The sequence below is a fragment of the Prionailurus viverrinus genome, chromosome X, assembly GCF_022837055.1.
Source record: "Prionailurus viverrinus isolate Anna chromosome X, UM_Priviv_1.0, whole genome shotgun sequence".
NCBI classification, from domain to species: Eukaryota; Metazoa; Chordata; class Mammalia; order Carnivora; family Felidae; genus Prionailurus; species Prionailurus viverrinus.
In genome coordinates this window covers 21,437,631-21,725,988 of record NC_062579.1, presented here as the reverse complement: position 1 = coordinate 21,725,988, position 288,358 = coordinate 21,437,631, and positions in this window count along the sequence as shown.

The window sequence follows — 288,358 nt, the reverse complement described above, 5'->3', positions numbered from 1 at the left end:
AATTTGGCCTCAGTTTTCTCATTTGTAAAATGTGGATGTTGATGATCCAAATGGTACCCAGTGAACAGGGTAATCATGAGGATGAGTAACTGTAAAGATTCTAGGACAACACATGGCAGAAAGAAGACGCTCTGTAGGTGTTCGCTGTTATTATAGGAAATGAATCTGTCCAAAAAGCAAGCAGGAGCAGCAAACTGAGGGATTAGGGGGAAATGACGAAAAGCGCTGCAAATGGATGAAGGTCTGGGTAATGTTCTGCACCACAAGTTCTCTCCTATTAAATTTTCAACTTGAATTATGCATTCCAGAAAGTGCTGTTTGCTGTACAGAAAAGAGAATCTATAATTTTACAATGAAAATCAATGGAAAACTGGAATTCACTTGATTGATTATCATTTTGCATCCCAAATCACCGGAACTCATCCATTTTATTGTCCAAAGCAAACTGAAGAGGCAGCTCTCTGTTAAAAAAGGAGGTTGCCAAATTAAATGTCTTAGTCTGATTGAACCCCTCAAAAGTGCAAATTAAAATGTTAGGGATTTTTTGTTTGAATCCTTAAACTTGGATTAAGCTTTGAATGGATTAAAAACTCCATTCATGTAAAGCAAGTTTTTAAAAAATGTCACATTTTGGGCTTTTTAGCTTTTTTAAGAAAAGAGGGCAAAGCTTTTATAATCCTATTAATTAATTGATTTGTTTTCTTTAGCTTTAATTAATTGTGTTTTTTGACATTTGGATTCGGTTATCATTATAAACTTTTAATTTTAGCAAGTAAAAGCTTGTTTTTTGAGGGCATTTCAGACCTCACTATTTTCTGTAGAAAATATGCTAATAAATTGCATTCTAGAATGTTGATTAATCCTAATAAGAATACTTTAAATTACCACATCTCAGTGAATAGAATAAAAGCCAGTGTCCACACAGGTGACTCAAATGTCTTGAAAGTCCTTTGAGTCGCATTAAAAAAATAATCTTCCATTCCCATGCAATTAGGAAAATGAGTTTATAATAACGTACTTTGGAGAATTCAGTTTTAAAAATATCCCCACAGTCTTTTGTTATTCTATCTCTAATGATTTTCTACAGTTTTGGCATATCCACTCTGGTTTAGGAAATTATTTAAGAAATTGACTTTCTCAGGTAATAACTATTTGTAGAATTGAATTGTACTTTTGCATTGTCACTGACCAAAACTGACTACAGTCTTCTCAATCCGTTCATTACAAATGGATGATGTGACCTATTTGCTAGGGGACTAGAGGAAGTAATTAAAACAAAATATAACGCTGGAACTTCACTATGACACTATTTTACTTACATTGAAATGAGGTGAATGTCAAATGTGTCCTAAATCCTGGGACCCGACTTATTCCAAATTTCATGTCATGGGGACAGACTCTCAGGCATTTCTAGTAGGTCATCTACACAGACAATGGTATTGACCATTTCAAACCCACACTTCTATATATACTCTAGAAGCTAAAAAAATAAGTTAACATACATCATCAGGGCTGAGGATTTCTCATGTATCGATGCAATAGTGCATGCCTGGGCTACTTCAGTGTGGTTTGCAGACCAGCAGCACTGACACCACCTTAGAGAAATGCAGACTGACCAAGAGTGCTTTAAGGTTCCCCTCAACTTGATCAACCTTTAGAGTCCTGACCTCCTTCTCCTTAGGGCATTTACATTAGAAAACTCATAAATTCTTTCTCTGCCCTGTTTGAGATATAAATCTTATAAAACCCAGGAAATGTCTTTTTACAAGGACCTGGAAGCCAAAATATAATCATCAAACCAGACAGGGCCCCTCTCTACTACTTTCTATGGGAGGGTAGGGGCCTAATTTTAATAAGGGACAAAGGGCCTGATCACATTACCTAACTTCCCTCCCCCAACGTCCTCCAGTACTTCTCCATTAGTTTACCCACGCATTTAAAAATCCTCCCACCTTTTGTTTCAGTGGAGTTCAATCTCTCTCCCCTACTGCGATAGTTTTGAATAAAGTCTTTGACTATTTAACTGGTTGTGGTGGATTTTTTCTAAGATTCTCAGTCCCCCCATCCTCCGCCCCCTCCCCCCACCACCCTCCACATTCTGAATCTTCATTTTAACAAGAATGCCAGCTATTTCCAGTCCCCAGTAATGGTTGCGAAGTTCTCTAAGCCTTACAGTCATCACTCCCTCCTGGAACTTAATAGGGGCACAGATACAAACAAAACCAATATGGGCATATCGAGTAAGCACCACCTAGTTCAACAACATAACAGTAAAAGCCATTTATATTTCAAGTACCTGATTATTTTGTTTTGTCTTCAGCCAATGTTCTTTTTGAGTATAATATGAAATAGTCTGGGCTCTATGTATTTTTTTCTTTTTCTTTTTTAATAAAGTGCTTTCTATTACTAATTCAATTTTTTAAAGTTTTTATTTATTTTTGAGGAAGACAGAGCGTGAGTGGGAGAGGGGCTGAGAGGGAGACACAGAATCCGAAGTGGGCTCCAGGCTCCCAGCTGTCTGCACAGAGCCCTCCACGGGGCTTGAACCAATGAGCCGTGAGATCATGACCTGAACCGAAGTTGGACGCTTAACTGAGCCACCCAGGTGCCCCATCTGGGCTCTTTTTCTGTTACTTGTTTTCAATTTAAAAATAAGTAAATGCTTTAAAGAAGATATGTATGAACCAATCTATCACACCATTAAGGAAGAACACAACACCAAGGGTGCACAACCCTTTATCTACCAGATGCTAGGTGGTTGATTGTGTGTCCTAATGTTTCCTTTACTAACTGAACACATATTGACTGAGTGCCTCTTAGGTACCAGGCACTATTCTAGAGGCTTGGGATCATGGAGCAAAACAGTCATAAAATCCTGCCTTCATTGATCTTACGATCCTTAATCTTCCCAAGAATCTGCTGAAGCAGGTAGAGTATCACAGTTTTACCAGTGAGACTGCTAAAGCTCATAAAATTGGGGCAGACATAAGATTTGTATTAGGGCTTATGACCTCAGAATGAGTGCTACTTTAATGTGTGTGTTGGGTGGCACATTTTTTCATATACCCTGAACAGTGGCAAAACTGAACTCTTGCGGGTGAATTCTCTATTGGAAATATGTCTTGTTCTGGGTGGAAACGGTAAGTGACAGAACTATACTAAAGCGGTAATGGACTTTTTAAGGCAACAGTGTTCCTTTGCTTGTGCTTGTACTTGTACTTATATTTGTTTGGTGAATATATATATATATATATATATATATCTGAAGCTTTTATAATGTATATTTTATAGTTCACATAAAGGAGTAAGGTACATGTACATGTATTTGCACATATGAACATATATTACTCTTTTGGCATAATGACCATAATATATGTAATATATAATCCCTTGCTGTAGGGATTTTGAGTTTTCAAGATAAATGTTCCTCCTACATGATATCAGCCATGTCTTATTTATGAGACCTTCACAAGATAGATAAAAATGCACTGTCAGGATGATTCGTTCTCCTGAGCATTAGTATTCTGAGTCAAGTAGGTTTTGCCTTTATTTCATTTATCTTTGGAGGATTCGTTTGGCTACTTTAATCATCAAACTACAGTTAGCCAACTTAATTTTTGTTAACTATGTCACTGCATGATTATGCAAAATAAAAACTGGTAAAATTGGATGAATTTGCTACCTTATTTTTTACAAATGAAATATATGACTTTTATGTTCATCTATGTCAAAGAGTGATTCTCAACTCAAGTTGAACAGCACTAATACTAGATGGGTGATGGGTATTATTAAGGAGGGCACTGATGATGAGTACTGGGTGCTGTAAGTCAGTGATGGATCACTGAATTCTACTTCTGAAACCAATACTGCACTGAATAGTAACTAAAATTTTAAATAAAGAAAGAAATAAGTCAAATGATAAAAAAATAAACAGCAATGCTAATGCCCAAGCATCAACCCATACCAACTGGTGCAAGATACCTGGCAGTGGGGCCTAATGTGGGTTTATTTCAAAAGCTTCCTAATTTGGGGCACCTGACTGGCTCAGTCAGAAGAATGTGGGACTCTTGATCTCAGGGTTGTGAGTTCGAGCCTCACATTGGGTGGGTGGAGAAATTACTTATATAAATAAAACCTAAAAAATTAAAAAAAGAAAAAAGCAAGATCCGTCAGTGACTCTATGTGCACCCAGGGCTGAGAAACCCTCAATTAAATGCTGCGTTTCAACCTCTATTTTTCCTACATAGGATTTTAACTCATGAGTTTTTTAAAACGAGAACCTCAGAACATCCGAGCATTAGTTACATTATGTTAGATTTTTTCCTGTTAATATTTGCATAGCTGTTTAATACTCAGAATGAGCTACCACATATTTCTACCACAATTAAACTGTGATGTGACATTTACAATTTGCACAGAGCCACAAACGGTTCCCAGACTCCATCCTGTGACCAAGAGTGGCACACTCATTACTATAATGAAGGTATGTTGTAAAGACTCTATATCAGAAAGGATTCGGCACTGTTCAAAATTTTAATCTGATTATTCCATTTCTCTGCTGTATTTAATTTGAATCACACCTATCATCCTTTAGAAAATCAGGTAAAACAAGAGTCTCCAAAAACTTACTAACATTTTGTGCAATTTTTAAAGCTATTTAGATGGGTTGGACATGTAAATATCTTTCACTTCAGGCAGGTTTTTAATTGCAAAGAATTATGTCAATTCCAATGGCATAACATGAGTAGAAAAATGTATCAAATGCAAAAATAAAATAACTCTCTTGAAGATCCAATAATGTTTAAGTTTCAACCATGTGGGCAGTTTGTAGGGTAAGTTTCAAACATATCTTTTAATTAACTTAGTTGTCAATTTACACAGGACTAGAGCCATCATAAAATTGACTATAGTCTCTTTTAAAAATATGTTGTTTCAGAGTTCCTTCACACATAATTAAAGCAGAAAAAGAAACCACCAAGAATCAAAATAATCCTCGATTTTTAATCTTCCACAGAACTACCTCAATTCTCCTTTTATGCTGCTAAGGTCGAACTGAACAAATTTGAGTTTTTAATAAAATGAGGGCCCCCTTTTTACACCCAATTTAAGAGTTTAATCTCTAGAACCCTAGTGGCAGATGAGAGAAATCAATTTACTATATGAAGAAAAATACTTCAATTCAAGTTTTCAACCTAAAACAAGGCCAGGCCATAAAGGATTAGAGGAAGGGAAAAAAAAAACTCTTCACACTAACTGTATCTTAGCAATAAATGAAGAGGCGCGATCTCATTTCCCTATCATCTCCATCAGTATTGTCAATTTTCAATTCTCCCACAGGCTTCCTACACTGTCACTTTTCCTCTTATTTTCTAAAGATTACTTTGCTACCAACTTCACTGAATTAATGGCGGCCTTCAGGCTAGACTGCTCCCAACTTTGACCACCTGAGCCGATAGGTAATAGCAAATAGTGGTATGCTGCTGAACCAAAGTATTTTTCTGGATGAGTAGCAGGAAGTAAAGTGTGGAGAGATCAGCTGAGGCCAGATCAGAGAAGGTCTCAGGCGAAGATAATAAATTTGAACGTCATTTTGAAGAGATGAAGAGCTACTGAAACCTCTTATGCAGGCAAGTGCTCTGATCAGATTTCAGATTGTAGAAAGACTGCCCAGGCAGCCAAGTGGAGGACAGATCTGGAAAAGGTCAAAATGAAAGTGGGAAGATCATTTAACAGACAACAGTGCAGTTAAGAAGGGACACAACTCAAAATGCAATTCAAGTGAGACCTCTACCTAGTCTACCAATCAAAGGTACTGAGGACAATCCTAGGACCCTGAGTTGACTTCTGGCCTAAGTGTTATCACACTCTACCATAATTATGTCTTCTTCTGCTTCTATTAGTAATATTCTCCCTTGCCAAATCAAAATCTCTCTAAGTGGCAGCCTCTTGTCTTTTCTATTGTTATCTCCAGGGCCTAGCACAGGACCTGGTACACTGTAGGTGTTTGAAAATATACTATCTATGAATAAATAAATAAAAGTGATTTAAATAATGTTTACCCTGTGTAGGGAAATAAATGCTTTGTCTAGATTTAAGTCTTGGATCTCTCAATGGCTAGTGGGGAGACTTTGGTCATTTTGCTCATTTCCCAGCATTCTCATCTGTTAATCAAGGGGTATGGGCTAAATCATTTCTAATATATGTTCTGACTCTCATATGCTTTAGGACTTAGTTTCCAATGAAAATGTATCACGCAACAGGCAATTATAAATTGTCATAGGCTGACTTAAAGACTGCATTTCATATAATCAACTGTCACCCAAGTCCATTTTAATAGGTTCAAAATGATTTCATGTCTACTCAGAAATATTAGAAGTATGTGAGGTGACATACAGATGGAATGTCGAATCAATATTTCTCCCATATGAAATCCCAGATTGCTAAAATATGTACTTTTGTCATTAAATGATTTATTTTTAAGTGACTAAAATGCAGGAATGTTAAAATTTTATAGTTTGATACCATTAGAATGACTACTGATGCTAAACCAAATTTTTCCTTAACATTTTTCAATATTCTTTGCCATGTTTGGTATCAACACTGTTTCCTGAATAAAGATGAATAAACCAAGTTTAAAAAGTGAATACAGAGTTGTACATAATTGCTTTCTTTTAATAATGAAAACTTTTTGTATGAACTATTTTTATGATCTGCACTTTATTGTTAAGTAGTAGTCAACATCTTAGCTTTATGTTTCTGGGTTTTTAATACTTAAGACCACAAACACACTGAATATAGCAGCAGGACTTAATTGCTTAAATCCTGTTGCATAGTAACATCCAAATAATGCTTAAAGTATATCTCAACAAGATTTAATATAAAGAAGGGTTTTATTTTGTCATGCTTGGCTATGCCTTACCTAGGAGAAATCACTATTTTCTTTAAATATCTTAAGCTCCTGTGTTTTTCCAAAGACTAGTGAAATAAGCTAGCATAATCATTTATAAATGATAATGAAGACAGTGAACTATTTAAGGCAAACAATACAAAATAAAAATTATAGCCAGATGTATCCAGGTTAATATTCACATAAAAATTTACAATATCAAAAGGATTTTATTGGATAATAGTTCCTTCCATGTACAATCCAGCATGATCCTGCATTATAAAGCAAACTGAATATTTATTACACTTTCTCACGGTGCTCAAATGGTAGAAGAGACAAATGAGATTCATTTATGTACAAAGAAAAGCAACTATAATATTTCGACTTTGTATTTAAAGACTTTAACTATAAAATTATTGCAAAGTAAGTAATATTAATCATGCAGATTTTCAAAGCTGCATACAAGATATAAGGTGACACAAATTTATTTTTTAAATTCTCAGAGTTGTTTTGTTTGGCTTCCTTTGATTTTTGCTTCACTGGGCTTCAACTCTATTTTACATTCCATTAACTGGCTAGTGCACAATACAAGTGTGTGTGTGTGTGTGTGTGTGTGTGTGTGTGTGTGTGTGTCTGTGTGAAAAATGAGTAAATTCTGGGTATACATGATTTGTGTTTTCTAAGTTCAAGAGTTCAGTCAATAATTTCAATTTTCATGCAATCTCTCAGAGTAGCTCTTCAATATTTCCTTCTTTAACTTAGGTATAATTTTTCACTGCAAAGAAATCCATGAAAGTCAGATCATTTAAGACGAATGCCTGGCACCTACAAGGCGTTTTATAAAGCACTTTGCCTAGAGTATCACGTTTTACCTTCAGAAGAAAAAAAATTAAGGTAATAAAATAGTACTAAACAATGACTAAATAAGTAGCAAAATGGGGACTCAAAGTACTTTTGGTATAAAGCACATGTAACTTCTGCTATAACACACTGCTTTTTGAGCACTGGACACATTATCTGGCAATATTTGGTGTTTAATAATGGCTTGTTTAATCAGAATCTGCAAGGCATTTACTAGGTACATAAGGCACTGATTTTCAAGCTATGAGTTATATCTATTAGTGGGGCATAAAATCAATTGATTTGGTCTTCACCCATATTTTATCAAAATTGAATAAATTAAACAATACCATGGTTTATTACAGGTTTGTTGGGAAGGGCAGTCTACATGGACAACATCCATCTGTACAAGTCCTTGTTCATTGTGGCAAAGTGCAAGGCATAACCAACCCCTGTGTAGGCAATTAATTAGTTGAAAGTGGCCAAAACATGACTACCATGGAGCTGCTTATTCCTTGAGTCAGGGGACTATCCTGTTTGATACAAAGGTGCTGAGTCTTGGCCCTAGTTTCCTCAACTGCAGTGTAATCCAATGGGTGTGTAGTCACCATTTTGGCCTATTATGTCACATCATGGTAATTGGGACAGAGGAACTAGTGCTACCATGCTTATTTTCCTGCTATTTGCTACACTATGAATATTAAACAGTCATGTTCTAACATACTGAATCACATTGTTCACTTTCAGTACCTACAGAATTGTGACAAGCCAGCCTCACATTTGCTTAGTCATGTCCTTTGGAGTCTTGTTACTTATTCCCATCCTCTTGAGGTTGCGGTTCTTTCCTGAGAAGGTATTAAGAATAAATGGTGGCTCAGGTAACTTATGTTTGAGTTGCAGGGGTGTGAGAGTGTGTGAGCTAAGCACTGCACAACTCTAGGGGACACCATTGATATCTTTAGCAGTCTAGTAAATGTGTCGAGATATCAAAAAAAAAAAAAGTTTGAAAAACATTGCTTTAGAAAATACAAAGAAAAATGCATAAAGTATTGGTTGAGAGAATTCATATTTAAGGCTGAAATATTCCTCTCTAGTTGAGTTTAGGTGAGAATGTGGGATTTAGCCCATCCTTGAAGATGAAAGAAGGGACCAGGGGATAGCATTTAGTGTGGTCCAGGGTGAGAATAGACAAGACCATGTTCCAAAAACTTTCAGAAGATTGTATGAAAACACAGACACAGACACAGACACACACACACACACACACACACCAGTTTACAAAACATTAGTAAAAAACTAGCAACAACAAAAATGTTCGAAATCAGGGGAAAAAACTGCAATATAAAAAATAAAAAGCTGGTCACCATCTCTAAATTTTTAGGATTTAATTTGGCTCCTCCATATCGGAAAGTTTTCTCGTATCAAGAGGAAGCAGCCTTATGGAGTCATGGTGAAACTACTCAGTTATGTTTTTTTCCCTTATCATTTTCCCTAGATGTTCAAAGATCAGTAAGAATATTTTGCCCTTATACCAAACCCAAATAGTTTTTATCTTTACCTGACTGTCCTATTTACAATGTTCTGCTTCTCTGTATTTTATAGGATGAGACCATTTTTAAAAAAGTTATATCCATGATCTCATCTTTCTCCTCTATGTTTTATCATCATAATGACTCATGATTCAGAACTTATTCATCTAATGGTGTTTCATCGCTTGGTTACACAATTATATACCTATACGTTATTTATTACACAGTTTCTATCTAATCTATCTACCTATACACACAATTTATATCTATACAGATCTATATACATATGGAAGATAAATAATAAATAATAACACTTCTCTAGAAAATCTTGACAGACTTCAGTATTTATATTTTTAATGATACATTCAGTAATATACAGTTTAAAAAGTTAGTTTACTGCTAAATTGCATAGTTATTGCTATTAAGTATCTTTTGTAATACGATTTCTTTAGAAAAATTTTGTTCCATTCTTCTAATAGAGTTATAGGATATCCATTTATACATTAAATGGGACAGACATAATTTACTCAATTATTTACATTAATTATTCATAATGAATGGAAATTTGGTTAAATGTTTTTAGATTGGACCACAGTTTAGAAAAGTAATGTTTTTAAATTTTTTTTCAAGTTTATTTATTTTGGGGGGAGGGGCAGAGAGAGAGGGAGAGAGAGAATCGTGCTGTCAGCTTGAAGCCTGACGTGGAGCTTGATCCCACAAACAGTAAGATCATGACCTGAGCTAATATCGAGAGTTGGATGCTTAACCAACTGAGCCACCCGGGCACCCCGAAAAATAATATATCTTACAGTTGAAAGCTAAGTTTGGTTTATAAATGATATTATATTGGATTTTCTTTCTTTGTGTCTTCCTTTACATTTTTTATGTTATTGTGGAATGATTTTTATTTGTCTTGGAGATATCAATGACCCTTTTAATATCTGTGCTACAAACTGATCTACTTACAAACTTACGGATCCAATAAAAGATACTTTGAGTACAGAGGGACTACAGATCAACTATTTTTAAATTTTTATTATGACAAATTCAAATATACACAAAATTGGAGAGCATAGTATACTAAACCCCATGTGCCTATCACCCCACACCAATAATCATCAATATTTTTGCCAATTCTGTTTGACTTATTCCTTTTAACTTATTGTTTTCCTAGAGTATTTTAAAGTTAATCCCTGATCTTAGATCACTTCATCTCTAAATACTTCATTTTGCATCCCAAAGAGATATGCTCTTTAAAAATTTACCAAAATATAATTATTACACATAATGATATTGGTAACAATTTTTATAACAATGAAATATCAAGCCATGGTCAAATATAGCCTAGGTTTCAGTGTTTTCTTACTTTTTGATTTCTGAATCTTCACCCACACAAAATGCTCACATTTTTATTCGGCTGACATGTAGAGACCATTTTATTTAATCCCTTTAATTTGTGCAACTTGAGGTGCAAGGAAGGTAATTGATTTACTTGATGTCACTGGATTTTTCACTTTGTCTATTCATACCACAAATATTTACTCAGTATCTAACTCAGTATCTAACAAATACTGTTCTAGGTATTTGGGAATTATCTGTAAACAAAAATGATAACGATTTCCGCCATTATGGAGCTATATTCCTGTTGGAGGAATGTAATATAAACATTAAAAGAAATCAAGCCAGTGTATATGTGATGATGATAAATGATACAGACCAAAGAAAATTATAGCAGAGCTGGGTACATGTTGTGGTGGGGAGGGATTAAGTTGGCTTCATCAAGAAGCAGACATTCAAGTAAAGACTTAAGGTAAAGGACTTAATTTTAGGATATGTGTAAGGAGAGCTTCCAGAGGAGAGAGAACAGTGTCAATTTCCTAATACAAGCACATAAATACCTGTGTAATATTTCTGTCCCAAGTGGTTTGAATGCAGATGAAAATAATGGATGAGGTAAGAACTCTAGCTTTCTCTGAGTGAAATAGTAGCCATTGCAAGATTGGGCACTGAACAATGACACGTTCCAGTCTTTGCTTTACAAGAAATGTCCTGGCTACTATTTGAAGGCGAGACAGCTGGATACATGGACAAGGAGCACTGATTTTCAGATAACTTGGGAGGCTGGTGCGTTCTTTTGGACAAGACATAATAAACTAATGAAGGTGAGTAATTAGGTGATTAGAAATTATCTAATTCTGCATACATTTCAATATTTGAGCTGACTGATAAGAGGTGGGATGAAAAAGAAGACAAACAAAACAAAACAAAACAAAACAAAACAAAACAAAACAAAGAAAAGAAAAAGAGGACAGAAGTCAGGGTAACACCAAAGCGTCCAGCCTGAGCAAGCACAGGGTGAAGTTCTTAACTATTCAGAATTAGTTGTTACCTCCTTCAGGCTTGAGAGATTGAGTAAGAAATGGGATATCCACGTATGAAATTAACTAAAAGGGTTTGGGCTACAGCTGTAAATTTCAGGGCTCATCAACATATGGATGTTTCATTTATGGTCAAGAGAATTTCTGAGAATACAAAAGTGTCTGCATAGAAATTAGCAGAAAGACCCAAGGCACAAAGGATGAAGTGCAGAGCATGCCGATACACAGAGATCAGGGAAACCAGGAAGGCAATAACAACTCCCATCACTATTACAATGATTCATTTCCTCTAAGATTTCATATTAAAATTCTCAATATTTGCTTCTTGAGAATGAGCCTCAGATGGATTAGGTGTTCCCTGCCTCTGAATCATCATTTTGCCCCTCAGTTCAGCATCATATAGGCTTTACTCCTTCTGGTTACACATTTTTCCTCACCACCTTGGCCATTTTTTCAGGGGCCTTCTGATGTTTCTGCATCAAGTATAGGGACGTTTTGATCCCTCAAGTCACCGTGGTGGTAGAGAATTTAGAAGCTACTCCTCCTAATGTGCCCTGAGAGGGGGGTCAGCTTATATCTTACCTCACCCCTATTGTTGACAAAATTATTAGTAGGTTAAAAAATGCCCTCGAATTTATTTTTAAGCATGCTTATGGCAAGGTTTAAGCAACGGCACTAGCAAATAGAATGCCATCGATTCTTTGGAACACAGAAAGATTTATGTCTATAGCATTAAATGAATAATTTGGGAAGAAATGCTCACTCTAAACAAACTATTTATTGTTGTTCTGCTCAATTTTTGTCTTTACCTCTGCCCTGTACCCATCTCCATCCCAAACAGGTACTAAAGTTAGTTACACATATTTAAAGAGAAAAATGCAACATTCATTCATCAAAGATTTATGTGTCTTGTATGTGTGTGTGTGTGTGTGTGTGTGTGTGCGCGTGTGCGTGGCATCAGAAATAGAAAACCTATTATATATGGAATACAATTAATCTATTGCTCTCAGTTTACATTCTTCACCAATATAAATAGCTGCACAAGGAAAACAAGACAACAGATGGCATAAAAGCAGAGTGTGCACATACAAGTGCAAGGCTGGGATGTGGCAAAGCATTCAATGAATATCTGGTTTCCATAAAGAGCTAGAAAAAAACAATTTTTATATAGAGTCAAAAATAGTAGAAGATTTTTTTTAATTAGTCACTTGGTATTTACTGAGTTCCTGCTATTTACCCAGAATTATTGTAAAGAACAAAGAAAGCACAGCTCTGAAGTCATGCCTGAAATAAAATTTTATCATCTGGCCTTGGAGAAAAGACAATCCTAACAACACAGTGTCACTCATCAACACTACACTCTTGGTGATAACATAATGAAATACATAATTTTCTGCAACTGTCTGAAGTTATATCATTGTTGCTTATTTTATAAGGAAGGCAAATAACTAAAGAGTAAATTCAATGAACAGATGAAAATATCTAAAAGCACATTTAAAAAAGTTTTATTTAAATCCCAGTTAACATACAGTGTAATATGAGTTTCAGGTGTAGATTTAGTGATTCAGCACTTCCATACTTCGCCCAGTGCTCATCACGACAAGTGCCCTCCATAATCCCCATCCCTCCACCCACTTCCCCTTTGGTAACCTTCAGTTCTCAATAATTAGGATTAACTGTTTCTTCCTTCCCTTCTTTTTTTTTTTCATGCCTTTGCTTGTTTGGTTTCTTTAATTCCACATATGAGTGAAATCATATAGCATTTGTCTTTCTCTGACTTATTTCAGGGAAGAATAAAAGCACATTTAAATGATGTACTTTGAGTATCTGTTCCTCAAGAAATATCTAAAATATTACCAGATCAATGGGAAGATCTCTTTACTGTAAAAGTCAGACCTCTGACGGGTGCCTGGGTAGCTCAGTCTGTTAAACTAAGGTCATGATCTGCATGGTTGAGCCCTGCAATGGGTGTACTGACAGTGGAGCCTGCTTGGGATACTGCCTCCCTCTCTCTCTGCCCTTACCCTGCTTGCTCGCTCTCTCTCTCTCTCTGTCTCTCTCCCTCTCTCTCTCTCTCTCAGAAATAAATAAATATTAAAAAAAAGACCTCTGAGCTCAGAGTGACATCAAATACTATAAGAAGAGAATCACCAATTCTATTACACTAACTTCCCAAACTGCAACAGTAATTTCTCATGATCCATGACACTGCTAACAAACAAATTTAGAAATATTCTACTTATTTTCACCATTTTAATTCTGTGTCTTAGCTACAAAAGCAAATAATGGGTAAAATTAAATCATGATATTAAGTTGGACAGAATAAAGGAAACATACCAGAGCTAAAATCAAACCAATGTAAGAAAAGCCTACTTGGGGTTTGATGGAGAACACTGTTTAACTCTAAAGCATTAACTAAACACCAATTGTGCCTAACAAGACATCCAAGTAAGTGGAACCAGTTTTAATGTTGGTTGATTTTCACCTGCTAGGATTAAAATACACTCACTGCTAGTTTGATAATTCCTAGGATTTCAAATATAGGCCATTTAAAAAGTATGAAGCATGGTCCCTTCCTTTAGTACAACTGGGTAGACAAGGCAAGAATACATGAAATATTAAAAGAACCACGTGGATATGGTGACATAGGAGCCTAGGTGCTCTGCTGGAGGTAGTGTAGACAGCAGCAGCAATCTGCCTAGCCATCTGTTACCACTTAGCCGAATTAAGTATATACATACCCTTTGACACAGCAATTCTACAACTGGCATTTATCCCAGGGAAATTTTCACACAGGTCCGTAAGACGTATATACCAGGGTATTCATTATAGTGTGATTTGTAATGGTGGGAGTTGGAAGCAACCAGATATCTGTCAATGAGAAAAGGGTAAAATGTGCTGGATACACAATCCTGGCCCTCAATGCAGATATGGACATATGTATTGTGCCTGTGTGAGAGCACCTAGCCAAGGGGTTGCCTGATGAAAAAAATGGAAATTAGCTTTTCTTAATTCTTATAAAAGTTCAGTACATACACACCATAGTTAGAAGGTATAGAGGAGATGTACACTTAGCAACAGTGCTTAGTGAAAAAAACATGAAAAATGAAATATTAACAGTAAGTGTTTTACAGAAATGATAATTCACAAACAGAAAACAATTCACATTTTTAACGAATACCATTAAAATAAAAAGATACACCTTAAACAACAATTGTACTGAGCTGAAGAGGAAGAACGGAATGTGACCATGGGGATAAAAGGGAATATATATGTGCAGAGACACTGGAGAGACTAACATAGAATGGGTGTCATGGATAGTATGGTTACCTCAACCCACCGCATCTTAGAGGAAAGCAATGACAAAAATACAAAAATAAGACACCTTTCAGGCATTCCAACAACATGGTGGCCAGTCAAGAGTCCTGATTAGAAGGTAAGAGTATCAGGCTTTACCACTAGTTCCATTTCTTCCCCACTGCATAACTTTCTTAAATTATTCAACATTTCAGAGCCTCAGTGTTTTCATCTGTAAAACTGTAATGGGAATGAGGATGACTACTTTCTTCTAAAGCAGGAAGTGGACTAGAAAATATCTGGATGTCTAGCGTGAGATGACTACTATAAACCTTTCACTCCATCTGTAGATCCAGTAGAATTTTTAAGTATTCTTCTTCCATACAGTGAGAAGTACTACTGGAGAAAGATTAGCCAAGATTTTTAAACCTCTAACTAGTAGAACATACTTCAAAAAATCAATGGGTTCTTGCCCTTTGTGCGGAGCACTGTTTCCTAAAGCTCTGTTACTCAGTGCTGGATGCAGATTAGGTTTTTAATTTAAGGGTTTGGATTGAGTGAGTTTGGTGGAAGTCTTTTCACCAGTTCTGAGAGAGCTACTTGATCAGGGATTTGGAAACGTATCCATTACCCTGTTTACCCCATTTTCACCACTGATGCACCAGAATCAAGGCACAAGATTTCTCACCTCAATCTTATTTTCATGATTCTGCTCATATGTGTCTCATCCTTCAAAACCTATCATTACCACTCATGTTAGATATATATTTACTTTGTTTCAGATGTAAACTAAGATAAAGCTTAATAGTCCATGGAAAGGCAAGTAAATGTCTCCCTTGCATTTCCAAAGGGGAAAAATGTGATTTTAAATCAGTTGAAAATAGATGGCTAGATCAATATTTACAAGTATGTATGTATTTACAGCATTCAAGTATGTATTCTTAAGCTGTTTTAACTGTTTTTAAAAATTATATTGTCCATGTGTTGCCGGGATGTTTTGCCTTAATATTAACATCTATACTCATTTGTAACATAATATGTTGGTAGTTTACTACTCTTTTGGCATGAATTGTTGTCTTCATATGTCCATGATTTTTCAGTCTATGTCAAAGGTGTATGTATGTATAAATATAAACACAGATATAAATATAAATATAAACACAGATAAAAATATAAATATAAATATATATGCCAAAATACTGAAATAATGGCAAATATGGCAAGGACATACTTTCTTAGATAAGCACTCATATGCCTCCAGGATATTCCATGTTATTTCAACATGGATATAAGGGTTCTCTTAAGAAACTAGACTAGAAATAATAAGAAAAAAAGATATTAGGATAATATATTTATCCATTGAACTATTCAGTGGCATTTCTCACCACAGCATTAGCCAGATGACATGGAATGCTACATAGTACAAGAAAATAAAAAATGATCATTGCTCTTTCTACTTTAATTGAGTTAGAAAGCAGACAAACATGGTCAAAGTTTAGATTTTTGACCCAGAGCATAGTTTTCAAACAGTTTAGACATTACATGACCCATTCATTTTGTCTTCATGACCCAGGAAATGGCAAAATGAAAAGCAAAGCAAACGTTCTTTTTACAGATACTTCAACCGCAATTATTTTTATTTATGTTATTTCTGGTAACTTGGAAACAATCTCTGTGATTCTAAATTTATTCTGGGGAATGGTTTATGCCATCTCTTGTTTCTTAGATTTTAGAAAATATAGAATACATTAAAATTTCCACTTTCAGAACAAAATTTGAAATTTAGCTAGATATTAACATTCCCTCTTTCAAAACTGAAAACAAGCAAAACTGCTACAAACACATATTTGGCCCAAGGGGATGAAGGGTAGGGGACATGAGGAATTTTCTCAGTTAAGATATTATGTGAATTTAGGAAACTATTTTAGATAAGGTAGTTTCTGATCTACCAATTATGTATCTATTAGGTTAAACACATATAGGCCAACTGGAATAAAGTTTATTGGACCTTATGGCTTATAATTTATGTATTAACTCATCACTACTTTCACCTTATTTTTCTAATCATTATTCTTGTCAATTATTTTTAAGTGTTTATTTATTTTTTTGGGGGGGAGCATTAACAAGCACAAGAGCAGAGGCAGGGCAGAGAGGGTGAGAGGGAGTCCCAAGCAGGCTCTGAGCTGTCAGTGCAGAGCCCAACACAGGGCTGGATCTCACAAACCGTGAGATTATGACCTGAGCCAAAATCAAGACTCAGAGGCTCAACCGACTGAGCCACCCAGGCCCCCGTCCTGTCAATATTCACATCTATTTTTTTTAATCTTCTTACCCCATATATGTTTAGAGAAATAGATCCATTTGTTTGGTAATAAAATAGGGTACAACTACATATATACATATATACACCCTATTATTTTCTTCAGGGAGAAAGTATATTCTATTTACCTCTCAAAACTTTGGTAACATTAAAAGGAGATAATCCATGTAAAAATCTGTCCAATTATACTTTACTCAGAGGAAACAACATAATTACTGCCATTATTATTTCTCTAGATGGGGAACAAAATCATTACAGTTGAGTACTAAATGCAAATCTAACATCATTTGACACAAAGTTTGGAAATTGTATGCAATCAAGCTGTTCTGACCCCAAGATTAACACTGTCAAATTTATTTCTCTTCTTAAACTCTGCTCAACAACAATTTTCCTTTTTGTTTGAGAGAGAGAGAGAGAGAGAGAGAGAGATAGAGAGAGAGCGAGCGAGAGCGAGTGAGCATGATCAGGGGAGATGGGTAGAGGGAGAGAGAGAAAGAATATCAAGCAGGGTCCACATTCAGCACATAGGCTGACGTGGGCTCCATCCCACGACCCTGGGATCATGACCTAAGCTGAAATCAAGAGTCAGACACTCAACTAACTGAGCCACCCTGGCACCACTTTGCTCAACAATAATTTAAAATAAACATTAGTCCAGATGTAGGTTATATATTTTCAAAAGTATACTCTCTCAGGTGATTTAACCATATTTCTTGACATAGTTCTTGTTAGCAAAAAAAAAAAAATAATAAATATAACCCTGGAGGTTGACATAAGTGTTGGGAGAATATTAGGTAGAAATATCAATCATAGGAAGTACTCCCAAACATGTTTTTTTCAAGCCTCTCATGACGTAAATTACTACAAAAGAGATTCTCACCTATTCTTCAAACATCCACAAAATTCATATTTAACTGATAAGTGTTCTACTTTTAAATATGACACATTTTCAAGTAATTATCCTTTATACAGAGGAAATAACATAGAGAGGAAAATGGGCTATGATTAGCAAGTATACAGAACAAATGATGGAGGAAAATGAAAACAAAAATTTGAAATCGCTTATTGTCATCAGTTTTGAATAAATTAATGATATGGATCAGGTAATATCTGTCTCTACTTACAGTTACTCAATTTCAGTAATACCTAATAAAATTTATAGAAACTAACATTTATTGATTTCTTACCAGGTTATTATGCCAGATACTTGTATCATTTAATTTTTACAGTAACATTATACAAAAGCTATTATTCATCACAATGCCCATATTACAGATAAGGAAACTGGAGCTTTAACAGTTTATTCAACTTGACAAGACATACAACTGGTAAAAGGTGGAGTCAGTTTGTGAAACCATGTAGTCTGAATGTAGAATCCACTGCATCTACCACACAAAATGAAGTTGACAAAGCCATAAATAACATTAATACATATGGCCAGACGTGCATTGTAATTGCATATAATTGGGGAGAATATCAGAATATAAACAAATATTCTGGTGTAAATTCATACCATATGGCTTTAATTTAGATGTTTAAATTACAACTCTAAGACTGAAAGAGTAAAACATTTACAAAATTCTTATTCACAGGTACAAGCCATTACTTGTGGACAACTCTCCCAAGATCAGGGAACCAGATGACAAAGACTCTACTTGACCAAACATTAGTCAGGCTCTTCAGAGCAACCTTCTCAGTTAGGCCTTAACCTTAGCCTATACAAACTGCAAATTTCAGAACAAAGAATTTCATCCACACCCCAATCCCCATATGCTAAGAGATTCAAACAAGGATTAATATCATTTCTAACACCTCTAAGCCACAACCCTAGGATGAAAACCCCACTCTCTTAAATTCCTGCCTGGGAAAGCTGAACACTGCCAAAAGAATCCACTCTTGGTTCCAACTAATAGTTGACCACAGGCTCCCACCCTCCCTTTTCTTAGAGCATTTACTTTAGCAAACTTGCAATTGTAAATCCTTTCTCTGCCTTCTTGAGATACATCTACAATCCAAGAAATGTCTTTCAAAGACCTGTGGGCCATTTCTTTGAAACGTAATCATGAAGAAAGTCAGGACCTTTTCTCCTAGTCTCTGAGGGAGGGTGGGAACCTAACTTTTATAAAGGACAATTAGCAAAAAATCAAGCGGCCTAATCACATGGGCTAAATCAAATCTCCCATCCCCAAATCCTGCAGTACTTTTCCTTATTTAGAAACCCTCTGTTCTTTTGTTTCAGTGGAGTGGAGCTCCATTCTATACTGAAGTCTCTCTCTCTCTCTCTCTCTCTCTCTCTCTCTCTCTCCTACTGTGTTAGGAGAAATCTACCATTTTGCTATTCTTAACATGTGTCCAGTGCAACTTTATTTTTTACAGGGGTAGGGTAATTTAAATAATCACATTTAATCCTAGGAACTTCATGAAAAGGAAATTGTAATCACTGTAACTAAAGTCAAAATAGTTTAATGCAAATTGAAGTGCCTATAAATATACCCAATAAAGAAAGAAAAGTGCAATCTTGACAATAGTTCCATGTCATTCAATATGCAAGATTTTTTTGTTAAATGTGTTATAGGAATAGAGGTTTCTCTAGAAGGAATTCTTTATAACTTTTAAAGAATACAAATTCTTATAAATAGATAATACAAAATGCCTTAAGAATGGACATATCATATTCTTACCAGAATAAGTGTTACAATGACTACAAAAATTGCCAAAGTTCTCAAAAATGCATATAACTGACTGTAGTGCCAATTATAGTTACCAAAATAAGTTTTATTTCAGAAATTAAAAGAAATATTTTCATTTCCAAAATAGGCACACAGAAAATATAAAACCAATAAACAAAAATGTATTTAAAAACTACTATGTATAAAATATGGATAATTATATTTGTAAAATAGTTAATAAGATATAAAGTTGATAAATAACGCAATGTTCTATATTGTGAGACGAAATAGGATTATTCAAGATACAGTTAGAGACTAGCAATTGAAAACTGTCAGATAAAAAGGGACATTATTTTTATTTTTCCTTATTTTTCTTGCTCGTAATCAAATATCACACATCACAGAGTAGGTAAAAAAAAATGAATGAAAAATCCCCATGTATTATATTACACAAGCAGTAAAGCTTTGATATTGTACAGTAATATTAATATGAGCTTAATAGTATGAATATGTAGTAATATGGGCTTACTTGCTTTTATGACAGAGAAAGCAATTACTACAGCTCTAGATGTTATATCCTGCCCAGATACAGTATAAAAATGGCACTCTTAACACACACTGAATTTATAATAAACATTTCATTGGGAAAAAAATGGGGTGCTTCACCTTGGTACCTGGAAACATTCAACTGTGGCAGTTTTCTCTCTACTTTTCTAAGTGATTTTGAATTAAGAAAAATAACCCGTTAAAATTTCAGATGAACCAGTTCTAACAGTCATATATTCAAAGATGCTAAATAATGTATTACTACGAACAGTGATCATTTTAGATCATTTTAGAGTGAAAATTTACTGGTGTGTCATTTTTTCTGAGTGAAAATGTCTAAGACCCCAGATAGAAGGAGAGATACTAAATGCAATCAAGTGGGGGCCTGCCAGAATGACAGAACCACCCTCTCCCAAGTTGATAGTTTTAGTCCTGCAGAGTCTCTGAACGGCTGTGCCAAGGATCACAATGGTAATGATAACATCCAGGCACTGCAAGCCATACAATTTTCTGGGACTGTTTTCTTTATTACAATAAAGAGCTGCTTCTTCAATTGTGACACTTTGTTTTTTCTAAATACACATTTTGTTCTCAGTCCTATGACACACAACTTAGGACTCAGAATGTTATTTCTTTAATCCAGAGACATATAAACTTACATTCATGTAGCAAGAAGCTATACACATATCCAGAATAAATATGTTTAATGCATATGGAGTAAAAAAAAAGTATTAATTGCGTTTGCTTCAACAAAGTTTTGAGAGTAAAACTTAAAACATAGGGTATAATAAATGAATTTTATGAAAGTCTTTCAAGATTCAGAAATGGTTTTTCTTCAATACAGATGGAACTTACTTCTAGTTTCTTTCATAACATCATTCCTTGTCTCTGCTTAGATTAGAAAAGATCAGGATATTGTTTATCATCTGGAGTACACTTTATTCTTTGAGGTAATTGGTAATTTCCTATCTTTACTAATGTCAAAAAGTGACTTAGCAATGAGAAAATATTCAAAAATAGAAAATATTTTGCAAAAAAAAATATGATAGCATTATCTAAACAAAACCATTCATCACTGTGGAGTATTTTCTTCTGATGCTCTTTAATGCACAGCTTAGTTTCAGTTATTTGTAGTCAAATTACTTGCACAATTTTATACCTTAATCTTTCTATTACTATATGACAAACATTATCCAATACTGCTATTTGATCTTCACAAAAATATCTGTTAATTGCTAACAGTAGATGGGTATTTATTAGATTTTCATGAATAAGAGTCAAATGAACAATTGTAATTTACTTCATTGTTCAGTTATATAACAAATCCACGAAGTCCTCCTTAAGTCCACTCTCATGTAAACAAAAATGTTTCACTCTTTCCATACTTTCCTCATGGTCATAATTCAGTTCCCCATTTTCCTAATGCTTTTTTCCTGAATGCAGCCTACATTTCACATTTCTTTTAAACTATAAGCACAAGAATAGAACACAATTATCCTGGAGTGATAAAATAGTGTAAAAAAGAATAGTACCATAATTGCCCTTAGTCAATTTCAATGCTTATTAAAGTTTAATTTGCATAAGAACTGCCTAGGGAGGTTTTTTAAATGCAGATTTCTGGGCCCCTACCTTAGAGATTCTGTTCCTGTGAATCACTTCTTGGCTCTTGGAATGTACACTTAAACAACCTTCTACGTGACTGTGATGCCAATGGCCAGACTTCTAAAGCACTGACCTAGGTAATATATTTATATTAAAGGGGCCAACAATTGCCATTGCCTTTTTAACAGTCACATCAAACTGCTGACTTACAGTAAGCTTTCTGGTACATGAGATGCTAATTTTTTTTTTTTCTGAATCCAGCTACATCTTCTTATTCTTTACTTGTGCGGTTAATTACTGTGCCCCAAGTATAGGACTCTGTGCATCCTTAATAAGTGTCATCTTGTTACACTGGCACTTCCTTCTAGTCTCAGAATATTTTGTAAATCTTCATTCTGTTACTTTATTTTAGATAATCCATAAATTTGATAACCATGCCTTCTATTTTTATCTAATTCACAGACCAAAATGTACCACAAGAACCAAAAGAAAAGGTGAAAGATAATCCTGTGTTTTCTAAATGCCTTCATTTTGTCCAGACTATTTTTAACTCAGAGAAATATTCTGTCATCTTTTGGATATTATTATTTACTTCTAGAAACACTAAAACAGTATTCCTCTGGTGTATTTGGGTTCAATGTACCTAGTAAAATTTTCTGGACACTTTATAATAATTTGGCTTCCATGGATATTTATTGAAAAACCTGTATTTTAACTTTTAAAATTTCTGCTTTATACCCTCTGATACAATGGATTAAACAAATACACTTTCTGTGATGTTTCAGTTCCAAAGTCTGTGAATTCTTGACCACTAAAGAATTAAAATATTAATACTCATAATATCATTTGATTATAAATTTCACTCATCAAATTTGCTTTAAACAGAAGAAATGTGTTAAATACCCATTTATGTTACGTTGATCTTAGAGTTGAATGGACTTGCATTATCAACATTTCATGGGGAAAAAGCAATGCAACCTCAAATCATCTCCCACCATGAACTATTCAGGAAGTTGTGAAACTCTCTTCTCATGGATTTCATGATGACATGTTTTTGTTTCCACACTAATTTTTTTCATAATTCCTTCTCTACTCTGGAATTCACTTACTTGGAACACTCCTGTATTTTAAAGACCCCAGGATTTCCTGATGCCAGGATTCTGTCCTTGATCCTTATATTATGTGTTCTGTATGTTCAAATTTCAAACAAGTAATACACTTTGATTATCCTTAAATTTATAACTATACTTGAGATTTACTTCTCAACTCTAAATCCTCACATTCAACTTTTTACTGGACTTTTCTATCTGAATGTACTTCAGGCACCTTAAACTCAGTAAGTCCCAAAGCCAATATGTTCTTTCTTCTCTTTTATTCCCCATTATTATCCTGATTCTCCAACTTCCATTAACCAATGGTATCGTAATTCAACTAGTAAACCATTCTAGTAACCTACAAATTAGTCTCAATTCCTCTCTTTCTCCTATTCCTTACATCCAACTAGTCACAATGAGTATGTTGAATCTGTCTCCGATTTTGTTGGATTTAGCTCACCTTCTGACCTCACATTTTTGACTTGCAATATCTAAGGACTTCTTTATGAGCCTCTGTCTTCAGTTGAAGTTTCTTCCTTTATACCATCTCCAGAGAAATTACAGTGGGTATAAACTTAACTTTGCAAAAGTTATAACTTTCCTTTTGTTTTTCTACAACTAAATCAATATTCACTGGGCATCTGAACTTGAGACCCTGTCTCACCTCCCCCAGGCTTTCATTCACATTCCAAAAGGTTTAAATGGTGCCAAGCACAGTAAGTTTGCTTACTAAAAATCTTCTATCCACACTGGCATCTCATGAGACATTCTCATTGTATTCCGGTCTGAGGCTCTTGGCTCTTTGCAACTTCCTTTGAGTCCTCCTTATCCTCCTCATCTTCAGGTATCTTGACAACTAGGCCTAATCTGTACCACTCCCAGGCACAAAGGAATTAAGAATGATTATAGGCAGGGAGGTCAGGAAAAAACAGTGTCTTTCCTCTGTAAAAATTTCTACTGAAATGCTTCTCTAAAGAACTATGGAAAAGCACTGTCAACTCTTTGTAAATAGTGTAACTTAACGATGGTTCAAATTGCCCACTTTTAAAATTAGAACGTCATTCACATGCCATGTGATTCAGGAAACACTTCAAAGATCAACAGTCTTTCTAAGAATGGTTGCTGAGAAAAGGAAACTCACAGACACAGTTGGAGAGTGTAGAGATTTTGGGGATAATTTGTACCACTGGGTAGTTATGCATTCAACAAAATCAGGCTTTATTTTCATTACAGTCTAAGCTAACAGTGGGGTTTGGACCTGGGCAGCATCAAGTCACACATACTAATTTCTTTTTGCCCAGAAAGCTTGAGGTAAATCCCCAAACATAAACCAGACATGTAAAAATCTATGTAAAAAATGTCATTCATTTTTCTTCTTTTGAAAAACTTTTTTAATGTTTACTTATTGATGAGAGGGGGGTGGGGGAAGGGCAGAGAGAGGAGACACAGAATCTGAAGCAGACTCCAGGTTCTGAGCTCCAAGCTATCAGCCCAGAGCCTGACATGGGGATTGAACTCATGAACCCTGAGATCATGACCTGAGCTAAAGTCAGACACTTAACCAACTGAGCCACCCAGGCACCCTGATGTTTTTTTTTTTTTTATCAAGCCCTGGTTGCAGTAAGACATTTGCTTCTTTAGAAATAATTTCTACATTTTAAGTAGAAAGCAAGAATGATAAATTTAAGGCAACCTTCAGACTTGATCTAATATATATTTTTTTCTAATGTCATTTAATAAAATAAATATAAATAACTCATTAAGTAAAACTCACTTTGAAGTATAACTTTCTAAAAGTATAGAGTTAGGCATGCTGTTTAGACTACAACCTAAAGGGCCAAAGAGACTGAAGAGAGACAAGTTAAGAGAACAGATATGGCTCTAACCTCTAAGACTGTATCCTCTAACCTCTAAAACTGTATCTAAAGGAAAAAGATGAAGTTGGCTTAAGCAAGACTAGCATTTTATACTAGAGCCTGTTGTTCCATGATAAGGAATATATTCCTTTCCACAAACCATGAATTGATGTTTTAAGGTATATAAACTCAGTGTCCGCAGGAAAAGAAAAGGGCCAGACCTAAGCAGTGACTCATTGCTTAGCCCACCAAGTGTGAAGTTCCCTGTCCTTCTAGTTAAAGTGGTAGAGGAAGACTGCACTGCTAATTAGAAGGGTAACTCTGATGTAATGTCATAAGGGTAAAGCAACCATGGTAGGTTAATGAGAAGCCTTCATCTAGTAATTATCGAGAGATTATCATGTCCTCCAACCTCCTCTACTGTCAGGCCCATAAACCAATATCATCCATAAGTATAAGATAGAATAAAAGATTTTATTTTTCATAAGTGTAGATTATGTTACTTGTATGCACTATCACCCGAGGCAGTTTTAAGTAGGAAAGCCACATAGAAAAATGTCATCACTTTACAAGAATGTGGATTTATCTGAATTTATATTTAAGTTAGCTCTCCAAAGGATATACTACTATATATTAAATTACTGAGCTAGCCTAAGTCAGTTGTAGACTGTAGTTATTTATTACTAGAGGAAAACATTCTCTAGGGTAGCTCACTCAAGAAGGGCAGGGACATTATTTGTAAGTACTCCTACCTTATTTGTCCCTTAGTATTCTTCAAAGTGAAACATAGCCTGTAACCTCTAATTTGTATATAAAAAAGCTTACATGAAGGCAATTTAAGTACTTTTGAAGGTGCTTAATACCTACTGATCTAGAAAGTTCTTGAGATAATCATGGCAGAGACATGGAATAAATCTGAACATTGTGTGAGTTTCACGCTATTGTGATGATGGTGCAGCACTGAAAAGTTTTATTAGAGGAAACTGGCTTAGCCATATTATTATGTAGGAAATTTAATAATCTGTTAAACTGATTCAGAGTATAAATTTATAGAGGAATCTGGATATTCAGGGATTCATATATAGAATTAGATAAGTGAGAAAACATTTGACAATATTGGTGTACTTACTATATTGCAGAGATAGAGTAGTTAACACAAGTTCAGCCATGGTTATGCTGCCACAATTCTCCCCCCAATGCCTAAAATAAAAGCCAATTTCTTTGGGAAACTTTCCTGGGTCCCAGGAAATGAATGTCACTGATTCTTCTGTGGTCCTCCACAGCACTTCATCAGTGTCTCAATAATGGCATTGACTACTTTTTATCTTCTACTACAATCACTTGTATACAAGCCTTTTCTCTACCTCCGAAGTCTAGGGATAAGTTCAGAACCTAGGTCTGAGTCTTCACTCTATCTCTGTCCTGACTCCCAGCATCTAAGAATCATGCCTTGTAGGTAGAGGATGCTGAATAAATACTTGTGGAAAGCATATATGGACAGGACTCAGGGACAATGAAGTTGAGTACTGTGTAAGAAGTCTTTTAATAGACACTGAGATAATTCTTACTGGCCTGGAAGGGCTCTGGATTTGGAATCAAGAGACCAGAACTAAGATACATCTTTGCTATTTGCTGACTATGTGGTTTCAGGCAAGTTAACTACAAACCAGCTATCTTGCCTATAAAACTGAGGTGACTGTGTGACTTACTCTCCACCATTGGTAGGTCTACTTCTATAGGCAAATGGATTAAAAACATTAATGATACTGCATTCAAATGACATGTAAGAAATATTTCCTCTGGGGCACCTGGGTGGCTCAGTCAGTTAAGCATCTGACTCCTGATTTCAACTAAGGTCATGATCTCACTGTTCATGAGTTCAAGCCCTGCATTGGGCTCCATGCTGGCAGTGCAAAGTCTGCTTGGGATTCTCTGTCTCCTTCTCTCTCTCTGGCCCTCCCCTGCTCATTCATTCATTCATATTCTCTCTCTCTCTCTCTCTCTCTCTCTCACTCACTCAAAATAAAGAAATAAACATTAAAAAAAGAATACAAATATTTCCTCTGCTAAAAAAGAAAAAGACATATACAGACACTATCCTGAAAACCCTCTAAATACTGAATATTATGCTAATTCTACAATTCGAAGTTCTAGTAATAAACATGATTATTGTAATATATATCTAAGTAATTCTTCCTTATTAAATACCAAGGCCTTTCAAAAAATTTTTATCTATCAAATATATGTTTTACATATTTTTATTTGAAACATATGTATTTGTTTTTCTATCATCCTAGAATGGAAAGTAAGCTACTTAGGGTATTTTATTCCTGATAAATACTACACCACCGATATCTGTAACAGTGCCAGGCACATGACAGGTACACATTAGATACTTGTAAGTGAATGAATGAATAAATTTGGATCTCAGGGTCCTATTTGCTTTAGTTAGCCCTTAAGTATAGGACTAATCTTTTAACCAAATGTAGAAATTTTCTCGTGTTAATGATTTAAAAAAATTAAAGTCCATAAAAACAGAAACACTAGCTTTTCTTAACAATGACATGAATATAAATGATGTTCTTCATGAAGAAATGAAACACTTATATAGCCAGATTTACTTTATTTTAAATAATCATAATAAAGTTTTTCTAATTTGTATATGGTATTTTTTTTCTTTCACAACGTGATTCATAATATTCCAGTCCAGTGGTTTGTAAAAACTGCGGCTTCAATCTATTTTAGTATATTTGACATTAATATTTTATGTAATATCCCAGGCCATTAGTTAAGTTTTAGCAATCCTACTGTGGAAAACAGCAAGATCTCTTAAGGAAAATAACAACTATGACTTTGGATATATGGAGGAAACTCTAAAATACTCAAAATGTAATGTTTTTAAAACCTTTTTTTAATGTTTATTTATTTTAAGAGAGAGAGAGAGCACGTGTGCATGCGAGTGCAAGTAGGGGAGGGGCAGAGAGAAAGGGAAAGAGAAAATCCCAAGCAGGCTCCATGCTCAGCACACAGCCTGACACGGGGCTTGATCCTATGACACTGGGATCACAACTTAAGCTGATACCAAGAGTCAGACGCTTAATGCTTAAGTGACTGAGATACCCAGGTGCTCCCAGTTTTTATTACATAATTATAGAATCACAGGAACTTGTAAAAATAATACAAACAGGTCCCTTGTACCCTTCGGTTTCCTCTAAAGGTAAAATCTAACATACTTCTAGTTTAATATCAAGACCATTGAAAATGGTATAATCTATAGACTTTATTTAAAGTTGGCCAGTTTTTACATGCACTCATGCGAGTGTGTGTGTGTGTGTGCGTGTGTATAATATTTTACAATCTCATTATAATTTCATGTAACCTCTATCACAATCAAGATACAGTCTGTGTGTATTCTATCATCACAAAGGAACTACCTCATATATAATTGCATCCCACTCCAACCTGCCCTTATCTTTTCACACACTACATTTATAGAAGAATTCTATATTTTAATTGGATCGTGAATTAATTCCACAGTGAAACAATTTTTTTTTTGTAAATTCATGATATATGCCTGGAAAAAAGGGGTATTTTTTTTCCTAAAAGGCTGTTGATTTTGTTTTCCTGCTGAAATTTTAAAGGAAGGAGTTATTATATGCTCTACTTTGTTACAGCCTCTATTGAGGAATATGATTTTATAAATTAAAGAAAATTTTATTTTAGAATATGGCAACACGGGAGTTCTCAGAATTTATGTTAAATTAAGACACCATGTATAACAGTAGCAGACTTTAACACCCTACTTACGTGAATGAATAGATCATCCAGACAGAAAATCAATAAAGATGCAATGTCTGAATGACACATTAGACCAGACACACTTAACAGATATATACTGCACGTTTACCCCAAAATAACAGAATACACATTCTTTTCAAGTACACATGGAACATTCTCCAGGAGAGATCACATGATAGGCCATAAAAGAAGTCTCAATAAATTTAAGAAGACTGAAATCATATTGAGTATCTTTTCTGACCACAAAGTTATGAAACTAAAAATCATTACAAGAAAAAAGTAAAAGAAGCAAAAACATTTGGAAGCTACCTAGCATGTTAATAAACAAGCAATGGGTCAATGAAGAATTCAAAGAAGAAATAGAAAAATACATGGAGACAAATGAAAATCGAAACACTAGTTCAAAATCTTTGGGACACAGCAAAAGCAGTTCTAAGAGGGAAGTTCATAGTGATACAGGCCTATCTCAAGAAAGAGAAGTCTCATATAAGGAATCTAGCCTTACACCTAAAGGAACTAACAAAGGAAGAACAAGCAAAGCCCAAAGTTAGTAAAAAGAAGGAAATAATAAAGATCAGAATGGAAATAAATGAAATAGAGAAAAAAACAATAGAAAAGGTCAATGAGACTAAGACAAACCTTTAGCCAGACTAATCAAGAAAAGACATGACTCAAATAAAATCAGAAACGAAAAAGAAGTTACAACCAACATCACAGAAATTAAAAAAAAAATTATAAGAGATTACTACAAAAAACTATAAACCAAAAAACTGGACAACCTAAAAAAAATGGATAAATTTCTAGAAATGTACCATCTTTCAAGAATGAATCAGGAAAAAAATTAAAAAAGGTAAAAAGACCAATTACTAGTAATGAAACTGAATCAGTAATCATAAAAAGTCCTAACGGACTTAAAAGTTCAGGACCAGATGGCTTCACAGATGAATGCTACCAAATATTTAAAAAGGAATTGGGGTGCCTGGGTGGCTCAGTCGGTTGGGCATCTGACTTCAGCTCAGGTCATGATCTCACAGTTTGGTTCGTGAGTTTGAGCCTCACGTCCAGCTTTGTGCTGACAGCTCAGAACCTGGAGCCTGCTTCAGATTCTGTGTCTCCCTCTGTGCCTCTCCCCTACTAATGCTCTGTCTCTCTCTGTCTCTCAAAAATGAATGAACATTAAAAAAAATTTTTAAAATAATTAATAGCTATCCCTTGCAAACTTTTCTAAAAACCAGGAGGAAAAAGTGGTTCCAAATTCATTCTATGAGGCAAGAATTACCCTGATTCAAAAAAAAAAACAAAAAACAAAAAACAAAAACAAAAACAAAAAACCTGACAAAGACATTACAAAAAAACTACAGGTCACTATCTTTGAGGAACATAGATGCAAAAATCTTCAAGAGTATATTAGCAAGTTGAATTCAAGAATACATTAAATTGAATTAAATCCAATCAAGTAGATTCTTTTGTAAAGGATATATCCAGTAAGGGGTTAACATTCAAAGTATATAAAGAACTTACACAAGGCAACACCAAAAAATAAATAATCGATTTAAAAATGGACAGAGGACCTAAACAGACATTTTTCCAAAGACATACAGATGGCAAACAGACACAAAAAAAGATGTTCTGTATCACTAATTATCAGGGAAATGCAAATTGAAACCACAATGAGACATCACCTCATACCTGTCAGAATGGCTAGTAACAAAAAGACAAGAATTAACTAGTGTTGGTGAAGATGTGGGGAAAAGGGAAAACTTGTGCACAGGGTGGGGATATAAATTGGTGCAGCTATTATGGAAAACAGTAGGCAGGTTCTTCAAGATATTAAAAACAGATGTACTAGGCAATCCAGTAATTCCACTTCCAGCTGGAAATGAAAATGCTAATTTGAAAAGATAAACACACACCTATGTTTACCACAGCATTATTTACAAAAGCCAAGATATGGAAGCAACCCAAGTGTCCAGTGATAGACGAATGGATCAAGAAGACGTGATATATAAACACAATGGAATTATTACTCAACCATAAAAAATAATAAAATCTTGCCATTCACAACAACATGGATGGATCTAAAGAACATTATTCCAAGTGAAAAAAGACAAATACCACATAATATTACTTATATGTGGAATCTAAAAAACAAAAAAAATGAACAAACAACAACAAAAGAGAAACAGATTCATGAATATAGAGAACTAGTGGTTGCCACAGGGAAGGTGGTGAAGGGATAGGCAAGAGAGATGAAGGGTATTAAGAAGTTATAAAATAATTCACCGAGATGAAGATTCCAGCACAGGGAACACAGCTAACAATATTTTAATAACATTGCATGGTTATAAATAGTAACTATACTTAGTGTAGTAAGCCTATCATAATGTATATAATTGTCAAATCACTATGTTGTACACTTGAAAATAATTATTTATGTCAACTAATTTCAATTAAAATTTAAACATTTTTGAAAAGACAACACAGTTTAATTATTAGCAATTTTAAAAATTAGTGGGAAATACTAATGTGTTTTCATTAACTTACATGTAAGTTTCTACTTTTCTTTTTTTTTAATTTTTTTTATTGTTTATTTATTTTTGAGAGACAGAGAGAGAGAGAGAGAGAGAGAGAGAGAGAGAGAGACAAACAGACAGAGGGCAAGTGGAGGAGGGGCAGAGAGAGAGGGAGACACAGAATTTGAAGCAGGCTCCAGGCTCTGAGCTGCCAGCACAGAGCCCGATGCAGGGCTCGAACCTAGGAACTGTAAGATCATGACCTGAGCTGAAGTCAGACACTTAACCGACTGAGTCACTGAGGCACCCTTGTAAGTTTCTACTTTTTAAATGTCAACATCATTATGGTTGCTACATTTGTGATGAGCATAGCATAACGTATAGAGTTGTCAAATCACTATGTTCTACACATGAAATTCATGTAAAATTGTCAACTATATTTTAACAAAAAAAAAGATGTCAATGACAAAAGGAAACATTCTAAAGAGAAAGTGTTTTTAACCATTAAAAAATATATCAACACCATTGACAACTACAAAAAGCTACTATAAAATTGAAAATAAAAACTATTATTGACAATTACATAGCAAGGATTATTATAGCAAATTATAAACCAAAAAAGAAACAAGGAAAATTTATCTTCATTCAACCTTCCTTATAATTGCATAGTATACAATATTCATAAGCATGCTACCTAATATAAATTCTATCATGTGAATGTAGAATATTTAAAACAAAAATAATAATTCTCTGGTTATTTCTTGAATTAGGTATTTTACATTTAAATAGCTACTGCTCATTTTATAGGCATTTAACAGGTTAAACTTGTCTAAGTAATTTTCAGTACAAATGCTTTTCCTACTCATTTTATTTATGAGAAAAAATAAAATGTTCTAACTATAATATAATATAGTCACATACACATGCCATATACCCAATGGTTTTATGACACTGATCAAGGAAAAGATTCCTACACACATTTTTTTAATTCTTGCTTTTCTTAATACAATGGATTTACAGTATCATTAATGTTTTAATAGGATCAGACTTTATTTGGAATATATTATCATTAGAAGCATAGGAAAATTTCTTTTTTGTTTACTACATTTAGTTATTATTTTGAACCCCAAATATTAATCTTATAATATTTAATATTGAGAATACAATCATCCCTCAATTGATATAGATTAAGTATTTTCAATTAGTTTTCTAGTTTATACTTCTTTTAAGTACATTAAAATAGAAATGACAATAACTAGTTAGTTGTAATAAAGATTTCAGAATCTAGGTAAATGCTCATCCATTAGAAAATCACTCCATATAGTAAATCAGTTCAGTGGAAAGAAATTTTAGGTCCACCAGAATGCATTATAGGGAAGCCAAATGCCTTGTTTCAGTAAGTATGTGTTCTTTTTAAGAAATACCATAGAATACTAAAAAGTTATATAATGAGATTTAAAATTTAAGTTCCAGTTGAAGAAGAAGACATTTTACATCTGTAAAGTCTCTAAACTACTCGCATACACGAGGGTTTTTGGAATCAATTATCTGTATATCTTGGCAAAATGCCCCCCTATGGAGTCATGGGAAATGTTTTCCTCTTCACCCTGAGTCAAGAGAAAACCTTCACCTTTCAGTTTGTGGAGAAAAGGATAATATACTGCTGTCTGATATGGAGCTGAGTAGACTGGCTAGCTGTGGAGTTATAGAGTTAAACAAATGAGAATTTGGTGTTGCGCCTCATTGGTCCCAAATTTTACTGGAACATCAATGGAACAGGGGTGAACCATGTATGATAACAAGTTGGAACAGGTTCATCTTAGGTCCTGGCCAAGAAGAATCTCTGAGAGACATAAACCTCAGGAAAAAGACTTGAGAAGACCTATGGAATACCTGGAAGCTGAGGGAGCAGACTGCAACGAGCTAAAATGGAGCTACTTCGACCAGTGAAAGAAATCACAGGTGAAAAGTTTCACTAGAGGGCAGGTAGGTGCTGTCTCTGAAGGAGCCTGTGGACCAGGACCAAAATACCAGTTAAGTAAACACTCTACTGCTCTCCTTATCTCTTTCTGCCCCCCACCCCCGGCCCCCGGAACTCTAATCATGAGGAATCCAAAACCAAGTTAGCATGCTATACAAAAATGTATAAAAGTGCATGGCAGAGAAATAAAGAAGAAACCAAACCACAACTTCCAGTTTGCCACTGAGCCACAGTGGAGGCCTGGAGAGAAATGGAGAAGAACGCCCCTATTTTAAAATAAGGTTAGGGGTGCCTGGGTGGCTCAGTCCGTTCGGCTCAGGTCAGGATCTCTTATCTCCTGAGTTTGATAGCTGATAGCTCAGAGCCTGGAGCCTGCTTCAGATTCTGTGTCTCCCTTTCTCTTTGTCTGCCTCCCTCACGCTGTGTCTCTCCCTATCTCTCAAAAATGAATAAATGTTAAAAAATTTTTTTTTAAATAAGCTTAGAGTTTTGATTATTATTGGGCATGCTAACTACTGAGAGGAGGCCCTTTTATCTTCTGAAAGTGTCCCAAAAAGTCATGAGATGTGTACTAAATTTCCTGAAGAACCTGAGGAACAAGAGCCCAATACTCTCAAAACAAGGGTAAGGTTGATTTGTGGTTGCATTACAGAAAGAGTACTTATTTATTTAATTCTTATAATTATTAAATCATTACCTTAATAGCTAATGTATACAATCATTAGTTATATAAATAAGCAAGGAAAGTCAAATACATTTAACCTTCTTCAATCAGTGGAAACACAAATACATATCATATAGTTAATATAGGCAGAGCTTAGGGGCACCTGGGTGGCTCAGTCAGTTAAGCGTCCGACTTTGCTCAGGGCATGAGCTCAGAGTACTTCCATGAGTTCCAGCCCAGAGCCAGGCTCTATGCTGACAGCTCAGAGCCTGGAGCCTGTTTTGGATTCTGTGTCTCCCTCTCTCTCTGCTCCCTCCCCGCTCCTGCTCTGTCTCTGTCTCTCAAAAATAAATAAACGTTGAAAAAATTTAAAAAAAAAAGGCAGAGCTTATCAAATATAAGCATGGTTGACTCCAATCGCCATTCCCTTCACACGACTGCATATTGGAAAACACATATGTATATTCTATTTTCCTTTGTTCTCATTCTGATGAAGGAAGTTTTGTAAAGAAGTTCATAAGAAGGTAGACTTATTTGACAAATAAAAAACAGAGACCATCTAAAATCAACTAAACCTGAAAAGGACCAAATGGGGGGAAAACTTCATAATTTCTCCCTTCTTGCAGCTTCTAGTTGTGTATCAGACCCACTGCAGTGATAACACTTCATAAGCAATAAAAACTCTTACATTTCAGGGAGAAAAATAGTGCTTTAAGAAACATGACCTGAAATACTGATTCAAATAGTGTATTTTTAATCCTGTTATAGTACTAAATAACTCTTTCAAATTTTAGGAAATTCTCACGCAATCCTATTTCTCATGCAATCCTATTCATTTCAGTTTTGTTCTAGATTTCTAGAAGATTTCTGTTTCACTCCCATAATTTCAGCATTTGTAGTCTAAAAATTATAGCTAATTAATTACTCTCTGTCCCTCCAGATTGACTAAAATTATTACAGAAAATGGGATTCAAAGTTTTTAATGTGCACTAGGGGAAAAAAAATCACATTGGTGGTAATTATTGGTAATTAAATGCTTTTAAAATTAGGAAGATAAATATAGTACTATCCTGCCAGTCAAATTCCTCAGAGCCACCAAGGAAAAGAAATGCAGAGATTGCTTAATGGAATGGAAGTGTATTGTAAAGACACAGAGGAAATTCTGCAAGAGGAGAATGGTTCCAACCACAAGCACTGAGGCTATGAGCAAGCAAGCATGGCAGGCTGAAGGGAAAGCTACTCTACTTTCAACAAGACCTAGATGACCCATCCCTTATTTAGCAATTACTGTGCATTTACAAAGAGAAGAATACGTATGGAAATCCCATTTAATTTGCTCAATTTAGCACTACACGTACAGGGCAGTTTAGACAACCTTTTTCAGAAATGTGCTCAGTACACATATGAATTTCTTCCAATTTCAGGCTGCTCAATATCCATATTCCTTTAGTGCAGCTACAGTTTCCCCTAAGGAAGCAAAATGGCGTCGAAGTCAAAAAGTATGAGGAGAGGGAAATTAGGGGTGGGATGCGTTGGGGGCATGTTCCTAAGAAAGCATTTATGCAAATGAAAGGTGTTGGGTAACAATCTCCATAGGTCTGTCATATCTCTATAAATCTTGCAAGCACAAGCACTTTGCCTCAGACTATCTTTTTAAAGATGTTTGTATATCAAATAGCCTTGGAAAATACAGTGTCTCCATCCAGAGCAATGGGCATGCATGCATACTGTCCAGTATGAAAGATACAGTTTCCCTAATCACATAGTTCCTTTCCTATAATACAACTCACTGTGCAATGAGGTGTCACCTCATCTATTTAATTTTTTTTTTAATTTTTATCTATTTTTGAGAGACAGAGACACACACACATACACAGAGTGTGAGTGAGGAAGGGGCAGAGAGAGAGGGAGACACAGAATCAGAAGCAGGCTCCAGGCTCTGAGCGGTCAACACAGCCAGACGCCAGGCTTGAACTCACAAACTGTGGGATCATGACCTGACCCAAAGTCAGACACTTAACCAAATGAGCCACCCAGGTGCCCTGTCATCTTACCTTTACGTTGCACTAAGGGAAATGGTGTTTGGAGAATTGCTACTGCCAGGAGTAACAAGGCCCTCAGTCTATGGCCTCAAGGTCTATGTCTTCTGCCAGTAATTATGGTGGTCATTTTGTTAGCTTGCAAATATCAGCCTGGTCAAAATTTATCAGAATGGACAGAAGACTGTGAAGATGACTAAATGTTGTTTTTTTTTATATAAAATATCCATTTACTATTCAATTTATAAGCCAAGTGCCATTCTGGACCTTACAGTTTACAATTTTGGAATAGCTACGTGTTTTGTTACTACAAAGAACAAGTTTCAAATTCTAAATCTAACATTTATTCATTGTCTCAACTTCCTTACCTCTGACACAGGTATTTTTTTAGAAAAATACACGTGGCAGTGTAGATCATGTACACAAATATCTAATATGGTGCTTGTCATATACAGGAATATCTTGTTTTCTTGTGCTTTGTTTTATTGAGTTTTGCAGATATTACGCTTTTTACAAACTGAAGTTTCGTGGCAACCCTGTGTCAGGGAACTCTATCAGATTTATTTTTCCCACAACATTTGCTCACTGTGTATTTCTATGTTATGTTTTGGTAATTCTTACAATGTTGAAAACTTTTTCATTATTATTATATTTGTTATGGTGATCTGTGGTTATGACTCACTGAAAACTCAGATTACAATGAACATTTTTAGCAATAAAGTATTTTAATTAAGGCATGTACATTGTTTTCTTAGGCATAACACTACTATACACCTAAGGGACTACAGCATAGTATAAACATAACTTTTATATGCTCTAGGAAGCCAAAATATTTATTTGACTCACTTTATTATGATATTTACTTTATTACAGTAGTCTGGAACTGAACCTACAATATCTCTGAGGCATCCTGGGCTCATCAAACAATAAGTAAATATTAAATTATAATTATTAGCAGTAACAGGAATATATATTAAAGATATGCATTAGATCCTATTGGTATATATAAGTTTGAAGATGATTTTTCTTTTTCAGCTATCTATGGTAATGTAATGCCACAACTCTGGGAACAGGAATACAAACACAATTGTCTTTCCTCCTCCTTTTCTTATATTATCGTTTTCTTCCCTTTATGTTAGGCCATGTCTGCAAAAGCGTATCGTTTTTTGTTTGTTTGTTTTTGCCCAGGGTTTCCAAAACTAGGATGACCCCTTACTATTTTTACTATTCGAGAGTTCCTAGTCTTTGTTACAGACTAAACTAAATGGATTGCACTCATGGTGTCAAACTGTTTCCTGGAATCCCAAAATCTGATTTCTGCAAAACCAATCACATTGGCCAGGGATTCTGTCCAAGCTGGTCACAAAGAAGCCTTATGAGGCCAATTACATCATTTTTCATTCCAGGAGTTTCTTTTTTTAATGTGCTTTCAACTCTGCTGCATGTACCTAGCTGTTTAGACAATGGATACAATAATCATTCATTTTTATAGCATCACATTTTGTATGTGCCATAAATTTTTGTAATTGAAACAAAAATTTCCACATGTCAACTTGAAAATAAACCTTAAAAGTTTACTGCAAACTGTTATGAAAAAAGCCTATTGGCAGTGAGATTTTAAAGAGATGCAGGTGGCAAAAAATGCTAAAACTCACATTAGAGTGACCATTTGGACTAAAACTAAAAACTATTTATTGCATTAAGTACTCCCACTCTCCCTCTTCTCATACATTTTATGCTCCTTGCCTCTCATACCTCTTTAATACCTTTGTCAAAATTACACCCATTCTTAGACACTTAAATAGAGCCTTTTCTTGCCACTATTACCTTAGTATCTTAGTCCAGCTGGTAAATGAATATCATTTCTCCTTTCTTCACACACATGTCACACATGTTACCTTCTTAAGGAATTAACCATATTCTTCCTTTAACTAGTTCTAGATTTGTCATATCTCCCTTGGTTACTTTGTAAATCACCTTGATACCAAGGTTTGTTGTTTAATTATGTTTTATGACTTACAGTACCAAGGAATCAGTAGTATTCATGGAATGTCTCTAAGTGATATTATAAACAAAAAAGCCACAGGGATTCAGAACTAATAACAATGTCTACAACTAACCTGTATTGAGAATTTACTTTGACCCAGGCATTGTGTTAAATGCATACTTGCGTTTTCATTTGATATTTACAACTACCCTCTAAGATTAAAAATATTATTATTCCTATTTTAGAGTTAAAGACAGGGAGGCTTAACACAGATAAAGAAGTCCCCCTAAGTTAATATAGCAAGTTAGGGATATCAGGTTAAGAGTCCATGCCATTAAGTTCATCTGTAAGAAATGACAATATAAGAATACAGATATCATTAGAAATCTACCACCATGCGTACTTAAGAATAAGGCTCTAAGAAACGTTTCCACTCAATTAAATATTCTGTAATTTCATGAATGATAAATGCAAGCTTTTAGTCAGTGAGCCACTTGACAAAAAGCTGTTCTTATTCCCTTGACACCTAAAAATATAATATTAAAATCACAAATTACCCATGATTATTTTAAAAGTCTCATTAAAAGTGGTGAAGATGGTAGGTTCTACACATTGTGCAATTAACCCAAAGAACAATTAATTAGACTTTCATGGAATAATAAAAATCATTATGGCTTATATAGACATTATGGCATCTTATACAGATGGCCAAAATTTTCTTCTATGACAAATCCAGTGTAGTAACAGGAAGTACCCTAGGTAATTCATGTTGATGTGAGAATATTACTTTATTTGCATTCTCACAAAGTGCTCATCTAGAAACTTAAAAACAGTATTCACAGTGTCTATGAAGACTATATAACTTAAATGGTATGTTAAGTGGTGACTGGCAGAAAATAAACCTTAGCCTAATAATAATTCAAATATCACTTCTTACAGCTTAAATCAAGGTATGATATTCATCACATGTGGGTTCAGATGAGCCTTTGTCACTTTAATTCATTCATCAAATCTTTATTAGGCACTACTACTCTCTGGGAAAACAAAGACTAGTAAAATACCATTCCTGTCAGTTAGGCATTGCATGGTCTACAAATAGGAAGTACAAGTGCAAGTAAGTCAGGATGATGACTTAATATATACTGGCTGAAATGGGTGACTAAAGAACATGGTCAGTTATTACTAGAGGGATAACATAAAGTTTCACTGAGCTAACATCCTAAAAACAATTGGAGTCCTGCAAACAGGGATTTTTTTTTCCTTTAGGGAAGAGTATGAAAAGAAAGGAAAAAGGCATCTCAGTCAGGAAAAGCTTAAGCAAAGAGACAGACACAATAATAATAATAAAAAAAAAATAGTTCTCATGTTATGAGGATAACAGATTGGACCAAGGTGGCTGGGAAGATAATCCAGAACTAGATCATAAAAGGCTTTGTCAATGAGACTGCCATGCTTGCACTTTATTTCATAAAAATTTTGGAGACCTTGAGGTTGCTTAGGTAAAGGGATAACAGAATCAGATCTATACTTGAGGAAAAAATACTCTGGTAATCCAGACTGAAAAGGGTAGATTGGAGGTATAAGTATGTGAAGAATGGAGAGACATGTTAGAAATCTCTCCTGACCCAGATGGGAGATAATCAGGGTAAACTGAGGTAGCATTTATAGGTACTTAGAAGAGGGGAAAGACCAGGGACTATATTTCCACAATGGACATTTTAGACATATTTTATTTCTTTTTTGTTGTCATGTTGACTGGAAGGCAATACTGAGATTTAGTGGCTGGAAAACGTATTATTCTCCTCTTGCTGCTGTAACAAATAACCATAAACTGAGTGGATTAAAACCACACAAATTTATTCTCTCATAATTCGGGAGATCAGAAGCCTTAAATAGGTAGGTAGGGTGGCATTCCTTCTGGAGGTTCTAGGGGAGAGTCTATTTGTTTACCTTTTCTACCTTCTATAGGCTGCCCACATTCTCTGCCTCATGATCCTGCATCCCTCTGACCTTTCCGATCACCACATCGCTCCGACTTTAATACTCCTGCCTCTGTCTTATAAGGACCTCTGTATTACACTGGCCCTACACTGCTAATGCAGGATAATCTCCACATCTCAAAATCATTAATTTAATCATATCTGCAATGTCTCTTATGCCATATGTAGTAATGTATTCGCAGATTCTGGAGATGAGGACATAAACATCTTTGGGGGACGATTATTATGACTAGCACAGGACACACCTGTTAAAGTTTTATAATATGTAGGCCATTTCCAAATGGCAAAGCATTATCCTACAACTTGCATAACTTTGGAATGCTTCTTTAGACATTTTCAAAGGTGAAAAAATTGTTTTCAATTACATGAACCTAGAACTTATTCCATTCAAATATTAACAAAATGTCTTTTCGAAGTTTAATATATATTGATTTTCTTGTGATTAAACTATGTGAAATTCAAAGGAATATTTTGTTTTGTTTTTCCTTCAATCTCACAAAGGCCTTTTCACCATTTTAGAAAATTACCTCACTTTGGCTCTGCCTGTTCTGAACTGACCAGTGTTACACACCAGTCTGCAAATCAACCAACACAAAACTTTTGGTTTTGGATATGACATAATGAAAAACTCCAAAAGGGGGTCTAAGCTTAAAGATGAGGCATAAAATCAGGCTGCCAAATTCAGTTGCTCCATCTCTGGGCCTGGCTGAGCCTTGCTCTCTTCATGGCTGACTTCATTCTCATATTCTAAAAGCAGTGGCAGCTCTATTTTCACATCTCTTCAGTTTCAAATCTAGCTGGATTTCCTAGCAATAAACAAAAGAGGGAGGTAACTTCACTGATCTTCACTGAAGGATTTAAAGCACATGCTCATCTCCAAATTCATCAGTGAGGCTTGGGGAATGACAATGTTGAGTAGCTTAGGCCAAGTTTAGGTCCATTCATGTCAGATCCAGGATCTAGCCACACCAGATACAAGAAATCACAATCAGGGGCACTGGTGGATTCTAGGAGGAAAATATGGTTACTATCACAGGAGGTGATGGATGCTGGAAAGGCCCATGTCTACTGCAGGGATTAAAAACTCAAAATCTGTCATTTAATATGTTTGGGATTTTAGAATTCAAAAGTGACTTATAAAAATGATGAAGAGCCTCGATACATTGTAAAAGTGAATGCAAGCTATCTTTGGTTGTGCCTACCTTATATTACAAGAACTTTAAAAGGAACATTTTGTTTGAAATCTGAAAAAGGGACATAAGCTGACTTAATGGTTAGATAAATATAATTGTCATTCTTTATTTTATGCAATCAATTCACTAGAAGATAAATGTCATAGGGGCAGATTTTGTTTTCATGTTTGCTTCATTGTTAAATCCCCTGACAGGAGTATGTGACACATAGTAGGCATTCTATAGCCATTTCTTGATTGACTGAGTCAATAAATGCTTTGACCTAACTCTGTCTAAAATTTGCCCCATCAGGGGGGCCTGGGTGGCTCAGTCGGTTGAGTGTCTGACTTCAGCTCAGGTTGGAGCCCCGCATTGGGCTCTGTGCTGACAGCTCAGAGCCTGCAGCCTGCTTCAGATTCTGTCTCCCACTCTCTCTGCCCCTCTCCCACTTGTGCTGTCTCTAAAATAAATAAACATTAAAAAATTTTTTTAAATAAAAAAAAATAAATAAAATTTGCCCCATCAGTGAACATCAGCTGAAATGTCCAAGGTATTCAAAACACAAAGTACCTTTCAAAATGAAGAGTGACGGGCTTAACATCTACATGTATTTTCAATAGTAATAATAATACCTCGAGTATTAGCATATACATAGTAATAGATTAAGATTCTGAGCTAAAATGTTCTTATACTCAAAAGGTTCATGCTGAGCTATACAGAGACACAGCAGCATTATTTTACAAAAAGAAGCAGTGAGAACATAGTGTTAAATAGCTGATAGTAATTAGTAATTGTTATGAATACACTGTGCTAAGAGCCTTATAAGTATTTTATCATTTAATCTTCATCACAACTCTAGGATGGGACTGTTCCTGCTTTCACTAAAGATGAGGAAACAAAGACTAAAAGATGTTAATTAGAAAACCAGAGAAGGGGAGAAGGAAGATGGTGGCAGAGGAAGAGGACCCTAGGGTTGTCTCACCCCACGAACATAACTAGATGATCATTAAATAATCCGTAATACCCCAGAAATCAAGCTAAAGACTGAATGAACAAATCCAAAACTAGGGGGGGGAAAGAGGCCACAGTGAAGAAAGGAGGAAGTGTAAGGATGTGGTGCAGGGAAGAGATGGAGGAAAGGAAGGGTGCCGTGGTCGGGAAGAAGGGCAAGAGGGAAAGGAGCACACAGGAAAACGCACGAGGAGAACATGTCCCCAGAGCCACTGGCTTGGAAAATGGGCTGCATTTTGTGAGCTCTTACAACCAGTGGGGCTTAAAGCCTGAAGTTTTATTTATTTATTTATTTATTTATTTATTTATTTATTTATTTTTTTAACGTTTATTTATTTTTGAGACAGAGCATGAACAGGGGAGGGGCAGAGAGAGAGGGAGACACAGAATCGGAAGCAGGCTCCAGGCTCTGAGCCATCAGCCCAGAGCCCGACGCGGGGCTCGAACTCACGGACCGCGAGATCGTGACCTGAGCTGTAGTCGGACGCTTAACTGACTGAGTCACCCAGGCGCCCCAAGCCTGAAGTTTTAAAAGGCAGTGGGCTCGGCTCAGACAAAGCTCACAGGGCAGTGCCCGGCTCCTGGAGAAAAGGCAGGCGAACAACCCAGGGGCATACAGCATGGAAACAGGTATCCGCAGAACGCCTGAGGCACACCGTGGGGGAGATTATTCTCTCCCCTGGGCCAGCATCCCTAGGAGGCAGTGTTCATAGGGATGCCTTTCAGGAAGACAGAGGCTGGCTGGAGCCGTTTCCTTCTCCTCCCCCTCAACATAAACACAGAGCTACCTGCGGGAAGCAGTGCAGCCCTGACACTGGCTACTTCACTTGATTAGACCAAACTCCAACCCCCTGAGCTCTGGCACGACTGGCCTCCTTGGTCAAGTTTGCCTTGGTCTCAGTTCAGTGGGCCCCTCCACCAGAAGTCCAGCACAAACCCGTGCCCACATAACGTCTCCCAACCAGAAAGTTCTGCAGGGCCTCAGTTCCAGTGGAAGTACTATCAGGACTCATTTCACAAGCAGACCAGACAGAACACACCTACTTAAAACTCACCACACTTAGGCCAAGGACCAAACACTGCCCACAGTCGGCAGGGAGAGCCTGTGCAGATGAATGGCCTGAATGACACACCAACTGGGACACAAAAGCAGAGCGTACACGGCACACACCAGAAGACATTCACTGAAGGGCCAGGCCCTGGGCATTACATGACTTCTTCTTCATGAGACCATTACTTTCAGAAGCAGGAGACACAAAAGACTTTTCTAACACACAGAAAAAAGCAGAGACTTAGAAAAAATACAAGGCAGAAGAATCTATCCAAAATAAAGAACAAGACAAGGCCACAGACAGACATCTAAGGAAAAACACATATAAGTAACATACCTGACAGAGAATTTAAAGCAACAACAGCAAGGATAGTCACTGGTCTTGAGAAAAGAAAAGGAAACATCAGGAAGACCCTAATCAAAAATATAAAAGAGTTTAAAAAGAATCAAAGAGAGATGAAGAATATAATAAATGAGATTGGAAACAGGCTTGATGCAATGAAAAGCAGGTTGGAAAAGGCCAAAGAATGAATTAATGACATAGAAGACAACATAATGTAAAATAATGCAGCTGAACAAAAGAGAGAAAGAGGACTTATGGAACATGAAAATAGACTTAGGGAACTTAGTGACCCCATCAAAAATAGTAACATTCATATTCTAGCAGTCCCAGAAGAAGAGAAAGAGAGAGGCGCAGAAAATTTATTTGAGGAAATAATACTGGAAAACATTCCTAATCTGGGGAAAGAAACAGACATCCAGGAGCCACAGAGAACTCCCATCAAAATCAACAAAAGCAGGCCAACACCAAGACATATTATAATTAAATCGGCATATTACAGTGATAAAGAAAAAAAAAAAAAAAACCTTAAGCAACAAGACAAAAGAAGTCCCTGACTTCCAAAGGAAGACCCCTAAGGCTAACTGCTGATTTCTCACCAGACACTCAGCAAGCCAAGAGGGAGTGGCATGATATAGTCATTGTGATGAAAGGCAAAAATCTGCAGCCAAGAATAGTCTATCCAGTAAGGCTATCTTTCAGAACAGAAGGAGAGATAGAGTTTCCCAGACAAACAAAAACTAAAGGAGTTCGTGACCACTAAACCAGCCCTGCAAGAAATATTAAAGGAGACTCTGTGAGTGGAAAGGAAAGACCAAAAGCGACAAAGATGGGAAAATATCAGACAAAATCTCCAAACAACAACAACAAAATAAGTAATAAAATACATATTATCGAAATACATATCTATCAATAATTACTTTGAATGCAAATGGACTAATGCTCCAATTAAAAGATATACGGTGTCAGAATAGATAAAAAAAATAAGACCCATCTATATGCTGCCTAAAAAGAGAATCATTTTAGACCTAAAGACACCTGCAAATTGAAAGTGAGGGGATGGAGAAACATTTATCACACAAACGGATGTCAAAAGAAAGCCAGAATAGCAATACTGTATCAGACAAACTAGACTTTAAAACAAACACTATAATAAGAGATAAAGAAGGGCACTATATCAGAATAAAGGGGACAATACAACAAGATCTAACAATTGTAAATATTTATGTATCCAACAAGAGAGCACCCAAATATATAAAACAATTAATAACCAGCATAAAGGAACTAACTGATAATAACACAATAATAGGGGGCTTTAACATCCCACTTATATCAATGGGCAGATCATCTAAACAGAAACTCAAGAAGGAAACAATGGCTTTGAAAAATACACTGGACCAGAGAGACTTATTAGATATGCTCAGAACATTCCATCTCTCCTAAACAGAATACACATTCTTTTCAAGTGCACATGGGACAATCTCCAAAATAGATCACATATCAGGTCACAAACCATGCCTCAACAAATACAAAAAGATTGAAATCATGCCATGCATCTTTTCTGATCACAATGCCATGAAACTAGAAATCAACCACAAGAAAATATTTGGGAAGACTACAAATACATGAAGGTTAATCAACATGCTACCAAACAAGGAGAGGATCAACCAGGACATCAAAGGAAAAATTAAAAAAAAATACATGGAAACAAATGAAAATGAAAACACAAGGGTCATGAGGATGAAGGAGTGCACTTGTGATGAACACCGGGTGTTGTATGTAAGGGTTAAATCACTAAATTGTACACGTGAAACTAATATTGCACTGTATGTTAACTAACTAGAATTTAAATAAAAAAATTAAAAAAAAAGAAAACGGAAAGGACCCAAACAAATAAAACCACAAATGAGAAAGGAGAAATAACAACCAATACTGCAGAAACACAGTCATAAGAGACTATTATGAAAAACTATATGCCAACAAATAACACAATCTAGAAGAAAATGATAAATTCTTAGACACATGTACACTACCAAAACTGAAAAAAGAAGAATTAGAAAACTTGAACAGATAACCAGCAAACAAATGGAATCAGTAATCAAAAAATTCCCAAAAGGAGTACCTGAGTGGCTTAGTCAGTTAAGCATAGGACTCTTGATTTTGGCTCAGGTCATGATCTCACAGTTCACGAGTTTGAGCCCTATATTAGGCTCTGTGCTGTCAGTGTGGAGTATTCTTGGGTTTCTCTCTCCCTCTCTCTACGCCTCCCCTGCTCGTGCTCTCTCTCCTTCTTTCAAAATAAATAAGTAAAATTCAAAAAATATTTCTTAAAAATCCCCTCCCAAAACAAAAGTCCAAGGCCACATGACTTCCCAGGAAAATTCCACCAAATATTTAAAGAAGAATTAATACCTGTTCTTCTCAAACTAGTCTAAAAAACAGAAAGGAAGGAAAACTTCCAAATTCATTCCATTAGGCCAGAATTACCCTGATACCAAAACTAGACAAATCCTACACGAGAAAAGAGGCAGTAACGTCTTTGCCATCGTCCAGAGCAACTTCTTTCTACATATGTCTTCTGAGGCAAGTGAAATAAAAGCAAAAATAAATCATAGGTACTTCATCAAAAGGAAAAGGTGCTTCACAGCAAAGGAAACAATCAACAAAACTAAAATGCAACCTATGGAATGGGAGAAGATATTTGCAAATGATACAGTGGACAAAGGGCTAGTATCCAAAATCTATAAGGAGCTTATCAAACTCAACACCTAAAATACAAATAAACCAATTAAAAAAATGTCCAAAGGACACAAACAGACATTTTTCCAAAGTAACCAACCAGATGGCCAAGAGACACATGAAAATATGCTCAATGCCAATCGTTATCAGGGAAATACAAATCAAAACCACAATGAGACACCACCACACTCCTGTAAGAATGGTTAAAATCAACTATACAAGAAATAACAGGAGTTGGTGAGGATGTGGAAAGTGGAGAATCCTCTTGCACTGTGGGTGGGAATGCAAACTGGTTGAGCCATTCTGGAATACAGTATGGAGGTTCCGTAAAAACTTAAAAATACAACTACCGTATGGTCTAGAAACTGCACAATTAGGTAATTACCCAAAGAATTAAAAAATACTAAGTCAAAGGGATAAATGCACCCCAGTGTTTATAGCAGCATTATCTATAATGCCAAATTACAGAAAAAGCCCATGTCCACTGAGTGATGAATGGATAAAGGAGTAACATATATATATATATATACACACATATATGTACATATATATGTGTGTGTGTATATATATATATATACACACACATGTAGTATATATAATGAAATATTATTCAGCCATAAAAAATGGAATCTTGCCATTTGCAATGACATGGATGGAACTAGAAAGTATCATGCTAAGAGAAATAAGACACTCAGGGAAAGACAAATACCTTATGATTTCATTCAAATGTAGAATTTAGGAAACAAAACAAACCAGCAAAGGGAAAAAGAGAGGGGGGGGGGCAAACCAAGACACAGACTCTTAACTATAGAGAACAAAGTGATGGTGACGCGAGGGGAGGTGGGGGGGGGGGGAATATATAAAATAGGTGATGGGGATTAAGGAGTGCACTCCCACTCCGGACAAGCACGGAGTGTTGTATGGAAGTGCTGAATCACTACAGTGTACACCTGAAACTAATATTACATTGTATGTTAACAACTCAAGTTAAAAAAAAAAACTTAAAAATATGTTAATTAACCTCCTTCAGTCCACATGGTAGGAAGTGACAAAGCCAGATCCCATGTACTTAATCACCATGTAACCTTTTTAATGTAATTTTAAATAGCACACACAGTGGAACTATAATACAGAGAGGTTTTTTTTTTTTCAAGTAATATTTACCCAAAAAAGGAAAAACAATGAAAACATGGACGCATTTTCCATGTGTCAAACATCTATTTTTTGGCTTCGTAGAAACAATTTGATATATAGGCATACACACTCAAGTGTGTGTGAGTCCATGTGCACCTACTTACATATACATGTTAAGATACGGGTATCTAAATCTGCATCATATTAAAATTCCAAGCAAAGTACAAGAAAGAAAATGTAATTGTATTGGGTAATGTGGATCAGCTAAGATAGAACACAAGATTTGAAAACAAGGACAAACAGCTTAATTGAGGTCCCACTGTGCCCTGAGAAGAGAAAACAACAATCTCTTTTTCTTGAAAAAATAGGGAATAAATAATACTGAAATCTTACGTCTCTCAAAGGGATGCAAGAGGATTAAAAATATTTAAAAATAAGCCTTAGATATATCTGCAGAGTTTCAGAGGTGCTTCATAGAAAACACTACCCTTTGTTGCTGAGTGTATTTCCTTTTTAAAAGACAGCAGCTCTTACTGCAATGACAACCATCGTTATATTTGAAGTTCCCTATTGTAACAAGGGCTATTGAATGAGATTTTTGACAAACAGCTTCAAATGCTAGGATTAGTAAAATCCTGAAAAAGAGTGACAGTAAGAAGGCTAGAGAGAGGGGGGGAGAGAGAGAGAGAGAGAGAGAGGAAGAGAAAGGGAGAGTGGATTGTTTTGTTGTTGTTAACTTGATCAAAGCCTAAAGGAGATCATCTTTTTCTCTACTTTCAGGTATGAAACCCTGTTCTGGGGCACTAGTGTTCATGAGTGGATTACACAGCCGGCAGGTTCTCAAACTGTACTATCCAGATCAGTAGCAGCAGCCTAACCTGGGAACCTGATAGAAATATAAAATTCTGTATCCCACCCTGACCTACTGAAACAGAAACTCTTTTGTTTTAGTAAGCCCTCCAGGTTATTCTTGGGCACACAACAATTTGAGAAACACTCTTCTAGTCAGCAATGAGGTAGAAACATGATTCTACTTTTACACAGACTATTAAGGACCCATCAATGAAAGCCAATAAGAAAATCCCATTCATATTTTGAGGTTGTTAAAAAGAGCAAAAAGCACAACAGATCCTACTGAAATTCAGCATGCATTCAAGAGTAACAATGATTACCAAAATCCAACTTAGAGCTCATTCCATGACTCACTCTCTTGCCTTCCTAAGAACCCTTGTAATTATATTAGGCCCTCTAAGATAATCAAATACAATCTATCTCAAATCTTTAATGTGTCACATTTGCAAACTTTGTTTGGCCATGTAAGTTAATACACTTCAGATCTGGAGACCTGGACATATCTGAGGGGTCATTACTCTCACTATCCCATTAACCATCCTAGAACATAAAAGATACAGAACTTATAATGGTTAGAAAGAGGAGATTTTAAATAATATTAATTCAGTTAAAGAATACAACACTTTTATTTTAAATGTTGCATTTTGTACAGATGTATTTATATGTGTAAACAGTGATTATTGTATTATAAGAAAAGCAGGGGCGCCTGTGTGGCTCAGTTGGTTGAGCGTCCGACCTCGGTTCGGGTCATGATCTCGCAATTCGTGAGTTTGAGCCCCAGGTTGGGATCTATGCTGACAGCTCAGAGCCTGGAGCCTATTTCAGATTCTGTGTCTCTCTCTCTCTCTCTCTGTCCCTACCCCACTCACTCACTCACTCTCTCTCTCTCTCCGTCAAAAATAAAGATTAAAAAAATTTTTTTAAATCACATAAAATTATATAAAAAAGAAAAGCAAATATATTTCAGATGAAATTAACCACTTCTGTTCTGTAATAGAACAGAGCCATTGTGTGAATTTTTTGCAGTAAATAAGTCTATTCAACTGGAGACAGAAGTAGAATGTTGGAAGAATTAGAATGTAACAGTGGTGAAGACAGTTTGTTAAGAGTATTTACTGTAATTCTTAATGTACTGAAATGATCAGGTAACTCAATAAATCTTCAAAAGGAGTCAGTGAAACAAGTGATTTAAAGCAAAACAACTTTGTTCTTTCTGAAAACAGAAATAAATAAAAAGAGAGGAAGGCATTCCTAACCCACCAGTCAGCAATACACACATAATGGAATGTTCTCTCATTGGCAGAACTTTTTTTTCTTCTCCACTGAAGCAGAATCCAGCTCAGTTGACTATACACAGTCATGCCTCTTTTCAGGTGAGGGGAGATGCATACTTTTCAACACAGACCTGGTTTCTCTAGTGCCAGCCTTCAATTTAATTGTGAAGAGTAAAGATGCTGAAAAGACTGAGGCACAAAGTATCAAGACAATTCTACACAAACTACAAGATGAAAATGTTGAGCCATTGTGGAGTCCTGAAATGGAATGCTTTTTGGTCTTCATCAACACCATCTGAATCACTATCCAACCTCCTTCTGCTTGTCAGTGACACAAATCTGAAGATATACATTGGTCAAATGCATTGATGACCTTGATAGAAGGAGAAAAACACAGTACAGCAGGAACTATGCATGTTCCTCATACAAAGGCTGCTTGCCACTAACAGAATTGTAGTGTCTTTGTTTGCAAGCCCAGAATGAACATCAGATTTAAGTATGGATCCTTTACCTAGTTAAACTGCTGGAGAAAAATGAAAGATTCCACTCTCAATAATTCCCATAAAAGTGTAAGACTCTTCCTTCTAATAAAGGGAAGAATTCATAATAAATACATTTAAAACACAGTTAAGGAATCCCTTTGAAGCTTCCTTTTTTCTTAGGTGTTAAACTTACTTATGGTAGACTAGTGGTTCCCCAAGTATGGTCCTTGGACCAGCAACATCGGCATCATCTCGGGACTGGCTCAAGAAACAAATTATCAGACTCTACCTCAGACCTCCTGAATCAGAAACTCCAGGTCTGGGGCCAGGCAAGTAGTGTATATGGAGCCCTCCATGTAATTCTGATGCAGTCTCAAGTTTCAGAACTACTAAAATAGTAAGGAAAAGCATTATGTGAGGCAATATACTCTTTCACCAAAAATTTTTAAACGTTCCCATTTCTACCTGGAATATATACTGGAATCTTATTAAAAGAAGCTGCTCAAATGTAGTTTCCAAATTCTAGCAACTATCATTTTTCTATTCCTCTCTCTGCAGGGGAAACTCCAGGGGGCAATATGTGGCATTTTCAATTATTGAATTGCATTTTACTTTTACTTGTAGCTACAAAGCTCAAGAAATAATAAATTTATTAAGCTCAGCCCACTCATAACTCATTTGGTTGGCTTTCCAAAGCCCTGGGATATATATTTTATATGACATATTGTGCTTAGCAGTAAGGCAGTGGAAAAAACAAACAAATCTGAATTTAAAACATAAATAAGTACTGACGTGTCATTCTGACCAAAGGATCACCATCATTTAAAAAAAATAATTATCCTACAGCATTTTAAGCACAGCGTGACAAACCATATTAATTTTGAACATGAAGTCTTTACTTGGTACATAAGCTGAGATTCTTGGATTTTTTATGCCTCTGTACATTTAGTATAGAACTTCATGTACTGAATTTAGTAAATTCACCACGACTTACATAAATCAACCCTTATGCATTTTTAAAAAAGAGGGTTTTTTTTCTGTGTTTTACCAGAGCAAACATCCAGTATTATACATCATTAAGCCATATTTACTAGAAATCTACTTCTGAAGTTTAAATGATAGTAAATATTAAATAAAACCATCAACTGTTTTTCACCTTCCCATGTAAAGATGGTTATTATTTCTGACTGTAGCTCAGAAGCTTTCAATTGATAGGTGCTGTAACTTAACCAAGTCTTCATAAAGGAGCCAATTTAATCTAAATCTCAGACGTATTTTAAAATAAAACTAACCTATTTCATTATTCTTTTTGTTATATTTTCCCCCATGGCTCTGAGTCACATCACAAGTTACTGGCTGCTGCCAACCATGCCAGAACCATTTAGTAAACATAGTGTATGTCGTTACAGTTCCAAATTTGCAGTGTGTCTCTTCACCAATGTACTCTCATAGCTTGAAAACGATAATCAAAGTAGCCTCACCCTACAGGCTGCTTCAGCAAATTTACGAGAACAGGGGCCTCGTAATCTCCATTAGCAATGATAAGGAAAGTACAATCAGATCAATCAAATATCAAACAGATCAGTCAAGAAAAGACTTCACTTAGGGTGGCTACTGGGCCATAAATATTTACATTTTCTGTTCCTTTCATAAAGCAGAACACTAGAAAACCACGGAGGGAGTAGCTCCTCATTCATTGTGATAAACAACAGAAATGTCCTGACATACTGATTCTGTTTAGTACATTAAGTGGATAATACTAGAAAATGATAAAAAGAATTCCTCAGAAGTGTGCATTCCTAAAACAAAGAGCTTTCTTGATAATATTTTTATTTGGATATTTATCGTTCTTATTTATTTTTTAATTTGTTGTTTTTGAACACAATGAATAATACTGATTTTTACCTAAAAACTGAGTAAAGCCCTCTGCACACCCACAGTCCTCTAGCACAGGTTTTTTGTTTGTTTGTTTTTTGTTTTTAAAGTGTGGTCCCTGGACTTCTTAAATCACACTGAGCAATATGCATTTAAAATGTTCAGTGGACTATTATGTACAATGGAATTTGAGAACCATCACTCTATTGGGTTGAAAGTAACCTCAATCCACTTTTCTTAGCTGAGTTTACCAGCAAGCTCAAGACCTCTTTTGCCCTGCAAGGAATCTGAAATAGATGGAAAGACAACAATGTCCCTCCTCAGTTGATGGCCAAATAAGTGCATGTTCCCAAGTCAAATCCACCAATCCTTTCAATGCATCCCTACTTGGTCCTGATTCTCCATTGTTTAATGAGCTCCTCAAAGTTACCCAATAACTTTCCACTGACGCCAATGATTTAACATGATTCAACTCTTTTGGCTTGCTGCCATTCAATCACACAAGACTCATTGTTTTTTTCCGATAAGGGGTCGTACCCCCACAAGTTTTGCTGCACTGCTGTCAACACTACTGTATGGCATTAAAGTGCCAAATATGACCTGGACATATTTTCAGCATGTATTGGAACCACCTAAAGGGAAACAAGAATTTACATCTCTACAAAGTTCCCAGATGATTCTACTGCTGCTGGTACATGAAACACACTTTGAAAACCATTGCTTTAAGCAATGAGCTGAAAACCACAGATATAGTCTGGGCTCACACAACTCCCTTTGCAAACAAATTTTATAACTATTAAAGAAACTTTAAATTTAAAAACCTTTAGTCATACAGCTAACTTAACCTTTTGAAAAGAAAAGTGTAGTAATTTTCTTCACGCTAAAATTTAGGAACCACATGTACACTATTAAGGTGAATTTAGTCAAACCAATTGAATAGTTCAAAAACCTTGAGTTATTAAACACATCTTGAGGTTATTATTGGCAAAATGAGCCATTATTTTCAACTTGGTAAGAAACTTAAAACAACTTGAAAAGCACTATTTGAACACTATTTGAACATTCTCTCAGTTAAGAAGGACCTATTTTACCTACAAAAATCTCACAATAAACATTCAAAAACATGTGCTATGCTGAAAGCAAAACAGATGCTTTTTTTTCTTTCCTTCTATTTGCCATTTATAGTGACATTTAGAAACATAAACACAATATTCAGTTTGCTCTCAGATAATTATTTTTCTATGTCTACACTCTTAACTTTGCATGCCTAATAAATTACTGATTGAACACTATATTTCACAAATTTTAATCAGCTGTAACTCTATTTATGCATTTCATAATTCTCGATAGTGCTTACTTATAACTATAGGCCTTAACTTTATCCAGTTTTCAGAAATTTCATGTGTCATATGAAATGCTTTTTTACTATTAATCATACTTACATAAAGTCCACTGAATGAATTTTAACTTAGAATTTTAAATTATCTACGTATTGTGACTTCCTTTTTTTTTTTCTTTATGAAATAATCATGACACCATCCCTACCACTTGCTGAGAAAGTAGTAAATCTCACATTCACTTTACATGAGAAAATATGAAGGCTCAGAGTAGTTCAAGTCATTCACACACACCTGCATTTGAATTCCAGGGTCCAGGCTCTTTGCAATTTGCCCTATGACTTCAATATAATGGGTACAATATTCAGTAACAGGAAGTAAACCACCGTCCACACAGAATTCAAATAGTGATCTTACACTATTAAATGTAATTTCTCACCATTCACGTTATTACTCATATTTCTGTCCTTAAAGCATCTAGTACAACAGATGCAGGCATAGGATGCTTTTTGATAATAGCATTTCCCTGAAGTTATCTGAATCCAAATAAAAATAAAATATATATTTCTAATACTAAAAGGAATGATGTGGTCATAATGACTTCCAAGAAATTTTACCAAAGGTTTGGAATGTTATACATTTCTCCTTCATAACTTACAGTGACTTTTCAATTTGATGTCTTAAATTGCTATAAACATTGTGTACTAATCACTTCTAACTATATGTTGCATATTCACTAATCGTATATCCCATTTTTCTGGTAAAGGATACTTCCGACCTATATAAAGTAATACAGGGAAGGGTTATATAATCCAAAATCATATAGTTATATTGAACCTCTAAACTGAAAAAGAGAAAATGCATTTGCAAGTCAGCTCAAATACCAGCCTTCAACTTTCCATGTAGTCTTTGTCAAATCCCCATAGCAACCATAGAAAACATATTTATTCCCTGTCTTTCTGATAAATAATAAGATGCATAGGTGATGTCTAGTTTTTTTTCTTGTCAGATAAGAATGGTCTTGTGGGGCACTGCATGAGAAAACTCCAAGAAATACTGGCTGTTTTCAGATAGGCAAAGATTTGTCAGGAAGTGATTTCTATATGAACTGAACTTTAGAAATACTTTAGGAAGAGGGATTCTGCAATAAGTTGACCAGAAAAAGAAAAAAAGATCATTTATGATACCTTAAAAATCACAAATACCCATACGTGGATAAAAGTACAAATATCCATAATGTAAAATGTTTTATTTCCACCTAAGAAACAGCATCAGGCAATGATTTGTTGAATTATATGTAATCTGTATAAAACTGTGTTCTATTACTAACATTGGGGTACAAATTAAGCACATACCTTACAAAATTTCCATTTTAAAGTAACATAGTGGCTTTAGGTTACATGGAAAACATGTTTAAACTGCAATCTGTTGGTATAAGAAAGACTCCCAGGAATAACTTATGTTGTTTCTTTTATAAACAAATATTATGACAAGGACAAAGTTTCAAAGTGACATTTGATTATTTAAATATAATTATTTTATCACATATTTTCTTCTCCCTTATTACTTCATTTAAATGTACAAAGTCCCATTAGTAAAACTTTGGGACCCTGATAATGTTTTCAAATTAATGATCCAATTTATTTACTCAGTTTCCAGATAACAGAGAGATTTGGTAATTATTTTCATTAAACTTAAAGGAGGCAATAATGAATACTCTTTTAGAAACCATGGTTAAGAATAATTAAATTAGATCCTACCAGGTAGTTTGAAATTGCTTTTTTAACTAAATGACCATCTATTCTTTCAATATAGAGTCATTCAAGATTTATTTTTTCCTGATGAATTTTTCTGCCTTCTTTTTCACATGAGCCGTTTTGGCTTTAATCGTATTTAAGGAAGTTTTGAAATTTACAGAACTCAGGCAAATAAATAAAGCTGCTATAATATTATCACTGCCAATAATTTTGTTGTTTTTTAAAACACAATGACACCACAAAACGAGAGTAAGATAATCTCTATACTTGGGCAATGACTATAACTTAAGGCAATGCCTAAAGAATGCATTAAAAAATTAAAAAGAGAGAAAGAAAACAGCCACAGAAATATAAAACTAGCCAAAAACCACCCTTTGCTCAATATTTCAATTTAAAACACTAGAGGCAAATGTGGCATTTACATAAATTTGTACCATTACATCTAATAATCCATTTGGCTATTGGCCAGTAAGCTAATTTCTTGGTCTATTTCATTTTACTCTACTCTTGATAATGTAAGCAAGGTGGGGAGGTTGATGCTTAACTTTAAATGTCTTTTATTCATCCTATACTAAGTACTTAAAGCTGCTGGTATATATAGCATAGATTACGAAAGACACCAGAACAAAAATAAGAGTATCATGAGGTTACAATGCCATCAACTTTATTGTCTTTAATATGAAACCGCTATCATGTTGCCCGCTACCCTTCACTTGGGAAAGAAAGTATGTGTGTGTGTATGTGTGTGCGTGTGTGTGTGTGTGTGTTTTAAAATAAATTATAACAGGCCAATTTTTGATTTATAGGGTAGAAATGCCAGTCAAAAGAAAAAAAGGCAATTTAAAAGACATGCCTGTCTCTGCTTATTAAATATAAAGTATATATAGATTAAACAATTCAAGCTGTTCTCCATCAGCAGTCTTCATACTTTTAATCATGTAATACTACTAGGTTAAAAAAAGAGAAAAAGAAAGGAAAGGAAAAGATGGGAAGAAATAGAAAATAAGAAAGAACACAGTGACTACATATTCTCTCCATTTATCTCCATATAAATTATTAACATGTAATATTCTATCAATATATTATGTAAAATATAAAGTAGGCACCAAAATTTACATAATAAAATGAAGAGACATTCCATTATTTCATTAGTAATAAATTCCTTTTGGGTCCTTTGAAATTCAGAACACCATTTTGAAGATTACTCTCCTACAGTGTACTTATCAATCTCAAGTTCATCAAGTTGAGTTGGAAAGTGAGCTTTGATAAGTAACATCTCAACAAAGATTAGTGAGAACTCGTCATGTTTCAAAATAATATGCCAGATTCTCATGGAACAGTGGGGAACAAAGGAGATGTGGCTTTATTTAGCATAAAGCTAAAAATAAATACAATGAACATTTATAATAAGTTACACAATTGATAATCCATGACTGTTGCTACAAAGCAGAAATGCACTGTGCTAGAAGGTATATGACAAGAAGTTTTGACTTAGTTTTTAAAGTGAGAAAAAAAGTAAAGTGAGAAAAAGCTTTCCTACCGAAGTGACATTAAATCTGAAAATGCATGCATACAAGGGAGACAAGTGGCCGAAGCAGTGCTAAGAAACTGGCAAAAAATATTCTGCAGATAAACAGCATGCGCAAAGGCCCTGAGATGACAAAGCCAAAGCAAATGCTTTAATGAAGTGCAGAAGCTGTGAAAGCAAGAGGAAGAGGAGAGATGGATGGAGTGAAGATGGGAAAAAGAGAACAAGTCGGGCAGGGATCTGTTGGATATAATAGGAATTTGGGAGTAATGGAAAGTAAATGAATGATTATAAACAAGAGCGAGATAGGAACACATTTGTATTTTTAAAGCTTGAACTCTGAGTAAACAATGGACTGAACAGTACAAGAGCAGACACAGTTACATCTGTTCAGGTAATGGTGGTTTGAAGTAAGCTGTTGGTAGTGGAAACAAAGAAAAGTAGATCATGACAAGTGTGCTTGTGATGAGCACAGGACAATGTATGCAAGTGGTGAGTTACTATATTGTACATCTGAAACTAATATAACACTGTATGTTAACTAACTGGAATTAAAATAAAAACTTTAAAAAAACCAGAGGAAAGTAGGGATTCAAAGCAGATTTAAGAGGCTCTGGGTTCTTCAACCCATTAAGATTACTTTATGACAGTAAGTAGGTAGAATTAAAGTCAATGATAAATTGCATGATAGCCTCCTTTGAAAATGGAATGAAATAGGTTGTGTAAAAGGTTGCCTCATTCAATCTGTTACTGCCAAGAATGAAGGCATTAAGAGAACCATGTGTACTAGCCTTGCATTATCTGTCATTATCCTGTGAAATGCCACACACTATGAGCATTAACACAAGTTATATTCTACATACCAATGACTGCCCTCCAGCACAAAAACTCATGAGAGTGTAAATTATAAGATGAACTTCAGAATTTGTATTTAGATCAACGAACTCTCAGGCTGAACCAAACAGTAAAAGTCCCATGCAGATTCAGTTATTTTTATATATAGATAATGTATAGTCATAAAATTTTGAACTGAAGTATCACATGAGTAAATATTACTCTTACTGACAAAGCTTAGAAAAATGAATCTGGAAACTTAGTAAATCTTTTGGAGCATCAATAAACTGGGAGGGTATCAAAAGATTTCAGTACAAATTTAAAACATATGGTGCAATATAGGAAGTGTTTTTTCAAAATACCTTTCACTTTTATCATAGATCCAATGAATGTTAACAATAAATCAGGCCTGAACATTAAACACAGATTTTCTGCTGGCCACAGGAATACTATAAAATCCTTTAATGATGTAATACAATATAAGAGAAAATCACTGTGCTGGGGATTTGGGAGATTTTCATTTTTACTCTATTTTTTTTCAATAACTAGCTAAGTGACCACTGCAAAGTGACTTAATCAATTTAAGTTTTTGTTTTACCATCCCTACCACAAAAGGATTCAACTAGATGGTCTCCAAGGGTCTGTTCATGTCTGTGACTGTTGACAATGTAAACATTTAAAGGATAAGCGAAAACTAATTTAAAACAGTGTGCTAGAATCCTGGGAAGTTTCGAAACAATCTAGCAGCATCAGTAATAACCTGATACAGAACCCAATCTGAACCTAAGACACTTTTCAATAAAAAACTATGGGTCAGCAGTTACTTCAAAGATTGATATCCTAATGATCTAACCACAGTTACAATCACAAGTCAGAGGTTGTGTATGCACAGTGCAGAATGAACTGACGGCTAGAATCCTTCAGCCAACTATATTTATGCTCACTGATAAAGATTCTCACATGATACTACTGAGGACAGTAACAAAATAGCCATTAAATAATTGAGTGTTTTTCCTAACACACATATACAACAATAATGGAGTCTAATGAGACCATTAAAAAAATAAAAATGGGAGTCATAGAAGGATGGTAGAAAAGTCTATGTGAGTAAAAAATGGTAAGTTGATTTGATGTAAAGAAATGTAACATTTAAACTAAACTATAAGGCAAAACACATTAATTATTGGTCTATAATAAATAAAACATACAATGAGCCATTTTATTTCAAATTCACTGTATAATATGAGGGCTACTTATAGTATTTGGACATGGACAAGTGAAATATTGATTGCATACTTTGGAGTGAATAAGGTTGGTCCTTATGTACCAAATAAAGAAAAGAGAATCTGGAAATGTCCATACTAAGGGCTAAGTCAACATTCATTCTTTCACTCACACACTTATTCATTTCAAGGAGAAATTTCTCTGTGCTGGCATCTGTTGTAGTTTCTGGGATAAGTCACTCTTCATTCAAAAGTCAGTTTATTCAGCATCTGTGCTGGGGTCTGGGGATACAAAATGAGTAAGCAAGAGTCTTGACTCTCAGGGAATCTACCGTCCAGTAGGAGATGGCAGACAGAAACACACGCAAGTCAGGTGAATGTGACAGTGTCTATGATTGATAGTATGTGTGGCATAAGGCAGGTCACAAAGAAATGGACAAACAGCAGAAGAGAGCTATAAGAATTGAGAACCTATAAAATGAAAATGCATTTCTCCCTGCCACCTCTAATCTCTTACTGCTTCAAAAATTTTAAAGATTTTTATGTGAACATTAATGTTTTTTGCCTAGAGGCAGATGAACAGGAAGTGTTTGTTCAATATGGATAAAGCACTATTTACAATCACTGAGATGACTGGACCTGTTTTGACATACAGTGCCAGGATATGTATTTCTTTCTGAAAATAACAACCAGAGAAGAAAAGAAACACATTCAAAGCCAGTTGTCCATTTATGGCATTTTGATTTCATTTTGTGAACTTTTCTACCAGAATTTTCCTATAAATCAACAATTCATGCATATGTATTCAAATTTATGAAAATTAAAACTTCCAAATTACTCAATAAACAGAAAAGGTCAGATTTCTCATTAGTTTCTCTCTGGATTTAATTTGTTATATATATTATGCCTTTGTTAGTTGGGTATTTCTCTTCTCAGGTTGATTCTGCCTCAACCACGTCCCTGAGTGTGATCTTCTCCTTCCTATTTTCACTGCCAGTGTCCCAGTACAGAGGCCTTATTACCTCTCACCTGCACCGCTGTAATTGCCTCCAGACTTATCTCTCTCCTTTCAGTCTCAGCCTGCTCCTATGCAGTCTATAAATTATTGTTATATGAATGTGCCTAGAGTTGATCATACTGCCTTAAGCTGGAATATCTTTAGAAGTGCCATATTAGGTACAACATCTCTTTTATATGTGAAAGTCCTCTAAAGCCTGGCTATTCAATGTGTGGTTTGCATCAGCAACACCCAATGTCACTTGGAGTTTGTTAGAAATACAGACTCCCAGGCCCCAGCTCAGATCGCTAACTGATTTGCAGGCATGGTACATTTTGAGAAGCACTGCTCTAAAGTAATGTCAAGCTGCATTCCAATCTTTATTGCCCATTATCCCCTTTCTATGGCCCCAATATACAACTAAATTAGTCCTGAAACACCTTTCTAACTTTGAACTACAAGCGCCAACTTCAAATAGCACAGAGCACAGCATTCGGTTTTGGTGAACTTGTCTTATTAGCATTTTGTTACTTCATTGAAGGTAAACATTAACAGATTATTGATCTTTGTTTCTTTCAGTGGGACATTAGACAAAATGAGTGCCTACTCTCTGGGCGATATCCAAGATTTGATCAGCTGGGCCATGAGAAAAAAATGTACAACTCCTTTTTCTATTTATTTTTATCCTACTCTTCTAATTCTCTGCATTATTTAGGTTTTTTAATGTGTATTCTATATTAGTATAGTCACTTATACAAATTCCTTGTTAAAAGACAAATACTCACCTATTCGGATACCCATTCAAAAAGATTGTGTCATACGTGGTCTGCAGGAAGTAGACAGGTATTTGTGAACTGAACTAAAACTTTACAACTGTCTCTACTACAGTATGAATAGGACTATTTAATGCAGGTTAGATATTTTAATTCACTCTTTAGTCAGACAAAAGTTTCCAAGTTTAGAGGGAAGTTGGAGCAAAGTATTAAAGAAAACATGAACATTTGCACTTACTTATTAAATAAAAGGTAAGCCGCGAGATGTCTCTGAAAGTTCAACTGGGTAAGTCATCTGACCTCAGCAACGGGAACCATCTATTCAAAATATATTAGCTTTCCTATCAAGCAGTGGGAATATTATAATTTAAGACTGTTTCCTGGATTATGATTCCTGTTTTGAACTAACCCTTTCTGTAATTAAGAATACCTTTAGAATAAAGGTTCATTTTCTTACTATGGATTGGAGTTCTCCATACAAGACCTCCTCTCCTGCATCATGACTAGCTAGCTTACTCCTCCACTCCACTGCTGTACTTAAGCACCTTCACTGAGCTGATTAAGTTTTTCCTGAAGAGACTGTCCCTGCCCTCTCTTCTCCTTGGCTAGGTCTCCTGCTGTATGCCCACATTTTCATATAAAAACGTATAGTATTTCTTTGTAAATTTCTGGCGAACTTTGAAATTTTTCCCACAGAGTAGAAGCTCTCTGAGGGCAGGCATTGTGTCTATCTTATTAAATGATTTTTTTAGCCCTTGGCATAGTGGTTGGCACAGTAGGTGCTCTATAAACATTTGTTGAATAAATGAACCAGTGAATCTAATCATTACAAGAGTTATACTGAAAATGTGGTCTCCTAGGTTAGCTTTAAGATTTATCTGTAAAATGAGATAATACTGATTTTACAGGCTTCTTTGATAATTATATTACATTAGGCATATAAATCATAGCTCAACGCTTGGGAATAATACACATTAAAAATGGTAGCTATTATTATTAGTATTATCATCATTATATTATTACTATCAGTTTAGTCAAATTAAAAAAACCCATTAAAATGCTTTAAAGAAGAAGTGAATGGAAAACAAAATTACAGGTCAAACATAAAAACCATCTATCAAGGTTAAATCAGAACAAAACTTCCATTATCTAATGAACAAATTTTACAAAAAAAATATTATTCATTAAGACAAATGAGATTCAGTGTTCATATCAGAGTTACTTTTACCTCTACCCCAACATAAAAATGACAGTAGTTTTGCTACGAACATATCCAAAAAAACTAAAATAGAAAAATGACTACATCCAAAGCCCAACACACACAAAAAATACACACAGTTCACCAAATTAATAAGTGATCTTTCAGAAAATGTAATATTCTACCATAAAAGGATATTCAGTCCCAAGAGCAATACTGTGATCATCTCCTTGAGAAAGACTTGTTTAAACAGAAAAGAATGTTAATGTACTTAAAAATGGAATCTGGAAATCTGTCCTAGAGTGGATTTATGGAGAGCCTCACTGATGAGCTATGCCATGTAAATCTTATAAGTATGCTTGGCTACCCAGTTGATGTGCTATCCATTATAAAATGGCAGTTTTATTTCAGAAGTGTACGTCACTTTAGAAATTCGCAGACATTTCTGGACTGTCTGACCCCTGGCATATTAAATTATGAACACAATGACCTTTGATCTGGTAAATAATGCATCTTTTATATAACACGCTTAGTCACTATCTACCAAAAAATTATGTACACTGTGCCACAAGCTGTAGATTGAATACTGGTAGAGTAAAAGAAGAATTTTAATGTAAAATGAATTATAGAATGAAGACATGCCATGTGTCAACATGTCCCATGAAAAATGGCAATGTTCACATCATTGGAACAATGCTATATAACCGCTTTTACCAACTCCAGTTATAATTTTAGCGGTTAAGTAACTAAAACAGATAAACTTTTGATTGCCACCTCCTCTGTTACAGGTACTCTGGAAGCATTTTAACGTGTATCATTTACTTAAAATCCTGAGGATAAATCTGTGAGGGAGGCCTTTTTATTCTCCTGCTAGAAATGGGAAAATGCAGGGAGAGATTAAGTGACTTATCCACGACCTCAAAGATCATAGAGGATGGTGCTCATTCTCTGGGATGGCATCTTTGAGTTCAAAGAGCGATAGAAAAACAAAGCTTTTTAAAAGATATGTGCTGAGTGTAATGAGGTTCCTTAAAGTATAATTTAGAAGGTTTTTCTCCTATAAACACTGACAGCAAAAACTGCAGTATTCTTAAATATCATTACTAAATTAAAAGTGCATATTTTCTAAATGAGTCTCAATGCTGGCTAACTGATAAATGAGGTATCCCTAATGTAGTCAGCAATCAGAATAATTTTCTAGTGATTTGGGATTGACGCTGGGACACAAGGTATCCTTTCGTCTGTTTTCCTACAATAGACAAAGTGCAAATGTTTGTAAGAGCTATACCCATGAGTCCATTAGGGTGGGGGTGGAGCGGGAGCAGAAATGCCTTTAAAAAGTGTAGCGGGGTGTCTGGGTGGCTCAGTCGGTTAAGCGTCCGACTTCAGCCAGGTCACGATCTCACGGTCCATGAGTTCGAGCCCCGCGTCGGGCTCTGGGCTGACGGCTCAGAGCCTGGAGCCTGCTTCCGATTCTGTGTCTCCCTCTCTCTCTGCCCCTCCCCTGTTCATGCCCTGTCTCTCTCTGTAACAAAAATAAATAAAATGTTAAAAAAATTAAAAAATAAAAAGTGTAGCACCATTAATGAAAAGACGAAAAAGTTCCTCAGGGTCATGCTAAATAACCCACGGATTCAGGGTGAGAGAAATTCAAGTCAAGAGCACAATTGTCCCACTTTCAATCCTTTATTCTCTCTTCTATCACATGGGACTCTGGTCATTATCATATTACATATTTTTCTTTCACAAAATAACTGAACAGATTACCCTTTTGACTTTCTTTTAACTTCTCATATTAAGCTACCAGAAGAACTAATTTTTTCTTAAAAAAATGCAATTTGATATATTATAATAATAACAATGATAGCTAACCTTTAATAAGCATTTACTACACTTAACACTGTGCTAAACTCTTCATGTGAATTCTGTCATGTAATCCTGACTGAATACTGTGAGGCAGGTAATAATGGTGTACTAATTTCTTTGAAAATTAGTCTGAGGTGTATTGCCCAAGATCATGTTATGTCACCCATGTTATCAAAATGACCCAACCAAGTAATAAACCAGTAACAAAGGTGCACCATGTTATTCCCCATATTTACATTTTTTAACGTTCTCTGTATGAACATATTATTCTCCACATTAACGTATTTCTCCCTCTCTTAACACAAGCAATATGGTTGTTCTTGTTTGATTCATTACAAACCCTAGTTATACACAACCAATCTGCAGAAATGGTATTGGGCACACAAATACAAACCTAATGATGTGTATAAACTGTATTTTTTTTTACAGTTGGATAGCTTTGTCAGAATATTTCAGAACATTTGATGAATTATAAAAATAGAGAGCGGACACTGGAACTAGAGTATGTGTTTTCCTTGCTGTCAATTGCTTCTTCCACATGAACTGTCCTCTTATTCCTCTAACAAACTTGGTTTACTTGAAGTTCACACCATTAGAACCCATCACCTGCCTTTCCTCAGCTACAGTCAGAAGCAGTTCTCTTTGTCATTTCCTCTCATTTAGTAAGAGTTCTAGAGCCTGAGTCACCATTCCTTTCACCCACTCCCATTTCAGTTATTTCAACATATCCAAAGAAGGTCCGTCTTACACTGTGGCCTCCCAGCTCTTGTATCTCCTCAACTCCAAGGAATTTTGCCTCCACCTCATCTCAGCCATCAACTTTTGGGGTTATACCCAAATCTTATCATCCTTAATAAGAGAACTAATGCAAAAATCTACTTTTCAAGAACCCCACTCTAATTAATTTTTTTGAATAAAGGGTTACCAAAACCCTTTGATGTTTTGCATTTGAATTTGATATATGGTAAATTTTCTAGCTCTGATCATCTGTAAAAAGATGAAGCTGGTATGTCAAATATCTTATAATGCCTCGTGATCATGGTAAAAGTGAGTCCTGACTGGTAAAGCGCATGTGGACTCAAATGAACTATAAATAAACTGTAAGTGCCTGATCTGGACATCATAACTTTGGACTTCTCTGAGTGTGATGACTTGGAACTGGGCATGTTCTCGGATGCTATGACTGCAGATGTGATACAAGAAATAGACTATGAGGAATGAGGATTTTAAGGTTGGGTGATTCACATATGTGCCCAATATGACTTGTTCCATGGTATGAGAGGTGGGAGGAAGGGGTGGTTAAAATACAACACTCTGTGATAGCTCTGGGGACTGCTACATAGGCTGCTATGAGGACAATGCTCAAGGGAGAAGGACACTTGATGCTCCTTCCTGTTTTACTTTTTCTAGGTGAATATAATGACAACTGTGGCCTATAGGGTAGACTTCCAAACCTTTGGTTTTAAGAAGATACCTCAACAGGTGTCCCAAATAGCCATCTTCTCCTTGACATCTCCTTCACTATTATACCTTCATTACAAAACATGCTTCAATTCAACAGGGTGCACTGTACTAGGCTCATGGAAAATTATAAACAGTGTAGCAGAGTGAAAAGAAATTATATACATTTTTGGAGTCAGACAGACCAGGGTTTGAGTTTTCCATTAGCCAAGAGCCCTTGGGCTTATATGCCTATCTTTTCTGAGCTCTGATTTCTCACTGTACAATCACATTAGTAACACATTTTTGGCAGTATTGCTGAGGGGAAAAGATGCATTAAATAAATAATAGCAAATCTTAAATATATAATATTTATAATACATGAGATTTATATAAGTTATTTATATATAATTAATAATTTGTATGTGCTCATCACAGTAAATAGTAAATATTAGAAAAATAAAGCAAAAGTAATAACTCACAAAGAGGATAGAAATATAATAGATGTTCTAAAGTAGTAACTACTAACTTCATGTTAAAGTGAAGATGGAATATGAAAGCCTTGCTTACAAGAGACTTCCAATCCACTTCTTTAAAAGCATGCATATTTGAAATTACTATATTCAAGTGATTCATATTTAAAGAAAAGACTCATGAGATGAATCATTATGCTAAATTCTAGTAAAATTTTCAGCATTTTTTTATAACTTGAAAATCAGCAAGTGGTGCCTGGGTGTCTGGGTTGGTTGAGTGTCCAACTCTTGATTTCAGTTCATGTCAGGATCCCAGGGTCACAGGGACTGAGCCGCTTGTCAGGCCCTGTGATAAGCACAAGCCTGCTTAGAATTCTCTTTCTCTCCCTCTGCCCCTGTCCCTCACTTTCTCTCTCTGTCTCTGTCCCTCTCTCTCAAAAATAAAATAAATAAAATAAAATAAAAAAGAACATCAGCACAAGTAAAGTCATCCACTTCTGAGTATTTTAGGTGGACATAATGTTGTATGAATGGTTTTCCAACAAAAAGCAGCTAATGAAGACAATGAATGCACCTGAGGGTTCCTACGAAATTGGGCTTTTAGCCAGTCCTGGAAGAATGGACTTAGAGACAACAATAGAACTTTCACTACAGAGGATTCAAGTCAAAACACCAACAATGCCTCATTCAGTTAACTTAAACTCAACCAAAATTCTGAACTCTTTGTCAACTAAGAGTGGATTTTATTTTACACCCATATTTTTATGGCATGTCTCACCTCAGAAGATACTGCATTAATGTCAGGGTCACTGGAATAAAAATTTGTCTTCTCAAAATGACTATTTCAAAGATGAAAACACTAACATTACTGTTTAAGTTCTAATCTTTTTGGTTTAAGGACTTCGGTTTATCATTTTACAACCACACTTCTCCAGAGGGCAACTGGCAATATGCATTCTTCATAACATTAGAGGAAGGAAGAACAGGATAAACTATTATTAGCTTTCTGGGGGTTAATTTCCCAGATTAACTAGTAACAATTTTGATTCTAAGAAATAAAAAAAAAAAACTGGGTTAAGTCATGAACTGGGTTAAATCAAGTCATGAACAATGAATGACTGGGAGATAAGGACCCAGGTGAGCACCATAAGAAACACATGTGTGTAAGGCCTTGTTGAAAGAAGAAGTGTAAATAGAGATCACAGAAAATTAATCTCCTCTAATAGATGTGGATCACTAGCATGCAAGACCTGGTATGCACTATTTCTGACAAACAGCAACCATTTCCCAAGAAAAATAGAGCTTATGGGAGATGGCGTTCAAGTCTTCCCTCTAGGTATTCTGTAGTTTATCTTTTTTTCTTGTGTTCAGTTTACTTGTTTATCCTATGATTCAATTTCTGGATTATTGTGTAAGGTCAGTCTAATGATGAGGAGCATATCTAACATCCTTGAAATATTATTGGAACCAAGTACAAATGTGATATCCACACTCTATAACATATTTCTATTAGCTAAATGGCTTCCTTTGCTCAATGAGGTCAGTATAAGTATTTTTTTAAGTATTCTCTGTACCCAAGATGGGGCTCAAACTCATGATCAAGAGTCACACCCTGTTCAGACTGAACCAGCCAGGCACCCCTAAGTAATTTTCTTTAACATCAGCTATGAGATGATGCAAATGACAAGTTTATTTTGGAAATGCTAAAAGTAGGCTCAGGTAGCAAAACATGAAGTATACACACAAAAGTTCTAATTTTCTAAATTAACTTTTCTCTTTCAAAATTAAATATACATATTGTTTTATAATACATGAGACTCCATTTGTTGAAACCATTAACCCAATCTCTAAGCATCAAGGACTTTTGAATTACATCTTCAATGTTTTACCAGATAAATTCAAATGAATATGATTACTTTATTGAGTTGGAGAGGGAAAGAATGAGACATCCCAAACGTGGTAAGCAGTACAATGGCCTCCCAAAGGTGTCCACATCCTAATCCCCCAAACCTGTAAATATGTTACTCTACATGACAAAGGGAATTAAAGTAGTAGATGAAACTGACTGTTGCTAATCATGAACTTTATAATGTGGAGTAAGCCCAGATTATGCAAGCAGGCCCAATGTAATTACAAAAGCTTTAAACTTAAAACCTAATGTGAAAAAGACTTAACCAGGTCGGTGCTGTCTTTGAAGACAGAATAATGCCAAAAGCCAAGAAATACAGGCAACCTCGAGAAGCTGGAAAAGGCAGGAAAACAGATTTTCCTCTAAAGCCTTCAGAAAAGAATGATGACATTATGATTTTAGCCCAGTGTGATCCATTTTGCACATCTGATTTCCAGAACTGTAAGATAATAAATGTGTTGTTTACGCCACTAAGTTTGTGGTAATTTACCATAGCAGTAATAGGAAACAGATACAAAGACCAAAGATTATTTTACTTCAAGAAGTAACTATTGTTAGGGCCCTGAGTGGCTCACTCAGTTAAGCATCTGACTCTTGATTTTGGCTCAGGTCATGATCTCACAGTAATAAGTTCCAGCCTCGCATCAGGCTTTCTGCTGACATCGTGCAGCCCACTTGGGATTCTGTCTCCCTCTCTCTCTGCCTCTCCCCTGCTTGCTCTCTCTCTCTCTCTCTCTCTCTCTCTCTCTCTCTCTCTCTCTCTGTCAAAATGAATAAATAACACTTAAAAAATATTTTTTTAAAAAAGGAGTACTGATTGTCAACTCCTCAAAATGTAAACCTATTTGAAAGTACAAATATTGTAACTGATCAAGTTAATAACTATTATTCACTACCTATTAGGCATCAATTCCTAGAAACAAATCTAGTTAGTATGAAGTAATTTCAAAGAGTTACATATTTAGAATTTTTCTGCTTTCTTTAAACAATGACAAGTTCACAAGTTGGATAATGAGTCCATCAACATTTGTTAAGCTTCTATTATATTGCTGTGTCAGTGGATGATATCAAGCTATGATATAAAGATAGAATATAATCACAAATGCCTACAACATGTGTCTTAAAAAATGGGTAATACCTGATTATATGGATTTGGAAATAAAGGTGAAAACAGTATTCAAGAAAAGTGTAAGAAAAGCTATGAAGGTTGGAAGTCAAGAAAGGAGCTGGGAGTAGCCTCAGCTATCTTCCAACAGAAACATACATTAAGATTACTTTGGAAACAATATATAAGCTGGGGGAGCAGACATGGTCAGTGTCCCAGACACATTCTCGCGGCCAATACCTTTTCTGTGCACTCTGGCTCAACTTCCAACCATCACACCTAGTTCTTTGGCTCAAGGGCTTTCCCTGGCTGCCTGAGTGGCTCTATCTACTTGTAATATAAGCAGAGAGAGCCGAAGACTTAGAGTCCCTAGGGAATAACCCTAAGCCAGTGACTGATAGGAGCTGGTGCAGGAATGATACTCCTGTGACCCTTACACACAACAACTATGAGGCAGATGCTCTACAGTGGTTCCTGTGGTTCTCCATTTAGAAACTACAGCCATACACAGTGGTGACGTTCTGGATAATACACCCTTCACTGGCTGACTTACTTTCTTCTCATTTCCCCATTCTCAGACTAGGGTGACTGGGCATGATGTTTCAAATAAAGTACCAGAACCTGAAGCCTTGCTTGTTTGATGGTCTGCAAATGGGAGGTGCAAACTAAGACATTTGGAACACACAATTAAGGAATCCAAGCCAGGGTTGCCAGTGTAGAGCTTTGGCAACAATTACCAGAAGAGTTAGCCAGGTCAAAAACCACTCAGAAGAAGCAGGACTAAAAACAATGTGAAAGTAAAAGAGGAGGTGGCAACTTATTTCACATGAGGTGACAAATATGAATGATTCAACTTTGGTTTTAAGCCTGATGAGCTAGGTAGGATTTTGGAACCAATCACAAACAGAGCAAAATCAGAAAGGGAATTAGTTGGCAAGATGCTACTGAATGTGATAGTCTAGATTGTTTTTAGCACTGGAGCTCCCATCCTGGGCATGGTTAGCACTTTGGTGTGTGGGATGACGTAGACTTTGGAGCCCGGGTGTTCCAGAATCAGATCCTTGGTTTTCTACTCATTAGATGTGCCGGCTAGGGAGACACTCAGAGATTATAAGCTTTACTTTCTCAAATGATATGATAAGAAAAATCTACCTGCATCTACTGAAAGCTCAGTATGATCATAGGACTCTAAGATGTTTATCACCACACAGAAAGGAAGGCCCGGATGCTTTATTGCCTATTAGTGTGATGATTCCCTTCATTCCCATCTTGATTTTCTTTCAGCACCACCACATAGATATATTTAAACAATCTGAAATTCTTCTTTTATATACGAGGAAGGTCAGTTTTTGTTTTGTTACTATTATTTGTTATGATCTATCCTGTCTGCCTACTAATGTTTTTAAGCTCAAGCAGGACAATGAATAAGGATGCTCCTACTAAATTATATAATGCCATATCTCAGTATTCATTTTTTCAGAATGAAAATCCTTAGAGTAGTATCATGTCTATTTTGTGCAGTACTGTATTCCCAACACTTGGCACCATGCATGGCACAGAGGATTGCCACAATTCATTGAAGTGTACTACTTTTTTTATTGCAATCTCCATACACATTCACAAAGTATTTTCTAATACTGATTTTGATTTTTTCAACCTTTCCAAACAGTAGGCAGGTAATGTATTATTATTCCTATTTTCATAGGGAAGGAGTATACGGTTAGGGACATTTAAAGGATATATCATAGGTCACCTATCTAGTTGGTGGTAGCACTGAGACTTCTTCAAAGAGGAATTCTGACTGTAAATCTGGCATTCATTCATTCAACCACAGTATGGTTTCCTTTTAATACAAAGCCTTGTATATGTGCAAATGCATACAAAATACATTAAAATCTATGACTCCCCAGGTTGTGTGATAATTTTAACCTCTGCATCTCCATCTTCTGGACAATTTTGTAGCTGAATTACCTAATACTGCAATAGTTGCACGCTAGATTTCCAGATGTTTTCAAAGTTTGCATAACCCAGGTTTACACCTGCCTTTGCCATCAACAACTTGTGTGACCTTAACAAGTTACTTAACCTCTTTGGGTTTTTGCTTACAAAAAAAAAAAAAAAAGAAAGAAAAAGTGGGTGGGCTATGTGGTTGCTCAGTTACCTTTCACTTCTGATTTTTCTTATCAGTCTATCTCTATCAGGTACGTCTATTTCCCTATTTCAAAGGATCTCTGGTCTACAATAAGTCCCAGGAGCACTTAGATGATATGATAGTTCATGACAGAGAATGTCTTTCTTATTTTCATGCTGTAGATTTTTTTTTTTTTGGAAAATTTATCAAATGCCAAAAAGAGTAGGTCATGGGACACATAATGTCACTCACCTTACATCAGCTGTTGCAAAGCACTGGTTTCTCATGCTTTATGACACAGAACTCTTAGAGGGGATCCTAGGTACTTAAAGGATTCTGAAATCCACACTAGATAAATAACATGCATTAGTGTTTTTAAAACTTATGTTGATGATATAGTAATAAAGCATAAAAGATTTTGTCATTATGCATTTCTTACTGTACGGCTACTACAAGTATAATCATCTTTTAGAGAGTCTACAAAATATTTTGATCATATAAATCAGCCATCATAGTTTGCTATCTTTTGGTTTAAATAAATCTTTAGTTCTGTTCCTAAGCTAAGGCAGTGAGAAAGAAAATACAGAGCCAAATGATTATGAAGCATGGCAGGATTTTAGAATGCTGGTAGGGATGGGAATGCAACAACTGTAAACATCTGGAATTATGGAGCTACCTTGAACTGCAGCCTGTTCTTTACACAGGCAAGTTAGATCCATACCTATCAGAATAAATATAACCACTCAAAAGGCCTCAGAAAGACATTAGCTTGGACTAAACTACATCCCAGTTATCCACTGCATAATTGCCACCTCAGGTTATTACAAGAGGTTGACACCTCCTAATATTTCAGCTGAATCAAACTGACAGAGGGGAATATGATTGTTTAAAATGTATGTTTTTTGTTGCAAGTGAAGAAAGAATTCTGCAAAAAAAAGTAACAGTGTTTCCACAGATGCTGCAGAGAATATTCTTCAAAAACAAAGAAGCATCTTTGTTTGATTCCTCTGAGGAACAGGTACATGAGAAATTAAAATTTTAAACCACTTAAATAATGAGTAAAACATCTTTGTTTAATGACTGATGTTTATTTTAATTCCAAATAAGTGACTTGACTGCTTGTATCTTTGCCTACGAGAGTCTATCTTCACCTTGACAACAGAGGTGGCAACAGTGAGCTCATCTGAGAATATGCCACTCTTTGGTGACTGCGTATCACTGAAATACCCTCTTATTCTCATGTGAATAGAGGAAGATCAGTGATTCATAAACTCATAATTCGTCTACTAATAAACATGAACAGCCATCAAAACAATTAAAATAATTTGAAAATCTGGAGAGTCCTTGTATCTTCTAGAAACTCTATGTAATACATATATAGAATATATATGTAGATATATATACAATATATATGTAGATATGTATATATATGTACATATATATAGGATATATATGTAGAAACTATGTAATATTATACATAGAATATATATGTAGAATATATATGTAGATATATATAGATATGTAGATTTATATATAAATTGCAAAATAGGATGCATATGCAAATTTGAGTAAATATGTGTACTCATATACACTTAATAAACAAATTTAATATATACATGTATCAGAGACACAGATATACATACATGTATATAAATGTATATGCATGTAGATGCCATGTGCGCACACGTGCGTGTGTGTATACTCTCTGTGAGACAAACTCAAATGGAAGAGCAACTGAATAATCGAATAGCATTATAAAAACGTCTTATAAAATTCTACCATCTGGTAATTCACAAAAGGTACCTTACATTTGTCATCTAACTTATCTTCACTGAATGTAAAAATAGTATTCCACTGTCTCTGGAAAGTTCTGCTCCACTGGCAGTGATCACATACTTTGAGACAGTTCTGTCACTGCCAAAGTATATATCAGTAACATTTAATATATATATTTTTTCTATGTTGGTAAGATTAATAAAAACACTAACTGGCCTCTATGAAAAAAATATTCTCTGAATGTGGTAGTGTAAAGTGAAAGGCTTTTGAATTTGCCTATGATCTACAGTTGTAGGATTCTGAAATAATAAAACAGCCAATGATTGATGAAGAATGTAGAGGTAGAATCAACTGTCAAGAAAGTATAACAATGATGAATTTGTCAACATTTTCTCCTTTTGTGGTAGACAGGGTACAACCATTACAAGTATAAATGGGAATTTCATCACGATTTTGGTCACCGTGGTAATATTACCCCAATCTTGGCAGCAAAACAGAGATAGACCTACATATGTAAACCTCAATCATCTAGTTTTTGCCACCCTCCCTTTTATATCTATCAATATTTGATTCAGAATAATCATGAGGTACAAATAAAACATAAATCTCTACCTGAAAATGCCCAAAAGATTTGAACTGCTGGTGTTGCGATGGGAATATGACTATAACCTACAACAGCCAATTTTGTTATTTTACAGACTCCACGGGCTGAGGACTGGTTCAGAAGAAAATGAAGGAGCCAGAACAATTGTTGCCAATGTATTCTCATTCTGTATCTCCCACTCAGCAGAGGCAGCTTATGGAAAGGAATTGCCAGAACTTCAGCCTGAAGAAGCATAATGAAGAACTGTGCCAAACTTCCTTGGAATGGTTGTTTATCAGGGCTTATAACCCACCTTATAGAAAGCCATCTGAATTGGAAACAAACTTGAGTTTAATTTGGAACTAAGACCTAAGGCAGAACTGAACATCACAGCCTTGATTTGTTTCTTCTTAGTGTTGGGCCACTTCTGCAAAACAAGTTAAGCAACTTCTTCCAGCTGGTTATTTGCTCTACTGCTTCTAGAGGGTGGTGATGGCAGAATAAAAGTAAGATTAGAGGCTGCAAGTTATTTTTCTGTTTAAAGAAGAGAGCATAAGCCCTAATTTTCTGCTTAAAACACTGGACTATAAACTATGTGTTTTCATCTCTGTTCCCCACAAACGTACGAAATCCTAAAATGCATTGTATTCTTAGGTTTTAGATGGAGTAAATCAAAGGTATTCAAAATATTTTGTTCAATAAACACATTAAAGCAGATGACCACAGGTAATATTTCCTATTAATTCACTCAATAAATATTGACTTATAATGTAGTATTGAGTGTAGAATCATTAACAAACAAAAATTCTTGGTTCAATGGAGTTTACATTCTAACTGGACGAGTGTGTAAGAGACAAAAAAAAAAAGCACAAATTATAGTCAGTGCGATGGTGGTCACTGCCGAAGAGAAAATGAGGGAAGGGATTAAAAACAGGTTTCAAATTTTAGATAGTGGACTGGAAATGCCTTACTTAGAAAGTGATTTGAGTTAAGACCTGAGGAGGTAAAGGAGTGAAACATAAAGATACTTGGAAGAGCACCTGAGCTGAGGGAACAGCAAGTGCCAAGGCTCAGAGGGAGGAATGCTCCTGAAAGGTCTGTGGAACAGCAACGGAGGCTGATACTGCTGAAAGACAGCAGAAAGTGGCTGAGCAGGAGTAGAAGAAATCAGGCCCGATCAAGACTTTGCAAAGGCTTGTAGATTCTTGTAACGTGATATTTGCGGTTTTTCTTGCAGTAATATTAGAGGCCTTTAAACGATTTCGAGCACAGAAGTAACAAACATTAATCTCTGTTTTAACAGAATCAGCAACTGAGTTGAAAATGAATTGATGGGGAAAGAGGCAGAAGTTGGTAGTCAGGGCGCTTGCAATCATCAGGGAAAATACAATGAACTACTGAAGCTCTTGAGAAGTGGCCAGATTTTGGATCTGTTTTGAAGATAGCGACAATAGCATATCCTAACAGAATAAATGGTAGGTGAGAGACAAAGAAAGGCATCAAGAATTACTTTAAAGCTTTTGTCTTGCAGTAACTAAAAGGATAATGTTGCAATTCACTGAGATGGGGAAAGAAAGGTATGCTAGGTAGTTATGGAGGATGATCAAGAGTTTGGTCCAGTCCAGCAGGCAAATGGGTGTATGAGTCTGGTGTTCAAGAGAGAAGTGTGAGCTGTAGATCTGTATTTGGGAGTCATAAATAGATGAAATTTAAAACTATGAAAATGAATGGAATCACCAACGTGGTAAGGTTAGATAGAAAAGCTATCTTTCTTCTGGCTCACTTCGGTGTTTAAAGAGGAACACAGAACACTGGATAACAGTAATCATTCACATTTCAACATACAAAGCTGTTTGCTTGAAAGCATCTGTTCTCACCAGAGGAAATACAGAATTTTGTGTAGAACCAAGAATTACAGATTGTGCAATGAGGTTACTTGTGGACTAGGGTAGTTTTCCTACTACTCTTAAATTTTTGCACCCAAATTCCAACTTTCTATGCTCATAAGGCATCTTTAATGACCCTACTGCAAAAAACAAACACCCCCAAACCCCAGAAAACTTAAAATAGCTGTGCATAGTTGTTACTGACTTGGAGAAATACCCCAGAATATTTTAATAAAATCACTTCCTTAGCTCATTTCAGAAAAGCACAATTGCCCAGCTCAGCTTTTGTGACGGTGATGATGCTTATCTTTCAGTATCTCTTCAGAGTTTAAATTTCTATTTAGATTTCATTCATACTCATGGGAAAAAAATCAGTATGCCTTAGTCCTGGTGGTCAGTCTCATCAGTTCATTGTAACTGTGATTATTACCACTTTTACTAAGGCAGCCTAATCATCTGATTGTCATTCAAATTTTTATTTTTTCTACCATTAAGGATAACTGCGGCTTGATATACTCGCAGCAAGTTAAATGTTTTTTTTTTTTTTTTGCCATTTTCCATTTAGTTTGTTTTCATTTCTACTGCCACTCTCTCTTCTAGTCTTTTGTAACTTGCTTCTGAATTATTGCTGTTTCTTCTCTGGTCTCCAGGATACTCATCTTGCCTCACTCCCATTTTCACTTCATACGGACATTAACTTTGTGAGACACAAAACTAATCATGTGGCCTGCTTGCTCAAAATCGTTTGATTACTTAAGACTGACTCTACAAAGAAGGTAAAAATGCCTTAATGTGGCATTAACAATTGATCACAACTGGATTAATGCTAGATTTATTTCCTTTTATTTATACCCCAAAACTGTAAGCATGACTCATTAGTCTCCATAATTATATAATGTACAGGTGTTCTCCCCAACCTACAAGCAAGAATTCTATTTTGCTCAACATTTTGTTTGTACGGGTTTTCTATATTCTGCAATCATGTGTCCCAAATTAAAATACTTCAATCATATCAGATAATGTGATTGCTCATGTCTTTCAGTGTCTGTGTTGTGATATCATATAATTAAAAAAAATTTTTTTTTTCAACGTTTATTTATTTTTGGGACAGAGAGAGACAGAGCATGAACGGGGGAGGGGCTGAGAGAGAGGGAGACAGAGAATCGGAAACAGGCTCCAGGCTCTGAGCCATCAGCCCAGAGCCTGACGCGGGGCTCGAACTCACGGACCGCGAGATCGTGACCTGGCTGAAGTTGGACACTTAACCGACTGCGCCACCCAGGCGCCCCAATAATTTTAGAGTTTAATAAATATGATGATCAGTGTTCTACAACACGTTTCCTTAAGATTAAAGAAGAAGTTTTCTCTATTTTTCTATCATATAAAGCACCTTGAAAGATGCCTTGCACAGTAGACACTGAGTGTGTGGACCTAACATGTTCCATAGAAGGTATAAACCTCTTCAAATAAAAATAAGATTCCATTTTTTTTCTGATTGCAGAGGTTGTAGTTTTATGTTTATTCTCCAGGTAAATATATTTTTTAGCTTCTCACTTAAAAATTTTTAGATTTACAGAAAACTTGCAAAAAGAGCAGAGAATTCCTATATACCCTGTTTCCTCTAAAGTTAACATTTACATAACCACAGAATAATTATTTTTTATTTCATTTTTATTTTTTTAACTTTTTTGTAATGTTTATTTCTTTTTCAGAGACGTACAGACAGAGCACAGGAAGGGGAGAAGCACAGAGAGAGGGAGACACAGAATCCAAAGCAGGCTCCAGGCTCTGAGCTGTCAGCATAGAGACTGACCCGGGGCTCAAACCCACGAACCATGAGATCATGACCTGAGGTGAAGTCGGACGCTTCGCTGACTGAGCCACCCAGATGCCCCTAACCAGAGAATAATTACTAAAACCAGAACATTACAGGTGATACAGTGACTGACAGATCTTGCTCAAATTTTACCAGATTTCCCCCTAAAGTTCTTTTCTGATTCAAGTCCAATTATCCAATATTGCATTAGTTGCCATGTCTTAGCACCCTCCATCTGCAATAATTCCACAGCTTTTCTTGGCCTTTACTGACCTTGAAACTTGTAACATATCCCTCAATCTGGATTTGTCTGATGTATTATAATGATTAGGTTGATGTTATGTGTTGTAGCAAGATTATCAAAGAAGTGAAGTGTTCTTCTAAATGCTTCATAGGATAGAGTCCAATCAGTTTTTCAGTTATTTTTTTATCTTAATAAAAGTTACATTTTAAAGAATGAGATTGGATAAGAGTACCATTTAAATCATCCTAAATTATTTAACCTTTGTAGAATCTTTAATCCAAATTGTCAAATACTATTCATTTATACTCTGTCAGAGACAAATGGAATACATATACAAATCAAAACCTTATTTACTTTGAGTTCTGTCCCAACTGAAAAGTGGCTTACAAGAGCAAGAAAAAATTTGACATTTACATTTTTAAACACAAAACAAAACCAAAAAAACCATAAAAAGTATGAGAAATAATCTCCCTTCACTATACAGATTCTCTTTGTGAAATGCTAGTGTATCTCCTAATGCTTTTCTTAATTTATTAGTTACTGACTGTCTGCTGTCTTTCAGCATGCATATTTTATATTGACAATATATTCCAAACAAAGAAATTGGTCCTTTTTAGACAATATTTGCATATTAGAGATGAATTTGCTTCTTTAGAAAAATGGAATATTTACAAAAAGACCCCAAGGGTAACAAATACATAAATGAACAATGATTAATTGTACCACAGTTTTTCCCGAATATTGCATTTTTCACATAGCAGATACAATGCCCAAACTTTGCTCATTAACAAAGCACTACGTGGAAATCTTTGGCTCCTTACATATTTTCTCCTTCACAATTCTATTCCTCACTCACATAAAAGTAGAGTGGAGTGGGTTCAACAGAAAATAATGATAGAGCTACACCTTAATGGTAAGAATAAAAGTAAAAAGGTTTCAAAATATTTATTAAAACACCACCAAGAGTCAAACCGTTTTATTTTTCCCCAATGTCTCTTATAAAGAAATACAGAATCTTATCAATTGATTCTACCCTTAGGACTCATGTTTCTAAGTTTTATTGAGATTGCTTTGCAAATAGCCTTCGATTGCATCTGTTGAAAAATGTCTTTTGAGATCTGGCAATGGGATTAACAATCTTGCAACAAAACAGGCATGGAAATTTATATCTATCTATATGTATTTCATAATAGCTATTTGTATAGATATATACATAAATTAGTATCATATACATGTATATAAATCATAACAGTTTTATGTTTTATAAACTGAATATAAAGACCTTTTCATTACTTTTTAAAATTTTAAATGTATGTATTTAAATTCAAGTCAGTTAACATACAGTGTAGTATTGGTTTCAGGAGTAGAATTTAGTGATTCATCACTTACATAGAACACCCAGTGCTCATCCCAACAAGTGTCCTCCTTAATGCCCATCACCCATTTAGCCCATTTCCCCACACACCTCCACTCTAGCAACCCTCAGTCTGTTAACTTTTAAGAGTCTCTTAACACCTTTTCACTCTTATGTTTCACTTAATCCACCCAGGTTGGGCAGATTTTATAAATAACAATAGTCTCTCAATAGGTGTCTGTGTCTTTTATATTCTTATCTGTAAAATGAGAATAATATTTTCTAAAGTGTCTGACATATAGTAAATGCTCAATAAAAGTCATCTTTACTGACTTTACTATAGCATCTTTATTACTACCATCATTTAACAGGTTCTCACACAGAAACTACCCTGAAGTTTCCAAAACTCAGTGGTTGACAGTTTATCTAACTCACACTTTCTGCAAATTAGCCCTTATTTTATTCCTGAAATAAGCACTCAACAGTGAATGCATGTATACAGGTTTTACATATTTCACTGTACTGCTCACTGAAATGAGAGCATTTTAAATGTAGCATTTTATTCTTTGCTTCTTCCTGTTGTCTTGTGTATTATAGATGCTCCATAAAAATTTAGTAAATTAAGACCATCCTTACTATTGTTTATTAAGTTTCCACCTTAATGATTCCTTTTACACACATCAAAGTAAACTTCATGGTACTACACCATAACTTATTCCAGGAAGGATTTTGGTGATAGGGTCAATTACATTACTTTTTTCAAGTCATGCCTAAGCTCAAATTTTAAAATCCACTTCATTTCTCAGCCATTGTTCTTTTCCCTATGTCATCAAAACATCAAGTCCAGATAGGGTTATTCCTTTACCCTGGGATCCAAGAAGGAAGAAGTCAAACAGACCTTAGCCACAGAGGCCAGAGGGCATGTAACATGAGAGAGAAGTAAACCAATGCCATTAAAAGACACTGAATTGGGGGGGGGGGTCACATATTATCCAAGTTTAAGCAAAAGCTGATGAACACAAACACCTTACATAAATCTATTCGATAGCATAAGGATAAGAAAAGACAAATCAATGTAAAGGCAGAATCAAGATGAAACCATTAGATAAAGCCAGGAAGAAAAAGACAATGCAGAGTTGCAAAATACTGAGTTCTATTAAAAAATGACAATATTACTCTTCTAACACGTCTGCCCCAATTTTTACCATTTTTATTATTTTCCTCCTTAGTAATTCTGAGGCTATTCCTCTTCCCTTTCCACCTGCCATTCTTCACTCCTGGCTATTCTCATGCTCCGAAAAATATTCTCTGAGGGCAAGAAGATCCTTGAAGGAGGACTTCCCCTGTCACACCAGCTTTTTTGAATGCCTTTGCTTTCCTCTCTTTCTTCATGCTGCAAATGGACTCCAGGGAAAAAAGGTGACCACGGAAATCCACCGCTGCTGGCTGTACTTGTAGCTGGTTTGCCCCTCTCTAGCTGGTTCCAAGAGATGGGCATTCAGGTTTACTTGGAAAAAACACAAGTCTCTTTCCGGAGTTCCTTTACACTGTCCTAAGAATGGAGCCAGTGAGTGCCAGACTGGAAAATGATCCTCCTCAATTTTGCATTGTGTTTATAAGGCATTATGTTTACACAATGCTGCTAGAAAAACTCCTACTGTTATTATTCCATATAGCCTTGATAAATTAAACACCAAAATAAGTGATGACATTAAAAATATTAAATATTAAGGGATGCCATTTTACCATTTATTAATTCTCCTATAGTCTTGATATTTTTTAAATGTTAATCTGGTATTATCCAGTTACTGCAAGAAAGTGATATAGTTTTACCTGGCTGTTATCTGTCAATTCTTCTATCTAAATATTTGCAGGTTATACTACAGTGCAATTTACCAACTGGACACTTATGTGGACCAGCAAGATCTAACCACTGACATGTACTTTTTCTAGTGAAATCACTAGTATCATTCTGACATCATGTACCAAAGGGTAACAAGTTCTCTTCATATAAAATCAAAGATAATTTGTAAAAGAGCTGCACCAGCTTTGGAAGTAATGATGTCTCCTTGAGGGCATGTTTTAATGTATGATAGTCATCTCAGGGAAAACCTGATAATTTGTAGGTATGGCTTTTTGTGTGTGTGTTTCAAAGTGTAAGGTAATGAGGCATGGAAGCACATGAAGGACAATAAGCATTTAAATTTGAAGAGTCAGATGTACAAATTAAAATTGCTACAGTGATTTTTATTGAAAAACTAAAAGTTCAAAGACATAACACTTCACGGTTGTTTTATAGAGTTCTTGTTAGAAGGCAACAAAACATGAGAGTAATCTATTCAATATACTTTGTGTCAATTCTGGCACACTTAATTTTGAAGGGCAGAATGACTTATAAAAGGTCACAAATTCTACCAACATTATCATCATACATTTTAACTTTGAGCCTTCTCAAGCCAATGGCGGTTGCTTTTGCTAATCATGTATACAACATTTAATAAGCTAGAGATAAATTATTTTCCAATGTAAGATTTTAGATATGTTAATTAACAAAAAAGAGTAAATGATCATTAAATAGAATAGACGTCTAAAGTTAAAATAACCTCACTTGAAACTAAAGGAAGTACCAAGAGAAGAGGAAAGTAAGTACATAGATGTAATACCCATTCTGGAGAACCTGAGTGAAAAAAGAAAAAAAACCTCAAGAAATTTTTAGAACAATTAAGCTTACTTCAGCCATGGTACCACTTGATAAGTGTTTTTCAAAGGGAAAAAAAACTCTGTGGAGTGCTTTTATAATTTTTACCCAACCAAAGAGTAGTGGAAACTATTTCCATTACTTAAATTCCACCACAAATAATTATGCCTTAATAATTACTGTATATGTCAGTTTTATAACATTTGTGCAAAGGACAAAAAAGGAACTTATTTGATATGTTTTGGCAATGAAACAACCCTCCACATCGGGTGTGTATGCAGGTGTGTGCAATTTTTTTTGAAACAAAACAGAAACAATTTTAGTCTATCTGAGGCCAAGGTAAGTAGTAAACAGCCTTGAGTAGCCTAAAGGATTTTATAGCTGTGTGCAATTGACAGCGTGACTGTTATTATCACCTTGAAAATCAATTCACCAACTGCTTCTTCCACATACCTAGACCTAAGTATGTTCCTGCCTTCATAACATTAGAGATACTTACAGGTCAGTTCTGATACAAGAGCCAGGTTCTTATGTTAAACACAAATATGTTGCATACCAGTTAGGTAATAATAGTCCAATTTCCCTACCCTCTCTTTGCCTCAGTTTTCTCCTAACGATACTCCCCTTGCCTATAGTTCCCAACATTATTATGTGTTTACTCTTATACCCTAGTCCTTGTACTAGGCATTTTCAACACATTATCTTTATTGAATAATCAAAACAACTCCTTAAGGTCATTACTGGTAGAAATCCCATCTGGCAGACAGAGAAACCAGGTTCAGTAACTTCTTCCAGATCAAAGAGCAAGTACTCTAATCAGGATTCCTATTTAGATGTCAAAATGAAGAGCTCACACAATTTAACTACCAAGTGATAGGATTATAGTGACAGTACTTAAGCAATTTAATTTTTTTTTTTACTAGAACTACATTATACAGCATAGAGAACGTTCTGCAAATGCACTCCTCAGTTTGCTGCTGCAGGAAATTTAACATGTATAAAGAGGCACGCCACTTTCACAAAGCTAACAGAATGCTTAGAGGGAAAAGCAATTTGATTCAAATGTCCAGGGTTCTAGTCCAGCTATGGCATTAACTGATGTCCAACACTGTGAAAGTTTTACACAATTCATCTCAAAGTTCATTAAACATTTCAAGATTAGCATAAACTAATATGTTGGCATACTCTTTAGGGTCAGATTAGAAGAAAACCTGTAATGAACTGGCATTAACAGAAAACAAACAAAAAAAATAGGTTACAGTAGTCATGTCAAAGTAAATCAAATTCACATAAAGGTTCTTCTGATTTACAGCAAATATAGAGTACAGAGAAATATGTTAAACTACATCTCAGGAATGTAAACACTAAAAGTGACATTATGGTAAACTTTACAGGACAAACTACTTGATTATTCAACAAATAAACTGCAAGGAGACAAAAAAGATGCAGAGGGATTCTATACATTAAAAGGGACAAAATATAAATCAACCAATCACAATGCATGGAACCTTATTGGAACCTACCTTAAATTTGAAAATTGTAGATATATGATGATAGAAATTACTATTTTTACTTTAGGTCTGATCATCATCTAATGTTAATCATTAAATGTTAATAAAGAAGAAATATATATATATATGTGTGTGTGTGTGTGTGTGTGTATATATATATATATATATATATATATATATATATATTCTTTTATCTATGTGTGAACTAATAGGATAGTGTCTGGGATTTGCTACGAAATGATACAAGAGTGGGAAAAGTAAGCAAGGGAAGAGGATGGCCATTTTCTGGTGATTCTGGTGACTGGTCAAGTGTGTAATAGGTATACTGGTTCATTATATCGTTCTTTATACATTTATGTATGTTTGAAACTCTCAATAATAATAAAAAATAGGCAGCAGAGAATTAGAAAAGCATTAGTGAACAAGCCTAATACAGAGGCTCATTTAGGAAAATAGAGGTAGGGCAGGACTCACTGAGATCTTAAAGCAACTTTTCTGAGTCATGAGGGAAAGGAACATAGTCTTGGGTTTGCTATTAGATAGGCAAAAATAAGAATGTAAACTGAAGGTGGAAGTAGAGTGAAATGGCAAGACAAGCATGACTTTCCACAGACTTGTTTAGGAAAGAGAGAACAGTGAATTCTGGAGGGTTCTAAGGTGGGTAGAAAAAGAAGAACAATGATCTTATAGAACCTGGAGGATGCTTATTACCAATTAAAAGCAATGTATGTTGTGAACACAAATTTGCTATTTTTTAAGTGTTAAAAGTAAAGCATGGCACACCTTTTCGAGTGGCAAAAATCCAAAATGCTGATGATACCAAATGCTAGTGAGTATGTGGAACAGTACAAACTCTCATTTGTTGCTGGCTGGCACGCAAAATGGTACAGCCACTTTGCAAGACAATTTTGCATATTCTTACAAAGCCAAACATAATCTTACCATACAATCCAGCAATCACACTCCTAAGCATTTACCCAAATGAAATGAAAATGTATGTCTATAGAAAAACTTGCACACAAACGTCTATAGCAGTTTTATTCATAATTCCTAAAAGCTGGAAGCAACCAAGATGTCCTCCAATATGCAAATGGATAAAGTGGGGTCCATCCTTACAATGGAGTATTATTTAGCGATAAAAACAAATGAGCTGTCAAGCTATGAAAAGATATGGGGGAAATTTAAATATGTAAAGTGAAAGAGCCTGTCTGAAAAGGCAACAAAGTGTATGATTCAAACTATACGACATCTTCACAAAGGCTAACCTATACCGACTGTATAAGATGGGTGGCTGCCAGCAGGTGAGGGGGAATGGTTGAACATGGTAGAGCACTGGGGGGTTTTAGTACAGTGAAACTATTCTGTATGATAATGTGATGGGGGATACATGACATTATCCACTTCTCAAAACCCAAAGAACTGTACAACACAAAAATTGAACCCTAATGTAAACTGTGGGCTTTAGTTAATAATGTATCAATATGGTTCATAAGCTGTGATAAATGTACCACATTAATGCAAGATGTTAAGAGGAGGAACTGTGGAGTGGAGGGAGAGGGAATATATAGGAACTCACAGCACTTACACTTACGGTCTGCATTTGTCCAATTTTTCTGTTAACCCAATACTTCTCTAAAAAATAAAGTCTATTACTTAAAAAAAAAGAAAGAAAGAAAGAAAGAAAGAAAGAAAGAAAGAAAGAAAGAAAGAAAGCATAGTAACTGCTGAAATATGCAATCAGAACTGTTTGCTATCCAGGCTGATAATTCAAGACCTGAGGGAAAACTTAGTGATTTGTCACTTGTCTTCTTTCTCATGCTATGAGCCAGTGAACTGGGGCAGGAAAGCAACACTATGTATAAGGTTTCTCTTCGGAATTTTCATATTCCCCCCCAGGAAGCGGGCACTGCTGTTGAGGATGGGTCACTTTCCAACCAACCACTCACCACTGCAGAAATAACTTTTAGAATCAGAATCACAACTTAAAAGTCTGGAATTCTCCAGACTGGAGAGATTTAAGTGTTTTGGGTAGAGAGATGCTCCTGGAGACTTTTATTCAGGGCAGTAAAGTGTGAAATTGCTAGTACCCGGTCAGCCTCCTATTAGGAATCTGACCTAGCAGGGAAGGAACGCTCACTATTTCACCAGAAAAGTTACCCTCAGAAATAAAGGTTATTTTATTATGAGAAAGGGAGAAGCAGTGAGGACAGTTATGTGAAATCCACCCCAAAAGAATGCCCCAGGATCAGTAATTAGAGTATTTGTCTATTTTATGAATCTATCTATCCAATTACAGAAGAGCTAATTAATTTATACACATTCAAACTAATAATAAAATGTCAGGTTAAAAAATGCATTCAGAAAAATAATTTTAATTGATAATAATAATGATGATGGAGGTGATGATAAAACAGATAATTATATCAAGACAAAGGAAAAAATGAGAGAATGAGCCAAGCCTGTACAATAACATTACATGGCTCTTGATCAAAGGAGATGAAAGGCTCAGCTTAGAGCTCTCCAGCCCCCACACTTAGAGGAAAGTAAGGCCAGTCAAATAATGTGCAGCACCCATGGGATAAAAACAAGCCAGCTCTTCAGAAGGAGCACAATATTATGAAGCACAGTGTTCATAATCCTTATCTGAAATCTCTGGGACCAAAATATGTTTCAAAAAGCAGACTTTCAGGATTCTGGAAATCAATACAGTATCTATATCAAATATTTCCAAAAATCTCTAGCAGGTCCCAGGGAAGAAGCCTAAATTTAAACATATTAATATTTCTGCATGTAAACATGTAAATATTGTACCTTCAAAGAATAATTAAGTTTAGCTCAAGCTACTCTCAAACTAACTTTAGCATCAGACTTATAGAAAGTATCGTTCTGAGAGATTTATGGATTTGGGGATTGCAGAAACGAGGGGGAGGGTGGTTTCTTGTACAGTCTCCCTTTAGTAAAGCCATCAAGCCTGAGGGAGTTCAGTAGAGCTCTACCACAGTGGCTGGAGGTCAAGGACGGTGAACCAATTGGTCGGTTCATGCCCTCTGAGCTTCTACCTTGGGTAAATAATAAATCTTTTCTGTTAGAATGTCTATAGCAGTGGTTCTCAACCTTTAGTATATATCAAAATTGCCTGCACTGGATTAAGCTAGGGTCTGGGGTTTTTGAATTTTTATCAAGTTCCCCAGGTAACTGATAGTCACCAAATTTGAGGGCCACTGATCTAGAGGACGGGGAAGACTGCATATCCTTAGGGCCATCCCACCTAAATCTTATTATTAGAAACATCACATTCAAGGTTTTATGGCCAGAAACGTCTCTGAAGTGCTAACAGTACTCTGCCTGACTGGATCAATGGAGAGGTTAAAACAGCCACCAGTTAGGTCTGCCTTCCCTCTTTAAAAATTTGAGAAACTTTAATAAGACAAAGAGTGAAAGACGTCCTTCCTGACACTTTACATGGGGACAGTCAGAGGTCTCACACTAAAACAAGTTAAAGACACACAGAAATAATCACATCTCCAAAATATTACGCAAGACCCTTGATTAGTCTTCCCAGGATGGTCATCTCGTCCATACTGCCAGCATATACAGGCACATAAACTAGACAGTATGAGCTATTTGATGGCCTCTATGAATTCAAATTTATTTGATAAAATGGAAAACTGTATATTTTTTCCTGTTACTAGAAAAATGGCTAGAAACTACCACTGAGATTTACTGTGCTGAGTTGGCACTGGGTAACTATATGTAACATGAAATGCAGCAGCACATCGCACAGCAGCTGAATATGCATGCATGACATTGCTTTCTTCTCAGCAGTGAATGATGGAAGCACAAATTCTGCTCCTAATCATCACAGACTCCAATGGAAGGGTACATGTGACTAATCCCACACAATCCCCAATTACCGCCAAGATAGGGTAAATGTGACTTTAAAAGTTCACGTTATAAATGCTTTGACATGTTCAGAAAAAATGTATTTTAAAACACTAGTGGTCAAGTAAGTAATTTTTTAAAACTCTAGGTAAGCAAAGAAGTGAAGGGGAGCAAGGTGGAAGAGGGGAAGGAAATTAATACCCACTAAGCATCTGTGAAGAGTTCACTCTTCCAGATGTTGATGCCGTTTTTGTAATAGGCTTCTCACTCATCTCCATTGAAAAGGGGAGGGTCTAGCAGATTTTGGTTCTTTATGATGGCAAGCACCAAATATAAGCAGAAACTCTGTACCTTACTGCAAGAGAGTGAATCGTGATCTAGAATATTTACCGAACAGCAATGCCAAGTGGCACAATTAAAAGAAAAGCAGTATTTCATTATATAAAGAGAAAAGAGCCTGAAGTTCTGAGACTGCAGAATGTATGGCTACATGAACAACGACCTCCATGCTAGGCCAAACAGGAAATTTATAATATTTTGGCTATTAGTCAGTTGTTGGTAACTGACAAGGTCTTGACTCATTATCAGTCCTGGGCCACTAAGTCAAAGTAGACAAGTATGGATAAAGGACAAATGCATGAAACAATTAAAAAAAAAATCCAACTAAAGACTAACATTCAAAATGAAATCATAAATGATGTCTGGAAAGTTTTAAATGCCAAAAAAAAAAAAGAGTTAACACTTTCTCCCTCTTGATATATCAGTATTTATGTATAAAAATCACAGGAATACATTGCTGTTTTGGGGGTAATTAGCATCTCTAAACATATTGTTTTTTCTTTAATATCTGCAAAACACAAAAGGCTACTGGGAGGGCAGTCTCCTAGTATGCCTCTAGTAAGAATGCCAGAGTTTGGAGTGGTTAGTACATTCTTCCTGAGGATTTTTCAAATGAATTCACTTTACTGCCACTTTACATCTGAATCTGGATTGTCAATGTATTTACTTTACAGATAGGATGGTTAGTCTGCAAAGAATAGAAAAAAATTTCCCTTTCAAAGAAAAATAGAAAGCATGGGAGTTCTTTAGAAAATCATATAACTGCTAAACCTTGGCTTTTAAAAATCCTATATTATTTCTTCATATAGAGTTAATTTCCATTAATTGTGGAAAAGTTAGAAAATGAGAGAGAAGATGTCCACAACCTAGAAAATTTTATTATATTCTTTCAGTCATTCTCTCTTTATATCCCTCAATATAAAGACATAAAATCACAAGTGTATGCATTTATATGTTATTTAAATATAATAAATTAGTAAATAAGTAACTGATACCTAAAACATTCATATAAAAGTATTTTACAAGAAAGTCAACTATATTACCCAAAATTCTGTAAATCACCTTAAATAGTAAAGCAGAAAATGTCCCCACAAATAGCAGTTTTAAAATGCTAATTAAGATGAAGACCATGGAACAGAGTCCATTGTTCTCCAGTAGTGAGTATCAAATATAAAACTAAACATTATCGTACATTTCTAGAATGTTGGTTCTACCAACCAAATTAAAATGGAGATTTAATCAGTGATGTATGGCATTTAAAAATTGTCTCATCCATTCATTTATTCAATATACTCATTAAAAAGCTATTTCTTAACTAATACTGTTCTAGGAAGTGGGGAAACAAATATGAGTAAGACAGTTTCCACCCTTCAGGAACTTGCAGTCAAGCGAGGGAGGCAGAGAAATGAGCAGAAAAATTATAATACAATGTGATAAGTTCTATGATAGCCCTAAGCAGGACAGAGCTGCTAAACCATCCATGAAAGTGGTATCAGCACAGAAGCCGACTCAACTAAATTAGAAAAGTAGTAAAGTCAACTGGGAAGTGTGAAGTGGGTTGGAGTGAGGTAAAAAAAAAAAAAAAAAAATTAGGCATGAGGGGCGCCTGGGTGCTCAGTTAGTTAAGTGACTGACTTCAGCTCTGCTCATGGTCTCCAGTCCTGGGCTCTCAGTTCCTAAGTTTGAGCCCCACCCCACAACGGGCTGTCTGCTGTCAGACTGGTGGAGCCTGCTTTGGACCTGCTTTAGATCATCTGTCTCCTTCTCTTGCCCCTCCCCTGTTTTTGCTGTCTCTCTCAAAAATAAACATACATTAAAAAAAAGATATTTGAAAATAAAGTTATATGACCTTATGTGCTAGGTCATGGGTGTGAGTCATATTCAAAGAGCCATGAGGCAATTATGCGCTCTCAGGGCTTTTCTGCAAGCACATAATGTTCATTTGCCTTTGCTTAGTAATGGTATTTTTGACCACTCCCAGTCAATGTGTTGCTCCATTTCTCCAATGTATATTTACTATACTAGTTGTTACTTTTCCCTTACAACTATAATTAATTTGTGGTAAGATCATTCAAGACTATATGTTATGGACTGAGTATCTGTGTCTCTCAAAATGTATATGTTGAAGCCCTAATCTCCAATATGATGGTTATTAGGGGTGGGACTTTTGGGAGCCAATTAAATTTAGGTGAAGTCATAGGGTAGGGCTATCATGATGGGATTAAGTGCAAAAGAGGTTAGAGAGCCTACTCTCTTTCTTCCATGAGGACACAGCAAGGAAGAAGACAGGAGGAGGACTCTTTTCAGACAATGAATCTGCTGGCACTGATTTGGGACATCTTCCAGAACTGTGAGAAACAAGAGTCTCTTGTTTAACCCATATAGGCTGTGGTATTTTCTTACAGCAGCCCAAACTGATTAAACCACAATACAAATAAATTCCTCATGAAATTTTTAAGATTCTTGACTGAAATAATCAAGTGGGATTTGACATATAAGTTCCGATTTGGCCATGTTAAATTTGAAAGCCCAAGGGATCTCTAAGGGGAGATGCACTGTAGCAGTTGTTAGACTGGACTGACACTCAAGAGAGATCAGAATTGTGATTTATTTTTGGAGTCCACAAAGACTGGTATACAGTGGAACAAACAGTAGTAATATGGTACTTTTGGGCATATTAGCACTAGAGAGATAGACAAGGGGATATATAAGGAGACAGAGGCATTTGCCAGAGCAATGATTCTCAAAGCGTGGTTCCTTGACTAGCAGCATGAGCCTCAGCTGTCTACTTGTAAGACCACATCTCATATCTACTGAACCAGAAAATCTGGGGATGGAGCCCAGCACTGTGTGTTTTCACAAGCCCTTCAGGTGATTTTCATGCCTCTAGAATCTGAGGATCTTTAGACAATGATAATGATGAAGACACAGAAAAAAGAGGTAGAGGAGGAAAACAAAACCAACACTACCCCTGTCATCACCTAACTGCAGAATAGTAAGTCTCATTTCCAAGTTGTTTTAAAAACACTGTTTATAAAAACCGGCATCTGCTTGAAAAATGAACCATTTGGATTACCCATGTTTTTTACCATACAGTTCAACAGATGTTTGAATTACATATTAGAGATTAAGTTGATCTTAAAGAACCACAAACAGTAATTATGTACTGGCATGCATGACCAAATGTACAGCTTAACTATTACTCTTCATCCTTTAAAGAATCATTTTCCAGAATTACAAGTTGTTGGATATTTGTAATTTGCCTATTTAATGTGAGAAATGAATTATTCAGAGGTTCACACTATAGGTGAGTACTATAAAATATAAATTTACTACTCGGTAGATACAAGCGATAACTTACTAATTATATTTTCAAAATGCTTCTAATTTAAATTCACAGGTGATTGATGTAGTAAAACAAATAGTAAGCACCGGAGATAATTTAATCAACAAATGACCCTGTGAAAGGTGGTGAAGGTATAAATTTCATTCAATTTTATGTCACTGTTTCATTTCTAAATAGCTAATTTAGGTTCTGTTCAGAGGTGGACATTCAATTTGTTACTTGCATTCATTACAAACAAGTAACCACATTAAAAGGTCTTTTAAGGACCGTAAGCCATGTTTCACTATCTTTTGCTCTGAGTTCTTGACCAGCTATGAAATTTAACTTTTTCTGCATAGTTTAATAAGTGAAACTCCCAAGATGCCTTATGAAATTCTAATTATATTTAATGCTGCACATTATTGAGAATAAAAATTTTAAATGGGAAAAATTAATCACAGACTTTGTGAAAATGTTTTTAAATTACGAAACCCAAGAGTAGTTACCATCAAACTTTTAATCACCTCTAGAAATTCTCTCTCTGCCAAAACATATTTTTGACTAAAATGGGCACTCAACTCACAAAGCCATATGCACAAAAAAAACTGAATCTGAAATCACGCTATTTGCTCTTGACAGTCCATATCCATGTTACCATACTATAAACTTAGCTGTTCCTACAAGCAGCTGCTCTAACAACAAACTGAACATTTAATATATGCCAGGTATTCTGTGAAATGTATTAAATATATTATGTCCTTTAGTTCTTCTACCAATGCCAAGATGTAGGTAATATCATTCACATTGTACAGATGACATATTTGAGTAGTAAAAGGTTTAGGTAACTCCTAAAATCCAAATCCTAGCCACCTTGCTTTACTTGCCTCACTTAACTCCTTTCTGTCCCCACTTTTTTGAATAATCCAGAAATTTAATTAAAAGAATTCCATATACATTTCAGAAAGGTCTTTCTTATTGAGTACCTCTTTGTGTGATCCAATCCCTCTCTTCCCTTTCACTCCTTACCAAGCCATACACAGCAAAATAATGGCAGTCAGAACAAACACCCATGTCTCTGAACTCCTGGTGTTCTGTTCTGTAGAGTAAAACAACCATGGATGGCATAGCCCAAACTTGATCCCAAATAGCAAATGGTAAATAAGGGACTAGAATAAGGAGACGCTTCCTAAATCTATCCACATGTATTTCTCATGCATATTTATCCTAAAAAGTATCACTAAATTCTTTCAAAATTCAGCGTAGCTTATATAATATTTGGTATAAAGAGTACCTTTATCATCTGTAGTTTACAACAGAATGTGTAATGTAACAATAATGAACACAACAAGCAATCCATTTTAACACATACATTAAGCTGGCCATGACTCTTTCTGGCAAAAGAAAAGGCTTTAAAAGTCAATTTTAAAAGTCATTTACTTAGATCAGCCTTTGTACTTTCTCTATATGAGGCTTTTAAGAAATGAAACCTACTAAGCTTGAAATTCTACCAATTAACTGCAGATTTTGGTAGGGGGTGGATCTAATTATCAAGTGTTAGAACAGCAGTCTGACTAATTTGACCTATGATTCTTAGAAATGGTGTAGAGGGCCATTTTATAAAAATATTCTACTCAGCCCAAGCTTCTTTAAAAATAAGACTGGTTTAAGAAAGCAAAGGAAGGACAGAGGAATTCATGATGGAAATACTAAAAGGTGTGAAGAATAAATTTGGTCACTTTTAAAGAAACATTATGAGAATTACATCCTCTTTGTCTTCTCTATTCCTCACCTTGTCTGTTGGAACTGTATGTGTGTGTGTGTGTGTGTGTGTGTATATATACACGTGTGTGTGTATATATATATACATATATATACATATATATGTATATATGTGTATATATGTACATATGTGTGTGTATATATATATGTGTGTGTGTATATATATATATGTGTATATATATATATATGTGTGTATATATATATATATATATATATATATATATATATAATACTAGTCATTGATTCATTTTTTTCCCTTCCACAAAATGCTGCGCCTTGGGTTTGGTTTCAGAGATACTTTAGTGTGCATCACACTATTCCTGTCCCAATGTACCATTTGTGAGCAATTTACCCTTCATGCCTAATTATCAGTCAGTACCAAATATATTACCAAAAATACTTGTCCATTTAATTTTATTCTACATTTTCTCATTACTTTCTTATATTTTTATAGGCTCTGTACTTTTTTTTGGAAATGATCTGTTATTCCTCTAGGGAAAAATGGTGACATGTGGCTTGTCAATTACACTGATGTTCCAGTTTCAAGGATTCATTTTGTAAGACTAACAATTTCAAGTTCCAATTCACTGGTCAACGTACAAAACCCTTCCCAGCACCTGTTGTCATTTTACCAATCCTTTTTAGTAGTTTTGTTGGATTTTGATTATGTGTGTGGCATACAAAGCTTGTTTTGCAGCTACAGAGTAATTAGAGTAAATTAGTTTTCACATGTCCTTAAAAAAATCAAAGTTGATAGTTAATGTCTTGCTAATCTTTCCTATGCATTTTACTTTTCCAGAAGGATTCTAATATAGCAAATGATACCCTACGATCCACAAGAGAAATAATGTTAATTGGTGACACAGACTTTTCTGACTAGAATAGGCTGGAGGGCAGGATCTATCACTCTCATCCTTGATTAGTGGATGAATTTGTAAATATCCTTTGGGATAATTCTCTTCCACATCTTGACTCAAGAATAAAATTCAACAAGAAATTATGAAATGCTAACATTAATATTTTATTATTTTACCATATATTTTAAGTATATATATTTTTATTTGTGTAGCTTTATCATTAACTCATAAATTAAAATTTCATACCAAGAAAGAAGTATCTTATTAATTAGAAAAAAATGGAACATTGTCTATCACAAATATCACACAAGCCACAAATTTGAGACATATATGCAGTTTTTAAAAGGTCTCAGAGTCACAGAGGAAAAAGAAATAAGTGAATTTAATTTTAAAAATCTACGTATTTAGTGCAATATATCCCAAATATTACCATTTTGACATGTAACTAATATTAAAAATATAATAAAATGTTGTGCTTATTTTTCATATTAAGTCCTTAAAGTTCAGTCGCTTTTTCACACGTTTCAGTTCAGACTAGCCACATTTCAAGTGTTTAATCATCACATGTGGCAAACGGCTACTTTACTAGACAGTACAGCTCAAAAAAAAAACCCTTAAATAATTTTAAAATGTATTACTTATATCACTTAAGAAAGCACCACATTTTCTCTTCCTTGCTTGACAGACTTGCTCTTCATTTGCATGTCCTAAGTAAAACTAATGCCTTAAAGACACAAGAAATAGTAATGAGCTATACCAAGATTTTGAAATCACATCCATATACACTGGCCACAGCTTACCACAGAGTATGTCATAATGACATTTATTAGAGAGAAGTCTTAATCATGTTTTGCAGTTGAATATTTTCATATGTATCATGTGAATATTTATCAAACTTGATTTTTATTTGTTTACAAAGTTTCCCTCCAAACTAGTAAAAATTTCAAGGATCTTTCTTTTCTTTTTATGTTTCCTGAAGATAAAGCAAATCTAGAAATGTGCTATTCTATAGATTACATTATACATCTACATTTATAAACCTGAAATGTGAAACTACACGTGTACTCCCAATACTGCCTACTCTTCTATTTTCCATTGCCCCTTAGAAATTTCTAGTGCTTAGCTCAAGGGCATAGCTAGGCAGTAAGAAAAGAAAGCTCTTCCTAAGTAGGTACTTCAGCATAATGTCAGCACTAGGAACTATTTATTTCAGAAATGTGTTTCCAAGCATCGAGCCAGATCAAACACCAGGACGTTCTGCCACCAGGAGTCTCTTGCAATGATTCTACTTCATGTCTACCTTAATCCTGATGCCTTTTAGTCTTTTCACTGTTGCTAATTGTCACTTTTTTCTGCCTTTATTAATTTTAAAGTCATAGGTATTATCAAATATTAGTAAATAAACACTACAAAATGCTTTCTTAAAAATCTTGGATAATAGGGGGGCCTGAGTAGCTCAGTTGTTTGAGCGTCTGGCTCTTGATTTCGCTTCAGTTCATGATCCCAAGGTTGTAGGCTCAACTCATGCTGAGCATGAAGCCTGCTTGAGATTCTCTCTCTCTTTCCCTCTCTCTCTCTCTCCCTCCCTCTGTCCCTCTCCCCTGCTCTAGCTCTCTCAAAAATAAAAAAAGATTCTTTTTTTGATAGAGCACATGCATGCACATACATGAGCGAGCGGAGGAGGGGGAGAGGGAGAGAGAGAGAATTTCAAGCAGGCTCCATGCCCAGCAAGGAGCTAGACATGGGGCTTGATCTCACGACAATGAGATCATGACCTGACCCGAAATCAAGAGTTGGATGCTCAACGAACTGAGCCTCCCAGGTGCCCTCAAAAATTCTCTTTCAACACACACACACACACACACACACACACACACACACACTAAAATAGCTTGGATAATGGAAATATATAGTGGCTTCCCATTATACTCATGATGGAGAATATAAAAGCACCCAACTTATAATTAAGAGACAGCTCAAAAGTAAAAATTGTTTTCACCCAAGTATACCACTTATTAAGAGTATTTATGGTGGAATATTCATGGCAATTAACTCTTATAACTAGAAGATAATATTTCATCTAATCTGTTAATACAGGTTCACATCTTGAGTGATGCCTACTGCTTTTTTCATTAGAAATGGAGATTTTATTATATTAACAAAGACACATGAAGGTATTAAATAAATGACATAAATGAGTTTAAATAATGATGACAACTTTCTGAACAAGTCACATTTCTACAACAACTTAAAGAACAATATTTCCATAATATTTATACTTATTGTGGACTCAATTAGAGCTTTGTAGAGAATTATTACATAAAAATATAGAGATAAGTGACTTCAGTTAAATAATGAATGGAAACCCACCTCTCTGTTTTTTAATATTTACGTAATCAATTCCACAGGGTATTTTAAAGTACCAAATATCACAAGTATCAAAAAAGGAGCCATTAGAATTTTGATTCAATAGTATTGCATTGAATGTGTAGACTGCTTTGGGTAATATGGACATTTTAAGAGTATTGACTCTTCTGGGACACCTAGGTGGCTCTTTCGGCTAAATGTCTGACTTTAGCTTAGGTCATGATCTCATAGTTTGTGGGTTCGAGCCCTGCATCAGGCTCTGTGCTGACCACTCAGAGCCTCAAGCCTGCTTTAGACTCTCTGTCTCCATCTCTCTCTGCCCCTCACCTGCTTGTACTGTCTGTCTCTCTGAAAAATAAATAAACATTAAAAAAAATAACATTAATTCTTCCAGTCCAGGAGCAGGCCATATCTTTCCATTTATTTGCATCTTCTTTGATTTCTTTCATCAGTGTCTTACAGTTTTCATTGTACAGATCTTTCACCTTCTTGGTTAAATTTACTTCTAGATTTTTGTAAATGCAATTGTAAATGGAATTATTTTCTAAATACTTCTGATAATTCATTGTTAGTGTACATAAATTCCACTAATCTCTGTATATTGATTTTGTATCTTGAAACTACTGAATTCATTTATTAGTTTTGACAGTTTTTTGCTGGACTCTTTAGCATTTTGAATATATAAAATTATGCCTTATGCAAATAGTGACAGTTTTACTTCTTCCTTTCCAATTTGGATGCCTGGCTGCTTGCTTGCTTGCTTGGTTGCTTGCTTTCTGTCTGTCTGTCTGCCTGCCTAATTTCTCTGATGAGGACTGCCAATAATATGTTGAATAAAAGTGGCTACAGTAGGGATCCTTGTCTTTCTTCTGATTTTACAGGAAATGTTTTGTCTCTCCACTGTTAAGCATGATATTAGCTGTGAGCCTAAAATATGTGACCTTGTTTATATTGAGGTATATTCCCTCTCTACCCACTTTGTTGAAAGGTTTTGTCATAAATGTATGTTGAATTCTGTCAAAGTCTTTTCAGTAGCTATTGAGAGGATCAAATAATTTTTATCTTTCATTTTGTTAAGCTGATATATCACAGTGACTGATTTGTAAGTGTTGAACCATCCTTGCATTCTGGAATAATCTCACTTGATCACAGTATGTGATCTTTTTAATGTATCGTTGAATTCAGATTGATAATATATATACATTGTAAAAAAATTTTTGCACATTTTTTCATCAGGGATATTGCCTGTAATTTTCTTTTCTTATGGTTTCCTTGGCTAGTTTTGGTATCTGGTAATGCTGTTCTTATAAAATGAGTTTGGAAGCATTCTGTCCTCTTCTCTTTTTAAGAGTTTGAGAAGATTAGTATTAATTCTTTGAATATTGGATATTTACCTGTGAAGCCATCTAGTCCTAGACTTTCATTTGCTGAAAAGTTTTTGATTATTGATTTAGTCACCTGCTAGTAACTGGTCTATTCAGATTTTCTTCATGATTATTGACTGGAAGGTTTTATGTTTCTAGGAATTTTTCCACTTCTTTGTTGTCCAATTTGTTGATGTATAATTGTTCATAGTCTCTTACAATCCTTTGTATTTCTGTGGTATGAGTTATAACTCCTCCTCTCTCATTTTGATTTTACATACTTGAGCTTTTCTTCTTTTTTGGTGAATTTAGCTTGAGGTTTTTTTAATTTTGTTTATCTTTTCAAAGAACCAGCTCTTAGCTTCAATGATCTTTTCTATGGTCTTTTTAGTTTCTACTTCATTTATTTCCCCTTTAATCTTTATTGTTTCCTTCATTCTACTAACTTTGGGCTTTGTTCTTCTTTTTCCAGTTCACTGAGGTATAAAGTAACTGAGATTTTCATTGTTTCTTGAGATAGACCTAAATCTTTAGGAACTTCCCCCTTAGAACTGTTTTTGCTTACCCCATCAATTTTGGTATGTTGTGTTTCTATTTTCATTTTTCCCAAGGCACTTTTTTCTCTTTTTCCTCCTTTAAGAACTCATTGGTTGTTCAATGGCATGTTGTTTAATCTCCACATATTTGGGACTTTTCCAGTTTTCTTCCTGTACTTGATTTCCAGTCTCATACCATTGTGGTCATAAAACATACCTGCTATAATTGCAATCTTCTTAAATTTATGAAGACTTACTTTGTGGCCTAACATATGATCTACCCTGGAGAATATTCCATGTTCCCTTGAGAAGAATATGTATTCTGCTGCTGTTGTATCAATTTTATGTATGTATTAACTCTATAAGGTCTAATGAATTTTTTAAGGCCAATGTTTCTAAATTGATTTTCTGCCTGGATGATCTATCCATTGATGTAATGGGGTATTAAAGTCCTCTATGAATATTGTATTTCTATCTCTCCATTTAGGTCTCTTAATATTTGCTTTATATATTTAGGTATTCTATGTGAAGTATATAAGTATTTATAATTGTTATATCCTCTTATTGGATTGACCCTTTTATAGCTATGTCATGCTCTTCTTTGTTTCTTATTACAGTGTTTATTTTAAAGTCTATTTTGTCTGATATAACATTAGCTACTCTAGCTTTCCTTTGGTTTCCATTTTAATGGAACATATTTTTCTATCCCTTCATTTTCAGTATGTGTGTCCTTATATTTGAAGTGATTCTCTATAGAAGGCATATAGCTAGGTCTTGCTTTTTTATCTATTCAGCTACTCTATGTCCTCTGTTTAGAAAATTTAGTCCATTTACATTTAAAGCAATTACTGACAGGTATGTACTTAAAGCCAATTTGTTAATTGTTTGCTGGTTGTTTTTTACTTCCTTTCCTTGCTCTCTTCTCTGTGGTTCAATGTTTTCCTTACTATCATGTTTACATACTTTTCTTGCTTCTGTGTATCTAGTGTAGGCTATTGCTTTGTGGTCATCATGAGGTTTACAAAGAACAACCTATGTTTATAACAGTCTACACTGAGAGAAACTTAACTTTGAATACATTTTTAAAAATCTATATTTTTATTCCCATTTTGTTTTTGATGTTTCATTTTATATTTTCTGATTTTGTGTACCCCTTAACTAATTATTGTAGTTATACTTATTTTACTACATTTTTTAACCTTTAAACTAGCTTAATGTGTGATCAATAATTTAACATTTATTTCTTAAAAGGCTTGTTTAGTGATGATGAACTCCTTCAGCTTTTGCTTATCTGGAAACCTTTTTGCCTCTCCAACAATTAAAAAAAAATTAACGTTTATTTATTTTTGAGAGACAAGAAAGAGACAGAGCATGAATGGGGGAGGAACACGCAGAAAGGGAGACACAGAATCTGAAGTAGGCTCCAGGTTCCCAGCTGTCAGCACAGAGCCCAACACGGGGCTCAAACTCCTGAACCATGAGTTCAAGACCTGAGCAGAAGTCTGATACTTAACCGATTGGGCCACCCAGGCACCCCAGTGATAATTTTCTTGATGTGGCCATGGGGAATTAATACTGGTACTGATAAGATAATATACATTATTTAAAAGCTTACCTTGACTACTATGTGAAGAATGGACCATAACGGAACAAAAATAGGAAAGATACTAATTAGATTGGAGGCTAATGCAGTAGTTGAGACAAACTTAATGATACTGGTTAAGACAACATTTTAACAAAACTAGTGTTGCAATATTGTCAGAAATGATGTACAATTTGGAAATAATACCAACAGGAGCCACAAATAGGTTGGGTGTGTCAGTGAGTTACAATGAAATCAAAGATCAATCCCAGGTCTGGCCAGAAAGTAGAGGTATACTTTACTAACATTAACTGAGATGAAGAATGCTAGAGGAATACCAAGTTTGGGAAGTTAAGAAGCCATGATCCATTTTGGATACTTTGAGATGCTTATACAATACTCAAGTTAATTTGATATATTACTACTGTAGGCCTCTACTAATCCCTAACTTTTGGTACTCATGACCTTGGGTGATCCTCTTCCTTTGAGTGTGGGATGGACCTAATGAATGGTTAATAATACAAAATCGATGGGAGGTCACTTCTGAGATTAAATTACAAAATGCTGATTTCCAATTTACTGGCACTCCCTCACTACTCACTTTGATAAAGCCAGGTGCCCTATGGAAAATTCCACGTGGCAAGAAATTGAGGGTGCCCCCCGGCCAACAGCCAGAGAAAAATTTGGTCCCACAACTTTTAAGGAGTTGAACCTTGCCAACTACCACTGAGGGAGCTTGGAAGCAGATATTATCTCAACCGAACCCTGAGATGACTGCTACCCCAGCTAAAATCTTGACTGTAGCCTTGTGAGTGACTTTGAGCCAGAAGACCCAGCTAAGCCATGTCAAGATTCCTAATCCACAGAAACCATGAGATATGAAATGTTTCATTTTAACACACTAAGCTCTGGGTAATATTTTTATGTAGCAATAATGAATAAAGATGGGAAGGATGTGAGAGAAATCTGACCTGCAAATACACATTTAGATAGATTTTTTTTTAAAAAAACCCAAATGTAGTCAACATTTAAAAAGTAAGGGTATGATGATTAACCAACTGAGCCATCCAGGTGCCCCAGCTATATTTATGATTAAATATAAAATTTTTTTAATGGTCCCAAGGACTCAAATTTGGGTTTTTATAGTAGTTATGCTCTTATTTGTTTGGATTAACAAATGTACGTATTTAATGTACAGTGTTATATTAGTTTCATGTGTACAATATAGTGAATCAACAAATCTATACATAATGCAGTGCTCATTACAATAAGTTTACTCTTAATCCCCTTCACCTATTTCACCCATCCCCCCCCCCATCCATCTCCCTTCTGGTAACCACCATTTTGTTCTGTATATTTAAGAGGGTTTTTTGGGGCGCCTGGGTGGCGCAGTCGGTTAAGCATCCGACTTCAGCCAGGTCACGATCTCGCGGTCCGTGAGTTCGAGCCCCGCGTCGGGCTCTGGGCTGATGGCTCAGAGCCTGGAGCCTGTCTCCGATTCTGTGTCTCCCTCTCTCTCTGCCCCTCCCCCGTTCATGCTCTGTCTCTCTCTGTCCCAAAAATAAATAAAACGTTGAAAAAAAAAATTTTAAGAGGGTTTTTTTTGTCTCTTTTTTTCTTTGTTTGTTTTGTTTCTTAAATTCCACATGAGTGAAATCATGTGGTATGTGTCTTTCTCTCACATGTATTTCACTTAGGATTATACTCTCTAGGCCATCCATGTTGTTGCAAATAGCAAGATTTCATTGTTTTTTATGGCTGAGTAATATTCTATTGTGTATGTGTACACACACACACACACACACACACACACACACACACACCCCACTTCTTTATCCATTCATCTATGGATGGACACTTGGACTGCTTCTATGTCTTGGCTATTGTAAATAATGATGCTATAGACACAAGGACATATCTATCTTTTTGAATTAGTGTTTTCACTTTTGGAGGTAAATACCCTAGAGTGGAATTATTGGATCCTAACGTAATTGTAGCTCTAATTTTTTGAGTAACCTCCATACTGTTTTCCACAGTTGCTACACCACTTTGCATTCCCACCAACAGTGTATAAGTGTTCCTTTTTCTCCACATGCTCAACCCTTGTTCTTATGTTTTCTTCTATTTTAGCCATTCTTACATGTGTAAGGTGGTATCTCATGGTGGTTTTGATGTGATTTCCCTGATTATGAGTGATGCTGAGTATCTTTTCATGTATCTGTTGGCCATCTGTATGTCTTCTTCAGAAAAATCTGTTTAGGCCCTCTGACCATTTTTTATTGGATTAGTTGGGATTTTTGTCCTCAGTTATGTAAATTCTTTGTATATTTTGGATACTAACCCGTTTTCAGATATATTATTTGCAAATATCTTCTCCCATTCACTAGGTTGTCTTTTTGTTTTGTTGAGTGCTTCCTCTGCTGTGTGAAACTTTTGTCTTTTGATGCAGCCCCAAAAGATTATTTTTGCTTTTGATTCCTTGGCCTCAGGAAACATATATAGAAAAGTGTTGCTATGGCTGATGTCAAAGAAATTACTGCCTGTGCCCTATTCTAGATAATTTATGGTTTCCGGTCTCACATATAGGTCCTAAATCCATTTTTAATTTATTTGTGTGTGGTGTAAGAAAGTGGTCCAGTTTCTTTCTTCTGCATGTAGCTGTCCAGTTTTCCTAACACCATTTTTGAAGAGACTGTCTTTTTCCCATTGCATATTCTTGCCTCCTTTGTTGCAGATTAACTGGCAATACAATCATGGGTTAATTTCTGGGCTATTTATTTTGTCCCACTGAACTCTGCATCTGTTTTTGTACCATTACTACACTGTTTTGATTACTACAGCTTTGTAGTATATCTTGAAATCTGGGATTGTGATACTTCCAGTTTTATTTTTTTCCAAGATTGCTTTGCTTATTCAGAGAACCTTTTGTGGTTCTATGCAAATTTTAGGATTATTTGTTCTACATCTGTGAAAACTGTTGTTGGTGATTGATAGGGCTTACATTAAATCTGTAGATTGCTTTGGGTAGTATGGACATTTTAATGGCATTTGTTCTCCCAAGCCATGAGCCTAACACATGTGCTCTTAATACATAAATACAGTGCTCAATGGCTTGTGATCTATGTATTTTTTACAAAACTTACGATGAACTAATTATAAAATATCACTTCATACAGGCTAGGCTATCATATGTGGATAATCAAAGCTAAAAGTACTTATTATATTACATTGCAAACCTAGGTCTACTTATATAAAATTTTTGAAAATTTCATAGTTTACTTCAAAACTAATCCACTTTAAAAAAAATGAGAGACTCCATATCAAACATAACCTGTCCAAATAATGCTACCACCTGAGCATATTAAGTTTTGGTATTTGATAATATTATTCCAAACTGTATACACTAGAATATAACTTGTTCTTACAACTTAACAGTATATTGTGATATATATGTATATATATATATATGGATATATATACATATCCATATATATATATACACATATATATCCATATATATCCATATATATATGTATACATATATATATCCATATATATATATATATACACACACACACACACACACACATATATATACACATACATCACACACACACATACATACACTCTTGGCTTACATGATTATTTTCTTATGATATAATGGCAGGAAGAAAAATTTGTGGATTATTTTAAATTCAGGAAATTAAATAGAGTTAGGAATTTTCAAAACTTCTGTATTTATGAATTTCAACTACTATAAAATCTGAATAGATTCTTTTCATTAGAGAGTGGATATTGCGGTGAGCATGCATGGGTTAGAATTTCAGCTCCAGAACTTCCTGGCTTTGTAATCAGAAGCACATGCTTTAACCTCTCTGTGTCCCTTTGTCTATCCCCCTTTCTATAACACAGGACTAAATGTATCTTCCACATAAGGTTATTTAAGTGTTTTGTACAATGATACCCATAAAACATTTTGATTAGAACTTGGCACTTAGTAAGGAATCAATAAATGTTTCTACTGTTATTATTATCAGTGTCTCATTGGTACTATATTTATGTAAGCACATAGAAAACATATTTTAGTCATTCAGTACTTACAAAGAAAATAAATATGCATGCAAATATGTTAGACTGAATAGGATGAATGTTTGTGCAGCACAAATTTTAGACTTTAGCTTATAATCTGAAAAACAGAACAAATTTTGGCATGATACCCCACCTTGCAGTTGTTGAAATGTGAGTCAATCTCTTGGTTGAAAGTAAGCCATTTACATGTGTCAATAAATGTCTTATCTTGCAAGTGAAATCACTTTCAATAACTACTGCAAGGTAGAGATAGAAAAATCCACCTGGAAAAAACTGCTTTGGGGACTTGAGAAGTCATCAAAAATAGGCATATTTAAGCGAACAACAAATAACAATCATGAGGGATCTGCTTTAAATGTTGGTTATTATGAGTGGTGAGGATGTGTTCTGAAAGCCAAAGATAAAAAGGGGCTACTAACATTTCAAATGAATTATAAAATAGTATACTAAGGACACCTCTTCAGTGTACTTACACACACATGTTTTCAAGTAAGAACCTTTTCTCTTCTTTTCTTTTTTTTATCAACATTCATTTCTGTTTGGCCTTTCAAATTGTAAACGCCAACTGTTATTGATAGCAAGTTGCCATTTCTTAAGTAATGTTTTATCAGTGCTTGTTTTCTTTTCCTATATTTGCTGTACATTTAAAAATACATACTAAAAGTCGAAAAATCTCCAAAGCTGATGCTTTATCTGTGCAATTTCACCAAGTAGTGTTTCTTACAGATATTGTTGGAAATTTTAAATCATATAACTTATCAGTTCAGTAACTTTCAATTGCTTATCTGTCCTTCCCTCTGGATCTTATTTTTCAAACTCTTACCATTTAGTTCGCATTCACAAAATATTTGTTGAGTGCCCATTATGTATAGACAGTATGCTCATCACATAGCTTATCTTTTCTATTTTAAATCAAAAGCCTCTTCTCTCAGCCTTGCTACAATCCTCTGCCACTGCATTATGAAATCTTGCTTGCATTTCAATGTTCACTTACACAAGATTCGTTCTCATATCAAGTCCTTACAGTTTTGTTTCCATCTCTTTTAAATCCAAACTTATCCTCTAAAAAACTCATTAATTACATTCTAATGACACAATCCCTCTTCCTTAATTCTAATTCTCTTCTTATTGCTTCTGCTTCATTTGATACTATGGAACGCTGTGTTCTTTTGAACCATTCTTCTTCACTAATACCACACCACCACCTCCTTAAATAGTTACATGAGATAATATGCATACGAAATACCTAGGCCGGTACTACATAAAGTTGACATCCCACAAGAATGAACTCTCCCTGTCTTGAATTCTATACATCCAGGGCTGACTTCTTGTGAACAGTTTCTGTGGGGAATACCTGTGGCCAGTCTTCCACAAAGCACTTTCATCTGACATATTCCCCTTCTCTCTGTTTCCAGTTATTACCTGTATACATTTACCTCTGTAATGTCTATTTCTGCAGTCTTAATATCTCTCCCAAGTACTCTCTTCTATTTGGAACTCTGTGCTGATGATATCATTGGTACATGCCATAGGCACTGCTTTATCTTTCTTCTCAAAGCAGCTCTTCTCTCTGACTTTACTACTTGCTAGTATTTCTGCCAACCTTTTAATAATATGGGTCCAAATACCTCATCATTTTGTTTTCTTCACCACTTATGCCAAACTAGTTGTTAAATTTTACGTATTCTTCCACAGTGAATTTTACTTTTGATTATTACTCTCTGTCTTCTTAACCATCCCACTAGTTCAGCTGACTCTTTCAAATTGCTAGATTGTTGAAACAGCCTTTAATTTGTGTTTCTATTTTTCATCTTTTCTTCTCTGTGTTCTTTTTTTAACTGCACATGATTAGTCTCCTTAAAGTATCAGTTTGACTGTGTCTTTCCTGAGGTCAAATATGTCCATAATTCCTCCCTTCCTACTGGATAAAAATCTCAATTCTTAACCAAACATTCTGAAAATGGTACACAAAGAATGTGGTAAATATGTAAATGTGACCTACATTAAATTTATAATACAAACCTATTGGTATAATATATAAAAGTGAAGATTAACACATACAAACTAGAATTAAACAATGGTAGTAAGACCAGATAAATTGAGAGGAAGGTGACTGATCATTAAGGATCTGACTTTGTTTGGGAGGATAAATTAAACAGTTGATTATTTTTTTAGCTTGTAAAATAATCTATAATAAAATTTTAAGGGTAACCACTAAAATAATATAGCACATAAATTCCAAAATGGAAGGGGGAAAATTAGAATAAGAATATAAGCCTTAACCACAAAAAAAGGCAATAAAGATGAAAAAAGCAAAGACAGAGCAAGTAAATAGCAGAAAGGATTATGCTACAAGTAAATTCAAGTATAAAGTTATAACAAATATACATGTAAATATGAGTGAACTAAACATTCTAGTTAAATGACAAATATGGTCAGACTGGATATCTATCTAGATACACATATTTTTAAATATTAACAATATAATGTTTAAAGATACAGACAGAGACATCCCTGGATATGAGAGGCAGAAAGCATGAGGATAAAATATAGAGAAAGACAGCCCAAGAAAATACAAATCAAAAGGAACCTCAGATAACTATGTAACAATGTATCACTCAAAAGGCATTTTAAACTAAAATGCACTATTAGCAATAAAAGGGGTCACTATATAATAATAGAACAATCGATCCTCCAAGCCGATAATACTAATATAATATTTAAATGAATTACTTAAAATAGCTCCTATATATATATTATATTATATTATATATATTATATTATATATATTATATATAATATAATATATATATTCTTTCAGGCTCTTTTTTTTCTTTATATATATATATTATATATATATTATATATATAATATATAATATATATATATAATATATATAAAGAAAAAAATTATATATATATTATATATATATAAATATATATATAATATATATATAAAGAAAAAAAAAGAGCCTGAAAGAATTACAGAAGAAATGGTAAAATCCATGAGCTTAGGAGATTTCAACACATTCACCAGAAAAATCCTATCAACCCAATTAACAAGGTTGATTGAATGAACATCTAAAAACCATACTCCCAGATGTGTCCCAACACATCTTCTTAAGCTCATATGAAATAGTTACACAAAGTTGACAGGTACTATGCACCAAAGCAAATCTCAGCAAATTTCAAAAATTTGATACCAAAGAATACAATCAAATCAGACAGAAATAACAAAAAGATAACTAGACAATACATTTGGATATTTAAAAACAATTCTAAATAATTCAAAGGAAAAAGAAGAAATTATAAGGGAATCCCAAATATACTTAGAAGTAAATGAACAAAGTACCTGTACATAGAAGAACTTTTGCATTGTTAAAATTTACAGCAGAAATTAAGCTATATACACTAAATACTGATCATCAGGAGTTAGAAAAACGACAACTAAATAAATCCTAATAAAATGTAAGGAAAACAATATAAGAATAATAAAAAGTTAATCGACAACATAGAAATAGCCAATATTTAGAGAAAAGTTTAATTTTAGAACCACATGAAAAATTGATCAGGACGATAAAAAAAAGGAAAGAGGCACACAAAAGGAATTTTAAAAGACAGTAAGAAAGCATGCCTATAAATGTGAAAGCTAAATGCATTAAACAAATTACGCAAAACTAAGAACCTATGAGAAATGATCTAAGAAAAAATGAAAAAAAAAAAAAAAAACAACCTGAATAGTTCCTTAAACCCTAGTAAAATACCAGGAGTAGTTAAAGTATCTCCTTAAAGAAAACATGAAGCTCAAACGATGATATAGGTGGGTTTTATTAAACCTTTGAAGAACACATAATTTTAAACTTACAAAAACCTTCTAAGAAACAGAACATGGGAAAATATCAACCCCAAAATGAAACCAGTGTCATCTTGATACCAAAACTAAGTAGGACAGTATAAGAAAATCACAGGTCAATTTTTCTTAGGAAGAGATGGAAAAAATCTAAATAAAATATAGGTAAACAGAATACTACAATGTATTACAACAGATACAATGCATTATAAACAAAATCTACAGCAAACATTATATTTGATGATGAAATGTCAAAATATCCCTTCAAAATTAGAAACAAATCAAGATTATCACCACTTTTACTCGGTTAGACAAGCAAATATCAAAATGAACAGGAAAATAAATCCTATCATGTATATATTACATGATATCCACATATAACCGACCCACCCCAAAACTGTGAATACAAATGTTGCCATTAATAATTCATCAAACCAAGATATCAAGATATAAGATTTATCTCCAAAAATCAATTACATGTTTATGTATTGGCAAAAGAAAACTAAATTTTAGAAAATGTGGTTTATAATATTAACAAAATAATATAATATTAACACAAATAAAATCCCTAGGAATAAATACAAAAAAGTGTAAGATTATTTTGAATAAGATTATAAAAGACAAGAAATATATTTAAGCCTTTTTCAGTAGAAAGATACAATGCTAATGGATAATGAGTACACTCGTTATCTAAATATATTGATTCTTTCCAAACCAATCTGCAGATTCTATGCTTTCCAATTAAAATACCCAATTTTTCTTTGTAATATTTGACAAAGGGACAAATAATAGGTAAGACACACTGGAAGATCAAGAAGGTGGAGGCCCTTGCCCTATCAAACAGAAAGAGATCAATGCACAAACAGAAACCTGATATAACTGATATAGCTAACTGAAAACTACAAAAATCGTACCCTTCCATAGAGTAGAGAGATGCCTCTGGGAAGCTCCTGTTCATCAGAGAACAATGTTGCTCAGCACCCTTTTCATTTATGTAGGGCTACACGACTAGTTTTGGCCAATGAAATATGGGCTGTGATATCATTTTCTAACCGAAGTGTTTAAGAAGTTGGTGTGCCTTCTCTAGTCTTTTCTTCCTCAATCTGCCAGCTGGGTACAGATGACTACAATGTCCTAGTGGATAGTGACAGCACAACAGAAGAAAAATCCTGGTACTTTGAATTATGAAGTGGAGGAAAACATTGGCTAAAACCAGTCACATTGTATTAGGACAGTGAAATTTGGGAGATGATGTTTTTTTTTAATTTAAATCCAAGTTAATTAACATATAGTGTAATAATGATTTCAGGAGTAGAATTTAGTGATTCATCACTTACATATGACACTCAGTGCTCATCTCAACAAATGCCCTCCTTAATGCCAATCACCTATTTAGCCTATCCCCTACCCAACATGTCTCCAGCAACCCTCAGTTTGTTCTCTGTATTTAAGAGTGTCTTATGGTTTGCCTCCCTCTCTGTTTTTACCACATTTCCTTTCCTTCCCCTAGGTTCATCTGTTGTGTTTCTTAAATTCCACATTTGAGACAAATCCTATGATATTTACCTTTCTCTGGTTAATTGAGCTTAGCATAATACTCTCTAGCTCCATGCACATCATTGCAAATGGCAAGATTTCATTCTTTTTGATCACCGGGTAATATCTCTTTGTATATATATACCGTCTCTTCTTTATCCATTCATTAGTCGATGGACATTTGGGGTCTTTCCATAATTTGGCTATTGTTGCTAGTGCTATAAACATCGGGGTGCATGTGCCACTTCGAATCAGCATTTTTGTATCCTGTGGATAAATTCCTAGTAGTGCAATTGCTGGGTTGTAGGGTAGCTCGATTTTTATTTATTTTTTAAGGTTTATTTAGTTTTGAGACAGAGAGAGACACAGCATGAATGGGGGAGGGTCAGAGAGAGAGGGAGACACAGAATCCGAAACAGGCTCCAGGCTCTGAGCTGTCAGCACAGAGCCCGACGCAGGGCTTGAACTCACAGACAGCGAGATCATGACCTGAGCCGAAGTTGGATGCTCAACTGACTGAGCCACCCAGGTGCCCCTGAATTTTTAATTTTTTGAGGAACCTTCATACTGTTCTCCAGAGTGGCTGCCTCAGTTTGCATTCCCACCGAGAGTGAAAGGGGTTCTTGTTCTCCGCATCCTTGCCAACATCGGTTGTTGCCTGAGTTGTTAATTTTATCCATTCTGACAGGTGTGAGGGGATACCTCATTGTAGTTTTGATTTCTATTTCCCTGATGATAAGTGATACTGAGCATCTTTTCACGTGGGAGATTATTTTCTACAGCACCTGGCTGTATTCTAAAACAGGTGATACTGGACAGGGGTTGCTACCGCAGTTCAGTGGGGAAAGAATAAATTATTTAACATAAAGTAGTGGGAAAAATGACTATTCACATAGGGAAAAAAAGAAAAGAAAAATAATTCTGTCACATCATTCAAAGACTCAATTCCTGTGGATTATAGGTTTAAAGGTGAAAAGGAAAATTTAAATCATTTTAAAAGAAAATGTTGGAGAATATGTGCACGATATTATGGTAGGGAAGAATTCTTTATACAAGACTCAAACACAACAATAAGTAAAGATTAACAAATATGACCACACTAAAATTAAGAGCTTCCAGTTCTAAAAATATATCATTAATAAGGTGAAAATATAACCTACAAACAGGGAGAATATATTTATCAACACAAAGCTGACAAAAATTATTATATAGAATATGAGAGACAGTTGCCTCACACAAAAGAAGACAGGAGTGACAAATGTAAAAAGATATTCAAAATGACTGTTAATCAGGGAAATGTAAATTAAATAAGGCAACATTTTATTACAACTTTAGATAATACTAAGGGTTGGTAAAAATATGGAAAGAAGTGAACTTCTATACACTAATGGTTTTAGGGTTATTTGTGGACCATTCTGCAAATGAATATCACCTTGAAGTTCATACATCTACATCAGAATCCATCAATCTCATTCTCAGTCAGGGACTCTGAAGAAATTCTAGCTAGTGTGTGCCAGGAGATATACATATATATATAAGAATTTGCATAAGAGTATTATTTGTTACAATAGAATCGGAGAGCAAGCCACCTCCCATCAACAAGACCATGTCTACAAAGTGTCAAATGTTAATATCACAGACTCCTAAGTGGAATTCAAAACGATGGAACCACAGCTGTATTTGTCAGTGTGGAGGAATCTCAGAGAAAATGATGAATTATGAGTTAGAAAAGATTACATGCAATATAACATTGATAGAGGGTTCAAAAACACACAAAAACTATTTGTGGATACATATGTATATAGTGAAACAATTGTTTTAAGGACAAGAATGATAATACAAAATTCAGAAGAGCACTTATCTTTGTGAGAGAGGGAAAGGATTAACATTTCATAGGAACACATGAGACTTAAAAATATTGGTACTATCCTGTAAGCTCGGTGGTAGTTACAGGTATGCTCGTTTTATTACTCTTTATATCCTATAAAGAAATATATATGTTTATGTACATAAAATATTATATAATAGGAATGTTTTTAAACTGAGTTATAAAATGACCGATGAAGCACACCATTTTAATTTTCAAAATATGTCCATGTATACAGAAAACATATAAGAAGGATATAGTGTTAATAGTGGTTATCTCTGGAATGCAGGAAGATTTTAATTCCATATACAACACAAGAAATCAAACACAATACAATTCTCCTTAGTAAATAAAAACAGTATCAGATGAGGCCATCAGAATCCTGACAAGAGATAACAGAAGATGGTATAACTAGAATAGCAATAAAGGGAACTTGAGATCCTGGCAAAGAACTCAGTGCCTCACAGAAACTACACAGTAACGTCCCATGTGTGCGCTGCGTTCTGCCGTACTTAAAAAAAAAAAAAAAAAAACCATGAACTCTTTGTTAAATCACTCCCAGAAAAACTCATTTTGAAGTATTCAACGCTCCAAGTCAGCTCAGCATTACAATTTTAGCAATATTAAATCAAGGCCAAGTTGATTTGGCACCTCTGGAAGAAAAGACACTAGGAAAATGTCTCGAAACCACCTTACAATACCTAAACCTAATCCAGTCTTTACAGCATTTTAGTGCAATGCTCTCTGAGGACCTGCTGCATAAAAAGCAGCTTATCAATGTTTAACAGACTTCAGTACAATGTTGAATATAGGATTACAAACAAATAGAATCACATGAGGTAAAATTGTGAAGTTCCAGGCCATTGGCAGCTAATTGAGGAGAGGGGAATGGGAGGAGATAATTTCTATATTTGGACCAACAAAAGTAAAAATAAAGACTCTTTAAAAATCGGAGCATACATATAAGATTTATGTCACAATATTCCTTAACCTCCTTTTAGAAAAGCATTCAAGAAAATGGCTCACCACTATTAAAAAGAGCCTAAGAGGAGCTCATCATTACATAGAGAAAGGCAGCAATATTAAGTACTTTGCTGTTGTTGTTGTTGTTCAAGCCTAAATTCAAATGTAAAGAATTGTACCAAAGGCTTTTTTAAACAAAAGACTTCCGGCAATTCAGCAGAAGGGTACAGTGCCTGAGACAAATGCCTTGGGGCTTAGAAGATGCCTTAAGGTACATCTTAGACAAAATGGAATATTCCTACAACAGTTCCATGAAACCTTAAAAGAATGAAAGGCAAAGATCTTCCAGGACAACTTCTTTTATATTTCTTTTCGGTCTAATCTAATACTGGAAATTATTTTTCCTTCTCATCAAAGCAAAATGAACTGCAGTTTTCTTCAAGCCAATGTTTCAACGTGTCATTTGACTCACTTAAAATGACACTGAAGAAGACTGTGACAGAAATAAACTAGTACCATGGAACTAACTTTTTGGGGGAAAATTGTTAGCTAAATCAATTTAAGTACGAACTGGCACTCTGTACACAAAGGAAACACCTCTTGCAGCCCTTAAGAGATTGATATCTAAGTCTACACACAATCTGGAATGGGTTCATTCAAAATCTATTAAAAATTCTATCAAAACTTTTGATGGTTCTCATGACAAGGTCAGATGTCTTAAAATAGATCAGTATTATTAAAAAGTGAAATATAGGAAACGAATACAGCTACAAATATCTTAGGTTAATGATTTAACTTTTTACATTAGAAAAACTATAAAAAGTGTTTCAGTGGGTAGAGTTATCTCCAGTGACCTCCTTCAAGTCTCATCTTCATGTTTGATACGTAGAATTTTACTTTCTACAAAGAAAGAACCAGAATGCTTTCTGAAATGACAAGGATTTATTTTCCCCTCAGCGACCTATCATATTCTTTCAAAAGGAAAGAAAAAAAAAAAAAAAAAACTAGGTCACTTTTCAAAAACCGGGCTTTAACCTTTTAACTCTCTAATATACTCAAGGTACAGTTCTTGGCATTTATGGATATGTTCTTTCGTGAACTAATAAAAATATACTCTTTCCCCTCAAAGCTTCCTATCTTCATTTTTTATGAAATGCAATTCATCACACACGTGCTTTTAGTTTACATATTCTAGTTTTTCCTAATGATTGGGAAATACATTTACAAAATTCAAAATAGAATCCACAGAATGAAGAAAAAGATGTCTTGAGTTTGAAAACTGGCTCTAAGTATCAACTGAAGTTTAACATATAGATGCAACTAAGTAATTCCTCTCTTACCTACTTACCAAATAGGATTACATACCTACGTTCACCTAAAAGTATCTACTAAATGCTCATATCATGAATGCTGATGACAGCATTATTAATACTATCTATAAAGTGGAAACTACTCAAACAGTGGAGTATAGAGACCATTACGGTATCTTTCCCACCCTGTAATACTACACAGTAATGAGTACAGTCTTCAATTACATGTAATAAGGTACACAAATATCACAAGCATAATGTTGAACAAAAGAAGCCAGGCATAAAGAAGTACATCACGTATGATCCCATTTATAAAAGGTACAAAAATAAGAAAAATAACCTACACTGTCAGAAGTCTGAACAGCAGTTGCCTTTGGAGAGTAAGGACTACCACAGAGCAGAAAAGGGGGATTCTGAGTTAAAAGCTAATGCCCCAGGAGCGTTCCATTTGTGAAGAATCAGGAGCTGTCCATTTATGATATGTGTACCTTTGTAACAATGGAAACATCTACCCTCAGGCTTCTTTTAAGTAAATGGCAACCATCTTCATGGTCTAAACTTCTGAGAATTGACGATTATGTGAGGCCAAAAGCATCCTAAAAGATACACGCACTCTGTGAAGGATCCACGCATTCAGGCAATGGCTAACATTTTAGCATTAAAGGTAACACCATGAAATAAATTCAGTCTCATTCTGAGTGATAATGGATCCAGCAAAACAGCATAGTTTCTTGAAGAAGACTGCTACATTTTCAAGTAGACTAGGAACAACCTTCCTCATGTGGATCCTTAAAAAAGGAAGAGATAATCTTGTTATGTTGCTTTGTTTTAGAAAAGTGGGCAAAAGTTCAAGGTTGCTGCTGTTGTTCTTTTTAAAGTACGTGCTGCTAAATCCTACTGAAACCTCTTTTGGATGGAAATGTTTTCTTTCTTTTCCTACTGATAACTATAAATTGAGTTGAAATGTCCCAATAAGGCAAGGAAAGTCTCTCAAATGCAAAGTGTTTTCAATGCAGATATCACAAGGAACATATGCCAAATCAAACAGCATCATAAAAGCCTGAATTCACTAAGAACATTCCAACTTGAAAAGTTTATTTTTAAAAAATGCTCTCAAGCCAAATGTAAGTTTGCATACATTAAATGCTTTCAGCAATAAGAGAAAGGGTTTTGTAATTCCAATGAGTGAGATCTTTGAGCTAACAGAGAACAAAAAATAATTTAAGATTCAAACACTTGCAAAGAGTCTAACTTCTTGGGAAATATTACAGATCACAGAAAAAAGATTATGTTACTATGGAAGAAAAAAACGACTTACTCTTAAGATGAGAAAAATTCATTTAATGTTTGACTTGATTTACTAAATGTTCACATAAAAGACTACATTGTGAGCAATCAATTCAGTTTTCACCCAAGTTTGTAAAAGGAGGTGCTCTGTTTGTTTGACAGAGAAGTAAAAAACGGAGTTGCATCCTTTTTATGGGACCCTAATAACCTTCCATGGGTAAAAAATAACGTAGGCATAACTCAACTGTGGCAAATATATGTTTCAAACAAAAAAAAAATCAAAGACAAGGTGTTATAAGAAAAATAAGAAAATATGAAATAAAATTCTGTACAAACTATCAGTTGTTATTTTTAATTTAAAAAAATTTCTAAAGTTTATTTATTTATTTTGAGAGATGGGAGGGTGAGAGGGGGGACAGAGGGGAGGAGCAGAGAGAATGAGAGAGAGAATCCTAAGCAGGCTCTGCACTGTGGGCATGGAGCCCCATGCAGGGTTCGAACTCAGGAATTGTGAGCTTGTAACCTGAGCCCAAAACAAGAGTTGGAGGCTTAACAGACTGAGCCACCCAGGCACCCCTGTTATTTTTAATTTTTGATAGATTTGTGAAGAACAGAGTAAACTGGAAAAACACAGAAGTGGAAATAACCATCTTTTTATCTCTACTTATGCTCAAATTTCTACTCTGCTAACCAATTAGTATAACAACATCATACTATATACATACATGGGGAAAGATTATTAATAATATATATTATTTTTAATTTCTGAAGTTTAAAGATGTATATTTTCACAAATCTTCATTGAATTACAGTGTATGATATTTTGTTGTGTTATCTTCTCACAAATCAAGAAAAACAGTTAATCCTTCACTCGCTCTCTGTTTTTCAGTTATCTCCCCAGAATATTTTAGAAAAGCTAATTTCATTTTTATTAAGACCCTATTGTGTCCTTGTGGTAGAAAATGTAATCCCAAAAGAAACACGTAGATGGAATCTCTCCTGTCCTCAAGAAACTTCCATATCAATGTGTGTGTGTACGTGTGTGTATTGGCTGGGGGAGGTGAGAAGAGGATGGATCACCTATAGTTCAAAACTTCTAAAAAACTAGAGACTATCTTAAGAGTAGGATAAAATCATTTTCCCCCAATAGGTGAAATCACCTTGACAACGTACCCTCAGTTCTTTATTTCTATAAATCCTATATATTCCACAAGGTCTGGCACACACTTCAAAAAGTATCTACTAGTGAATCAGTGAATGAATCAAGGAATTAATAAAGAAAGAATGGTGACAAAGACCTAAGAATGGACAGAAAAATTTAATGCGGAATCAGTTTAGTTCAAGTAATCTTATGTTAATCAAACGCATTCTAGGTCAAAGGTATCTATCTCTGTACAAGTAGAAAGACAAGGACTTTTTGTGCCAATAGGAGAGTGTCTTTATGAATGTGAGGCTACCAGGGTGTAGCAAGGGGAAGAAGAGTGACACCACACTACACTAGGTGCAGTCAGCTGGTGATGTTTAGGATTAAAAAAGTCCACAGTAGATTAAGTGAGCCTGAGAGTGGGGCATACAGGAGCATCATAAATGGATGCGTTGGAGGAGGATTAGTGAGAGCCAAAGTGAGCAGGTAAGAATTTCCTGAGATCGCACATCCATGACTGATCCAAGTCTGAGTGGTTACTGAGATGGAAATAGTGATAACCGAACTGTCACAGAGACAATGCAAAGACAGAAGCTACAATATGTGACAAAAAGACTATGGAGGTTAAAAAAGAAGATCTCTCCAACTCTGTAAAGAAGGAGAAAAAACTGTATGTATTATTTGTACTCTTTAATTTCTGGCAACTCCTGTGATTATCTGTAGCAGCAGAAACACCTCCGAGTATTTGCTAAGAGCAGTTTTTTCCAGGGTCTGTTCTAGGGACAATTTTTTCCCTGTCACCATGGCAACACTGCCAAAATAAATTATCTGTGTAAAGTTTCATTCCTTACTTCAAACACTTCAGTGGCAAAATACTAGATAAAGGGAATCATTATATTTAAATATATATGGATTTCCTTTTGTATAAAAACGCTTGATGCTGTTTAGAGGGTTTCATGTTGACTTTTTTCTTTGGTTCATAGAAAGACTAATTAAAGAGTACTAGAGTGGATATTTTGGATCAGTTACGCCAAAGGTATTCAGGACCCCTCTTCTCTATTGTTTTTCTTTATACAGAGGCTAAAAGCCGAACATTTACCTTCCTAGAATTTCTTGCAGCTACGCGTAGAGATATCCAATCTTTTGCCAGGAAGATGCAAGCAGAAATCCTTTCACAGGAATATCAGTAAAGATTTTTAGCATGGACAGACTTATCTAGCATTCTCCACCACCATCCCCAGCCTTTTTGTTTCTTCTTTTACTATTTCCTTCATATCTTTTTGGAATGTGAACACAGTATCAAGCTTATTGCAGCAATTACGTGAACAGGAGGATGAACCCACAAACTAAAAAACAGTGGTACAGAAAGATGAAACAAACTTGAATTCTTAGTGGCACATCAGTGCTCAAATTCCTGCTTGTGGATTTCTTTTTATATGAGAAAAATATACCTTTATCTGCTTAAGCTATTGATAGGTTTTTTAATGCTTCCAGCTGAATACAATCCCAAAATTACCCATCATATCTCTGAACTGGTATATATAGGTATGTGTATGACAAAATTTGTATTCTCAAGATGTGAAAATCTTATAATATTAAGAGATACTATTTATTGAGTGCTTAATTTTTATAATGCAATGTGTTAAGCAATTTACATAAATTACCCAACATAAACCTCAAACCAAAACTGTGAAACAGATGCTCTTTTATATCCACATTTTAAAGACGAGATCTTTGAAGTAGAGAAGGCTAATATGCCGTGTAACATCTTATAAACACCGAAGCCAGAGGAGAACTCAGAGAGTTGGACTCCAAAACTAAGGCTTTAACTACCATATTATAATAGGAAGGAGAGAAGCTCATACACAAATAGTTAAAAGGTTATAAAATAAAATGTATTAATAAAAATAATACATAAATGAAATGCTTTGAGGCTTTTAAAAATTATAAAGGGAGTGTAACTAATGGAGAAAAACTGCAATAAATGGAGATTACTGACTCTACTGTGACTGTTGAAAGAATACCAACATTGTAGTGATGAAAACTTGACAGATAACTATGATTTGCTATTACGGTACAACTGTTTTTACTGCTAGTTCAACTGATGAACCAAATTGTGCACTACCCATTAAAGGAAGCAGCACAACATGAAGTTTAGAAATTGAAGTTCTAGCATCAGATGGACTTAGGTTTAAATCTCAACTCTGCCAATGATTAGACTATGAAAGGTAGCTTCAGGTTCCTCTTCTGAAAATGGAGATTGTAACTTTGTTATCTAGTTGTGCTGATGTAAGCACCAAATAAGTTAACCTGCATAAAGTGTTTTTGCACCATGCCTCTCAAGTTGTCAAGTTTACATAATCACTACCTACAATAATGATAAACATATTGTTTTACCACCCAAACATAAACATAGTAAAATATATGGCCTGCATACTTTGAAGGATATAAATGAAGCTGAGCTTTTATCTGTCCCCTTACTCTATATACACGTGACAAATCTTAATGTTTTCAATATTTAATGATTAAAAATCTTCCTAGAATAACAGCTAATACCATGATAAAGTTTATTTTTTTAAGTTTTACTTATTTATTTATTGAGAGACAGAGAGAGAGAAAGCACAAGCAGGCGAGAGAGAGGGAGAGAGAGAATCCCAGGCTAGTAGTGCAGAGTCCGATGTGGCGCCAGAACCCATGAACCATGAGAGCACAACCTGAGATGATATTGAGTTGGACGCTTACACAAGTAAGCCACCCAGGCACCCCAAGTTTTAAGAACATTATTAAAGGCTTAAGAAGATTATCTCTGCCCTTACAAAGCCTCCACTGTAAAAGAAAAAAGAAACTATATTCTTTTAGCCTTTTTCCCTTCAAATTGCAAATAATTAACACTGTTTTATAAACCTGTTTTTTTTTAATTTTTTTTTCAACGTTTATTTATTTTGGGGACAGAGAGAGACAGAGCATGAACGGTGGAGGGGCAGAGAGAGAGGGAGACACAGAATTGGAAACAGGCTCCAGGCTCTGAGCCATCAGCCCAGAGCCCGACGCGGGGCTCGAACTCACGGACCACGAGATAGTGACCTGGCTGAAGTCGGACGCTTAACCGACTGCGCCCCCCAGATGCCCCTATAAACCTGTTTTTTAATGCTACTTTAGAATATGGAATGCATTCTACCACATTCCATCTCATACTTTCAGGTGTATTCCAATAACCTGGTGATCTTGGTAAACTGCACATTCTGATTCAAAGCCAGGGGCAGACCCTGATGTGTGTGTTTCTAGGAAGTCCTCAGGTGAAGGTCAAGCTGCTGGCCCTTGGACCATGCTTTGAGTAGCAAACCTCTAATAGGAAACTTAGCAATGAAAAGCTTAAGTGATGACCCACTGTAATAATTTTAAAGTGATGAATTCATACCAAAACTAAATAGGATATCCATGGAGAATACTTGTTTAAACTACAACAACAAAATTGTCGAGGACATAGGAAGTAAGTCGAAAATACAAGAACAGGAAAAGCCAGAGGCAGTGGTGGCAGGAAATGTGGATGTGTAGCTGCATTCAAAGGGAATAAAGCAGAGGGTTACAAAAAAGGGCAAAAAGAACATAGGGCAAACAGAAAGAAGGGAAAGGCTAAAATAGTGTAGATTTAACCCTCATCCAGAGATGGTAAGAGCCTCACTAAGAACTAGTTGGACAATTGTGAAGCTCCATTACATCTTTCAAGCCTTTCTAACATTACAATTAATTAGAAAAACGGTGTTCTTCCTAGTAAATTGGATATAGAGGTTTCCATTGCATTAGCTAGGCTTTTATAAATCCATACATAGTTATATCCCAGAGCAAAAGCATATCAACTCTGCCCAGCATCAAAAAGAGGAGTTTAGAAGTCAACAAGATAATTTAAAACCAGGCCATTCATCTCTAGCAGGTTTGCTGTATCTCTAAATTGTTCACCTCAGGTTTGAAACAGTTTAAGAACATGGTTAATCCCATAACATGATCAGTTCAAAGGCAACTGGGTATAAGAGATGGTGTATAATCAGTAGAGATTCAAAAAATAATGAAAATGGGGGGGGGGTTGGAAACCAATTGCTACATATCTAGTTTTTTGGTGAAAGTGTTTTTGCTGTTATTTGCTGCAAGCCACAAGTTTAAGACCCATTCAATTTGTACAACACCAATGTTAGAGATAAGCTGAGATATGTGTATGTTAAGCTGTGCAGTAATTTCTGGAACCATCCTCTGAGTGTCATGGGATAGGATGCTTAACTTGAATCAAGTGAGTTTCGATGTAGATGAAAATCATCTGGAACTAAATACCCTATAAAATATAGACCAGTAAGGGAGAAATGGGGATGACTGGTCTTAACTACTGGAAGGACTAATTCATATTCATATTTGATGGAAACACATAAGGTGCTGAAAACTCTAACAACTCCCTGAATACTTTAGAAGTAGGAACAAATGGCCTTAGTAACAGATTTTTTTTCACTTGTTCCTAAGTGGAAAAGTTTTAATACTTGCTCCATGCTTTTAGAAAACAGACCTTCTCTTATGCATGTATTTAAGGTACTCAAACGTATCTATAGTTACTATAGTATAAAAATAAGACTTCTTCTTTTAATTCCAAGAGTCCATCTAATAATCCTATGGGTTTATCATAACTTTATAATGAACCAAAGTGAATGTGAAAAAAAGAAACACAAAACAAAGCAAGACCACCACCACAAACTCTGGCAGGCAGCGCAGGGTTACCTGGTTGATATTCTATTCCTCTTCTGCTTCCCATGACACATTTATGATAATTAGTAAAGCAAAAGAATACTCAAAGTGTGGGTGTTCCAATACTTTTCCAATCTTAGGCATAAGTTATAAAGTGTATTACTGACACTCTGAATGAATAAACATATCAAAGTTACAAATAAAGATAAGCTTATTGACAAGGTTGATGACTTAAATGAGTTGTTTGGTATTTAAGTTGTGCTGATTCCTCCTGACAAGGAAGCCATGAAATGAAGGATGTGCCCTATCTTCCCTTTCCTTTTTTTTTTTTTTTCATCAGAACCAATATTAGTCTAGAGTTGAATCTTTCTCACCATGGACACTCTTGTACTTGGTCTCTCAATAGACTCAAACAATTGTGAGATGACTGAAGTGTATGTTTTTGAAGTTGAATACTGAACTATCATTGTCCTTCAGCTCATATAAAGGGCTGTTGGATTAATCTCTTTCACTCTGCCACCTTGAAAATTTTTATATATTACAATACAAAAAATGTTATATTACATATATTATATACACACGTCTTACATATTTTTATTGTTCCAATCATTTACTTTCTTCAAGGAAGTATTTATTTTCAAGAAAGGAATATTTTGAATTTAATACTACCATCTGAATAATTATATCTCATAGAGTGAATTATTCTGGGTTTCCATCTAAACAATGCTTTTAATAATTGGCAACTGTCCTTACATTATAGTTACTTTCCCCTAGGGACTGGCCATTATTTGAAGAAAAAAATTATATTAAGATGAGGTTCTTCACAGATAGCCCTATCTATAATGAAATTATGTTAATATACACAGACTAATTTTATAGCTACCTTGCTTGCACCAATATTCCCCCATGAGCAGACTTACATAAGCACCTGGGTTGTAAGAACAATGGCCATATTTGAAGGTGTTTCATTAAACGTTTTCTGTTTTTGTTTTCCAACTTGAAAAAAATCCCTTACCAGAGCACAAGGATATCAAGCAACTCCAGGACTGTTTCTTGTATAGTACTGCATTCAACACTATATTAATAAGCATTGTCTGGCACTCCAGTTTCTAATAGACAAATATTTTTCAAGTGAATTCTAAAAAGGATCACGGTGATTACCAAGGGGAATTAAACATTCAAAGAGCATTGATACCTCTTTAAATGTAAGACAATTAAAGTTTCTGCTTATCAATCAATCAATACCATTTTGAAGTGATACAAAAAGGTGTATGAGGCATTTACATGCCAAATGAACAACCAAACTTTTATTAGACATGCCCAGGATTTTTAAATTTTATTTGTAATGCCATTTAAAACACAACAAAATCAGTTCTCAAGGAACTGTAAAAATTACAAAACATCCCACTTAAGTTCTTATGTCCAGGGGGTTCTTCAAAAAGATACTAAAAGCAATGGAAAAGGCACTATTGCCCTGAATTCAAATTACATCTAGAAGCTCACAGTATAAACCAATTATTTTGGAAGGGGACCTTAGTCTTTGAGAAAACCATAAGCAATTAATTTCTGTACAAAAGAGAAGAGTCACCAAATAATAATGCTCTATATATTTTCCATTCATGCATTACATACATAAATCTTGCCAGAATTCCATTCATTTTAAAACACATCGGGGCGCCTGGGTGGTGCAGTCGGTTAAGCGTCCGACTTCAGCCAGGTCACGATCTCGCGGTCCGTGAGTTTGAGCCCCGTGTCAGGCTCTGGGCTGATGGCTCGGAGCCTGGAGCCTGTTTCCGATTCTGTGTCTCCCTCTCTCTCTGCCCCTCCCCTGTTCATGCTCTGTCTCTCTCTGTCCCAAAAATAAATAAAAAAACGTTGAGAGAAAAAAAAAAATTAAAACACATGTATTTATGGATTCTACCTTGTGCCAGGTACTATGATATGATGTGGGTTAGCGGGGTTGGTTCAGTCAGGGTGTTCTCAACCACGAAGCATTGGGAGGATCTTGTTGACTATGGCTGAGGTAGAGCTTAGAACATATGCTTTAAAAGCTGAACATTCTTGTGATTCACTTACTCAGCCAGTTTGGAAAACCACTGGATTATACCAATGCAAAACTACTAAGATAGGGTGTCTGGATTCACAGACTACCATCAGGCAACTAATAGGATGAGAACTGCCTGCCTTACTGTAACTACAGCTGTTAACAAGAGTAGTCTAGTGAGAAAGTGAAGACTAACACTCTCCTAAAATTTAGGGAAAGAAAAGATAAACACATCTCTGAGAACAAAGAAATAAAACATTCACATCCTTCAAATAGAAAATAGCATAATATTTTTGCTGAAATATATGATTTCCATACACTCTTGGGGAAGCAATAATACTTTTTCTATTCTTAAATTTAAAAAAAAGATAATAGCATGACCCATAAAAAATAAGGACTTAAAGAGGAATGAATATGAAATTCTCAACCAAGGTAAAGGAAATTGTTCCCTTAAAGCAAAACCATAAAAAAGAAATGGAGTTTTCACTTAAGTGAAATTAAAAATCAATTTAAATGGAGAAGGATATACACAAAAAAGCTTAAAAGTGGCTATCCCTAGGCAGCGAGATTAATAGTGATTTTATGTTTTTTTCTATTTTATCATAGGTGCATTTTCTAAAATTTCTTAAGTAAGTAGCCATTTCCTTCCCTTAAATAAAACAAGAAAATCTAGAAATGTAAAAGAAAACCAAAAGCTGTCAACTAAGTAAGAAACCACCAATGACACCATAATGCCATACTGGCTTCATAGGCATTCACTGCAACTTTCAGAAATGAATTACGTATTTTACCATTTTAAGAGAATTCATTTGTCATATTTTAACATAAGCATGTAGAGATGTAGAGACATAAGTATATAAAATATGTACATTTGTAAGGAAGTCAAAGATTTTCCAGAAGACTCGTACATTTGGAACTGGTTTTACTGGTCAGTGTCCCTGAAGTGGCTCTGTATACTCATGGTAAAAGAAATAATTTCCAAACTTAGTCAGATTAAAGTGTAGGTGCTTGGGGTATGGGGGGCGGGGGGAATGAAAGGAAAGACTGGACCAAGTGGAAGAGACAACAAAAAAGATTTAGAGAACTGTCATTATTTCTTTCTCTGGCTCCTCTAAATCACGCTTGTATATCCTTGACCAGACTCTGTGACATTGGATTTCCAGGGAGAAAGTGTGGGTGGATACTTGGTAATGATTCCTAAGAGTTGGGCTAGCCTGTATTCTGTTTCCTGGGGAGGAACCATAGGCCAGGCTTGAAGCCAGAGACCAGGTCCTCTAAGCATGAGGTAGAGTTGTAGCATGCACGATCTTGCCACTGTTCATCAAGGTTGCAAGTTTAGCTAAGAGATTTTGGTCAAATCACTGCATCTGTTTGATCCTCAGCTTGTTACCTACAAAATGGGAATAATAATAGTAGCCACATAAGAAGGTTGTAGTGAGGGTTAAATTACATAATAACTAATATGAGACATTTACCATAATGCCTGACACACAACAAATGTTCCCTTCCAGAAAGTGATCATCCTGCATTATTCCAGCCAGCATCATAAGAACACGCCTTCCTAAAAGTCATATATTCAATACGCCAACAATTACTAATACCCAAAGTTACCTGATTGGCCTAGTTATTAAAGTATCTGAACACTAATGAAAATATTCTATACAGTATGAAGATATATAAACAACTTGTTCTGATTTTCTTTTAAGTATTTTCTAAGCAACATGGCAGTAATGAGTGGTTAATCCAGATTCTTTCCAAAGAGCAAATGGCTCTTCAAATAGTTTAACACAAATGCCTGACACAAAGGTTTGTTGAACCAAAGTCACTTACAACATGTGTAGGACTGATCTTAGTGTTGAACATTATTTTAAAAACTAGTTAAATGATTTTACCTTTTAACCCTTTCCTAGAACTTACATATGCAAGATGTGATTCTCAGCACTAGTTCACATTACAACTATAACATGGAAACTTCCTTTTTTACCAAGAACCTTACTTGAACATAACATGAATTAAACCAAATATGCCATTATTGCAGGCTAATGAAATATAGTTCAATTTTTCTTGCTGAAAACCGTCTCATTTTTGGTAAATCAGTTAGATGTGCAAGTGGTTTACTTATTATTATTAATTCAACAAAATTGTATTTTTCTTCAAATTTTAAAAATAATCTACTACTTAGGGAAATTCTGGTTTTGCTTTTATAGAAGTATTATAAATCTTTCTTTCAAAATACATTTTAGTAAAAAATAAAGGTCATTTTTAAGAAAGATATTATGGGGGTGCCTAGGTGGCTTCATCAGCTAGGCCTCCGATTCTTGATTTCGGCTCAGGTCATGATCTCATGATTTATGGCATCGAGCATCACACCGGGCGCTGAGCTGACAGCGTGGAGCCTGCTTGGGATATTCTCTCTCTCTCTCTCTCTCTCTCTCTCTCTCTCTCTCTCTCCCCACACCCCCTGCTTGCTCTCTCTCTCAAAATAAATTAATAAACGTTTTTAAATATTTTATGCTTTTTTTAAATTTTTTAACGTTTATTTATTTTTTTGAGACATAGAGAGACAGAGCATGAACAGGTGAGGGTCAGAGACAGAGGGAGACACAGAATCCGAAACAGGCTCCAGGCTCTGAGCTGTTGGCACAGAGCCCAATGCAGGGCTCGAACTCACAGACTGCGAGATCATGACCTGAGCTGGAGTCAGATGCTCAACCGACTCAGCCACCCAGGAGCCCCTAAATATTTTTTTTAAATAAAGAAAGATATTATGCATATAAAGCACAGGTAGTAATCAACATGGCACACATAAACAAGCTGGGGCTTAAAGCACTTCAGTTTCAAGCAATGTGCTATTTTTATATTTTTACTCAGGCAATCGAAACAATAAAAGATTCTTATTTTATAACTTCATAAACTTGATTTTTTATATAACTTTATTCTTCTTTCAAATGAGCCATGGTATTCAAATAAAGATGTTTTTTTTAACAGTCTTATTAGTGTAAAGGTTTTTTTTTTAATATGAAATGTATTGTCAAATTGGTTTCCATACAACACCCAGTGCTCATCCCAAAAGGTGCCCTCCATCTACCCATCACCCACCCTCCCCTCCCTCCCACCCCCCATCAACTCTCAGTTTGTTCTCAGTTTTTAAGAGTCTCTTATGCTTTGGCTCTCTTCCACTCTAACCTCTTTTTTTTTCTTCCCCTCCCCCACGGACCTCTGTTAAGTTTCTCAGGATCCACATAAGAGTGAAAACATATGGTATCTGTCTTTCTCTGTATGTCTTATTTCACTTAGCATCACACTCTCCAGTTCCATCCACATTGCTACAAAAGGCCAGATTTCATTCTTTCTCATTGCCACGTAGTATTCCATTGTGGATATAAACCACAATGTCTTTATCCATTCATCAGTTGATAGTCATTTAGGCTCTTTCCATAATTTGGCTATTGTTGAGAGTGCTGCTCTAAACATTGGGGTACAAGTGCCCCTATGCATCAGTACTCCTGTATCCCTTGGATAAATTGCTAGCAGTGCTATTGCTGGGTCATAGGGTAGATCTATTTTTAATATTTGTAGGAACCTCCACACTGTTTTCCAGAGTGGCTGCACTAGTGTAAATGTTTTAAATGACAACGACTTAGTCTTACTATCCACAAGTAAACACTTAGGTTGTATAGGAATAATTACTACAATTTGACAATCAATTAGCAAAATTACTCATCAGTAACAGTCAGTTGAAGCGCTACCTAGAACCCCCAAAATTAAACTGATCAAATTGATGAAAATGAGGGAAAAAGGGTTATTTACATTAACATGTTACTTTTTAGCACAGATTTTTCTATCTGCAATGATTGTTTAAAAACTACATCAAGTAAATCTAACTATCAACCTGTAATTAAATATAACATAATAATTCCTTGAACCAATTATTTTGTTACACAGTTTTTTACCATCTTTGAAGAAATCTGGGCAAACTGCATCTCAATTTTTAAAAAATGTTTATTTATTTGGGGGGGGAGAGAGAGAGTATGATTGGGGGAGGGACAGAGAGAAAGGGAGACAGAGAATACCAAGCAGGCTCCACAGTGCCAGCACAGAGCTTGATAAATATTCAAGAACAAAAAGTAATGGGAACTGATTACTTCAATAACTTCTAGCTCCATTTTAGGTAGACAATTTTGACATCTTCAATGTTTTCAGGTTACTGTATTTCCTAGCTCCTTGGTATTAATATTATTTGAAATAATATATGCATACTCCCTGTGTATTTTGACTCACATGTAAATATTAGGCATACATTTATAATCTAGACTCTATCTTTCAGAATCATCTGATTTTATAGGGCACATCTTTTGATAAGCTCTAAAGGCAAAGAAAGAAAGACAACCACAATCAATTGTTTTATTCTTTACTCAAAGCAGCCAAAATTTCGCTTTCATGAGCTGTGTTTTAATATCTGGATGTAGAACTGATTGAGCTCAACGGAGAGAAGTCCCTGTCCAGTGTGTTTTTCCTATGCTAAGTCTGCTTAGAAATCACAATAACTATGGGCAATAGGAGGTGTGGGAGACTTAATACCTAAGTAACATACTGAAAAAAGAGAGTGGTGTCTGTTCTGATAAAAACTAATCCTCCTGTGTGACAACTACTACTCCATATGTAGACAAAACCCAACTACTGTAAAAATAGGATAAGGAAGGCTCATGATCTAGCATAGAGTGATTGACAACGTGTGTGAGTATATCCATATGCATTACATTTATACGTGTACAGTATGTGCCTCATATATAGTTGCACATTCAAGAGTAAAGCATAGGCGACAGCATCTGTTCCTTTAATTAGCTTCTATTTACAGGTTCCAAACTCCTAAACTTTCTCTCCTTTTCAGACATTCCAAACAAGCTGTGGTCACTGCCATTCCTTGGAAGCCAATAGATGGCATTGTTGTATCAGGAAGCTCTGTCCTGCCTTCAAAACACAAGGTTTTCCAACATGATCCAGGTCTTTGTGAATTTCCCCAACATCTTTAAATAAATCGTTTGAAAATCCATATAAAGTTCTCAGCCTCTATGACTTTGACTTGCTTTTCCACTAAAAGTGGAGAGAAATTGGGTTATTTCCTTCCTGAGTTATGTAAAAGTCACAGGATCAAATCTTTCAACCTTCAACATATTCTAATTTTCCACCTTATTCTTTTCATTTTATTTAAACCCTAAGCACAATCTTTGTACCAGCTGTAGAGGAGAGTTCTGGCTTTCCACAGACTGGTTTCTGACTGAGAGAATGGCAGCCAATTCTATAATGCTGCAGGTCATTTAGACTCAGTGAAAAACCCATTTCTGTTGAATTAAATACAGTTATCTTTAACAGCAAATGTATGGTCAACGTTTTTGGTCATTTTTGCTTTAATGAAAGCAAAATGTCTTTTTTTTTCCTCCCTAGAGATGGAATCAGATTATATGAGTATGTAAGTTTCAAAAGTCATCAAACTTTTAAGAGGGTTGAATTCTCATTAATTAAATGTGGAAGTTTTCCTCTCAGTTTGAGCTTTATTAAAAAAGCATTTAAGGGCTTCTCCTACTTGAACTGCTTTCTTCCTCTGGGTATACTCTGGGGGACAGTTTGCAATAATCTAGGGTAGTGAGAGACAGACAAAGAAAATATGAAGAAAGTGTACAGAATTAAAATATGTTTAACAAATCTGCCTATTTCTTCCAAGCCTTCAAACCAGCTTTAAGAAAATCATGTTTCAAACCATTTAGTTCCCTGATTAATAGGAGGTTTTGCTGAACAGTTAAAGAGCTGAAAGAGATAAAGAGGAAAAAAAACCAGAGAAATAAAGATATTGAGATATGCACCCCAGAATGTTACAGAACGCAGTGTTGAGATCACGTGCAGGAAACTTAATTACAATAGTACATTCCTCACAGTGACTGTTTCTGATGCCACCTAGCTTCAAAACTTAAGGGACACAAAGGCTTCCATTTTCCTTGGATGAAATGAGTAAGAAAAAGACCTCACCAAACAGAGCCACACAATTTTTTTGAGCATGCTCAAGTGAATCATACAGGTCTCTCCTCAAATTCCAGCACAGTAGTTCACTATTAACTTGGGGCAAAAGAGAGTATGCAGATAAGTAGAAAGCAGCAGCCCTTCATGTTTTTCTACTTTTAAGTAAAAAACAAAACAAAAAAAGAGAAACCTAATAATAACTATGAAGAATTCACTACAGGAGAAGATTTCAAATTTCAATTAAAACACACTTCTGAGTAACCCAAGCTATGTCTACCTACCCTCAATCCAGTAGTGCTTTGTTCTACCTCTTTCCATAGCTTCTCTTTTGGCTGCGCCCTCCCCATGCAGAATAACATGGAAACATTAACCAGTTAAAACAAAATGATCCAAATGAGAACATTAATAAAATACAGGTGCATTTCTAGGACAAAAGGCATCAATATCAATTTGCTTATAGGTGAGACTGATCTCATTTTCTCCAGGGAACAAACATTTTTCCCTGACAACTATTGAACACTGAAGCATGACATGCTGAAGTCTGTAGAGAATAACAGTAGTGACTAAAATTTTCAGGGCCATAGACTAAGATTACAAAGCAGGCTCTGTTATTTTTTCATAAGGATGTTCTACAACACTTTGTTGGATTAAATATAATTCTTTGGGAACTTATTTTGATTTCATGAGCAAAGCACTATGCATCACTTGGTAGTTACTTAAAAGCTACTTCTTTTGAAGACGATTATGAGTATTTCCTACAAAAGCCTAGTTTTTTTCTCAATGCAAATGTGCAACAAAAACCCCATTTACCTCCCCAGCCACTTTGGAATACACCCCAAGCCAGACCTATACAGTGAAAGCAAATAAACAACTGAATATTAACCACATAATTTAAAATAAAAAACATCTTTTTCTTGAATAATCTCAAATTGTCTCATTTTCCTAGAAAACTGTCACGACCTTTTGATAGGGGATAAAATAGTGAGGCCAGTATATTTTTAGACAAACTATTACTAGGAAAGAGTGCTAAAGAGCTAAAAGCTTTTAGTGCTAAAAAGCAGACATAATCTGCATGCATTTTGATAGCTTTATGAAAGACCCAAGCAAGGAGAAAAAGTGCTATGCAAACTGTCTATACTTAAAAATAAGATCATCTGATGTAACAGGTCAATTACAAAGTGTGAAAATATATACTAGAGGGGAATAATTATGGACACACTGTGATGTTTTCTTAAATGTTACTCTAGATGTGTTGGTTTTGTTGTTGAATCACTTGTTATTCATAAGTCTATCAAAAACATAAGCTCAATACAAGAGAATGTGGCATTTGTTCATATTTTTATATAGCAATGAACCATGGATCTTGATCAATGTCAATTTATTTATTTATTTATTTATTTATTTATTTATTTATTTAAATATTTTTAATGTTTGTTTATTTTTGAGAGAGAGACAGAGTGCAAGTTGGGGAGGGGCACAGAGAGAGGAAGACACAGAAACCGAAGCAGGCTCCAGACTCCTAGCTGTCAGCCCACAGCCCGAAGTGGGGCTCGGACTCACGAGCCAGGAGATCATGACGTGGGCTGAAGTCAGGTGCTGAACTGACTGAGGCACCCAGGTGCACCTCCAATGTCAATTTATGATATAGTCTGTTACCATGTTTATACTTAGTTTAGATAAAATGGTGTCCTCTGTAATACCACAGAAATCATCTTGAATGACGTTAGTTCATATTAATAATTTTTCTCTAAGATTCTTGAGACAGAGCACGCATTCAGAGGTCAACAACTTCTGCCATATAATCTGGAAACTTTATATCGTTGCCTTAACTACTTTTTGAGCTATCCACTACACTATTTAGTTAGTACTCTTTATGAATATTTTCATCTATTAAATTAAAATCTACTCCTCACAGTTCGTATTTCCAAGTGAGAGTAAGCTTTCAAACTACTTTGAATACTATAGCTTTTTCACTGCCGACCTGGTGAATGATAAGAACTATCATGTTTTCCCTAAATATTCTCTTTCTTGCCCCAGTTTATTTAACTATTCTTCACATGGCATGGAGCTGATGCTCTTCACCATTTATATCACTCTACCCAGGACATTCAGTACCTTGTCAATAAGTTTTTAGAACTTCAATGTCTCGTCTTGTAACAAGTGGCATCTGGTGCCAAGACCATCAAGTTACAACTGGATTAGAGATCAAGGAGAACAATATTAAGAACCTTGAAAACATGGATTATGAGCATACTGGGTGAGGATGAAAGGGAGAAGGATGAAATGGAGAAAGGAAGAAGCAAGCAAGACATCAAGTAGGAAAACACACCTGATATGTGTGTCACATCTTTGTTGAGACATTTCCCAGCGTTTGCTATTATCCAAAATATGAGCCTGATTCGACCTTCAGATCGCCAAATAAAAAGATTTAATGTTGTCATATGGGTTTCCAACAGGGCTTCATAACTTACTCTTTGGACATCGGACTTCTTTTTTTCCCCACTATTTTTTATAATCTGGTATAAGAGAAATGGATTGAGACAGCCATAGCTCAGGAGAAGTTAATCAGATGGGAATTGGGATGCTCACAATTTTGGAGCATAAAAGCTAAGGCAACAAACCAAAAATATATTGCTGAACTTTGATTTTGCATGCTCCTGTGTTTATTCTTAAAGCAATTATTTTAGAAATGAAATCAATTCACTAAGCAATTAGGAATATCGATATTGACTGAAAGTGACTTTTAACTACTGTGTAATTTGAGTTTAGACTACTAGAAAGTTAAGAAAGTCAGTAAATGCCTCTGGATAATGAAGGAATGGTGCACTGGTGGCTCCTGGGCCACATCAGGCTAATTGGCTGATGTGTTCTCTGGAGCCCATCTAACATTATATCTTTAAAAAATTGTCCAACATTTAATCATTTGGAGGTTTCACTTGTCAAATACTTCATAACCTGGGGGTTTCACTTATGAATCCTTATTTTAGATTCTTTACAAATTTGGATGATCTGGTAACATTGGGACAGCATGGCTAGAGAGCCACAGTTGGCTGGAGTTTAGATGCCACCTGGGGATGTGTTGTAAGCTGTCCAGTTTATCATCCATCCCCTCCAGGTTGCCCTATTGTCTGTCCACCCTTGTCGTGCACTGTATTATACACATTACTATTTGGTCACTGTAGATATTTCAGTGATGTACACCATCAACACTTCTCAGTCTTTCTCTGGAACATTCAACATTCACATTCCATGGGCACAGCCCAATTTTAACAACAACCATACACTTAACGACTGTGTGGCCTTGGGCAGGCAAAGTTCTCTGATCCTCAATTTCCCTAAATTCAAAACTGGCCTCATAATAGTACATATTTCAAAGAACATTTCATAGATGAAAAACTTGTAGAAAAATATCTAGCACACAGTAACCTCTACTGTGTCTGCTAGTGTTCTCCTGTTTCCCTCCTCCTTGTTTTCTTCTCATTATCACATCCTCATCATCCTCAACCACTGCTGCCATAGCTCTTTAATAGGCACAACTGCCAGCTACAAAATTCCTCTAAGTTCTATAGAACATGATATTATACCTTGGTACATTATATGTTTATCTTACGGTAATTATGAAGAGGTATTATCATATTATAATTCTGTTACAATTCCATCAGTCTATTCTAATAGGATTCTATTATTTCACCCAAAAAGCTAAGCTTCTCAAGTGCAGGGTCCTTATTTATCTGTGTACCCCTTTAAGTGGAATCTCAATATATGCTTCTAGAAAGAATAAATGATCCCTTGCTTTCATCAGAACCCAGATAATGGTGCAAAATATAGAAATAAGCTGTCATCATCTGTACTTCTTTTAATTCAATAAACTTAACTATTAGGACTCTCTACGTTTTTTAAAGTTAATACACAAGTAAAAATTCTCACGTACAAATATTCTAAGATAACATTCTATCAGTTTAACAGCCTTACACTAAATAAAATAGTCATTTTTGTTGCATTTAATTGCATATTTTCCAGAGCAGACTTCTTTATTTTGAAACCCAGGTCTAGTCACTTCTATAAAATGTGACTATGTGGTTACACATAGCCTAACAAGCTTTCTCACTGGTTGTTAAACTATTTTAACAGTTAGGTTAGCTTTATTTCATGATAAAAAATCATAACTCTATTCATTTGAGGACTGTTTCATCCTAGATTATGTTCTATAAATGAAAAAATACAGTAAGACAACTTGATTATAATTATATACCCTTTTCAATGGATTGACAGGTACAGGTTTTAAAGAGTATTATTTTCCCAGGGCTTGGGAGAACAGTGTGGGTAATGAAATGTGCAGTCATGCCCCAATTTCAGTGCTCTCATGCTGAAGTCAGCACATAATAGCTCAAACAGAGGCGAGTGCTGAGGTGCAAGCCTGTCAAAGGCTAAAGCAGGGATTATCTCAGCAATGCACCAGTCCCTTTGAAGAAGGCTCCCTTCAGTAGCTTTTCAAGCAGGGGCTTGGCTACCTGTTTCCCAATAATATGAGTCTGTCTGGTCTCTCTTTCTCTCTCTCTCTCTCTCTCTCTCTCTCTCTCAAGACAGAAGCACTACTTTGGAAGGTGTTTTCCTGTTAACTCTCTTTTCTTTCATATAATCTTTGTCCATTATTTCTTGAAATAAATTCTTAGGCTGCTGTTTATAACCTTTATCTGAATCGCTAACTACACTCTATATACATACCCACCACAGGACAGGGCTATCATTTTCTTTACCATTATCCTAGTATCGAACTCGCCAGATTGTTATCCATTAAGAACAATAAAAAACACCTAGTCCAAATCTTTCTTCCCATAGCTTACTGTAGTACCAGGAGAGCTGAAGGGGTCTTACTAAGTTCCCTCGGCTAATTGGTGGCAAGGGAAGGCCTCAAACTTTTCAGCACACCACACTAGCCACTAATGCATAGATAAGGAGTGCTGAAAAAAACATGCCAAACAGGAAAACTCTGAATGTCCAGGTACATGCATCTATATTTAGCTTGGGCAGCCCTTCACTTTGATGCTGTCCATGGCTATGTTTAGGGATTTATTAAAGCACCATGATCTCCTAAGCATTATAACTGCATGCTAAATGGGTTTTCTAATTTGGTCAACCAAGATGGGATGCACTGGCTCTTTTGTTAACAGGGCTTGCTGATACAAGCCCTATTTGTTCAGGAAACTGTGCATCTTCTGGTCTTTAGAATCTTATTCCCTGGGATTTTCATGAGGTTAAATATGGATATGTGAATCACCACTACATACAAAAATAGATACAAGTTTTTTCAATAATGTTTGTACCAGTGCCAAACATTGTTTCTGCTCCCCAAATACTTTCTAATTTCCTTTAATTGGTTTCCATGTTAAGTAAGCCAATACAAACCAAACACCTTCCTGAAGAAAATGACACAGCAGCATTCACAAATATTAGAAGAGCGATTATATGATTGACATTTTCTTCCATATCTATAGAAGATTTAGCACTGTTAGCCACATAGAGATGGTTTAATACAAATGTCAATATAAATGTAATTTATATATTTATATATTACCTTTTTATATATTAAAATACACATACTCAACAATATAATGAATATAATGATAAATATGTATCTTTATATATATTTTAAGATGGTAAAGAAGAAGAGTATGTATATTTTCTTTGTATTTAATTTAGTCCCCTATCAGTTGTGCTGAAACTGATAATTCAGATATTTATTCCTACAACCACACAGAAACATCACTAGGAGAACATTAGACAATCATACAGCTCTCTTTACAGCTGTGTGCTGACTCATGACACTTCCCACAATGTTGACATATGACAGAAAAGGATTCCAGGGATAGGTAAATGCAAACTGGCCAACATTTCATGTTCCTTGGGCATTTGATTTGACCTAGACAGATTCCAAAGACCCTCAGCAGCATGCCATGGAATGGATTGTAGAATGTTCAATTTAGGGTGTATGGTTGCCCCAAGTCAATGATTTGGTTTTAGGTCAGTGACAGGTAACAACTGAAATATGGTTGGTGTGCCCCAAAGGAACTTTTCATCAGAAGAGACTTTAACCCTACACTGTAAAAGTTTATTGTTAACATGTTTTACTAGGTTAAACACAGCAAAAACTACTGCTGCTTCACTACAAATGTTCTTGTAGTTTTTTAAAGAAAAAAAAAGGTTATTTTTGATTTTCTGTACAATATCTGAGCCAGAACAAATGATTACAGAGTCATTCTATATGCATGAAGATGTTACAAACGGCCAAGATATTTTGGTTAAAAGTCAAAGGCTGCAGATTTTACCATTATTTCCAAATAACCTTCTGACAACGGGCTCATGAAAGGGCTCGAATTCAAAGTTATACATAGGGCTATGGTAAAGTGAAATCAACATTTTATTTTTAGAGGATCATGTGAATGGCATAATAAGCCACAAAACATTATGAACACATTGATGACAGCACAGTAATCAACAGTTTAAAGTTTGGCGAAGCTTATTACAGAAATTGCATTTCAGAACTTCTCGTACAAAATATCTGTTATGGGAGCTCTTATAAAGATATGATTATCTAAAAGTTTATTATGAATAGGTAGTATGCACTTTGGATATCCACAACAGATCTTCTGCCTCCTATTTGAACTCCCCAAAGGAGAGTTAAGACCTATCACCGTCAGTATAAGAACGCAATGGCATACCAGAACCACTTCTTACATGCTAAGAATACAAATGGAGGTTTGAAAATTTTCAGAGGCAGATGATACCTCTAAAATCAGAACTAAACAATCTGAAACCAGACAAATAATCTTTTCAATATGTGTCATTCTTAATTGCCACACCATTGTACAGTCTCTGAAAAAGAACAATCAATGGCTCACAGAAATTAACAACTTCCTCTTAAAGAGTGAGCCATATTGATCAAAGAAAACAAAAAACTAACTTGTTTCTGATGTCCTTTCCTAGGGAGCAAAAGCCTGCTGGTCCCTAAACAATACAGATTGACTCTTAGAGAAATTAGAAAATATTCAGGCCAGAAACTATTTGCACTCAAGAATGATAATTGAGGGGAAACAAAGTAGCCTTTGAATACAATATAAACCTATTTTTATTTTCTTCAGTGACTTTACTTTCACGTTTTTTGTGTGACGTTAAGTGAAAAGTAAGAACTTTCTGCATGCATTTCTATTAGAACCCACCTTTCCCTCCATCCTTCCTCCTTCAGATAGGAATGAACTCTTTATTTCATTCATAGATCAAAGCCCTTTACTCCTTCTTTGCTCTTAATGCGACTCCCCTTTTTCCAGGTGTTGATTTTATCACATCTAAACATTCTTTCTTGTATTATACACATGCTTCAGTACTTACCATAGGAAACAAAAATGAAACCACACAATAAAAAACCTAAAGCAAAAAATAAACACCCTGAACATTACCCCTCTTTCCTTCACTATGGGACTTCTTAGAAGAATTGTTTAGGATTGTTTTACTGGCCTTATCACCTTCTCGGCAAAGTGTGTTTCAGTTATTGGCAAACCTTTACTGAACATACTCTCGGCAAAGTGGCTCATGACTTAATTTTCAACTCCAATAGACTCTTTCACATTCATCTTACTTGACTTCTGTGCATCACTTGCCCTTTTTAATAAGTACCTTCCTGAGTATCACTTTCTTTACATTTAGGAAAAAAAAACACATTTTTTCATTTTCTTTTTGGCCATAACTATTCCTTCTCATTCTCCTCTTATGGTGCCTTTTCCACAGCCGGTCTCCCAAATATATATATGAATGTCAATGGATATTTTTGCTTAATCTCCTTCTCAAATCATACATTCCCTAGACAACCAATAATTTCACTACTGCCTGTATGTCCATAATCTCCAATCCATGTGTCCAACCCACACCTAATCTCCAAGCTTCCATGTATCCAATATCCATGTATCCAATTTCTTCTGAAATATATTCACTGAAGATATGTGCTTCATTTATCTTTGTTGTCTCCAAATTTCGGCCGATCAATAGCACACTCTTGGCCTTGAATAAATATTAATTGAATGAACAGATGAATCATAGTTTCCTTTCTTCAGAAAGTTTGGATTCACGTTAGAGCACTCATACCTCCTACGATGGACCCTGGCACAACAGGCAAAAAAGCACCCATGGCCCAGAAAAATCTCTGAGGATACTACCAGTTCACTTTGACCATTCATCAACAAGTCTTCATGTATGTCATACCTGATCTTGGGTAACAATGATTTTTACTATAGCAGTACTTCTTTGTTTGAAAATAAAAACAGAGTAAATCATTTTAAAATTCTGAGGTCTTTCTTATAAAAATACACTTTCAATTCACTTGAAAGGTCAAATTCATCCTCATTTTGGGGGGCAGTATAGTGATACCCCTCCTGAGTTGACACTTGCACAACTTCACAACAAGGAGCTGTTAAATGAGTAAATAACATGGCTTTTGAAATTATCATGATTGTACAAATTTACATAACAGACCATAGTATCTTCAAACAATTGTTACCATGATCATGTGAAATTGCACATATAGAGTTAGTGTATCCTTTAGTCACGAGCTATTTTTAATCTTCATGGTCTATACTCAGTATAAAATAAATATAATCTCTTATTTCTCCATGGAATTTTGATAGTAAATTGTTATGATGCATAAAATAACTTAATATTTAGAATCTGCACAGAATTAAATGTGTTTCCAACTAGATAATAGCTAATTGACGGACCACTAATTATATACCTTTTTCTGGCCTTCAAATCTAGGTCATGACCTCATGTGTTTTTCTGGGTAACCAAACTTATCTGGTTGTAAACATATGTAGTCAGGATTCCATTTGCAAGCATATGAAGTGGTAAGATACTCTCAAATGGCTGAAATACTAGGTAGTATCCTCAGTTCCCTTAACTTTTTTAAACCATGATGTACAAACCTCTCATCATGCTTATTGTTCATTATAATGAAGTTCTGCAAGTCTTATCTTGGGATGGATTTTCTTCCTTATTTATATGCATACTTTCTACATGCTACATCCTACTCCCAGCTCAGTCTCTTCCATGGATCATGGATTAGTCTACACCTCAAACTATATAGTATTCTTTCCTAGATTTGTTCTTTCTTATAACTGCTCCAATAGTGTCTGTTGTCTACACACCAGCCATCAAAGTAGCCACCATACCCTATTAACATATTCTGGTTTGCTTCTCGCTATGTATTTCATCTCACTTGGTAGGTTTTCTTTTCATTTCTCAGGGGACTAATGTAAAAGTGTTCAAACTGGCCTTTTTCTCCACTAGCCTTTTCACTCAGCCAATTCCACACACTTCCACTAAAATGACCTAATTGTGCAGGTGGTCAAAATCCTCCAATGGTCCTCCATAATCCCTTAGGATACAGTTCAAATTCTTGAACATGGCTTTCAAAGCCATTCATTATTATCTCTATATTTACCATTGTATTAACTTATCTCAACACTTCTCCTTCCTGGAGTCAAGATGTCCAGAAAAAGTGTTTGCATATCCCCAACATATTACATCCTTACAAATTCTTCTCACATTACTTGGACTGTTCCGGCCTGCCCTGCTCCTCCATCATTAGCTGTATGGAATACTCACAGTAATCCTTCAGGATTCCCACATCCATGAACTTTTTTCAAATTCACAACACTGCTACAGGTGGTCATCTCTCCTTTTTTGTTTTTCATTTCCCTTTCATACACCTAAACAATCTAATTTACCACATTATAGTTTAACTATATATTTTTGTGTCTTCTCCCATGAAAATATGCTTCAAAGGAGAGAGAATCCTATTAATTTTGATATTTCTCATAACTAATGAAGTTTAAAATCTACAGCATGTACATAGTAATGTTTGTTAATGAATAAACAAATTAATGAATGAAAATCTATCAGAAAAAATACAAAACAGAGTTAGATCTTCAAATATAAAATTGAGATTTCATAAGGGATGGGAGAAAAAAAGTTTTCTTTCCTGGTTGAAAATTATACTCAGTGAATTGAAAGAAAGGAAAATTGTCTGGCATAAGCTACAAAAATATAGGAGAATTTACCCCAGGAGAAATACTGAATTTGTGATAAGCATCAGATGGTTTTATGCCTAGATGGTAATAACAACTGTTTGGAGCTAGGTATACACTGAAATTCTCTTTTATCTTTCTGACTTTTTCTCCTGTGGTATATTGGTAGACTTTTGTACATAAAGGAGTGCAGTATAGAAAGGTGAAGAAGAAAATTAAGGAAAAGATTATTAGTAACATATAGTCTTTATGTCACACATTAAAATGAAGTCACAAAGAGAAACAGTGAATATGAAAGATTACATATTTTCTTTTGAAGATTAGGAAAGTAACACTTCTAAGCATTTCAGTATAATTTTTAATAAAGCAATCCCTTGACTCTTACGGTGCACTTTGTAGAAGGACTATTTTTTACAGAGGTAGTAGTCATGTTTTTCAGTGTATGAAATTACTTAGCAATTGTAACATTTATGTATGTTGGTTAAAATATATGAGATAGATGATTTCAAGGACACTCTATCAGAAATAATTTTTAAAATGCAAGATGATAAACGTAATGATCTTTTTATTTAGGTAGAGAGAAAGAGCCCTGAAATACACGCACACTTTGTTTTATTGAGCTTTGCTGTATTGAGCTTTGTAGGTATCAAATTGTTTACAAATTGAAAGTCTGTGTCAACCCTGCATCAAGCAGGTCTCTTGGTGCCATTTTTCCAACAACATTTGCTCACTTTGTGTCTCAGTGTCACATTTTGGTGCCTCTCACAATATTTCAGACTTTTTAATTATTATTATATTTTTTTACAATGATCTGTGATCAGTGATCTTTGGTGTTACTGTTGTAATTACTTAGGGCAGCACAAACCATATCCATATAACACCCGGAACTTAATAAATACATTTCATGTGCTCTAAGTGCTCTACGGACAGGCCAATCCCCCCATCTCTCTCTCTTTCCTCAGGAATCCCTATTTGCTGAGACTCAACAATGCTGGAATTAGGCCAATTAACAACCCTATATGGCCTCTAAATGTTCAAGTGAAAAGAAGAGTTGCATGTCTCTCACTTTAAATCAAAAGCTTAGTGAGAAAAGTAGGATAGGCTGAGAGTGAGACAGGCTGAAACCATGCCCCCCGTGACAATTAGCCAAGTTGTGAGTGCATAGGAAGAGTTCTTAGGGGAAATTCAAAGTGTTGTTCCAGTGAACATACTAATGATAAGAAAGCAAAACAGCCTTCCTGTCGATATGGAGAAAGTTCGAGTGGTCTGGATAGAAGAGCAAAACCAGCCCCAATATTCCCTTAAGCCAAAGCCTAATCCAGAGCTTTAGGCTCTAACTCTCAATTCTGTGAAGGCTAAGAGAGGTGAGGAAGCCACATAAGAAAAGTGTGAAGCCGCCAGAGGTTGCTTCATGAGATTTAAGGAGAAAGGTCTTCCCGTAACATGAGCACGCCAGGTGAAGCAGCACGTGATGATGGAGAAGCTGCGGCAGGTTACCCAGAAGATCTAGCTAAGAGCATTCGTGAAGGTGGCTGCACTAAACTATATTTTCAGTGTAGACAAAACAGCCTTCTTTTAGAAGAAGATGCAATCTGGACTTTCATAGCTAAAGAAGAGAAATCAATGCCTAGATTCAAAACTTCTCAGGACAGGCTGACTATCCTGTCAGAGGCTAATGAAGCCGGTGAACTGAAATTGAAGCCAATGCTTCTTTACCATTCTGACAATCTCAGGGCCCTTAAGAATTATGCCGAATCTATTCCACCTGTGCTCTATAAATGAGACAACAAAACCAGGATGACAGCATATCTGTTTGAAACGTAGTGTACTAAATAATGTAAGACTACTGTTGAGACCTACTCCTCAGAAGAAAAGACCCCTTTCAAAATGTGACTGTGCACTGACAACAGACCTAATCACCCAAGAGTTCTGATGGAGATGGACAATGAGATTAATATTGCTTTCATGTCTGCTAACACAACATCCATTCTGCTTCTCATCAATCAAGGAGTTGTTTCAAGTTCCAAAACTCATTATTTACAAAATACATTTCATAAGTCTAGGGCTGCCATAGATAGTGATTCTACTAATGGAACTGGGGAAAGTCAACTGAAAATCTTCTGGATAGAATTCACCATTCTAGATACCAGTAGGAACACTCATGATTCATGGGAAAAGCTCAAAATATCAACATGAATAGGAGTTTGGAAAAAGTTGATTCCAACCTTCATGGATGACTTTGGGAGGTTCAAGACTTCAGTGGAGGAAGTAACTGATGTTGGTGGAAATAGCAAGGCAACTAGAATTAGAAGCGAAGCTTGAAGATGTTATTGAATTTCTGTAATCTCGTGATAAAAGCTAAACAGATGAAGACTTGTTTTTTATGTCTGAGCAAAGAAAGTGGTTTCTTGAGATGGAATCTACCCCTGGTGAAGACACTAAGAAGATTGTTGAAATGACAACAAAGGACTTAGACTATTACATAAATTGAGCTGATAAAACAATGGCAGGTTTGAGAGGATTTACAACAATTCTGGAGGAAGTTCTACTCTGGGTAAAATGCTATCAAAGAGTATCAAATACAGAGCAATCATTTGTGGAAGGAAGAGTCAATTAAAGTAGCAAACTTCAATGCAGTCTTATTTTAAGAAATGGTCACAGCCTGCCTGACCTTCAACAACCATCACCCTGATTAGTCAGCTGCCATCAAAATGGAAATAAGAACCTCCACCTACAGAAACATTATGACTTGCTGAAAGCTCAGTTAATGGCTAGCATTCTTTAACAATAAAGTATTTTAGTTAAGCTACATATATCGTTTTAGACATAACACTAGTGTACACTTCATAGACAATAGCATAATGTATACCTTGTTTTTATGCGCACTGGGAAACAAAAAAATTCATTTCACTTGCTTTACTGCAATATTCACTGTATTGCACCATTTGCTCTATTGTGCTATTTGCTGTATTGCAATATTTGCACTCTGGTGCCTAGTATATGTATCTCAGATAGCCTTTTCTTCTATGCACCAGTCCAACTTGCCCAGCTCTAGGATAAGCGCACTTCTTTGTTTTATTCTTAACAAGAGTGGAACACATTTCAATGAAGACCCATGTATCCAAATATTCGGGCAATAGGCTCATTTATACTTCTTTTCTATGTAATAGTTGAGCAAGAACATTTCATCCTTGAGAAAATATTACTCTTATAATATTTTCAGGGTTGGTCTAAATTTGATGAGAAAATGGCAAGCCCATACCATAAATCCAACATTTACTAAAGTGGTTTTTTTTCTGTAGTTTTCTTCAACATCTTCTGTTTATAGAGCTAAAGAACATCTTATTCGAAAACTAGACAGTTAAATACTACTTCATAAAAAATGCATCATTGCTCTTTCTCCACCAAAATAATTTTTGAGTGCAGTAGTTAATTAACGCTTTCAATTAAATAGGCACATTTCTCTTATCTTCATTCTCGTTTGTGAGCTGTTTCTATTTAAGGTCCACATAACCTTCTGAAATACAGAAAAAGATTACTCAGTACCTTTACTGTCCAAGGGGGAAAGTGCTTTCCAAGTCTAAATATGTTTGGTTACAGAGAAACCTAACATTTGTGAGTCCCCACTAACTCACACATGAATTTCCCTAAAAAACCTGGCAGACTGATCATATAGCCACAAAACGTAACAATTAGAAAGAAACAAAACATCATCCAAATCAATCTTCTCATTTTATATAGATAAAACCTAAATGTAGTGTTGTCTAAATCCTTACAGTTAAAGAGAACTATAACTCGGCCATTAATGGAAATAAAAAGCCTGATAACTCACAGAATCTACCAGATCATGTTAGCCTGGGTTCAAATCTCTGATGAGCCATCTGTTCTAAACAACTCTAGTTTTATTAGATTTATGTCAGGTTCATTTAGTTTGAGATTTAGTTTCAATGAGAAATTTAGAGCCTCTCTTCAATGATGAAATATAAATATGAGTGAATAATCAAGGTCACAGGTGAGAAGCAGCACATTGGAAATATTATGTTAATAATGTAGATAAAATGTTTAGAAATAAACACCCAAAATGCTGCTTTTTGATTAACTACAGACTTCCTTGTGTATCATAAATAAAACTACACAGTCTAATTGTTTGAATCACAATGTAATTAAATTACAGTATTGTTGAACTCAATTTTAAATTGTAAGAACAGCACATAGTTGTTAATGAAAACATACAAAATAAATCTAAAGAATAGCATATAAAAACAATACTCCCATCATCCAGGCCCATGTGTCTCTGTATGTGCTTTTATTTTTATAATCCTATCCAATTATGTTTAAAAAAGTGAATAGAGCTGAATATTGCCTATGAAACAATGTGAAACCTGGAGAAAAGTAGTAAATACGATTTTTTGGTTAAGATGCTTACAAATGAGTTTGGAGGAAAGATAAAAAGGAAAAAGAGAATACCAATACTTATAATGTCACTTCAAGGTATGTTCTATGGACACAACTCCCTAGTGAACCTACAGAAGGGAGCGCAGTATGGAAGGAGTCAGTTTCACTCAGGTGGGTGTAAGGCTAGGCTGTGAAGAAACAGATGGTGAATGGATGTCTTATCAGTAAACGGTAATATGATAAACAAAGGAATGAGGAAGGAATACTGTTAGGAGTACATCCTAGACTGGCTGAAAGGAAAATAATATAGTATAATCATAGCATAGTGCTTTGAAGAATAATATGGCAACAGAATGCAAAATAGCCTGGAGTGTGAAAAGGAAAAAGAGTCAAGAGACATGTTAAAAAGTATCGCAAACAATCAAACCTAACAGATTTAGAGAGATTAATAAAATTTCTATAATTTCTATGATCTACTGATAAGTAATAAAATTCAGTTTTTTGAAAACTTAAAGTGTGATCTTTTTCTTTTTACTGGAGGCTTGTGGGAAGAAGACAGGAGACAGATACATGTGAGGGGGTGCATATATATATATATATATATATATATATATATATATATTTCCCCTACTTAGGCTTCAGCTGAGAAACAATATGTCCCATAAACTGTGAGAAGCAGTGAAGACATTTTTGTCACCATTTTGATCGCCAGGGGGAAACTGCTGTACAGGGTGACTGTGGAAACGCCAGAGCTTGTAACCGCATATGAAACAGACTGACATGATTCAGCGCAGAGATGACTCAGTTTGCCCTCGAGGCCTTCCTCAGCTACTGGGCCCAGTGTAAAGAGGGCCTGGTAACTTTACAATAGAGAAAAAGCCTATACTTGGAGGGAAAAAAGGAAGACAAGGCAGATACTTTTAGGGATGGGTTTACAGTGGGTGAGGAAACCAGGGATATTTAGAAGGTCTTAACCAAACTGAGAGAATCTGGCCTCAGAAGTTTACCAACTGTCAATTTCAATGAGCTGGCAGAACACCCACAGGATGGCTTCCTCCACCAAACCTCAAGAACCAGCCTAAGGTGAGGGGATCCATTGCCTCTGAACCACAGAGTGTCATGAAAGCCACTTCTCCATACTTGAGATGTTAGAGAGAAGTACAGGAATCTTCAATAAAAAAAGTCTTCAAATGAGCCTAAGTTAAAGCTAAAGGGACTGATTAAACTAAAGGATTAGAACAGATTTCGATCAGGTAAAATCAAAATCAGTTTACCTTATACCCAGAGCAGAGAGAAAAACAGTTTGTGAGAATAAAGGATTCCACACTGCTCTCCTCAGTTAAGAGTGAAGCAGTAGTGATGTGAGACTGCATCACTACACCTGCAAGTACAGTTTTCCTTTCATGGTTAAGGCATGCTGGTATTATAAAGCAAAGATGGTAAGGGCCTAGAGAACAACTCTCTTTCCTTAATGAAGAGTCAGAGAATCCATGTAAGTGGGGAAAAGTTGGGTCCTTGAGTCAGGTAAAGTTCTATCACATGTTGTCCATAATAACTTCTTTAGTTAACTGCCCTGTTGTGGGTCACTGGATGGGAGTCATACACTGCAGCAGAAGTTGGCTGGTAATACAGAGAGACTACTGATGAACAGACGGACTCTCAAGTTGGTGAGACCTAGCGTCTGTATGTTTTAAGACAGTGGAAAGGAAAAGGGAAAGGAAAGACTTACAAAAATTGGTAAACGTACTTCCAGCAAACAAAACTGCACAAAGAGCAAGCTAGCTTCCCTTCCTCGGTGTTACAGTTACCAAAAAGTGTGCCTAAAGTGCTAGGGGACCCACTGCATCTTTTCAGCTCTAACCACTAAACTGAAAATTTCACTTATCCACATCATCCATTCCATTTCTAGTATCGCTGCCTTATCCAGGGTTTCCTCTCCACTAACGTAGAAGACTATGGGAACTTTCTAAATGGGATAAAAAGCTCCAGGCGTTCCAACCGGATTATAAAGATCCCCACAAGGGCTGGACCACAGTAGGTTTATGTAAGTGTGCGGGAACTGTACCCACACTCCCTTTCTTCACTCTTACCAGATACTGTTAACTGATTCCAATGTTCTTCCTCTCACAAGTATCAGCACTGCACACTATAAACCTTTAATGATTTATCAGATTTGACACACATGATAAAAATATTTACCATTTCTGGGCTGACACACAAGAGGCCTAAATCAATGTTCACTGAAGTAATGCAGAGACCCCAAAGTGGAATGGGAGGGATGCACAAGAGGGAGTTCTTGAAGATAGTTAGGAATAGGAAATCAGAAATAGAACATATAGCCAGTCGTTTCTAGACTTGATACCAACCCAAACCATCTGTCTAGCTAGATTATTTAGATTTAACCTGTCTAGATCAAAGTTGATTCATATGACAGAAACTAGCAATTCCAGTGGAAGTAACAAACCATACACAGAGAAGAACTGAGATTAAAGAGTGTATTTAGCAGCATCTGCTTGTTTTGTGTTGATTATTTGCTTCAGGTTATACATAGTTAAAAATATAAAAAGATTGAGCATTCGATTTCAGCAGGGAAGAAGTTCTGTATCCTGTTCCATTTGAGGATACAGACAAAAGAGATTTTGGCAGAAATATAGTTCAGCAGTTGGAGAAATAATCAAACATAAGCAATGGCATCTATCAATTCATGGGATTCTGAAGGTAGGGTCAACCACAGTGTCCTCCTCCCCACATCAGGACAAGTGGTAGACCTAAGAATGAAGCTCAGACAATCAGATACTCCTCTGGAAATTTGGAGGGATATGGTAAGAACACGGTTATCTTGATTAGAAGATTAGAATGTCCTAGAAAGACTATTCATAAAACTTTTACTGCATTTCCTAGACATATCCTTTTCCTGTTCATCCTTGAGGTCTGCGATAGACAGCAAACAAGTCTATGACTGAACCAATGTCCTTCTCAATAAGATAGGCAGAGTCAGGTTCTCTTGCTTAGAATCCCAATACAAACACTAATAATACAAGTGAAGGACTCACTTAGGATTGAGACAGACTTCAACAGAATTACCATCCAGGAATTCTCAAAATCTGAAAAGTGTTAGAACTTCTTTTCTAATTTCATGTACCTCAAATCTGTTCAGTACATGGTGATATAATTTTTAATTTTGTCATTCGTGTATGCAATATAAAGTATATTTTAGGGACAGATACTGATCTCTGATTATATCTGGTGTAAATAAGGAATATTCTCCACAAAGTTGTGGAAACCTAAGTTTCTGTGATATGTGGTTAGATAAGCAAATAAAGACAAGGAAAGCTTTGATTAACATTAAGCTATTATTAACTTCATGAGTCATTATTTTTTTAATATGAAATTAATTGTCAAATTGGTTTCCATACAACACCCAGTGCTCCTCCCAACAGGTGCCCTCCTCAATGCTCATCACCCACTCTCCCCTCCCTCCCACCCCCCCATCAACCCTCAGTTTGTTCTCAGTTTTTAAGAGTCTCTTATGCTTTGGCTCCCTCTCTCCCTAACCTCTTTTTTTTTTGTTTTTTCTTGCCCTTCCCCCATGGACTTCTGTTAAGATTCTCAGGATCCACATAAGAGTGAAAACATATGGTATTTGTCTTTCTCTGTATGACTTATTTCACTTAGCATAAAACTCTCCAGTTCCATCTATGTTGCTACAAAAGGCCAGATTTCGTTCTTTCTCATTGCCACATAGTATTCCATTGTGTGTATAAACCACAGTTTCTTTATCCATTTGCCAGTTGATGGACATTTAGGCTCCTTCCACAATTTGGCTATTGTTGAGAGTGCTGCTATAAACATTGGGGTACAAGTGTCCCTATGCATCAGTACTCTTGTATCCCTTGGGTAAATTCCTAGCACTGGTACTCCTGGGTCATAGGGTAGGTCTATTTTTAATTTTTTGAGGAGCCTCCACACTGTTTTCCAGAGAGGCTGCACCAGTTTGCATTCCCACCAGCAGTGCAAGAGGGGTCCCGTTTCTCCACATCCTCTCCAGCATCTATAGTCTCCTGTTTTGTTCATTTTAGCCACTCTGACTGGCGTGAGGTGGTATCTCAGTGTGGTTTTGATTTGTATTTCCCTGATGAGGAGCGACGTTGAGCATCTTTGCATGTGCCTGTTGGCCATCCGGATGTCTTCTTTAGAGAAGTGTCTATTCATGTTTTCTGCTCATTTCTTCACTGGATTATTTGTTTTTCAGGTGTGGAGTTTGGTGAGCTCTTTATAGATTTTGGATACTAGCCCTTTGTCCGATATGTCATTTGCAAATATCTTTTTCCATTCCATTGGTTGCCTTTTAGTTTTGTTGATTGTTTCCTTTGCTGTGCAGAAGTTTTTTTATCCTCATGAGGTCCCATAGTTCATTTTTGCTTTGAATTCCCTTGCCTTTAGGGATGTGTCAAGTAAGAAATTGCTGTGGCTGAGGTCACAGAGGTTTTTTCCTGCTTTCTCCTCTAGGGTTTTGATGGTTTCCTGTCTCACATTCAGGTCCTTTATCCATTTTGAGTTTATTTTTGTGAATGGTGTGAGAAAGTGGTCTAGTTTCAACCTTCTGCATGTTGCTGTCCAGTTGTCCCAGCACCATTTGTTAAAGAGACTGTCTTTTTTCCATTGGATATTCTTTCCTGCTTTGTCAAAGATGAGTTGGCCATACGTTTGTGGGTCCAATTCTGGAGTCTCTATTCTATTCCAATGGTCTATGTGTGTATTTTTGTGCCAATACCATGCTGTCTTGATGATGACAGCTTTGGAGTAGAGGCTAAAGTCTGGGATTGTGATGCCTCCTGCCTTGGTCTTCTTCAAAATTACTTTGGCTATTCGGGGCCTTTTGTGGTTCCATACAAATTTTAGGATTGCTTGTTCTACCTTCAAGAAGAATGCTGGTGCAATTTTGATTGGGATTGCATTGAATGTGTAGATGGCTTTGAGTAGTATTAACATTTTAACAATATTTATTCTTCCAACCCATGAGCATGGAATGTTTTTCCATTTCTTTATATCTTCTTCAATTTCCATCATAAGCTTTCTATAGTTTTCAGCATACAGATCTTTTACATCTTCGGTTAGGTTTATTCCTAGGTATTTTATGCTTCTTGGTGCAACTGTGAATGGGATCAGTTCCTTTATCTTTCTGTTGCTTCATTATTAGTGTATAAGAATGCAACTGATTTCTGTACATTGATTTTGTATCCTGCGACTTTGCTGAATTCATGTATCAGTTCTAGCAGACTTTTGGTGGCGTCTATTGGATTTTACATGTACAATATCATGTCATCTGCAAAAAGTGAAAGCTTGACTTCATCTTTGCCAATTTTGATGCCTTTGACTTCCTTTTGGTGTCTGATTGCTGATGCTAGAACTTCCAACACTATGTTAAACAACAGCGGTGAGACTGGACATCCCTGTCATGTTCCTGATCTCAGGGAGAAAGCTCTCAGTTTTTCCCCATTGAGGATGATATTAGCTGTGGGCTTTTCATACATGGCTTTTATGATGTTTAAGTATGTTCCTTCTATCCCAACTTTCTCGAGGGTTTTTATTAAGAAAGGATGCTGAATTTTGTCAAATGCGCCTTCTGCATTGACAGGATCATATGGTTCTTATCTTTTCTTTTATTAACGTGATGTATCACACTGATTGATTTGTGAATGTTGAACCAGCCCTGCATCCCAGGAAGGAATCCCACTTGATCATGGTGAATAATTCTTTTTATATGTTGTTGAATTCGATTTGCTAGTATCTTAGCGAGAATTTTTGCATCCATATTCATCAGGATATTGGCCTGTAGTTTTTGTTTTTTTTTTTGTTTTGTTTTTTTTTTTTTTTTTTTTTTTTTTTTTTTACTGGGTCTCTTTCTGGTTTAGGAATCAAAGTAATGCTGGCTTCATAGAATGAGTCTGGAAGTTTTCCTCCCCTTTCTATTTTCTGGAATAGCTTGAGAAGGATAGGTATTATCTCTGCTTTAAATGTCTGGTAGAATTCCCCTGGGAAGCCATCTGGTCCTGGACTCTTATTTGTTGGGAGATTTTTTTTTTTTTTAATTTTTTTTTCAACATTTTTAATTTATTTTTGGGACAGAGAGAGACAGAGCATGAACGGGGGAGGGGCAGAGAGAGAGGGAGACACAGAATCGGAAACAGGCTCCAGGCTCTGAGCCATCAGCCCAGAGCCCGACGCGGGGCTCGAACTCCCGGACCGCGAGATCGTGACCTGGCTGAAGTCGGACGCTTAACCGACTGTGCCACCCAGGCGCCCCTGTTGGGAGATTTTTGATAACTGATTCAATTTATTTGCTGGTTATGGGTCTGTTCAAGCTTTCTACCTCTTCCTGTTTGAGTTTTGCAAGTGTGTGGGTGTTTCAAAATTTGTCCATTTCTTCCAGGTTGTCCAGTTTGTTGCCATATAATTTTTCATAGTATTCCCTGATAATCGCTTGTATTTCTGAGGGATTGCTTGTAATAATTCCATTTTCATTCATGATTTTATCTATTTGGGTCATCTCCCTTTTCTTTTCGAGAAGCATGGCTAGAGGTTTATCAATTTTGTTTATTTTTCAAAAAACCAACTCTTGGTTTCATTGATCTGCTGTAAAGTTTTTTTTTAGATTCTACATTGTTTATTTCTGCTCTGATCTTTATTATTTCTCTCTTCTGCTGGGTTTGGGGTGTCTTTGCTGTTCTGCTTCTATTTCCTCTAGGTGTGCTGTTAGATTTTGTATTTGGGATTTTTCTTGTTTCTGGATATAGGCCTGGATTGCAATGTATTTCCTCTCAGGACTGCCTTCGCTGCATCCCAAAGCATTTGGATTGTTGTATTTTCATTTGTGTCCATATATTTTTTAATTTCTTCTCTAATTGCCTGGTTCACCCATTCATTCTTTAGTAGGGTGTTCTTTAACCTCCATGCTTTTGGAGGTTTTCCAGACTTTTTCCTGCAGTTGATTTCAAGCTTCATCACATTGTGGTCTGAAAGTATGCATGGTATGATCTCAATTCTTGTATACTTATGAAGGGCTGTTTTGTGACCCAGTATGTGATCTATCTTGGAGAAGGTTCCATGTGCACTACTCAAGAAGAAAGTATATTCTGTTGCTTTGGGATGCAGAGTTCTAAATATATCTGTCAAGTCCATCTGATACAATGTCTCATTCAGGGCCCTTGTTTCTTTATTGATCCTGTGTCTAGATGATCTATCCATTGTTTTAAGTGGAGTATTAAAGTCCTCTGCAATTACCACATTCTTATCAATAAGGTTGCTTATGTTTATGATCAATTGTTTTATATATTTGAGGGCTCCCGTATTCAGCATATAGACATTTATCATTGTTAGTTCTTCCTGATGGATAGACCCTGTGATTATTATATAATGCCCTTCTTCATCTGTTGTTACAGCCTTTAATTTAAAGTCTAGTTTTTCTGATATAAGTATGGCTACTCCAGCTTTCTTTTGATTTCCAGTAGCATGACAGATAGTTCTCCATCCCCTCACTTTCAATCTGAAGGTGTCCTCGGGTCTAAAATGAGTCTCTTGTAGACAGCAAATAGATGGGTCTTGTTGTTTTATCCATTCTGATACCCTATGTCTTTTGGTTGGTGCATTTAGTCCATTTACATTCAGTGTTATTATAGAAAGATAAGGGTTTAGAGTCATCGTGATGTCTGTAGGTTTCATGCTTGTAGTGATGTCTCTGATACTTTGTCTCACAGGATCCCCCTTAGGACCTCTTGTAGGGCTGGTTTAGTGGTGACAAATTCCTTCATTTTTTGTTTGTTTGGGGAGACCTTTATCTCCCCTTCTATTCTAAATGACAGACTTGCTGGATAAAGGATTCTTGACTGCATATTTTTTCTGTTCATCACATTGAAGATCCCCTGCCATTCCTTTCTGGCCTGACAAATTTCAGTAGACAGATCCGTCACGAGTCTTATTGGTCTCCCTTTATATGTTAGAGCGTGTTCATCCATAGCTGCTTTCAGAATTTTCTCTTTATCCTTGTATTTTGCCAGTTTCACTATGATATGTCGTGCAGAAGATCGATTCAAGTTATGTCTGAAGGGAGTTCTCTGTGTCTCTTGGATTTCAATGCCTTTTTCCTTCCCCAGATCAGGGAAGTTCTCAGCTATGATTTCTTCAAGTACACCTTCAGCACTTTTCTCTCTCTCTTCCTCCTCTGGAATCCCAATCATGCATCTATTATTTCATTTTATTGCATCACTTAGTTCACTAATTCTCCCCTCATACTCCTGGATTTTTGTATCTCTCTTTTTCTCAGCTTCCTCTTTTTCCATAATTTTATCTTCTAATTCACCTATTGTCTCCTCTGACTCTTCAATCTGAGCTGTAGTCACCTCCATTTTATTTTGCAGCTCATTTATAGCATTTTTAGCTCCTCCTGTTTCTTAGTCCCTTGATCTCTGTAGCAATAGATTCTGTTCTGTCCTCTATACTTTTTTCAAGCCCAGCAGTTAATTTTATGACTATTCTCAATTCATTTTCTGTTATATTGCTTAAATCGTTTTTGATCAATTCATTAGCTGTCACTACTTCCTGGAGTTTCTTTTGAGGAGAGTTCTTCTGTTTCGTTATTTTGGATAGTCCCTGGGGTGGCACGGAACTACAGGGTACTTCCCCTGTGCTGACTGGAGTAACTTGTGGTGGTGGGCAGGGCTGCAGTCAGACCTGATGTCTGTCCCCAGCCCACCGCTGGGGCCATGGTCAGACTGGTGTGTACCTTATCTTCCCCTCTCCCAGGGGCTGAACTCACTGTGGAGTGGTATGGCCCCTGTCTGGGCTACTTACACACTGCCACGCTTGTATTCTGCTTCGATGGGATATGGCGTATTAGCTGAGGTGAATCTGCAAGGTGCGCAGGGGCGGGAGGGGAAGGCTCAGCTTGCTTTGCCTTCAGTGGTCCACTTCAGGAGGGGCCCTGTGGCACCAGGAGGCAGGCAGACCCGTCAAAGCGATGGATGCACAGAAGCACAGCATTAGGTGTTTGTGCGGTGCAAGCAAATTCGTGACGGGAACTGGTTCCCTTTAGGATTTTGGCTGGAAGATGGGAGAGGGAGATGGTGCTTCCCAGCACCTTTGCTCCCCGCTGCGCTGAGCTCTGTCGTCCAGGGCTCAACAACTCTCCCTCCCGTTGTCCTCTAGCCCTCCCACTCTCCGAGCAGAGCTGTTGACTTATAACATTCCAGATGTTAAGTCTCAATGGCTGGCAGAACTCATGCAGTCCGGCCCTTCCACTTTTGCAAGCCAGACTCGGGGACTCTGCCTTAATGGGCAGGCTGCCCCTCCACGGCCCCAGCTCCCTCCCGCCAGTCTGTGGAGTGCGCACCGCCTCTCTGCCCTTCCCAACCTCTTCTGTGGGCCTGTTGTCTATGCTTGGCTCCAGAGAATCCGTTATGCTAGTCTTCTGATGGTTTTCTGGGTTATTTAGGCCGATGTGGGTGGAATCTAAATGATCAGAAGGATGTGATGAGCCCAGGGTCCTCCTATGCCGCCATGTTCCCAGCCTCTCCCATGAGTCATTATTTTAAAACTTTTCCTATACTGAAATCATTGACAACCTATTTCCACTAACTTTAAAAATTATCTACTATGTATTTTCTAGAGTATATTAAGTATCCAGCAAAAATATTAATAACCCCTAAGTGTTCACATACCTTTTCATCCTTCCTTCTACCAATCACATCCTCATTCTACTTTAAATGTACCAGAAAGGCCAAATTTATGTGACTACTTTTCACATTGGAACATGGTATCTTAGGCTTGAGGAATGTACTGGGGAAATGGGAAGCAGGATCCAGGGGAATCGGTGCAGAAAATAAATGTGAAAGCACCCCAAGGTCATGTAAGACAACTGATGTCCATCTGTGTTGGGTCCATGTTTAGTATTTTAGCCTCTCTTCCATTTGCTGGGCTGCCAACTTCTCAAGTATCAGAAGAGGGATGGTGGAAGGTGTTAATTAGGGTGCTGAGTTCTGCTGCTTCAAAGAAAATTATCAACACTAAAGCTTACACAGTAAAGAAAAAATTATGGGCCTAAAATCACAGTGTAAGCCAGGCACCAATCTACTCATTTGGAAACAACTATATCATTTCAGTGCTTGTGACAATTAAAAGTAGGATGTCAAAATAAATGACGTCTTTTTTTGAGGGGGGGATTCTAACTGTCTTTAAGTTACTTAAAATATAAAGAGAAGTGTGTTTTGTACTATTAAGCAGTAAAAATTATTTTCCTCAAAGATAACAGAAGAAATCATAAATATCAAGAGAATCCCATACACGACTAAGCTTCTAGGCATGGTTTATACCCTATGCACTCTAAAAACAGTAATTCCTGAATTGTAAGAGAAATGAACTGATATAGGACCAGATGGTCATGGGGTGATCTGGTCTTAAGCAATACAAGAGCTATTATCTCTAATAAAATTTCACTCTTACTTGTAAATCTACACACCCCATGTGTTAATTTGATGGCAACATCCACAACTGATGGTAGGGCTGTTATTGGTGATATTCAGGAAAAGAGAACAATTTTGAAAGCACTATCCATCACAGTAACAAGGTTAAGAAATGAAAATTAGTCACTGTAAAAAAAATACACGTAATGATAAAACATGACAGAAAATCACAGGTTTCCCTGAAAAAAATACCAATAATGGCAAAGAGGGGTGTGTGTGTGAGTGTGTGAGAGTGTGTGTGTGTGTGTGTGTGTGTGTTCTGCAAGAAAAATGTGAAGAAAGAAGGGCACGGTGGGTGAATGCGTTTAGTGTGCCATGTAGTGACCTTGGCAAAAAGCTGGAGCTGAAGACAGCAACAGAATGGACTAGCAAAAGGCACTGTAAATCATTTATAAAAGACGTATATAAATCTCAACTACCAAATCAAGTTTTTGCCATATGTACACATCAATATATCTTTCTCATTAAATTACTTTGTTTGGAAGAAAAGAGATCACTTTAAAACAATCTACACATTAGGTTAAGTTCCCAGATACTCACCACTATCCTCTCATTATTAGGGCTGAAGAAACACAAAATTAACTTTACTTCTTCTAAACGTACATTACATTATGTAGGTGGTACATAATACCATCAGTAAAAACATTTCAAAACATTTCACTATGTACTTCAATTTCTTCATTGCACTAAAATGCACAATTTCAGAGGCATCTGATCTATATTTCCCAAATTAGAATATGTTTCCCTTACCACATGGACATCATTAAAGCAATTTACCTGAGCTGGCTAAGCAAAGAAAGCTGGTGGCTGCTTCTTAACAGCTTTACTAGTTTCATAAAACAAGATGAAACATATTTGCTGGGGAACAGGGGAGATTAAGGAGGAAACACTCTATTGCATGGAAGAGAAAAGGTGTCTTGAATCGAGCTATTTTGCCTAGCTCTGACCTACGCTGACACAAACCATTGCAACAGAATTTGAAGCACCATTGCCCTCCAATCATTCATGATGCAGCCAAAGTTACTATTCTAAAGACCTAAGTGACCACATCATTCCTACTGGTTAAAATCCTCTCTGGCTTCTCTGTGTCTATGGAATGAAGTCCAAACTCTTTGAAATTATCCTTCTCCATCCCATTCAGTGAACTTTCCAAATGCCTGGTGTTTTCAGCATCTCTTGAATAACGTAAGCATTCTCATTATTTTGTGCTTGTACATCTGTTGTTCTCTGTGTCAGAAATGGCCTTCTTACCTCTCACTATACCTGCAAAATCCTTCAGTGGCATTTATAAACAACCTCACACGACTTCTCCTTACTTTCTTCTTTGAAGCTTTCCTAGGCAGTCCCTGATTTTTGTGTTTCTACAGTATTTGGGAAGTATCTCTGCAAAAGTACCTATGAATATTTACCCTAATGGTTTACTTTCATGGCTATCTCCCTCTTTCGGCTGAAGATATCATTTCTCACTTATTTCTGCATTCCAAACACCTGGGGCAATAGAAGGAGACTGGGTAAGAGCTACTCAATGAACAGCAGAAGGAAGAATGTTGTGCATAAAAGTTTGTCTCATTTCAGGTACTAAATTGGAGATGAACACAAAACAATCTGAATTCCTAACAAATTATGTGAGAGACAGGAGTGATGGATACAGGGAACTCAGGCATCACCAGTTTCACTGTTTAGTTTATCTACACTGATAAAAATAATTTTATGGGCCCTAGGCTAATAAAAACTATTATGTATCTCACAGAGAAGGTATTAAAAATATCTAGGGTTTAAGAAAATCCAATAAACTGAAATCACTGAATATGAGAGCAGTTAGAAAACTCTTTATTACTCAAAGCTATACTTCATTAAACAATAAGGTCTGTACCCTTCAATTTTCTATTGATTATGTCAAGCAGCTGAATGGATAATATTCAATTAATGGTTTCATGATACCTCATTTTTATTACCATGTTACACTTGTTATTATACATTAGGGATTATTATGACACATATGTATTATTATACATTAGGAATTGCTTAGCACTTTTTAAGAATGATCAATTACCTGTAATCCTCCTAACAGCCATATTAATACTTTCATTTTTAAAATGGGAAACTGAAGTTTGGAGTAACTTCTCCAAGTCTTTATCATGCAGTAGTGAAACAAGGATCCAACCCCAAGCAGTCTGATTCTAACATTATGCTATTTTCTAGGAGTGAAAGGAGATGAGGGGGAGACAACTATATAAACAGTCGTCCTTCCCAACGTGTGATCTGTATCATAAACACTGATATTTGCATTCATCTTAAATTCTAGCTCAGCTCTCAAGTGGTGTGAAACAAGCTAGCGGAACATTTCAATGATGACAGAGTTCCAGCTTAAAAATGAAGGAGTATTTTCTTTCACTTAACTTCAACAACCAAGTCCAACGTTTATTTATTTTTGGGACAGAGAGAGACAGAGCATGAACGGGGGAGGGGCAGAGAGAGAGACACACACAGAATCGGAAACAGGCTCCAGGCTCCGAGCCATCAGCCCAGAGCCCGACGCGGGGCTCGAACTCACGGACCGCAAGATCGTGACCTGGCTGAAGTCGGACGCTCAACCGACTGCGCCATCCAGGCGCCCCTCAACAACCAAGTCCATATCCAATGGTGATTGAGAAGCTAGCATTTCCCCCGTTTCACCAAAACACTGTGTCTTGAGGGCTTACTATTTCTTTTTTTTTTTTTTTTTTTAATTTTTTTTTTCAACGTTTATTTATTTTTGGGATAGAGAGAGACAGAGCATGAATGGGGGAGGGGCAGAGACAGAGGGAGACACAGAATCAGAAACAGGCTCCAGGCTCTGAGCCATCAGCCCAGAGCCTGACGCGGGGCTCGAACTCACAGAGCGCGAGATCGTGACCTGGCTGAAGTCGGACGCTTAACCGACTGCGCCACCCAGGCGCCCCATGGGCTTACTATTTCTTAATCTGAGTCAAGGATGTTCAGAAAGTCTTGTTTTACTTTTCTTACTTGTAGCATGAAACATATAGAAATACTTAACACTTAGGTGTTTTTAATATTTATGCAAAAATGATTGCAAAAGGCCTTTACAATATGGCGTGGTGGGGTGCTTGGGTGGCTCAGTCAAATGTCTGATTCTTGATTTTGGCTCAGGCCACGATCTCAGGGTTTGTGAGATGGAGCCTTGCATCGGCTCTGCACTGATGGCATGTAGTCTGCTTGGGATTCTCGCTCACTCGCTCTCTCTCTGCCCCCCCCCCCCACTAAATAAATAATAATTTAAAAAAATAAAAAATATGGAATGGAGGACTTCCACTTACAGAATGGCAGTTTGAGGAGTTGTGTACTTCTACTCCCCAAGAAAGAACCATAACTCATAAAGATTATTAAAACACACGTATGAAAACAACCATTTAAATTGTCCTCAGGGCATACAGCAAATTATCCTAAGGAGATATAGCAAATGAAGAAATATTTATTCAACAAACTCTACTAAACTGCAGTAAGAACAAGAAGCATCTGTGGGACTTGAGTAATTACCTAGTCCCTCCATCCCCCTTCCACATGTCAGCATAAGGATGTCAACTCAAATCTGAGCAGGTGTGGTCCTAGCTCCCAGTCAAGGGCTATGGTATCTTCCCCAGATCAGCAGGACACCAGCAATTTTCATCCCCTGCAGTTCCACAGTGCAGCGTTACACAGGCTAAATTCCTGATGAGTGCAGCTAAGAAAAGAGGGATTCTCTTCCTCTGCTGACTCCCCCCACCCATAGGACAGAGGCTCTATTCCAGCTGTGACACGCTGACAATACTGGAGCTGGGCTCAGATTACCCTCCCCCCATGACATTCATAGGGCAGAGGTTCCATTCTGGGAGAGGTAAACTAAGAAAGCCTACAGACTACAGACCCTCTCCAGCATACAGGTCATAAAGCAGGTGCCAGTCCATGAGAAGCAGCCTGTTTGTCCTGTGCCAGCACGGGAGCAGCAGCTCAGAGATTTTGCCCAAGGGCAGAATCAATGAGACAGAACTGAAACATTCTTCAGAGAACTGACTTTATTTGAAACGGAGGAGAGGGAACTTGAAGCCTAAGAGTACTCTTGAAAACTATGGATATTTTGGTGGTAAGCATTGCCAGCAACAAGCTAAACCACAGGGTAGCTGGTTCATTGGAAAGAACCAGGAAAAGAGCTAAGAAGAGCCCTTCTGAGGTCAAGAAAAACTCAGACTTACCTCAAAAACTGACTTGCAAAGGAGCATGAGTTTAAATGAATCAGAATATAGAGTGATTTATACCTTCAGGTATCATCCAAAACAAAAGAGCAGTTAGCAGACAATTAATGGAGTCTAAAAACTGGGTCTAACACCAGCAAAGGCAGACATTTTAACAGAGACATCAGGGAAAGAGACAACGAGAGACTTCCTAAAACTGTCAACCCAGAGTGACTACTGTCTGCCTAAAGCTTTACCCTCTGAGGAGAGGCATCAGGGGCTTCATACTGTGGGGTGGGAGAAATACACTTTATTAAAATACTTCAGTCAATCACAAAAGAAATAAACAAAAAAAGAACAACAATCCCCAGGGTGTGAGGGGTGTCACTATCCAGAGTTGCTATAACATATTCTCTGAAATGTCCAATTTGCAAAAAGAAAATTATAAGACATGCAAAGAAACAGGAAAATCTGTCCCATACACAGAAAGCTAAGTAGGAAACAGAAAATGCCTGTGGGAAGGACCAGATGTCAGATTTAACAAAGTACTCAAAGCAACCATTATAAATACGTTACCAACAAATAAGGGAAAACATGTTTAAAAAAATGAAGAAATACATGACGACAATGTTGCGTCAAAAAAAGTTATCAATACAAAGATAGCCATTAGTAAAAACAAATGAACATTCTGGAGTTAAGAATTATAGTAATTAAAATTTAAAAATTTGCTAGAGTGCCTCAAAGGTAGATTTGAACTAGCAGAACAAAAAATCAGCAAACTTCAAATAGTTCAGTAGAGAATATGCAATCAGAGGAAAAGAGAGAAAAAAGAATAAAGAAAAATTAGCAAAGTCTTAGAATTGGGGCACCATTAAGCATACAATATACACGTAATGAAAATACCAGAAAGAGAGGAAAGGAGTAGAAAACGTATTCTCAAGGAAACAATAGCTGAAAACTTACCAAATTTGATTTAAAAAACACATGTATCTATTCATATAAGAAGCTCAACAAACTCCAAGCATGATAAACACAGAGACAATGATGCCCAAACACATTATAGGAAAAATTCTGAAAGACAGATTTTTGAAAGTAGCAAGAGGAAAGTAACTTATCACTTAAAGGAAACTCTAATCACATCAACAGTTCACATCACAACAGAAACTATGGAGGCCAGAAGGCAGTGGGATAACATATTCAAACTGCTGACAGAAAGAAACTCTCAACCAAGAAACTTATATTCAGTTCAAAACATCTTTTGAAAATAAAGTTGAAGTAAAGACATTCTTGGACAAACAAAATCAGAGAAAATCTGTTGCTAGCAAAACCACCTTACAAAAATACAAGAGGAAATTGTTCAGGCTGAAAGTAAGTGGCTCCAGATGACAAGCCAAATTTCTCACAGAAAAAAATAAGGGCAGCCATAAAAGTAATAACATAATTATAAAAGACAGTATAAAGGCAAATTCCCTCTCCTTTCTTAAAACTGATTTCAAGGCAATTGTAGAAAACATGCTATATAATTGTACTGTAAGACCTCATATATATACATATATATAATAATATATATTATATATTACATAATATATTTGACAATAATACAAAGCAGGTAGATGGGAGCAGAGCTGGAATAAGGAATAAGAAAATGGAATAAGAAAATGACACTAAAGGGTAAATTGTGCCTGTGGGAACAAATAATAAAGAGAATAAGAAATGGTAAGTAAGAAAGTTCATATAACAAACTCTATAAATATGTACTTTCTCTCCTTTCTTCTACCAGCTTCTTTAAAATACAGCATAGATTTACTGTCTGGCATAAACCTTAGCTCCCTCTCTGCTCTTTATAATAGACCCTCAGGGAGCAGAGAGTAAGAAAAGAGACAACCAGTCAAACCTTGGTAAAGGGTTATTAGAAGAAAATGCCTTCTTCCTCCTACTATTTCCTTGGAACAACATACTAGAAAAATTCTTTCAGCCTTTTTCCTACCTCTAACTCAATCTTTCTTGCAAGAGAAGAATGGAGAAATATGATTGGCAAGACGGTAAAATTCTGACCTTCAATGATCTGTATTTCATGACTGAGCCATTGGGGGGTTCTTCTCTCTGCTCTATTCTTGGGTTTGAGGCAATGATTCCTCACGCAGCTGGGTAAGTGTATGCCTTCCCCACACATTCATCTTCCTATGGATGGATTTCAAGGATCAATGGCGCAGGTTGTGGAAAGCCAGATTGTGGCAGTAGTTCCATAAGGAAAAACTGGTCCATGTAGTAATTTCAAGGTTTAGGAAAAATAGGTCCATGTAGTAATTTCAATGTTTACACAGTTAAAAAAAAAATTAACAGTACCTGAAATGCTATCCCCAACTATCTACTAAAATTCACACCAAAAAACCCACTGGATTGTAAAAACATAATAGAGCAAATGCCAAATTTAGGAAGAACTTTCATTACCTGAAGTATTTACTGAGCTAAATGGAAAGAATACTGTTTTGGGATATGCATGGTTTGCCCTCTAGAAAGCAACTACCAGGATACTGTCATAAATGTAAGGCTCCATTACCCTAGTATACATGGTATAAAGCACTGCACTAAGCACAATTTAGCCATTTACTCTCGTGGTTTAGAACTTCTACTGTCTTACTTCAATTTCTTTTTCCTTTTTTCCTTTTGTCTTTCTGTATTAGCGCCTCTCTTCCTACATTGATTCAAATATTCTAACTCACAGATCAAAATATAGTTGGGAAACAAAAGTGGATGGTTGATCATAAGCTATGCTCAGAAAGGTAGGCACTTCAGAAAAAGCACTATAAGTATATATAGAAAGAAGAATCTAGAACAGTGCATAATGGGTATGTATAATTCCATGTGTAATACCTGTACAGAAAGTACAAAAATGTGTTAAATGGTTATAAATGTATTATTGAAATTTCTTAATGGATATATGTCTTCATTTATTATTCTATATAATATAGAATGCTCATCAGACCAGGTATTAAGATTTCCAAATTGATTAGCGAAAGCACTTTATAGTTTGGTATAGTGTTTTACAGTTTCTAAAACACTTTCAGAATTATTGTTCAATGGTTCAGTTAGTATTGAATAGACATTTACCTATCGCATTATTATATTCTAACAATAAAAATGCTGTATTTATGGATACAATTCGAACTATGGGTTAGCTTTCCTCAGACACTAAATTAAACCCACATTTATCAAAAAGATGTTGCTGTCATAAAACATTTCATATAGACAATGTAAGGACTTGACTTATTTAACTCCATTATAAAACTCTAGAACACACTCTGAAAAAAGCCATTATTTTTCATTTCATCCTTGGTGAAAATAACCTTACATAATAACTGTGTGTTAAAAATAGTTAATGTTTATAAATAACTACTATCAAAATAATTTTAATGGTAATATTTAATATGCACAATATTTAAGAAATATTGATGACAGTACTGTGTAACCTATCTACAGAACATTCCATTTTAAAATACTTTAACATTTTGTAACATCTTATTTAATCTTCATGACAATCTGAGGAAATAAATAGTGAAGCGTACATGGATTTGTTCAGGGTTAAAATATAAGGTGTTTCAGGAGGAAGAATTCTGAGAGATGGTAAGTTTCAAATGTGACCATCAGATTTGGTCTTGAAGGAGAGCAAAAGAGAATGTTTGTGGGGGCAAAGATGTGCATGCTTTCACTCTCTGATTCAATCATCTATTAAATCCTGAGAAATTAATTTGCATCATGAACTGTGCTTGTGCTATATTCCTTGCACTTTCAGAGAAGAAGAATTAAGATAGAGAGCTGAGGTGCATTTAAGGGGTAAATGGAGAAAAGGGAAACAGTAAAACAAAATAGAAGGTGAGGTTGGAGACTTGAGTGTGAGGTTCTGTTAAAGTCAAGGGAGGGCACAGGATGGAGAAAATACATTTTTCTTGTTATTTTTATTCTTCTATGGGGGATATTTAAACATGTTTAGGTAGTGACAAAAAAAGAGCCAGCTGGGAAGGAGAATTTGGAGATGGTCACCAGAGAGAATACCTCAGTGTAAACTGGAGAAAGCATGCCAGAGGGGAGGAGACAGGACGAATGAGTATGTAAATCTGTGGAAGAAATGGTGACTTCTATTTCTTTTGATAAGTTGGTGGTAAAATTATCTGTTAATGATGAATGTGAGGGAGCAGTCTCAGAGGCTTCAAGAAAAAAAGAGGCTACTGAAATCTCCGTGATAGAGAATGGGGATACGTCAGGAGGAAAATGCCAAACCTACAAAGGCTAACTGTAATGAGGACACACATGAAGGCAGTGACTACAGTTTACAGGGATATTAATCTTCATGGTTGTGTGGTTTCTTTGTGTCATTATTAAGCTGCCAGGGTATAGGCTTGGACAAGCAGATAAATTTATTTGGCTGTGGGTTTATGCAGATATGTACAAACTGACACAATGGGGGAAAAGGGCAACTTTGTAGTGTTTTGAAGTAGTTGTCCAAATGCAAAGATAACATAGAAAAAAAAAGAACTATAGTCATTGTTAAAAGCTTTGCTGAATAAAGGCTACCACCAAGAGGTTAGTACACCAGAGCAACAAGGAAGAGGAGAGATGTCAAGAACGCAAAGCAGGATGGGCTGTTTATTGTATCCTGGTGGGAAAGAAACTGAAAGGGCAGTGAGTTAACCACAGCTTTTTATGCCACTGGAGGACAGGAAAAAATAACAGATATGCCCATTATCAGACAGCTTTAGAAGGCAAGGGCCGTAAACAACCATTAATTCACAGGATGAATATTTTCAAGTATTCCCTAGTTATAAAGAATTGACTTCCCCTTCCTTGCATTGCCTTCTGGTTACCCACGCTGCAAGGTCCAAAAATGGATCGTGTGTTACTTCCTTCAGCAAGTTCGGTAAAGTAATTTTACTTCATATTGCTATGAACAAAAAACTTGTATAGACTTTCATTAAGTTCAGATCTGAAAAATAATCTTTATTGTTTACCTTTCTCTGAAATTACACACTGGGGCGCTTGGGTGGCTCAACCGGTTAAGTGTCTGACCTCGGCTCGGGTCATGATCTCATGGTTCACGTGTTCGAGCCCTGTGTCGGGCTCTGTGCTGACAGCTCAGAGCCTGGAGCCTGCTTCAGATTCTTTGTCTCCTTCTCTCTCTGCTCCTCCCCCACTCATGCTCTGTATCTACCTCTCTCAAGACTAAATAAACCTTAAAAAAAACATTTAAAATTACACACTTAATTATACTTTAGCATGTCCAAAACATTACTGAAGTTTATTTCCAAATCTTAAAAGTATCTAGCATTTCTAAGTTCTCAAAAGTCCTCAACTGGTTTTCACATATTTATAATGTCAGTTTGTAAGTTTACTTTAACTAAATTTGGAAATTTTACATTATGCCAATGTCTTCACATGATGAAAAAAAGATAGTTTTGGCACTGATTAATCAAGATATTTAAAAACATATTCAGATTACTTTTATCTTCCCTTACATAATTATTTTATGTAATAATGAAAATGCTCTAATTCCTAAATTAGGCTTCACAAGAATATTTTTAAACGACTTCCTTTTTCAAAAAATCTTATTCAAATGTTTATATGTTGTATATTATAGTGAAAAATTAAATAAAAACAAAAATAGTTTCATGATCTTAGATTCAACTCTTTAACCAAAATATTTTCAAAATATCTTTAATTTAAATTGTGTTTGCCTCAGCATTGTACCTGACATTAAAAATACTAGAATGATATAACATCGGTCATGCAGACATTTATCATAGGTAACCAAAAATAAGTAAATTATCTATAAGCCACGTTTACAAAGAAAATGCACATTCTGGGTAAAGGTGATCAGATTGAAGACATGGTTTTGTAGTGTTGGTCCAACTATTTCAACGGAAATTACAAATATGAAGATGAAATGCTTTTTCCCAAAAATACTGGTTATAATTTTGCATCCCTCAGCCCATCCATATGATTGGAATTTATACTGAAATCAGTGATAAATGTTAAGTGATAAACGATGCCTGCACTTTTATTTCAAAACTACATAGCTTCTATTGACAGTCTAGAGTGCAACTGCTTGTGAATTTATTTAAATCTACCCTTATAATATACTTCTTCGATTTAAAACAATTTGACAAACACTTGTGGAGTCTCTCCTTTGTAAAAGGCAATGTGTTTAATACTGGGGATAACAAAGTGAATAAAACCACTAGCCATGCCACCACATTCTTTCACAATCTAGGATACGAAACCCCTGAGACAAAATTGTTCAAGATAGTAATTGCACCAGAAGAAAAGGCAAAAAGCAGAGCGAACATAGGGAAGAATACAGACAATTGTGACTTTAAGAACTGGGGCACCTAAGCTGAAAAAACAATGAATATTGAATAATAAGAGGGAAGAGAAAAAGGGGAAAGGAGGAATTTCAGTCAGTAGCATATGGTGAATAATTGCGACATAGCATAGATTTATAATGAAAACAGAAGTGATTTAAAAATGAGGATTTTAAGGTTTCTCCCATTTCCCTGGCTTTGACAGATAATAGGTCTTGCTTACAGCATCAGCTTCTGAGCTTTTCTTTATTGTAAACAACAAAACAAAACCAAAAAAACCGAGTAATGAGAGAAGCAGAATGAATACTAAAGAAAACAAACAGGCTAAATATATTTACAAGTAAAATGTTAAGGAGGATAGAATAAAAAAGCAATGACTGGAGTTTCAGAGGTGGGAAAGGCTGCTGTGGAAGGGAGACTGATGTTGTCCTTCCAATCAATGTAAGACACTGGAGAGACACTGACCATGGGTAAGAATATTTAAGGGGCACCTGGGTGGCTCAGTCAGTTAAGCTTCTGACTCTTGATTTTGGCTCAGGTCCTGATCTCATGGTGTGTGAGTTCTAGCCCTGCGAGTTCCAGCCCAGCATCAAGCTCTGCACTGACAGGAAGAAGCCTGCTTGGGATTCTCTCTCTCCCTCTCTCTGACCCTCCCCATCTCTCTCTTTCAAAATAAATAACTAAACTTAAAAAAAAGAACATTTAATATGTCAGCTGTGAATTATAGTTAACTCTACCACCGTAGTGTTTCACTGTGAGATAAATTAATTCTGAAATACTTTTATTGACCCTTTGAATATCACACTATTTCCTCATACTTGGCATCATTAAAAGATTGGGTCTCATGGGGCCTGGTGATCATTTAGATTACATAAGACTGGAGGGGCTACAAAGGGGCATGAAAGAGAAAAGGAGGAACATGTGTGGGACAGATTATATAATTCTGAATGCCACTTGAAAAATTTTACATTCTAGAGGCAACAGGAAATCATGAAAAATGTTTAAGCATATGACCACATATGTGTTTTATTTATTTTTTTAGTGTTTATTTTATTTTGAGCGAATGAGAGAACATGAGCACGGGAGGGCCACAGAGAGAGGAGGACAGAGAATCTCAAGCAGTCTCTGTGCTGTCAGCGCAAAGCCTGATGTGAGGCTGGACCCCACCAACCATATCATGACCCGAGCCAATATCAAGGAGTCAGATGCTTAACCAAATGAGCCAACCAGACGCCCCTAGATATGTGCTTTAAAAAGAGAAATCAAGCAGCAGTGTGTAAGATACTACAGAAAAAAGAAAGATAATGAAACTCATGGAGGTAAATATTAGAAATAAAAGGTGATAATTCCAGATACATTTTGAAGATACAAACAGCTGGTTATAGCAACAGGTAAGATTATCCAGTGACAAAGAAAGGAAAATAACAAAATGACTATTTCAGTTTCTCCAGCTGAGCACAGTTCACTGTGGAAAACCAAACATTACAAAATTATCTTAGGAAGTTATTAGCCATAAATCTATGAAAATATTACTCTGAAAATTGAGTATTTGTCCACTAGATCTTCCTCAAAACAAATCCATATTTCCTCACAAAGGCAATCTAACAATTCTACCTGATTTTTTTTGCAACATTCCCTGACATGAAAAAGTGGAGTCTTTCTTGTGAAAAATTAAAGAGAAATAATAGTGCTTAGATTCAAGATTGAATTTATAGATTGAAACCTTAAATCTAGATACCGATTTCAAAATATTCATTTCAGACTTATAAAGTGGAAATGGCATTGGCATGTAAGCTATCTGTATGTCTCAACTCCTCAGGTTTAGAATTCCTAACTTTTAAGAGGTTAAGACATAGCTCCTATCAGTCACAAAGGTCTCATTGGTATGACCAGTGAGGAAATTATTTCCCCTACTAGATACTCACAAATCGTTACTTTTGCATTCTTCCATGCATTCATTTGTTCATTATTCTGACAGACATTTAAGTGCTAATAGTTGACACCACTGTGGAGTGTTAGTCATCAAGAAGTCTAATGGTAATAGAAATACATGTGAATAAACAAGTACATGCAATTAATTATGTTAACAAATTAGAAGATGAGACTTGGTGCCCAATTAAAAGGTCAGTGGTGAATGGAAGGAAGGATAAGGATGAGGGTAAAAGAGTATTAAAATGTTCCCAATATTACTGAGGTTGGGAACTTCTTTAGCAAAGGGATCATGTGTTACATAGCTTCATAACTTTGGATACGTGTTTCTAACACTCAGGAAGCACTTGACAAACAGTTCAATAACTAAATTTCTACCTTTCCCTCAGCAGACTATAAAGATCTTGAAAAGAACAAGTATGAATATATTTGGAATCTTTTACTGCACTTCTTAATATATATTTGCTAAATATAAGTAAAGCATATTTAAAAACTAGTGCATTTGGGGGTCTTCTTTCTTCTGATATTTTAGTTTACTCCCTTGACTTGTGAAATGACCAAAGTCGTATTGCTTTTTTTGGTATGTGTGATGAATGTCTTGATGTCCTCTCTTTATAGCTTTATGTTTTATGGTATTTATGTTTGCACATTTGTTTTATAAGCAGTTTATGCAAACAATATATTAACTATTTGTAAAACAAGAGATCAATGCATCTGAATGCAGTGTGCACTGGGCTGGCAAAAGATGATGTTTTATCATTTTTATGACATATTTCCCCTTGGTGTGCACTACTCCTGATCCAACCCTTCTATTTGCCTTATCTAGTCACTGAAAAGCTCTGACTATACTGTTTAGAAATAAAACAAAAAAAGAAAACTTGTTAAAATAATAGTAAAGCTTCTAAATAATCTTATGATTCAGTAACATAAGGATGAAACAATCAATGAATCAGGTAATTCATGAACAGCTCTCACTAAAGTCAGGATCAGGTAGAGGACCCCTTGGCAGGCAGATCTTTTTTTTTTTTTTTCTTTTTTTTTTTTTTTTAATTTTTTTATGTTTATTTTATTTTTGAGAGAGAGAGAGACAGAGAGAGTCAGAACATGAGTGGGGGAGGGGCAGAGAAAGAGGGAGACACAGAATCTGAAGCAGGCTCCAGGCTCTGAGCTGTCAGCACAGAGCCTGACCGGGGCTTGAACCCACAAGCTGTGAGATCATGACCTGAGCCAGAGTCAGATGCTCAACTAATTGAGCCACCCAGGTGCCCCAGCAGGCAGATCTAACCCTAGAGTCATTTCTCTCTCTCTCTCTCTCTCTCTCTCTCTCTCTCTCTCTCTCTCTCTCTCTCACACACACACACACACACACAATCCCTTCCTACTTCTACCTAGAATTATTCTGTCATGTACTACCTGGTATCTCAGTGAGGTATTTACCTTGCTCTTTAAAAAATATGCCAATAACTTTAGGCAAATTAAGGATTTCCAATGATTAAGTCAGTGGAATGACAGGTCTAACCAAAACCTTCCTCCCAGATTTAAATTGTGGACATGAATATTATAATACAAAATAGAAGGACAGGGAGTTTAATGCACAGAGTACTTTGGCAGGTAGAACTGGACTGGATCAGTAGAATTAGATAGCTTAGGGAATTATGGACTAATAATATAAAGATCAACCCTAAGTCACAAAATGACTTGACTGCTATCTTACTAAAAATGAGTGTGTGTGTGTGTGTGTGTATTCCTCTTTGAATATGCTTTATGAACTCAAAAATTACAGCTATAATAAAATGTGATAGGGTTCTTAACTACTCAAATTACCAATTGCTTATTCATTAGCAACCTCCTATCAGTTCTGTAATTATATTACTTCATCTGCCTCCTCCTTCTTCCTTTTAAACAACTACATTTTAGTTTGAATATGTAATTCTGTATGAGAAGTTCAAGTACTCTACCATTTTTTTTTGCCTTTGAGATAAAACAACATTATCAAGTAACATTTAAACCACTTCTAGATTTCCACAAATAAGGAAAGTGGCTACCAACAGAGCCATTTGAAACTCAAGGGTACAGCATACTAAAATCAGAAATCAATTAAACTCCTTTGTTATACCCTATTAGTTTTTTTTAAAAAAATACTATGGATGCTGTTGGTGATGACAATTGCTCATATAACCCTCCCAAATCCATGAGTAGGTACAGTGAGGTTTCATTTAGACTCTTCATGGTATGGTAACTACTATGTGGATTTTGGAAGCTGTTCCCATTAAAGACATAAACTCAATAGTATAAGTCTTACCAAATTAGGCAAAGGCATCCCAACATCATCCTGTCAACAGGATAATCGAGTTTCTTTATGCTTGATCTTTCAGTTGCAATCCCAGAAATTCAAGTTCAAAAGCTTTATTGTCTTTCTCCAAAAAATGTTTGCTCAGCAAGCTTCAGGTAATACTCTACTATTTTCTCAAAGATTTTTTGCTTTTTCTTTCTACATTAAGCTCTATGAAAACTATATTTTTAGAAATGAGTGAATCAGGTAGCCATTTACAGAAATGATAGTTTATTATGAACCTGTTTTGCTCCCATTTTATTTATTCCACATGTTTTCATATAGTTAAGCTATTGCAGTTAACATTTTGAGTGATGAGGAGATTGACAGGAAGTTCTAAAACACACAGAAAATTCTGTTGGCTGTAGAGTTAATATATAATAGTTGTTCTGTCTTTCCATAGGAAAATACACAGGTATATGGACCTAGAGCAAATATGTTTTCCAAGGAAAAAATCTGCATAAACCCGTCACAGAGAAAAAGAAGAGTCAATCTAATCATCATTAACACAGAACAAAATGATGGTAGTCTTTCATCACTGGGTTGTAAAGTGAAAATTTCCCTGGAGAAATTTTCTCATAAGCAAAGTTTCTACCCTATCCCTGTTCTTCAAAGTGCTCCTTAGCACGAGCACTGATACAACTCTTTCACTTATCAGAATGTTCATGGACACAATTTCTCTTACTCAACAGTACCGAGAAATAAGACAGACCACAAGTAATATGCCAAGCCCTAAGAGAGTTGGGCCAATCAAAACTAAAGGAGCTATTGACTGCCTTTTTGACAGGGACACAAACTATGAGTCAAAGAGAGTCGCATTCTGCCTAGAAAGTGGAACAGCTGTAGGAGACATATGGAGCTGCTGTGGAAGAGAAGCTGCCTGGTTTGTGGAGTGAGACCCTAATCAAAGTGATTGATGCCAGATCAGATGCAGAAATTCCACAGACTCTCTTCTGAGGAGAGTCTCTTGGCAGATAAGTACAAAATGTTCTAATGAATGGGACAGACTGTATGTAGCACCTGAATGCCCCTAAAATAAATGTTAATTTTACTTGAATGCTATATTAGCCACAAATGACTTTTTTCTAGTACTAAATATAAAGCACAAAGATGATTTAAAATTGCCATAATCAGAAATGTATGTACAGAAGTGAAATTCATAATGCTGTCATCCAAATAGGCATTTCAATTAGAGATGAGACATTTTACCTAGGGATGGTTTAAGTGTACTTTCATACTTTTAACATTAATACTCTGGTCATTCTTCATCGACAGAACTTAGTAACTACAACGAAGAAGATAATAATAAATATAACTAGTAAGTCCTTGTCATATATTATAATGAGCTTAATTAACAAATATGTGTTTATCAAAGCTAAATAGAGAATGGGGTTTTGAGAATTATCAGGTAACACCAAATGTTGACTCACAGTGTTTATTTTAAGTATCTGTTTGGCTTCTACTTCTACTCCTTAGAAGCTGACACTGGTGATACCTTCCAACTTTCTACTCAAATCTCAGCCATTCAAAACTATCCATCCAGCTAAAACTGCTTAATAAATGTGAATCAATAATAAAATTAGGCTAACAAAAGACAATCTGCTTCAAACTATCACAACTCATTCCCAAGACTCTGGGTTAGCCACTCCATTAGATTACATTGCTACACTTGCAGTCCATTAGCATAGATTATCAGAGACTAAAAAAATATATAAGCCCAGGAGACTTGACTAAACTGCATTAGGTAAAAAAAAAAACTATAAATCAAAAGAAAAATGGATAAATGTGCTATGTGACTATCAAGATGAGATCATCATTTTTGTTTTAATCATTGGATCCTGAACAGATCTCAATAATGTGCCATCAATTTACTTAGACATAATAACCAAGAAATAAAATGAGAATCCTTAGGCAATTTAATTGTCCTAATGCGCATACAGCTGCCAGGATAGGAATTACCCCCTGGAACTAATTCTTGGAACTTCAGTTAAGGTTTTCAGACCGGCAGGTAACACTACTTCTACTAATATGGTCATTTATGTAAATGAATCCCACTGGCTTTAAGGAGTTAAAGTGATAATTTCATCTGATTTATTTAAAAAATGGAAAAACAAAACTTCCTACTCATGTGTATGGGACTCTGAAATACTCTCACAGCCTAAAAAGTAATAAGCAATTTTTTAAATGTTTTTAATGTTTATTTATTTTTGACAGAGAGAGAGAGAGAGAGACAGAGAGACACAGACAGAGACAGAGCATGAGTGGGAGAGGGGCAGAGAGAAAGGGAGACACAGAATCTGAAACAGGTCCCAGGCTCTGAGCTGTCAGCACAGAGCCTGACGCGGGGCTCAAACTCACGGACAGTGATATCATGACCTGAGCTGAAGTCGGATGCTCAACCAAATGAACCACCCAGGCGCCCCAGTAATAAGCTATTTTTAAACTTCAGCATGATTAAACTTTCCTAACTACTAAGTCATATTTCCCTGTGTCTGATAATGAATAACATGTTCACACATGAAGAAAAATTACTGAGTAGAAGTAATGTACATTCTATTAACAGGTGATATAAACAGTTACTATTCTGTTAATACCAGTGTCCAGTACTACTCAAAGAAAATTAGAATAAACACTTACATATGAGATTTAAACTAAATCACCATTAGTGTTTTATTGATGTGAAGTGTTGTGGTAACTGCAAACTGCAAAACGCACATGAAAATGCACAAATCACTATTGCTAATCTCATACATATATATATATATATATATATATACATATAGTCATATGACAAGATGTCTCCTTTTGTATCAGTCTGAGAATCGTGATCAACTGTAAACTGACCCAAATCTTCAATAACATTATCCCTAGCCATGAACTTGAAAAAAAATGTACATATAAAAGCAATGATTCTGATTAGAGACTGATCAAAATCCCATTTCTAATGAGTTTATGCCAATATTGAAGCACCAGTGTCTACACACTCTAAGACAGCATCCAATAAACATCTCACTCAACAGAAAGTATGACAAAAAGCTTATCAATAGATTGCCTTGTGGGTAAGTAATAAAGTCTAGGCCAAACGGCAATACAGAGCATTCATATTCCTTGAGACAAAGTTCTTATTTATGTGAACTAAAGTAACTCCTTAAAACACCTAAATTAATTACTCAAGTGAGTTTATTCTAATTTGCCTAAGGTAAATCATTTTATGATTAAATCTATCTTAAAATAGACATGGGGAGTCATACGCATGCATCTAAATGAGAAGACCAATTTCTAGTAAGTTAAAAAGTCAATCTAATAGTGCAATGATTTATAAGCCACATAGTATGTGTATACAAAAGCATGAGTCTTTAAAGTGTGTACCACGTCACTGTTGTTATTTTTATAACTTAAATCATGTAGGCAACGTAAAAAAAATCATCCCCTTACACATTTTACTTGCTTTGAGAAATGTTAAAAAAACAAACATGAAAACTCTATTCTGTTGCTCAAAATAGACAAGGACATATCTTTATTTTCACACTCATCTAGGCCATGTTTATTTCTCCTACTGAATGAAGTGGCTATTTTTAGCATAGCATACTCAATAGTATATTGTGAAAGAATGTCAGTATCATTCTAATACCATTATATGTTTTTTTAAGTTTTATTAAGAGTGCATTTCACAATGATGATTGAATCAAGTAATAGGAACATAGGTGTATTTTCAGTTCTAAGCCTTGCAGTACATCCATGATAATGTGAACTTTGTATACATTATAGAAGATACTTCAAAAAGGTATTTCTCTGCAGATTATCTTTTGTTATGTATAAAAAATAACTGGGGAGAAAATTCATAACTACTTGAACTTTCTATGAAAACACAGGGAAATAGGGGCACCTGGGTGGCTCAGTCGGTTAAGCCGCTGACTTTGGCTCAGGTCATGATCTCACACTACGTGAGTTCAAGCCCCACGTCGGGCTCTGTGCTGACAGCTCAGAGCCTGGAGCCCGCTTCGGATTCTGTGTCTTCTTCTCTCTCTGCCCCTCTGCCTCTCATGCTGTCTCTCTCAAAAATAAATATTTTTAAAAAAAATTTTAAAAAGAAAACACAGGAAAATAATGTATTTTAATTCGTGTTTTGATTCCAAGCAAAAGCAAAAAAAAAAAAAAAACTCTTAGGAATAATTTAATGTAAAGCTAAAAACTGCCTCAGGATACACTTCCTACCTGGTAGAAGTAAGCAAATTGCTAATAGTTTGGATTGGGGGTTTGGGGGAAAGAGAAGAGTCAAGAATAACCCCCTAGGTTTTTGTTCTGAGTAGCTGAGGGAATGGAAGAATCTTCACCGACTTGCAGCAGACTATGGGAAAAGCAGAAAGATAAACATGCTTTATTTACTACAAACCATCAAAGACACAAAATAGAAGCCTTGTGAAAGATTAATAAAGGGAGTAGAATCACATTTAAAAGTGAACATGTATTTCCTTCCTCCTGAGATGGAAGGAATACAGAGGAATACAGGGCAAGAATATAGAGAGTCTCATTCATTTACAGACATGGAATCCCAAGATCATTTTATACATATGTAATAAGAAATCCAAGGGCAAAAATAATGTTTCCCACTGCTTGGCACTACTAAGGGATACCTAAATATATGAAATGCTGTACAAGGTTAGTTATTCACAACTACATGCATTATAGGCCACAGGTGTAGCATCATATGAATTGAAAAATCTGAATAAATCCAACTTACTGATCATTCCCAAGTGTTAAACACCAGCAGGAAGTCTGACTTCCAAATCTTTGAATGATGGCAGAGATTTGCAATTATAACCATGTAACTTAATATCAGACAAACTTAGGACTTTAAAGTTGAAAAGCACCATCAGCCCACCAATGTCAATATCCTACACAATGAGGACATCTGCTTCATGATCCCTGGCCAAACTAATTTCGATCTCCAACCTGGGTATTTTCTTATGGCTTATAAAGTTTGCTTATCAATAATGTACCTCAAGAGGATCAATAGTCTCATAAATGAAAATGTTTTCTTTGACATATCTGAGAAATACTTTTTCAAGCATTATAGCCTTTTGGAAGACAATTCTATATTATTAACTGCAAAGTATTATCTAGAACATAGCCCCAAGGAAAGTACCTTGCTTGTAGTAGGAACTATTAGAGATTAGAAACAAAGATGTCCTGTCCTCTACAGTCCAAATCTGCATGAAAGAAGGAAATATGAAAGGAAAAAATGTTTATTTTATAACTTATAGGAGTATGAGAAGTAACAGGTGTAAAATGCTTATTTGATCTAATCCTAGCTTGGCTTACTGAACTGCCTAATGATGTTGACTGAATCAATCAATACTAGTTTAAAAAGTAATGAAAAGATTTTTGAATGGCTTCCCAACATTCTTGGGATCTCTAGAGTTGCCCCAGAGGCGAGTGGCTGCTTGGCTAACAATTAGGCCAAAGACCTAATAAATTAATTTACCATTTTGAAAAAATAAAAGATGGCCAATGTTGAGTTGATAACAGTATTGAGGAATAGCTTTTCATGTTTTTTTTAAAATGAAATGAACACATTTCATAGCTATTTTATTTTCCCTCAATTCTTACTTCAGGAAAAGCCATCCACACTTTCATGCACATGCTAACCTATGAGACATTTTCCAGTGTGAGACAGAGAAATTACCATTTAACATTACTGGCACAGAAATTCTGGTATTGCAAAATGCCAGAGTATGAACCTCCAAAGAACATGCATAAGCATATGTACAGACAGAGTCTTCTAAGCTAACACTGAAAATTATTTTCTAGAAATTCTAAAAGCTCATTTGGAAAATGGCCTTTTTTAATCGACTCCCAAACTTGCAGGAATAATCAGGGTATCCATCTTCTCTTCTATACATGAATTGCTTTGCAGAATTCCTACAACACTTTCTCCCTACAAACAAGACACCAAAAAAGAGTGCCAGATAAAGGGAACTTCCTTCAAGAAACAAGATAAAGGGAAGAATCAACAAAATCTACAATTTCATGCCTCTTTCAGGCTTACAGAACTGTGATTGTGCAGCTAACAAAATAGACATAGCTGGCCTTCTGAAAAATAATGACAATACTAACAGTGAACATGTTCCAGAAACTTAATATACCCAGGTACTGCAGGAGGCATGACCATATTTGGTAAGATAAATCATTATTACTGTTTGATAAGATAAGTAATCTGAAACCATCAAATAGTAGAGAGATCTTAAGTAAGGATTCAAATCTAGGAATTCTGAATCAAAATAACACAGTGGCTATGAGTTCAGGGTTTAAAACCAGGCATTCTGAGTTCAAACTCAGGCCCTCAACTCAACTGTTCTCTGTACGTTACCCTATTTATAAAAGAGAATCATAATGTATTATTTTAATAGGTTGAGAAACGTGAATAAGTTACTCATATTCACAGTCTAATCATGGGAGAATAGCAGAAAGACCCAAGTTGAGGAACATTCTACGTAATATCCAATGAGTACTCTTCAAAAGTGTCATAGTCATGGAAAACAAGCAAAGACTAAAAAACAATCACTGATGAGAGGAGGTTAAGTAGACATGACAACTAAATGCAAGCTAATTCACATCCTGGATTGAATCCTGAAATGGAAAAAGGAAGTTAGTGAATAAACTGGTGAATCAAATGAAGTCTGGAGTTTAGTTAACAGTAAGGTACCAAGGTTAATTTCTTAGTTTCAACAAAATTTATGACAGTTGTGTAAGATATAAACACTGGGGGAAACTGGATGAAGAATATGTGACAACTCTCTGCACTGTATTTTCAACTTTGCTATCAAGCTACAATCAGTTCAAAATGTAAAGGTTATTTTTTAAAGTAAATCAGTTGAATTGATTAATATATGACACAGAAGAGTGCCATGCACATAATAAATGCTAAATAAATATTAGCTTTTAGTAGTTAGAAATAGTAATGTGCTAGACTCTGCACCCATGGCAGAGATGAAGATAAATATTGGAGGGGAAGGAGACAAGAAAGTAATTACAAAGGATCACGGGGATAAGCGTTGGCAATCTGCTGTCCTGCATCTGAAGGACTGAAAGTCAAATATGTGTAGGACAGAAAACAGTAGGGATAAAGTTCCCCATCTTCACTGTCCTATTGTACCACACCCTTCCTACTACATTTCTTACTCCAATTATCTACAAAGATACGCAGTCATACTCCCTTTGACTGCCATTAAAACTTAGGGGGAACTGTAATTTTTTATTATTGAAGTATAGTTGACATACAATGTTATCTTAGTCTCAGGTGCATAACATATTGACTCAGCAAATCTATACACGAATCCGTGCTTACCATGGTAAACGTAGCCACCATCTGTCACCAAACAAAATTATTACAATACTATTGATTATTTTCTCTAGGCTGTACTTTTCATCTCCATGATTTACTTATTTTATAAGTGGAAGTTTGTACCTCTTAATCCCCTTTATCTATTTTACCTACCTCCTCCACTCCCCTTCCTTGTGGCAACCACCAGTGTGTTCTCTGCATTTAAGAGTCTGTTTTGTTTTGTTTGTTTGTTTATTAGTTTTGTTTTCTAAATTCCACGTCAGTGAAATCATATGCTATTTGTCTTTCTCTGTCTGACGTATTTCACTTAGCATAATACCCTCGAGCTCTGTCCATGTTAGCCAAGATATGAAAAGATTCATTTTGCTGTTAGCTAACTGAAAGTCAAATGTTTTAAAACTCTTGACAATGGAGAAGTTTAAAAGGCAAAATTTTGACTTATTAGAAAGAAGAGAAAACTATACTAATGTTGGTGACTGTTTTTAATGTTTAAGAATATTTCAACTTTCTGTACAGAGCAAACTGCTCTCAGTTAACCTGCCACAAGATAGGTCAATGAATGCTATGAAAAAGACTGACAGCTTTGTGGGATAGATGCTATCTTCTGGAAAGGTGTGGCAGCACAAGCTTTATGTTTGTATGTAACAACTGAGATAGTGAACAGATCTTCACACATGCAGAAATCAGAAATGTAGTGACAGGTCTTGCAATGCACATGAGGCCTGACTCAGATTCCTAGAAGAGGATGTGTCATGAACACCCTGCATATCTTCACCCTTCAAAAAGGGGATCCATATTGAAAGTACAGAGCACTGAATAAGTATTTATTGAACAAATATCACATTTTATTTATTCTAAGACTCAAACCCTGAATCTATTTTAGTATCTCTAAGATCAAGATATAGCTTACAATCAAACATCATTGTTTAATTTAGCAACATTATTTTCTTCCTCCGTGGTCTGTACAATAGATATGCATTTTGAAATCGACTCATTCTACATTTGAAAAAAGTGGTGACCAACTCTTTATGCTTTTCATATGTAAGTTGGTACTATTATACTTAGCACTAATACAGAAACACTTAGGAGAAAATGATTGATGCAAATTATACTTGCGAATGACTTCCACTTTTGTCTTACACACAGAATTGGCTCCCTTCCCTACTTTTCCTCTCTACCTGAACATTAATTGAGCAGCAAAGTTGAAATTGGTATTATATATAATATTCAAGAAATACAATGAATACTCTATTTTCTTAACAAATAGGCTAAGTGGGTTGATAGTAAATAAAATATTTCTAGGATAAAATTGGAATCACATTGAGAAGCATATGTAAAAGCCTGGAAAAGACTCCCTGAGCACCAGGACACTAATATTCAACATCTGATACCAACATTCAGAGATTTGGGGTAATTATCGTTGAAATAAATCATTGATGAGTGGAATTTTTGGCATGGGATGCTAACAAAACATTTGGCTAGGAATTCTAGCACCTTCATGAAAAAAAAAACATCTGTAACTATTAGTAGGATGGTAGTTTTGATTCAAACTATAAAACTTAATTTGGATGGCCTGTTTTACCTGGTCCCATGTAGTAAGTCAAACTACACCACCCATTTAAGTCATCTCTAATTTCTTTCTTCGTATAAAGAGACACTAATATAAGACAGACTCATCAACATGTGACAATAATATGCACTAGAGGCTGATCTCACACACACACACACACACACACACACACACACACACACACAGAGTTACATACCAACACACACAATTGCATGAGTCCCTCTCTAACAGAAAACACACTTTTCTTAAGAAATTGGTTAGAGGGACAACAGAGAATTGAATGGGGAAGTTTGATACACAAATAGTTCCAGGACAAGGGTAGAATATGATAAATATATAAAAAGATGCAGGACACATAAGAGATTAGAAGAGGAAAAACAAAAGGGGATGCCCAGCTCAGTAAATGGAAGAAGTTTTAAGAAAAAGGCTGAATTTATCTTGAGCAGGTTAAAAGATGGGGGTCTTCATTAAGTTATTCAATCTTGAAGGTTACAGGTAGCATAAGGTGTTCACTGTTCACTGTGTCTCTAGTTCAAGAAGTATTAGCTAACTTTAGCCTTATTCCCAAAGTCCCCCTTCCCATCAGAGACTGTTAGCAACAAATGTCCTTGCCATTTGGAAAATTCTGGTAATAAATGCATCTGCAACTCTCAAGAGCTTCATCTTAACAGATCAAGACCAAATGAGAAGTTGTCATCCACGGCAGCATTTGACGACACGCTATCTGCATTGTAATACTGCTATAGATGGTTAGTGTGTGTCTTTAGTCTAAAGTACAAGACATGCCAGTGAATATGTAAAAACCTGTGAGGTCGATTCATTAGTAGTAGTGGCAGTTATGTGACATCATATTGTCATTTTTCAAATAGCTGTGGTATGGCTTGAAAAACTTCACTACAAAGCCCTTTTGCTTGTTTTGTTTCCCCCTGCCATTCTTCATTAACACATCATGTAGATATAGTCCTTTATATAGGATGAAACTTTTGATGGATTAAGAATGTATGTGAAGTGAAAGAGATTCTGGAAAACATACAACCAGTTTTTATTTTCTATTCAAAGATATTAGCAACCGAATGACAACTACCAGAGGTCAGGTCATGTGGCTGGGTGGAAATGACACTGCAGTTACCACCACGTCATGTGGATTCGATTACAGGCTCTGCCACACAGAAGGTTTATGTGCTTGGAACCCTGTTAGCTCTTCACTTCAATGGGTTTTGTAAACTGTAAAGTGACAGGTACTTTTTCCCCCCTTATCTCTAAAGGGCAGCAATTAACAAGACAGGATGATGGCTATGACTACTTCAGCCACTCAAGCCTGATGAGCCTGTGAATGAAAGTGAGTCATCTCTCTCTCACCAGCTCCTCCATTCCCTCTCCTCCATTTGAGGACAATCAAGATCAGCGATGCCGTAATTTCCTTGCTCCGAAGGTGGTGCGGGGACAGAAAATCTGATGATCCCAACTTCCATGTGTGACAGAGCTGAACAAGGGTGAGGTCAGTCATTAGTTCTGGAACTGGAGGTGGGGAGCAGGGTTACTGGCTGATCCAACTCTGCCATCACTGTGCACAAAACTCAAATCTCAGTTCTGTGGTTATGTGATCCAGAATATGTGGCTTCTTAAAAGCTTGGTCTTGTCATATAGAAAATCAAGGGTCTCACTGGAGTCTTGTGAGAATTAAGTGACAAAGTGCTTTGTCTGGCATGTGATGAGCACTTATAAGCATGTTCTGCTGCTACTGCTGCTTCTACCTCTGTTCATACCTTAGTCCATAAATACATTACTTCAAAGATAAGACAGCAAATCAAATGACATGCCACTTGGGAACAAATTTTAAAAATCTCCATAGGAGTAACTGGATTTTAGGAATATGGTAGACTAATAGTATATAAGCATTGTGCTAAGAATCAGCCATTAAAAAATGGGAGGAATTCATCTGGCCTATGGTTTTGAAATATATTTGTATATGAATACATGCATGTAAAAGGAAAAGGAACTTAATAAAATTTTTACTTGGCAATCACACCCTCTGCTAACAAAAGAACCCATATTAGTTTGTATTACTACATTTTCATTTACCCATTTAGTTACCATATTTTGAGAGCCTACAGTAAACTAAAAAGTGTAATGAGTGCTGTACTGCGTGGTAGGCCCACAGACCCAAGAGCTGAAGTACGCAAGTTAAAACAAAGCTTTAGCTTCTGTTTTTTATTGATATCTACTAAAATTGAATGTGGCAAAGGATTTGAGCCCTGTCTGTCCCACTACAATCTGGTCCACTGTGAAACTTAGAGCCAAATGAGGTGCCTTGAACCATTCAAATTCGATGGCCCGGTTTATCTACCATCATTCAATCCTTAACAATGAATGATAATTTCTGCCTCTTCTATTAAACTGCCTCTAGAGGGCAAGATACTCCCAATCTATCAGGTATCTAAGTATTTTTTTTTTCCATCACATCCACAAATCCACAAACAGCCTACAGCAAAGTGGAAAAACACCACATGTCCAACACAGTATAGGCAATCTTGTCATTCATGAGAAAAAAAAATAAGAAATGTTCTAGCCAGTCATTATAAAAGCAATACAGAGTAAGAGGTTTGCTGGTAACATTAGTTCACTTCTACTGCTAAACTTCCACTGTGAGCATTAACATGTAGCTAGGCTTGCTTTGATTTCATTGTCCCATTAACAAAAAATCTATTGTTGGGGCACGTGGGTGGCTCAGTCGGTTAAGCCTCCGACTTCAGCTCAGGTCATGATCTCATCATTCATGGGTTGGAGCCCCGCATCAAGCTCTGTGCTGACAGCTCAGAACCTGAAGCTTCATTTAGATTCTGTGTGTGTGTGTGTCTCTCTCTCTCTCAAAAATAAACATTAAAAAAATAACAAAAATAATGTATTATGTGTGGATAATGCCAAATATTGCCTATGTGGCTTCCTCACATTCATTATGAAGATCAGTAAGACAATGCTGGACAGCACTGTCCATTACTTTGAAGAAATAAGACCTTTAAACACAAAAGAACATTTCTGATTTGCATACCATGGTCAGCTGATAGATTCCCTGTTATTGGCCATGTATTAATCTTGAAGGTTCAAAAAGAGCAATGAGATATTTCTGTTGTTTTTTTTTTTTAACTTGATAGGAAAAACACATCCTCAGTATCTTTTAAGTGGTTCCTGCAACAAAATTTACCTTCAAAGTCCTTAACAAAACAAAAAAGTTTTTTTCAAAGTTCCATCTGGTTATTTTAATCAAAAAGCTTCCTCTAATTCAGCTTACACAACTGTCTTAACAATGTTGCACTGCTATAACCCAGGGGAGCTGTCAGCGGACACACTCCAAGCTCCAGAAAGATAACACTTAAAACATGATACCCTCTGAGCTCCCCTGAGATGAGCATCCAGCTTGACAGTTTACAAGACATTTGGGTTTGTTTCCTCTACTAACCCTGTCACAAAAACCAAGGGAAGACTGAAATTAAATAAATAAAAGACCTATTAAAGCCAAAGCACATCACTTTCAAAGTCTAGGTCTTAAGATCCCATTGGGTATTTTTACATTCATTTTCAATTAGCTATTTTTCCTTTAATGAATTTCAGGAACGTTCAGATTCACAGATTAGGCAGGTTAATGAAAGCCACTGGTGTTCTGGCAGAGCCATGTTTTCATGAGAAGGACATTTGGGGTGAAGTGGCAACTCATGCTCAAAGGAAGAGGTGCCATATAGAAAGATTTTTAAAATATTGGTGAACTTCACCACCTCCCGGTATAGATGTTTGTCAGAGCTTTACACCCTTTATTAAACAGGTGAAAATTTTCAAGAAAACAGATGGACTAGGGGAAAAAAAATAAGTAGCAACATGATGCATTGACCTTTCAAGACATAGTTTGCTGGAATTGACTTGAAAGAAGAGCATATCTGGCCACACCCTTGGTAAGAAAGATCAATTACTCTGGACAGGAAAAAAGAATGGATCAAGTCTTAAAATGAAAATGAAATGGATTTTCAGAATACAGCAAAGGAAATTGAATTTATAGAGAAAGAGATCAAAGGGGTAAAAAGATTTAAAGCCAATATAAGGCGCTATGGCAGCTACAGAGAAATTAACTCATTTACACATCGTTACCAATAGCACTGATTTCCTAGAACTGCTTCCTTTTAATAGCATGACCCCAACTGAACTGCTTTAGGGAGAACAGGTGTGTGACACCCATACTTCTACTAGGTAGGAAATATATGCTAAGGCAACTTTTAGCTTTACATTAAATTAATCTTAAGAATTTTTTCTTTTTTTTGTCTTTTTTTTTTTGCTATTACATGGAATCAAAACACCAATTAAAATATATTATTTCACCACATTTTCATAGGGAGTTCAAATGTTGATGAATTTTCTCCATAATTATTTTTATACCTAACAGTAAGATAATCTGCGGAGAAATACCTATTTTTAAGTGTCTTTAAATATATACAAATCTAGAAAGGGACAAGATAAAAGTCTTATGTTCCTTCTGTTGTTCCCCAGTTCAGTAAAAAATTTTCTATAATGGAAACCAATAATATCATAATTACACACATAATGATGGCTGAAAACATACTGGTCACTTTCCTAGGCACTTTATATACATGATCTCATTAAATCTTGAAAGTGGCCTATTCCCATGTTATAATCTGCAAAAAGAGAGTTTAAAATGTTGCCCAAAGTCATTGAACACATTTGCATTCAGCTTCAGAATCGATGGGAAAATGTCTTCAATGCTCTTTAGAGTTATTCTTAGAATGGAAATTCAAATGGGAATTATAGAACCAAGTCTAGTCACAGTTAAAACTTTTGTGTTCAATAAGATTAGGTGTCTTCTTATAGAAACGAATGGAAGGACTCTTTTGAGAGGCATAGAAGACACCAAGTTGCACATGGTATTAGACTCCAAACCCACCGGGGTTTTTATGGAGTAAGAGCAAGCTGGAAATAATTAAATATAGTTCTTCTGCTCATGGAAGAAATGGGCATGTGGGTCTATGTTCTAAGCCCCAGTTATTACTGGTTAACTGGTAAAAGAAAAACTGGTATCTTTTGGGAGGAGGAGGATGAATCTCACATTCAATGACTGAAACTACAAGCTGGCTTTCACTTCTAATACTGTCCCAGAAAGTCACTTTAGGCTCCAGCTAATAGTTTTACCCATCTACCTTGCCTCTCCTTCTTAGATATTATTGCATAGAAATAAAACCAGATACCACTTGTGTCAGCTCACTGCCTTTATTTTTTTTTTAATTTTCAAGTTTTTATTTAAATTATAGTCAGTTATATATAGTGTAATATTAGCTTCAGGAGTAGAATTTAGTAATTCATCACTTACATATAATAACCCAATGCATATCACAAGTGCCCTCCTTAATACCCATCACCCATTTAACCCATTCCCGGTCTACCTCCCCTCCAGCAACTCTCAGTTTGTTCTCTACAGGTAAGTCTCTTTAATGGTTTACCTCCCTCTCTTTTTTTCCCTTTCCTCCATGTCCATCTGTTTTCTTAAATTCCACTTATGAGTGAAATCATATATTTGTCTTTCTTTGATTTATTTTTCTTAGCATAATACTCTCTAGCTCCATCTATGTCTTTGTAAATGGCAAGATGTCATTCTTTTTTATGGCTGAGTAATATTTCATTGTGTGTGTGTGTGTGTGTATATATATATATATATATATGCATATGTATATGTGTGTGTGTGTGTGTGTATGTATATATATATATATATACATATATATATATATATATATATATATATATACCACATCTCCTTTACCTATTTATCAGTCGATGGACATTTGGGCTCTTACTATAATTGGCTATTATTGTAATGCTGCTATAAACATCAGGGTCAGCTCACTGCATTTAAACAAGTAGGATATTATCCTTTTTTGACAGATGAGGCCAGAGGATCTCTGTATTTAGGTGAGTTACTTATTGAGACAACATTCTTAAACTCTATCCAAAACATAATGTTTTCATAAAACTGTTACCTATTTTGGTCGCACCTAATAGGTGCTGAGTAAATGTGGAAGGAAGAACTGACACAGTGTGTACGTTATTAGAATGCCCATCACCTCTATCCCAGTGTTATTTCATCACCTTCAGCACATTCTCTTGTACTTATTGCCTATGCTATATTGTTTTTTTTTTTCAGGAATGTTAATCAAGACAGAAGTGACAATGAATCCTGAAAGCACTTTACAAGTACATATATTATTCTACTTCAACTGGATAATTTTCTGCTCAGCTGATTGTGAAAACTGAGACAAAGTGGACTGTAAGCCCCTTAGGGGCAGGCTGAATTTCTTGGATCTTTAATGCTATATTTGTGGGCACCACACACTGCCTAGCATAAGTAAAGCCCAGCAAATACTGATTAATGAAGGTTGGTACCTACATGTATAGAAAGAAGGGCAGATAGTGGCAATGAAGATGAGAGTAAATGCCCGCCAGGGGTATTTCCCACAAGATCTCAGGGAAAGCAGATTAGGGTTTAGGAAAGGTTTACAACTTTCACTGCATTATATGCCTTTTTCTAAGTGAAACAGAGTTTTTCCTCAGTATTCTAGTGTGCAGACATTCACTGGGCTGTATGAAGACAAACACAGTGACAACACTCACTAAAATATTTATGCTCTTTGAGGAAACACAGGAACACAGTTATCTCTAAGAAGGATTCATACACTCTGTGTTAGAATTCAGTCCAAATCTCACACTTCACTATCAAAGAGGAAAATTACTGTTACACTAGAAATGCTACACCACTGACAATATATTGAAACAAGAGCAAAACGCCCCGACTATGCCCACCATGCTTGAGTATTCATACTAACCAGTCATCTACAACATTTACAATTAACAAATAACCTAACAAATCACTGGCATTTACTGATGTGAGCCTGAGGGGAGACTCAGGTGGTTAGCTCCATTAGGACTTAGCTGATCTGATCTCAGTTACAGTGAGCTGACCCAGTTCCTGGTATCCCCAGGCAGAGAGCTAATACCACTAAAGGTCCAGCATGAATACATCCCCCACCTCATCTCTCCATTTAAACTGATAAAAGATGTTTTCTTTTCTTCTTTTTTCTTTTCTTTTCCAGGGATTTAATTATTGAAGAGGAGCAAATAAATTTTTATCAGTTTTCAAGGTAAAGCAAGTATCAGAGAATGCAGACGTAAATTTTGAATGCCAAGAAGATGCCTAAACCCTGGCTACACAGGGTCATCCCTGGACCAGCAGCATCACCACCAGGGAGCTCATTGGAAATGCACAATCTCAGACCCCACCTCAATCCAAACCTGTCCTCCCCACCCCTGCCTGCCCCCAATTAATTCTTATGCACGTTTTGAGAAGTAGCTGGCTTAAGTAAGAGCACCCCTTTGGGTTCAGAGGGAACAGAAAAGAACCTTGGAAGACAGGCTGCCTAGTAGGCACCGATTCACTGAGCCAGTGCTTCCCCCTGCCCCAATATTTTATCAGAAGGTGCTTTTTTCAGGTTCTGCAATGACTTTCTTTGCCAAGGTGAAACTATCCTAAACTAAAAGACACATTCATATGTAAGAAGGAAAATATTTATCATTAGAAACTCACTTTTCCAAAAATACAACTATGTTTCATATATTTATTCTAGTGACTTTCCCAACTTGGGTGAAGATGAAGACTGCAATCACCTATAATATTTTAAAAACTAATTCCTTAATATAGGCCCCTGCTTTGGAATATTCTAATTTGGTAACTGTGAGAGAGGACACAGATTTCTGTATTTTCAAAACTCCACAAAGAATTTTGATGTACAATTAGGATGAAGATTTATGGCTTTATTCTTTGGCTGTTAATATTCATGGGAGGTATGGTGGAAGGATGCCTCCTGAGGGATGCTAATCTGGAAATATCAATCTCTTCTTGATCTGGTCTTTGGCCAGCGTCCATTCGAATGGCCCTGAGGATTTTTTTTTCTTTGAGGATTATGATTTCTGGGGCATTTCTCTAAGTTCAAGATGCTCACAGCTCATCCTGCTTGAGTTGAGTTGCAGTCTCGGGAAGCATTCTGTTATAGACTGGAGGATTTACACTACTGAAAAACTATAGCAGGAAAGGGGGTAAAGAAGAGAAATAAAGAAGCGAGTTTCTTCTTCAGCCTTTTCTGGGCAATGCCTGTCTCATAAGTGTCTGAGGAACTGGAAAGTGATCCCACTCCTTAATAAATAGGAAACATCAGCAGACTAAAAAATATCCACAAATTCCATTTTTTTAGGGAGAAGAAAACCATTCAAGAAGATGGCAGTATTCATCAGATGGAATTGACCAATTTAAAGTGCTTATTCTCAAGGGAGGAGGTGAGGAGGAAAGCCAGGTAGAGGACAGGGAAGTAGGGAACTAGGGAACTAGGAAGGACTTCTCAAACTCCTGCGAGGAGGTTTTACGAGCAGCATGTTTGTTTGTTTGTTTGTTTGTTTGTTTCTAATAGATTTTCTGGATTCAAGGTCATCTCTGTTCCCTTAACACTCTGCATGCTTCCTTGACCAGAGAGAGCTGTCTACTGAACAACAGTCTGTTTACTATTTTACTATATAAGAAAATTGTGCATTTACAACTCAGGCAAAAGGACAAAGTGTAAGTGAAAAAACAAAGGTTATCTCTATAAAAAACAAGTTTTAAGTTTTGCAACAGCTGGATTAAAGTGAGTCACTACACATAAGTGAGGCCATAGAGGATTTCTATTTCTGTGTGGCTTATTTCACTTAGCACAATGTCTTCCACGGTGTCACAAATGGTAGGACTTCCTTCCTTTTTTTTTTTTAAAACTTTTTTTTTTTTTTTTTTTAAATCTTTTTTTTCAACATTTATTTATTTTTGGGACAGAGAGAGACAGAGCATGAATGGGGGAGGGGCAGAGAGAGAGGGAGACACAGAATCGGAAGCAGGCTCCAGGCTCCGAGCCATCAGCCCAGAGCCTGACGCGGGGCTCGAACTCACGGACCGCGAGATCGTGACCTGGCTGAAGTCGGACGCTTAACCGACTGCGCCACCCAGGCGCCCAGGACTTCCTTCCTTTTTTAAGGGCGAATAATATTCGTACATGTGACAATTTCATTTTCTATTCATCTGTTGGTGAACATTTAGGTTGTTTCCAAGTTTGGTGACTGTGATTGAAGTTACAACTAACATGGGAGCACAAGTATCTTTGCAAGATTCTAATTTAAATTCCTTTGGATAAATACCCAGAAGTGGGATTGCTGGATCATACTGCTGAAAGAGTAACACATTTATGGTTTATTCCATTGTAATGAAAATGAAATTGGAAATTGGAAATGATGCATTAAGAAGTTTTTGCAAAAATGACTTAGAACCTCAATATAGAAACCAGTATTTAAGGGAAAAGGTCTTGGGCCTACATGAAAAGATTAATAAATTAATGTACTTCTGTTTTTATTAAGTAAATGTTTATTTCAAGTATATAATTTATTTTTATGATTTCCAGCTGTAGCCTAAAAGCCATTGGTCTTTATTATGTCAGATAAGTCAGCCCCACTCTGGAAAAAGCTTCCACAAGAGATTTTCAAGCTTTGTCCACTGTCACTCACCAAGAATGACACTAATGGGCTTCACTCTAGAAGCACCAAGTGTTGAGAGAGCATATTACTGATAAGAATGTGCTGGGTCATGGTATGGTATTGGGAAATAAAAAAAATGTTGAGAACCATTGATTTCAAGTCAAAAACCTGCTTACTTAATTTTCAAATATTTTAAAATACTCCATTACTATTTATAGCACACCTAAATGGCCATATATGCAACTTACCATTTGATTAAGATATATGCCCAAGATACATGCTTTCTAGAGGCAGGTATTTGTTTATGAGGACATATTTATGACAGCAGACTCAGCAAATTACAAAAGCCTGCAAAGACCGAGCATGAAAACGAAAAGGTTTTAATCTAAGCTTACACTTCATGCAAACGGAGAGCTCTAGATTAAAATGTTACTTTCCATAAATTGTCAGAAGAATCTCTCACCTACATTACTTCGACATGTGTGTACTTGACAGGCCATGAAGTCTCCAAGTATCTGAAACATTGCCCCTCCGAGAAAAAAGGCACCATGCAAAATGCTTTTTGCAGAGCGGCTCTGCCTGGATCATGTTGAATGTGAACAGAGAGAAGCTATCCTAGGGGCTGTCCTCCACTGACTGGACGTGGGCTGAATTTGTACACAAGCAAAAGGGAAGTCAGGGCACTAGAAGGCCAATTGCCTTTCTGAGATACCTTGATTTGAAATCTTGTTTACCAGAGGTATTCCATATTGGATCACAGAAAACTGACCCAATCATGTCTTCTTAATGGAAAGTGTCAGACATAGATGAACAATGAGAAGAGGGGTCACTTGAGCTCGTGTTATGTCCCAATAAGGCAGAGCTATAATTTCTAGTTCACTCTGACAGCTGATGTACATTCTTGTCTTAGAAAGACTATGCCTATCACAATCTTCAAGGTAAACTGTCTTAAAATTAAGTTGTACACTCCTCTTCGTGCACCTATGTGTCATACCATTTATTATAACATCAACATTACCCTTCATTTTGAACACATATAAAATATAAATAAAAAAACATAGTACCTGCTTTGCAGCCCACAGAAATCACTATGCAATTCAGGGGTGAACTGATTCCCAAAATAGAGAAGATTGTATAATTTTTTTTACATGATTGCATTTCTAGTACAATGAAACTCACATAAAAGAAACTCCTAAGAAATTAAAAACAAGTAATAGAAAACTCCTGTGTTAATCCTCATCTAAGGACTAGCCTTTCCCACATCAAGTTTAAAAGTCACAATAATTAAAACATATGAGCATATGAAAAACATAAAAATGAATTCACACTTAAATTATTAATCACATGTACAATGGTAAATAAGGACTTAAGATCAGTGAACTATATTTTTAATGAAGGAGTCATCTAATGATGGCCTGAAAGTGCTTTACCTGGTCATATTTGTGCTCATACACGAAGCATTGGATCTAAGACATACTATAAAGCTGAAATAGAAAGGAATTCTAGTTACTGAGCCACTCAGCATTGTGCCTGAAAGGGAATATCCTCAATCAATATTATTTAGAAGAATTAACAGCAAGAGCTATTATAAGATGATATATAGACTTTTATACTGAAGATTCTACAAAACCTCGCTGTAGCAGTTTCCCAATTGTACTGCATGTAACACATGTTCCTCAACAGGTATCACTAGATACTGTTTGCAAAGAGGGTTGTGTTCAAACACTTATAGGACATGCTGGATGCTATGAACATCCCTTAGAGTAGCAGAACAAACATTAGCAAATTTAAAGTGCTAAGAAATTCTGCAGGCATTCATTCAACTTAACTGTACTGATTCTAGTTTTTCCTCAGATTATTTGACCCCGGAATTATTTACCAAGAAATACTTATTAATATCTCTTGGAAAATTTATCTACTACATAGTTTGGTCCACTGCCAAAAAGACATTTGTCTTTAATCAAACTTTGGTCAATTAGATAAAAGCATTCACATTACTGTAGGTAAGAAAACTAAGGAAATCATTAATTCCCAATGGTTACCCAAAGATTAAAATATAAATAAATGACTGTTATGTTTCTACCTTTATAGATTCCAAAATTTAATACACTAAAATTTGATGGAAAGGACTTTCCAACCTTGACAATATTTTCTAGTAGTTATTAAAAGATCTAAGAAAATCTACAAGTAAAAGCAAACTGTTTTAAATAACTCTGTCTTTAAATACAAAATAATTACAAGACTGCTTTCTTTTTGTGTACAGGTGGCTTGAAATGGCTTCAATTGCTCTGCTTTTGCGAATTATCGAATGCACATTATTAAATATTTTAAATTATCTCAGAAAATTAGTGTTTCTGCCCTTTTCCTTAATTTTTACAGAATTACTTCTTTAAACTATAAGCAGAAAGATGACAAAAAGTTAGTCATCATCCCCATGATGTTTGTGAACACTGTTTAAACAGGAAAGGATAACAGTATGTGTTCTTTAGTTAAACATGATTTTTCTCAAGTGTAACCGGACAAGATTATGTCTTTTGACTAAATCGTGATCATCTTTCACAGCCACTTAGATGCCAAAGATGAAGTGTTGACAGCTTCTGTCTCAAGTTTTCTTGAAGCTAATCAGAGAGTTGATGCCAACTTGGCAGCATCAGTGCCCTGTTGGATAGGTGTTGAAAGTCTCCAAGTCTGGGTGAGAAAATTTGGTCTGGCAGCTGGGGGAATTTCTACAGAAAGCCATCAAACACAGAAAAAGAAGCTGCAGTTTGAACTGTTATAACAAAAACCTATCATTTAAACATGACAGGTATATTACAATAAATACTGGAATTTCCACCATGAACTGTTGGCATTCATGGATTTAATTTTCCAATGTTTAAGGACAATATTTGAAGGTTATGATGCAGTTAAATCCATTTGTCTTTTTCCAGTATGGCTTTCTTCCTGTATGGTTGTTTTTTTTTTAAAGCATTTTTCTTCCATGATATAAGAATATTCATCCAAAGTTTTCACTACCATTTTTTAAAGCTTTAATTTTATATTTATATCTTTAATCCACCTAATGTTAATTCTTGTGTCTGATATATACATACATACATACGTAGTAGGGACCGAATTTTTTTCTTTCCAAATGGTAATATTTGTCCAAATGTCATCTGAAAACTAAACCTTTTATTTGCCTTATTTGAAATGAATCTTTTAAAGTGCTATATATGTATTTATTTATTTTAATTTTTTAAATGTTTATTAATTTTTGAGACAGAGCGTGAGCATGGGAGGGGCAGAGAAAGAAAGACACACAGAATGTGAAGGAGGCTCCAGGCTCTGAGCTCCGAGCTGTCAGCACAGAGCCTGACGCGGGGCTCAAATGCATGAACCATGAGACTATACCCTGAGCCAAAGTAGGATGCTTAACCCCAGGAGGGCTGTATCTGTATTTAAACTTGTTTTAGTTTGTATACTCATTATTCTGCTTCATAGTTGTATATGATGTTTCTGTACCTACAACAATACCACCTTGAAATGTACTGTAGCTTTAATGTGTATTTTAATATTAGAATGTAAAATTGGTCATTTTGTTCTTAAAAAATTGAACACTTTGATGGATTTTTTTTCTAGGCTATATTTTATACCACATGTTTGGAACTGGAATCACTGGTGAAGAAGTTCCTCTAATGAAAGCCTGGGCTTCAATAATTTTACCAGCAAACACTTAGAAAGTTTCCAGAAACAAACAAACAAAAAAAATCAAACCCAATGAAATTATTGGAAAGCACTAAGATGATGAACTCTCAACTTATTTTGAAAAACAAGTATAAATTTTATACTGAAAGGTGACATGAGAAAGAGGAGTCTTATGTCAAAAATATTAAATAGAAATCTATTTTAAAAACTTGATAAAATCATCGTCTATTCCAAGGAAACAAAACAAAGAATACAGGTATCCATTTTTTATCAAATAAAGATAATATAAATACATCTTGCTTACAGAAAGACAAATATTGTATGATCTCACTTATATGTGGAATCAAACAAGGAGAACTACATAGAAATGGAGAATAAGAGAGTGATTACCAAGGGCTGAGGACTGGGTGGGAAATGGGGAAATGTTGGTCAAAGGGTACCAACTTCCGGTTATAAGATGGATAAGTTCTGGGTATTTAATGTAGAACATGGTAACTGTAGTTAACAATAATGTATTGTATTCTTGAAAACTACTAATAGAATAGATCTTAACTGTTCTTACCCACAAAAAAAAATAAAGGGTAATTTTATGACATGAGGGAGATATTAGCTAATGCTATGGTGGTAATCAGTTTGCAATATAAAAAATTTAGCCAATCAACACACTGTGCGCTTTAAAAACTTAGACAATGTCATATGTCAATTATGTTTTTTAAAATAAATAAAACATCCTCCTTATAGTAAAAGTTAAAATAAGTAGCCACATTTTATGGCTCTTACTTAATATTGCTTTGGAAATCCCAGCTAATGACATAACACAAGAAAAAAAAGGTATATAAGTCCTGGGAACATGACTGCCTGTCTGAAAAAATATGAAATATGAACCCAAAATCAATTGGAATTAGAGAACTCAGTTCCAAAATAAATATATTAAATCCATTTTCCTTTATATTAGCATTAGTAAACAAAAAGGAAAAATCCATAAATACCTAAAATCTAACTACAAATTTAACAAAATACGTTGAGAAAGAAAAGATGACATGAAAAAATAGAAAAATAGGCTAAATTTTCAAGTGAGAAGAGTCAGTATTTTGAGAGGAAAGTTTTTCATTTTCATTTTTTAAGTTTATTTATTTTGAGACAGACAGACAGAGAGAGAGGGAAAAGATCCAAGCAGGGCAGGGGCAGAGAGGAGAGAAAGAATCCCAAGCAGGCTCCAAGCTGTCAGCAAAGAGCCTGAAGTGGGGCTATATCCCATGAACTGAGATCATGACATAAGCCAAAATCAAGAGTCGGACACCTAACTGACTGAGCCACCCAGGCCCCTCTAGAAGAGTCAGGATTTTGACATGTCTGTTCATTTTTGTCAAAAAGTGCTTTAGAGAAAAATATAAAAATTTGCTGAAGCTTCTGAAAGACCCTTCCTTGATTTATTCAGAATAAATTTACATTATTTTTGCAGGTATTTTCATTTCTTTTTATGTTGTACAGCCATTGGTCAATCCAATGGTCTCTATTGTGTGTATGCCACCCTCCAGAATTTCTCTCCCTTCCTTTCTATTCTAAGTGGTACTGCCCTAGTTGAGCAACTAGCTTTCACACATGACCTCACCAGTAGGAGCTTTGGTATATCTTACATGTCCTGAGTTCAGAAGGTTAGTTTTGCATCTCCTTTGCTTAATCTCTATTTCACAGTCTTGCTAATATTCTGAATAACCCCATAAATGGGTTTCTATTTTCTCTTACACCTTGAATATATTCTACCTTCCGCTAAGATAACTTTTCTAAGATACAGATCAGCTGATGTCATTGCCTTCATGAAAAATCATTAATGGTTCTCAAATGCCTATTGCACATCATTCAAAGTCTTTGGGTTATCATTTGCTACTTTCTAATATCAAGATCCAATCCCCCTCTCAATCATATCCCCCTAAACTCTCTGTCTTGCATCTGTTCCCCAACCAAACTACTCTTTCTTTCTCCATGGTCATACTGTAACCATTCTTGAAGTCACAAACCAAATTCTTATCTGCTTTGTCAAATCCTACCTTATCCCAGTCTGAAATTAAAATCCTTCCTCCTCTACATTCTGATAACAATTTGTTTGCAAATCTACACTAGCATTTATTCTATTATTCCATTATAAAATATTCATTCTATGTGGTTATTTGTGTACTGTATAAATGGTAAGGTCCTTCAGGGCAGAGCTCATGTAATATTTATACTTATGTTCCCTACTGCACCATAGGCATAGTATCTTCTATTTAGTAATCAGTAAATGTTTGATGAATTTATTAAAATTAGTAACTTTATGGAATACAAGGGGATACATATTACTTTCTTCAATTTAATTATATCTATCATTTTCAGATGTTCAGCATGTTCCACATAATATACTAAGCAACTTCCCTTTTATTCTCACACAGCTTGATAAAATAGGTATTATTAGCCTCATCTGTCACATGATACACTAAGTGCCTTACATTTCATTCCATTTGAATCTCATACAACTCTATGAAGGAGGTATTTAGTGGCTTCATTTTTCAGTTAACCAGGAGAGTGTATCTTGACCAAAGGTGTCAAGACTCCCAGTTCAAACCCAATTGAAACCCAATTCAATCTGACTCCAAGCTTATGTGTGAGTGAGTGTGAGTGTGTGTGTGAGCATGCAAACCAGTAGAAGAAAAATCTGAAGACCTAAGAATGAAGGAATGTGATCAAAGTTCAGAAGAAGTATGTACAGTATGGTATGTGCAAAATCTGTTACTGTGGAGTCATGAAGAGTCACAGAGAAAGAAAATGTCAAGGGGTCACTTTTTTTACGGAACAGGGCACTAAACTAGGGAATCAAGTGAGCAACAGTTCTGGGTCCATAAGAAAGATTCAGGCAAAATAGGTGAATTGTGTGGTATGTCAAATGTATCACAATACAGCTATCAACAAATAATTACTTGAGGAGCTCTTTTAAATGGAGATCGAAGTGTTCTACCTCATGGAATTCTGCTTAGGTAGATCTAGAGGACACAGGAATCCACATTTGTAGAAATCACTTCTGGTTAATTCTGATGCAGCAGTTTAACTGCTCCCATTCTGAGTATCACTGGCACAGACATGTGAAAATGCAGAGACACTAAGCTTAGTTTTTCAGGTCATATACTACACATCTTCTGTGCTGCCATTTGTATTAAACAGTTCATGAATGTCACTCTGTGAAGTCAGGCAATGAACAACCTGTGTGGATGTGAGCAACACCCTATAAGAAGTACATGGTATGATGGGAAAAGCGAGAACTGACATTCCCTCAGTACCTGAAACCTTATCAACATCATTTAATGTTTGACATTATCACCTTGGTTGCATATATGAGGAAACTTACATTCAGAGAACTTTAATAATTTTTCCCACATTTCACAACTAGAAGTAATTCCTTCATTCATTTGATTTATAAATAGCAACTCATGTCTACTATATGCCTGGCATCAAGGGAACTAAAAACAAGTAACTGAAGAAAACTTTATTTTTTTTAATTTTTTTAACATTTTTTTTATATTTGAGAGACAGAGTGTAAGCCAGGGGGGGAGGGGCAGAGAGAGAGAGACACACACAGAATCGGAAGCAGGCTCCAGGCTCTGAGCTGTCAGCACAGAGCCTGATGTGGGACTTGAGCTCATGAACTGTGAGATCATGACCTGAGCTGAAGTCAGATGTTTAACTGACTGAGCCACCCAAGACGCCCTTGAAGAAAACTTTATTAAAGGAAAGGTATCACACAGAGAATTCCAGCCTCATAGTCTATATGGAATACAAGCTCAAGAAATCAATTGTGATCAGGTGGTACTTTGTAATGATACTAGAACCAGGAACATCATAAAAGAATCCATATGAATGTCTCACAGTACACTCTCACCAAAAATATCAACATCTTACAGCAATGACCAAGATAATCAAATAACATTTCAATTTTTTAAAGGTATAACTTTTACTTTCACAGCAAATACTATGTGTCACATCCTTGATAAGAATTATAAGAAAGAACTCTGTACTTTTGATGCAACCTCAAAAGACCCCATTTGTAAATTAGGACAGCCTTGTAAATGGTTAGATAAAAATCACAAGGCTATTAAAGCATTCATTTTCACTAAAAGCCTAATTGACCCACAATGACCACTCTTTTCTGTCTTCCTGGGAGAAGATATTGCCTTCTCCTCCACTTATTCTTTATGTCATTAAGTGAACATAATATCTCCTCTCCCCAACACACACAAAAATGATCTCCTAAAGATATACAATGCCACTGGCTTATTATGGTAGCTTTTAAGAATACTTAAAAGATTTCTTGATTTGGAGTAAAACTGGCAGTGACTGTGCTGAATCACTTCTCTGAAATGGTTAAGAGAATTAGAAAGGCAAAATAAGCAATTTAATTCTTATATGAAAGGGGTGCTATATATCATAAAAAATTAAGAGAGCATAGCTGTGCTTTAGCTTCCTAAGCTTTATAGTGTTTTCCTGCTTTCATAAAGAATATGTGGTTACCTTCATTAAAAGTAAACCATTAATAATCAAGATATAAAGAAATACATGAATATACTCTACAAGCTCAGAAAAGGACATCAAGGGGCGCCTGGGTGGCGCAGTCGGTTAAGCGTCCAACTTCAGCCAGGTCACGATCTTGCGGTCCGTGAGTTCGAGCCCCGCGTCAGGCTCTGGGCTGATGGCTCAGAGCCTGGAGCCTGTTTCCGATTCTGTGTCTCCCTCTCTCTCTGCCCCTCCCCCGTTCATGCTCTGTCTCTCTCTGTCCCAAAAATAAATAAAAACGTTGAAAAAAGAAAAAGAAAAGGACATCAAGAAGTATTATTCTTGCAAAACCAAAGTAAAATAATTATGAGTTTTACATATATCATTTAAAAACCTAGCACTTAGCAAAAAAGGCATTCAAGATAATAAAAAGGGAAAAATTATAATGGCACAAGTGAGAATGAATTTAAGATGGTCTGTTACCCAGAAGTACCCAAGTCTCGCTTTCAATCTCATCAGTACTTTGATATAATATTCAACTTGTCTTTGGCCTTCTCACAAACTCTGCTTTTCTTCTGAACACACAGTAGCATATTTTTGCTCTTCAAATAGGAGTATTTCAAGATCTCAGTGAATTATCATTAAGCTCTATCTGTTGTCTTTGCCAAAGCTCTTTATCACCAAATCACCACATGCAATGTTTATATTCAATCTACCTGGTAAGAGTTTCAGAAGTGAACATGTAAAATATCAATGTTCTGTTTGACTTTTTGCCCTGTCCTTGCCAAAAAAAATAACATGACAAAGGCAAAAATACAAAATATTTTTAACACCTTACAATGGAAAAAGTCAAATGTACACAAAAAGAGATAAAGGAGGGGCGCCTGGATGGCTCAGCTGGTTAAGCATCCAACTTGAGCTCAGGTCATGATTTCACTGTTCGTGGCTTCAAGCACCATGTCGGACTCTGGGCTGACAGTTCAGAGTCTGGAACCTGCTTCCAATTCTATGTCTCCCTCTTTCTCTGTCCCTCCCTCCATTCCCTCCCTCCGCTCTCAAAAATAAATAAACATTAAAAAAAAAACAGAGAAAGGAGTGAAATGAGCAACCATGTACCTATCACATGGCTTCATAAAATAACCTAATAACAATTTTGCCTCTCCATTCCTATTCACCCTCCCCTCATATTATTATTCACTCTCCCCTCTTGCCTCATACAATTGCTCTCTCGCACGCACATTCTTTCTCTCTCTCTCCATACACACACACACACACACATATATACACACATCTTTTATTCATAAACTACTTCAGTTTACATTTCTAAAAATTAAGAAGCTATTTAAAAAATTGTTAATCTTTATTTTTGAGAGAGACAGACAGAGTGTGAGTGGGGGAGGGGCAGAGAGACAGGGAGACAAAGAATCCGAAGCAGGCTCCAGGCTCTGAGCTGTCAGCACAGAGCCCTACACGGGGCTTGAACTCACGAACTGCGAAATTATGACCTGAGCCGAAGTCGGACGCTTAACCGACTGAGCCATCCAGGCGCCCCAAGAGGCTATTTTTAAACATAACCATTATACAATTATCTCACCTAAAAATACATAATGAATATAACCAAATACCATATATGATCAAAACAAACCAAAAAATCTCAAATATTTGTTGATATTTATAATCTATAATAATTACATTTACATGAATAAAATTACAGTACTGTAATTTTAGATAAGCTGTGAAAAACAAGCCTTGCTGGGGATTAATGCCTTTTAGAATTTGATACAGAAAAAAATTATCATATCTGATGATCAAATCATTTCAGTAGTCACACTACCTATCATTTGATTCAAGTATTTAATTTAAAGTTAAGAGTACTGGAGCTATCAATAACATTAGAGCATAGGTTTAACCAAAAATGACAGAGGATGAAAAATTAATCAGGAAACTAAGACCCAAATATGTTCATAGATCCTTCTAAGCCTCCATTTATCCATTTCCAACTCTTCCTTCCCTTGGTAAAGTGAACATTAAAAATTAGTTCATGAATTTCCAGTGATTTTTCTAATAAGTTTGGATTTAACTTCAACAGATATTTATCACTTTTAGGAGAGCAAGTTCTATACTTTAGGCTACTTACTGACTTTCCACATTTCTACATGTAAAATAGAAATGAGTAATTTACCATGCCCCATTTACAGGGATGTTGAAAAGTTCACATAAAATCAGCATCTATGTAAGGAGGTATGCATAACTCACATAACTATTATTCCATGATTTAGAAGAACTTCCCCAAAATGCAAATTAGAAACTAATGTAACTGAATAGCTTTTCATATTTATCTTTATTCCTAGGCATCACGGTGTAATGAAAAATAGATTGAATTACGAGTGTATTTTCTATTATCAAAGCACATAGAGAATTTTTATTTTGATTTTAGTAGTAATTTATTCTAATGTGGCCTGATCTCAAGGGTAATGCATGGTGGTTCTATTTGTAATTGTCCAGTGTTTCAACGTTGAGACACTACACTTGCAATTCATGCTTCCAGGAATTATTCCATCCTTGGGCTGGCAACACACACTATAGAGTAAATTAAGGTTCTTTTTATAGGTGCTCACAGTCTAGTGGCAAAGACAAATAAATCGATTATTATAATGGAATTCCTTGTGGCCTATGATGGGTGTTGGAAGAACGTGTCATGAGTCAACTGAGGAGACACATCTATATCTGAAAGGGAGGAGGACTGGGGGGAGCAATCTCTGAGATTTCTCATAGAGGGCAATGCTTGAGTTGAATTTTGAAAAACATGGAGAAGTTAGCAAACTGAAGATAGAATAAAGGACAAAGGCATAGTGAGAATGAAAATGGCAAGTGACAAAATGGTAACAAGTTGAGGCAAAATGAGGACACAATTTAAAGGTCCATTTATTCGGATGTGGCCTAAAGGAGAAATCTTTTCTTTGAGTGCTGATATATCCTCAAGCATCTAGAACAATGCCTAAGACATAGCAGGAACTCAATAAACATTCAGTGATCAAGTGCATGTCAAGTTAATGTGTTTGTAGTTTATTCCCCAAACAAAAGAAGAGCCACTGAATACCATGAACACCGGATTAACACAATCATATTTAAGATACCAAAAGATCACCCTGGCAGCAATGTGAAAGCATTCACAAGCTGAGCCAGGCTAAAAGCTGGAAAACCAAGAAGAAGGCTATTGTAGTTGTTAGAACACATAATCAGGGCTAACGACCCACAATTCCACTCTCATGTATACACTCAAGAAAAAGGAAAATATAAGTCCATAATTCTACATGTATGTTCAAAGTAGCATTATTCATAATAGCCCACGACGAGAAACCCAAATGAATTTCAACTGATAAATAAAATTCTGTGCATCCACATAAGGCAATATTATTCAGCAAGAAAATCAATCAAGAACTGATACATGCACTTCTCGGCCTTTTGGCTAAGATTAAGTGAAGAACTGGTTGATACATGCTACCACAGGGAATTTTGTAAAGACATGACCCTACGTGAAAGAATCCAGACACAAAAGGCCACATGATGCATTATTCCATCTATGTCAAATGTCCAGAATAAGTAAATCCATACAGACAGAATGTAGATGGGTGGTTGCCTAGGGCTCACCAAGGAGAAAAGGGAAGGGGATTCAATGTGACTCCTAATTGTGTACAGTGTTTCTTGTAGGAAGAACAAAATTGCTCTAAGATTCGGTTGTGATGATGATGGCACAACCCTGTGACTATATCAAAAATCAACAAATTGTACACTTTAAATGGGTGAATTGTATGCTATGTGAATTATATCACATTAAAACTGTTGACAATGGGGGGAAGGGAAGAGGGAGAGAATGAATATGAATCAAAGCAAAAAGGTAGAAATGGGTAGAGAATGACAAGTAGGTATTGATGTTAAGGATGCTATGGAACTAAATGGGACATTTATTCCCATTCATGTTAGGAAATATATAAGCTGAAGACACTGCTTTCTGAAATAGGAAGAGATAACTGCGGTTTACTAAGCAGTTACTATATTGCAGGCCTTGTTTCAAATGCTTTACTTTATTACTCCCTTTAATATTCACATTAACCCATTACGGTTATGCCTATCTCACAGGTCATGAAACTGAAACACAGAGAAGTTAAGTAACTTGCCTATCATCACACATCTATATAGTGTCAGGGCCATAATCTGAACCAAAGCAGTACTACAAGATTCTACCTATCGGGTTCTGTGTAAAAAGAAATTAATTGCTTATCACATCTCTAAAAAATAAATGTGGGATTTCATGAAAGTAGATACTTCATTCCTAACTCAAGTGCTTTAATGATCTAGGTAAATATACCTGATATCTTTCAATGTAAAATCTAAAGATATTCCTTGAGCAAATGCTCTGAGAGGCAGTGCAATCCACTGCATAACAGCTGACATTTCTGAGCCAGGCACACTTGGGTACAAATCCAAGTTCTATGACTTATTACCAGTGTGGTCTTAAGAAGGCATTTAATTTAACTGTATGATAATATGTAATTCACAGTGTTCTGCAGTAGATTATGTAAATTAACATACACTATCTGACACCAGCATAAACTCAATGAATAGTGATTTATTATTATTTGGGCAATCAACCTTTGTATCTTCTGGAATATAACTATTTTCATGGTTAGGCTTCTGATTTGCTAATTCTTTGAGGGCAACTTTTTACTGAAGTTCTGGATAAACAGAGTACATTGCTAATGTACTGATTTTAACTAAAATCCTATAAAGAAGAAATCTAATCCACTGAATTTTGTAGGATTATCTGATGAACACAAAGTACTATCATATCCAGGTTAAATTTGAACATTCACCTAATTAATATAGATAAGTCAAAGATTCTTCACAGAAAGGTATCAAGACATTAAGAGGTGATTTAAGTAAAATAACAGATGCTATAAATGCAATTCCATTTTACATCCACTATAAGTAATACCTCTCTTTTGCATAACACATCAGTGACAGCATCTAAAATTAAAATAACTGTTTAAAGGTTCTAAAGAAAGCTTTTCAAGATCCAAGTTTTATATTTGTCTAGAAAAAAAAGAGTTGGTTATTTCCTATTTGCAAATGCATAAAGCAATCACTTTAGAAAATGAACACTTGGTTAAATTTATAGCTGGTGTGTTCTCATTTAGACTAATCTATGCTGGCTCAGCTTAACTACGGCATTGTCAGTGCCTGTCTTGCTAAGCACACCCAGCAAATTTCACAATGGCCAACATCGTAATAATGCATTATATATATTTTCCAAATATTATAATGTAACTGCAAATTTTATAGAAAGAGAACAAGAGGAGAAAATTTAAAAAGGAGAAAGATGCAATAAAGATGAATTTCCATTAACAACCAGGCACCCGAACATTGACATGGTTACTTATTTCTTCACTTGCAGATTAATGACAGTGTTTACCCCCTTGATATTGACAAGGACATAATACATCTTGACAAATGATTAAAGAGGCTGCACGAGAGTTTATTTCTTGGTAGTGTCAACTTCTCTTCCTTTGGCATGATGTGAAAAGCTTGCATCAGCGGCAATTTTTAGTAACACCCTTCTGTGGGGTTCTCTTACAACTTTATAAAACGAATGTGATAAATTGATTATGCTAACAAGTGTGGGCTGCAATGAGTGGTTTACTGGAGACTGTAGCTAGTTTCTAAATTAAAAGAATGATGACAATGCTAAACATTAAAATCAATAGTTGTTTAATATTCCTATCAAGCCTAAAGGTTTGTGATAAAGAGTTAAAGATAACCTATTTTGTCTTGTAATACTTGTTTAAACAAGACTGCTACTTTAAATTACTGCTCAACAAGGAAACAAGTAATCAAATGAGGTGGAGACTTGGGTGCTAGGTAAGAAAGAAAAATAGCACCTTTAAGAATAAGCCCTTTAAAAAGGAAATTTGATTTTTGTTTTTAACTTCAACATGGAATTTCTCAGCGAATCACCCACTATTTAGGACTCTGATAACTAGCAATAAACAATGATAAACTTTGAATATCGGTGTGACACATCAGCATTTCAAGAATATTTAGGCAGTATTCAGAACTAAAAAAGAATTTCAAAAGAATTTTTTTTCTCAATGTTCACATTTTATTCTGCATTCCTGCATCCTGATCAGTTGAATTCTGTATTTTTCTGGTGCACATAATGACTTGCATTGAAGTAGTCTTTCTATCAATCAAGAAATCTACTTACCTATTAAATAAAGCTTTGGGCACACCAAATGTAAAGTTAGAGTAGGAATGATAAGTCAAAGTATTCAGGTAAAAGTGAGAGAACAGACAGGGACTAGAAGGAGGCAAAGACTAGGGAGGGATAGACACTGCAAAACTGATGACACAGAGATAGTCACAAGTGTCTTGAGAATGGAGAGGGGGCTTGAATGAAGAAGAAGAAATGTGCAGAGGAGAAAATCTGTAGCTCTGGATCACAGACACTTTAAAGACTGGGAGAATGGAAAGAACCAGTGAAGGAGCAGGTAGAGGATGGAATGCAGACAAAGTATCAGGAGATTACAAGGTTAGAAAGCCCAAAAAGGAGTCCAAGATGTAGACAAAGGGATGATTAACCATCTCTATACTTTTGCCTGAATTTAAGGGAAATGAAGATTGATAAAATGCCACTAGATTGATAATAAGGAGATCACGGCATTTCAAAAGTACAGTTTAACGAATAATTGTCAACAATGAGTTAAGGAGTGGGCACATATTGAAAATACATAGGAACAATTGTAGACACGATTCCGGAATTTTCCACCCTGAAAGGAAGGAAAGGAAATCTGGAAACATATGAAAGGTTCAAATGAAACATGTTGGCTGTTGCTGCACAAAATAGAAAAACAATCCCCTGATTTTAGCCAGAGACAATGAAGGTACTGAGTTAACATATTATAAAATTCTAAATGAGAGAGAAAAGGGAGTGATCCAGGGAAGAATCAAAGAAGATGAAAGCACAACGTGGGAAAGGGAAAAGTGTACCTGTCTGTAATAGAAATGCTGGTAGCATAAGTGCACTTCACAGTGTGTAATAAAGTGTTTTTAAATGTTAGTATGTATACCTTTTATTAAAAAAAGGTATTTACTTTATGTGTTATTTATTCTATGATTTAACGCAGATTCACCAAGAATACTGAATGGGATGAATACAAAAGACGAATACAGAATTACTAACAATGGAAATGTCATCAACTTGTGACATGTTTCCTACAGATATGACACCAATGAAGTCCCACCTTTTATCAGTAAATTCTACCCAAAAATAGATCGATATGTGAATTTAACTTCCAACTACAGGTTAAAATGGAAAATGGAGAATAATGGCATTTTGGATGGATGACCTCTAAATTATACAAATTAACAAATGAAATGTTCAGAAACTTGGGTGAGCTTTCATTCTGACTTCCCAGGAGAACTAAAAATAGGTTAAATAAGATTCCTGTACATTTAAAGGAAGACTGACTTCATATTAGAAAAGTAGTATTAAACATTTCTCCTCTTCCAGAGACCTCCTGTATTCTCAGTTCTTCTCCTTTATCATCCACATTTCTTAAGAGCAATTGCACATCCACACCTATTGCCTTATTCCTCCTCCTCTCTTATTTCACTAGTCATCCTTAAAATTTGATCTAGTGAGGTCACCTAGCCCTCCTAATCACCAAATCTAATGGGCACATTTCAGTTTTTACCTTACTAAATTTATCTCTGATTCTGAAATATCAACCATTCTATCTTTCCTGAAATTCTTCCATTTGTTTCCTTGAGATCACACTGATTTTAAAACAAGAATGTGCCAAGAATCCTTAGTAAAATTAGTTGTTTTTCATTCTTTATTTGAACATTCTGGTACTGTTCTTCCTTCTCTGACCCCTTAAATGTTCTTCTCACTTGACCTAAAACTCTAGGTGATTGTATCTAACATCATGGTTTTAGCCATCAATGATATCAATAATATCCCATGAAGGACACAGGAAACATGAATGAAAATTCCCTCTGAAATGCATCAGCACCTCTGGTAGCCTAGCCTTTAAAACTATAATCTTCCACATATTAGATTCTAATATCTCACTCCCGGAATGCGATCGACAGGCAAGAGTGATGCTACTATTAAGATTTTGTTGTACTTCTGCAATGTGTGGAGACAGAAAAATTGGGGGAATCATTAAAACTCTAGACATGTTTTACAAAATTTATATCTACGGAGTAGGCCAACAACCAGTTCAAGTACAAGTGTATGTTACACATCCCTCAAACTCTCTAAAGCTAAAAGCAACACCACTCACCCCCAGTTTCACCCCTACTCCCTCCCTACAATTATCTCCTTCTCTGGTGCCTTCCATCATACTGGTAGCATAATCATTTACCCAGTCACCAAAGCAAGAAACTTAAGACTTTTCTTTACACACCCCTAACTCTAAGTTCTTTGTTACTTCTTTTATGACAGCTATTTTTGAGTTACAAACCACACACCATAAAATTACTCACTGTGCAATTCAGTGTTTTTTAGTATATTCACAATATTGTGCAATAATCTCTAAGTACTAAATTCCAGAACCTTTTTATTATTCCCAGAAGAAACCCTGTACCCATTAGCAGTCTCACTCAATTCCCTACTCCCTTCAGCACCTGACAACCACTATTCCACATTCTGTCTCTACAGATTTGGGGCCAACGTGTGGTCTTTGGTGCTTCGGTCCTTTTTTAAAGTAATTATTTTTAGAGTCCAAATTCCCATCTCCATCCCTGCTTCTCTGCACTATTCTGATGATTTCCTAATATATCCTATGATATATAGCCAGTAGATTCATCTAAAGTAAATCTGACCAGATTACTCCTCTGCTTAAAGCCTCTCAGTAGTTAACAATCACCTACAGATAAAGTGTAAGCTTTTTATTATCGCCCAACATTTACTCCATAATCTGACCCCTAACTCCCCTGTCTCCATTGCCATCAAATGTCTCATGCTTCAGGTTTTACCAACGATCAATTACTAATAGTTCCCTGCAACCACAATGCTGCTCTTCCCCTCTTGGCCTCTGCTCAGGTCCATTCATCTCAGAATGTTGTTTTCACTTGGCCAACGTTCCCTTGTCTTTTAAGACCTAGCCTCTGATTACTCACGATCCTTTTCCTTTATTCCATAGGAGCAGATGCTCTTCCTGAATACTTCCATAATATTCCATGATTAAAGAATTTATCACATTATTTTATAATTATCTGCCTACATGTCTCTTGCCCCCAGTATAATTTAAGGTCTTTGGGAGGACAACACCAACATAGTCATTGCCACTTTCCAAGGTCTCTGTAGAATTCTTAGAATATGGTAGGCCTTCCAAAAAGTATTTTCAAATGCATAAATTAATGAGTGCATCAATTAACATACAAAGGCACTGAGGAATGATTAATTGAATAATCTTAAGAATTACTGGGCATACTGTGAAAAACTGGTCTGGTTCATGAGTAATAAAACAAAAGACACAGTTCAGTTACTGGAGAAAACTAGTGAAACAATTAGAATATAAATTTGGAAATTAGCACATTGTGAGCTTTCTTTAATCAAAAAATTTCAATGCAAGCATACATAATCATGAATTGCAAATGGTGAGAGGGGGAAATTATACTGAAAAGTGAGTCAGATTCAGTGATTTACAAGATCATGCAAATCCAGATTCCATAATTTTATTATGTAACAGTAATAAATGACACATCCAAGTAGATGCAGACAAAACTGAAGTGAGAAAATTGAATGTAATGAATATCCAGGAAAATTACTAATTCAGACAATCAACAGGGTCAGTATTAGAAGAAGGTCTAACATATTTTTTAAGTATACTGACTGTTCTAAAAATGAGCTACACACCTACCATCATTAACATGATCATAGTATAGATCTTTCAAATAATATTATGCCAGAGAAACCTGCAACTCTGTATGAATACTACATTTTCTCAAGCATCCAATACTATCCATTATATGCATACAATGGTGGTCATCCTTAATAAACAGATTGAGATTTTCCTTAAAGTTTGGCTTTTTGGTTACACTTATTACCTTTTTTTTTTTTTAATTTCCCAACATAGACTTAAGTTTCCTTCACTTCAAAATCCACCATGGCTATGGTGACACTCTAGAATATCCTAATAAAGCCTTGAAGCTGGTTTTGCAAAACTCTGATGTGACGGAATATAAAGCAGAGGTATTAAAACCTTATAAAATAAAGTCCCATGTTACTAGTTCCTAAAGGCTAAAGAATAAACTTTTTTTCTTTTATCAAGGTAAAATTGCTACAGAACATAATAATTTGACATCTGTAATGCACTACAAAGTGATCATTACCAAAAATATAGTTACCATCCATCCCATACAATTGATTCCCTTCACCCTTTTCACCTACCTCCCAACCACCTTTCCCCTTTTGTAACAATCAATATGTTCTCTGTACCAGTTTGGTTTTGTATCATTTTCTTGTTCATTTGTTTTGTTTTTTTACAGTCTAGAGAATGAGTGAAATCATACTGTATTTTCCTTTGTCCATTTGACTTATTTCACAGAGGAAATACCCTCAAGGTTCGTCCATGCTGTAATGCATGGCAAGACTTCATTATTCTTCATGGCTGAGTAATATTTCATTGTCTGTGTGTGTGTGCACTTGCACCCGTGCACACACACACATACACACCATATCCTCTTTATCCATTTATCTATTGAGGAACAGGTTATTTCCATATTTTGGCTACTGTAAATGATGCTCATAAGTTTGTATTTTAAATATTGCAATGAACATATGAGTGTATCTTTTTGAATTAGTGTTTTCAAATTCTTCAGATAAGCACCCAGAAGTGTATAACTGGATCATATGGTAAATCTGTTCCTAATTTTTTGAGGAACCTCCATACTGTTTTCCATAGTGGCTGCACCAATTTATATTCCCACCAACAGAGTATGAGTATTCCCTTTTCCCCACATCTTCACCAACATTAGTTATTTCTTGCCTTTGAATAACAGGCATTTCCAACACATGTGAGGTTATATTTCATTGTGGTTTTAATTTACATTTCCTTAATAATTAGGGATATTAAACATCTTTTAATGTGCCTGTTGGCCACATGTGTTTGTCTTCTTTGGAAAAATGTCTACTCAATTCCTCTGCCCTTATCTTTATATATATATATATATATATATATATATATATATATATGTGTGTGTGTGTGTGTGTATGTATATATGTGTGTGTGTATATATACACACACATATATATACACATATATACTTATATTTATATTTTAAATAATAATATATTATTTAAGTAAAGTTGACACAATGTAACATTAGTTTCAGGTGTGCAACATAGTAATTCAACAATTCTATATGTTATTCTATTCTCACCACAAGCGTAGCTACCATCTGTCGCCATACAACACTATTACTGTAACACTAACTAGAGTCTCTGCACTGTACCTTTTATTCATGTGACTTATTCATTCCATAACTGCCCATTTTAATTGGCTTATCAGGTTTTTTGCTGTTGACTTGTAGGAGTTCTTGATATATTTGGGGGATTAACCCCTTACTGGATATGTGATTTGCAAATATCTTCTCCCATTCAGTAGGTTGGCTTTTTGTTCTGAAGATGGTTTCCCTTGCTATGAAGAAGCTTTTTTAGTTTGATATAGTCCCATTAGTTTATTTTTATTTTCTTTGCCTTTGGAGTGATATCCATTCCATATGGACTGATGGACTGATGTCAAGGAGCTTACCACTTTATTTCTAGGAATTTAGGGCTTCAAGTCCTACATTCAAGTCTTTAATCCAGTTTAAGTTAATTTTTATGTATGATATAAGTAGTCTAGTTTAATTCGTCTGCATGAGCCTGTTCATTTTTCCCAGGACCATTTTTTGAAGAGACTGTCCTTTCTCCAATGTATGTTCTCAACTCCTTTGTAAGAAATTAACTGTATGTATGTGTGTGGGCTTATTTCTGGGATCTCAACTCTGTTCCAATGACCTGTGTATCTGCTTTCATGCCAACACCATACTGTTTTGATTACTATAACTCTGTAGTATTGTTTGAAATCAGGCAGCATGAGATCTCCAGCTTTGTTCTTCTTCCTCAATATAGCTTTGGCATTTTGGGATCTTCTGTGGTTCCATAAAAATTTCAGAAACATTTGTTCTCACTCTGTGAAAAATGCCATTGGAATTGTGGTAGAAAGAACTATTTTCTTGCATTCACTGAGGTCCTGTTTTTGCACTGGTGATATTTTCATGATTAAAGGTTTTTGAGAGATACACATTTCCTATAAGCAGTCTACACAAGCAGATTGTGAGCCCACAAATCCATATTCAAGTAATTCGTCAATGAAACATGCAACTTGTAGTGATTCACCACTCATTCAGAAAGCTTCTTCCATGTTTTCTTTATTCCTAAAATGTCCTGGTACAACTGCATAATATATATGTGTTTTATTCTTCAATTTGCTTTTAACAGACTCACACTGAATCGTATCATTTGGTCACAATTTATACAGACTAGTCATATTCACTCAATTCCAAAGCTCAAAATAAAGGACAAAATAAAGCACTGATTTACTATCAAATATAACCTATAATCACAACATTTAAAAAAAGTAAAATGTAATACTTTTCCTTATTTCCAATTAACCCTTCATTTTTGTACAATGAACATATGATTCTAGGAAACACATTACTTTGACACCTACTGAAAATACACATATATGTATTTGTGTATGTGAATATGTACACATATGTTATTCTGTTTAAAAGCATTTACTAAATATCACAAGTGAATAAAACTCTGCTTAAACCTTGAGATATATTACAGAGTTACTATTCTGAGGCTATAATAACACACACACACACACGCCAACACACACACACACACACACACACACACACACACACAATGCTTTTTGAATGCTTGGTAGGTAAAAATCTCCATAGCAAATGATACACTGACATGCAGAAAGGAGAGTTCATTATCCAAAACGTGTATTTTGTTTCCTTTTTGAATATATATATTCATATATTTGTATATATGTAACTTCTTACTTTGCCTAGAAATCCAATGTACAATGATATTTACAATAAGATGCTTAATTTTTAATTATATACCTGAAGGATATTCTAGAGTAACAAATGTTGCTAAATGTTAAGGAAAAATACTAAATTTATTTATGGTCTTTTAGCCCATGTGATCCCATTGGGCCAAATATGTTCCTTTGAAAAAATAACTATAATGTAATAATGTGGCACATATTCAATTATTCTATGTTACTGCTTACTTTGCAAACACACCCAATGGAATAGCCAAAGCCACTAGAAGTTCCCCAGGAACTTGCCACCTTTTTGCAAAGAGAATGGGATGCCTCTACCTCTATGTTCCCCGTGAACCCTCTAGTATAGACTGTACTGTTTATGTAACACTTTATACCGTGAGCTCTTCAAGACCAGGGACCACACTTTAGGCCCTTTGATCTTCCCAGCAAAGGAAATCAGCTGTGAATATGTATGGAATTAAGAAATGGTATGGGGCGCCTGGGTGGCGCAGTCGGTTAAGCGTCCGACTTCAGCCAGGTCACGATCTCGCGGTCCGTGAGTTCGAGCCCCGCGTCAGGCTCTGGGCTGATGGCTCAGAGCCTGGAGCCAGCTTCCGATTCTGTGTCTCCCTCTCTCTCTGCCCCTCCCCCGTTCATGCTCTGTCTCTCTCTGTCCCAAAAATAAATAAATGTTGAAAAAAAAAAAATTAAAAAAAAAAAAAAAAAAGAAATGGTAATGGATGAATAGATCACAATCTATTGAGAATGTACACTTATCATAAGCCACTGTGTATTACTATCAACTCTCTCCACATGTAACGACCACAAAGTAATACAATGTCTGAGAACTGTAGGACTGTTCTACACAGATTTGTATACCTTTTTCACCTGGCACACTAACTTGTTGTTTGGTAAACAGTCAACTTTAATTAGAGATGTGTAAAGTTTAGGAGTACTAAAAGTACAAAACACAAAATTTCTTATTGTTTCAATGACTTTTTTAGAACATACTCCCTTGTTCTATTTTCTTCTGTGTTACAGTGGAGAAATTTTACCCCCAAAAGGATTAGGCCTTTGATACACCTGGCTCTGGTTTCCAAGATGAGTTTCATTCTGAATATATTTCTTGTCCTTTCTCTGGAGGATGGATTTGAGATACCTTATGGGTACACTGGATACTGCTCTGTCTTGAAACCTCAGGAGTATTTCCCAAATAGACTACAAGTCCTTTGGTATCAGTACAGATTTATGTCTAATATAAGGTCTTTCTTAGTACTCATCTTTAATTATCCTATTGAGAAATTTTCTTCTAACTTTTCTTTCGATTGTACCACTATGGCATGAAGCAACATTAGTAGGGCACTTCTATAGTACAGTTCACATTTTAAACACAATTTTATACAATTTACTGTGATATTTAGAAAGTGTTTTCAAATAGAGTAATATGACCAGTATGTAATTCAGAATAAAATCTCCAATGTCATGCTGGCCTCTGAAACTCAGGAGACTTATTTATAAGAGAACATTATTATATCATGAAGTTAAAATAATAGAAACCATTAAATTCTTTTAGAATTCATATTGGATTATCAATATGCAATTCCTCAGAATAATAAAGACTTCAGGCAGTCAGACACTGATCTGAGATTGTGAGATGTAGTTTAGAATCAAACAAAGCATTTTATTTAGAGTTCGAAACTCACAAAGCTTTGTGAACAGGTCAAGCAGACTTTAATATAGTACATCTGCTCCTGTGGTTGCTCCATTTTTTTAAAGATAAAATGTCATTCAAACAGTGTTTTCCCTATTCCCACATGAGTTCTTACACTATTCAGAAAACTCATGGAGAGAAAGATTATTTATTCATGAAAGCAGGGTTTCTTTGGTCATTCTAGATTTGATTGACATTAGCAGCAACTATGTCTGACTCCAATGATTTAAATATTCATTGTAGCATAATCATGGCATTTAAATATCTAAGTATAGATGTTTCAAAGTAATTCTCATTTTTTAAAAAATGTAGCCTATTTTACATAGATGACCTAACATAATAATAAAGCATTACATTTCTGATAACTTTATCATGTGGCAGACTAAAATACAGAATATTTAGAATTCTGTTAAAACATTCCACCAATATTGCTTAGGTTATTAACCAATTTTATGTGAAAACTGATGAACAAATAAGGAAGTGACTCCTTACAATAACAGTATGCATATGCCTCCCTTTGAATTAATTAACTCTTCCTATAATTACATGCATAAATTAAAATTTTATGACTGGATCATCGTATATAAAATCAAAGATAATTCAATTACTCTTGGAAACTACTTTTTTTTTTAAACCGCCCTCCTCTCCAAAGAACAGCAGTATAGATGTAGGTGTGGGGATGGGAGTGTACACACACAAATAAATATTTCCACGGAGCTTCCAGAAATCTGTACAAAACAGACACAACACACTAAAAAAATGCTGTAATGTAAAATATCACCCTCTGTAGTTTATAATTTTTTACTGGGCATAAATAATCTTTGACATATTGTTGGACATCATTTGACAGTGAACCTAAGCTGAAGTTTAGATTTTGGTGAGAAAGCTCCAAGTGAACTTCCTATTAAAAGTAAGCAATAAAACAACCCTAAAAAATGTTAAAATTCTACATTAATTTAGGTTATGGAAGAAATCTATTTTTGAAAATAGCTTTGTTGACTTATAACTGACATACAAATATAAGTGCCATACATTTTTAATGGGTAGAACTTGATATATTTTAGTGTACATGTACATCCAGGAAACCATTCTACAAAAAAATAATGAACAAATCCATTATACTCGCAAGTTTCCTCAAGCCCTTTTGTAATCCCTCCATTTCCATCTACCTCCACTGTTCTTAAGTAACCACTAACCTGTCGTCTTTCACTATAGATTAGTTTTCATTTTCTAGCATTTCTTATGAATGCAATCATACAGTGCATACTCTTATTATTTGGCTTCTTTCAGTCAACATGACCATATTGATATTCACTCATGTTGTTGCGTATATTAATAGTTCACTCCCCTTATTACTGAGTTGTATGACAGTGTATGGCTAAAACACCATTTTGAAAAACAATTCACCTGTTCATAAACATTTCATGTTTCCTGTTTTTAGCTATTGCAAACAAAGCTGCTGTGTTCATTGTGTACAGCTTTGCATGTACGTGTTGTTCCATTTCTCATGGGTAAACACCCAGGAGTTGAAGGTGGGTCATATGGTAAGTGCATTTTTCAATTCCAAAGAAGCTAACAACTGGTTTCTCACATGGCTGTACTATTTTACATCCCGTCAGCAGTTGGTCTCTACAACCTATGTGTTCATTTAGACAGCACACGCATGACCTGTATGTACATGTATTAAGAGAGAAACATCCTTTCTCTTTGCAATGTATACTATATATGGAAAAGTCCATTTTATAGGAACTGGAACATAAATTGACTATTCTAAATAATTATGCAAGTGGATTTTTTCTTCCCTCTTACAAGTAAGAGATAAAGAAAAGTACAAAAATAAGAACGATTAACATTTATTGAGTGCTTACCATGTACCTGCCCTTATTCAAGTGTTGAGTATACATTACATCATATAAATAATTAGAATAACCCTATGATGATAGGTGCTAAAATGGAATCCATCTTTTTTTAAGTTTTTTTATTTATTTTGAGAGAAAGGAAGAGAGTGAGAAAGAGAGAGAGAGGAGGGGAGGGGCCAAGCAAGATGGAGAAAGAATCCCAAGCAGGCTCCATGCTGTCAGTGCAGAGCCTGACTCAGGGCTCAGTCTGACAAACCATGAGATCATGACCTGAGTTGAAATTAAGTGTCAAATGCTTAAGTGACTGAGCCACCCAAGCACCCCCAGAATCCATCTTATAGATGAGGAAACTGCAGGAATCAGTAAGTTGTCATGACCACAAAACTAAGAGGCAGAGCCAGGCTTTGAACCTGGCAGTCTGAGCCAATGGTTTCAGCTCTTAATCACAATATACTCCTTCCCATAATGTACACATCACTAAGTAGTTGTAATTTATATTACAAAGCTATGAACTATCCCTCAGATTATTGCATGCCTTTGGTCAATTTCCAAAGTATAGAAGTCATTCTTTTTGTCAATTCTTTACAGCTTTATTTTTACTTTTTTGGGGAAAACAACTGTTGATCTTCATAGTCAACCAGAGCCAGACATCTTGTGTCCAGCAATATATTTTTGAACAGCCACTTAATTGTAACATTAGGTTATTATTTTAAATTTATTTTTTGTAATAATATTTCTTAATGAAAACATGTTAAGCATCAATCTCATACTCCATACTCAGATTATAAACTGCTAAACAATTCTGGTCTTTGTGTACCTGTAAGTTTTTTCACATGTAAAGTAGACATAACCCTAATATTTAATTTAGTATTACTAGCAGCAGGGAATAATTATCCAATGCCTTCTCTCCAATAATCACAGCAAAATTCAAATTTCCTTTTTGTACTCATTACTTTTCCAGTTTATAACCATTTATTCTATTAGAAAATTTGTCAGAAATTTTGATTATGTTAAAGAGCGTACAACTCACAAATGTGGAATCTAATCCCTACATCTTTACCTGAAAGATATTTACGAGTATAATTCTTTAGTAAAACATACATCAATTGCTATATACAGAGTCAAATTCCAAATTTTGAACTAAGCAACTCAAAACATTTCATAAAGCAGAAAAATGAATGGTCTTCCTTTAATACCACTCCTCGATGATTTGAAACACATTTTATTATGATTAAAATTGAATATAGGCATTTTATAAATATGTAAAAATAAAGTTCCAATGTATTTGGAATTGAACCTCAACTGTCATGAAGATTTTCAGAGCCAATTAGAAGTACATTCCAGGTATTTTCCTGTATCTAGAAAACAAACAACATCATTGAATTGGGAAATTTGATGAGGATTTAATGTAAAAAATAAAATACTAATGTTGTCAAGACAAAACAAAGGGATGGAGCAGACATCAAAACACAGACACAGAGGGCAAGTTGGGTAAACAGGGCTTTCTCAGGGCGGATGTGATTTTTTTTTTTATGTGATCACCAGTTTACTTCAAAAAACCATCTTGCAGAGAGAAAGCCAGAAAAATAAATAACTGCCACTCAGTTTTCTCCCTGTCACTGATCTCCCTCTGGTGTTCTCCACTGGTTACATACACCTGCGAGATAGAGGACACAGATCCCCTGATGCATTGCTTACAGGTCCCCTTCTCAGGGCACAGAGTCTACTGGAGAAGGGTATAGATGGACCTGGGGGTACAAACTGCATATATCTGAGATACTGCCTTTGAGCTCATAGTTGAAACATGAAATTAATCTCTTTTTTCCACATACATGTTTGCAAGTAAGATTTATTTAAAAGTGTACTGTAATAAATTCATTTGTTAAATTACAGTCCATTCACAATACTTTATTTTAGTAAATTAAATTTTCTAAAAGGCTAATGCCAAGACATATGACTGAGTGTTTCCAATGTTTTTTACCTTGTTGTAAATGCGGACATTAGAAACAGAAGGGGAAATATGATGCTAAAAAGCATCCTAAAGTACTATCTGGCCCCTTATTTTGATTTTCCCATGCTTATTTTAGTGGCATATTTCAAACATTTTAATTATGACATGTCTGTATTCACAAACATGGACACTCCAAATGGGAGAAAATGTGGACCATTTTTTCCCCTAAGTATTTGGTTTTAAAGGTAGTAACTACAGAATAAGGTTCAAACATCTTTCATGCTGCTATAAGAGTAAATGTCAACATTGACCACTCTGTACCTATAATGAAAACTCTAGAGTTATAGAATTGCTTCCTGCAATTGCTTTTACGAAATTCTCAACATGCTAAGTTTACTTTTTAAAAAGAAGTGATAAAACATGACACAAAAGATGGATTTTAGAAGGCCGTGAAGGAAAATATACTTATCCTTGCCAGTATTAGTTTAAAAACACCTAATTCCAATCTCATGTTTTATACTAATATATAGTGTATGCCTTTAGTTTCACGTTAACGAATGTAATATGTATGTATGTCTATTGAATTTTATACTGTTGGAAGTTTATCACATTTGTTTTGTAACATTTCTTATCATTGGCAAACTTGAGGGAAATTTTTACTATCCTGTTTTTAAAAAATCATGCAAAACCCCAACAAAAATGCAGTGGTAAACAGGTAACTTAAGTCTTCATTTGTACATAATTAGTCCTAAAATGGTTTATTCTACCAAATTTCTTAACCCCATGCTATTCACTATTTTTAAGTTGTTTTTCTCCCTATTAATAGTTCAAAAACTATATTTAAAATGAATCTTATTAATTTACAGTTCAATACACTATCAAGTGGTCTATTTGCTATGTCCTTAAACAAGTTCAAAATGCTTTGGTAAGACTTGGACCACATCCTCATGTGTTCACTGCCTGAGAAAATCAGTTTTCCCCAGCTAAAGTCATTCTAAGATACCAAGTATATTTTACAGGCCAAGTCCTTTACCTGCTCGGGCTAATTTTTAGCATTTGTAGCATATCCCACACTACATTTTTTTTCTTGTTCTACTTCATTAGCACATACATTTTTTCTATAAAAACTTTGATTTTTAATGTCTGCTATCATTTTCATAATCTATCAAAATATTTAATGAATGTATGCATCTAAATTTTCAAAGATGCTACTGTTTATTCATTCTATTTATTTATTAAACCAACAATACCTTACATATTTAACACAGGAACTTCTGGAGTACACAGTTTTGTTTTTTCCCGTTTCCCAAATTACTAAGTATTAGACAACCTGTGATCTATATATTACTGTCACATTAGCATATAAGTAATCAGCTTACTGTCAGGCATATTCCCATTTTCAATTAACTGCACACAGTAACATGCACTGAAGCTGTGGAACTGAAGAAAATCACTATAGTTGCAATCCATACTGGACTTCATACAAACATATTGACCCAAATTTGAGAAAAACCTAGATAATTTATTTTTATTTATTTTTATTTATTTTTATTATTTTTTTCTTCAGAGAGAGAGAGAAAGGAAGGGTAGAGGGAAAGACAGAATTTTTAAGCAGGCTCCACACTCAGTGTGGAGCCCATGCAGGGCTTGATCTCAAGACCCTGAGATCATGACCTGAGCCAAAATCTAGAGTCAGACACTTAACCAACTGAGCCACACAGGCACTGTGAAATCAATTCCATTTAAAAGCATTTCCCCATTATGTCTGTGACATGCCATTTAACAAGTCCTGGAAAATTAACCCTTATACATCAACCTGACTGGCTTCCCTGTCACCTTTCATCCACATCCTATCAAACACAATTTCCGGGATGCCTGGGTGGCTCAGTTGTTAAGCGTCAGAATTTGGCTCAGGTAATTATCATGCATTCATGGGTTGAAGCACTGCATTGGGCTCTGTGCTGACAGTTCAGAGCCTGGAGCATTCTTGGGATTCTGTGTCTCCCTCTCTATATGCCCCTCCCCGACTCATGTTCTGTCTCTCTTTCTCTCTCAAAAATTAATAAAAAATTTAAAAAAATGAAAAAAAAAACAATTTCCACCAATATCATGGTCTAAATGTCTTTCAAATGTGTCCTCATCACTGCAAGCATATAATCCTACCCCTGTTTAAATTCTTGTTCAAAGTTCTTTCTGCCTGCAAGCATTCACCACCTTGGTGTCCCTCCCTCAATTCAAATCTCTCAGGATTTCAGAGTCCCTGAGCAAATGAAGCACAAATTTCTTAGTGAATTAGGCTTGATGATATGACTCCTACCTACCTTTTCATCTATAGATCCACACTCTATATATCCGCTTGTACACTGAAGAGCCTATGTTATTTCCCACTTCCACAGTTTCTGCAGAGTGCTTTATGCTGGAAATGGCTTTCCTCACCTCCGTATTTGCCTGAAAAATTTCTTTTGTACACAAAAATTTTACATAAACAATCCGATGGGAGAGGACTACTCTCTTCCTCTTACCACCTAGAACAGTATTTAGTTACATATTTTCCTTCAGGCAAGGTCCATTTTTTCCCCTTTTTGTCTCCAGGGGCGAAAACATTTCTTTGTACATTGTACCCAATCAATCATTATCACAATGAATTCTTCATGAGAATGTAAAAATAATATGTGTGTTCATACACAGAGGATAAGTGGTTTAACTTCTTAATTTTCAAGTAATTATTTCACGATGAGCAACAGCAGCTTAAGCTGGTAATTTTTTTTTAACAGTGTTGTCACCAGTAAAAAACATGTGGCAGTTATGTGATCTTCGTGGTAGTTTTAACGAGTATTCCAACTATACAATTCATCTTTTACCAACACAATTTTCTTCAGGTATTTCAAATGGAACATATCACCTTATCCTGTTTTCTTTCAGATTCCTCCAATAATATTTAATTAAAGAAATAAGACTATTAAAAAATTCTTAAGTTAACATAATAGTATATTTAAAAAGCCAATGGTATTCAACAATTTCTCCATTTTATTTTCAAAATTTCAGTTTTTTGAAATATAACATACAGACAAATCCATACATTGTAAGCTGAATGAATGATCACAACATGAACATGCCTGTATAACCATCAACCAGGTCAGCAAATAGAATATTACCAGTGCTTATAAGCACCCCTGTGCTCCCTGCCAATCACTACTCCCTCCCACTTTCCAGCAGTAATTACTATCTTAATTTCTAAGCTCCTAGATTTGAACTTTATAACTTTATATAAATAGAATTATACAGTAAGTCCTCCTTTGTGTCTCACTTCATCCATGTTATGGCACACAGTTATAATATCATCATTTTCATTTCCAAATAGTTCCTCACTGTGTGAATTTACCACAGTTTCTTTTTTTTATTTTTTGCAATATATGAAATTTATTGTCAAATTGGTTTCCATGCAACACCCAGTGCTAATCCCAAAAGGTGCCCCCCTCAATACCCATCACCCACCCTCCCCTCCCTCCCACCCCCCATCAACCCTCAGTTTGTTCTCAGTTTTTAAGAGTCTCTTATGCTTTGGCTCTCTCCCACTCTAACCTCTTTTTTTTTTTTCCTTCCCCTCCTCCATGGGTTTCTGTTAAGTTTCTCAGGATCCACATAAGAGTGAAAACATATGGTATCTGTCTTTCTCTGTATGGCTTATTTCACTTGGCATCACACTCTCCAGTTCCATCCACGTTGCTGCAAAGGGCCATATTTCATTCTTTCTCATTGCCACGTAGTACTTCATTGTGTATATAAACCACAATTTCTTTATCCATTCATCAGTTGATGGACATTTAGGCTCTTTCCATAATTTGGCTATGGTTGAGAGTGCTGCTATAAACATTGGAGTACAAGTGGCCCTATGCATCAGTACTCCTGTATCCCTTGGGTGAATTTACCACAGTTTCTTACCCATTTTACTGTTGATGAACATTCACATGGTTTCAGTTTGGTAATCTGAAGAATGATGCTGCTAAAGGCCTTGTAATATCTGATGATCTTGGAAATATTACTGCTGTTTTAATATCTCATGATCACAGAAAACCACTGCCATTAATGCTACTTTAAATAAGTTCTATGCCAAGGAGTTTCCCTATGGCTCTTTCCAGATCTCATGTGCAGACAACCTATTTCTTGTCTTCTAAAATGAGGGCAACTTAAGTATCAGAGAGAAGTGAAAAACTCTAAGTAGGATTTTCCAAAAAATGTTTTTGGATTATAATAAAATTTATGATATATTTTATTATTTTATTATGTTATATCAAATTTCCTTTATAAGTTATGCTTTATTTTCCAGAGCATGTAATGCATGTTATGTGGAGTATGTGACATTGTTCATAAGGAGAAAGCCTTCTGGAGTAAATGAACATTAATGAACGTCTCACCTGAGAAATGTGGAAAGGTGAAGGTTACAGAAGAGTGCAGGAGGCTAAGAGGCACAGCCCCTGTGATGCACAGCACAGATTCTATGACAAGCTAGAGACATCTGAAGGGGGATGGGAAAAGAATGCAAAGACCACATGGAGATCAACCTCTACAAAAAGGCATTGAGCAACAACTATTTATCAAACATCACACTAGGTCCTAGGAATACTGGGAAATAGTTTTCTTTTTGAAAAAAAATTACAATCCACTAGGAAGACAAACTTGTAAAAAGAGAATTACCACAAAATGGGATAATTGCTCTCGTTAAGAGAGAGATAATCAATGTCTGTAAGACTAGTTCAAAAGAAGAAATGATGAATACCTGAAAAGCTCTGTTCATCTGAATTTTCTGGCCTGATGGAATAGCATGCTGTATTTTGAGTGGTATGCCACTGGCAAGGAAAATTAGGATAGAAAATCTTTTTGTAGAATAAAAGAAAATGATCAGAGTCCGTAATATAGACTAGTTTTCAAAAATGACTCAATTCTGTTCTGCAAACAGTTCTTGAACACCTGTCGTGTGTCAGGCATACAGATAAGTGTAGGCACACAAAGGTAAACAAGACACAGGATCTGCTTACCAAGGAGCTTAGAACTGCGTAGGAGAGAGTCAGGAAGCAAGGCAGCAGAAATACAGGGTCATATTACTGCCAGGCATGTATGGGGGCTTCTAGGATGGGGACGAGAAAAACAGAGTGTAACATGCAAAATAAAAACATGGATGTGAATGGAAATCCCTATTAGCTTCACCAGACTGTGTCTTTCTGCCACGGTGATGCCTAATCCTTTTTCTAGTCAAAAGAACACTCCATAATGGGAAAGACACTGAGCGGCATCCTGCACAAACCCCAGTAGGGGTTTGGAGATTAACCCCCCCCCCCCCACTCCTTGATGATATCATAGGGAGATTCAGGTAACGTTCTTTCTTTGGTCAATGCAGCGCTCCCAGTACCAGTGTGAACCACACACTAATTTGTGAAATCTGCTTGCAGCAAGCAGCAGACTCCAAATTTTCAATGGCTTGTAAGGAAGAGAATTTTCAAAGCACTCTGGAGGAACTGGGGGATGCTGTGGCATTGCTGAAGTTTAGAGCTAGTGGTTCAGTTCCTCAAGGCTGCAAAATGACCTGGTTTGAATTACATCTGACAAGGCATTGAATACCAACTGTGTAAACAGCAGGGTAACAACCTGTAGCAAGAATTAAGATAAGCTAAAAGTTCTGTTTTCCCTGACTAAGGAGGCTAAGATAGGATTGGTGTTATAGAGTAAACACTTTGTAAGTAGAGTTTAGGAGAAGGGAAGACCTGCAAAAAAGACAAGAGTGTTATTACTAAGTGAGGATAGTCTGAGGAGGATGAGGCAAAAAGATGCTTTTTAAAATATATCTTGAAGGAAATAGATGTTGAGCTTGAGAAAGAGGAGGCCTCCATATTAAGGATACCAGAAGACAGAAAACGTACAAGCCTGGACACGAGATCAGAATAGAGATATGAAAAGAAACCAGTAGGATTAAAATAAAGCACACGAGTAAATAAAGGGGCTTCAAGACCTTGAGATGGCAGGGAGGGTCTGGAGTCTGTCATACTCAGGTATGAGAATAACATAAACATGAGGTGGCATGGACATTATAAACAGAGGAAAGGAAAAATCCCTGAAAAACGATGACAAAGGAATCTACAGTCCTGAATGATGGGATCTATGTGAAGAAAAAAAATAAGAGGCAGGATTAAATAGAGTTAGGGTTTGATGCTGGGTTATCCAAAAAATAAAAGAAGAAGAAAATAGACTCGTGTGTGTGTGTGTGTGTGTGTGTGTGTGTGTGTGTGTGTGTGTATAGGTGTGTGTGTGGGGGTAAGTGCTCGCACACGTGTCTGGCGGCAGGAGGGTGGGAGGAGAAGAAGAAAGGGAAGGCGTGGAAAATGTTTTAAGGTATGTCCGTGTAAGGTGGGGAGATGATTTTTCCCCTTTCCTTTCTTTCCAACTGTAGAGAACTCATAATCATGAACATGTCGTGCTATAGAGCTCCAACAGCCTGTTTCTTTCTACGTGGCTGAAGAGTCAAGTTCATTATGTCTGTAGGGACTTGGAAAGCTCACAAATAACAGTGGTCATTAATCACGCTGGCTAAATTCCTGAGCTAGAGACAGGAAGGTATGGAAAAGGGCAAAATTCGAGGCTTTCCCTAATGTTATTTTAACTTATTTTCTGACAGATAAGTTCAGCCTCGCGTTTACACTCTGTTGTTGAAAGGAAGGCTGGAATACCACCTGCTTTGTCTTCCACACCATAAATCTCAACAGCACAGGACACTGCATGTTTCACACACAACAGCAAAGATACAGCATAGCCATTAACCTTCCCCTTAGTTGGCTATAAAGTAAAATAGACCCATTCTTTACAGAAACACTTAGGTATCTGTTCAGATAAATATTCCTCTAGCTGCAATAAAGAGTATTATTTTAAGTCCAAGATCATTTCTGCATAAACATTAAGTGTAAATTTAAAATCCATATGATGGGACTGCAAAAGTAACACTTTTAAGGCAACAGTTAACTACATTTAAACATCACATAAACAAAGTGAATGTTCTCCTTCCCTCCCTCTCGCCCTCTAAACATCAAACAATTAAATGCAGGGTTCTCATTACTAAGTTGATGGAGATTTAAGATGACATATTGGAAAAGGAGAATTGTAGCTGTCAAATGACCAAAGCTAGCAGAAATAAGTCTCCTTTGCAATCCTTTTAAATCTAGGAATTGTGTTGAAGTTCTCTTTCTCTTTTGGAAGAGTGCCACTTTTTCCCTGAATAGTCTCAGTTGTTAGATTTCTGATGCTGAACAGAAAAAGCCTGCTAAGAGGTGAAAACTTTTTTTAAGGCAATTAAGCCATAATGAGCTGAAAAAAAATAACATTGGCTCATTTGTGTTTTTTGTCAACTTGGTGCAACAGAACTGGTAAAACTTCTCTAAGTACAACAGACTTGCAAACACCCAATCCAGGGAGCACACTTGCCTGGGAAAAGCCTTACTTGGACAAGCCCAGCTGCACTGAGGAAAAAGGGGATTTTTCTGCCATGAAAACTTTTCTACTGCAGAGACCAGCTGCTTTAGCCAAAGTAATCATAAAGTCTGGAGAATGGTCTGCACACCATCTGGCTCCTTCCAATGTCTTGGAGACTCCTTCAAAACTGGCTTTAAAAGGGAATATTTTCCCTTGCATACCAGGTGTATTTACTATTGCCTAGAATAAATCTGGTTGGTGTGGGGGTGGAGGGTGAGGGATTGGAATCTTGGAAGGGATTCAATTTTTCAGAAATAGACTGAGAAACCTCAAATTGTTAGGATAACCAAGATCTTGGTTTTGCCACCACTTCCTTCTCAGTTGAATACTCACTGTACATATCTGTAGTTACCCATTTGCAAATAAAATGAACTATCCCACTCTCTTGCTTGGCTCAGTCCCCTCTTTATCATTTATTTAGTATTCTGCATAAATTAAGCTTGATAGGATGCCAATAAGACGATTTCCTCTTTTTGAAAGTACACTAGAATAAATGATAAACCTAAGAGGGGACAGAATTTCCATTAGATATCCTAAGTCTCATCTTGAAACACATTCCATTTAAATTGTGGAAACAGAAAGTTCCACTTGCCACTGAAAAACTTTAAGTCAAAAGTTATCAATATATCAGCATTTAAAGGCATCTTACTAATAAGCACATCCTTGTGAACGAATGTGGAGTAGTAACTTTTTCTCTACTCTTTTCTTCAAGATTATGATTCTAGAAAAATCCTCTTCAAAGCACTCCCTGGTAGTTTATAACCAAAAAAATTCATACCCTATAAAGTAATGTTACACCATAAATGCTTCTGTCTTTTAACATATTTCTTCACATGTGTTTTTCAGACATGGAAGTTCTCAGAGAGAAGGCTGTGAAAGTGTTAGCTTTTTGTACACTTTCTCCCACACTATCCTGAACATACAGGTACCCAACCTAAATGTTCTGCAGTCATAAAGAGTCCTCTTTGCAAAATGGGTAAGCCCAGGATCACTGGCAAATATATTTAAACGGACAGCATGGAGTGGTTGAGTTTTTCATGTAGTACATTCATTATTAACTTAAGACTTAGTCTTTTCACCATTATAACTCAATAAATGAAAAGATGGCCCAAATTAAAAATAGACAACAGATTTTAATGCACATTTCTCCAAGAAGATATAAGAATGGCCAGCAATCACATGGAAAGATGTTCAAAATCATTAATATCAAGGAAATGAAAATCAAAACCACAATGAGATACCACTTCATACCCCTTATGACAGCTATCATCAAGTAATGAAAATTTCTGGAACTAGATAACAGTAATGGCTGCACAACACTGAATATACTTTATGCCACTGAGTTGCATACTTTAAAATAGTTAAAATGGGAAATTTTATGCTATATGTATTTTACCACACAACAAAAGACATATAATAACAACTGCTGGTGAGGTTATAGAGAAATCAGAATAATAACACATTGCTGTTTGAAATATAAAATGGTGCAGCCACTTTTGGAAAAGTCTGGCAGTTCCTCAAAAGGTTAAATACAGAGTTACCGTATGATCCAGCAATTCCACTCCTAGTAATATACCCAAGAGAATTGAAAACAAATATCCACACAAAAACTTGTCCAAAATTGTCCATAGCAGCATTTTCCAAAAAAGCCCACTGTGGAAACAAACCAAATAAAAATCAACTGATGAATGGATTAATAAAGTATGGTATATATCCATACAATGAACGGACTATTACTCGGTAAAAAACATAACAAGAGAAGTACTGATACATGTTTCAACATAGATGAATCTTAAAAGCATTATGTTAAGTAACAGAAGCCTGTAACAAAGGACAACATATTGGATGTTTCCACTGATACTAGTGTCTAGAACAGGCATATCCACAGACACAGAAAGGAGACTCACAGTTGCATATGGCTAAAGGACAAAGGCTTGTGAGGGGAACTAAGGAGTGACTGCTAATGGCTACAGAGTTTCTTCTGAGGATAATTAAAACACTCCAAAATTGATTGTGCTGATGGTTGCACAACTCTGTGAATGTATAAAAACTACTTAATTTTACATTTTAAATGGCTGAATTATATGGTACGCGGGTTATATCCCACTAAAGATGTTATTTTAGAAAGCGAACCAGGCTTTTTCTGGTTGGCAGAAGTTGATAAGTGTTGGGTAGGAGTTTATGTCAACAAAAAGGAAGCTTTGGGGGAATGCATCTGTTATACTGATATTCCCCAAAGTTAGCTCTCTACATCTCCCCTCTAGTCGACAGTCTTTCTTTTTTGCCCCTGCATACTTTACATACTATTGACCTGAGGGGGAAAAAAAGACCAAGGTAGGAGAACAGGAAACAGCAAGTACATTCAAGAAAATTGATAGTACGAGAATCATTTGGCTCACAATGAAATGTTCTAGAAGGAGAGCCTCAGATACAACATTTTCAGAGTGTGAAAAGGGGGTATCAAGATCAGGTTATTTATGAGTTTGTCTCTCTTTCTGAATCCCTATGCTAATGATTACCTGAGAGCAATGATATGAATATTAAATCAAGGATCCTAAGTGGAAACCTCAGAGAAGAAACTTAATCCCTTGATCAGTGCCCAGCAAACACTATGGAAGTACTTTCACTTAACTTCCCTTCCTTCTGTCTCTTCTAAGTTAATATACAAATGCTTTAAGAAATGATTCCTGCCCAAAAGTGGGGTTAGTAATCCTGTCCTTTTCCCCAACTCTTAGATGTCTAAGCCTCTTTATTTGTAAAAAATTAAGAATAATAATCTTTCCTGTTAAAGATAGACTGATAGACCTAAGAAGAAAACAGGTTTCCTTTTTATAAAGCATATTATCATCGAAGTGTTGAAATACATTCACCTTTATATATGTATATGGCATTATTTTTATTTTCAAAGTAATTAATATAAACATAAAATAGCTGGTGTTATTGCCTCCTTGCATTTGATAGGAAAACAGAGAACATAAAATGCCCCCATAACTATCTCAGGTTGCATTCCCAGGCATAAATCTGTTCTCACATGCCATTTAGAGTGTTTAGTACAAAGTTCCAATCAGGGACTTCAAAGATAATCCAGGTTAACACGGCACAGCCTTACCAATGTCTTTTTTTCACCACATAATAACATAAACTAGAAATAATCTTATGTTTAGTCTTTCACGTTCTATAAAAATAAGAGCTTCTAAAGACATACAAGTTGCTTTAAGAAATAAAAAAAAAAGTCCCCTACTACTTTCATTCTCTTAGAAGAGAGTAACATTTTAATTAAATTTTCCACATGCTTAAGTCTCCATTCTTTTAGTAATGTTAATATAATTAAGCTGCATTTGATCTTCTAGATTCTTGTTTTGAAATAAAATTATTCCAAACCAAATTCTCCTAAGAATTAAGAAAATCATTCTTCAATGCATTTAAACCTAACAAGACCTTACTCTTGTATATTAAGATCTTTGCAACAACAACAAAAACAAAGCTATGTGAAATATAACTGCTATTTCTGTACAGCAATATATGGTACTCAAAGATCTGGTCCTCTCACTTGATCTCTGATTTCTTATTGTCTACTACTCACTGGCATCTCCACTTTGAAGTCTAATGGGCATACCAAACTTAACAGGTCCAAGGTAACCCCCTGAACATGTCCACAACGCAATCCCACTCTTCCCATCATCTTCTCCATACCAATAAATGGCTGCAATCTTCATTTGATGTAACAAGATGGTATTCATCCAATTATTTGTAAATAAAGTGACTGTAAGTCGATTAAGTTAAAAATTTAGAAAAAATAAACTATATGACCCACATACCATACGTTGAAATACTTTTTCTTAAGTTGTCTGGTACATCTCTACTAAGATATACTAGAATGTCAACCCCATGAGGACAGAAATTTTTGGTCTGCTTTGTTCAGTGGTATATCTCCAGGGATTAAAAACTGTCTGGTACAAAGCGGTCACTCCACAAATAATTATTAAATAAAATTAATAAATTTATTAAACAAATTACATAAAGATATCAAAATTAATAAAGCAAATTAAGAATACATGTTATCATTATTGTCTTTAATATACCTCGCCATTTCATATTTTATAAAATGCATTCAATTAAAAATTTCACAGTAAATAAGAGAATACCCAAGTGAGTTAATTTATTTATAACCAATATGGCATTCATCAGGCTAAATTTATCACTGAAGCTACTAATCACAAATACTCATAAAAATATTATGAATTGTCTGTTTATATTTACTTTAATAATGTGCTCATAAAATTAATCAACTGTCATTATTTGTCAACCTCCTAATTCAATCTTTGCCTTCTCAGTAAGTATCACCGGCATCAATCCAATAGCTTGGTCCTGAAATTTAAGTCACACTTGATCAGCAAGCCTTGTTCATTAGAACTGCACATTCTACTATCACCTATCTGCTCACAGCTCTTACCAGAACTACCATCATGCCAGACTTAGCCACCACCATTTTCTTCTGGACAATGGCAACTCCCTCTGCTGGTCACTGCACTCACATCAGCTCTGCCTCCCAGCCCATCTTCCACACCAGAGCATGAACACTTTTTCTGACAATATAGACTAGCTCCCAGAAGTCCACTGGTTCTACTGCTTAAAACCTTTCTTTTTGCTCTTAGAGTTGCTCTTGTTACTTTTCTAAACTTTCCTTTGCAAATATTTTCATACTTATGGAGAAACTGCAAATGTAAGACAGAGATCCCGCTGTATAATCTTTACCCAATTTCCCCAAATGTTAAGGTCTTACATAATCACAGTATAATTTTTCAAATCAAGGACATTATCAAGAAAAGGATACTATTAACTAATTGGATGCAAAGGTTACTGGTCTGGTAATCACACTTCGAGCGCTACTGCTCTAGTCACATTGGACAAATATCAGATACTTTAAAAGGCAAGCTCATTCCAGACTAGGCGCCTTTGCACTAGCTTTACCCTCTCTTTCAAACATTCCTTCCCACCTCTTGGCACAAGTGGCTCTTTTAGTCATTCAGGTCCCTAGGAGAAAGGATTCCTGGCCACCTAGTACAAAGTAATTTCCATGATTTATTTTCACCATAGCATTTTACTACCACTTGGTATTTCCCCATGTACATATTTTATTATCCATATTTCCATACTAGAATTTGAACTTCATGAGAAGTGGGACTTTGTTTTTTCTTGTTTCTGACAATATCCCCAAGATTCCAAAGTATACATGCCCGTAGTAGGCCTTCAATAAATACTTGTTGATTGTATAGATTTACCAAGGAACACTAAATCAAAGTGAAAAATTATAAAACCATCTGTTACTTCTCACGTTACAGTTTTCAAATCATTCCTATATAATTACGATCTAATGTAGAAAAATGGAAAAATTACTAACTTAAGGGCCACATAAGCTTGATTTCATTTCCTAGCACCCTCACTAACTAGTTTTAAGGTGTTAAGTGTTTAAAGTGTTAAGGGTTGAAGTGTTAGTTTTCTCACATGGTATTCAAATTCTAAATCATCCAGTCAGTAAGCATTAAAACAAGAATTCAACCTATGTTTCATTGAAAACGTTCCAACTTGTATACCACCAAATTCGAACGTAAGCCCACAAAGTCAATAATTGTGTCTCTTTTACTACTTACATAATTACTAGTGCTGCGATAGCATCTCCCACAGAAGAGACACTCAATAAGTAATTTTTAAATAAAAGGTAAACACTACTAGTGATTCATATGGTGTGTATCTATCATATGAGGGTCCATATATTCCACATTTTCACTTATTAAAATGTATTATTATCCTTCAACATGAAATTCTATCTCAGTATTCTTATTAACAATGTTTTGTTCTTAAATGTTATGCTATCCACATAGATTTATGTCTCTATATCACTCTTGAAAACAAAAAAACTTCAGTTCAATATCATCCTAGTCTTTGCAAAAATAATTAACTTTGGTCAAAATATTTTCATTTATTTCCCTCGAATTTTTGGATTTCTAAAATCTCCATACATGGCATTTGAGAAAGACCTAGGAGGAAATACACCCCTGATACCATGGGATTTTCACACTTTATTTTTCATGAAATCAAAGGTTGAATTTTAATAACATACAAGGTCAAAAGAACAATAACTCCCTCTCACTATGTATCATTCCTTGATGCAGTTTTAAACTATCTTAAAGGGATTCAGTTACATTTTTAAAATACTCTATCCCAATTTTATCTGATATGCGAAGAGTTCTCAGACTTTTGAAATTCCTGATGGTCATGTTTTAGTGTTTAAAGTTTTAACACTTACTGGGAAGCTAGCTAAAAAGTATGAGAATTTTGTGCATGCTCTCATCCATAAACACAAGCACACACACAAGCATAGACTAAGTGGTTTCTGTTTTGACATGTGTTTCTATCTCATTAAAAGAGTCCCATAACAAATAGAAAAAGAGAAGAGTTAATATCTAGAACAGAATCATGGTGGAATGTAGGTTGATATAACAGCAAACAAACTATGTATTTCTAATTTCTCTGAGTAAGACTCCATGATCAGAGCATTTGTATGTCAGGATGTATGTGTCCACACACATTAAGTTAGCCATCTCTTTTGCCAAATTATAACTTGTATCCCAAATTATATGAGAAGTTAGAGCTGTGACCTTCACATCTTACTGATATTCTGGTGTTTAAAATCATGGAAGAAAAAAATCCCTATTCCAAAGGCCTCCTAAGAGTCGATATGAAAAGACTCCAAAATAAAACCATTCTATATATTCGTATCATCTCTATTAGGTGAACCACATAAGAGTGCTCAGATTTGGCGTTCTGATCCTACATTTGGAGACATCAAAAGGTCTGTCCTGATCTCATGTATCTTTGCAGTTGGTGGACGCTGCATATGGAAACACCCATCCTCAATGGATGTTCCTGGCAGAGTGGGTGGCCTCAGTTTCCACCTATGTTGTTTCTCCTCTAGCAACTTCATGGCATGTATCTCATTAGCCTCACTCTTACACATGGGTCAAAGTGAGCAACAGGGGGAAAAAGTGGGAAACTTAAGCTTGAGATAACAGGCTGAAAAGAAACACTGAATACTTGAATACTTGTATGTTTCACTGAAATAGAGAACTATTTAGTATGTCAAAGGATTTTAGATTAATTCACATTCAATGTAGATATCTCCTATCCAGATCTATGAAACCTTACTTACCAATGATATTATTCCTGATTTAGCTTTAAGAAACTTCTGAAATGTAATACAACAAGGTAAGCTTATTCCAGATATGATCTCAAAGGGAAGCTAGAGGATTTGGCTCAGAAATGGTACAGACTGCAGCTAACACTAATGAAGTTTCAATATAATGCCCAAAGCAGATTAAGACTATGTTCACCCCAGAATGAAACAAATAATCATTTGGAGAGGAAGGGTGCTGACTGGTGGCTGATTTTTTGTTTTATGTCAGAAAAACAACTCTTTAAGATTTTTACCGCTGTTTGGTTGCTCTGCTGTAGGTTCAACATCTTATAATTCAGAATATAAGGAGGAATATCAGAAAAGACATCTGCTTGTTATAAGAATTTAGCAAATCACTGAGTGTCATGAAAATACTGGAAACTACATGTGTTTTACCCAACAACCATTGTTTTCTGTCTCAACTGTTTAACATAAGTACCTTGAAATGTTTTTTACCACCAACTGTATTAGAATAAAGTTGAGCAATACACTCATGACACATTTTAAGAAAATCTGTTTCACAAATATAAATTTATTTTCCCAAAATAATTACTACACAAATAAATGATGGACATTTCTAGAAGGAATAAACATTGACTATTCTATATTTTCTCTTCACATGGAAATCTTGGTGAAATTACCTAAGAAGAGAAATGTTATTAGTTGTGTTTACAACTTTGTCTTCATAGACATTTAGAATTTATATAATTGCGTGATACAAAATTGAAATATCACAGTCAGTACTCTACAGCAGGAATTTCACTGAACCTTGTACATGTATCAGCATATGAGTATCAGTATAAGTCATTACAAAGACTATTAAGTTACCTTAACATTGCATCCTGAACACAAATTAACACCTGACCTGTTTTTCACAATTATATTTTCTTCAGTGTGGTAAGGTAGCTTGTTCTTATATTAATAATTAAATGACTTTTTCAAGTTTCTTTTATGCCTTTTGTGATCTTAATGGAATAACAACAGAATGAAAGCTCTAGATAATTTAAGAGTAATGAGCAGATAATGGACACGATATAAAGAAAGTGAAAAGCACATGGCTTCCATTACAGCTAATAAGAGATGTACTGGCTGAGAGCCATAGAAACAGTCCACAAAATCTTGGCCTTGCAACCAGCCATTCCACTGGCCATAATTCTGTGAACAGTTGTGATGGCTCTATCCCAGTGCATCTCTCTTTCAGCTATATAAGTCAGTGATAAATCCCAAACAATAATGAAACATGTCCTTATAAGAATGATCTCAGTCCTTGAGTAAAACCTGTAATCCAAAATCAAACCTAAAGCACACACACATTGGGGTCAAACTGCAATAAAACACTTCTGAATGTCCTGAACAAGTGGAGTTTCCCGTATATACATTTTGGATACCTTCTGAAACTTTCCTTCTTTTATAACTGTTACAACGTGAAGTGATATTTACATATGCACCCTAAGCACAGGAAAACACTCATCAATAAATTTGAGAGACTATAACCATTTGTGCTATAATAAATAATACGATCTCTTTGAATTTTTAAAAGCATCTTCCATATGAATTTATACACACTAACATTCCAAAATGAACATGTGAAATACAGAGATCTGGCTTTGTCAGTGTCCATTCTTCAAATGCAGACTAGTTAAAAATACAGCAAACCACAGGTGCTCTGGGACTTGCCCCCATCAAGGTCTACTGATCCCCAGCGTACTAGCAGCTCTTTCCACTAAACATCTAGCAATGACAGATATATAGGCGACAGGTGAGAAATGTGCCCTGAAGTGGCTGCAACTTCATGTATACTCCCATGCCCCCAAGCTGTGAAATTCTCCAGCCTGCTTGCAGGAGGTCCTGAAGGAGATATATGTAGGGGACAGAGAGAATGCCAGATGGCTGTTTGTGAGAAAATCTGGGACCAGGGCAGTCAGCCAAAAACAGTGGACTGAATAAAAAGGATGATCACCAACAATATACCCTCCCCAACCAACACAAATGAATGGAAGGAAGATGAATTCAGGACTCTCTTCCTCACATAGGTGAAAATCCTTCATGCAATTTTTCATTCATGTGTGCAACAAATAACACAAGGGTTATAAAAATTAAAAAGGATTTGTACTGTGCTCATTTATCTTGGTATCGTTTTCTTTTGCTTCACTGGGGGAAAAAAAGGCAGCCCATTGACAAGGAGAGTGTAGGCAAACTTACAAATAAAGTGTTTCAAAAATTTTAATTATATCACCAGAAGCAGATAAGAATGCTTCAAGGAACTACTTTCGACTCGATTTGTAAGTAAGAGGGGTGTTTGCATTGTATTGATTGTTACTATACGCCTTTATCACTTTTATTGTTTGCTGCAGTATAGCCCTTTGAAGGTCTGCCAAACCACTGCGGCTTGCTCAAAAGCAGGGCTGAATTTTAATTAAGCCAAGCCAAATAGACACAGAACAGTTGAACTTGATTAGACCACTTGTCCTGATGCACACACAGAGGGCATTCAACACACTTACTCTAGTAAGTGACAAACTCAGTTCATACATTTGGTGAAATTATCAAGATAAAAACCATCATTTGTCAACATACTCCTACGTCAGACTTCTGCTTCTCTGTTTTCATACAATAAGCCACCAAGGAGAGCTGAGACAAAAGATAGCCACTGAGGATACAGGTGCCATAATATCCTAATAACAATAATATTCTATATTCCCTGGGAAGAAGCACTATATGAGTTTAGTAATTCGGATTCAATAGCATTGTTCAGGTACAGAAATCAATGTGTGCGGGTGCGTGTGTGTGTGTGTGTGTGTGTGTGTGTGTGTGATTTTCTTTTCAAGTATTTCAACCTGAAAAAAAATATCACCACAGCATTTAGCCCAGATAAGGGAACAGGTGGGATGTGAGAGTTTCATGAATTTTTATTTTTGATATCTCAGGAAGAACAAAGCATCCAGGTTTTTGGCTTGAGCAGCAGAACTGTGGGAAAATGTGTTCCCACAGTAACTTCAGAAATCAGCCAGAGAACTTGATGTAAGTAACCTCTGGAATATTCTCTAAAACGACTTTCCTATAGGCTTTCGGAATCTTAGATAAAACCACACCTTCCCTAAAGGTGGGAAATGATTGTAGGTAGTGTTTCAAAACTAAATGTACAAAGATGAAAAGAGAGATCCTAAAATATGAATAAGCTATTATTTCTTAAGCAATCAGTGAAAATTCAAAGATAGGTCTAAAAGTTAAACAGAACTTTGTATACACATCAAAGTACAAATACATTGTAAAGAGTAGCTCTTCCTTTGATAAACTCATATCACTAAGTCTTTAAAAGAATTTTGCACTTTACTTCCCAACATTCTAATATCCATTAACTATAATTAATCGTAAAAAAAAATAATCCCACCCTTGGGATTAGCAAAACAAAAATTTAGTAAATTTCTAAATAGAAATGGGTGCCTTTTCTGTGCAGAAAACTAAATTGGGTTTTAAAAAGAAAACAAAATCTCAAGTTCTTATCCTTGACAACAGCAAGTAAAAATTAGCATATTTCAACTACTCCTTTGTCTGCTGTAATTTTACTCTTTATTCCTGTCTATGTGAACAAAGCACAAAAACAGTTTGGTGCTGATTCGCCTGAAACTCCTGATAAATATACTTTTGAATCACTGGCTAGAAAAAAAACATAGACTTTGAAACCACATCATTCTGACTTTGAATCCTATCCATGTGATTTCCTAGCTAAATTATGGCTCCTGAAGTTACTTAGCTCCCATTTGATAGTTACAAAATAGGAAGAAATAACACCTAGGGAACAAATGTAAGAAACATTCCATTTCATTTCCACACAATTAATTTTTAAATGTTTTTAATGTGCAAAAGTTGAAGACGACTCTCATGATAGCAAGCAGTTTTCCATTCCATGAGACCTAGTCTATTTTTTTAAAATATTCAGATCTTAACTTTTAGGCACAATTTTGATAATCCTGCAATACTGGCATGTTGTACATACTCTTTTGATTTTGTTATTTTTATTTCCAATAGAGCCCACTATCTACCACTTTATATCTAGTATGTTTAGATACACCCGAGGGTAATGCAATACATACGATTCAATGGATCTATCTTTCTCATCCATAACAGCCTTTCATTTTTCAATTTCTACTCACTTTCATGAAATAAATGAATGACTTTTTAAAAATACAAGTTACTGCACTGGTAGTGCTCCTTAGGCAAAGAAGGAAACATTACTCAAACGCAATTGTTGTTTGGCATTCATCAACTTCATGGAATAACCTGAAGTCTTATTTCACATGTGTGATTCAAAAGGTCAGACAGTTGCTTACAAAAGTCTATTTTTGGATGTTAATATCTAATATATAAGAAGATAGTTCCTGGGATGCCTGGGTGGCTCAGTCGGCTAAGCGTCCAACTTCAGCTCAGGTCATGATCTCACAATCCGTGAGTTCGATCCCCGTGTCAGGCTCTGGGCTGACAGCTCAGAGCCTGGAGCCTGCTTCGGATTCTGTGTCTCCCTCTCTCTCTGCCCCTCCCCTGGTCATAGTCTGTCTCTGTCAAAAATAAATGAAAACATTAAAAAAAAATTTTTAAAAACCATCTGTGCTAAAAAAAATAAAAGAAGATAATTCCTAAGTCAAATCTACAAAACATCAAGGAAAATCTCTGTGCACATGTGTTATTCTGTATCATATGTAAGACTTAGCTTCTAATGCCTGTGCATTAGTATAACATCCGTGTCCTGCTACAATTTATTATTCTACCCTATTCATTCCTCCATTACATAGATCACAGGTAGCAATTTTATATTTATGTTATGGGCTTTGTTGTTTTTTCTGTCCCTCCTTTATAGCTTGAAAGCTGCATATGGGGGTCGATGTTTTTATCAGCAATATATAATTTTTTTTAACCATGATTAACACACATTCAAAGCTCAACAGGCATTTGTTGAATGAATCCCAAATGAATAAAACTTAAAATGTAAAGGATAAACTCTTAATTCTGGGAAGAAGGAAGTCATCTGTTTTGTTTTGCTTTGTTTTGTTTTGGCTTTCCCCCAGCTAATTAATTTCATCTACAATGTAATTTGCTCATTGGTTTAAATCACACCCAGTGTATATATATATTATTTAAATTTTAATTAGACCAAAGAAGTGGATGAAACCTTGAGATATTATTCTTGCTTTGAGGTGCTGCTACTATTTCAAGCATTCAGTACACATTAGTTTTTCTTAAAACTGGAGGTCTCATGAAATTCAGACTAGAAATAGTCTTGCCTATAGGGTAGAAAAAGGGTGATATCCATAAGTGATCCTAACATATAACCCAAAGTTAGACTTGGCAAATATTTCTTCTTATGGAAGATAGCAAATTATGAACTTGAAATTACCACCTGCCTCAACTTCTTTCAGGGATGAGGATTTTGTGCCCAGTATTCTTGGTCAAGTGTCTGTTGATATGTTGGTTGGAATGATGGGTCTAAAGAAAAGCCGGGATGAGGAGGGCCAGTGAAAGATGGGAGTATGAGTGATATGAAAAAAAGATCAGTTGTAAGGAGTCTTTGAAATGGAAATGAGAAGAGAGCACTGAAGTGTAAGAGGTCTTCAAACAAAGGAATGAGAGGACCTTAAATATTTCATCCACTTAACAAAAAAATTAGTAAATATCAAAATTGCCTCTCAAAGTTTTGTTTTGTTTTGTTTTCTGCTTACAGTTAAACGTAGGATTTGTTTTTCTTTGCAGTGTGCCAGTAGCCTGAGAATGACCACAAAGTAACCTGGTCTTGTGAGTTACAATTTTAAGGGTAGTTGAGAAGTCTCTAGAGTCTTACTCTTCTAATATGGTAGCCAAGAACCAAATGTGGCTTTTTAAAATTAAATTAATAACAGTTCAAATTAAAAAGTCAGTCTCAGGTCAGTTGCATTAAACCACATTTCAAGTACACAACAGCCACATGTGGCTGGTGACTTCCCTGTTGGAAAGCAGAGATATAGCAAATTTCCATCATTGTAGAAAATTATATTAGACAACAGTGTCCTAGAACTTTCTTGGGCATTTGTCACACACAGGCTATTCAAATGCTCTTGGACTCATTAGTGGCATAAAATACTCTAAAAACAATATTTTATCATTATTTAGTCTATTTCAAGTAGTAAATATAAACTATTAACAATGATGATGCATTTCAGGGTAGTAAGGTCCAGAGATCTCAGAGTTGTATCTAGTTTCGTTGTTGACATTTTTATCATACAAATTTCTGTGAGGTAATTCCTTCCCTGTATTACTTGGCTACGTTACTATTTCAGAATTATATTTTTTAATCTGTAAAATAATCATAAGACTTAAAAAACTTATAGTCAAAACTAACCAGTGAATAAGATAAATATCAAGAAAATAATAACTACATTTTATGTCATGATTTTTTTTGCTTACATTACAATAATATAATATGGAAGTAAAATGCAGTACTGATTAAAATAAAAACAGACAAATAAATAGGGCGGCTCAGTCGTTAAACATCTAACTTTGGCTCAGGTCACAATTCAGTTTCCTGAGTTTGAGTCCTACATCAGGTAACCTTGAGCCGTGCTTCAGGTGAGCACAAGCCCCACTTTGGGCGAGCACAAGCCCCGCTTTGGGCGAGTCCCACTTCTTTCTTTCTTTCTCTCTCTCTCTCTCTCTCTCTCTCTCTCTCTCCCTCCCTCCCTCCCTCTGCCCCTCGCTCACTTATGCGCTCTCTCTCTCTCAAAAAAAAAAAATACAGATGGACAAAAATGCCCTGAAAAGATAAACCCCAAGGTGAGTCAGTATGAAGTGGAAACTCCTAAATATGGCTGGGACAGGAGGAAGTACATTGCTCCTAGGCTAATGCTAATCCTTAATAAATCATAAGTCATGAGGGAAGAGAACCCAGGAAGAGTTGGTGTAGATTAGTGCCATTGTTAGAGGAGTATCAAAAGTAGAAAGGGGTGGTGATGAACATTTGGATAACTTTAATACTGTTTTACACACAGAAGAGGAAGTTGCCAAGAGAGTTGGGAAACAGTGAAGGATAAGAACGCCAAGTCCCCCTTTGAGTACTCTGTTGTCTATGTACAAAAGGGAGAAAATTCCCACGTGAATAAGTAGCAGAAGGATAATTAGACATATTTTAGTCTGAGAGCCACCCTGTCTGCCTAAGTAATTTAAATAATTCTAATGTGGACAGGAAGATGGGAGCTTTAGCAAAGTAAATAACAGTCAAGGATTCATCTAAACAAATGATATGTATGTTTATTTCATATATGGAGAGAGTACTTAAAATATTTGAAACATATTTACATTATACCTAATAGTTGCATTCATGCTCTATATTGTTAAAATGTATGGCTCTCTACTTAAGTATGATACTGAAATGTTTAAAACCTTTGAACAAAAGTAACTAAGAAGCAGAAAAGTTGATGACACCCAAGTTTAGTAGCAGAAGTACCTGACCCTGTGGTTAGATCTTTGTACTTCATTAGATCTTACAATCCCAGGTACCTAACTTAATGTACTGGTGCCTCTATTTGTCTTTAGGCAACTGTGAAATGTATCACAAAAGAAAAAACATAACTTTGAGAGTACTAATTTAAACTAAAGCATATCAGAGGGGAGGTGGGTGAGAGGATGTGGGAAATAGGTGAAGAGGATTAAGAGTACACTTATCATGATGGGCACTGATTAATGATGTATAGAATTGTTGAATCACTACATTATTGTACACCTAAAACTAATAGAACACTCTATGTTAACTATACTGGAAGTAAAATAAAAAATACTTAACATAAATGAATGAATGAATGAATACATACTCTTAATTGGTTAGAAGCTTCCATAAAAGAAAAGTACTGAATGGTAACAGCATGGTGTTATATTGTGATTAGTGAAGAAAAACCATAAGAATAATGATATTTAATGAGTGCTTCCAGTATTCTAAGTGCTTTACATGTAATGACTCTGTTAATCCTCACAGCTCCATAAGGGAGGTAACTATGATTATCCCTATATTATAAATAAGGAAATTGTAAGACTGAAGCAAAGTTTTGATTTCAGTGCTCATGGGTTGATTCCCAAAGAGCTTTCTCACAAATTATTACAGCAGGCTTCCTAGAGGATCTAATGAAAAGCATAAATACCAACAAAGAGTTAGACAGCACTATTAGAAAACTAGAAATCTAAGTAGGCAATGGATACACAGCCTCTTCGCCAAACTTGTTGTATCTGGAGCAAAGAAACTGAAAGAGAAACCAGACACCCTCTCTATGACAATCAGGTTTTGCTCAACTGATCAGTTCTTGAGAAAAATAGAGAAGAGCCCTCAAATTAGTGGGATACTTGCATTATCCCTCAGTTCTTTTTAGAGGCTAATGTACTGTGAGCTTTCAGCAACTGTTTACTGCATAGACACAAATGGGATGGGATAAGAAAGGAACAGGAGCTAGGAGGAAATTCAAAAGCAGTCCATGGGAAAACCGTTTGGGGAGTGAAGCAGGTGAAAGAGAGATGGGGCTATGCGATGCAGATAGCACTACTGTTGGGCCTCAAACAATCAGTAGAGTTTGAAGAAATGGAAAAAAAAATTAACAGCTGAGTTAGGATACTTCAAGATTCGTGAAGAGCATACACACAAGGAAGAAGGTTCAGGTTTTCCTTTGGTCCTTTTCTAACAGCACTGAACACTGACTCTGGGTCAGATCCTATTCCACCGCAGGGAAGAAGAAAGATCTACGTTCTCATTACATTTAGGAGGTGAGTATCAAGAAAAAACTGTAAGGAAGAGGAAAGAAAGTACAGTATAGACCATCATACAATATGGACATCTTGCTAAGGAATGTAAGAGAGGCACATATGGTTTTCATTATCTTGTCAACTAGATGTTAAGGGCCTTGAGGGAGGAATCATGTTCTTAAACATATTAAATGGTTTAATAATGTTTTTTTTTGCATACAGCTAGTAATCAGCATATCATTAACTGAGAAGCAGTATAACAGAAAAACTATTAGCTTATGAGTCTTGGAATAGAACTACTTCAATTTCCTTGTTAAAAAGCAAAAACAAACAAACAAACAAAAAACCAAAAGAAAAAGGAGATGGTTAGATTATTTCAGTATTCTTTTCAGATGTATTCATTAAAAATCCATGATTTGAACTGTCAATTGTTTACCATCACTGTTAAAAAGGAGTTCTCCTTTGAGGGACATGGCATGTAAGTGAAACATGTACCTGACCTCTTGTCAAGGCTACTAGAAGCCCAGCTCATTCCACCTGAAACACTGGGCCAAGAACAGAGTTTTATCAGATTTCAGATACCTTATCCCTGAGGATTAGCAGCTCTATGGGGTGAGGTGGAAATAAGGCATGTGTATGATGTAGAAAAACAAGAAGAAAAGAAACTACCTAGGTGACTCAGTTATGCACCTGTCCTGAATCCAACTACAAACCCCCTTCTTGACAGAAAACTCTTGCTATGGAGTATTTCAAATAACAAGTCAAATCTACAAACCAAACACAGTCATTATAAATGGGCCATGAGGTTGAGGATGCGAGGAATGAGATTCATGATCTCTATCCTAGGAAAGTCCAACTGTAGGTTTCAGATGTTGATAATGCACTTCTGTGAAAAATCTCATTTCAGAAATGAGATTAATATAGGTAGGATACTTTAAATAGAGAACATAGCACTATGTGGATATAATAAACATTACACATTAACAAACTTTTGACTTGGTACATAAATATGACTGCCTAAGCCTGGTCTGTAGCATTTAGTGGAACAAGAGTATGATTGGCATTAATCCATAAAAATTTGCTTTATGAATTCATCCATAAAGATGTAAAGAAACATCAATTTAAAGAGGTAAGAAAACTGGAGCGGCAGAGATATTGGTTTGTTCATGTGAAATAGCCTATGTAAAGGACTCAAGATGGGAGAAGAGAATTCCCTCCAAGTGACAGAGTCATTATATCTCAATGAATCAGTCATCACTCTCATGGAAATGGAGACGATTTTCATGTTGAGTGATGTGGAGAGAGGTAATTCATACTGAATCTTAGCTCACAGGCTCTGCTCTTTCAAACACAGGAAGATGAACAGTTGTAGTGTATACCTCAAGTATTCACGATGTTCTAATGCAATATAATTTCAGGAATGATCGGAAAACATCCATCAGTCAGTTCTGCTGAACTTGGAATACAGAACTCTACTGCAGGGAATCATTTACCATTTGATGTGGTGGATTAAGGAATTTAGGTATTTTCAACTTTAGAAATACTTAATAGGTTTTTTATCAACACACTGCATTTTCCCCATAACATGTTGCACTAACTAAGGAGAAAACAAAACCAACCTCCATCACAACAAACTTGTTACCCAGGAGATTGAAATACATATCCAATGTGCTGGTAATTTTTTGACTTCCTGTTTTCAGAAACATAATTATTTTCTTTTTGCTTTAGGATTGCTGATTTTGTTTTCAGATTAAGGCTAATGTTAAAAGCAAGACCAAGATAAAGAAAACGTATTCTCCATGGAGAGTAATTTTATTACTATTACTGGACCAACCCTATAGCCAAGAGGTGTATTCTTTCAAGGAGAAAAATTGTCTCTACCCAAAAAATGCCTGAATATTCTATGTTTAAGTGTAAAAACCAATGATTACAATTACCATTATAAACTACCGAATCACTAATAGCCAGCATAAAATAGGGCAAAAAGGAAACTGCTAATACCTGGCTACATGTGCAACTATCCTGAATGAGGTACAAGAAAACTCATGTTGTCACACTGTTCAAAATGTCTCAAGAGGAAACAGTGCCCATCAAATGAGGACAATGAGGAACTATCAATTGAGCATGATGTTCTCTTGTTCCCTGACAATTTCAACTTCCTGCCTCATAGTCACTATTTCCAATATATGATTCTTGTCATAATTTATAATACTTTCAGTATTCATTAAAAACAACTGTCTTGGGGCGCCTGGGTGGCACAGTCGGTTAAGCGTCTGACTTCAGCCAGGTCACGATCTCGCGGTCTGCGAGTTCGAGCCCCGCGTCAGGCTCTGGGCTGATGGCTCAGAGCCTGGAGCCTGTTTCCGATTCTGTGTCTCCCTCTCTCTCTGCCCCTCCCCCATTCATGCTCTGTCTCTCTCTGTCCCAAAAATAAATAAACTTTGAAAAAAAAATTAAAAAAAAAAAACAACTGTCTTATCATTTTGCCCTAGTAATTCACTTTACTCCTTGAATCCAGAGATCTTGTTCTCTACCCTAACTTGGCCACTTGGCCCCATGGTAATTCCCTACACTGTGTCATAGGCTCAGCTTTAAGTATTGCACTTTCTAACTGCACCTAAGTTTCCAGCTGATTCTGTCTAGTACCCCTATTTCAACAATTCTTGGATGTCACCACACCCTGCAATCCATTCATTCTATTGGCTTTTCACCATCTCTCATGCCCTGTCTCATTTCTCTTCCTATCAAGTATAAACTCCATGATTTATCATTATAATCATTTTATTGCATACACCCTCAAGTCCTGTTGCCCACTCTCACTTCTGATACTCACCTAATAAATGTGAAACCCCAGAGAGAGCCAAACCTCCATTCATTCCTTGCTCAATCTCACAATGTTGAATCTTCTGGAGGAAAAATTGTAATTACTCTGACTAGTCTCATTTTAAATTCATGGCTACTAATTTTAAGTTAGCTCTCAGCATAACCCAGCAATCTTACTATATTTCTTAGTTGACACCTTCTCCTGTACTCCTAGATCAGTGGTTCTCAAATTTACCTACATAGTAATTTTTAAGAAGTGTTAAAGACAGGCATCACCCCAGGATTCTGAGTTAATTGGTCATGGCTGTAAATTTAGGCTTGGGAATTTTTAAAGGCTCCCTGAGGTAATTCTACTGTGAAGCTAAATTCAAGAAACCCCTTCTTCGTGACTATTTTATTGTCTTCTTCCTCAAACCACCAACAGCACCTTCCCCATTTTCAGTTGAGGACACTGCTTCTCATTTATCTGAGAAAAGTGAGGCAAGCAGAAGAAAATTGCTCCTGAGTCTCTATCACCATAACTGCCCCCATGCCTGAACCAGTACCCAACACTGTGGGTCACCAGTGTGTGTTCCCATTACAGGCCATGTCTCATGTGCTCTAGATTCCATTCCTTCTTGCCAACACAAGGATGTGGCTCCAGCAGTTAGCCCCACTCTCTCCTGCATTACTAATTTCTCCCTCTCTTCTTGATCATTTCCATAAGCATGCTATGCTATTCTTTACCCATCTTAAAAACAGCCTCTCTTAACTCTACTTTGAACCCACAGTATATAGCTCCATTTCTTTGTTCCCCTTAAAAGTGAGACTTAAAAAAATCTAGCAGTTGTTACTACCTCCAATTCCTCTCCTCAATTCTCTCTTGACCCAAGTATTTCTTTCACTTAGGCTTTCATTCCCTGAAACTGATATTGTCAAGGTCACTAAAGGCTAGCAGATATCAGCAGTATTTGATACAACCAATAATTCCTTCCTCCTTGAAACACTTCATTTGGCTTCTTAAACAGGAATCTGCAAATATAGCTTGTAGACCAAATCATGTCTGCTACCTCTTTTTGTAAACAGAGTTTTAGTGGAACATGGTCATGTTTCTTTTGCTTACCTGTTATCTGGGGCTGCTTCTGCTAAAATAGCAGAGCTGTGTAGTTGCAAGAGACCTTTTGGCTGGTGAAGCTTAAATATGGACTGTTTGGCCCTTTACAGAAGTATTTCGCTAAGGATCCCTTCTCCTATACATATTCCTCCTAGAGTTTTTCCCACCTCAGTTAATGACAACTATCTTCTCAAATGTTCAAGCCAAAATTTCTGTATTATTCCTCGAATCTTTCTTTTCTTTTAACCCATACATATAATCTCTGAGCAAACTCTGTCTGATCTTTAAAATATATTCACACCCCAAATGCTTCTCATAACCATCAGGGCTACCACCCTGGATGAAGCCATCATCTTTTCTTGCCTAAACTATTTAATGGATTCATAACGGGCCTCCCTGTTCTCTCCCCTGTACCTCTACTCAACCTTACAAACCACCATACCTCAGTTTATTCTCAACATAAAGCCAAGGTTATACTTTCAAAATATTAAGTTAGATAATGTTATGCTGTTTTCAAAATGTTCTACTCACTTCCTCTTTTAGTCATATTAACTAACATTCCTTTAACCTATAAGATCTTACGTGATTTTTCTGACTTTATATCTATTCCTTAACCATCCTTCATTTTTATCCAGCCACTTTGATCTCCCAGCTCTTCCTTGAACATGCCAGGTATGTTCATTCCTCATAGCCTTAGCACTGTTATTACCTTTGCCCGAGATGCTCTTCCATGAGTCTTCCTCATCTCTAGTCCTTATCTCCTTCCAGTCTTTCTCAAGTATCACCTACTCAAGAAAGTCTTCCATATCCACCCTACCTAAAACTGCAACCTCCTTCCAAAACTTCCATATCCTACCTTACTGCTTTATCTTTTTCCAAAGCATTTATCACCATTTAAGATACATTTTACATATTATTTAGATCTCTTTGCAGTAGTATATGACCTCCATGAGGGTAAAATTGTTGTATACTTTGTTTATTGTTGAATCCCTAGTGTTAAGAAGGCACTTAATAGGCCTTCATGAATATATATTGACTGAATAAAGACAATCAATTGGAAAGTTATTCAATTTTTCTTCTTTATCTTTCAATTTTCCTTCAGCAAATTCCCCAAAACACTCATATCCTAAGTCTTTTGAGCTCAATTCAAATATTTATTGATCTCAAATTTGTGCCAGGTTTTGGGCCAGAATGGAGTAATGCCAAAATAATTTAGATCAATGCCATTTAATGTGACAGGACAATTAAAGTATCATGAAGTCCAGGGAATGTTCAATCTAGACAGCTCAAAAAAGGCTCCACAGAAGGGGCAGCCTTTTATTTATCGTCTTCAAAGACAACCTAAGATTTCCCAGAACAATCGGGAAACTGATTATCACAGAAAATGCACCAGTATGAAATAAATATTAAGCACAATACTTTTTATTATTATTTTAGAGAGAGTGTGCAAGTAGGGGAGAGTGGCAGAGGGAGAGAGAGAATCTCAAGCAGGCTCCACGCTCTGTGTGGAGCCCAACATGGGGCTCTGTCTTGATCCTATGACACTGGGATCATGACCTAAACCTTTGAAATTAAGAGTTGGGACATTCAGCCGACTGAGCCACCAAGGTGCCCCAAGATCAACCACAATACTTCTAGAGAACTGAATCACTCCATGAGTTCAGAAAGGGAAACAAGTGGTAGGCCATAAAACTGAAGAGTTGAGCATTGGCTAGATGACAAGATAACTTATTTTAAAAATTTAAGGTATGAGGACATAATTTTCTTGAATACAAATTAACTGCACATTTATGGTTAAATATTTATAAATAAAAGGTAGAGTTTATACAGAAAACTTTTACATTCCACTCAATGTGCATTTAAAATGCGTAAGCACATTCCACGTATTTATTTACCTACATTTATATCTATACAAACACTTAGACCAGTAGTGCCACCTATATCTCCTTATACTCCTCTCCATATAAAGATAGCATATTCATATTATATTATATAAAGAAGCTGATCATTCTCCAATTTTAAACTAGCCAACAATCAGGGAGGACAGACATAAAGCACCAGCGTAAGTATGCCTGATTTGTAGGAATGAGCTGCCACTTACAACTCAAATTGCATAGACCAAGTCCCTTAATCCCTCTGTGTATTAGTCTCTTCATTTAAAAAACAAGAAAAATAACACCATTCCTCACAGGAATTGCTCTAAGGATGAAAGGAGTTAATGAAAAATTCCATTAAAATATAAATGCTATAAAAATGATAGTAGTTGTAGTAGCAGCAGCACAAAAGGAAACATTAATTCATGATTTACAATGATCAGATTTTGATAGTTTTCTTTAGCTAAAACCCAAAGTACAGTTCAGTTTGTCTAACTGTGTCAAAAAAAATCAAGAAAGATATATATACATAGAAAACATCACAGTAATGTCTATGTTTGTCTCCCATTTATTAATATGACAAATATTTATTGAAAACTGCCCTTAATAAGTACTCTAAACTTAATGTTTATCCAGTGCTATATACTATTCTACGTATACAATACCTTATTTAATGATCACAATGTCTCTTTAGAATAAATACTCTTCTATTTACATTTTAGATATGTCAAAATTAAGTTCAGAGGGTTCCAGTAACTTACAGGTATCACACAACCAGCATGTGTAAAAGCCAGAAGTCCCATTCAGCTCTGACTCTAGTGCCAATATCTGTAACCACATCACACTAATTTATACTGAGCACATGGCCCTTTCTACAGGCCTATAGCAGGCCTCAAGAAATTTGTGTTTAAGTGCAAAGTGGTTAACTCACTGATTATAGCACAACCATAAAACAAATATGAATCCTCTCCAGAGAGGTCTCCTTTAACTTTTCAAAATTAACATTTGCTTTCTTTGTTCCCTGGGACACAAAAAACTGAAGGATACACTGTGCACTTCTCAAAAACAGGGCAAGCACTTGGTTCATCTTAGCGAAATAATCTGCATAAAGTAGACACACAATATATTCCTTTAATTAATAAACCAGAGGGTAGTCATAACTCAGATAAATGAATTTTTTTAAGTGTTAGTTGCTAAAATCAGTTCAAAGCAAAAAATCTGGGCTGACAGGATCTACAAAATTACAGAGAAACATTCAATTTACAAGTTGAATATTTGTAAGAAAACTTGTATAATTTTCAAAAATGAGCCAAAGATAGAACTAATATTAACATAGCAGAACAGAACAACAACAACAACAAAACTAATGAAGAACCACAAGTCCAGCCTTAAGACTGTATACCTAATCAGAAAAGATCCAATAAAGCATATCTGGTCTACCCAAGGCCAGAATTAAGGCGTTCTTTGTAACTAACATGATGAGTTGTAGTGGGAAAAATTGTAAATAGACAGCTGTAGTGTTTGTCCAGAAATAAATCTTAGCAATAACCAATTTTCTACTATTCCAACACAAGCAAAACAGCACTATTACTTAACATGAATATACTTCTGGTTTAATTTTCTAAACTGATTTACAAATCAAAGTGGTGTATATTTTGTAATGCAATTATCCAAGTATATTGAGGTGAGATGGGTACAGAATTGACTCATTCAGCAAGCATTTATGAACATGTACAAAGGGACAGTCATTGTGTTGTGCAAGAAAAAGTAGGAAGGTAAGTGCTCTGTCCTCAGGAAGTAACTTATGAATTCATAAATGAGCAACTAAAATAAAATGGGATGGGTACAGCAATAGAAGTATGAACCGTATGATCTGGAAACACTGCAGAAGTAGAGGACAAACTCAATAGGTTGAAAGAGATTTTAGAGAAGAGACATTTGAACAGAATCTTGATGAATAAGCAGATGTTATCTAAATGAGAAATAAATACAGACAAAGGAAACGCCAATATCAGGAAGGACATGACCAATGGGAAAAGGATAATAGATTTAAATCATGGTGGGTTGGTAATCTGAATGTGTATAAAGTGTACAAGGAGGTGAAAGTAGAGGGTAATGAATCTACAAAGGTTGAATGTGTCAAATTTAAACAAAACTATGTTGGAATGGAAAATGCCTGTGCTCTGCAGTAACAAGACATGTGTTGAATTCCAGTTCTGTTCCTTACACCTGCTCTTTTGACTTGAAAGATACTTTTCTGTGTATCAAATTCCTGTTCAGCAAAGCAAGAGATAACAATACCCCATCTACAAAGGATGTTGTGGGAGTTGAAGACAATTATGTTATGTGTCCATTAATGTAAGTTTCTTAATAAATTATAATTACAATAATCAGGTGCTTTAAATCCAAGCTGAAAAATTTTAGATCGCATTGGGTAGATAATGGAGAGGTCAGAACTATTTTTAAACAAGGACACAGTAATTAATGATGGACTGAAGAAAATGACAGAGAAGCCAAAAGAAAGATTATTACAACAGTTCAGGTGAAAATATAGGTGGCTTTGAAATACACAAGATGTGATGACTGATTAGATATAAAGTTATAAAGGTGATTATACGGATTATGGTTTCTGGAAATAAATGGAAACCTTAAGCTGTAATGGTTAAAGTGCTTATATTTACATACATATATATGTATTCATTTGAGAGACAAGAGACAGAGAGAGAGAGAGAGATCTTTGTTTTCTGCCTATGACTATTTTGGCAGCCATGAATGTGACACACCTTCTGTCCTCAAATACAGATAGGTCCAATTTCCATTCTTGAATACACATAGGTCCAATCAATTTCTATGCTTACACTTGCAATTCTCCTTACTTTCCTCTTCAAACATACACATTTTCACTTATGTCTCATTGATCATGCTGCCAAATCCTAGGCATTTTTCTTTGAAGCTTAAATGATTAATGAATTCTTCCAAGACTAATGAGCTAATGTAAGAGATATACAGTGTTGCTCAATAATTTGGTTCTCTACCCATGTATTAGTAAGAAAACACAGCCATGCACTGATTATTGCTAATGATACCATGTTGCCTCAGCACCTGTAGTCTTCGTCTTGTGCTTGTAGGTCATTGATATTTATAGATTATCTGCTAGAGATTACAAAGAAGAACCTGGAGTGGCAATGGCAGCACACTTTCTTTGACTCCATGGATTGCTCTCATCAAGAATTCTGAACCTGTTTCACCAAAAACATTTGTCCTTTTTTTGTACATGTATTTAACACTATGAGAAAAATCACTCAGAATTTTCTAACTGCTTTTTATATTATAAAACTCCATAAATAACTAATAGGTGAAGATGGAGCAGGAGGACAACATCCTGACTTCCCAAGATGGTTATGCCTTGGTAGAAGGATAGACCTCTGCACCTGGCAGTTGCTAGTTACTGAGAAGCTTGTTAAATAGGCAATCCATCACTTCAGGCAAGGAAACAACTTAAACCTATGTCTCAAGGGATTTTTCAAAATCAGGGAAAGCAGTGTGGCTTAACCATATTGAAAATTCCATACTTCTCTTTACATTTTTATTTTATGTATGTGTGACTGGATATGCAAGGTAGTTGAGTATGCATACCACATATAAATATTCTACATGTACTTTTTTAGACGGGTGTTACATGGCTGAAATACAAATAGGATGGCTGGAAGGGATGAAAATGGTATATATAAATAGTTTTGATAAAATATGGTAGGATTAAATGGGGGTTTTTTAAGGATAAATCTTTGAGAAAGTTATTTTAAGAGTTTATAACTTCAGTGCTACCTACTGTTGCTTTTTATTTCACATCCATTAACTTATGAAAGCAAAATGGTATTTTAATTATTGATATTCAAATTTATTTATATTTAAAGATTAAAAAGTTACAAACTCGTGAACCACAGAAGAATAGGTAGAATACCAACAGACAAAACCAGAACGTTTATCTTCTAGTATAAATGACATAACTCATACACACTAGATATTCACTCTTTCTTGAATACATTACTGTTTGTTGAATAAAATAACTAGCTGTTCTTGGTATACAAATTTGGATAATCTCTAAATTCTAATAAAGGAATTAAACTTGCTTACATAGTTTAAATTTTTATGTTAGTAGACAAACCTAAGATGTTAAAGACTAATGAAAATACATAAGCAAAACCATTGTGTTTTCGAAGTCCCAAATATACAGTGCTACATATAAAATGTGTACTCCTGGATGCCTGAGAATAAATTATCTCTGTTTTATAAAGAAATTAACACTAAACAAGAAAAAAAGCTCACACTACCACTGTGACAGTCTAATAGCTCTAATTTTTTCATCTGCCTTACCAAGGCCAGCGAAGATTATAAACCTAACAAACATCACCATAAAAATTGAAGTACATGAACAGATGGGATTAAGAAATCAGTATGTGGCTATTGAAGCATTGTGTTCAAAATCTTCTAAAACTGGACAAAAAATGCCTACATCAAATAAAAGAGTTTCTGTATAAGGGCAAACTAGCTTGTAACAATGCCTTGAAATTCAGTATTTTGCCTGAATAACTCAATTTACATCTCCAAGTCTACAAAGACTACAAGACTACAAAGAATGTAACTTTAAGAAGAAAATTTAGGAAGCCAGGTTGAGAAATAGCATGATTTAATGGTATAGGAAAAGTTCCAGAATACCAAAATTAATTTCAAACACACATTTTCTCTATGGGTTTTGGTAAGTAACTGAAACCCAAGGCTGGAAATCTCTTTTAAATGAATTAATAAAGAAATCTAAAAATACACCAGCTTCATATCCAGCAGTATCAAGTTGAAGGCAGGTTGGAAACTATGTTTTAGACTTCCTCCTTACAACATTATATATTCTCAGTTATTGGCTTGGTCATATAGTATATGGCCTTGATACAAAAGCCTAAGTATGTTTGTTGGATGGATGAATGATGGATGCAATGTCCTAAAGACACATATAAAGAAGAAAACAAAAATATGTGTTTAATCACTGTTACTGGTTTGGTATTCTCTTTCCAAACTCCTGTCTGTCTGTCTGTCTGTCTCTCATTCTTTCTGTGTGTGTCTGACTGTGTGTGTGTGTGTGTGTGTGTGTGTGTGTGTTCGTGTGTGCGCTCACGTGCACATGTGTGGGTGCACACACAGATTTGCTTAACATCTGTAGAATTTTGATTCTTGTATTTTTCATGTAAAATTGAATTTTGAACATTGCCTCCATAGTCAGTATATACTTGAATTTTATTTTCCTTTTACACAATGTTTAACTCCTAATATATTAAGGAAATACTGTGGTTTAATAGTTATATCACTTTGTTATTTTATATTCTCCTTATAAATGTATTTTTTTATTTTATACTCTTGGCAATTCTGTCAACATGGAGCTTATTATCGCCTCTTTCAACTTAGGCCAAAAGAGGCTCAGGGACATTAATGCCTGCCTAAGGTCACAGATTCAAGAAATGGCAGGATCAGAACTTCCACACAATGAGTAATAAACATTAAGTAACTCAAGATTTACATTTCCGAGCTTCTACAAACTTGTTACACCTGGTACTGCTTTGTATTTGAATTCCCCCATATTAAAAGTAAACTACATGTCATTACCTAACTAATACTTCTATACAGTAATAATTAACTAATGACTTATGGAACTAATGGCTCTTGGCTAATGGTTGTCAGTATTCTAAGTACATCCAAAATCATCTAAGCGATCAAAAAAAGGCCAATAATCTGTAAGCATACATGAGGTTTTATTTAAAAAAAATCTTTGCCTAGGGGTACCTAGGGGCTCATTCAGTTAAGTGTTTCACTGGCTCCTGTCATGATCTCACAGTTGGGGAGTTCAAGCCCTGCACTGGGCTCTGTGCTGACATCTCAGAGCCTGGAGCCTGCTTCAGATTCTGTGTCTCCCTCTCTCTCTGCCCCTCCCCCACTCATGCTTTGTCTCTCTCTCCTTCAAAAATAGATAGATAGATAAATAAAATCTTTGCCTAAAAGACATTAAAAATTACATTTTAGATACTTCTGTAAGGAAGAAATTCCCTATTGTTTGCATGAGCATGCCATCTGGCCCCAGTGCCCTTAGCAAAACCTGAAAAAGGAATGCAGGAAGCCACTTACAGTAACTGAGGGCAGACACACCACAGGGGCTAAAGGCACCTGAAACTCTCCCCCAGGCACAAAATTTCTGTTTCTTCAATATTTACTTTTTCCTTTTTAAAAATTAAGATGTAAGTACAGATGGCTTTTACTCCCCTTAGGGTTTATTTGAAATAACCTTTTAAATGGAGAATTTTTTTTGTCTTCAATACAAGTTTATTGAATATTTCTTGCTTGTTAGATTTAACCTGTGCATACCTCCACTGTAGCACTCTCAATTATATATGCCAATATCTAGCCAGACAATTAGTGATGTTCAACAAGCAGTTAGAAATTAGGCTGTGCAACTCAGGAATGGCTTAAACTAGTTGCATGCACATCAACTGCTCATAGTGAAACGATGAAAATAGATAATTGTCCCCAAGCAGTGTGCCTAGAAAAATGAGAATTTAAAGACAGAGGCCTGGGAGAAGGTTTGTAATTTAAGGGACAAGAAAAAATTATTTATCTATTGGAAGCACAAAGTTTTCAAAATGGCTTATTTTTCTCATTGGCCAAAGAGATTAGGTTAAATACTTTTGACTTACTACATATAAGGGTAAAGAAGAAAAGAAACCTAGTACATACCAGATTTGACAGTGAGTATCTCTGAGACTGAGTGAGGAATAGGAGACTTAAAAAATGGATTCTGGACATTAATGCTGCTACATTGGAGGACATATTTTATACGCTATCAATGATACATCATTGGGCCACATCAAGTGGGATGGGGAAAATGATGTGTGCAATGGAAACTTCATATATTTTGAGTGACAAAAGTCACATACTATCCAAATGTTGATGGAAGTGGCCAAAAGTGATCACTGTTTGGTCACTGCTTTTGCCTAGTTTTTTCCCGTTGGCAGTTGTGCTATATCAAAGCGACAATTAAGTTCCAAGCCAAAAGGTGCAATTTGCAACCAAAATAAAGCTGACAAAAATTGGACAGCTCTTGAAGTGGCCACTTATTACGGAAAACCATTCAGAAAACTTCTAGTAAGCTATCATCAGTACACTTTAATTATCAACACTTTTGTTGTGATACCTAAATGGATTATAGGTAAAGCAAGAAGAAATCATACTTAATAAGAAATATCACTAACAATAGAGAAAGAAATAAACTGTTTCCCTCAATTTGGCTGTAATTTTTCCAGCAAACATTTTATGTACGTGTTCACATTAAAATTTACATGACACTAGAACCAAATACTTGAACAGTCTTTTAGTATTCAACATCTGCAGTTATATCAGCATAACTTTTGGGTTTGCTTAATTGATGCAATATACCATGACACTAATACAAAAGACTGCCCAAAAAAGGCTTTAAAATCATACTGTTACACAGACTCAAACCTACACAGGAGGACAGGAAGACCTGGCATAGAATCAGCATTTTGAAAGGCCACATAGGAAGCCAAAGCATTTACGATTAGAAGGCACATGAATTGTTCACGAAATAACAGTGTTCTGCCTTCCAGCACCCAAGTTTGGCACATTCTCTGTCTCACTTTTTCCCAGGTGTAGATGACATGTGAACACCTCAAAGTAATATCTTCTCTAAAACCCTTGTTCTCTGAGTTAATTGGAAGAAGAGTAAATAAGAGCAAGAATAGTAAATTTAGTTCATATGTAACTAATAAATAAAGAACATCCATTTATGTTGCGAAAAAACAAAGTATAATCATTTCATTTTCCAGAAAGGGACAAAAACACCATTTACCAACTGAAATGCCAAGAATCCAGTTTGTCATAACAAGCATTACAAGTTTCATTGGAAGCCTAATTATTAAGTAGCTGGTTTTGTTCTAAACTGAGATCCATGTGTTTATATATTTGACAAAAAAGAAAACTCATCTTAATTACCTTAATATTTACTTAATATTTGTCCTATTTTTCCTAAACTGGGATCCATGTGTTTATCTACTGGACAAACAAGAAAACTCACCTTAATTATCTTGATAATTTATTTAATATCTATCCCATTATGGAGCCCCACCACCTATGTCACTGCAAAGAATCTCATGGGTTCTGCAGGTCTTTTTAGTACATGCCTAACATAATGCACCAAGAATAAAAGGCACCGAATAAATGTGTATCAAATTAATGGTTATGAAAAAATATTATTTTTACATCATTCATCATAAAAAATTGCATTTCTAATGGTACTCTATATAATAGATGGCTTTTGTAAATAACTTCATGATATAAAGGAAAACACAGTATCACCAGGACAATTGCTAAGAGCACAAAGATTGCTTTATTATTTTTATTGTGTTAGCACTCACATTCCTGACAGACAAATATTGCCACCTAGGCCCATGTGAAAGTTACACTGAAATCAATGTGAATCCTATAGGCAGAGAGCTAGAGGATTTAAAATGAAATCAAGTGCAAACCTCTCTGGTGTTATGCCAGTTCAATGAATTGTGAAGTTTTGAAGCTGTCCTTAGAGACTATAAATTAATTCCTAAGGATTATCTTCCCCGCTAGGTAAAAGGCAAAACTAAAATTGAGGGAGGAAAAAAACTTTGTTCAATTAAGTAAATTGCTTTATGCAAAAGGCATTTTTTTTTTCACACTTCAGACTTGTTGCCTGGCTTCTGAGAGAAAAAAGGCTCAGTTTCCTTCCTTCCACAGGCTCAACATGTTATTAAATAAATGATCCAACTGGAACCTGCCTGAAATTCCGTATCTCAAAATGCAGGTGTTGACTTCAGGGTATTATATATGAAAACAAAACAAAACAAAGGACTGATATTCACATTAATAGGCATCTCACTCAGTCAAGTTAAATTCTATTAAATCGGCTGTTTAAACAAGAATTTTGAAGTTCTTTCTCAACTAGAATTATGAGGCATGAAAGTTTCTAAGTATGAATGTAAAAGAAATTGTTCCCTACTACTTTGCCTATTTCTTAATGGACTTTGAATTCTGAGTTTTTGTGAGAATATGAGCTTGAGTGTTAGTGGCTTGCTTTAAAAAAAACAAAAAACAAACCAAAAAAAAAAAAACCTTCTCTTGTAATTCTACACAAATAGTGCAAATAGCCAAGAACAATAAACACAAGCTGTCTTGTGACGAGCACCAAGCCAAGGTGTACATTCTAGGAAGAGTAAAAAGGAAAACACACACTAAATACCAAAACAAAACAAAACAAAACAAAACAAAACAAAACAAAACAAAAGGGGTGTCTGGATGACTCAGTCAGTTAAGCCTCTGACTTGAGCTCAAGTCATGATCTAGGGATTCATGAATTAGAGCCCAGGTTTGGCACCAGGCTGACAGCTCAGAGCCTGGAGCCTGTTTTGGATTCTGTGTCTCCCTGTGTCTCTGCCCCTCCCCTGCTCTGTCTCTGTCTCTCTCAAAAACAAATAAATACTTAAAAAGTAAAAAAATAAAATAAAATAAAAACAAGAACAAAAACAAAACCAAACCACTATAGCAAAACCATCAATGGGACCCTCACCCGAAACCTTAGAGAAAAAGCACACTTGCAGAAATTACTTCAAGACTACTTGGTAGCTTAATGGCTTGTGACAGAAGATCTACGCCCCACAGAAGCAGAAATTTTTCAGATGCTTAAATGCAGCAAAAAGAAATCCAGGAAAAAATGAAATGGAAAAATTAAAGTCACACTATAAGCTTGAACAAGCAAACCTGTACTACATAAACTATGACAATCTCTTATAAAAGTAATTCGGCAATATCTAGAAACAAAGACGTACCCACCCTTCGCCCAAGAAAGTTGGCTACTAGAAAATTATCCCACAGCTTAACTCCCAGCAGTATGCAAAAATCTGTGTTAATGTAGGTGTACCAGAGTATGGTTCATAGTAACAAAATATATACAGAAACCAACCATTCAAGAGGAAAGGAATAGCTAATAAAGTCATTAGATGAAAAATCTATCCGCCGCATGGAACACTATGCAGCATACAAAGAAAAGTTGGAAATCTATATGTGCAGAGATAAACCTCTATTTTTCTATGAAAAACAAGTCGCAGAACAGAATGTTGTGCAAATAAGTAAGGACATATGTGTTCATATGCCTACATAATTTACGGGAGAATAGACAGACAAGTCTCAACCCTTTATTCCTAGGAAGAAAAGTGGTGTCAGCAGGTGGGGTTACCCTTTAGAATGGCTTTTTCTGACTATGCTCCATTCTGTACTGTAGAATTTTTTAACCACTAGAACTTACTTACAAAATGAAAAATAGTATTAGAAGTACTATCAACGTTTCCTTTATATTTAAATAGGCACTCATGAAAAGTTTTCCTAGATATATTATTAGGGCACGATAACAAGACAGAAAAATAAGTAAAATATAATTTATGTAGAGTATATGTGTCCATATATATGCCCAAGTACACAGAGAAAACTTTCCAGAACTCTACATAAGAAAAGTATCATAAATTGTGAAAGGAGTAAGATTGTGCCAGAAGGTATGGTAGGGTATATAGCGTGAGGTGAAGCAGGCTGTGACTCCTGCATTTTATTCTGCTATACGTTTCTATTTTGAAATTTTTATTATAAGAGACATGAATTCCTGCAGTATTTTTGTAATTCTGAAAAATAAAATTAAAGATAGAACTGATATATAGGAATGATTTAAGTTTCCAAAGCAGAGAAGAAAAAACTTGGTCAAGAAATAAGAGAGATGTAACAATGCGAAGATATGGAAATGTATGGTTAAAAAGGTTACAATAAATTTTAGGTTATGTGTATTTATTTTATCACATCTAAAATTGAAAATTTTAAATAAGAAGTAAGAGAAGATGATAAAAATGATGCACAGGAAAATGAAGCAACCTAAGGACTGCCAAGGCTTTGGAATGACAAAATGACATACTACTGAATACTTTCCAAGAAAGTAAAAGGATCTCAACAGGTAAATTTAAGGTTTCTTCATTATCCAGAACAAGGGTCTACAAAGGCAGATGAGTACACTCCTCGAGGTGTTACTGATCAATCCCTTGCAGTACAGGAAGAAAATACCAGAAGTTCTATTTTTATTTCTTTCTCAGTTTCTTGTATATACATTTATTAATTTCTACATAATATTTAAATATATAAGATGAAAAATGTACATAATTCACACATGAATCTACATACCTTGCAAGCATGATGAAAAAGAATACGTGCTATACTTGAAGATGGCCTTTTTCAAGCAACATTTATGAGAGGCAACTACAAATGGAAATATTCTGGCTAGATACGTAGAAGAAAAAGAAAAGCAAAAACAAAAACTTGTAGCCAGGAAAAACAAGGCACATGCAAACAAATAAAAATAGAAATTGTCCTCATTTTCTTCTGCAACATTAAAAGTCAAATACCATGGAAGAAATACCCACAGATTTTTTTCAGAGAAAACTGTTGCAACTCAATAAGTGTACTACCAGCCATGAAATTACAGAAGAGGAATATATGTTCTAATTTATAGCACCTTAGGAAAGAGATTACCCATGTATTTTTGTTGTGTACGCTACCTGAAAAAATACTCCAAATAACTGAGGATATTATCAGAATGATGGATCAAAAAATGCCACATTGTAAAGAGTTGATAGCACCTAATGAAGCCAAGAAACAATATGTATAAAGTTAAAATCAAATGTAGTCCTTGGGAGAAAAAATTAACCAAAAGTCTCAATATCAGAATCTAGGTCTTAAATGCTAAATTTTACTAGCCAAAACTTAGAAAGGAAGGATTGAGGACAAAGGAAAATTATCTTAAATGCAGTGGTACTGTCTGGAGAAAGAACAGCTAACAAGGGGCGCCTGGGTGGCTCACTCGGTTGAGCATCTGACCTCGGCTCAGGTCATGATCTCGCAGCTCGTGAGTTTGAGCCCCACATGGGGCTCTGTGCTGACAGCTCAGAGCCTGGAGCCTGCTTCAGATTCTGTGTCTGCCCCTCTCTCTGCCCCTCTCCAGCTTGCAATCTGTCTCTCTCTCAAAGATAAACGTTAAAAATTTTGAAAAAAAAAAGTTATAGATAAGAAAAACTCGAGTTTTGTTTAAACGCCAAAAAAACCTTCATCATCATTAAGGACTGTATTCACAATTTTTAAGTATATTATAAATCAAAACATTGTTAGATAACTTTATACTAAGCTTGGTCATTCCAATGCTTATGTTTTCCAATATAGAAGTGGGTTTTGGCATCAAAAATGGGATTATTATCTTTAAAAAAGAACACAGTCATCATAGAAAATATTTGAGGCTCTTAAATTTCAGAAAAGAAGAAATATTTACATGATGCCTTTGCAAAACTGTTTTCCTTTTTTCTCCCAGGGTTAAGTCTGGAGGGCTAAATACTAATACACAGTATTAGTGTCCACAGGATTTGGACAGTTTATGCTTTCTTCAAGAGTAACATTTGTATTAAAACAGAAATATAGGATAAAAAAACTAGTTTATGCTTTGGCTAAAGCAAATGTCTGTATGAACAGAAATGTTCATAGCATTTTCTCAAAAAACCTGAAATTGTATCTATCTAGATCACTGGTTCTCAAAAGGTGGTGATTTTACTTCCCATGGGATACCTGCAATATATGGAGACATTTTCATTTGTCACAAGTAGATGCCAGGGATGCTAATAAGCAGCTTACAATGCACAAGACAGCTCTCCAAAACAAGTAATTATCAGGCTCACGATACAAGTAGAGCTGAAGTCATGCAACCCTGATCTAGATGGATGGATAGAATTTCACAATTTTCTCTCTCTACAATACACATGTGGGTGTGAGCATGCGGGAATTACAAATTGATATACTTTGGGAAAAGCCATTTATTATTATTCAAGTTACGGCAATAAAATTATACCTACACTTATTAAATATAACTACATTGTTATTTTATTCCTATCAGCATTGCCTATTAAGCTATCCACAAATGTAGAAAGGGAATAAAAAATGATAACTTTGGATTTTACATGGCCCCAAAAGATTTAGGTTACAAATAAGCTGGGGCACAAAATGGAAGTCAAAATGGTACCACGCTACATAATGTTACCTTAATTTCAAAATGAGGCATTTAAGAGGTGCCTGTGTAGTTCAGTCAATTAAGCATTCAATTCTTGATTTTGGCTCAGGTCATGATCGCAAGGTTCATGAGTTCTAGCCCTACATCAGGCTCTGCGCTAACAATGCGGAGCCTGCTTAGGATTCTCTCTTTATCCCTCTTTCTCTGCCTCTCTCTCTCTCTCTCTCAGAATAAATAAATAAAACTTTAACAAATGAAGCATTTAAGTAAAACCTTAAAACATAAGTAAAATTGAGATTTGGGATATCTAAATAGCACTAGGAACAAAAGCAAAAACATATGGAAACTGTACAACAAGCAGTAGGAATATAGAACACTCAATAGTTCAGTTGGTTAGAAACCAAAACAGGTAAACACTTGTAGAATCCGAAGACCAGGGGCTACTGGGGGACTCAGTCAGTTCAGCGCAGAGCCTGCTTCAGATGCTCTGTCCCCCCTCTCTTCTCCTCCCCTGTGTTCTCTCTCTCTCTCTCAAAAATAAACATTAAAAAAAAAAGAAGAGGCCAAAAATTTTTAAAGGGCTTTAAATATTGATATAAATTAGACTTACACTTCAAACTATTTAAATACTGGGCCAAAACAATTACAAATATATTGGGGATCGGGGTTCCTGGGTGGCTCAGTCAGTTGAGTGTCCGACTCAGGTCATGATCTCGGGGTTTGTGGGTTTTAGCCCCACGTCAGGCTCTGTGCTGACAGCTCAGAGCCTGAAGCCTGCTTCAACCATGCTCATGCTTTGTCTCCCTCTCAATAATAAATAAACGTTAAGAAAAAAAAATTTTTTTAAACAAATAATTTAGGGATCAATGCAAAGTGGTTTGGACAATAAAAACAGCCACAGAAAAAAGTTCCTCAAATTTCATTTACAGTTACCTACTACCTTTATGTACGTTTGATTTTCAGCTACTGTTATTGTAGTGTGTACACAATGTTATATGGTCCCTATGACAATAACAGTAGTACCAAATGAACATGTACAAGGAGGGGGTTCACTTTAATTTTAGGGGACAGAAACTCTTCCCCATTTCCCATAAAATGCAGAAAATCAAACCAATGATTCAGAAATTTAGGAAATGATAGAGCAAATGAATAATTTTTAATATTAAAAATAAACTCTAGAGAATAGATTCCAATGATCCAATGTATACATCAAAGAATTGTTTCTGCAGAAGTATCAAATGTTTTTCTAATAAATAATTACATAAATAATACCAGAAAAATAATTTCTCATGGATATGTGACAGGTACCCTGGATTTGATTTCAGACAAAGTAAAACATAAAAACAAGCCAACAATCATATCAAGAGAAAGGTACATTCTATTATAAACATTTCTAAAATAAAAGATCTTAATACGTACAGGAAGTAAATGTTAATGTCCTTAATATATAAATAAATCTTATAAATCAATAAAAAAGCAAGTAATGTATAAAGAACATAAACCTGAATTTTACCTTAGGGAAACACATTGCCATTAAATGTGAAAAAAAAATGGTAAAATTCAAATGAACTACTAATCATGTGATTAGAAATTTTAACAAAATACTATTTTTTATCTGCCAAATTGACAATGGCTAAAATAATATTGGTGGTAAGAGGATGAAATACTCTGCTATGAAATTAGGGTGTGTAGAAAGGTGCAATCTTTTTCAAAAGCTATTTGACAAGAATTAAGGATAGTAACTACATTAAGGTATTCATTTCCTTTCATAATTAGGGATTCATGCAAAGATCTATATCTGAGGATACTCATCACATTATTATTTCTAATAAGGAAAATAATAAAACATGCATTACTAAGATGAAAGACTATGCACCATTATAAACAAAGTTCTTAAAATATTAAACAATACTAAAGAAAGCTTACTGTTGTGTAACAAAGAGCAAGATATCAATGGTTTGCATTAAATCATCCAAATTTCACTTTTTAAAAAGATAAAAAGAAACATTCATGGAACAAGATTTAGAAAGACACACCAAAAATATCAAAATTGGAAATCTCACAGTAGTAACATTATAAACAATTTTAATTCTTTGTCCTTACTCTTCCATTTCAAAAACGACGGTATATTCCTTTATAGGTACAATATTCTGATTGTCATGTTTCTCTATAAACATCAATACAGTTTAATTTTTTTAACCGCCGAAAATATTTAACCTCTGTCTTTCTCCTCTGTAACAACAACAAAAAAAGACAATAGTAAACATTTATGTTGCCATTTTATTACTAGGAAGACTTTTTCTTAACCATTTTCCTCCATCACCCTAGAACCTGATGCTGGCTCTCCTCTACTACTCATCAATTCCTCTTCTTTCTTTTTTTTTTCATGTTTATTTACTCATTTAGAGAGACAGAGAGAGAGATCGAGAGAGAGATCGAGAGAGAGATCGAGAGAGAGAGAGAGAGAGAGAGAGAGAAAATCCCAAGCAGGCTGCATGCTGTAAGCACAGAGCCCAACGCAGGGCTCAATCTCATGACTGTGAGATTATGACCTGATCAAAAATCAACAGTCGGATTATTTAACCTACTGAGCCACCCAGGCACCCCCCCCCCTTTTTTAATTCTTCATTTCTAAGGCACAAGACAGAGACAGTATGTAGCTTAATTCCTCAGTATGTACTTGGAACCATATTCATAGACGTTTGCAAGAAGTTATGACCCAGGAGTTTCTATACATTCAGGTTTTTAATAACACCCATAAGAAAAGAAATTTTCTTTACGCACAGCCTCAGAAAAAATTGCCAAATTCACATTCTACAAAAAGTGATCAGAGATAAAATCAATGATATATTAAAAAAAAGGATTAATGGGTTACAGATAGTTTTGTAGAAAAGAAATAAGAATGAGCAATGAAACCAGTAAAAGACACAGGAATATATAAAATATATGCAACCAATGATTATATATTTTACAAAAATAAATATAAAATAAAAAATAAAAGTTAAACACATTTAAAAAAAACAGGAATTAAAATTAAAAAGTATTGAAACCTCATTTCATTTTTAGTGAAATGCCAGGTGGGAAACAATAACCAATTTAATATTAATTTAACTATACAAAACTGTCATTCTTACAGATAAAAACCAATGGAATGTTAGCAATTTCAAATGATTGAATCCAATTGTTCAGAAGAGCTTGATTTTTAGATAAATGCCTAAGATGTGTGAAGTAGTTTGATAAAAATCCAAAGTAAATGTAAAACAAGTTGACTATTTTCCAAACTATCATAAAGAAAAAAGAAAAAATACAGTATGTCAAGAAAAAATAAAAACAGCACAAAGTTTTAAGTTAAGGTTAAAGTATCTGGATTCTTTGTCCTCATCTCTCTATGGCCATATATGAAGGGACCACAGCAATTACAGATATCTTTCATTATCTCAATATATTCCATTCCTGTCACGTGCTGGATGGAAACTTTGGATTTCCAAAGTGTAGTAGGAGTCTACATTTCATTATTTTAAATAATAAAAACAATAATGCCTACCCAGACCACCCAAAATCCCCAAATGATTTTCCAAATATCGTAAAAGCTCTGAACACCTACATAACAATTAACAAAGAATTTATCCATAATATAGAACATTTAAAAATGAATTATATACTTAACATGATGAATAAGCTAATCATGTAAAATGTTAATGCATTCATTAATATTTATGAGTGGCATACAATAACAAAACGCATTTTCATTGCAATGAAGATATACTCTAATGTAAACAAACCAAGAACATACATAAATGTAAGGTAAATGAGGTCGTGTGAACGGTCATGCTTATGTCTTTATGGCATTTCTTTCTGTTTTATCACTTTCAACTTGTTATGCATAGATAGTTTTAGGCTTCTTAAACCTTACTTTTCTCATAATCTTTTCATTGTCTTTGAAGACATTTTCTGTTAATAGTATGGGAAAAGGTGACAATGAGATTGTACATGTTAGTGTAAGCATGACATGTTACTCTATTGGTGAATCGCTGAGATATTGTTGCTGACACAGTACACTCTTGCTTCTGGACTAGTGAATAACAAATAGTTTTTCTGAATGTGAGTGAGAATGTATTATAGCAAATTACTGATCCAGATTCAGAGTATTTTTGAAAATCATTGTAATGAGAACTCAAAGACATTTCAGATAGCAACGGAGATCTTTTCTTTAAAAAATAGAAATTTAATTATACTCAAATAAAATGTGTAATTTAAGCATTCACAGAAACATATCATAATTTAGAAGACTGACTTTTTGAGAAAGACATAATACTTGAGAAAAATAAAGTTGGAGCACTTCAGTCACCCAGAGAACCATAAAATCTCAGAAAGAGAAAAAAATTACGAATTATACACATCTCTCTCCCTTTTAGGCTGAAAAGGTAAAATGATACTTGAAACAGCAAAAAAAAAAATGAACATAACTGGAATTCAAACCCCTGGTTTTCTGACTCCATGCCAGTGTTCATAAATCTTATATAAAAGAAACTATACACAACTATTTCTACACTTCTAAGTGCTTGAATTTTCAGGGGATTTAATATAAGAAGAATGAAATTCAACTTTTATACTATGTCAATTGTATTTGTCTGGTTATGAGCATTTGACAGCTATCAGTGATTGATAACTTGGAATTCTATAGATAATCAAAATATTTGAGTTAACCGAGTACTCTATATAAAATGCACTACATGGAAGTAACCAAATTATTTCAAGTGTTAAATGTAATAGCAAAACTTCACTTGACATAATTGAATCTCTCCTTTATGTTTCATGAAATACTTTCAGATACCGAGATAATTTAATGTTAATTACTTTAAATATTGGTTTCTTTAATGCACAGATGTGTGGAAACTGTCAGTTGACAGGCAGTTGCCTTGGAAGAACTCAAAATGCATGTATTTTCTGAGGATGCACTTTCAAAATAACTACCTTTAAATGATGTGCCATTACAAACAAACATTTTTTCTGAGGCACCTGGGTGGCTCAGTCAGTTAAGCGTCTGACCCTTGATTTCAGCTCAGCTAATGATCTCATGGTCATGGGATGGAACCCAGGGTCAGGCTTCAAGTTAACAGCACAGAGCCAGCTTGGCATTCTCTCTCTCCCTCTCTCTCGGCTCCTCCCCCGCTCACGTGTGTGTGTGCACAAGAGCTCGTGTGCACGCTCTCTCTCAGTCTCTCTCTCAAAATAAATAAAACTTAAAAAATAGGTTTTTTTTCTAGAATTGAAGGAAGTTTGTCCTCCCTTAGCATACACAGGACTCATTCATGAAGGTGGACTCATGTGAGTATGTTTTTGTAATGAATACAAAAAACTCAGGACAGCTTCACTTCCAGCATTGGCTTTTCTTCCTGACACCTGTCCCAACTCCCTCTTTTACTTGTTCTTACCTCATGTGTATATTCCTGTAAGATACCTGAAATCTTTTCAGGAGGAAGACAGAAGTAAAAATGAAGAGTCAAGCAAGCAGCAAAAATCTTTCATGAATGCACATTTTCTTTGTTCTAAGTTCAAAAATATCTAGTGCTCTAAGTAAGCTATCTTATTACAAATAAAATAATACATAATAGTTTAGTCATCTCAATGTTCATATATCTGCATGTCATACCAACTTATAAGCTTAAATCCTATTTATTCTCCCAGGGAAATCTATTAAAACATGACTGGGTATCTGATTAGATAAAATTATTGTAACATAAATTATTATAAGATTTTTTAATATACCTGAAATTTTACACATAAAAGTTTAATTGAATAGATCTGGATTTTTCTGGTATTACTCATAATATGTAAACATCATCAATTTCACATAACTGGCTGCTACATTCCATATTCAAGAGTCCATAGTGAATACAAATGAGCGTTACTGAACAATTCAATCTGCCTATAGTTTTTTTTGAAGTATTAAAATAGTACTTCAATTTTTTTTAAGAAAAGGAAAACCCACTAAATGGACCAAGTTGTTAAGAAATTAAATCACAGTAATGGTTCAGCATTATTATATAATATTCATAATTCTTTTTTTTTTTAAAGAATCTTCCCAGTTCTTAATTTTTTTGATGTTTGTTTATTCTTGAGACAGAGACAGAGCGTGAACAGGGGAGGGGCAGAAAGAGAGGGAGACACAGAATCTGAAGCAGGCTTCAGGCTCTGAGCTGTCAGCACAGAGCCTGAAGTTGGGCTTGAACTTACGAACCTCGAGATCATGACCTGAGTCAAAGTCGGATGCTCAGCCAACTGAGCCACCCAGGCGCCCCTTTTATTCATAATTCTTACAAAATTATATCCAATATCATTATGACCCTTGTTTTATCCTGCTACAAACACATTTCTGCGTATATTCCTATTAATACTCAAACAAAAGCCAAAAACAAAATAGAAAGAGATGTCATCATATCAAATATTGGCCTTTATCATTTTAGAAATAATGCCAACTGTATTTTATCATAAGAATGTGAACCCTACGTGTTTCCTTGAACAGAATTTTCCTTTTTATTTAAAGATGATCATAGTAAAAAATGTTTTGTTTTCTTCAAGTCAAATGTGTCAATATTAGTTTCTTCATTTCTAGTGACATTAAGCAGATTGTAATCCCTAATATGCAACCTGTATTTTTTCCAACTGGAAATAATTTTTAAATAACTTTCTAAAATTACTACATTAGCTGAGAACATTTGTATTATGTATTTCCAATTATCTTCTTGGTGGTAAATGGAAGAAGTCTGGCCTATGTGTCTCAAGGAAGATCATTTTTCAGTGTTTTAAGTGGATTAGCAAGGCTAAGAAAACTTCACATCGTTACGTTAAGTATCTCTTCGTGTGCATATATAACCCTGTAATTCTTAAACTTAAGTTTTGAAACTGTCCACTAAGTATTCTAAATTTCAGATTTCCTTCAATTCTTTGCTTTTGAAGACCAATTAATATCCAAGATAGTCACCAATTTATTAAATGCCAGATTTAAACAAAAATATAAATACTTGGAAATGTGTTCTAGCTTAAAATAATTCTTCAACAGACTAATATTTAAAATGAATGTTTTCAGTTTTTATAGGCAGTCTCAATGCAAATGGAGACAAATAAAAACTTGTTAAGGGGCACTCTCTATGTTCTATTTTATGTAACTAGATCACAGCCCTTATGTACAGGTGTTCTTGAACTGGACTCCCTGGTCTGAGTGGGCTTCCTGGCTCTAATACCTTATAACCCTGAGAAAGTTATTTAATCTGTACCTCATTTTATTCACTTTTAAGATGGAAATAACAACAGTACCTACCTCATGGAGTTGTTTTGAATATCCAATCAGATAATACATGAAAATTCTTAAAATAATGCTTGGCTCAAAGAACAAACTCAAGAAACATTGGCTATTATTATTTCATTTTGTATCTTTCCAGTCTTCAGTTGTAGAAGATAATTAAGTTACATTTAGGCAATGTGAATTAAGACACAGTTTATCTTCCTTTCCTTCTAGGTCTTACACCATCAAAAAACATGCAGATTTTACTTTAGGAAAAAAAAAGGAACTTAAATAATAGAGATTATATTCATAATAAAAATACACAGGCTTAAAGATAACTTTTTATTTCAATTTTCATTATGTCAACAACACAGGTGAAAAATTTTTGTTTACTTGCTATAAGTACAAAATAAGTATGTCCTAATAATGTATTGGTATTTAACTACAGTTAATTATTTTAATTAAATATTATTTTTGAGTAACAAATTTAACAACTTGACATTGCTATTTTACTAAATTAAGTATTCTTACATACTTGAGGTTTTTTCTGAATATTTGAAGTTTAAAATGTACAAGCAAATATTAATGATATTGATAATGATTAATGATACTGATCATCAAGTAATATTTGAGTAGGGTTAGCAATGATAGTAATATTACAAGGAAGACAGAGTTGTAAAATTATGTTTCTAAGACAAAGTTTGAGGAAAGATATATAAACACACTAAAAACCATACTAGCCATAACATACATGCTGTATTAATCCTCAAGTTTCTGAGGGGCCATTTAAATTGCACCACAATATGAAAATGACTGCATTATATAAATGAGAATATTATATGCAATCTTTCATGCTTTTCTCCCAATTCTAGATATAACTGAAATTATGAGAGGATAAATAATTTGCCCACAGGTAGAGAGTAAGTAAGTAGTGTAACTGGGATCTAGTCTCAAATTTCCCTGGTACCAATTCTGTTTCTCTCAACACCATTACTGCCTCACAACATCTCATATAATAAATGTCATTAAAGCCAGCAGCAGAATTTGATTTTGCTATGGCAGCTGGTATACTTTCTTTTCTCTCCTGATAAAAACTTATTTCACTGCATTTCTCCTTTATCATCTAGCCTGCTAGAGCTAAGATGCTCAATTATTGTAGTGTTTTGATCAATCACACTTAGGTACTTTTTCAGTAGCCTTAGAAAGTATAGCAAGACAATTTAATTGAGACCGTGGTGCAAGTGATCAAAGTAGAATCTCAGTTTCTGAAATCTACCCCAATATTCACTACAATGAGAGTAAGTAGCTATCAACTCTAACCCTTAAATATACAAGTGCATTAAATCTGAGTAAGTTTTTACTCAGACATTGGGATAACATTTAATACTTACAATTATCAACAGTAGTCATAAGATGTTGGTATTCTATACAACACAAATGTTGAAACAGTGATTTTTCCCTAATACAATAATTGTAAGTTTGTTAGTCACTGCAAAAATTTTTCTTTAAAGAGCCAGAGAGTAAGCATTTTCAGCTTTGCAGGTTATATGGTCTATCAACTCTATTGTAGCCTGAAAGCTATCACAGACAATATGTCAACCAATGAGCATGGCTGTGTTCCAATAAAACTTTAATTACAAAAACAGGCTGAGGGGAAGACTAGACCTCAGGCCTTAATTTGCCAGTTCCTAGGATCCTACCAGGTATACCACTATTACTCCACTAATACTTTGCTGACGGTCTACATACCTTGATATAAACAATGAATGAAAACACATAGGTTTCTTCATGTTAATCAGAGAAATCTCCTTTTTCCAACTAATATTTTTTTAAAAGTTTAGTTATTTTGAGAGAGAGCAAGAGCAAGTGGGGGAGAGGGGCAAAGAGAGATAGAGAAGATTCCAAACAGGCCCCACACTGTCACCACAGAGCCCAATATGGGGCTCAAACTCACCAACTGCAAGATCATGACCTGAGCCGAAATCAAGAGTTGGACACTTAACTGACTGAGTCATGCAACTGCTCCTCCAATTATTTTTTTTGAAGTAATTATCTCTGAAGAAGTTTCAGGCAGGAAAGCTATATAAAATATAACCCAAATGAAGGATTTTTTCTTAAAAAGGCCATCTTGGAGACCACATGTCACAGTGTTGTTTAATTGTGTACATTCTTTTTTTTTTAATTTTTTTTAACGTTTATTTATTTTTGAGACAGAGAGAGACAGAGCATGAACAGGGGAGGGGCAGAGAGAGAGGGAGACACAGAATCTGAAATGGGCTCCAGGCTCTGAGCTGTCAGCACAGAGCCCGACACGGGGCTCGAACTCATGGACCGTGAGATCATGACCTGAGCTGAAGTCGGACGCTTAACCGACTGAGCCACCCAGGTGCCCCATAATTGTGTTCATTCTTAACCCAAAGAACTCTGGGATTCAATAAAGATCTATTCACCAAAACCTATTAAAGACTATTTCATTCAAATACATATTAGTAATAATGATAACAATAGCAACTTCCCTTTAGATATGTGTTGAATGTTCACTACTTTATTGTTTAAGAATGCTTAATGTTGTAGCTGCTTTACATGTATTATCTCAAATTCTGGTAACAGTTGAGGTAGACTACTATTTAATTCTTTTTTAAATGAGGAAATTAAACTTCAGTACCATGACCAATGCCACATAGCAGGTAAGTGCCAGAGTTCAATTCCACATCTCGATTACTAATTGCTGCCTTCTATCTACATGGTGTCCAATCCTCTTTGTTTCCTAAACACTGGGGAAGAGGACTCTGGGTCCTGATCAGGCCAGGAACAGTGGGTTTTTCCCAGAGGCCAGAGGGAGAATATGCCTGACGGAAAGAGTCAAAAAAAAAAAAAAGTCACCCAATCTAAGATATGAGGGGTAAGTGAGCAGAATGAAGCTCACGTATACTCATAATTAGGATCTTCATTAATTTTAGAAGAACTAAATGGAAAAAGTAAATCCACTAATTTTAAAAACTTTAAAAAAGTGACATACTGAATCACAACAGAATTTCTCATTCTCATTTTAACCTTAGGCGGCCATTATAAATTCTATAGGTGGCTGTATGCCATAATAGTTAACTGCTAGTTAGTCAAAAGTCATACTTCTATAGATCAGTCTTCTGCAGTTAACTAAAAGCTGATTAACTCAGTCTATTAATTATTTCATGCCTGATAGGTCTCATAAGAATCACGGTGGTGAGGGGTGCCTGGGTGGCGCAGTCGGTTGAGCGTCCTATTTCAGCCAGGTCACGATCTCGAGGTCTGTGAGTTCGAGCCCCGCGTCGGGCTCTGGGCTGATGGCTCAGAGCCTGGAGCCTGTTTCCGATTCTGCGTCTCCCTCTCTCTCTGCCCCTCGCCCGTTCATGCTTTGTCTCTCTCTGTCCCAAAAATAAATAAATGTTGAAAAAAAAAGAATCATGGTGGTGAAGGAAACACTCAGCCAGTTTAATCTTGTAGCCATGTTCACCTGCTAGAATGTACTTCTATTTCCCATTTCCAAAGCCTATGCTATCCTTCGATTTCCAGGAGAAATGCTACATTCCTCAGGAAGCAGTCCCTGAGCATCAACAACAAATGTATTTTTCCCACATTCATCACAGTTTTCTTAGAACCACTTGTGTGCCTGCTTTATAGTGCTGCTAAAAAATAAGTTTTAGGAGAGATTTCTGTGGAAATGGATCATGGTTAATCTCTTCTTTATCACTCTCACAGCACCTAACATAATGTTAGCCTTACAATAGACTTTCATTAAGTGGAGATGAGAGGCCTGAGAGAGTTAAAACTTAAAGGCCTGAGAAAATTAAAACTTAAAAGCTTAAGTTACAGGAAAACTGAAACCTAACCAAGCTTAACCAGCTTGTTCCGCTTCTGTACAATTGCTTGGCATGCCCATGTATTCCTGATCAATCATTATTGCCTGGCACATCCGTATATTCTTGATCAACCATTGTTACTTGGCACATCCGTGTACTCCTGATCAATCATTGTTGCTTGGCACATCCGTGTATTCCTGATCAATCATTGTGATACCCGTACCCCCGGTTGTGGTCTGACCTAAAGGCAGGAACCAATCGAATACTGTTAAGTGTCCAACTTTAAACACCAACCAATCGCAGCTCTGTAACTGTGGAAAATTCCTGATTTCCCCATGACTTGTTTGTACCTGTCTATAAAAGGGGTGTAAAAACCTCTCTCAGGGCCTCTTGGCGTCACCGGCAATGGGGGCGCAGAGGTCCAGGTTCGAACCTGCAATAAATGACCCTTGCTGCTTAGCTTTGACTCTGGACTCTGGTGGTTCGTTTTTGGGGGTCTCTTAGACTCTGGGCGTTTCAGAGAGGCTAGTATACCCCTTGGTATGTAAGTCAACTCTCATGGAAAATTAAACTTTAGAGTGATGAATATTAACACCCAGCTCCCCAAACCTCCACAAACTCTTGCATACACACACACACACACACACACACACACACACACACACACACACACTTAGCATTCCTATAGCACTCCACTCACACAAACTTCTTTTGTGTTTCTGACATATTAAATGGGCCACAAGGTAAATTCATCCAATCAAAGGTATCCAACTATGCATTGTAGAAAGAAAAATGGAACACCTTAACCACCTTGGTTCTGATTCATGTTTACCTGGCTTGCAATTCTACATATAACTTTGCTAAAGGCTGTGAGTACTTATTAGCATTCATTATTTTTGTTTTACTGTTCCTTAGTGTTCAAAACTGTTAAATGGATAAGATAATTGGCACTGACATATACTCACTGAACTCTTTAGGAGGAAACAGACAATGTGATAAATATAAGTAAACCACCCTGTGCTTCTTATTAAGTGTTATCATGCCCATGTCCTTAATCAAACGTTGCAGATCATTAAAATATATGGACATTGCCTTCAAAAGTAGACGAAATCGTAAAAAATTAAGAGTGAAGACCCTCTCTTAATCATGTTTAAGTCTCTACTCTAGCACAATGCCCTGAACATAATGGGGAACCAAAAAATAGTGTTTGGGTTGAAATGGGAAAATCTATTAGATACCTAATATTCCATAAAAACAATACTCTGAAGATTAAGTTGATTCTCCTTAATAATTATGGTTAACCCAAATGATTACAAGGTACCACACACTCTTCCAAGTGGTTTATACAGGTCATCTCACAATATTTTCTCATATTTTAATTCCCACAACAACAGCTGTGGAAGGTAAAGCACTGAGGAAACACATAATTTTCTCATAAATGCATACTTAATAAGTAGTAGAGCCAAGATATCAAATGATGCATCATCATTTCAGACACCATACTTTATTTTTTTATAAAGAGGCTGTTTTTCAGCAGTGTTTTTTTTAATGTTTGTTTATTTGTTTTGAGGGGGTGAAGGAGGGGCAGAGAGAGGAGAGAGAATCCCAAGCATGCTCCACACTGCCAGTGTGGAGCCCAAACTCAAGAACCATGAAATCATGACCTGAGATGAGATCAAGAATCAGATGCTTAACTGATGGAGCCACCCTGGCACCCCCAGAGACCATACTTTAAATCAGTATACTTTCCTACTCTACCTTAAACACTTTAATAAACACAATGAATTTTGATTAATAAGGTAAATTATTAAATATACAAATAGTGAAAAGATAGCACCAAATGACAATGTTGCAGATCCATTTCATCCAATCAATCTTTAGAAATATGAGTACATCTTTTGCAACAGGTATAGATTAATTATTTAATTTTAAACCTGATCTATTTAGACTCATGTAAACTATCTGTGGATCAGATTAACTCTATACTTCATATTTTATCAAATCTTAATTAGTATGCCATCTATGTTTATATTGCACTGCATCAGTTATCCATAAGCACTCTTCATTTAAATATATTAAGACATTATTATAATTTCTTTTTCTACTTACTGGACAAATATATGCATTTAAATGCCTGAAAACTGTGTATGTATTCCAATATATAGTAAACATGGGAAACTAGTACATAAATGTGTGTACATAGGCATATATCTTATACATATTCTTTTCAATGTTCTGTAACTAGGATCCAATACTTCTAGAGCCTACATAACCAACTAACTAAAGTGAATTCCATCAAAAGCCAGTGATAAGCAAGGGAGCTCTACAAACACATACATTATCAATGGCACAGAGAGACCTTACTAAAAATGCCAATCATAGTCTTGGAATATAATTGGATAATAATAATGAAAATAACATGTCTTGCATTTATTAATTGAACAATATTAAAAACTAAAGTAAGGTAAAATTATCTGTTTCTGTCTTGTCATAAAAAATTAATCCTTCTATCACATTAAAATATTTTTTCCCATTTGAAGATTTTAAATGAAAATCCCAGGCAGTTTACTTTTACTTTGTCTTTATTCTTCCACTCAAATTCCAAGTATACTAAATATTTGATGGAGATATTTTCTGTGTTGGAAAATTTACTCTTTTAGTTATAATAATTGTTCCTTATACACAACTGGAAACAAAATAGAAGAAGTTCCAGAAACTTCTACATTATCTCTGACATAATAACTACTTTAAATTACATGCACTTCTAACTATTTGTCATCTGACCCTATAATGCACTAAGAACTAGAAAACAAAGTACACTGTCAAGTCTTTTAAACTTCAACTGCACTCCCAGTTGACATAAGACATATTCATAAAAATGGTACAAGGAGGGCAAGCATAACAAGATTTTCTTACAAACTTTGAAAGATAATCAAAGATGACAAGTCAGAAGAAAACTTTTCAAATCATTATCCTAATGTCTCATTACCTGAGACACAAAATACAAGGTTTAAGAAAGTATCAAATCATTACAAAAAACTTATCATATCTTACCTTACCTGAGGAATCTGTGATTTTTTTTGCTTTCTCCATGATTATTCAAAAATAATATTATGATCTTCTACCATAATAAAAATAAAAACAACCTATTTATCCATGATTATTAATAAAATTTTGAGCTTCAGCTGCCATTATTCAAAATAAAAACAACTAGGGGTGCCTGGGTGGCTCAACAGGTTAATTGTCCGACTCTTCATTTTGACTCAGGTCATGATCCCAGAGTCTGGCATCAAGGCCTGTGTTGAGCTCTCTGCAGAGCGTGGAGCCTGCGTAAAATTCTCTGTCCGTCTGCCCCTCTCCCAAGCTAGTGCTTGCTTTCTCTCTCAAAATAAACATTTTTTAAAAAAAAACGTAAAAAAATAAAAACTAAATCTACTCCTATTTATAAAATATGTCAACAAGTTAATTTTACCTTCCTAACAACTAAGGAGGATATGAGCTCTAAGGTAAGATGACTTGCCCAACTTCTTTGATTTACAAAAATATTTTAAGGGGAATGGATGATCAAATTTGGTAAAGAAATTAAAGAAATAAAAGTAATGTTCAATTGTACCAAATGGAATTTGGGGAGAGGAATAGGTCTTTTGGCAGTTTATGGAATTCAAACTAAAGTACTGAATGCGTTTCACTAGTCCTTGACAATAGGTCCTTTATCATCTAGCACATTAATTACATCCAGTGGATTCACTGTTGTCTTCTATTAGAAACTAATGCCAATAATTTCTGTGCCTACTAATATGCTTGGTAACTCTAGACAATCATTAATAATGAGAAATTTGAAAATAACATGACATCCTATTTAGAGGATGCTGAAATTTTAACTAAGAGAAAAAAATTATCCTCCACCCCCCAATTCCCTGTCTTCTCCACCTCTCAGTGTATTAAGTCATGAAATTATGCCAGGTCTTCTTCCATAATGCCTCTAACTGCAAGGGTTAGGGTGGTATCATTGCCTTCTTAGCCCTGAACATTACTTCCATGATTACCTCTATCCTTTTAATAGTTACTGTATGTTAGTGACAGATTAATCTCACTTTTTGCACTTTATTGTCCTGAACAACAGCTTATAATGCTCACTACCAAATTCAAAGTCATCAAAGCAACACTCATACTATTTCTTTAGCTGACCGCACCTTAATCTTCTGTATCGCACTCCCTGCCAAAGTCTCAGTTCCAATCATTTGAAACTTCAAGAAAGATTCTATTTGCTGTAATGAGTTTTTTAAAAAAATGATTCTAATTATCAACCCTTTCATTATCAATTAGATGTCATGTAATGTATCTGAGCAATACAGAGAGAAACAGATTCAACTGGCTAAGAAAAAAAAGGTACTGCTACCATTTTTAACTTTTAAGTCAATGCCAGAATACAAACTCAAAACTTATGCATGTGAAATCATCAAACAATGTAGTGATCTACAGAAGTATGTTTTAGGAAGGTTGAATATGTAAAGCAGAAAACAAATGTTAAAGTAGCTTTCTTAAACGTTTTACTCAGTTCTGTCTTTTCTAAAACAGTGTACAATGTTCAATTAACTTTTTGTTAATGACACTGAACATCAGAGGAATTTACAGGTCACTTTTTCTATAGTCTCATGAGATCCTTTCTTATGTTTTCATTACATTGTTTTTCATTTGGTGCATAAAAATATCTGATATGAGGAGACCACGTAAGGAAAAATACCCATTTTCAGAAAACATAAATATTATTAGTGTTTTTCTTATATTCAATGGAAATCTGTGCTTCTTTCAGCTTTGGCCCCTTTATTCCTAATTCTTCGTCCACACTGAACGAGTTTCCTCTCTCATCTGATGCCTCCAAGTCATTATAAAACTTTGGTCTTTAATTATGAACATTGTTTTGCTACCTAATGTTTCATACTGCTATTTTATGGCCCAGTTCCCACTATGGGAACTTTGCTACGGTCAATCTTTTTTGTTTATGCAGACATAAAAAAAAGATAACCAGGCATATGGGAATTTCATGTGAAATTAGAAGACAGCCAACAACTGAGGGGCTGCTTCTGAGAAGTTAAAAAGGGGCTTCTGTGACACTTTATTTGTGCATTTTCAAGATCTTCTTGGTTTCAAGATCTTCAAAACCGTTACACTTTTTTGTTTTATTACAGAGAAAAAGAGGGTAAGCAGAGGGGAGGGGCAGAAGGAGAAAGAGAATTTTAATCAGGCTCCATGCTCAGTGCAGAGGCCAAAGTAGGGCTCCATCCCATGACCCTGGGATCATGATGTGAGTCAAAATCGAGTTGACTACTCAACTGACTGAGCCACCCAGATGCACCAAAACTGGTGAAATTTTAATTATTAATAAAATTTCCTGGAATAAACTTTTACACATAGTCTCTATATATGCATTTAGGTTTACGGTATATATTTCACACCTGTATAAGAAATATTATAATACATTATGCTCTATTTCTTTTCTTTACAATCAAGGATAAAGAAAACAAAAGATCAAGTAAACCAGCCTTCAATTAAATTCTCTCTAGAAAATTCCTCTGAAATACTTGTCTGGACATATTGAACACGGCTAATAAAGAGCAGGCTAGTATTTCCCCTGACAATTCATTAAGGCTTTGAGAGTACCATATTTAATCTCAACATAAGAAATCCTCATCTGGCATCTTATCCTCTTCCCCATCCTCTGTTTCTATTTTACTCTCTTTATAACATTTTTTTCTCCTTTTATACATGATAGTCCTTCAAATTTTGCAGACTCAAGTATTTAATATCTCAGACAACCAAGAAGAGAGGCCACTAGTATTCTAATTTAATTAGATTTGTTAAAGACCTATTCTATGTAAGTTTATGGAGTAAGTACTCTCTAGAAACTAAAGCTTTATAAAGCATGGATTTCCCTAAGGAATTTATAATCTAGTAGAGATAAAGGAATTCTATGCAAATAATAGAATCACTCTCTTAAGGATGAGCAGAAAGCAAGTGATATATATATGAGGGCTGAATGGAGCCAAATTAAATAATATGGTTACCTCTGTAAAAAACGTTAATAAGCTTTCATTTAAAAATTTTTAACATTATCTTCCTGAGGGGCTTTAGTCATTTCTGTCCCTTCTTAAATGGTGATGCTGAGGTGTACATCTGTTTGATCACTACAGAGCATAGGTCTCTTCTATAGTCCATTAGATGGAACCAAATGAAATGGAGTTAGATTAGACTGAAGTGCCAAAAAATTGGTACCAAAATGTATTTTCAGAAGACACCAAATGGTCTCTTCATAACTTTTTTTTATTTTTTATTTTTTTTAAATTTACATCCAAATTAGCATATAGTGCAACGATGATTTCAGGAGTAGATTCCTTAGTGCCCCTTACCCATTTAGCCCATTCCCCCTCCCACAACCCCTCCAGTAACCCTCAGTTTGTTCTCCATATTTATGAGTCTCTTCTGTTTTGTCCTCCTCCCTGTTTTTATATTATTTGTGTTTCCCTTCCCTTATGCTCATCTGTTTTGTCTCTTAAAGTCCTCATATGAGTGAAGTCATATGATTTTTGTCCTTCTCTAATTTCACTTAGCATAATATCCACCAGTTGCATCCATGTAGTTGCAAAGTGCAAGATCTCATTCTTTTTGATTGCTGAGGAATATTCCATTGTGTGTGTGTGTGTGTGTGTGTGTGTGTGTGTGTGTATATACACACACACACACACACACCACATCTTCTTTATCCATTTATCCATTGATGGACATTTGGGCTCTTTCCATACTTTGGCTATTGTGGATATTGCTACTATAAACATGGGGGTGCATGTGTCCCTTTGAAACAGTACACCTGTATCCCCTGGATAAATGCCTAGTAGTGCAATTGCTGGGTCATAGGCTAGTTCTATTTTTAGTTTTTTGAGGAACCTCCATACTGTTTGCCAGAGTGGCTGCACCGGCCTGCATTCCCATCCTGCCTCATATATTTCTTAAAATTTACCAGTTTCATCTAAATCTAAGTAGCCATCTGGTAAAGATTTTAAAATGAGCGATAAGCCAAAAACAAAACACCTACCTCTACCCTTTGAAAATGCTGAGTATTCCCCAGAGAACCTTACAAAGTGCCCTGTACAAATATGCCTATTTATCGATTATTAAGACAAGCATACATCTAAGACTGCTTATTGGGAGATGAAGTTCACTGATGCTTTATTTCACATCAGAATGGTATTCTAAATATTTTCCTTTTTAAAGCTAGTCAAACTATTAATACTTTAAATATCTGGTTTGGTCACTACCATAACTATTATGAAATAATAATATGAAGAAAAAAAGAACCAAAAGTAAAAATTATACTGGCTTACCTTTTTTGAGTAGGGAAAAATCAGTTCGTGCTCATGCTCAACTCAATTATCCATTCATGAATTAAGGCATTTACATCATCTGCAGATACATCCCAAAAGTAATGTGTAGGATTTAACTGATATTTATCTGCTCCTCCAAATGGCAGAGTAAGAGCCAAAGGCAAGCACACCACACAATCAAATGTGACTGGCAGAGACAGCATTATCTTGGCTGCGACTTTCCATTTCCCCAAGCAGGGCATAATATAATCAACAAGTTATTTCTTTCCTTAGAGATTTCCAAAACATTTAAGCCAACCACATCTTATTTGTCTAGAATGACACACAATGACATCTTCTAAAACTTCCAAAAAGGAAATCATCTCTGATATTGCAGGGTGGCGACAGTTTTATGAGATATGAAGACCATATTCCAAACTGTTCATAAGGAAAGGAAAACTTCTTAAGAGAATGGTAAAAAGAGAAAAAAAAAACTTATAAATAGGCTTTAACCAATAAATCATTTTTATTTCAACAGTTAAAAGAAATCAGTTCAAATGAGTTTCAAGATCCTTTGGCCAAATGCTACTCAGTATTTTTGGTCTCATAAATACATGCCTTCTTTGCTCTTATTACTAAACTTCACAATAATTTACTGTTTCTCATTTTATCCTTATGAGAACAGTACCTTGAAAACCACATAAAATGAACATTCCAACTGGTTTCATATTTTCTGCAGAGCTGAGGAGAAGGTAATAACAGGTATTTATATAAATCTAATTTTCTTTGCATTTGGTGAGCATATTTATCTTTTTCTATTATTTCTGTATGCACATATTAAATATGAAAATTTGTTTTATGACTTTTTATCATGCATGTTGAATTCATGGTGTGGAGCTGCACCTGCTCTAAAGAAGACACAAGTGAAAAAGCACATACATGTACAATAAAATCTCAATTTTTTATATGTTAATTCATCAGTGGGAATCTGAGTACCATACTGCTATTTGATAAGGCTGTGATACAGCAGCATGGAATCTGAGGTCTGTCACTACATGTCTAAATTTGCCTTCGTTACAGAGCCAATTTCTCTGATAGCAAAATTCAGTGTTATTTTATGTTCAAGGAAGCAAGAAAAGCAGTGCTAATTTACTCTAAAATAAATTATTTCCACATTTCGGAGGTCTTTAAATGTAAGGAGGCAAGTGATCCTAAAATTCATGAAATACCTTGCGCCCTCTGTAGCCTAAGAAACTTGTATGATTTTATTCCAGAGTGCAGGATAGCATATGAACACCGAAAAAGATTCTAAGAATGGAAGAAATGCTTTCTCTCCTGTTCCTGCCTCTGTCACTAATTTTTCAGATATAGGAGAGAATAACTACCAATATCATCCAACGTGGCAGTCACATTACCCACATTGTGTTCTTAGATCATTTTCATTTTCTACCTTATGGTAGTTTCTATACTCAAGTGGGCAGGAGAGTAAAATCCAGTCAGTTTCACAACCTAAAAATTAGGGCAAATAATGGATTTTACTTTATGTCTAGATATGACATAGCCATACATCATGACAAATAACATTTGGGGACGTTCAGCATGTAATACAGGTTTCTGTGCTCTTTGGTGTGAGAAAGGAACTGAGAGTAATTATTTAATAGAAGCAGCAACACAAAGAGCCATTGGTCATTTACTCTTTTCACAGAATAAATTTTTATGCAGATATATACATAAATGTATTTCCAAAGGCATGATAATAAATGATAAAAAAGAAAACTGGAAATTCTCAATATATTTCTTATTGACAAAATTTATCATCATCCTTACACAGGATATAGCATAATGACAAGGTCAGACAACAGGGCAAAGATCAATAGTGTTAGAGCCAATAAGAAAAGATAAAAACAACTATAAAACAATGTTTGTCACAGGCAGAGCTTCAGGGAAGAATGTCTGAAAAACTTAATTTGGCAAATTCTCTGCAAATTTGTATTAAGACTATCATTTCGTGTGTTCTTATGGCCTCAATAGTCAAAGCAGCATGCAATGATATGAAGAATATGATGTCATCAATCCACATGATTGTGTAACTTAAAGGAAAATGAATTCATGTGATGCCAACTTTTTACTGTGAAGGGAGAAAACTAACATTCAAAGACCTTAAATCCGCATCACTCATTTTAATACACAAAGCTTGCAGCATAGCCAAAGTCTAAACCAGTGTTTCTTACCTAAGTTCTCCTGTCTCTCAATCAAAAGCATTACCATTATATGATACATGTGCCTGTGCAGGCAGCTGCACGCACGTGCGTACGTGCACACGCGCACACACACACACACAGACAGAGTTATTTTATTGTAACATTATATTCAGGAACATACAAAACAGGCATTTCCAATATATACTGTTAGAGGTACGATGATCAAAGAGTAGCCTGTTATCTCTTTTGGGAGCCTGAGAATGCTCTCTACACTATTTTTTCTCATAGAGGAAATGATCTAAAACACCTCATGTCTTCAAATACATAAGAAAATTAAAAAATACAGTGTGAAAAAAATTATAGAAGTTACAGAATGCTCAATTAGGCATAAACCATAGAGAATATCAATGACAATGTTATCATTTGTATAGTTGAAGAGGCTGTGGCTCAATGGTTTAGGGACTTTCTCACAGTAACTCAAATAGTTCACAGTAAATCAATGCAGGTGCCCTACATTTGGCTAATTATAAACATACTGGGCAAGTGTATGCAAGATGCACTTTCTTGCAGACAAAGGCCAAGCAGTTTCAACTTTTACATCCTGCTTCTATACCTGCAAACAACCCCAACCTGCATGTTAGGCTCTCTTGAATAGTCAAACACACAAGACCACCACCGCTCATACTCGGTCTCAGATTCATTCAGAAGAATGTAACAAAGGAGGACAGCAGGCTAGCAGAGCAGTATTAAGCATTCTTCTCCAGTAAAAGCCTCTTCAAAAGTCCACAGTCCAGAGTCCATACAGTCATCCATGGGGTATTCTCTGTGACTCTCCAGAAGAAAGCCAATGTCCATACTGTCCAGGTATGGGAGTCTCCCTGGTTTCAAAGTCTCATGTCATGTAAAAGCCAGTATCTCCTGGAACAGCGCCATGGCAGAGCTGCCAGTTTTGAAAGTCGAAACACTCAGAAAATCCCGAAGTTACTGCCACCCCAAAAGCCATTTAAAGTTCTCCCAGTCCTGACAAAATTTACCTATCATTGATCATTTTTAATATAATCAATGTTGTCTTCTACTATACTTGGCATAGTATACTAGAAAACTTTGCATACAAGAAAAGTTTGTCAGGTTTCCAGGGCAATCCAGGTTTCTAGGTCAAAGTGTCATGCATAAGAGTTTATTTTTAAGTTACCAATGCATCCTCACAGCTGTTAAAGAAATAAGAGCTCTTTGAGTCTTTCTGTTCAAGCTGAAGATGGCATATTTTTCTAAAACAGTTCTGTTTGTAGTTTCTGAACACCTATTTATTTACTCATCTCCTATTAAAAGTTATTCAGTGACTAAAATGTTTCTGGCACAACTATTATTGCAGAGGAAACACAATGAAACATCTCTGCTCTCATACATCTTATATTGTAGAAGAGTGGGAAAGACACAAAAAAACTAATAAACAAATTATATAATATGCTCAAAAGTGACAAAATACTAAGGAGAAAAATAAACTATGGGCGTGATATAATGTGTTCTTGGTATTGGGAGGGGACATTGCAATTTTAAATAAGGTGGTATGGTTTTTCTTCACTATGACTTTTGAACAAAGACTTTAAATAGATGAGTTAGAAAGCCACAGGGATACCTATGGAAGAATATTCCAGACAGAACAAAGAGCCTTACAAAGGCCATGAAATAAAAGTGTGCTTGAATTCAAGGAACTATAAGGAAGTCAGTGTGGTTAAAACAAAAATAGCTACAAAAAGAGTAGTAAGATGAGGTCAGAGAGGCAGCCTATTATCCTGAAATTGTCCTCCTAACTTTATAGTACAGGTTGATTGTCAATTTTCCTCTCTTCTGGCTTTGATGCAAATTTCCAATTTTGAGCATGAAAAATTTTCAATGAGAGACATGAAACTCCAATATAGGAGAAACAAAACCACAGTTGGCAAGTAGAAAACACATGTATAGTTATAGATCATGATCACTCTCCCCAATCCTCTGGTTATCAGAGGATGTAAGGAAAAAGTTTTAATTTAATTATAAGTTTATCCTTTATCATGTAATTAGTATTAAAACTATTAAACAAGCAAAAAAAATGTCAAGCAACCAACAAAGAATGATACTTTGGCTTCTGAGATCAAACAAACTCAAAGCACAAAAATCAGGAATGAAAGAGTGCTTTCATTCATTACTACTGATCTTACAAAAATTAAAAAGGATTATAAGGAGTACTGTAACACTAATATGCCAATAAATTAAATGAATTATGCATTAAAAATTTTTAGAATGATATAAACTACCAAAATTTAAGACACACTGAAAACTATAAAAATTGTGAAAAAATTAAAGAACTAAATAAATGAAAAAACAGTCTATGTTCATAGATCAGAAGACTTAATACTGTTAAGATGATAATACTCCCAAAATTGTTGTACAGAGTCAATGAAATCCCTATCAAAATTCCAGGGGCCTTTTTTCCCAACAGAAATGGAAACAAATGAACCTACAATTTGTATGGAATTGAAAAGAAACCTGAATAGCCAAAACAATATTGAAAAAAAAAGAGATTTAAAAACTCACACTCTCCAATTTTTAAAACTATAGTAATTAAAACAGTGTGCTACTGACATAAGCAAAGACATACACATCAATTATTAGAAGTGAGACTCTAGAAATAAACCCTTATATTTATGGTCAATTAATTTTTGAACAAAGGTATTAGGCAGCTCAAAGTGGGAAAGAATAGTTTTTACAACAAATGGTACTGGGGCAACTGGATATCCAAAGTCAGAAAAATGAACCTAACATCATATACAAAATTTAACTCAAAATGGATGAAATAGCTAAATTAAAAGCTAAAATTAAAACAAAACTTAAAAAAATATAGGGGTAAATGTGACTTGTATTAGACAATGAAGTCTTACTATATATAATGCTAAAATTATAAGCAATAAAATAACAATAAATTAGATTCCATCAAAATTTAAAACTTTTGTACTTCAAAGGACATCATTAATAAAATGAAAAGACAACACACAGAACTGTTGAAAATACTTTCCAATCATACATATAAGGGACTTGTATATAGAATATAAAAAGAATATATACAAATTAATGATAAAAGGACAACCCAATTTAACAAAGTATAAAGCATATGAATATACATTTCTTTTAAGAAAATACACAAATGGCCAATAAATACATGAAATAAAGTTCAACATCATTAGCATTAGATCAACATTAGCATTATATCAACATCAATCATCTCATTGAATCAGAGAAATGCAAAGCAAAACCACAATGAGATAGATACAACTTCACATCCACTAGATGGCTATAATAAAAAAACAAACAAACAGATAATAAGTGCTGGTGAAGAAGGCAGAAAAACTGGAATCCTCATACGTAACACAGTGGCAAGTAAAATAGTACAACCATTTTGGAAAAGTTTAACAGTTAAATATAGTTATTATATGACTAAGAAATTCTACTCCTAAGTATATACTCAAGATAAATGAAAACATACATCCACACAAAAAGTTGTAAATGACCGTTCATAGCAGCATTATAATCGTCAGAAAGTAGAAAAACAACCCAAATTAAAATCATTTGGTATACTGATAAAAGTGGTATATCCATTCAGTGGAATATTACTCAGCAATAAAGCAGAATGAAGTATTGATACATGCTTCAACATGGATGGACTTCAAAAACAATGTGCTGGAAGAATTCAGTCACATCACTTACCACGATACCATTACAGATACTGGGGAGAATAGGCAAATATATAAAAACAAAGATTGCTAGTTGCCTAGTAATGGGGGCTGTTGGGGACAGAATGGAGGGTGAACTATTAATAGATACACTGTTTCTTTCTGTGGTGATAAAAATATTGTGAAAATGATTATGGTGATAGACTATAACTCTGTGAATATACACTTTAAGTGAGTGAAATGTATGGTATGTAAAATATATTTCAATGAAGCAGTTACCAGAAAAAAAGTTTCTTAATGTGAAGGAAGAAAAATGTCCATAACAACAAAGCAGATTAAGATTTCATGAATAGTTCTAGATATGAGGTAATGTACTATGTTCAGAATACCAAGGAGATTAATTTTTCAATGGGGTTTGATAGTGATTCATATATACTTACAAGATTTCACTCTGTCAAATCTATTTTACTGTAGAACTCTCTTTAAATGATGGAAGAAAACAAATCTACTTACTGATTACCAGCTATATTCAATTACAAATTCATAAAGCTGGTGGAAGGTACTCTCTAACACTGCCACTACAGGGTTTCAGAAAACTGAACATTCAGATAGATACCATGGTGGCCATTAAGCTTTAATAGGAGAGAAACTCCAGTGAAGAAAAGCCCAAAGGCTTGGCTCTCCAAGCTCTATCTATATAGTAAGGGGTCTGGGACTGTAAAAACAAACCAATGAAAATTACGATGTGTAAATACAAGCTGAAAATCCACTGAAAGTTCTACCAAGTCCTTGATCTAATACATGATGAAGTTAACAGCATATGATTAATGCACATTTAAAGAAAAGGTGCTAGCTCATGGAAAATAAATACCATTCTTGGAATTAACCAATTAACTCTCTGAATTAATTTATCCAACAAATCATGTAAAAGGCATATGGTTTAAGTGTATGAGCAAAAAGGAGGTACCTGAATGAAGCATTTATGAGTAAAAGTTTAGGAGCAGAATTACATAAGAAAGGTCAGCATTACCTTTAGAATTTAAAAGAACATTAGCACTTTCAAAATAAAAATGTCCATATAAAATATTTTAAGTATTATAAAATTAGTCTATATAGAATATTTTAAATATTATAAGAAAGTAATTCAAATATGTATGCTGTTATTTGGGAGATGAATTTACCCTTTTTACTTCTTTCCCACTGTCTTTTTCTTAATGATTGTTTTTTTTTTCTACTTTACCTGTTAGCATCACAAATAAGCTGAAATGCAAGAAATTGTAGTTATATACTCAGTGGTAAAAGTAAGAAATGTAAGTCTAAATAGCTCTTTCTCAAGGGACTCATGAAGACATTTTTCTTTTACTACACTGCTTTATATTTAGGTAAAGTGTTTCTTTATTACTAATATTGAAGAGCAAACAGAACAAAAGCAAAATATTACTTCTCCAAAACCCTAGCACTTGAATTTGAAGATGTATTTATACATATCAATTAAGATGCAGAAGAACACATTTCTTCCCAGTAGAATAGGAAGGATCAAGAAAATTCTTAAATTATAAAATTTTCTGTATTAAAGTACAAGCAGATTATCAGACCTATTATTTTAAAGAGAAGGGATTCTTTAGAACTGAGACAGTAGGTAAGGAGCCTTTGAAGAAAGATATTTGCAAATAAAAACAAAAGACTACAATGATTTTAATGTGATGAATACAAATAAAAGTATGTAACTTATATATTTCACTAGAACTTCTTAATTTGTGTATCCACTGCATGAAAATAGGACTTAGGTTCTATCTATATGAAAATATATTATAAAAATTACTATTTAAAAGTATTAAATATTTTCAGCAAGTCTCTCTCTCTAGGTATAATTGCCTCACATATGCAAATCCAACTGTATATTAAATATAAAACTGCTAAAATTGTTTGAAATATAAGTTTGAGTGGCTATCATTTGACAGGAAATTAAATATTAAATATTGAATAACAATTTAATTACAATTTAATTATTTTCAATTAACCAAATACTTTTCCAAATAAAATTTCTAAGTTCAACTTAATAATTTATACATCATTGGCTAACTAATTATAACTAACTTAAAACAGTGTGGTTAAATTCTTCCTTTTAATAGCTATTGAAATATTACCAAACATTACCTAAAAGTTATATTTTATATTTATTGTTATTAATGTGATGTGGAGGAAAATATTTTAATAATTTAAAAGTAAGTAATTTATACATACTAGGAACTGTGTTCATAATAAACCCCAAAAACTGACTTTAAAAAGTAATGTAAATTATCAATATTTTCATACATAGCACTTATTGCCTAGTTGAATTGAATATTTTTCCCATAGTTTTATTCTTCAGAGCTAAAAGAACTCAACTTTCAAACTCTCTGACAAGACAAGGCTCCGTCATGGTGGCAGGAGAAGTGAAATAAAATGCCCAAGGTTCTGAGACTTGGTTAGAATGAACTGTAAATGAAACACCGTTAAAAAAAAAAAAAGTGATGGAGTAATAATGCAGACTCTTTCCTTCATTGCTTTTATACTAGCCAAGTTTAAACAATTAATCTAAATAATTACAGTTCCTATACACCATCATTCATTTATTTGCATATAAATTTTCAAAAACCCTAAGCTACCAAAATATCCAATGTTACAGCACAGCTTATAAACAGTACTTCCATGTAAACCCTAATACCCTCCTCAATTCACTTTGGTAGTAGAAATTCATAGTCAAGATTCTAATTTACATTCAAGAGATTTCATTATTTTTCTTATACTTAGAGATTAATTTCTTAGTATGGGTTAAAGCTGATTTTTACCTTAAATCATTTTTCAAGTTTTTATTTAAATTCCAGTTTGTTAACATACAGTGTAATATTAGTTTCAGGTGTAGAATTTAGTGATCCACCACTTATATACAACACCCAGGGCTCATCACAACAAGTGCCCTCCTTAATGCCCATCACCTATTTAACCCATTCCACCCAGGAGAAATGTAAAGACTAAAGTATTGATGTAATGCTTAAGTCAAAGTAGCACTATATACTGAATGCATACAGTGTAAAAACCAACCCTGTAAGTCGTACAACTAAATCAGTCTCATCATTTTATAAAAAGAAAAGATTTATTTATTCAGACTGAATACTTCTTGACAAATACTTTTTTTTTTTTTTTTAATTTTTTAATGTTTTATTTATTTTTGACAGAGAGGGAGAGAGAGACAGAGCATGAGCGGGGGAGGGGCAGAGAGAGAGGGAGACACAGAATCCGAAGCAGGCTCCAGGCTCCGAGCTGTCGGCCCAGAGCCCGACGCAGGGCTCGAACTCGTGAACCACGAGATCGTGACCTGAGCCGAAGTCGGACGCTCAACCGACTGAGCCACCCAGGCGCCCCGACAAATACTTTTTACAAGTGATTACTTCGTGTTATTTTTTTTAATTGCTGGTAGTTGTGGTCTCCAGCTCCCATTTAGGTAAGGGGCTGAGTATCAGAATGACTGTTAACATAATAATATGGGTAGAAAGCTTATATGAGCTTAGCCTTCTAGACAATTTCCATAAACTATGGAAAATAACTGGTAAAATGGACAGATGGCCTAGTGTGGAGCTAAGCCATCCACACAATACTGACTCACCTTCCTTATTTAAGCTTTTGATAAGATACCACCTCAAGAATACAAATTAACATTGTTCCTTAAAAAAAAAAAGCACTTCCTGTTTTTTTTTTCCTCTGGATAGAGATTAAGGTGAATGAAAACAAATTAAACCAAAATACTCCTCCTTATTTCCATTTTGTTGCACTGAAACACAGAAGAAAAGGCTATGAAGTTAGGATGTAAGAAGTCCTTTTTGAACAAAACAGCAATATTAGGAGGGCGGGATTGTTCTATAAATTCTTCATATTAATCATAAGAATGATTTACTACCTATTTTGAAACAAACACATCGAAATCACATGAACCAGATGAGCTTCAAAAACAAACATCTGTATATCAGCAAATGTGAAAATCATTCCTTGAGCTTGAATTCTGAATGGGTTGTTTTTTTCTTGGTGGCAGAGATGGAACATATTATTCACTGCTGTCCAATGAAGAAAGACAGCTACTAAATAATCATCAGGCTGTCTGGCTGCCTTGTGATACTTGTTTCTCAGAACAGTCACATATACCAAGTGGGATGTGTTATAATTCTGATTCCAGAAATTCGTTACTGCCATGGTGACTGCAGTAAAGGATGAAGAGGAGAGGGAGGTGATATAATGGAAACAACCACATTCAGGTCCTAATATAAAATTTTCTCATCATCAGTGTTTGAGTCCGTGAAATGTCAATCAGATTGAGGATCTCTGGTAGCCTCAGAATATCCAAGTTAGCTATCACCTGGCACTTTAACACCAAGAGAGCAGCTTATACTGATTTCATGCTTCAGACATTCATTTATTCAAAGAATTAAAATTCTGGGACAGGCAAAGCTGTAGACACTGGGACAGAATCGAGATTACTTTACAGATGAACATAAATAATAAACCTGTAAACAAGTGAAATAAAGATTGTACAGGGTGTAAATTCCCCACCAACAACTATCATAAAGTGAAACAATTCAGAGTAAATAGTGGCTACTTTAATTTGGTCAGCAAATTTCTGAGAAACTATCTTTAATCTAAAAATTTGGAAAACAAAAGGAAGCCCACATTAAAATTATCTGGTGTAGGAACATTTCATGCAGGTGAATAGCCGGTGCAGAAAGACTCCAAGGCAAAAGAAAGCTAGGCCTAAGACTACAACGAATTGGGAAACATAATTATGTGAGGTAAAAAGCTAGGCAAGGGCCAGATAAGGAAGAATATTATATGCCAGGTTGAAGAATTCAGATAGTTATCTTAGAGTAATGGAAAGTCTTTAGAGTAATATTACCTGTTATTTACAAAGTTGATTTCATCTGTAGGGAAGAGAAGAGAAATTTAATGGTAGGGTTCTACAAAACCCTACACTTGAGTAAAGTGTACAATTCTACAGAAGTAGAAGGACTTTATAGGAAGCAACTATAATAGTCTAGGTAGGAAACAAGGGGGGAATAAAGTACTGATCATGAAGAAATGGAGAAGGGAAAAGAGATGGGATATGTGAGGTAGAAGAGACAAGACTGACTGACAGATTAAACATCAAGTTTATAAAAGCATATACAAATGTGACATTAGCCCCTAGGCCATAATGTTGCCATACTGAGGTGGGGAGCCTAGAAAGGGAGCACATTAAGTTGGCTTCTTTGTTATTTATTTGGGGAGGGCTATTGGATAAAATCAAGCTGTCTGCTTAGATTATGTAAATAAAGTCTGAGCTTCATCTCAGATATACTCCCGATGGGTTTGTGAAGTAGTGCTATTTAAGAAATAAATTTTAAGTTCAAGAGACAAGATAAAATGAATCATAAAAAACTGTCAGTAGCAATTGCATGTAGCTGTCTTTTAAAGCCATTAGACTGGATCAGTTAATCTAGAACAAGTATTAAGCTAGGACCCATACTAACATTTGAAGGTTAAGAAATGATGAGAAAAATAGACTCAGAAGAGGACTCAGAGACTCAGAAGAAAAAGAGACTCTCAGAAGAGACATGGCCATTGGAATTAGCAATAAAATGGTCATGTGACCTTAGGAAGGCAAGAAGGAATGAACGAACAATGGGAAGGAAGGAAGGAAGGAAGGAAGGAAGGAAGGAAGGAGACAACAAAACTGTCTTTGAGAGGAAGGCAGACTTAACGAACCGTATTAAAGAGAAATTATGAGGTAAATAACTGCAATATGAACTATTTATAATTCCTTCAAGAGTGTTAGTGTGTGTCTGTGTGTGTGCATGTATCAAAAGTTTAGCAAACTGCTTCATGGAATTGGTGCCTTGGTATTCATTTTGTTTGGCCAAAAGGCCTGCATGGATCTTAAAATGACACTTGCTTCTTCAGGTAAGCATATGCCCTAGACAGTGATCTGCCAAGTCATAATCAAATTTGAGTTCCTTATATGACTTGCTTAACATCCCTTGTGACCAACACTCTCCCGTCTCTCAGCCCTTATGTTCCCCTTAAAAAAGACCCCTTTGGGACTTACCCAAATCATGCTTCTGGTCTGATTTGGCCAATCTGGTCCTAGCCCAGGAACCTCAAAGCACTGTACCCATAGACCCTAATTAAGGCATTTGTCCCAGGCCCTACCTCCAGATCTGTCCACATTCAGCCTTAATCTTCCCCATGTGGTCCCCTCAAGGCATACCCTGTACTTCCTCCAGCACCCATGAGTAATAAACTTCTCTAGTTTAATTTCTCTTATGTTCTACTATTGAGACAAGGGTCACCATCCAGCACCCTGTGCCCCACCTTTAACAGTAATTTAACTGGGGTGCTTGGGTGGCTCAATTGGTTGAGCATCCAACTCTTGATTTTGGCTCAGGTCATGATCCCAGAATTATGGCATTAAGCTGTGCACTGGGTGTTGTGCTGAGCTTGGAACCTGCTTAAGATTCTTTCTCTCTCCCTCTTCCTCTGCTCCTTTCCCTGTGTGCACTCTCTAAAATTAAAAAAAATAAAATAAAAAACCCCCAACAATTTTACAAAGATTTAAGTGTGGGGTAAGTTTGGGTGTGGTAAGAAGAATAGAAAATCAAAGTAATACCTAGGAAACAAAAAATGATCCAAAGAGTTTACTTATTTTTTTTATGTTAGTAGATACCAAAATGTGTTTTAGAAACCAAAAAATCGCTATTTAAAAAGGAGAGTGATAATTTCAGGAGAAAATGCATGAGTAAGGTGAGAGGAAATGAAATCCAGAGTCCAAGAGGAAAGGCTGGATTTGAAATAAGAAGAGATGAATGTCAACCGTTAGGTCAAGAATTAGATTTAGAAGGGGCTCCTGGGTGGCTGAGTCAGTTAAGCATCTGACTTTGGCTCAGGTCATGATCTCAACAGTCTGTGAGTGTGAGACCTGCACAGGGCTCTGTGCTAACAGCTCAGATACTGGAACCTACCTCAGATTCTGTGTCTCCCTCTCTCTCTCTGCCCCTTCCCCATTCACAGTCTGTCTCTCTGTCTCTCAAAAAACTAAGTAAATAAACATTAAAAACTTACAAAAAAAAAGAATTAGATTTAGAACCAGATGACTTGGTAGATGTGCAGTTACATGGATGAGGGAAGTCAGGTATGATAACTATTTTTCTCAATGAATTAAGAAGCAAGGTTAGTCATGTGGCAAGTGGGGAACTACTGTGGGAGGGCTGTTTGAAGAGTGAAGGTGTAAAATCATTTTGGAAATAAGAGAGAGAAATGGAATAGGATGCCTGGGGATGTTGAGTGCTCATGTGAGAATTGTAGGTTTGAATTTAAAGTGAAATCAATGATATTTAGCTACCTGCAGGCAGGTGTTGAGATTGATTGTTATAACCAAGGCTGTAAACCACAATTTAAGGAATAATTTCAGGAGAAAAACAGTGATTTTTCATCAGACTCTTACAGGGGGGTTTTCTCCAGGTGATGACCACCTTTTCTTAAATGACAATGAATGTACAGTATCTGCACCTGTAAATGCTATTCAAGAGTGCTCTTTTTTTTAAATTTAATTGAGGGGTGCCTGAGTGGCTCAGTTCGTTAAGCGTCTGACTTCGGCTCAGGTCATGATTTCAAGGTTCGTGAGTTCAAGCCCCACATGGGGCTCTGTGTGGACAGCTCAGAGCCTGGAGCCTGCTTAGGATTTTATGTGTCCCTCTCTCTCTGCCCCTCTCCTGCTCGCTCATTCTCTCTCTCTCAATTAAATAAACATTAAAAAAAAAACTTAAAAAAGCCCCCAATTATGCACATTTGGTTTCAAAAAAATAAAAATATAAAAATATTGACTATGTTTAAGAAAACCAACATCTAAAATACTAAACTGCTCTGAAAGATGACCTGGTTCCCAAAAAGCTTCTGTAACCCTCCTAACAATGTGGTGTTGTTTTCAGAAGTCAAAGCTTTAAAGAAAATGGAGTTATCCTGGGATAAGCACTAACTATAGTAATGGAAATGTCTTTTTGTGCCTTTCAATACAGTAGCCACCAGGCACATAGGGCTATTGAGCACCTGAATGTAACTAATGAGACAGATGAAGTGAATTGTCTATTTCATTTAATTACAATCAACTTACATTTAAATATAAATAGCCTCAGGTAGCTAATGGCTACCTTACTGAACAATTAAGCTCTAGAATCACCTATTCATCTCTCATTCACCACTAGGTATTTGATAGTTATTTGAAAAGAAAAGAGTTTGAACATCCAAAGATCTGCAAAATAGTGTTCCATTGGATCTTTAAGTTTAGCTTGGTTGTTTTAAAACTGGTAGGTTTGATAATTAATTACCATACCAGGCTGTACACACACAAAAGACCATAAATACTCAGATGATTTGCAAGATTTTCTATGCTAATTTCAACTACTGGCAATTTTAACATTATAAACTACAAATGCACACTAAAGCCTGATTCTCCACTCCCTCACCCATCTTAAGACTATAAAGTGATACACACTGAGAAGTGGCATCAAGAACCCACAGAGAAATATCTGGCAAAAAGAGATGACTCTGGTGGATAGTATTGTCCTGCACCATGAAGGACTTAGCCCTCCAAATTATAAATACATAACTTTATAGAATTATAGTGTCATTAGAGAATTTTAAATGTCAAATGTATTAATCCAATGTATTAATCTGTTTTAAATTTGGTATTAAAATTAATATTTAAACATTAACGCTTCCTTCCAGCTATTTAGTCATATGGAAATTTTATGCCATAGTAACACTTAGAAATGCAACCAAAATTAAAGCATTTGGTGCACTTGAAAATTACCTTTCTTGTTCATATCAACTGTGTAAATGTTTCTATAATGTACATAATGGAATGAAAAAAATTTACTCCCAACAGGTGATCTATTAAAAGCCAAAATGGCACAAATAATCTGTAGCAATATTGATGTAACAAAAACCCAGCTAATATCAGTATAAAGGAAATCAGAAAAGGAAATGGCTTGGAGAATTTTCACATGCCTTTGCTTCTTTCAAATTAAAAGTAATCTATTTCCCTCAGGTAAATA